Here is a 243,793-nt window from a genome sequence, read left to right as displayed (position 1 = left end):
AGGTAACATAAACATTCCACCTATAGCAAGTAGCATCTTAGTGCTTGTACCTAAATCTCTAAACATGGCATAATCCAAGGCCACTTGGGTGCCAGGAGAAGCAGATGAATTTGGATCAATCAGATCTAAACAAGGTTGTGCTGGCCCACGTATGTCTACAGGTATGAGGGAAGCCTGTGTTCAGGAGCTGCTGTTGATGGCATCAGGCACAGCAGAGTAATTCAGGAGCAGCTGTGCTCACATGCTTTTTTCTGTTTTTGTCACCCAAGGACAGTGATGGCAAACCTAGCAGCAGGTTAGATTGCCAGCTGCACCTGCTGCTTGACTCCAGCAGACCAGATGATTATTTTGTTGGACTGCGAGTGCTTGATCTAGGGGACAAAGAGAGCATTCATTGTCTCCCCATCTTGCACGTCTCAGGGTCTAAGATATTCCCTCCCTGTATTAGTCCATTTTCACACTGCTATAAAGAGTTACCTGAGACTGGGTAATTTATGAAGAAAAGAGGTTTAATTAACTCAGAGTTCTGCATGGCTGGGGAGGCCTCAGGAAACTCACAATCATGGCAGAAGGTGAAGCAGAAGCAAGAACTTTCTTCACAAGGTAGCAGGAGAGAGAGTGAGGGAAGAAAGCCACCCACTTTTTTTTTTTTGGAGGGGGGACAGGGTGTTGCTCTGTCACCCAGGCTGGAGTGCAGTGGCGTGATCTCGGCTCACTACAACCTCCACCTCCCAGGTTCAAGCCATTCTCCTGCCTCAGCCTCCGGAGTAGCTAGGACCACAGGCACACACCACCATGCCCAGCTAATTTTTGTATTTTTAGTAGAGACGGAGTTTCACCATGTTGCCCAGGGTGGTCTCAAACTCCTGAACTCAGGCAATCTGCCCGCCTTGGCCTCCCAAAGTGCTAGGATTACAGACGTGAGCCACCACATCCAGCACCACGCACTTTTTAAACCATCAGATCTCGTAAGAACTCATTCACTCACTATCACAGCATGGGGGAAACTCCCCCCGTAATCCAATCACCTCCCGTCAGGTCCCTCCCCTGACACAGGGGGATTACCATTTGATGTGAGATTTGGGTGGGGACACAGAGCCAAACCAACCATATCACTCCCCAAATGCTCTCCTTCCACATCTCATGAAATCAATGTATCCCATCCCAGAGCCTGTAACTTCGCTTTTTCCCAATCATCCCCTATTTGTACCCAGATCTTTCATCCAGAAGGGTCAAGTACAAGAGGGCCAAAGGCATTTTTATAAAATGTCTTCTATCTTACTCAGTGGGAGCTGCTGTATGGGAACTTGGTGAGTGGTGTACTCAATCAAGTGGTCATTGTCATTAGGATCTAGGACCGTGTCCACCCAACAAGAGAATTCAGGTGACTGACCAGAATTAAGTTTAAGTCCAAGCCAGGCATGGTGGCTTACGCTTGTAATCCCAGCACTTTGGGGGGCCAAGGTGGGCAGATCACCTGAGGTCAGGAGTTCGAGACCAGCCTGGCCAACATGGTGAAACCCAGTCTCTACTGAAAATACAAATATTAGACAGGCGTGATGGTAGGTGCCTGTAATCCCAGCTACTTGGGAGGCTAAGGCACGAGAATCACTTGAACCCAGGAGGCAGAGGTGGCAGTGAGCTGAGATTGCGCCACTGCACTCCAGCCTGGGCAACAGAGAGAGACTCAGTCTCAAAAAAAAAAAAAAGTTTAAGTCCCCTAGGGCTCTTTTGGGCTGGGCTGCTGCCTGGAGGGTTACCAACTAGGCTAGCCTGAGACCTGTGATTACTGTTAAAGGAAAGAAAAATACATCACGTCCAGGAATGGCCGGGGCAGAATCCCAAATGCCTCTATAGCCCACCCCTTTTGTCCTGACCATTATCTGAGGTACCCAATGGGAGATAATCCCATTCTTGGGACAGCCACATTTAGTGACCAAACTGCCTTACTAAGGTGAGTGGACCAGGAGAAGGAGAGAGAGGTAGGTTCTGCAATCCTTTTGAGTTCATTTTTGAGGAGGCCATTTCAACGTTTAACGATATCAGATACCTGCCCATGGTAGGGCACATAGAACATCTATGGAAGGCTTTGACTACTGGCCCATAGTTGGGTGGCCTTTGCAACAAAAGGCACGCCACTGTCAGACTGCAAATGGTCTGTGTCAGAAACATAGAGTCCTTTACTTTGTGCCCAGTCTATGATGGTGGATGCACTGCCATGTTCAGGGGGCAGTGAACCAGAAGTGCATCAGCTGTTTGATTCCAGTCGGCCTCATCAGAGAATAGGCTCTTACTATGGGCGTCTACATGGGTGACCCAGACTGACCAATTCCACCAGTAGCTCTCTACCCGCTTATCTGTTAAAAAGGCATATGATGTTTTAAAACGTTTGAAAGTCTCAGCTTTAGAACAGTTTAGCTTTTCCACTAACTATCTATTACTGATCTCCACAGACCCCAATATTGTCCCTAGAACCCTCCCATCACTCACCCCAGAAATCTTCTATCAGAAACACCCGTCCTCCATCGTAGCCTCTCAGGCCTAAAATCTCAAATCAAATTCCAATCCTAGGCCAACTCCCCAACCCTAAGACTGCCTTTTCTGGGGTGGCTCTTTTTTCACAGGTGCAGTGAGGCCATTGTTTCTGTACAGCGTGGAAAATCTAAACTGTTCTAAATCTGTGACTTTCGAATTTTTTAAAGCATCATATGCCTTTTAAAAAACAGATAAGGCCGGGCGCAGTGGCTCACGCCTGTAATTCCAGTACTTTGGGAGTCCGAGGCGGGCGGATCAATTGAGGTCAGGAGATCGAGACCAGCCTGGCCAACATGGTGAAACCCCGTCTCTACTAAAAATACAAAAATTAGCCGGGCGTGATGATGGGCGCCTGTAATCCCAGCTACTCAGGAGGATGAGGCACGAGAATCGCTGGAACACGGGAGGCGGAGGTCGCAGTGAGCCAAGATCGTGCCACTGCACTCCAGCCTAGGCGACAGAGCGAGATTCCGTCTCAAAAAAATAAAAAATATAAAATAAAAAACAGATAAGAGCTACTGGTGGAACTGAGTTTCCTCTTTAAGGAAAATGAGGACAAGGACAAGATCCCGTCTTTTCTGCACTCAGTCGCCCCGCCCCCTACTCAAGCAGGCATGTTTATTGGATGATTAGAGGGTCAGTCAAAGCAAGGACCAACCCCCTACTGCCAAAAGACACGTACTACTCAAGGGCCCCTGACTCAGACGTTCTCACTGGTCGGAAATGCCATCAATCAAGTTTCAATCCCCGCCCTCTTCTCGCGGAAGAACTGTGTGTCCTAACCTCTCTCTTACCTGCTGTCAATGACAGGCCTGCTGTCAATCGGCTCCGCATCCTCTAGTTCTGCACATCCCGGGCCATCAGAGCAGGAACTTCTGATCGGTCCGCCTGCCGTTTTTTCACCTATAGAGCCCACCCTCTAAAGGTGTCCAAGCTGCTCCAAAGAACAATTGATTAACCCAACGGCTGTCTTTGGCCCTCAGAACTGTCACACTTGGCTCCGCCTCTTCCCGGACATCATCTGTTGCACCAGAGACTGGCGGGCCTGGAAAGAGGCTCTGAGCCCATCCCCGTTTCTTTGTTGGACCCTGTCAGGTCTCTTGTTCAGTGCCCAATGTCAGTCGGGTAGGGAGGCAGTGGGGCAGTCTTGGTTCTCATCCCACCCCGGAGTCTCTGCGCAGCCACAATTCAGGAAAACAATCTGGAGGCGGGTTCAAAACACTAAGATTGATTGAACGCGCTGATGGTTTGGTTTTCTCCTATAGCGCTTTGGTAGTGGCTTTTATCCAGACCGCCCCCCACCCCCGGAATGAATCCTGGTATAGAAATGTTACCATATGTGTGCGTGTGATTGTTTTTAATATATTTAAATTTGATGAATCAAAAGCCTTTTTCAAGGTCAGATCCCAGACCGACCCTTCTGGCCCCCACCCCCGCTGTTTTTTTTTTTTTTTTTTTTTTTTTTTTCCAAAATGAAAGCTTTCCCAAAGAGGCCACGTTTGTAGGACTAGTGGAATTTTTTGGAAAAGGGAGAAAGCGGATTCTAGATGAGGACAATGGTGGCCCAGAAGTCGTTGTGACTTAAGAGTCTTGGCAGAGGCAGAGTCTGGGAAAAGCGAGCAAAGAGTGTTTTTCATTTAGGTGGCATCTGTACGAATCCTAGTTTGGAAAGGTGCGAAGGTTATGTACCTTTGTTTTTAATATTTTGGCTTTTTAATTTTCGGTTTCTTTTTTTCACTTAGTTTTTATCTTCGAAGTTTAATTTTGCTGTTTTTTTATTTCATATTCTTAAAAATTGTATAATTAAACAAATTTTATTGCTACTGGCTTTTAATTAATTCATTAATTAATTTTGAGACGGAGTCTCGCTCTGTTGCCCAGGCTGGAGTGCAGTGGCACGATATCAGCTCACCACAACCTCCGCCTCCCGGGTTCAAGCGATTCTCCTGCCTCGGCCTCCCGAGTAGCTGGGACTACAGGCACGCACCACCATGCCTGGCTGATTTTTGTATTTTTAGTAGAGACTGGGTTTCGCTATGTTGGCCAGGCTCGTCTCGGACTCCTGACCTCATGATCCGCCCGCCTCGGCCTCCCAAAGTGCTGGGATGACAGGCGTGAGCCACCGCGCCTGGCCTTACTTATTTTTAAAGCAAATTCTTCTAGATCCTGAGTTTCTGGCTTTTTGAATTAAAATTACAAGAAAATTTATTCCTCTGGTGTTAACAGGTCTGGAGACATACATTTATGATGCTTTGGACCTATTGATAATCTGTAGAGTACTTTATTCATTAATTATTTCATTTTAAAAACCTTGCTTTATATATCCCTAGAATACTAAGGCCTGGTGGGGAATATCTTATAATTAATGGTTATTACTAATTATTAATAATAACCGTCAATGAAAGTAAGATAGAAACTGTTAAGAGATTCAGTTAAGTACTGTGTAATTTTGTGTTGATTATATCTGCCAGTAATATTCATCATGCATTGCATAGAAGTGGGATTGTCTCTTTTTCTCCACCTGGTTTGTGAGAAAATTGTGAGCAATTTTGCACAGGGAAGATTCGATGTCTAACATTTATTGACTGCTTGTATGTACTAGGAATAATTCTAAATGCCGATCATGTGTTATTTTTTTCTCTTTTTTTCTTTTTATTTGTCATTCTAAATGCCCTTCATGTATTGTCTCATTTAATCCTCACAAATAGACACATTTATTCTCCTCATACTACAGATAGGGAAACATCCATAAGTAGCAGAGATGGGATTTGAACTCAAGCCGTCTTAAGGACTGCACCGGAATGGTGTTTTTTGTTTTCTAAAATGGGGGCAATAATACATGTAAAGTGATTAGGACATATAGTTAGCTCTGAATACATGGCAGAACTTACTGCTGTTATGGACTTGTTTAAGGCTCCCAGCCACCCTGTGAGTTAGGGATCAACATGATCCCCCTTTTCTACAAGAAGAAACAGGTTCTGAGAGAATAAATGACTTGCCCAAGGCCGCTTGGTGCATGGTCTAGCTGGGTTCATGCTGTGGTCACTTTCCTGCTATAAAACCCTTCCCAAGTTCCACACCCTACTCTGGATAAACTCTTGGTGCATCAAGGCTTTTGATTCATAAAATTTCAATATATTTCTAAGCTGGGTATGGTGGCATGCACCTATAGTCCCAGCTTCTCGGGGGGCTTAGGTGGGAGGATTGCTTGAGCCCAGGAATTCAAGTCCAACCTGGGCAATATAGCAAGAACCCATCTCTAAAAATAAATAAATTTCTAAACACACACATGTCAAACCCCTGTGTGATCTGGCCCCAACCCACCAGTCCTGCCTTATCTTAATGGGTTTAGGGTTTTTTAAAATTTATTTTTATTTTATTATTATTATTTCAGTAGTTTTGGGGGAACAGGTGGTGTTTGGTTACATGAAAAAGTCCTTTAGTTGTGATTTCTGAGATTTTGGTGCACCCATCATCCGATGTAGAGTTTTTTACCCCTCACCCCTTTCCCACCCCCTCCCCCCAGTCCCCAGAGCCCATTGTATCATTCTTATGCCTTTGGTCCTCATAGTTTAGCTCCTACTTGTAAGTGAGAACAGGGCAGACACGGTGGCTCACACCTGTAATCCCAGCACTTTGGGAGGCTGAGGCGGGTGGATCGATTGAGGTCAGGAGTTCCAGACCAGCCTGACCAACATGGCGAAACCCTGTCTCTACTAAAAATACAAAATTTAGCCGGGCCTAGTGGTACATACCTGTAATCCCAGCTACTCGGGAGGCTGAGGCAGGAGAGTCGCTTAAATCCGGGAGGCAAAGGTTGCAGTGAACCGAGATCACGCCACTGCACTCCAGACTGGACGACGAAGCGAAACTCCATCTCAAAAAACAAAACAAAACAAAAAAGTGAGAACATACGATGTTTGCTTTTCCATTCCTGAGTTACTTCATTTAGAATATAATGATTTAAAAAAAAAAGAATATAATGGTTTCTTTCCTTCCTTTCTTCCTCCTCCTCTTCTCTCTCTCTCTCGCTCTTTCTCTCTCACTAAAATAACCTAATTTATTTTTTAAAATTCCCAGTACCATGTCTTAAACTTATGAGTAAGGAAAATAACAATTGTTATTTGGGGCGACACCCGAATCCTCACTGCTAATGTGAGACGAATTTTTGAGCTGGTAAAGGTCGCCCCTAAGGTGACCAGCCTACTTTGCAGGATGCCTAGGAGTCGCGATCTGCCTGACACCTTTACACCTAAAAAGTAGACTGGGGGCTGGGCACGGTGGCTCACACCTGTAATCCCATCACTTTGGGAGGCTGAGGAGGGCGGATCACGAGGTCAGGAGATCGAGACCATCTGGCTAACACGGTGAAACCCCGTCTCTACTAAAAATACAAAAAGAAATTAGCCAGGCGTGGTGGCGGGCGCCTGTAGTCCCAGCTACTCAGGAGGCTGAGGCAGGAGAATGGTGTGAACCCAGGAGGCAGAGCTTGCAGTGAGCCGAGATTGCGCCACTGCACTCCAGCCTGGGCAACAGAGTGAGACTCCATCTCAAAAAAAAAAAAAAGTAGACTGCGGCCGGGTGCGGTGGCTCACACCTGTAATCCTGGCATTTTGGGAGGCCGAGGTGGGCGGATCACTTGAGGTCAGGAGTTCCAGACCAGCCTGACCAGCATGGTGAAACCTGGTTTCTACTAAAAATACAAAAATCAGCTAGGTGTCATGGCACACACCTGTAATCCCAGCTGCTTGGGAGGCTGAGACATGAGAATCACTTGAACCCCATAAGCAGAGGTTGCAGTGAGCTGAGATTGTGCCACTACCCTCCAGCCTGGGTGACAGATCAAGACCCTGTCTCAAAAATAAAAAAAATAAAAAATTTCCCAGTACCATGACCATAACTAAAAGAACACCATGCCTAATGCAGTTTGTGTGTGATATGCAAGGAAAACATTTGGAGAGTGAGTAATAAAAGGGGATTGGAATTTTAAATAAGGAAAGTCCACTTTGAGAAGTTGATGTTTACCAACGACTTGAAGGAGGTGAAGGAGTTGGAAAGAAAATAAAAAGACAAGACTGGCTGGGCACAGTGGCTCTCACCTGTAATCCCAGCACTTTGGGAGGCCAAGGCAGGGGGACTCCTTGAGCCCAGGAGTTCCAGACCAGCCTGGGGAACATAACAAGACTATGGATTAGTCTTGTTTAGAGTTTTGTTCTTGTTGCCCAGGCTGGAGTGCAATGGCACGATCTCAGCTCACTACAACCTCCACCTCCTGGATTCAAGCAATTCTCCTGCCTCAGCCTCCCAAGTAGCTAGCATTACAGGCATGTGCCACCACGCCTGGCTAATTTTTTCTATTTTTAGTAGAGACAGTGTTTCTCCACGTTGGTCAGGCTGGTCTTGAACTCCCGATCTCAGGTGATCCACCCGCCTTGCCCTCCCAAAGTACTAGGATTACAGGTGTGAGCCAGCACGCATGACCAAAAAACAACTTTTTTTAAAAGAACAAATAATAATTTGGGGTAATGATAATAGCTAAATAAATAAGTAAATATATACCACCTTTTTTTTTTTTTTTTTTGAGACAGAGTCTCACTCTGTCGCCCAGGCTGGAGTACAGTGGCACAATCACGGCTCACTGCAGCCTCGAATTCCCGGGCCCAAGCAATCCTTCCACCTCAGCTTCCCAAGTAGCTGGAACCACAGGTGTGCGCTACCACCTGGGTAATTTTTTAAATTTTCAGAGACGAGGTTTTGCCATGTTGCCCAGGCTGGTCTCGAACTCCTGAGCTCAATCAATCTATCTGCCTTGGCCTATCAAAGTGCTGGAATTACAAGCATGAGCCACCATATCCTGCCCCACCACCTTCAATAACAGAGCCAAAACTTCGAAGTAGTGACTGCCAGGGTTCCAAAACCACCCTCCGTCTTGGGGTCCACAATTTGAACATTCCCCAAACCATTGTCCCACAATCTCATTTTTGAATAAGTTTTTTTTATTTAAAAACTTCCATGATTACTGTATTAATATGAAAATTAATTCATTCAGCCAGCCAGTGTTTATGAACAGCTAATCTGTGTCAAACAATATTGTAAGCACTCAGATTAATCCTCTCGATATCCTTACGAGGTAGTTAATATCATTAGCCCCAGTTTACAGAGGGGGAAAATAGGAGTATGAGGTCACACATTTAGTATGGAGGAAGCTGGGATTTGAACCAAGGCAGTATGGCTCCAGGGGATGTTCCCCTAACCCCTGTGTTAGACTGTCTTGAAAGTTTTACTCTTCTTTCAAAGTTCTCTCTTCAATTAGACACTTCCCTCAGATCTTCATCAAACGTCATTTTTAAATTTAATTTTTTTTTTTTTTGGAGATGGGGGTCTTTCTCTGTTGCCCAGGGTGGAATACAGTGGCAGGGATCATAGCTGACTGCAGCCTTGACATCCTGGGCTCAAGGGATCCTCCTGCCTCAGTAGCTAGGACTACAGGTATGCGCGCACATACAAACACATATACACAAATACTATATTCTTCCCTGCTTCATTTTTCTCCTCAACATATATCACTATCATATATTTTACTTTTTTTTTTTTTTTTTGAGGCAGGGTCTCACTGTGTCGCCCAGGCTGGAGTGCAGTGGCACAATCTCGGCTCACTGCAGCCTAGACCTCTGCGATCCTCCCACCTCAGCCTCCCGAGTAGCTGGGACCACAGGCACATGCCACCATGCTTGGCTAATTTTTTGTATTTTTAAAGAAATGGGGGTCTCGCCATGTTGCTCAGGCTGGTCTTGAACTCCTGAGCTCAAGGGGTCTGCACCCCTCAGCCTCCCAAAGTTCTGGGATTACAGGCATGAGCCATGGTGCCCAGCCTGTATTTTACTTATTTAGCTATTATCATTACTCCAAATTGTTAATTGTTCTTTAAATTTATTATCTGTCCCCCACACTGGAAGGAAGCTCCAAGAGGGCAGGAATTTTTGCCTGTTTTATTCACTGCTGTATCCCCGTCACATAGTAGGCACTTGATCAATATTTGTGAGATGAATGAATAAATGATTGAATGAACAAATGAATCCTTCTTCACACTTATGTATAGGTAATGGTTGTTGATTCCCAGCTGCTTTGCCTGGATCCTGTGCCTTCAACTGGCCCTGGATTCACCCCTCTGACTCACATGTACTTGACCTCTAAAGTATTGGCTCTGCTTACGAATACTAACATTTAAAATTGGAATCAGGCCAGGTGCAGTGGCTCACGCCTGTAATCCCAGCTCTTTGGGAGGCTGAGGCGGGTGGATCACTTGAGGTCAGGAGTTTTAGACCAGTCTGGCCAACATGGTGAAACCCCGTTTCTACTAAAATTACAAAAATTAGCCCGGCGTGATGGTGCTCAACTGTAGTCCCAGCTACTTGGGAGGCTGAAGCACGAGAATTACTTGGACCCGGAAGGCAGAGGTTGCAGTAAGCAAAGATCGCACCACTGTACTCCAGCTGGGACGACAGAGTGAGACTCTGTCTCAAAAATTAATTAATTTAATTTAATTTAATTGGAATTAAGGCTGGTCGCGGTGGCTCACACCTGTAATCCCAGCACTTTGGGAGGCCAAGGCAGGTGGATCGCTTGAGCCCAGGAGTTTGAGACCAGCCTGGGCAACATGGTAAAACCCTGTCCCTACTAAAAATACAAAAAATTAGCCAGGCATGGTAGTGAACAACTGTAGTCCCAGCTACTCTGGCAGCTGAGGCACAAGAATCGCTTGAACTCGGGAGGTGGAGGTTGCAGTGAGCCAAGATCATGCCACTGTACTCCAGCCTGGGCAACAGAGCGAGACTCCATCTCAAAAAAAAAAAAAAAAAAAAAAAAGGCCGGGGCGGTGGCTTACACCTGTAATCCCAACACTTTGGGAGGCTGAGGTGGGCAGATCACAAAGTCAAGAGATCAAGACCATCCTGGCCAACATGGTGAAACTGTCTCTACTAAAAATACAAAAATTAGCTGGATGTGGTGGCACGCACCTGTAGTCCCAGCTACTCGGGAGATTGAGGCAGGAGAATCGCTTGAACCTGGGAGGCAGAGATTGCAGTGAGCCAAGATCGCGCCACTGCACTCCAGCCTGGTGACAGAGGAAGACTCTGTCTCAAAAAAAAAAAATTGGAATTAGACCAACTCAACTCAGGTGAATTTTTACTGAGCAACTTTGAACCAGAGTGAATTCTCCTGAGCCAATTTAATTCCTTGATCAATGCCATACAGTGGTGCAGTTAACCCAAAACCAATTTTGGCTGTTTTCATTTCTCTGAAGTTATTTTCATTGTGATCATTTTCTGGTTAATTTTTACAACGATGATTCAGTCCATACATTGATTCTCTTATCTGTGTCAAATTCAAGCAGTAACAGTTTCCCTCAGATAGCTCCTTGGCCTCAGGCTGCTCCTTGACCATCTCAGGCACATACATTCTTGCTTCTGGAACTTGGTACTGATTGTTCCTTCTGCCAGAAATGCTCTTGCATCTGTGTAGTTCATCTCTGGCTTCTTTCACATTTTTTTCCTTCAAGTAATCACCTTTGCTGACTACCCTATTTAAATTCAGGTTCTCCCCTCCCCCCAACTCCCTGACACCCCCCTTATCAGATTTATTTATTTATTTATTTTTGGGATAGGGTCTTGCTCGGTCACCCAGGCTGGAGTGCAGTGGCCCGATCTCAGCTCACTGCAACCTTCGCCTCCCGGGCTCCAGCGATTCTCCACCTCAGCCTTCTGAGTAGCTGGAATTACAGGCATGTGACACCATGCCCAGCCCAGTTGCCCAGGCTGGCCTCAGGCTCCTGGCCTCAAGTGATCTGCCCACCTCAGCCTACCAAAGTGCTGGGATTACAGGCATGAGCCACCACACCCAGCCCCTGGATTTATTTTTAACTTAATCCATACTTATCACTTCCTTACATACATATAATACACAAATTGTGCTGTTTATTTTCTGTCTCTCCCAGCTGGAATACAGGCTTCATGACGGCGGGCATTTTTAAATCTTTTGTTCCCTGCTATATCCCCTTTGCCTGTAACAGTGCCTGGGCAGGAGGATTGCTTCAGTCCAGGGTCCAGGCTGCAGTGAGCCATAGTCACGCCACTGCACTCCAGCCTGACCAACACAGCAAGACCCTATCTCAAAACAAAACAACAGGAACAGTGCCTAGGACCCTGTAGGCACTTCAATAAATATTTGTTGAATGAATACCTCCTGTCATTCTGAGCTTTATTTGTGGACAGTTTCCACTGAGTCTAATATTTCAGGATCAAAATTTGCAGGTCCACATTTTGTTGAGAACATCGAAAACTTCCATCAATTTTCCCTCAACGCAGTTTCAGGTTCACAGTTTTGGCTGCTGTCAGTTTATTCTGTGGTGCTTATGTTTATTGGTAATAGTCACTGTGAATCTGGTAAGATGTTCTGTTTTTATTTTCTGGGTAATGTCCTATTAGATTGAAGGATAAAGGAGGCTGGTATCCGTTATGTTGGCAGAACAAAGTTGCGTCCAAAATATGAAAGTTCAAAGGTCCCTGGGGTCGAACAGTAGGGTGCAAACATTGTGTTAAGGTCTCTGATCACTCACACCAGCCTCTGCCCTCATCCTGGGAAATTCCTAAGGGCAGGGACCCTAATATCCGCCAGTGCCTGGCACACTGTTGGAGCTTGGCACTCAGTAGGCACTCCCTCCCTCTTCATCCCAATGTGGTGCTTAAAAGGTCAGTCATCCCCAGCCTGGCCAACATGGTGAAACCCTGTCTCTACTAAAAAAAATACAAACAAAATTAGCCGGGCGTGCTGGTGGGTGCCTGTAGTTCCAGCTACTCAGGAGGCTGAGGCAGGAGAATCGTTTGAACCTGGGAGAAGGAGGTTGCAGCGAGCCGAGATCGTGCCACTGCATTCCAGCCTGGGCAACAGAGTGAGACCCTGTCTCAAGAAAAGAGAAAAAAAAGGTCGGTCATCCGCCAGAATGGCTGCAGTGAAAAAGATGGGAAATGCCGAATGATGGGGAGTCACCTCTGGGAAAGTGTAGATTGGAAAATTGGCATGATTTACTGAAACTGATTGGTCACATGTCTACCCAATGACTTAGCAATTCCATTCCTAGGTTATATACCCAAGAAATGAGTATATATGTCTATCAAAAGATGTATACAAAAATGTTCACAGAATTATTCTTAGCCAGGCGTGGTGGCTCATGCTTGTAATCCCAGCACTTTGGGAGGCCAAGGCAGGTGAATCACTTAAGGTCAGGGGTTCGAGACCAGCTTGGCCAACCTGGTGAAACCCTGTCTCTACTAAAAATACAAAAATTAGCTGGGTCTGGTGGCTCACGCCTATAACTCCAGCTACTCGGGAGGCTGAGGCACGAGAATCACTCGAACCCAGGGAGGTGGAGGTTGCAGTGAGCCAAGATCGCACCACTGCACTCCAGCCTGAGCAACAGAGCAAGACTCTGTCTCAAAAGAAAAAAAAATTCTTAATAGCCCCAAATATAAAACAACTCAAATGCTCAGCAACGTCAGAATGGCTAAAGTCTGGTCTGGTCATACAATGAAATAGAATACAGCAATGAGGATGAACAAACTACTCATGTATGTGACGATGTTGATCAGTCTCACAAACATACAGAATGAAAGAAACTGGACACAAAACCAGACCAAAGTAACCTAACATTGCTAGAAGTCAGGAGAGTGGCTACCTTTGGTGGGGAGGAGGGAAGACCTGAAGGGAGCTTCTGGGGTTTGCCATGTTGTGATTTTTGTTTGTCTTTTTGTTTTTGAGACAGGGTCTCGCTCTGTGGCCCAGGCTGGAGTGCAGTGGCACGGTGTGATCTCGGCTCACTGCAACCTCTGCCTCCTAGGCTCAAGCGATCCTCCCACCTCAGCGCCCTTAGTAGCTGGCACCATCATGCCTCGCTAATTTTTGTATTTTTTGTAGAGACGAGGTTTCACCATGTTGCCCAGGCTAGTCTCAAACTCCCAAGCTCAAGACATCAGTCTGCCTCTGCCTCTCAAAGTATGTTTCTTGACCTGAGTGCTGGTCATATGGGTGTGCCCAATTTATAAAAAGCAAATGAGCTTTGTGCACTTTTCTGCATGTCTATTTTAATTCAATGATTTATAAAGAATCAGTCAGTGTGGCTGGGCCATGATGAGGGAGGGGAAGGTAGTATTGTCAGAATGGGGCCAGGGCTTGGATTTTAGGATTAAGTCTAAGTGCAGCCTTTTGTTTGACCAGAATGGAGGCTTCTGGAGAGCCCTGGAGCTTGATGAGGCAGAGCAGAGGGGAATGAGAAGTGTTCATCCTCAGAGGGGTAAGCCAGAAGGCAAGGATGGGTATGGGATGTCACCTACACAGGAGGTATCAATACCAAATGTTTATCAAGCACATACCATGCCAGTCACTGCTCTAAGTGAACAGAACATATGTGAATACCTGCCCTTCTGGAATTTACATCCTGGTGGGTGGTGAGTGGAGAGCATGTGCTCTCTAGGCACCAGGCTGAGGCTTATTATAGGGGCTATTGCTCCAATATACCCAGGTACTTGGTGGCTGGGGTAACATGCCCCTTTCACTTCCATAGTCCCACTAACTGCAGGGGGGAGGGTAGAGAGTGCTTCCTTTACACATTAGTACTCTCTGCTTTGGGGTACACTCGAGTTGGGAGACTGGCCCCACAAAGCAGCGCTGGGGCAGGGGAAGTCCTCAGGGTCTTCCTCACTTGCAGGAAGGCTCATGCAGATATGGCTCCTGCCTCAGCCACATGTAAGTGGATTTGGGCTCTCCTGAGACCCGGTAGCTAGAAGTAGGGCATTGCCTCTAGTGGTGAATTCGGCAAGCCAGATTTTCTTCCTGTAGCCAGTGGCTGGAGGCTCCCACACCCTCCAAAGCCCCAGGCAGGGACAAGCACAGAGATGGTAGCAATGAATATATGAGGTGATGATTTGGATGTGGGAGCTGTGGAAGGAAGAAATGCCAGGAGGGTGAAGGGAAGCCCACACTTAACAGAGATGCTTTTGAAAGAAACAAACTTAGCCAGGGCCAGAACAAATCTCCTACTCCATCTGCCAGACTGAGAGACAGCAACCCTGGTGCAAGGAGACAGCCTATTTCCACAGAGGAAGAAAGTAAGGGAGAAAAGACTTCTTGATTTCGAGACACAGAAAGACAGAGAGGAAAGGGGGTGAGGAGAGAAACAGACACACGTGCACACACATACACACACACAGATGCATATCTTGAGTTACAGGTCATCCAGATTTGGGGCAGAAGGGAATACAGGCATCCAGACTCACCAACACACAGGACAGGGGCAAACCCCAAAGCCCAGAGAGAAGCAGAGAGGACAGGGAGGGGAGACAAAACACCCACCCTTAGCAACAGAAAGCCCTGCACTCACCCTCCACCTTAATCCCTGGTCTTCTTGGCTTCTCTTCAAACGTAGGAGGTCCCAGTGAGGTGGTCTGGCTCTAAAGATAGCTGCCAACAATTTCTTCCCATGTGCCACGCTGTCATCCAGAGCAGCCCCAAGCCATCATGTTAAGAAGCTGAAGTTAGGCTGGGCACAGTGGCTCATGCCTGTAATCCCAGCACTTTGGGAGACCGAGGCAAATGGATGACCTAAGGTCAGGAGTTCGAAACCAGCCTGGCCAACATGGTGAAACCCCATCTCTACTAAAAATAGAAAAATTAGCTGGGCATGGGGCGGGCGCCTGTAATCCCAGCTACTCGGGAGGCTGAGGCAGGAGAATTGCTTGAACCTGGGAGGTGGAGGTTGCAGTGAGCCGAGATTGTGCCACTGCATTCCAGCCTGGGTGACAAGAGTGAAACTCCTTCTTAAAAAAAAAAAAAAAGGCCGGGCACAGTGGCTCATGCCTCTAATCCCAGCACTTTGGGAGGCCGAGGCGGGCGGATCACGAGGTCAGGAGATCGAGACCATCCTGGCCAACATGGTGAAACCCTGCCTCTACTAAAAATACAAAAATTAGCTAGGTACGGTGGCGGGCACCTGTAGTCCCAGCTACTCTGGAGGCTGAGGCAGGAGAATCGCTTGAACCCAGGAGGCGGAGGTTGCAGTGAGCAGAGATCGTGCCACTGCACTCTAGCCTGGGTGACAGAGCAAGGCTCCGTCTCAAAAAAAAAAAAAAAAAAAAAAAAAAAAGTCAAGGCTGTTCTGCTGGAGAGAGGCCATACGGAAGAGGACTGAAGTGCCAGACATGTGAGTGAAGAAGCCATCTTAGACACCCAGCCCAGTTGAGCCTTCTTTAGATGACTCCAGTCCCAGCTACCATCTAACTACAACTACCTGAGACCCCTAGAAGAGCCACCTTACTGAGCCCAGTCAACCCACAGGGCCATGAAAGAGAAGACTGAATTGTGGTTTTAAGCCACTAAGTTTTTTTGTTTTTTTGTTTTTTTTTTTTATTAATTTTTTTGCACACAAAAACAATAAACATTTCCTAAAAATACATACAAACAAAAAGATGCGTATCAAACATATTAGGAAGGTTGCACATGGGAAGACGGGGAATAGAAATGGGGAGTGGGAATTAAAGAAAATAAATGAGAGAGGGACTTTATATGGATCAGTGATAATAACTCAATCCTCTATTTGACAAAGAAGAAGGAGAAGGAAGAGGAAGAAAAAGAAAGTGGGATAAAGGATCAGAAAGGGAGGAAAATAGAAAAAATTAGAGCATGACTCCAGGGTAGACCTGTTTTGTTTTCACTGGGTTGGTTGGTTGGTTTTTCTGTTGTATTTTTCATATGTTTTGCCATGTTGGCCAGACTGGTCTCGAACTCCTAGCCTGAAGTGATCAACCCGCCTCGGGACCCCAGAGTGCTGGGACCACAGGCATGAGCCGCCACGTCCAGCCCCCACATTGCTTCTGGCTTCCGTGGTAGAACCTCCCAGACGGGGCGGTCGGGCAGAGGCGCTCCTCACTTCTTCCCAGACGGGTTAAGCCACTAAGTTTTAAGGTGTTTGCTACACAGCAATATACAGCCAGAACACCCAGGGAAGGCTGCAGCGGCCCTTTTAAAGTTTTTGACACCCCCACCCCATATCCCCTTCACAACACAATCAACACTGGCAAGTCAGACTTTTAACCCCTTTAATTAGGTACTCTGAGAAGAGGTCAGAATGGCAGGCAGGGGGTGGGGAAGGTGGTGCTTCTTGAGCCCCACTTAGCAACTGGTCACTCATCCTCTGGCAGCTGGATCTTGCTGGGGTCGAAGCAGTTGGATTCCATGATGGGAAGGCCATTGGCCTCTCGGTATTTCACAAGCCTCTCAGCTTCGCGGCGGGACCACTCTTTCATCCTGGCAGTGCAAATAGCAGGGGCAGACATGAGGGAGCCTCAATTGATACCAATCCCTCATCTCAGCTCCCCATTCCCAATGGTGCAGGAACAAGACTCTTGGCAGAGTCCCCTTCAACCTCCATCCCTGCCTCTGTCTCCTACCCATCCCACGCTCTTGGACACCCCATGCACCTGTAGTCAGGCAGATAGGCCACAAAGGTGCTGCCAAGGACTAGGATGATGGAGACGCCAAAGAAGAAGATAAGTCGCATGTTCCAGACGTCCAAAACGGGGTCCTTGTCATAACCATGGCAGTCTGGGTTCTGTGGAGAAATAGAGGTCGATGAGGGCTTGCTGCTGCTCCACAAAGCCTTATTCTGGCCCCGCATAACTTGGTCTCCATGTGCCCCTCTCACTAAATTCCTCTGTTTCCATTCTTGGGATATGTCAAGCTCCTTCCTACTGCAGGGCCACTGCACTTGCTGCTCTCTCTGCCTGGAAAGCCTTTCTTCCAGCTCTAGTCATGGCTGGAACTGTCTCCTCATTCAAGGTTTTGGATTCATAACCACTTCCTTCAGGAGGCACTCCCTAGTTACCTTGTCTTTCAAAGTTGAAGCATAGGAAACTGCTATTTTTATAGGTCACAAATGGTTGAATACTGGCAATTTCTTATAGCTCAACCTAATGAAATAGCCCCCTACACCCAAGTCATTCTCTATCCACTTATCTTGCTTAACTTTGTCTTCACATCCTCTCTTCCTTCTGTGTCTCTTTCTAGCCTATGTTTACCTAAGTAGCATACCTTCCCCATTCTCTGTATATCATACATTCTCACGTTATATTATCTATTATACTACTTTGTATTATTGTTTTCTAATATTTTACTGTTTATTTTCTGTCTTCCCCACTATCATGTAAGCTCTATGAGAGCATGGGCTTTGTCTGATTTCCACACTGCTGTATCCCCAGGGCCCTGAACTGAGCCTGGCATACAGCAGGCCCTCAATACATATTTACAGAATGAACAAGCATCCTATATATCCAAGCCCCTTAACCAGAGGTTAGTATTGATGAAGTACTTATTATGTGCCAGTCTTTTCACGTAGAAACACCTCACAACATCTCAGTGAGGTGAAATACTGCAATAATAAACACATTCTAGTGCTGAGTACATACTTACGAAGTGCCAGCTGCTGTTCTGACCATTTTTACTCATTTAATTACATGAGGCAGGTGGGATGTCCTATTTTTTAGAAGGTGTCCTATTTTTTAGAAGGTGTCCTATTACTGTTCCCATCTTACAGACAAAGAAACTGAGGCACCAAGGGTTTATGCTACCAAGATCACATGGGTGGGTAACCGTCAGTGCTGCCTGATTTCACAGCGTCTGCTATTAATACAGCACAGCAGACCTGGTAGCCCTAAATTCAAATACCAGTTCCACCTCCACCATGTATTCAGTTATGTGAGCTAGGGCAATCCACTTAACATCTCTGTGCCTCAGTTTCCTCATCTGTAGGATGAGTATAATAATAGAGCCCACCTCGAAATGGGGTTTGTTTTGAGAATAAGATGAGCTAATGCACGTCAAGTGTTTAGAACACAGACAGGGCCTGGAGCGGTGGCTCATGCCTGTAATCCCAGCACCTTGGGAGGCCGAGGCGGGAGGATCGCTTGAGCCAGGAGTTCGAGACCAGCCTGGGCAACATAGCGAGATCTCGTCCCTATAAAAAAAAAAAGGAGACGGCAACGAGCAAGTACCATATCGGTGTTTAGTATTATCGTTGTTGTACTATACTGCTTCTAACGTGTTTTGAGCTCTGTCCACTTGAGGTGTGATTTCTGTCTGCAAAATAAAACCAATCCTGCCTCTGGCCCTGGAACGAAGATACCGAGAGACAAAGGAGGAACACAAGGTAGGCAAAATTCCCAAGTCTTCTAGGCTTTAGCCTGCCGCGCAGTCCTCTACTGCCTAAGAACGTCCTCTACAGCGCCCCATCTGCCGATCTCGGACTGACCCCTTCGGGATTCCGTCCCCCCCTACCCCTCCGCCTCTCACCTTCTCATACAAGTTTTCGTCCTCGGGTTCTTGGTCCTCTTGCCACTGTGTGGTCGGTTCCGGGGGCCGCTTTCCCGCCACAGCGGATGGGGCTACCACAGTCCTGGAGAAGCTAGATTCCCAGCGGACGCGGGCGGCCGGGAGCCCTCGCGTCGCCGCTGTCGCCAAAAGACGGCGAGCGCTCAAACCAAACAGCCCAGCCGCCATGACAGATGGTGCTGCAGGGTCTCAGAGGCGGGGACGGAAATGCGACTGTGCGCAGCTGCAGTGGGTGCGAGCGCGACAATTATCGCTCCGCCTCCGCCACGTTATATAGGTCCCAGATCGGATTTTGTTTTCCAATGAGGCGGGGCGTTGAGCAACCCTCTTTGCCTCCAGTTGTCGTGGCTTCGTGGGGCCAACCATTTTCGGCCAGGCTGAGAAATTTCTTATTGATGGGTCTGCTCATTTCCTGGATAGGAAGACATCGGTGACATTTGGGTGGATACAGTTCCCAGCCAATCGCCCAGAGTTCCCTCGCCCATTGGGGAAAGAGGCGGAGCTTCCGCTAGTCTTTCATCTTCAAAGGAAATCAAGCTTCTAAAAAGCGGGCCCTGCCGGATTGGCCAATAGCTACTCCTTTTCTCCATTAGGGGAACGTTCGGACGGGGTGTGGGGAGGTGGCCAGCGCTTGCCAATCAGAGGAGGCCAGGGCTGTCCCCTGGCGGGCGGTGACCAATCGCCGGGGCCGGCCAGAGCGCGCTTCCTTAGTAGGTGGATGGTGGTCGGATCGCTGACTCCCTTCTCGTCGTCGCCATTTTGAGCTGGTGACTGTGGCCGGCTGGGAGTAGGCGGCAGTGAGTTTCCCTGGGAGGGCAGCGCGCTTGGCGCTTCTCCCCTCCCCCCGATCTGCCTGCAGTCTCGGACTTGGTTGTTGCGCGCTCCGGCTCCGGCTGAGCTGGGAGAGTTGGAGGAGGTGGCGGCGGGCCGAGGTGATGTCTGGGAGCCCTCCCTTGACAGCCCGGGCCGAGAAGGTGAGCGTCGACGCTGGTCGTGGGGGCGGAGGTAAGGGGCCCGGGGGGGGGACGTAGAGGAGGCGCGAGGGCGGACTTCGGGTCGGGGGAGATGCGCGGAACGGAGGGGTTCGTGCAATGTCTCAACCCGGGAGGGGTTTTTTTTTTTTTTTTTTTTTTTTTTTTTTTTTTTTGGTGTGAGCAAAGGCGCGTGCGCGACTGGGACATGGGATGGGTGCATGCGGGTTGGGGGAAGGGAGGGACGGATGGGAGTGGGCTACTGTGGATCACTGTGTCGGCTACACCGAAGTTTATCAGTGGGGAAGCGGTTGTCTGCGACTTTGAGTTTGTGCATAGGAGAGGGGATGCTGCTGTGTTACTCTGGTGTTTATTGGTCCATGGGGAAATGTTCTGTGGTTCTGGTCTCTATTCCTGGGGGATCGGAGGGAGGATGTGACTCTGGTCTTTACCCTTTGCGGGGGGTATCTGTGACTCTGATCTTTATCCATGGGGCGGGGCTTGGGGGACGACTGTCTTGTGATTGACCCTAACCCACTTATTGGGTGGGAAGGGGCATGCAGGGAATGTGTGTGTGACTCATTGCCCCTTCTTTTGGGGGAGTTTGTATCTGTGACACTGACGCTCATCCATGGAAAGGGGACCCACTGTGTAATTGTGGTCCTTACTGTGTGTTCCTTCTGTGATGTGGGCCCGTAGTTATTTGGGGCTCGTGTCTGTGGCTGGCCCTTGGCTGTGGTGGATGTTACTGTGTTACTCTGGCCCCTTTGCCAGAGTCTCTTAAAGGTTTTTGTGCTCTCAGCCGCCAGTGCCTCTGTTTGATTCTAACTCTTGCCCACCTGGAAGCAGGTAACTCGGGTTCCCTGTGGCTTGAGGAGGAAGAGAAAATTGGAGTGTGTGTGTCTGTGTGTGTGTGTGTGCACGCGCATAGAGCAAAGGTGTGGCAGCAACCTAGTGTTGAGCAGGTGCTATTATTGCCTGGCTTTACCTGATTCCTATTCAGAGGGTGGGGCCTGAAGATCTGGGATTCATCCTGACCTCTGGCTGGGTCACAGGGTTCTCAGGACTCCCTGAGTTCTCACCACAGCCCTGAGGGTTGGATGAAGTGGCTGCTGCTCCATCCCAGTAGAAGAGCACAGTGGTTCAGAACAGCCTCCCAAAGGGCCCCTTTTGCCTCTGGAAAACGGGCTTGAGCCCTGGGGAGGGAACCACCTTAGGACCCGGCTGCACATAAGAGACAGGGCTCAGGGCTGAGCCAGTTGCTGTGTGAGGGCCAAGGCTGTGTTGGCCAGGAGCCCAGGGAGGTGGCAGCTGTCTCGTCGCCAAGTTCGCCCCTTCACACACACCCCCAAGAGCCTTTCATGGTCTTTTGCTGCCTTATAGGGGACAGCCAGCAGCTTGTTGGGAAAATGAGATGGTCCCTTGGGGCCCATGGAAGGAGCCTGGTGGGTGCCTGGGGCCCCCATTGTTGTGAAGTCTTGCCTGATGTGCTGAATCTCAGGCAAGACTTTCAGCCCTGAGAGTCAGATACCCCCACCCTGGGATGCAGCCCCAGGCTTGAATTTGTCTACCTGTCTTAGGTGGCAAAGCCCTGATCACACCTTGGGTGGCCCCGCCAGGTCTCTCTGCAAGATGCCCCCTGTCTGCTGAAGTTCTTGATGTTTTCTAGAGCAGTGGGCTCTAGCCTCATGTTTGCGGGGAAAGGGAGGAGCAGGCCAAGTAGGGGCTACTTTCACACTGTGATGCACAGGAGTGCTGGGAGCTGGAAGACAATGTCCCTGAGTTAAGGGGCGGTGGAGAGCCTTGACAACAAGGGTTTCTCAAGGAGGCCCTCTCTGTCCCAACTGTTTTGACCCCTTTCTTCCCTCCATTCTCCCCAGAGTCCCTGCAGGAAGCATCACCCAGGCTGGCAGATCATGGTAGCAGCAGTGGGGGTGGCTGGGAAGTGAAACGGAGCCAGCGGCTGAGGAGGGGCCCCAGCAGCCCCCGAAGGCCCTATCAGGACATGGAGTATGAAAGACGGTGAGTTATCTGTTCTCAGCCTCCCAGACAGCCTAGGCTTGCCTCTATGTGAGAATTGATCCAAGAAGGTGCTAGGATGGGGCTTCTGGGTAGAGGAAACAGCATAGCAGATGATGGGTTTCTTTTCAGCAGACAGGTATTTGGCACCTGTTGTGAGCCAGGACTTGTGCTAGGCTCTGATAGTGCAGTGATGAATGAGACATGAGATTGCATCCTTCTCAGTACTCAGGGTGTCGCAGGGATGCTATGCAGTTAACGAGTGGGAGGCTGAGGTTGGGCTATAGCCTGGGGTATGAGGGATGGGTGGGAATAGCACCATCAGATTCAGGATTTGCCTGGGACCACTAGGGGACAAGCCAGGTCAGATAGTGGAAGACTCTAGGGACAGTATGGGCTACAGTTGGCATGATACTTGCTTGGAATGGATACTCTCAGACAGTTATTTCTTCAGCTCTGCTATGAACAAGGAATAGCTGGAACACTGGGTAAAATACAGAAATTCTGAGTAAAATTCAGTGATCCCTCACCATCCAGGTGATTCCGAGGCAGGTGACCCAGCCATGACACTTGAAGATTGCCTAGAAAAGCAGACCTAACTCTCCCAGAAAGCCTCTATTAAGACTCAAGAGTCAATAGCTTTATAAAAAGAGAAAATAATTTTTAAAATGTTTTACAAAGGGTTTCCTCTACCACCACTCCTTTTAAAAATGTAGAATTGTAATATTTTGTTTTCTGAAAAGTGAGCCCAAATTTGAGATAAGGTCATCACCTAGTGTTATTCAGTCTTGGCTTTCATTAGAAATGTTTTTTGAAAGACATTTGATTTTGGACGGTATTCACTAGAAGTGCTCTGTGGCCATTTCTGAATTTGAGTAGCTGACATACATACTTTGTTTAAACTTTATTACCAAGTAAAACCATTGACTTTTAAAAGCCCTCAAGTGCAGAGGTTTGAGTTCATCATACTTTCCAGTTCAAGGTAGGCTTCTGTCATAGGTCAGCGCAAGGCTTCCTCTTGTCATGTTTATTTTTTCATTTTTATTCCCAATTCCCACCTCTGTGGGCAGCTGCTCTGTCTTGTTTGATATGTATCCTTCTATGATACATATCATAGAAAATGTATCCTTCTATGATACATATCATAGAAAATGTATCCTTCTATGATACATATCATAGAAAATGTATCCTTCTATGATACATATAGAAAATGTATCCTTCTATGATACATATCATAGAAAATGTATCCTTCTATGATACATATCATAGAAAATGTATCCTTCTATGATACATATCATAGAAAATGTATCCTATGATACATATCATAGAAAATGTATCCTTCTATGATACATATCATAGAAAATGTATCCTTCTATGATACATATCATAGAAAATGTATCATAGATGTATCATAGCTCATTTTCATATAAATGTATCGTATGGATACATGTATCATATACATATATAAATGTATCATATAGATGCATTTTCATAGAAAATGAAAATATGAAGTGTTGTTTTGAGTGACTGTGTTTTCACTTGACATACATGGCATAGTGCCACAGTCTTCGTTTTGTTTCCTGAACTTTGTATTACTCAAAGTGGGAGGGGGTTTTTTGTTTTTTGTTTTCAGACGGGGTGTCTCTATGTTGCCCAGGCTGGTCTCAAACTCCTGGGCTCAGGCAGTTATCCTGCCTTGGCCTCCCCAAATGCTGGGATTAAAGGCATGAGCCACTGTAACTGGCCAACAGTGCTGTGTTTTGTTTTGTTTTGTTTCTTTGTTTTGAGACAGAGTTTCACTCTTGTTGCCCAGGCTGGAGTGCAGTGGCGTAGTCTCGGCTCACCACAACTTCTGCCTCCTGGTTTCAAGTGATTCTCCTGCCTCAGCCTCCGAAGTAGCTGGGATTACAGGCATGTGCCACCACACCTGGCTAATTTTGTATTTTTAGTAGAGATGGGGTTTCTCCATGTTGGTCAGGCTGGTCTCGAACTCTCGACCTCAGGTGATCCTCCCATCTTGGCCTCCCAAAGTGCTGGGATTACGGGCATGAGCCACTGCACCCGGCACAGTGCTATATTTTTAACATCTGTCTGTATTGCCATGTGTATGTTACTGCTTTGTTTCTAATTGCTGGCAAGGGCATCATGGGGCATGTCTACTGCGTTTTACTTAATAATTCCCCCAAGAGTAGATGCCTGTTGTTAATTTTGATGTGCTAGCATCATTTTTTTTTTTTTTTTTGAGACGGAGTGTTGCTCTTGTTTCCCAGGCTGGAGTGCAATGGCGCAATCTCGGCTCACCACAACCTCCACCTCCCGGGTTAAAGCGATTCTCCTGCCTCAGCCTCCCGAGTAGCTGGGATTACAGGCATGCACCACCACGCCCAGCTAATTTTTTGTATTTTTAGTAGAGATGGGGTTTCTCCATGTTGGTCAGGCTGGTCTCAAACTCCTGACCTCAGGTGATCCGCCCGCCTCGGCCTCCCAAAGTGTTGGGATTACAGGCGTGAGCCACCGTGCCCAGCCCAACATCACCTTTTTTGCTTTATCTTTTAATGTATAGTTTTTTGTTTGTTTGTTTGTTTGTTTTGAGACGAGTCTCGCTCTGTCACTCAGGCTGGAGTGCAGTGGCACGATCTCGGCTCACTGCAAACTTCACCTCCCGGGTTCACACCATTCTCCTGCCTCAGCCTCCCGAGTAGCTGGGGCTACAGGCGCCCGCCACCACACCTGGCTAATTTTTTGTATTTTTAGTAGAGACGGGGTTTCACCGTGTTAGCCAGGATGGTCTCGATCTCCTGACCTGGTGATCCGCCCGCCTCGGCCTCCCAAAGTGCTGGGATTACAGGCGTGAGCCACTGCGCCTGGCCTAATGTAGTTTTTACCTTTTGCATTCAGATCTTTAATCCCTCTAGATTCCACTCTTGAATATGGCATAAGGTAGGCTCCGGTTTTGTTTTCTTCCATATAGTAGGCAGTTTTTCCAGTACCATCTCCTAAATAGTCCATTCTTTCTTTATTGATCTGTGGTACCTCATCTGATTTCAGGTTCCCTCATGTACATGGATCCGTCTTGAGTGATGTGATTTGTTCCATTGGTCTATTTGCACATTCTTGTGCCAGCACCTTACTGTTTTTATTATTATGGCTTTATAGAGTGTCTTAATAGCTCCTTTGCACTTATTTTTCAAAGCTGGTTTAATCATTTGTGGGGCTTTATTCTATATCAAAAGTTATCAAAGTCCCTCAAAAACAACAAGTATTTTGATCGATATTGCACTGAACTTCCCTATTAATTTGGGGAAAATTATCTTTGTAAGTAGTCATCTCATCTAAGACCTGTGTAGAGAATATTTTGAAATTTACGTAAAGAGCATAAAATGCTTTCATTTTCATAAATGGAAATACAGGTCTCATGTATTCTTTGTTAAAATAATCCCTAGGCACTTCAGTCACTTTCATTATCTTTTTTTTTTCTCGAGACTTGGTCTTGCTCTGTCACTCAGGCTGGAGTGCAGTGGCGACCTCCACAGGCTCAAGTGATCTTCCTACCTCAGCCTTCCAAGTAGCTAGGACTACAGGCACGTGCCACCACGCCCAGCTAATTTTTTGTAGAGGCGGAGTTTCGCCATGTTGTCCAGGCTGATCTTGAACTCCTGAGCTCCAGCAATCCACCCACCTTGGCCTCCCAAAGTTCTGGGATTACAGGCCATTACCTTATTTTTTAAAAAATATTTTTCATGCTGGTATTTGCTGGGGTAGAGGAAAGCTGTTGATTTCTGTAAGTTACCCCTGCTGTATGCCCTTGTTATTTCTAATACTTCATTGTTGATTCTGATGTTCTTTCTATGTAGTTGGTCATATGGTATGCAAATCTAACCTGTCACTTATTTATTTTTCTTCATTTATAGCATTGTCCAGGACTTTTATACCATATTAAATAGTATAAGTGATACTGAGTGCACAAATTAAGATTTACTTTGGCTAGTTGTGGCAGAAAATCCAAAGAATAATGGCTTAGACAAGATAGTTTACTTTTCTTTCCCATAAAGGCAGCCTGCAGAAGAGCAATTAATCTAGGGCTGACAGGCAGCCCCTTCTGCATAGCCATCCTCAGCACATGGCAGTTGAGACAGTAGGAAGAAGGGAGAGGAATAAAAGGGAATGTGTCTAAAGTTTCTCCATTAAGTATGATGCATGCAGTAAGTTTTTAGAATGTATCCTTTAATAAATCAAGAAAAGTATCTAATCGTTGCTAAGATTGACCATAAATAAGTATTGAACTTCAAAATCCTGTGCTTTTTTTCTCCCTTTGTCCATTAATTTCATAAATTGTGGCCTGGCATGGTGGATCACAGCACCTTGGGAGGCCAAGGTGGTTGGATCGCTTGAGGCCAGGAGTTCAAGACCAGCCTGGCCAACATGGTGAAACCTCATTTCTACTAAAAATACAAAAATCAGCCAGGCGTGGTGACGCATGCCTGTAATCCCAGCTACTGGGGAGACTGAGACATGAGAATCTCTTGAACCTGGGAGGTGGAGGTTGCAGTAAGCTGAAATCGTGCCACTGCACTCCATCCTGGGCAACAGAGCGAGACTCCATATCAAAAAAATAAATAAAAATTTCATAAATTGCATTAAATTATATCCTTGGCATTCTTGAGCTATACCCCACTTGATCATGGTATGTATGTATATGTTTATGACTTCTTACTTTGAAAATATCTCAAATTTACAGAAAGGTTGCAAGAAAAAGTATAATGAATTCCCATATATCCTCTACTCAGAATTACTTGTTTTAAGTATTTTGCCACATTTGCTCTATCACTGTATATCTTTTTTTTTTTTTTGAGATGGAATCTCACTCTGTCACCCAGGCTGGAGTGCAATGGCGTGATCTCGGCTCACTGCAACCTCCGCTTCCCGTGTTCAAGCAATTCTCCTGCCTCAGCCTTCCAAGTAGCTGGGATTACACATGCCTGCCACTATGCCTGGCTAATTTTTGTATTTTTATTAGAGACGAGGTTTCACCATGTTGGTCAGGTTGGTCTCAAACTCCTGACCTCAGGTGATCCACCTGCCTCAGCTTCCCAAAGTGCTGGAATTACAGGCGTGAGCTACCGCGCCTGGCCTACCCTATAGCTCTATATCTTTACATAGAGACACACACACACACACACACACAGTTTTTTTTTTAATCGTTTGAGTTGGTGGCAGACATGACTTTTCTTTTTGAGTCAGAGTTTCACTCTTGTTGTCCAGGCTGGAGTGCAATGGTGCAATCTCGGCCCACTGCAACCTCTGCCTCCTGGGTTCAAGCGATTCTCCTGCCTCAGTCTCCCAAGTAGCTGGGATTACAGGCATGCATCACCACACCCAGCTAATTTTGTATTTTTAGTAGAGACAGGATTTTTCCATGTTGGTCAGGCTGGTTTCAAACTCCCGACCTCAGGTGATCCGCCCATCTCGGCCTCCCAAAGTGCTGGGATTACAGGCATGAGCCACCACATCCAGCCTGACATGACCTTTTAAGTCTGGCAGCATGTACGTCCTAAGAACAAAGGCGTTCTCTTCTATAACCACAATATACTTATCAATATCAGGAAATTAAACAATTATATAGTACTTTTATCGTATATAAAGCCCATATTCAGATGTTATCACTCTTCTCAGTAATGTCCTTTATAATGGTTTTCCCCAATCCAGGATCCAGTCCAAGATCATGTATTGCATTGAGCTCCTTGTCTCCTTTAATCTGAAACAGTTATTCTATCTTTGTCTTTTATGACCTTGTCATGTTTTTTTTTTTTTTTTTTTCCTGAACCTATGGATTATATTGAAAGCATGTTTTAAGGTTAGTTGTTTTGTAGAATGTTTCTCAGTTTGGATTTTTCTAATGCTTACTCATGAGTTTTTGGCAGAAATGTTATTTAAGTGATTTATGTATATTTTTAAAACCTTGTTAGATTTTATTAGCCATTGTATCATCTAGGATATCTACACCTGTATTTATCAGTGAGGTAGTCCAGTATTTTTATTTTCAGTATTTATCTGGCATTGGAATCAAGGTAGCCTCATTACATGAATTGGGCAGCCTTTGTTATTCTCTCTTTATTGGAGAAACTCGTATAAGAATTATCTGTGCCTTGAAAAACTTGGTAGAACTCACCTTTAAAAGCATCTGGAGGCTGGGCGCAGTGGGCCAAGGCAGTTGGATCACTTGAACCCGGGAATTCGAGACCATTCTGGGCAACATGGTGAAACTCTGTCTCTACAAAAAATAGCTGGGCATGGTGGCAGGTGCCTATAGTTCTAGCTACTCAGGAGGCTAAGGCAGGAGGATTACCTGAGCCTGGGAGGTTGAGGCTGTGGTAAGCCATGATCATGCCACTGCACTCCAGCCTCAGTGACAGAGTGATACCTGTCTCAAAAAATAATAAAAGCATCTGGAGCTGGTTTTTGATTACCATTTCATCTCTTCTGCCAATTTTAGCATTTTATATTTTCTAGAAATATACTCATTTTGTGAAGATCCTCATATATGATGATTCAGTCCAGCATCCTAGAAATGCTTTATAAAAGGGGTATGCCTTTGGAAGGTGTTTGTTCAGAGTGCTCTGGTGGCCAATTAAAAGTATTCCTTTCTATCCAAATATGTTCCCTTCCTAAGTTTAGATAGCAAGAGTTCAATACCTGAATTTATTTGGTTTGGATATTGGATGTCAAGAGAGTTCAGGATAATTTCATCTGAAAATTTATAAATTTATTCATATCTGTTCAGTTCTTGATTTTTTTTCCTTTTTTTTTTTGTTTGTTTTTGTTTGTGGAGATAGTCTCACTCTTTCTTCCAGGCTGGAGTTCAGTGGTGCGATCTTGGCTCACTGCAACCTCTGCTTTCCAGGCTCAGGGGATTCTTGTGCCTCAGCCTCCTGAGTAGCAGGGATTACAGGCGCGTGCCACCACACTTGGCTAATTTTTGTATTTTAATAGAGATGGGGTTTCACCATGTTTGTTAGACTGGTCTCGAACTCCATACCTCAGGTGATCCACTCGCCTCAGCCTCCCAAAGTGCTGGGATTACAGGCATGAGCCACCATGCTGGCCCAGTTCTTGAATTTTGATGACTACAGTTCAAATTGATTGTATCAAGAACCTTAAAACTACTCATACCACTGACAGTGATTTCTTCTCTAGGCATTTACTGTAAGGAAACAATTTGGGGCCAGGTGTGGTGGCTCACGCCTGTAATCCCAGCACTTTGGGAGGCTGAGGTGGGCGGATCACAAGGTCAGAAGATCAAGACCATCCTGGCTAACACGGTGAAACCCCATCTCTACTAAAAATACAAAATAATTAGCCGGGCGTGGTGGTGGGCACCTGTAGTCCCAGCTACTTGGGAGGCTGAGGCAGGAGAATGGCGTGAACCCAGGAGGCGGAAGTTGCAGCGAGCCGAGATCACACCACTGCACTCCAGCCCAGAGGACAGTGCGAGACTCCCTCTCAAAAAAAAAAAGAAAGAAAGAAACAGTTTGGGTTCCAATTCCAAGCTGAGTTCATGGGGACCAGGGACTTCATTTTGTTCACAGCAGTATCCCCATCACCTAGAACAGTACTTATCGTATAGCAAATGTTAGGTTAGTATTTGTTGAATGAATGCATGAACAAATAATTGTTTAAAAAAATGGAAGTCAACCAAAATGTTTGGAAACATGTTTAATGGATATTTGCCCCATTTGTTACTTATCTTTATGGTGTTTTCCATAGTTTAGTGTGAAATTTCAAGCATGTAGCAAAGTTTAAAGAATTTTAACAATGGGCCGGGTGTGGTGGCTCACGCCTGTAATCCCAGCACTTTGGGAGGCTGAGGTGGGCAGATCACAAGGTCAGAAGATCAAGACCATCCTGGCTAACACGGTGAAACCCCATCTCTACTAAAAATACAAAATAATTAGCCGGGCGTCGTGGCGGGCACCTGTAGTCCCAGCTACTTGGGAGGCTGAGGCAGGAGAATGGCATGAACCCAGGAGGCGGAGCTTGCAGTGAGCCGAGATCGCCACTGCACTCCAGCCTGGGCAACAGAGCGAGACTCCATCTCCAAAAAAAAAAAAAAAAAAATAGAATTGTACAATGAACACCATGTATACCCATCCACTAAATTCTTTTTTTTTTTTTTTTTTTGAGATGGAGTTTTGCTCTTGTTGCCCAGGCTGGAGTGCAATGGCGCAATCTCAGTTTATCGCAACCTCCGCCTCCTGGGTTCAAGTGATTCTCCTGCCTCAGCCTCCCGAGTAGCTAGGATTACAGGCATGCGCCATCACACCCGGCTAATTTTGTATTTTTAGTAGAGATGGCGTTTCTCCATGTTGGTCAGGCTGGTCTCAAACTCCCGACCTCAGGTGATCTGCCTGCCTCGGCCTCCCAAAGTGCTTGGATTATAGGCATGAGCCACTGTGCCCAGCCCACTAGATTCTACTATTAACGTTTTACCATACTTGCTTTATTACATATTTATTTCTAAGTTTCTCGTATTTTTTACACTCTATAGAGATTTATAATTTTTACAAAGCCAGATTTATTCATTTTCCTTTTATGACTGCTGGGATTTGTCTTGCTGAGGAAGGCCTTCCCCACTCTTAAGGTGATACATTTTTTTTCTTATGTTTTCTTTCTAATATTTGTTTTCTTTTTTTAAAAGTTCAACTTTTATTATAGATTAAAGGATACACATACACGTTTTTTTTTTTTAAACTCAGTGAAGAAGTCTGCACAGCAGGAATCATGTGGGATGGCCCTTTTCCCCAACACTGGACCACTTGATGTTCTCTTCCATCTTCCCCCAACCCTCATTTAGATCATGACATCAGAAAATCAGGTTAAAGTTAAGAAAAAGAAGAATTAGATCATTGGGCATTCTTAGTAGTAGCATCGCCATTGGGAGCTGCTAGCCCAGCGGGTATTCCCCATGCCACCCCTCTGGATCTTGGCTCCATGGGTACTGGGAGGAGGCTTTGTTGGCCAGGGAGGCCACGCTGTGCTGCTAGAAGCTGGGCAACATACTGGTGGTGCAGCAGAGTCTCGGGTGCGGCAGCTTGGAGGTACTACCCGCGTAGGCGTTGGCCTTCCAGGGTGCATCCTGGCCCATCATGCTGCTGCCGCGGCCATGGCTGGCGCTGCGTGTCCAATCGCCTGCTAGGCTGCTTGCAGGCTTGGCCAGGAGATTGCTGTGCCTCAGTGGGCACAGTGGCTGCTGTGGCTGTGCTCTGGTCTTGCAAAACGGTGGCGATGTGGTTCCAGAGGTCTGTGAAGAACCTGCTCACGCCCTTGTAGCCTGGGAAGGCGTTGATGTTGATGACAGCATGCTGCCCCATCTGGTTGTTGATGATGATGCCGGTGCCGAACAGCAATATTCCCAGCGCCTGCCGCAGGGCCCGGGGGAGTTCCCGGATGACCTCTTTGCTCGGCTGCGCTTGACAGACCAGACCCCTCAATCTTGTCCAGTTCCATCAGGACCAATGACGACTCTAGCTTTGACACGTTGTGGCCATTGAGGAAGATGGATTCACGGTCACATTGTGTCCGCAGAGAATTTCTTGAGCAAGGGCTTCTGGACCATGGTGTAGGACTTGCTGACCATGAACACCTTGTACAGAACGGTGTTGTAGTTGATGAAATTCTAGACCACACAGGGTGGCTGGATGCTGTTCAGGCCCTCCTGATTGAACACAGTAGCCATCTCGTGAGAGTTGGTGCTGTGAGCCACTCTAGTTTTGCACATGAATGAGAAAGCCAGGCCATTCTTCTCCAGCAGCCACATGGTGTCATCCCCACACAGGCTTATGACTTCCACGAAGGGCAGCGAGCAGATCCTGCTGCCTTCCATGTAGATCTCAATCTTCCAGATGAGCTTGCAGGACTTGGAGTGGTCGAGCAGGGTTCTGATGGCAGGGAAGGAGTCCAGGACGATGGTTTCAGGGTGGGCATTGATGTACTCCTGAAACCTGTGCACCAGCTCCAGGGACTGGCTGTCATTCTGGTCGGCTTCAAGGATGACATTGGTCAACTTGTGAATGATGACGTCCAGGGGTCCCCAGGCTGAAGTGCAGTGGTGTGATCTCGGCTCATTGCAACCTCTGCCCCCCCGGGTTCAAGTGATTCTCCTCCCTCAGCCTCCTGAGTAGCTGGGATTACAGGCGCTTGCCACTACGGCTAGTGTTTGTATTTTTAGTAGAGACAAGAGTTTCACCATGTTGGCCAGGCTGGTCTTGAACTCTCAACCTCAGGTGATCCACCCGCTTCCGCCTCCCAAAGTGCTGGGATTACAGGCGTGAGCCACCGCGCCCGGCCTCAGCTGCACCACTTCTATCCCTCACTTCCTGCACACCTCCGCTAAGGCCTGGAAATTGAGCTTCTTGATTTTCTTCTCCCGCAGCCAGTAGCCAACTCTCTTCCCTTTCATAAAGGTCTGTATCTTCCTCCTCTGGCAAGGAGCCTGGGTCCTGAGGAAATCGCCCATAGGCTGAGTCTGTTGGCCAGTGAGTGCTGGGAGCATGCGGGCACCCCCTGGTGGCGGGGATGTGGAAAGGGCTCGGGGTGCAGGGTTAGGGCCGCGTGGTGTCACGGTCTCCACAACCCCCCACTACCCCCGCCCCGGCCACCCAGCTGGAGCTCACGGCCCACATACAGGTTGTTGTTCTTTTTTTCATACGCAGTTTCACTCTGTCGCCCAGGCTGGAGTACAGTGGCGCGATCGGCTCACTGTAACCTCCGCCTCCCTGGTTCAAGCAATTCTTGTGCCTCAGCCTGCCCAGTAGCTGGGACTGTAGGTGTGCACCACCATGCCCAGCTAATTTTGGTATTTTTTAGTAGAGACGGGGTTTCACCATGTTGCCCAGGCTGGTCTCAAACTCCTGACCTCAGTGATCTGCCCCCTCGGCCTCCCAAAGTGCTAGGATTACAGGCATGAGCCACCGCACCTGGCCTGTACAGGTTTTTTTACATGGGTAAATTGCGTGACACTGAAGCTGGAGGCCCCGTTGATCCCATCACCCAAGCAGTAAGCTTAGTTCCCAACAGATGGTCCTTCAGCCCACGCCCCCCTTCCCACCTTCCCAGTTTGGTGATCCCCAATGTCTGATGTTCCAATATTTACATTCATGTACATTCAACATTTAACTCTCATTTATAAGTGAAAACATGCAGCCGGGCGCGGTGGCTCACGCTTGTAATCCCAGCACTTTGGGAGGCCGAGGCGGGCGGATCACGAGGTCAGGAGATCGAGACCACAGTGAAACCCCGTCTCTACTAAAAATACAAAAAATTAGCCAGGCGTGGTGGCGGGCGCCTGTAGTCCCAGCTACTCGGAGAGGCTGAGGCAGGAGAATGGCGTGAACCCAGGAGGCGGAGCTTGCAGTGAGCCGAGATTGCGCCACTGCACTCCAGCCTGGGCGACAGAGCGAGACTCCGTCTCAAAAAAAAAAGAAAACATGCAGTACTTGGTTTTCTGTTTTCGTGGTAGGTGGCTTAGGATAACAGCCTCCTGCTCCATCTATATGGCTGTGAAGGACATGATTTTGTCTTTTTTATGGCTGCATAGTATTCCATGGTGTATATGTACCACGTTTTTCTTTATCCTGTCCACTATTGATGGGCATTCAGGCTGATTCCATGTCCTTGCTATTGTGAATAGTGCTGCAGTGGCCAGGCGCCATGGCCCATGCCAGTAATCCCAGCACTTTGAGAGGCCGAAGTGGGTGGATCATCTGATGTCGGGAGTTCAAGACCAGCCTGACCAACATGGAGAAACGCCATCTCTACTAAAAATAAAAAATTAGCCAGGCGTGGTGGCACGTGCCTGTAATCACAGCTACTTGGGAGGCTGAGGCAGGAGAATCTCTTGAACCAGGAGGTGGAGGTTGCAGTGAGCCGAGATTGCACCATTGCACTCCAGCCTGGGCAATAAGAGTGAAACTCCATCTCAAAAAAAAAAAAAAAAAAAGATAGTGCCGCTTTGAACATATGGGTGCATGTGATAGAATGAATTACTTTCCTTTGGGTATATACCCAGTAGCAGGATTACTGGGTCGAATAGCCAAAGCAATCCTAAGCAAAAAGAACAAAGCCAGAGGCATCACATTGTCCAACTTCAAACTATACTATAAGGCTACAGTAATCAAAATAGCATGGTCCTGGTGCAAAAACAGACACATAAACCAGTGGAACAGAGCACACAGAAATAAACCCATACATATAGAACCATCTGATCTTTGACAAAATCAACAAAAGTAAGTAAGGGGGAAAGGACTCCCTGTTCAATAAGTGGTGCTGGGATAGGTGGCTAGCCATATTCAGAAGAATGAAACCGGACCCTTACCTCTCACCATATACAAAAATTAAGATGGATTAAAGATTTAAATGTAAGACCTCAGACTATAAAAATCCTAGAAGGCCAGGCACGGTGGCTCATGCCTGTAATCCCAGCACTTTGGGAAGCCGAGGCAGGCGGATCACCTGAGGTCGAGAGTTTGAGACAAGCGTGACCAACATGGAGAAACCTGTCTCTACTAAAAATACAGAATTAGCCAGGTGTGGTGGCACATGCCTGTAATCCCAGCTACTTGGGAGGCTGAGGCAGGAGAATCACTTGAACGTGAGAGGCGGAGGTTGCAGTGAGCCAAGATTGCGCCATTGCACTCCAGCCTGGGCAACGAGCGAAACTCTGCCTCAAAAAAAAAAAAAAAATCCTAGAAGAAAACCTAGGAAATGCCCTTCTGGATACAGGGTTTGGCAAATAATTTGTGGCTAAGTCCCCAAAAGCAATTGCAACATAACCAAAAATTGACAAGTTGGACCTAATTAAAGAGCTTCTGCACAGCAAAAGAAACTACCAACAGAGTAAACGGACAGCCTACAGAATAGGAGAAGATGTTCATAAGCTACACATCAGACAAAGGTCTAATATCCAGAATCTACACGGAAGTTAAATCAACAAGCAAAAAGCAAAAGTTCCAATTAAAAAATGGGCAAAGGACATGAACAGATACTTCTCAAAAGATAACATACAAGTGGCCAACAAACATGAAAAAATGCTCATCATCACTAATCAGAGAAATGCAAATCAAAACCACAATGAGACACCGTCTCATGCCAGTCAGATGGCAATTATTAAAAAGTCAAAGAAAAAAAAAACATGTTGGTGAGGCTGCAAAGAAAAGAATGCTTATATACTGTTGGTGGGAATGCAAACTAGTTTGGTCATGGGAGAAAGCAGTTTTGAGATTTTTTTTTTGGAGAGAGATTTCTTTAATATTTTTATGGTTTCTATTTGGGGATTTAAGTTTTCACCCATCCAGAATTTATTTGGCATAAGAAGTGAGGTAAACTTTGTTTTCTTAGTGGGCAACACTTTTCTGTAAAGGATCAGATAGTAAATATTTTTGGCATTGCATTGTAGGACCGTCTCTGTTGCAACTAAACTGAAAGCAGTCACGGACAATTAATGAATGAATATAGCTGTGTTCCAGTAAAACTTTATTTATTTATTTATTTAATTTTTTTTTTTTGAAACAAGGTCTCTCTGTGTTGCCCTGGCTGGCTGGAGTGCAGTGGCACGATCAGAGCTCACTGCAGCCTCTGTCTCCCTGGTTCAAGGGATCCTCCCACCTCAGCCTCACACACAACCAATTTCTTTTTTTCTTTCTTTCTTTCTTTCTTTTTTTTTTTTTTTTTCTTTTTCCAGTAGAGACGAGGTCTGACTACTGTGTTACTCAGGCTGGGGCTGGAACTCAAGGGTTACTCCTGCCTTGGCCTTCCAAAGTGTTAGGATTACAGATGTGAGCCACTACACCTGGCCTCCACTAAAACTTTATTTAAGGAGACTGGATTTGGTCCACTGGCTATAGTTTGCTGATTCCTAGGCCAGATAGTTATTGTAACTATTATTTATTGACTAATTCGTTTTCCCCTTGTTAGTTTGAAATATAACCTTTGGCTTATACTGAATTTCCATGTGTGTTTTTGTATGCTGTAGATTCTATTCTATTTCACTGATCTGTCTATTCATGTTTTAATTCATTTACCTTTATAATTTTTTTTTTTTTTTTCGAGATGGAGTCTTGCTCTGTCACCCAGGCTGGAGTGCAGTGGCGCAATATCGGCTCACTGCAAGCTCTGCCTCCTAGGTTCACGCCATTCTCCTGCCTCAGCCTCCGGAGTAGCTGGGACTACAGGCGCCCGCCACCACGCCCGGCTAATTTTTTTTGTATTTTTAGTAGAGACGGGGTTTCACCGTGATCTCGATCTCCTGACCTCGTGATCTGCCCGCCTCAGCCTCCCAAAGTGCTGGGATTACAAGCGTGAGCCACTGTGCCCGGCTATAATGTTTTAATATTTGGTAGAGTTCCTCTCACCTTGTTAGTTTTTTGTTTGTTTGTTTGTTTGTTTGTTTTTAGTGAGAGAGAGAGAGGATCTGGCTTTGTCGCCCAGGTGCAGTGGTATGATCATGGCTCACTACATCCTTGACCTCCTGGCCTCAAGTGATTCTCCTGCCTCAGCCTCCCAAGTAGCTGGGGATACAAACACACACCACCACGCCTAACTACTTTTTGTATTTCTTTGTAGAGATGAGGTTTTGCCATGTCACCCAGGCTGGTCTTGAACTCCCGGGCTCGAGCGATCCGCCCACCTCATCCTCCCAAAGTGCTGGGATTAGGAGCATGAGCCACTGCTCCTGGCTTATCCTTTGGTTTTTGTGTTTGTGTGTTTGTTTTGAGACAGAGTCTCACCCTGTTGCCAGGCTGTAGTGGAGTGGCGCGATCTCAGCTCACTGCAATCTTCGCTTCCCAGGTTCATGCGATTCTCCTGCCTCAGCCTCCTGAGTAGCTGGGATTGCAGGCATGCGTCATCACACCCAGCTAATTTTTGTATTTTTAGTAGAGACGGGGTTTCACCATGTTGGCCAGGCTGGTCTCCATCTCCTGACCTCGTGATCCGCCTGCCTCGGCATCCCAGAGTGCTGGGATTACAGGCGTGAGCCACTGCGCCCAGCCTATCCTTTGTTTTTTAAAACTGCTACAGTAACTTTTTTGTACATGTGCAAGTATGTGTATACTTTAAATTCCCAGAAGTAGAACTGTGGGTCAAAGGGTATATAGATTTTTAGTTTTGTCAGCTATTGCCAAATTCTCCTCCATAAGGATTATTTCATTTTTAACTCCTACCAGCAATATGAAAGTGCCTGTTTTCCATACAGCCTTGCTGTTTGTTTTCAAACATTGGACTGTTGTAAATCTGTTAGATTAAAAATGTTCTATCAAATCTTCCTTCCAGAAGAATTCTAAATAATAGTGATTATTGTGTAGTACAATACTATATTATTTAATAGTTATTATAAATAATAATTTTTATATAATTCCAAATAATGTAGATACTCCCTCCTCTAGGAGGTAAAGCTTAATTACCCTCCTTTTGACTGTGGGCTGGTCTTAGAGACTTACCTCTAAAGAATAGAGTATGGAGGCCGGGTGTGGTGGCTCACACCTGTAATCCCAGCACTTTGGGAGGGCAAGGGGGGCGGATTGTGAGGTCAGGAGATCGAGACCAGCCTGGCCAACATGATGAAACCCCGTCTCTACCAAAAATGCAAAAATTAGCTGGGCGTGGTGGCGGGTGCCTGTAATCCCAGCTACTCAGGAGGCTGAGGCAGGAGAATCGCTTGAACCCGGGAGTTGGAGGTTGCAGTGAGCTGAGATGGCGCCACCACACTCCAGCCTGGCAACAGAGTGAGACTCCATCTCAAAAAAAAAAATATATATATAGAGAGAGAGAGAGAGTATAGAGAGAGAAATAGAGAAATTTTACAGGGAAGAAACCTGGCAGACACCACCTTAACTAGGTGATCATGGTTAACATCACCAGAGATAAGTCATGTTGTTATCATGTACTCTTCTGTGATATGATCAGAAGGGCATCTCACTGTCTCACTTCTGTTGTATGCTTCTCCAAAAAAAAAAAAAAATCCATAATCTTAGGTCTAATCATGAGAACACATCAAACAAAACCAGTTGAAGGGCATTCTACAAAATACCTGGCCCGTGCTCTTCAAAACAGTTAAGGTCATTAAAAACAAACAAGGACAGACTGATAAACCTTCACAGGCCAGAGGAGACTGAGGGAACATGACAACTACATGTAATGTAATATTTAGGATTAAATCTTGGATCAGAAAAAGGATATTAGTGAGAAAATTGGTGGAATCCTAATATAATCTGTAGTTAATTCCTTAGTTTTGACAAATGTGCCCTAGTTTTGTTAATATTAGGGGAAGCTAGGTGAAGGGTATACAGGGATTCTTTGAACTTTTCTGTAAATGTAAAATTATTTCAAAATAAGAAGTTTGACTTCATCAAAATTAGAAACTTTTATTTTTGTTGGTTTTATAGCGATGAGTTTTCTGTATGTCGCCCAGGCTGGTCTCAAACTCTTGGGTTCATGTGATCCGCCCGTCTTGGCCTCCCAAAGTGCTGGGATTTCAGGTGTGAGCCCACCACGCCTGGCCAAGATTAGAAACTTTTGGAAGCCTCTCTGAACCTATTCTGGTTCAGGGACTGCTGGTAACAACAAGAAAAGATTAGAAACTTTTTTTTTTTGAGATGTAGTCTCACTCTGCCGCCCAGGCTGGAGTGCAGTGGTGCGATCTCGGCTCACTACAAACTCCGCCTCCCGGGTTCACGCCATTCTCCTGCCTCAGCCTCCCAAGTAGCTGGGACTACGCCTGGCTAATTTTTTTTTTTTTTTTTTTTTTTTTTTTTTTTTTTTTTTTTGAGACTCAGTCTCGCTCTGTCGCCCAGGCCGGAGTGCAGTGGCGCGATCTCCGCTCACTGCAAGCTCCGGCTCCCGGGTTCACGCCATTCTCCTGCCTCAGCCTCCCGAGTAGCTGGGACTGCAGGCACCCGCAACCACACCCAGCTAATTTTTTGTATTTGTTAGTAGAGACAGGGTTTCACTGTGTTAGCCAGGATGGTCTCGATCTCCTGACCTTGTGATCCACCCGCCTTGGCCTCCCAGAGTGCTGGGATTACAGGCGTGAGCCACCGCGCCCGGCTGATTAGAAACTTTTATACTTCCAAAGACACTATCAAGAAAGTGAAAAGACAACCCACAATGAGAAAACATATTTGTAAATCATATATCTGGTAAGGGATTAACATCCAGAATATATGAACTCTTACAACAACAAAATTACCCAATTTAAAAATGGGCAAAGGGTTCATGACCAGCTTGACCAACATACTAAAATACAAAACTCTACTAAACTCTCTACTAAAAATACAAAACATCAGCTGGGCATGGTGGCAGGTGCCTGTAATCACAGCTACTCGGGAGGCTGAACCTGGGAGGCAGAGGCTGCAGTGAGCTGAGATCATGCCACTGCACTCCAGCCTGGGTGACAGAGTCGTACTCCATCTCAAAAAAAAAAAAAAAAATGGGCAAAGGACTTGAATAGACATTTCTCCAATAAAGATATACAAATGGCCAGTAAGCACATGAAAAGATGCAAAATAACAAGTGTTGGTGAGGATGTGGGGAAATTGGAACCCTTGTGCAACACTGGTAGGAATGTAAAATGGTACAGCTGCTGTGGAAAACAGTTTGGCAGTTCCAGAAAAAGTTAAACACAGGATTACCATGTGATCCAGCAATTCCACTCCTAGATATATACCCAAAAGAATTGAAAGCAATAATTCAAACAGATACTTGGACACCAATATTCATGGCAGCATTATTCACAATGTCCAAAATAACCAAGAGGTGGAAACAACCCAAGTGTGCACGAACAGATGAATGAACAAAATGTTGTGTATGCATACTACAATAGAAGAGTATTATTCCGCCATAAAAAGGAAGGACATTCTAACATACTGCCTTGTGGATGAACCTTGAAAACATGCCAGGTGAAATAAGCTAGACACATAGGGACAAATATGATTCCACTAATATGAAGTACCTAGAATAGGCAAATTCATTGAGACAGAAAGTAGAATAGAGGCTGTGGGGTGTGGTGAGAATTGTTTAATGGGTACAAAGGTTTTTTTTGGGATGATGAAAAATTCCTGGAAAAGGTGATGGTTGCATAACGTTGTTAGTGTACTTAATGCCACTGAATTAGATAATTAAGAATGGTTGGCTGGGCATGGTGGCTCATACCTGTAATCCCAGCACTTTGGGAGGCCAAGACGGGTGGATCACCTGAGGTCGGGAGTTCGAGAGCATCCTGACCAACGTGGAGAAACCCTGTCTCTACTAAAAGTACAAAATTAGCCGGGAGTGGTGGTGCAGGTCTGTAATCCCAGCTAATCGGGAGGCTGAGCCAGGAAAATCGCTTGAACCCAGGAGGCGGAGGTTGCAGTGAGCCGAGATTGCACTGTTGGACTCCAGCCTGGGCAACAAGAGTGAAACTTGTCTCAAAAGAAAAAGAGGCTGGGCACAGTGGCTCACACCTGTTATCCCAGCACTTTGGGAGGCTGAGGCGGGCGGATCACCTGAAGTCAGGAGTTCGAGACTGGCCTGGCCAACATGGTGAAACCCCGTCTCTACTAAAAATACAAAAATTAGCCAGGCATGGTGGCACATACCTGTAGTTCCAGCTACTCGGGAGGTTAAGGCACAAGAATTGCTTGAGGCCCGGCCCAGTGGCTCACGCCTGTAATCCCAGCATTTTGGGAGGCCAAGGTGGGTGGATCGCGAGGTCAGGAGTTGAGACCAGCCTGGCCAACATAGTGAAACCCCGTCTCTACTACAAATACAAAAATTATCCAGGCATGGCTGCGTGCGTCTATAGTCCTAACTACTCGAGAGGCTGAGGCAGGAGAATCGCTTGAACCCGGGAGGCGGAGGCTGCAGTGAGCCGAGATTGTGCCACTGCACTCCAGCCTGGGTGACAGAGCGAGACTCCATCTCAAAAAAAAAAAAAAAAAGAATCGCTTGAACCTGGGAGGCAGAGGTTGCAGCGAGCCGAGATTGCAGCGAGCCGAGATTGCACCACTGCACTCCAGCCTGGGTGACAGAGCGAGACTCCATCGCAAAATTTAAAAAAAAGGATGGTTAAGTGGTAAATGTATATTTTACCACAATAAAAAATGATCTAGAAAAAATATACAAAAATTAAAATTTTAAGTTTATTTTAGGCCATGTGCAGTGGCTCACGTCTGTAATCTCAGCACTTTGGGAGGCTGAGGCGAGAGGATCACTTTAGTCCAAAACTTCAAGATCAGGCTGGGCAACATAGTGAGATCCTGTATCTACAAAAAATTTGAAAATTAGCTGGATGTGGTGGTGCATTCCTGTAGTCCCAGCTGATTGGGGCTGAGATGGGAAGATTGCTTAAGTCCAGGAGGTGGAGGCTACAGTAAGCTATGATTGCACCACTGCACTCAGCCTGGGCAACAGACCAAGACCTTGTCTCAAGTAAAATAAAGTTTATTTTGAAACAGTCTATCCAATGTAGTTTTAATTCTCATCTTTCTCTTTTTTTTTTTTTTCTTGATATGGAGTCTCGCTCTGTCACTCAGGCCGGAGTGCAGTGGTGCAGTCATAGCTCACTGTAACCTAGAACTCCTAGGCTCAAGCAGTCCTCTCGCCTCAGCCTCCTGAGTAGCTGGGACTATAGATGTACACCACCATGCCCAACTAATATGTTTTGGTGGTGATGATGGTGGTTTTGTAAAGATGGGATCTTGCTATGTTGTCCAGGCTGGTCTTGGCCTCAAGTGATCCTCTCATTTTGGCCCCGCAAAGTGCTAGGATTACAGGATGAGCCATCTCGCCTAGCAAAACTTTTTTTTTTTTTTTTTTTTGACCGAGTCTCGCTCTGTCGCCCAAGCTGCAGTGCAGTGGCGCGATCTCGGCTCATTGCAACCTCCGCCTTCTGGGTTCAAGCAATTCTCCTGTCTTGCCCTCCCGAGTAGCTGGGACTACAGATGCGTGTCACTACACCCAGCTGATTTTTTTTATTTTTAGTAGAGACGGGGTTTCCCCATTTTAGCCAGGATGGTCTCTATCTCCGGACCTCGTGATCCACCTACCTCGGCCTCCCAAAGTGCTGGGATTATAGGCATGAGCCACTGCGCCCGGCAAAAGTTTCATCTTTCATTATGAGTGAGATAGAGCATCTTTTCAGATACACATCATTTATATTTTTATCTGTGAATTCTGTTCACTTCCTTTCCTCATAATTTTTTCCTAGGTTATTGTGTTTTGACTTGGTTAATGATGTTTTTTGTTTTTCTGTTTTTTTCTCCAAGCAAAAGTATTTTATTTTTATGTAGTTGAATTTAGTAATCTTTTGTTCTGTGGCTTCTGGATTTGGATTATAGGTTTCCCCATTTCAAGATTATAAAGAAATTATTCAATTCTATATTTTCTTTTATGATTTCATTTCTTTTTTTTTTTTTTTTTTTTTTTTTAAGACAGAGTCTTACTCTGTCGCCCATACTGGAGTTCAGTGGCTCACCGCAGCCTCCGCCTCCCGGATTCAAGCAATTCTCCTGCCTCAGCCTCCCAAGTAGGTGGGATTACAGGCACGTGCCACCACACCCGGCTAATTTTTGTATTTTTAGTAGAGCTGGGGTTTCACCATGTTGGCCAGGCTGGTCTCGAATTCCTGACCTCAAGTGATCTGCCCACCTCAGCCTCCCAGGGTGCCACGTGCCACCCACGCCTGGCCTATGGTTTCATTTCTTTTTTTTTTTTTTTTTTTTTTTTTGGAGACAGAGTCTCGCTGTCGCCCAGGCTGGAGTGCAGTGGTGCGATCTCGGCTCACTGCAGGCTCCGCCCCCCTGGGGTTCACGCCATTCTCCTGCCTCAGCCTCCCGAGTAGCTGGGACTACAGGTGCCCGCCACCTCGCCCGGCTAATTTTTTTTTTGTATTTTTAGTAGAGACGGGGTTTCACTCTGTTAGCCAGGATGGTCTCGATCTCCTGACCTCGTGATCCGCCTGCCTCGGCCTCCCAAAGTGCTGGGATTACAGGCGTGAGCCACCGCGCCCGGCCATACGGTTTCATTTCTTATGTTTAAATCTTTGATCTGTTTCAAATACATCCTGGTATATATGTGAAGTATAGTCATAATATCTTGCACATGTCTAGGTATTTAACCTTTTTGATGAATTGTACTTGGGACCTTTCTATTTTCTAAACAGTGGTTACATTAATTTGTACCCAGCATCCTTACTGATTTATTATTTATAACAAGTTTTTCAGTTGATTCTCTTAGGCTTTGCAGGTATACTCTCATATCGTTTACAAATAATGGTAATTTTTACCTTCTTTCCAGCTTTTAACCTCTTTTCTTCCTTCCCTGTTTAATTGCTTTAGCTAGTGTCTTTAGAATAATGTTAAGAATGCTGTTGATAACGGACATTCTAATGTTGTTCCCTACCAGAATTGGAATCCTGTTAGTATAGTAGCATTCTTCTGTGGCATCTAGTTTTTTCTATTTTAAATAAACATATATTGGTTGCTCTTAGAATGCTTTTTTAGTCATTATTTGTTCAAAATAATTGTTGAGCGCCTACTGAGTGCTAGGGAATATGGCAGCGAGCCAAGGGTCCCCTCATTTCCTGGAGCCCATATTCTTGTAATTTTTTAAGTCATCAAAGAAACACAGATTAGGCCATGCACAGTGGTGGACGCCTGTAATCCCAGCAGTTTGGAAGGCTGAGGTGGGTGGATCACTTAAGCCCAGGAATTTGAGACCAGCCTGGCAATGTGGTTTCACCCCGTGTCTACAAAAAATACAAAAATGAACCGGGCGTGGTGGCACGTGCCTGTGGTCCCAACTACTCAGGAGGCTGAGGTGGGAGGATGGCTTGAGCCTGGGAGGTTGAGGCTACAGTGAGCCCTGATCATGCCACTGCCCTCCAGCCTGGGCAACAGTGCCAGATCCATTCTCAAAAAAAAAGAAAAGAAATGCAGATGAAATCAGCTTTGAGATCATTATTTTATAGTTATTGCGGTAGGAGAAATTTTAATGAAAGCTGCTAGTGTCGGCAAGGTGACAGTGAAGCAGGGGCAGGGGACGTGGTGCAAGACAGGGAGAGGAGCCTCACCCCCGGGGATCCTGCAAGCTGCATAAGACCTTGGTGAGCATTTTGGTGTTTGATCCTGAGACTGAGGGGGAGCCACTAAAGGGAGTGAGATGGGTTTCAGTGGCTTTGCCTTAGAAAGCACTCGTATTTGGGATTTGGGATGTAGAGACTGAACTGGGGAGGTCCAGGTAGAAGTGAGGAGACCAGCCAGGCCACAACCAAGGTGCCCATGAGGGAAGCCAGCGGCATGGACCAGAGAGTGACATAGGGATGGAGAGAGGCAGGTTGCACTTCAGAGATGTGGAGCAGGGATTTAGGAATCCCTGTATGGGGGCGGGCCTGAGGGCTTCCAAATAATAGAGTAGGGGGAGGGAAAAATAGAAAGTTTACAAGGGAGAAACCTGGCAGACACTGCCTTAACCAGATGACCAAGGTTAACATCACCAGAGCTAAGTAATGGTGGTATCATGTGCTTCTTTCTCTGATAGGATCAGAAGGGCACCTCACTTCTGTTGTATGTTCCTCCAAAAAAAAAACAAAACCCTATAACCACAAGAACACATCACCTGGGCCTCTTGCACCTTCTAGAAAGGGCAACCTTCTGATCCCTCCCCATCCTTCTTCCTCCACTAGTGGTGGTCGTGGTGACAGGACTGGCCGCTATGGAGCCACTGACCGCTCGCAGGATGATGGTGGGGAGAACCGCAGCCGAGACCACGACTACCGGGACATGGACTACCGTTCATATCCCCGCGAGTATGGCAGCCAGGAGGGCAAGCATGACTATGACGACTCATCTGAGGAGCAGAGTGCAGAGGTGAGGAGGGGGGCGCTGCGCCAGGCCTGGCTGGGATGGGCTCCCGAGGGCCCTCTGTGTCTGGCTGCAGCACCGTGTGCAGGCGGCTCTCCACTCCCGTGCCTTCAGACTGTGCTCGGTGGCTTTGCCTCACCTGGAGGGCCTGTTCCCACTCCCCTCTCTGAGGGCTCCTCTCCCAACCTGGGTCTCCCTGGCTTCCACATGCTTGGCTCTGTACTTCTGAGGGCCCCTGGCCACCACTCTTTCCCTGTCTCCCTGTTGTTCAGTTCGGGCCCATGGCTCACTGTGAACCCTGTACTGCCCGCTCCCAGCCAACTTGGGCACTTGAAGAGCCTCTTCCATGGGACCCGGCGTCTGGGGTTGGGAGGACAACAAGGGGACTGCAGGCCACCAAGCTGAGGAGCTCTGGGAGGCCAGCCATGGGCATTCCCAGTGGTGACAGAGCCCCTAGACAGAAGGGAAGGACCCTTCTGGAGAAGCCAGTGCCATGTTGGGTAGTTCACCCTAGCCTGCGGGATGAGGCGCGATGTTTACACCATCAGGGAGCCCCCACCCGAGGGGAAGAAACAGGCTTGCCTTAGGGGAATCCCAGTTGGAGGGGCAGTCAGGGCCCTGGTCCATGCGAGCAGGCAGCTCTCCTGTCCAGCAGGCTGGGAAGGGTGTTTTTGTAAGCCCAGCCCTGGGGGGCAGGCTATGAGCTGCCCACTGCCCTCTGGAGGGTCCAGGGCAAAAACCCCTTTGGTGGACTGCCAGGCTTCTCCAGTGGCAGCTGTCAAGCTGTGCCCAGACGTCTCCAGGAGCACTGGGCCCTGGCCAGAGTGGGAATGGAGCACCAAGTTATCTGGCGCTTCCCCACTGTGGGCAGGAGGGCTTTGGCCCCAGGCCTGGTCTGCTTAGTCCTGGAATGGATGGATTGGGCAACAACCCAGAGCCCAACAGCCATACCGTTTTGAGCGTGGTGTGTAGTGGAGGACTGGCCAAGGCTGAGGATCAGGGACTGAGGAGGGAGTGTCTGCAGCCCTCACACCACCTCCACCAGCTCCTGCTGCCTGGCTCTGGCTGAGATCTGAAGCTGTTTTTATGCCCCCAGCTTGGTTGCAGGGTGGAACCGTAGGGGACACGCAGCCTTTGGTGGTACAGTGAAGCAATTGAGCACACCCCCTGAGCTGGCCAGAGAGGAGGGGGAAATCAAGGGTGGGGTCTGGTGTGCTGACCCCAGGCCATCTTGCCCCAAGGAGGTTTAAGCTGTGTCTTGTCAGCTACCTTTCGGAGTTCCCCCCTACACCAATACTGTCACCTACCTCTCCCCACCCGCTGAAGGCAGCCCCCAAAAGGACCCCATGGGGAATTTACAGTCCCAGAAGGATTGCAGGCCGGGGCCTGCCCACCCTGCCTGCCTGAGCCTTTAGCCGGAGCCCGCACATCCCTGGCTTTCAGAGCCTGCCTGCCTCACAGAGCCAGCGGCTAGCTCCTAGGCCTGCCCAGACTGACTGCCCGTCTGGTGTCACTCATCTCATTCTGTCGGCCAGGATTCCTACGAGGCCTCCCCGGGCTCCGAGACTCAGCGTAGGCGGCGGCGGCGGCACAGGCACAGCCCCACCGGCCCGCCAGGCTTCCCCCGAGACGGCGACTATCGGGACCAGGACTATCGGACCGAGCAAGGGGAGGAGGAGGAGGAGGAGGAGGATGAGGAGGAGGAGGAGAAGGCCAGTAACATCGTCATGCTGAGGATGCTGCCACAGGCAGCCACTGAGGATGACGTACGTGCCCCCTATGGCCCCGGGCAGGAGGCCAGGCTGGGTCTCCTCCAGGGTCCTCAACTTCTCCCCACCCCTCCCTCACCTGCAACCTCAGCGCCTTTCATCCCTTCTCCCCCTCCAGCTCCTATCCCCCAGCACTGATCCGTCCTCTGTGGGCAGGTCCCATCGGCCCCCCGGTCTGGAGGGAGGAGTGTCAGAGAGGCCGGCTTGGCCGAGGGACAGTGGCCGTGGGTGTCTGGCAGTGGTGGGTTTGGGTGGGAGAAGAGCAGTCCTGCACATTCCACTGGTCATCCAGCCATTTTGCATGTGTGCATCAAGGGCCAGATGCTCACTGGGCCAGTGCTGGCTATTGCTGGTAGCAGAGAGGACACTGGGGCCCTGTAACCATTGGGGGAGGGATGGGATTTTCTGAAATTTCTTTCTCCTTTTCCCCCATCCTTTTTTGTCAGCAGCCTGGCCTGGCCTCAGAGCCTTGGGTGGCTGCTAACAGCCTCCCCGCCTGCCTCCCTTTCCTCCTGTTTCCTTTTCATACATACTTCTCATGATAGCCACACTGAAGCCCCACGAGGCCTACCAGAATAACCTCCAAGAATAGTCTCCTGATCCTGGTCCTTCTTAGTCCACTCCGCCGCCCCGCATCCCCCACCCCATGAATTCTCTGATCAGCCCTCCTCTGAAATCTGCTAGCTGCTCATTTTGTAGCAGAGAAAATCCCACTTGTGTATTTGAGGGTTTCTGAGGTCTGGCCCACCTGCCCTGTTCAGGGTCAGACAGTAGCTGGTTGCTGACATTTGTTGAGAATGTATCTCAGGGTGGGCCATATGTTAGGTATGATTCAGTCCCCATGGCAGCCCAGCAGGGAAGGTGCTCTTTGTATTCCATCCTTTGGATGAGGAAACCAAGCCCTGAGTGGGAATGTGACTTGCCCCAGGTCTGACAGCCAGTGAATGGCAGAGCGGAGCTGGAGTCTGAACCCGGGCAGCTGGACCCTAGAGCCCACTTTTTGCTGCTTCCTCAGCCTTCCCTGAGTTTGGAGTCCTGATAAGCTCTTCTGTGTGTTTTTCCTTTTCATCCTGTGTATGGGTGTGTGTAAGGCTAATGTCCTGTCTGTTGTTCAACCTGGTGGGGAAACTGAGGCCCAGAGACGTGAAGACTCCTTCCCAAGAATGGCTGGCATAGGCTCCTGGTCCTCTGTGAGAGACCTCACTGGCCTAGAGACCCTGCCTCACCTGGTCCAAATCCCGAATTGCCTCTGCAGTCTCCCTCTGGCCTACTCCATCTAGGAAGCAATCCCCAGGACTACATCTTTTTGCTTTTTGTCTCCACCCTAAGTTATTGCTACAGTCATGGTCTAGGGCACATGGCTGGGATTTGCTCACACTCCTGTCCTCCTCAGTTTGGCATTTATGTTACAGATCTCTTTTGACGCAAGCTGCAGGTCAGCGGGGCAGGGGTGGGGGCGCGGGTTATCCCCTTGCCAAGGGCAAGAATTGCATCCCAGGTTTCCTTACTTCGTGGCTGCCAGCGAGCCCTTTGTCAGATCACCCTGCCCACCATTCTTAAGTGGCTGGCTCACTTGCTCTCTTGTTCTCTGTGCCCCTGAGGGTCATCCTGCTGCCATGCTTTACCTTGCTCTGTGCCCATTTCTTCATTTGATTCACTTTCTGCAAGTCTGGGGCTGAAAGTGAAGACTGTGGACTGGTGTGGGCGTGGGGCTGTTGTCACTCAGGGAAAAGCTGCGAAAGAGGCGGAGGAGACTGTGTGCACATCACCAATGACCCCTCGGGATCCAGAGGCCTCCAGCCAGCCTCAGGTACCCAGCGGCCACATTGTGCTGAGCCTGCCCTACTCTGTATCTCCCCGTATAGATCCGTGGCCAGCTGCAGTCCCACGGCGTGCAAGCACGGGAGGTTCGGCTGATGCGGAACAAATCTTCAGGTGAGCTTTTGTTCCAGTGCCCTCCCCTTCAAGTGGCCAGCCTCAGCCTCCAAATCTCCCTCCTGCCTCTGCCTTCTCCCCCACTCCCTCCACCACCTTCCTGCCACAGCTGGGAATGGGCAGCGTGGGGGGTGCCCTCTCTTCTCTCCCCCTCCCCACACTCTCCTCACAGCTCCAGCCAAAAGCCTCTTCAATGGGGCTGTCAGGGCAGGGGTGCAGCTCTGAGCTGAGCTGGGTGCTCCCCGGGGTCAGGGCCAGGGCCAGGCTCCCAGGCATCTCCTCTCTGGGACTCTGAGTATCTGAGATGGTAACCCCCTCCCATACACTCCCTTCCCTCTCCTTTCTTCTCCTTCCTCTGCCCCTCACTTTCCCCCACATTTTTTGGTAACAGCCTCCGACCAGAAAATAGCTCTGACGTGGTGGTCCCACGTGTGTGTCCCAAGGGGGAAGCGGGGGATGGCTCTTATCCAAGGACACATCCCAAGGAACAGCCAGGAGTTCCTGGCCTCGCCTGTTCCCTCCCTCCCTCTTGCAGGCTGCTTGGAGCTGGCCTGAGGTTAGCAGGGTGGTGGTGGGGGGAGTTGTCTCTACAGGACCTCTGCCCAGGCTCCCCAAGGCAGGCACAGTGGGGCCTCACTCTGCCTGGGCTTCTCTCTCCATCTCTCAGTCTCTCCTCCCCACACCTCCATCTCTCTCTCTCTCTCTCTCTTTCTCTCTCTTTCTCCCTCTCTCTCTTTCTCTCTCTCTGCCCCCCCAACTATATTATTCATTCCATCCTCCTATGCATCCTAACAGTTATTCTTTTGAACATTAAGCATGCCCCCCCAAGCCCCTCTCATCCAAGCCCTCCCCATGTATCTGCCTCTAAAGGACATGCTATCCTGAGGCCTCAACCCTGAATCCCTTTCCCAAGCCTGGAGTCTTGGTTGCATGTAGGTCTTGCTCTGTATCACCCCAACTACACCACACACGGACAGCTTCTGGGTCTCTCTCTCCACAAGGAGGTGTTCCAGGTGCGGCCTTCTCGATGGCCCTGGGCGCTTCTCCCAGGCACCCATTGATTCTTACCTCTAAGGTCCTCCTGGCCAATCCTGGCCACCATTCTCCTTTTGTCCAGGGGAACCTGGACTGTTTATGGCTGTGGTCTCCACCCTGTGGCCCTGAGGTGGCTCCCTAGTGAGGCCCGCCTCCCCTGCGCTGCGGTGAGGCTGAGATGAGGTCGTGTCTTTAACCGCCCCTGGTTCCCAATGGGCCAAGAGCCTTCCTAGCCGCGCACAGCAGCCTGGCCCAGCTTCTCTTTTGCTCCTGTGATTCAACACCTGTTACAGGACCCCTCCTGGGCGCCCCTGGCCTTGAGCCGGGCCCGCCCTGGAGTTACGTATTGTGGCTTGTGTGGAGCCAGCAGCCTGCCCACCATCCCCTCCCTCCTTCTTTGGAGGCAGATCTCTCGTATTCTTTCCCTCCCGGCTGCTTCTCTCCGTCTCTGTCACCCCAGGCTGGCTGGGCAGGTCTGCCCGAGCCCCATCTCTCTCTCTCTCTTCCCAGTTGGTGTGTGTGTCTCTCCCCCTACCGACCTCTGGCCTCTGTTTTTCTCCCTCTGCCTTCCCTGCCCCACCTGGCCATCTACCTTGCCCCCCACACCCGCTAGTCTTTCTCTCTCTGATTGCCTCTTTCTCTTTCTTCCTTTCTCCTCTTCCCCTTTCCCTCTCTGCCCCCGTCCTCTCCCCTCGGGTCCCGCCCCCGGGAACGCCGTGTGTCCAAAGCTGTTGACTAACCCACTGCGTCTGTATCTGAATGCTGTCTCCAGGTCAGAGCCGGGGCTTCGCCTTCGTCGAGTTTAGTCACTTGCAGGACGCTACACGATGGATGGAAGCCAATCAGGTTGCTTTGCCGCACTTGAACCCCCCCCCAAACAAATACTACTTTGTAATCGAGCGCTCCCCATCGCCTGATTCTTATGGACACAGTTCCCTGCCCTGTGGCCCTGTGTCCCATCCCCCCTGCCCCCTCTCTCCCCTTCCTGACCCTCACTATCTCCTCTTCCCATCTCTCGCTACCCCACTGGGCTTCCCATCCAGAGCCCACACTCACCACTGGCCCCTTCCTACCGCCAGGCACTAGCGCTGCCCCTTCACCTCTCCCAGCTGAGCGTTCAGAGAAAGAGCTGCCAGGGTGGGTTCTTTCACCTAGCTTCCCACTCCCCCGGGGCTGGTTGGGGGGGCACCCCTCTCTGGGGTTAGCCAGAGCCAGGACCTCATTCCACCCTCAGGACCACTGGAAGTCCTGCCAGTGAGGAGCTTAGCCATTGGCACAGTCACTAGCAAGACTCATTTTGTCAGCCCCCTCCCTGCATGTCAATTTGGCCCTTTGATTTTCATGCAAGGGGACAGCACTGCTCTGTTGATCTCAAGTTCCCGTCGAGTATGATAGTTTTATCGACACCCTGGCCTCACTTCGCCGCCCCTACCCTTCCTATCACATCTCCACACTCGCAGGAGGCACCACCTCAGGCAGCTCCGTCTTCTCGGCAAGGACCTGTGCACAGTCAGCCCCGGGGGGGAGCCTGTCCCCCAAGCCTGGCACGGGATCCCAACTCAGCAGCTTTGGGACCTCCGAGACCCAAAGATCTGCCTGGTCACCCACCCCTGCCCAGATCCCTGGTGTAGGGCACTGGAGAGAAGTTTCAGGGGAGGAAGGGGCAGAGGTGATAGAATGGGGGATCCCGGCAGAGGCAGCCCTGGGGCCGTCTCCTTGGGGTTGGTAGGCTAGTGCCACGGGCCCAGGACCCAGCCATCCATGGGAAGACGGCCTCACGGCAGAAACTTCCATCTGTTCGAAATGGCTCTTTCTTTTTCCCCTTCTCCAGCACTAGCGCACCTGCGCTCTCTTTCTCTTTTTCTGCCCTCTCCCTCCCCCTCCCTGTCTCCCCTTACCCCCCAAGTGTAGCCTGTGTAGTCCTGGCCCTGGGTGTGGCCTGGCAGTGTAAGGGCCGAGTGGGGGTTTCTCCCCACTGTCCGGCAAGCGTCGGTCAGCCGAACACTGTGTGCCTGGTGGTGTGTGTTCACATGTGTGCGTGCGTGTGCCCGGCAGAGCAGCAAACAGCTGCGCCCGAGAGCTGTGGCGCTTTCCCTCCCTACCTCCCTTCTTCCCTCCATCCGCTCTCCGACCTCCCTCCGTTCCCTGTCCCTCATCCATCCAGCTGAAGGGCTCGCTCACTCTCTTCTCCTGTGCTGAAACGGTGCGTGGGGCACTGCTGCCTGGACCTCACTGTGCTCTGCTTTTTCCCGCAGCACTCCCTCAACATCCTGGGCCAGAAGGTGTCGATGCACTACAGTGACCCCAAGCCCAAGATCAATGAGGACTGGCTGTGCAATAAGGTACAGGGGCGGTGGGCAGCAGTTGTCATGGACAGAGACAGCAACAGCAGTGACGGCGATCCCTCCCTTCCTCTCCCACTCTTTCTCCCTCCATCTCTCCCCCTCCCCCCAATCTCTCCTCTCCCTCCCTCTCTCTCTCTGTCTCTCTCTCTCTCTCTCTCGCTCATTCTCTATCCCTTGCTCGCTCAGCTTGAGTAGTCACCATTCCTAGCCAGCCATATACAAATGTGTAGTGACAAATGTGTAGTGAGCGTTCACTTGGTGCAGGCTCTGTCCTCCTAAAATGCAGTCTTGCCTGGAGTTCCAGTAGACTTTAAGGAAATATATACGTGGATGATGAATTAGTGACAGTGTAGGCTTGAATTGGTGGTGTGGAGAATGTGGGCTTCAGAGCCAGACTGGCTGAAATGAGACTATCCCAGATCGGCCTTGATTTTGGCCAAGGTGCTCAGCCTCTCTTTGCCTCACTTTCCCCATCTCTAAAATGTGACTATTAATGACACCTCTCCCAAAAGGTGGTTGGGAGGATTCAGCTGTGTTAATGAGAGGGTAACACTCAGAACAGCGCCTGGCCCACAGTTAACACAGTCAAATTGTTGAAAAGCACAGAGCGTTCTGAGAGCCCATATCAGGTAGCTCAAGCCTGAAGGCCACTCTGACCAGGCCAAGTCAAACCTGAAACTGGAGGCTATGGTTTTGTAGTCACCTCTGTCTTCCCTAAGGGGAAGCTGAGGCTCAGAGAGGTGGAACCATGGGTGAACCTTTAGCCGTGCCCTGTGCCTTGCTCCTGATCACAGGTACTTGGATGCCACAGTGGCTTCAGGTCTGCCCTGGGGCCAGCATTGTGATTCCACAGTTTGTAGAGGCCCCAACCCTCTCCGCAGGAAGTACTCTGCCTAGTCAGGGAGAGTGGCGCATCTGTTTTAAAAAAAAAAGTCCTATCAGAGGACTGGTGCTCAACATTTCTGGAGAGATAAAGACAAAGTGACAGTGGAACTCCTTCCTGTATTTCCAGATAGCCTCAAAACCAGGGAATTCTCTTTTTTTTTTTTTTGAGACAGGATCTGGCTCTGTCGCCCAGGCTGGAGTGCAGCGATCTGGGCTCACTGCAACCTCTGTCTCCAGGGCTCAAGCCATCAGCCTCCAAAGTAGCTGGGACTACAGGCGCATGCCACCATGCCCACTAATTTTTGCCTTTTTTTTTTTTCTTTTGGTAGAGACAGGGTTTCGTCATGTTTGCCAGGCTGGTCTTGAACTCCTGAGCTCAAGCAGTCCTCCCACCTCAGCCTCCCAAAGTGCTGGGATTACAGGCGGGAGCCACCACGCCCAGCCCAAAACCAGGGAATTCTCTTGAACTCCTTCCCCTCCCCTGCATCCTGTTGGCCACCAGGTCCTGTCACTTCCATCACAGAATCGCCACCTTCCCTCCCTCGCCATTCCCGCTGCTCATGCCAATCGTCACGCTCTCACCCACTTGCTGTGGAGCCCTCTCTGGTATGCTGGCCTCTTGTCCTCTTTCTCCCACGCCCTCACCTGGAACATTCCTCAAAACCACCTCTGACCACCCACGCCTCTCCTCCTCTGCTTAACCAGCCCCAGCTCAGCTTAAGCATAAGATCCTCCATTACCTAACTGGCTTCCTTACCCGGCCTTGGCTTTTTGCTTCTCCCCTTACTCTCCCACACCAGTTTTGGAAATTCCATTGTTCCCTCCGATAACAATCCCTCCCCAGCAAGGCTTAACAAAACAAAAGTTCTGGGCATCCCAGGTCAAACCTCCCTGCTTCTGTACAGGGACTGTCCCTGCCGAGTAAATGGCACCCCACCCCCAGCCCATTTCCCTCCCCGAGCCCCTGCTGGATGGTCCATGCAGACTGACCTGCCCCTCTTCATGCTGCATCTGCCCCCGTGCTATTAGGCCATGAGGGCAGAGACCATGTTCTGGCCATGTGCAGCAGGGCCCGGCCCAGGAGTGGTGCTTAGTACCTGAGTCTGGAACAGAGATGGAGTGTGGTAGAAGCTGCGTCTCCAGATGCTGGAACGTTCAAGGAAAATTTCTCAAGCGTAGCAGGATCCAGCCCAGTCCTAGAGCTAAGAGGAGGGGTGCGGGTCTGGCTACTGACTTCTAGGGCTGAAACACTGAAAGGTTTCTGAATAGAGAAGCAAGTTTCAGGGAGAGGAACCTAATAAAGGGATTGAATACATGAGGCAGGGAACAGTCCTGGGAGTTGGTGGCCTTAAGAAGGCAGAGGAAGGAGAGGAGGGAGTTGTTGAAACAAGTGGGGGAGTTGTTTATTCCTGAGCTGAGCGGGTTGGCACAGAGGACAAATGAGAGTCTGGAAAGGGAAGATGCACAGTACTGAGAACCACATCAGAAGGTTCAGAAGGCACCTGCCACCCTTGCCTGGGGACTTTCCTTCCTGGGGCACTGCGGGGTCCCTGGGAGATCTCTGCATCCAAGTTTGGAGGGTGCAGGGTGCAGTGGGAAATCCCTGCTCCCTCTGACGGCCTGGCCTGTGCCTCACAGTGTGGCGTCCAGAACTTCAAACGCCGAGAGAAGTGCTTCAAATGTGGCGTGCCCAAGTCAGGTGAGGCTCACCTACCTCTCGCACTCTCCAGGGTGGGGCAGCTGGGGAGAAGGGAAGGGTGAGGGGTCTGTGCTCAGGGCTTGGTATAGGGAGGAGGGTGACCAGTCGTGGAGCCTTCCCCTTATCACCAGCCTGTCTCCCACTGCCCCTGACAGAGGCAGAGCAGAAGCTGCCCCTCGGCACAAGGCTGGATCAGCAGACACTGCCACTGGGTGGCCGGGAGCTGAGCCAGGGCCTGCTTCCCCTGCCGCAGCCCTACCAGGCCCAGGGAGTCCTGGCCTCCCAAGCCCTGTCACAGGGCTCAGAGCCAAGCTCAGAGAACGCCAATGACAGTGAGTCAGTTGTTCCTTCTTCCTCTGTGCCCTAGGGTGTCTGGGCTGGGCTCACCAAGACCAGAGAAATGGCAGTGAGCAGGACCTCATCCTCATGGAATCTCCACTTGGTGCAGGGATAGACATTTGATGTAGGGAGAACAGGGGGAGTGGCAACATCCTCCCTGCCTTTGGGGGTGTGTCGGGAAGGTTCTCAGCAGACAGGCAGCCAGGCTGGCACCTGGACCGCCAAGCAGAGTTGATCCTGGAGGAAGCAGTGAGGGAAGCGGCAGTTGCAGGGGCATGGGGGGCGGGGGGTGGGGGCAGAGGAAAGGGAGCAGTGGGGGCATTGAAGGGCAGGGCTGGCAAGAGTGCCAGGGGTGTCCTCTAACACTGGGCCCCTTCCCACAGCCATCATTTTGCGCAACCTGAACCCACACAGCACCATGGATTCCATCCTGGGGGCCCTGGCACCCTACGCGGTGCTGTCCTCCTCCAACGTGCGCGTCATAAAGGACAAGCAGACCCAACTGAACCGCGGCTTTGCCTTCATCCAGCTCTCCACCATCGTGGTGAGGGCGGCACAGTTGGGGGCCGGGCAGCCAGGGTCCCGGCCCCCGGGGTGGAGAGGAGGGTCCTTTTCCCCAGCCTCCCACCGTGGCCGCCAGCCTGGAAACCGGGCAATGGAGCCGGGGGCCTCCCCGGGCCTGACCCTTCTGTCTCTGTCTCCCCTCCTCCCACAGGAGGCAGCCCAGCTGCTGCAGATCCTGCAGGCCCTGCACCCACCGCTCACTATCGACGGCAAGACCATCAATGTTGAGTTTGCCAAGGGTTCTAAGAGGTCAGGGCTCCACCTGTGTGCCTTCCCACCCTTCCCCTCCCCACCCTCCCACTCCCCCCTACCGCTTGGGGCCTCCCATCTCACTCCCAGTCTCTAACATCCTTCTCAGGGACATGGCCTCCAATGAAGGCAGTCGCATCAGTGCTGCCTCTGTGGCCAGCACTGCCATTGCTGCGGCCCAGTGGGCCATCTCACAGGTACTCAGACCCCTTGTGCCTCCCAGCGTCCTGAGACCTGGGCTTTCTCAACCCTCCTGCACCCTCTCTGAAGCAGGAAGGCTGGCTTGCTATCCATGGATGCAAAACCCTCTCCCAGTAGCTGGCATGGCTATTCTACCTTGCTCCTGGCTCTCTGGACCCCCTGGGACATTCCCCTTCATCATCACCGCAGCTTTCTTCCCAGTTGCCTCCCATGCGCTCATGTACGACGCCATTGTGCCTGGCATTCTGTGCTGTTTGGTGGGGTTTTTATTATCCTGAATTGGTATGATATACACATATCCTTATATGTAATATATACATATGTGATATACACATACCCTTATATGTAATATATACATATGTGATATACACATATCCTTATATGTAATATATACATATATACACATATCATATGTTCCTAAATAAAAATAATGTATAAGTGGTTGAGAGAAAATTGGGAGAAGAGAATAAAGAAGTAAGAAGATGGTGTCTTCCTTGGCCTGACACCCAACACACACACCACACACAGCAGAATCAGCAGAATCAGCCCTGGAACATTTTGGCGTTCGTCTGTTTTTCCGTCTTGTGTTTGCCACTGGCCTATTTGTTCTCTTGTGGCCAGGCAACCCTCGCTTTCCACTTGTCTTAAGGCTGCATGCTTTGTCTGTCAGGTAGAAATACTAGCCCCACGTGTGGGACAGATGCTTCTAGCAGGTTCCCCACCCCCCATCCCCATACCTTCTTGTTCTAATGAACCCCTCCCACCTGCCCTTCAGGCCTCCCAAGGTGGGGAGGGTACCTGGGCCACCTCCGAGGAGCCGCCGGTCGACTACAGCTACTACCAACAGGATGAGGGCTATGGCAACAGCCAGGGCACAGAGTCTTCCCTCTATGCCCATGGCTACCTCAAGGGCACCAAGGGCCCTGGCATCACTGGAACCAAAGGGGATCCCACCGGAGCAGGTAAGCCCCAGCATCTCTCTCTGCAGCTGTGGCGGGGGCCAGCAGGCATAGAGTCCCTGGCCCCATTATTCACAGGCATTCTCCCTGCCCTGTCCCTTCTTACAGGTCCCGAGGCCTCCCTAGAGCCTGGGGCCGACTCTGTGTCAATGCAGGCTTTCTCTCGTGCCCAGCCTGGTGCTGCCCCTGGCATCTACCAACAATCAGCCGAGGCGAGCAGCAGCCAGGGCACTGCTGCCAACAGCCAGGTGAGTGAGCCCTGTGGGTATGTATCCCGGGGAGGCAGGCAGGCGGCAGGGGTGGCATGGGCAGACACTGAGCCCTGTTCTCCTGTCTGGCCCCATGACCAGTCGTATACCATCATGTCACCTGCTGTGCTCAAATCTGAGCTCCAGAGCCCTACCCATCCTAGTTCTGCTCTCCCAGCGGCCACCAGCCCCACTGCCCAGGAATCCTACAGCCAGTACCGTGAGTAGCCACAGCCTGTGGGTAGGGATGGGGAGTTCTTAATAAAGCAGGGAAGAGTGTGACCCCGTTCCCCTCATCCCCTAGCTGTTCCCGACGTCTCCACCTACCAGTACGATGAGACCTCTGGCTACTACTATGACCCCCAGACTGGCCTCTACTATGACCCCAACTCCCAGGTAATAGGGCAGCCCAGGGAGGGATGGGATCGGGTCAGGTCGCATCAGGAGCAGCTGGTCCTGCAGGTTCCCTTCACAAGGTCTTCCCTCACATCCCCTCTTCCCTCCTCCTCCCTCAGTATTACTACAATGCTCAGAGCCAGCAGTACCTGTACTGGGATGGGGAGAGGCGGACCTATGTTCCCGCCCTGGAGCAGTCGGCTGATGGGCATAAGGAGACAGGGGCACCCTCGAAGGAGGGCAAAGAGAAGAAGGAGAAGCACAAGACCAAGACAGCTCAACAGGTGAACACCAGGGTCCAGCAGTCACTGGCTGGCTGTGTGGTGTCTTCCAGCAACGGCACTCTGTCAGCTCTCGCCCTCTCCTGCCAAGGGAGATGGCGGGCGGGTGTGGATGTGGGCAGTGACTGCTTAGCAGACCATGCTCTTGCCCCAGCTCTGCTCTTTGCTGAATGGCCTTGAGACAGAGCAGTCTCCTCAGTGTGTGGCAGGGTTGCCCAACTCCAGGAGGTGGCTTGTGCCATCCGAGTGAGCCCTGTCAGGTGTCTTCTGTCCTATGGTGGGGACCCTCACGTGCTGCTGGTGAATATATATATATGCCAGAGAAATTCTCACAGGCCATAAGGGGGTGGGCAGGAAAAAAGCCCTGCAGTGTTTTGTGGGAGTGGGCAAATGGAGGGCACCTCAGTGTCTCTCTGTGGAGAAAGGGTGTGACACTGTGAGCGTAGCATTTACAAGCAAGCACTAAGTGTTCCCTCAGCAACCTGGTGAATTCTAGAAATGGTGCTGTGCTGGGGGGAACATGGAAATATAGAATGTGGCATTGTGTCATGCATATAAATTAAAGTTATACACAGATAAACATTCCTATACATTTTTAAATGATAAAATGGAAATGCACGACAAATGTGACAGCATGGGTGTGTGTCAGGGGAAGAGGAGTGTCTTCATCCATCTGCTGCTCTATAACAATACCACAGACTGGGTAATTTATAAGGAAAAGAGATTGATTTGGCTCACAGTTCTGTAGGCAGGGAAGCCCAGTGGTGTTGGCATCTGGTGAGGGCCTTCTTGCTACATCATAACATGGCAAAGGGCAAGTGAGCATGCATGAGAGCAAGAGAAAATTGGGCCAAACTCCCCCTTTTTATCTGGAACCCACTCTCAGTGATGGCATTAAATGGAGACTCAAAAGGTGGAGGGGGGCCGGGAGCCGCAGCTCATGCCTGTAATCCCAGCAGTTTGGGAGGCTGGGGTGGGCAGATCACCTGAGGTCAGGAGTTCAAGACCAGCCTGGCCAACATGGCGAAACCCCGTCTCTACTAAAAATACAAAAATTAGCCAGGCGTGGTGGCAGGCACCTGGAATCCAGCTACTCAGGAAGCTGAGGCAGGAGAATCACTTGAACCCAGGAGGTGGAGGTTGCAGTGAGCTGAGATCGTGCCATTGCACTCCAGCCTGGGTGACAAGAGCGAGACTCCTTCTCAAAATATATATGTATATTATATAATATAATATATATATTATTTTATATATAAAGGTGGAGGAGATGGGAGGGGGGTGAAGGATGAGAAATTACTTAATGGGTATGATGTACATTATTTGGCTGATGGATGCTCTAAGAACCCTGACTTCAGCACTATACAATCTGTGCATGTAACAAAAGCACTTGTTTATTTTATTTATTTATTATTTTTTTGAGATGGAGTTTCGCTCTTATCATCCAGGCTGGAGTGCAGTGGCACAGTCTCGGATCACTGCAGCCTCCACCTCCTGGGTTCAAGCAATTCTCCTGCCTCAGCCTCCCGAGTAGCTGGGATTACAGGCATCCGCCACCATGCCCAGCTAATTTTTTTGTAATTTTAGTAGAGACGGGGTTTCGCCATGTTGGCCAGGCTGGTCTCGAACTCGTGACCTCAGGTGATGTGCCTGTCTCGGCCTCCCAAAGTGCTGGGGTTACAGGCATGAGCCACCGCGCCTGGCTACAAAAGCACTGGTTACCCCATAAACTTACACAATTTCTTTAAAAAGCAGCCGCGATCTCTTGAGGAGGGCAGAGCCTTCGTGACCTAATCACCTCTGAAAGGCCCTACCTGTCAACACTGTTGCATCAGGGATTAAATTTATCTTTTGAGATGGAGTTTCACTCTTGTTGCCCAGGCTGGAGTGCAATGGTGCAATCTCAGCACACTGCAGCCTCCGCCTCCCGGGTTCAAGGAATTCTCCTGCTGCAGCCTTCCAAGTAGCTGGGATTACAGGCATCCACCACCACGCCCGGCTAATTTTGTATTTTTTTAGTAGAGCTGGGGTTTCACTATGTTAGCCAGGCTGGTCTCAAAACTCCTGACCTCAAGTGATCCACCTGCCTTGGCCTCCCAAAGTGCCGGGATTACAGATGTGAGCCACTGCGCTCAGCTGGGATAAAGGCTCCACCTGTGAACACTGTTGCATTAGGGATTACATTCCTGACACATGAATTTTGAGGGACAAAAACCATAACAGAGAACATAGCCAGAGAGGGGCTTGACAGGAAGCACTGGTGACTGGTGACAGAAAATAGGAACTTGCGCTACTGTGTCCCTCACCTTCTGCTTGTTCTGCCTCAGCTTCCCCTCATCTGCCTCCCAGATGGGCCCACCACTCTGTCCACACTGCTTCTGCCACCTCACCATTGCAAACCAGTGGGGGTGGGGGCACAGGGTGTGTTCAGTGATGAGGTCAGGAGTAGCCAGGTGCCAAGTGCCTTGCAGGCTGTGGTTGCGAGTTTGGGTTTATTCTTGGTGTGATGAGAGGCGAAGGAAGGGTTTTAAGGACATTGTATTTGGGGGTGGGAGTGGCTTATACTTCGTGAAAGAGCGCTCTGCTGGGAGAGGTGGTCAGGAGCCATAGCCCAGAGGCCAGATGAAGCCTTCTGCAGTGGTTCGGACTAGGGATAGTGGCCGGCCCGTGTTTGAGGATGCAGGGCAGTGGGTCAGCGGATAGAGTTAGTAGCCCCAGGGGCATGAGGGTTCTGGGAACCTCACCTCCACCCTCACCCCCAGATTGCCAAGGACATGGAACGCTGGGCCCGCAGTCTCAACAAACAAAAAGAAAACTTCAAAAATAGCTTCCAGCCTATCAGCTCCCTGCGAGATGATGAGAGGCGGGAGTCAGCCACTGCAGATGCTGGCTATGCCATCCTCGAGAAGAAGGTGTGTTGGGCCACCCCCCTGCACCCTGCCCCACAATCTTGTCCTTCCTTTGGGCCCTCTGTGGAGTCCCTGAATTTCTGTGTCCCTCCACCCCAGGGAGCACTAGCCGAGAGACAGCACACCAGCATGGATCTCCCGAAATTGGCCAGTGACGACCGCCCAGTGAGTGCCCAAGGCAGAGAGGGGCGGGGGCTCTGATCTGGCCAGGCCTGACCGCCCACCCTCACCCTCTACAGAGCCCTCCGCGAGGGCTGGTGGCAGCCTACAGCGGGGAGAGTGACAGTGAGGAGGAGCAGGAGCGTGGGGGCCCCGAGCGGGAGGAGAAGCTCACCGACTGGCAGAAGCTGGCCTGTCTGCTCTGCCGACGCCAGTTCCCCAGCAAAGAGGCACTCATCCGGCACCAGCAGCTCTCAGGGCTCCACAAGGTAACTGAGCGGATGGTTGGCAGCGCATGCTGGGGCCTGGCCCACTGAGGCTCAGCCTCTTCACTTCTCATCCTGTCCCTCTTGCAGCAAAACCTTGAGATTCACCGGCGAGCCCACTTGTCGGAAAACGAGCTAGAAGCACTAGAGAAGAATGACATGGAGGTGAGGTGTGACCTGCCCCTGGGCTCCCTCCCCTATGTCCCTTCCAAGTCCCCATCACCTCAGGCAGCTGGAGTTCAATTTCTCACGTGTTAACCCCATGAGCTTTCTTCCTCATTTTCCTACCCCGGCTGCTTGTGCCTGTGATGGCCTGACCCTCAGGACCTGAGCCTCATTAGCCAGATGGCACACCCTGTGGGACCCCACTCCCCATGCCTGTGTTGCCTGAGAAAAGAGACCAGCTCCCCAACATTCACACACACATACAAACTTTCAGCAAATGAAGTACCGGGACCGTGCAGCTGAACGCAGAGAAAAGTATGGCATCCCCGAGCCACCAGAGCCCAAGAGGAGGAAGTACGGCGGCATATCCACAGCCTCCGTGTGAGTAGCTGGGCTAGGTGAGGGGGTCTGGGGCCCGGGGCCGGCAGGCCAACCACTCATGCTGTGCACCGCCCCTGCAGAGACTTCGAGCAGCCTACTCGGGACGGGCTGGGCAGTGACAACATTGGCAGTCGCATGCTCCAGGCCATGGGCTGGAAAGAGGGCAGCGGCCTGGGCCGCAAGAAGCAGGGCATTGTAACCCCTATCGAGGTGAGTCTCAGGCAGTCCTGTCCCATCCCCCAACCCCCCTCACAGCATCCCCCACCAGCCTGACAGAGCCTGCCTCCCTCATACAGGCCCAAACACGGGTGCGGGGCTCTGGCCTGGGTGCACGGGGCAGCTCCTACGGGGTCACCTCAACCGAGTCCTACAAGGAGACACTGCACAAGACAATGGTGACCCGCTTCAACGAGGCCCAGTGAGCAGCTTCAAGAGCAACTTCTCCACATGTCGGGTGTCCATCCTGGGGCAGGGAAGGACAGAGTGTTGGATGGCTGGGACGGGGCCTTGCTCTTGTCGGCCAGCCCACTCCCCAGCCAGAGAGGGCTTGACCAAATCAAATTAAGGTGGTGATTTTTGTTGGAAAATTGGGCTGGGATCATGTCCTTTTTTGTAATAAAAGCTGAAAAGTCTGCATGTTGGCCTCTCCTCTTTCTCGTGCTCTAGCACAGTTGTATAGCCTATACAGACACAGGGACCCAAGCAGATGGACAGGGGACCTTATCGGGCCAAGGTGGATGGCAGTGGTGGCATTCAGTGTCTGGAACATAATGGCTACTAGAACATGGGGTTCTGACCTGCACCCCAACCCATAATATCCTGGTTATGGCCCCTCTCCCTTGTTGGGTCCAGCAGGTTATGTTGTACCAGGAAATCTAGCACCACCAGGCATGAAGCCCCCCCGATCAGAGCTAGGACTAGGAACCCCCATCCCCTGTCCTTGCTGCCCCCTGGCTGTACTTAGCCTGCAGTCCCCAGGCTAAACTGCATTTTGCCATCCCTAGATCTGGGGACAATTCCCTCAGGCATCTCCAAGTAAAAGACAAGAGGTACTCAGGCACCAGCTGGCCCAGAGCCCTCAACATGCTGATGACCTCAGAGGGGTGGAGGTGGAGCTCGACCTGCAAATCCAAGGCCAGGTCCCAGGGATGCCCTTTGAGAACCGTTCAGGCCTACCTTCTCTGTTGTTACCACAGTGTCCCACCCCTCTAGTCACTGCAACCCATGATTCCCAAGTATGCGCTTGTGCTCTCGGCAGAGGTTCTGGGTACAGTAGACTGTGACGCTGGGGCTGCCCTCTTCCAGGCCTCAGAGGGCCACAGCATGAAAGGGGGATGGTGCTAGAAGACCAGTTGGTGCAAAGTCCCTCCCCCATTTATTAATATACATTGTGACACCACCCTGCAACAGTCATAGGAGGTGGGGTTAGAAAGAAGGGGACCCCTAGAGGTAGGATGATGCTGATCTGGGGTGGCGGGTGTTGCCCAATGAAGGAAGGGGGTGGGAGAAAAAAGGGGTGAAGGAAACAGGATTAAAAAGAGGCCTCCTGGGCCTGGGCACAGTGAGTTGTACCTGTAAGTAATCCCAGCACTTTAGGAGGCTGAGGCAGATGGATCACTTGAGCTCAGGAGTTCAAGACCAGCCTGGATAACATAGCCAGGCCCTGTCTCTACAAAAAAATAAATAAATAAATAAAATTAGGCTGGGTACAGTGATTCGCGCCTGTAATCCCAGCATTCTGGGAGGCCGAGGCAGATGGATCACTTGAGCTCAGGAGTTTGAGACCAGCCTGGGCAACATGGTGAAACCCCGTCTCTACCAAAAAAAAAAAAAAAGTACAAAAATTAACCAGCTGTAGTGGCACACACCTGTAATCCCAGCTACTCAGGAAGCTGTAGTGGGAGGATGGCTTGAGCCCGGGAGGTGGAGGTCGCAGCGAGCCGAGATTGCGCCCCTGCACCCAAGTCTGGGGGTCAAGAGTGAAACCCTGTCTTGAAAAAAAGAGGCTGCCCTAGTCTCAGGATGGGTGTGTCTTTTAGCAGAAACGCCTCCACATTCCCTTCCGTCTTCCCACCCCAGAGCACTGCTCCCAAAATCCCACAACAAGGAACCGTCATACCTCAACTGGCAGGAGTGCAAAATGGTACAGCCACTCTGGAAAACTGGCTGCTTCCTATAAAGTTAAAATATGCTTAACCTATGGCCCAGCAATTCTACTCTTAGATATTTAGCCCCAAATACATGAAAACATGTCAACAAAAGACTTGATACATATATTTGTAGCAGCTGTATTCCTAATAGCCAAAAACTGGGAACAACCCAAATGTCCAACTAGAGGAGAATGGATACAGTGTGGTATATTCAAAGGATGGACTACAGCTCAGCAATCAAAAGGAACACAGTGCTGATACAGATATCAAGGGATGAGTCTCACATGGTGAGATTGTTCACATGATGAAAGAAACCAGACACAAAAAGCACATAATGTTTCATTCCATTTATATGAAGTTCTAAGGCAGGCAGAACAATTTTATAGTGATAGTAGAAGAGGGTTGAGGTGAGGAGGGTGTCACTGGAAAGGGTTGCAAGGTAGCTTTCTGGAATCATGAAAAGTTTCTATGTCTTGATTGGGGTGCTGGTCACATGGGTGTATACCTATTTAAAAGTCCAATAAGCTGAATAACTAAAATCTGAGTGTTTTATTGTATGTAAATTATACAAGAAGTTGGAAAATGACCGCCACAGCAAACCTCAATAAATAAGAAGGAAATAACAGAAATTGATGATATAGAAAACAAAAAATGACAGATTAATAGAAACCAAAAGCAGAATCTGAAAACAAAAATTAAGAGGAAACACTTTTGGCAAGACTGGTCAATTGAAGAAGATAGAAGATGCAAATGCAACAGAGCTTTTAAAAATAAAGAATGTATCTGAAAATCTAGAAGAAATGAATATATTCCTAGAGAAATATCAAATGCCAAAACTGTTCCATGGAGAAACTGATTACTGAAATGGAGCAATTAGTAATATAGAAATTGAAATGGTAGTCAAGATCTTCCCTTTCCCCACAAAAAAAAAAAAAAAAGGGCCCAGATGATGTGTGTGTGTGTGTTTCTTTCTTTCTTTCTTTTTTTTAGATGGAGTCTTACTCTGTCACCCAGGCTGGAGTGCAGTGGTGCGATCTCAGCTTACTGCAACCTCCACCTTCTGGGTTCAAGCAATTCTCTTGCCTCAGCCTCCTGAGTAGCTGGGACTACAGGTGTGCACCACCACACTCAGCGAATATTTTGTATTCTTAGTAGAGATGCGGTTTTGCTATGTTGGACAGCTGGTCTTGAACTCCCGACCTCAGGTGATCCACCCTCCTTGGTCTCCCAAAGTGCTGGGATTACAGGCGTGAGCCACCTCGCCTGGCCCAGATGGTTTTTATAAGAGCATTCTACCAAACTCCCAAGGATTCCTTTCTTATTAAAGTTAATTCCTTTCTTATTAAAGTTGTTCTAGATATTAGAAAAAAGAAAAGATGTCTATTTTAAGAGGCTAGTGTTAGCTGAAGCTGCGAAGGAAGAGGCACTCTCATACATCGCTGGAGGCGATGCAAAATAGTACAACCCTCACTTCCACCCTCCCTCTCCCTCTCCTTTGTCTATTTTCCTGCCTCCACAGGGCTCACTGTGGGACCACAGATGCACCCCACTATGCCCAGCTAATTCTTTGATTTTTTGTGGAGACTAGGTGGTGGTGGTGGGGTGTGTGTATGTGTGTGTGTTGGGTGGGGGGGCCTCACTTTGCTGCCCAGGCTGGTCTTGAACTCCTGGGCTCAAGCAATCAGCCTGCCAAAGTGATGGGATAGTAGGCGTGAGCCACCGCGCCTGGCCAAGACTCCATTTATTAAAGGGCTAAAGAATTTTGCCAGGCGCAGTGGCTCACGCCTGTAATCCCAGCACTTTGGGAGGCCGAGCGGGCCATATCGCCTGAGTTCAGGAGCTCGCGTCCAGTCTGGCTAACATGGCGAAATCCCGTCTCTACTATGGTAACATATGTAAACATAGAAAAGATAACAGTAAAATTTTGTCTGTGTTATAGGACCGTTGACCAAAATGTTATGCAGCACATGATTGTATATCCATAATTTATATTACTGTGTATAGTCGCAGATATCTATTATAATACGGGTTTGTATGTGAAACTATAATTTTACTTATTGTTATGTTTATGGTCTGTGTCTCTTGCTAGAATGTCAGCTCCATGAGCTCAAGGAAGAATTTCCAGCACCTGACCCATGTCAAATGAACTTTTTTGGCCACCTGAGTCTTGGTCTCCCCATCTGTAGGATGGGTGTGCCTTTCCATGTGGAGGCACCCACACGTTCCGTTTCCTCTTCCCACCCTACAGAGCACGGCTCCGGCAATTCCACAGCCCAGGCTTACATTTTCCCATATTCTGGACGCTGGTGCCCACCACGTGCACCAGGCACTGGCCAGACAGAACTACCACCCCCAGCATGCCGCGCGCATTTGGGCCGTACCACAACCTGTAGGGTCATCTGGGTCTGAAACGGGCACCAGCGACGCGGGAGCAGGGACTGACGCCCCTCTAGCAAAGCATCTGTGGTACATCCCAGACCCGGGGCTCTCCAAGGCCCCGCGCTTCCGAGCTCCGCGCAAACTCTGGCTTCTCTTGTACGACGGAGGTGGTTTGCTCTTCCGTTGCCCCGTGGCTTCAGCTCATCTTTGGCAGGAAGGCGAGGCTTCCGCCCGGCACAGGGGGTGAGCTGGAGCACCGTGCCCCCAAGCCTCTGGACAGCATTTGGAGGAGGGTGCTTCCCTAATCCCAACTTCGGGGATCCCCTCATGGGCGTATTTGGAGCCTCCGGGCCCGGGGTGATATTTTGGGGGCGTCTGCTTTTGAGGAGACCCTTAAGGGGTTCCGTTTGAGGACTTCGGGGTGGGATTTGGGAGTCTGTTTCGGGGAGCACCCCGCGGAGACAGGGTTTGGGGGGCTTTGGGGAGATTCTTAGGGTGTGTGTATGGGCACCCTTGTCCCTGGAGCAGGATTTGGGTTATTCTTCAAGGGGAGAAGCAAAGTTTGAGGTTACTAAAGTCAAGGCGGGACTGGGGGAGGGCTTGTTTCAGGACCGGAGTCCTGGTGACAGTGAGAACAATCGGGACCGACGTGGCATTGTGGAGGTGTCAGGCCTTTGTGACCTCTGGTTCTGTGATGAGGTCCTCCCCGCGTCTGGAGGCTCAGGACTGCGAGACTGGACACGTCGGGGGCCCAGATGTTTCTAGGGAGAGGAGCCTCCCAGCTCAGGCTGGGGAAGGGACACCGGAGCCCAGCTCTTCCTGAGCTGACGCGGCGCCACCCGGCCTTTATTCATTATTCATAATAAGGTGGGGCTGTGGTAGGAGGCAGTTTTTTGCCTCTTTCGCACCTGGTCCGCTGAAGGTTATCGGCTTGTGAATTATTCACGAGGGGCGGATCAGCGTGCCGAAGGGACGTGCTGAAGGGGCGTTCTGAAGTCTGCCGCGCAAACGAGTTCATTGACGATTCGCAAAAGTTAAGTAGCACCCTGAGTTTTCAGTGGCTTTTCTAGGGGTTCCGTGCTTAATTCATGAGGAGTGTGGCTTTTGCAGCTTTGTCTGCATGATCCGCGGTTAGCTTTCCCTTGCAGGTACCAGAGTTAAAACCTGGCGTCTAGCGAAGGGATGAGGCCTCCTACATTGTTCATTTCTTATGGCCTGGTAATCCCAGATAATCAGCCGAGGCTCTGGATTCAAATCCCATCGATCCTTTCCAGTTGTGTGATCTTTGGCAAATCGTTTTGTAAGCCTGAATAATAGGTATGAGGATAATGATAAGATTAGCTTACACTCGTTTAGCTACTTAGCGCATTTAATCTTCACGACAATCCTAGGAGGTAGGTCATTATTACCCCCACTTTATAGATAAGGAAACTGGGACACAGGAAGGCTAAGTAATTTGCCTAAGGTCACACAATCAGTGAGTGGCTGGGCCGGGATTCAAATTGGGGTCTAGTTCCGCAATCTGTAGTCTTAACCAGATGCCATAATGTCTCCCCTCCCCACTCCCCTGCGCCGCCATTTAATAGTACTACTACTACTAATATAACACTTAGTATGTGCCAGGCACTGGTCTAAGCCCTTTCTACTTATTTCTTCATTTAAACTCCATCACAAGGTAAGTTGTTGTTATTCCTATTTTATGGATGGGGAAGCAGTGGCCCAAGTTGGGGGTTTCTCTAGTGGCTGAGTATTCATAACTAATTTTATATTAATGTAAATATATATTTACATATCTTAACATATTACCTTTATATTAACATATAATATTTTAAAAATTTAACAGTGCCTTGTGCCGGCAATGTTCTAAGGCTCATCCCATAATTTATATTCTCTGATTTTCTTTTGTTTGAGACGGAGTTTCTTTCTTGTCGCCCAAGCTGGAGTGCAATGGCGCGATCTCGGCTGACTGCAACCTCTGCTTCCCGAGTTCAAGCGATTCTCCTGCCTCAGCCTCCCCAGTAGCTGGGATTACAGGCGCCCGCCACCATGCCCAGCTAATTTTGTATTTTTAGTAGAGACAGGGTTTCACCATCTTGGCCAGGCTGGTCTTGAATTCCTGACCTCAGGTGATCCACCCGCCTCGGTCTCCTAAAGTGCTGGGATTACAGGCGTGATCTGATTTTCATAATAACACATCTCTGTGAGGTGGGTGGGCTCTATTACTATCCTCATTTTACAGTTGTGGAAACTGAAGCACCTGCCAAAGACATGTAGTGAGTTTGGGTTTGATTGGACCAAGGCAGTCCTTGTTCCTGAGGCGGGGAGAATGGAGGGAGGCGTGGAGAAGGGAGGCGGGGGCAGGGAGTACACTTCCCCTGGGTTTTCTGGTGGCACTGCAGTGACATCTTTCATTATTCATGAACAGGAAGGCGTGCTCACTTTGCCTTGGCTATAGCATCGTAATCCCTATTTGCTGGGCAGGGCAGTCTTGGGTGTTTCTTCGCCTTATGCATAATTCATAAATTGGGTGGAGCCTTTCTTGACCTCTCTGAGTTTCCAGGTTGAGCTACTGCAGCAGCATAATTCATTATTCAGGACCTGGGAGAGTGTGTTTTCCCTGCAGTAGCCCCATTTCCCTGCTTACAGTGTATTAGATGCAGCAATAGGCGGGCGTGCCCTTTTATTCCAACCCAGTGGGCCTCATGCATTATTCATGAGTAAGTTGTGGCCTGGGTCTCCTTAGCTTCCGGGCCCCTGCAAGATCATCATTATTCATAAATGGGGGGGTGTGGCTTCCATGTTTTAACATCTGTTTTCTGGTTGCTGGTTGTTAGTCTACCAACCATTCAACTTCATGCATAACTTATAATCAGGAAGCATGGCCTTAACGGTTTTTCTTCGCTTCCATGACAGCCTAGCTGCAACAATTCATTCATTATTCACATTCCATGAGGCGTGGCCTCTGTTTTAACTGTTTTCGTTGTTACTGCCACAATGTCCACCAGGTGGTGCTGTTCCACTTCACACCGAATGAATCGCAACTGGGTAGGGAACTTTATGCATGATTCATAAGTAGGCGCGGCCCGCTTGCATCCGGGTTTCTGGGGGTGGGGCCCAAGGTTTTGTTCCGGCCCCAGGCTCAGCAGCCGCCATCTTGTGTCGGCGGCTCGGCTGAAGGAGGTGGCAGGGACAACCACAACCACAACGGCCGGGGGAGGAGAAGGCGGCAGCGGCGAATCTAGGCGGCCCAGGCGGCGGGGAGGAGGAGAAGGAGGAGGGTGGCGGCCGGGCTTGGCTTCGGCTCCTTGAGGAGTTGGCGGCGGCGCGACCCGGGGAACCGGCATTGGTAAAAAACGTCCTTTCACTGCGCCTCGCCCTGGGCAGGGGTTTCGGGGAGGCACTGCAGGGGCCTGAGACACGCTCCTGTCGGGGCGGGCCACGGTGACTCGGGCGCCAGGAATCAGCGGAGTAGGGAGGGGGGAGCGGATCCTGGGGCGGGGCCGACTTTCCCCGGCCAGGACCACTCCGGCTCCCTCTGGTTCCAAAATCTGACCTTGGAGTCGGACCCCTAGGATGTGCTTTTAGAGACTCACGCCCAACATCTCTAGTCTGGGACCTGACTCCGTTCCGAACCTTGTATCTCAGACCAGAACTCTGCCCAATCTCCAATAGAGATTTACGGGGATCAGCATTGCTGATCAGAGCTCCTCACCATTGAATGCCATTAAAGACCTGCCCCAGAATCTCCTTTGAGACACCTCTAGCCTCTCAGTATTTGCCCTCAAGTCTTCCAAGACGGGCTAGATCTCGAAGGGGTCCATAGGCCCTTTATCTCTGTAAGAGAGTCCTCTTTAGCATTTTCCTTCAGGCCCCCCATCCCACACACATGCTAGCCGCGCTCAGAGCTTCCAGGGGTACTAGACCCTGTGAAAGGCCATTTGGGCCTGGCCTTTGTGTCGGGGACCCCTCTTCGCCACACCTCAGGTCTCCTAACCCCACCCTGGCCCCTAGCATCTGCCATCAGAGACTCTGCCCAGTATTTATACTCAGAGACCCCTCTTAGCATCTGCCTTGAGAGACTCCTCAATTCCTAGACTGTGTCCTTTGACACTTTGTCTACTTTTACGGAATTTCTCGCTTTTTATACTTCCACTATTCAGAGACTACTGAGAGGCCTCAGCATCTTCCCCATCAGGCACCTTGAACCCCCAGAGCCTTCCAGTGCACCAGATACCAGGGAGGAACTGTTTGGATACATAATTCTTTATCAAAGAGCCCTTGCGAACATCTGCTCTTGCAGACCCCGTTGGCTTCTAGCCCCTTCCATCAGAGACTCGCCTCCCCATCCCCAACCTCACCCTAGACCCAGCCTCTACCTTCAAAAACCAACCTGGGTTCTAGCTGCTTTTTTCACGGATCCCTTATCCTCACATCAGGCCTCAGAATCTGCCCTCAGATCCTTTCAAGATCCCTAACGTCTGCAGTCAGGGGTTTTCAGCTTCTGCTTTCAGCCTCCTTGGACCCCAGGATCATTGTCAGATGTCCCTTCCCCCCACAGGCCCTCTTGTTTTCTTTTTCTTTTTCTTTTTTTTTTTTTTGAGACAGAATTGTTTCACTGTGTCGTCCAGGCTGGAGTGCAGTGGCGCCATCTCGGCTCACTGCAACCTCCGCCTCCCGGGTTCAAGTGATTCTCCTGCCTCAGCCTCCCGAGTAGCTGGGATTACAGGCATGCGCCACCACGCCCGGCTAATTTTTTGTATTTTTAGTAGAGATGGGGTTTCACCATATTGCCCAGGCTGGTCTCGAACTCCTGACCTCAGGTGATCCACCTGCCTCGGCCTCCCAAAGTGCTGGCATTGCAGGCGTGAGCCACCGCGCCTGGCTTTGGCCCTCTTGTTTTCTACTGCAGTAGAAAACCCTCTTCTCAGCATCTACCTTCAGTGCCTCCATGGGGTCCTACATAATTGGTCAGAGAAACCCAACCCCATTTGGGGACCTAGCCAGTGTTTGCTTACTAACCTTTTTAAGGCCTGAACTATCTGGGCCCAGCTTCCCTTTTCCACCCACTCAGAGCAGCTATGATACCTAGCATGTCCTGTCAGAGATTGACACAGGGCCTTTGTGTTCCATTAGAAACCTCTCCCAGCCCCTCACCATCCACCCTCACAGCCTCCTGGGACTCTGTAGTAGGAATGTCAGATACAGCTCTCCTCTTGCATGTCCCTATCTATTATTTTTGGTTAAAGATTTCTCTCTGCTACCAGCATCTGTCTCCAGAGACCTCCAGAGCCTCAACATCCTCCTGATGGAGGCTACCCCTCCCCCCAGACCCCAACATCTTCCTGCTGCCTCCTCAGACTCTAGAATCCCCCACCCATTCCCTTTGCAGCTTCCATGGGGCCCAGCAACTGTCCTCCTACCTCCTTGCAGCCTCTGGGGGCCTCCACTGCAATTTTTCAGCCTTTCTCCAAAAGATCCTTTTCCAGAGATCCGAATTTGAGTCTTTTCCTAATACCCTAGCCTAGTCCCTTCCCTCCCAGGACTTCTAACATCTCCTTTCCCATTTCTATCAGAGCCTCCTTGCTCTTAGACACCCACTTCCTGATTCTCCTCTCACATTCCCATGGACTTCTCAGTTAACCCCCTCCAGAAAGCTTGACATGCTCCAGCCCCCCTTCTCTATGCCCTAGCTTCTCCATCCTGCTAACCTGCCTCCTCTCACACCTCCAAGACTCTTCCCTCAAACCCTCTGGTTTGGGAATAGAGAATGTGTACGCTTGAAAATCTTCAGTTTGGAGACTCAGGTATGTTTAGAAACTAAGCTGCAGCTCAGCTTTGCGAAACAGTTCACAGTGTGTATGTTATAGTGGGGGCCTGAGCAAATGTTGAGGTAGGAAGGGTGTAGATTGTTTTTCTGCTGGGTGTGGGGGATCTTTAGCTCCTCTCCAGAGTTTCTGTCCCAGACTCCTGCTTGCCTTGAGACAGGGCTGTTCCAGACCTTTGCAATCGAAATCCACTTGAACAATCATCTGAAACTTCTTAGACTCTTGCTGCCTACACTAGGGATCCAGAGGTGAAATGTCCAGATATTAAAGTGCTCTCTGGACCTGGATCATCTCTAATTTATGGAATGAGGAAATGGCGTGTCCCAAACAAACTGACCAATGACAAGGCAAGGAGATAACTAAGTAATGGAGGCCACTACACGTGCCCAGGGAGGAACTCATATCCTCAGGTCAGTGAGTTCTGACCACAGACCTTGGCTTCTTTAACCCTGCCGGCAGCCTCTTGAAGACAGTTTCGTTTGTCCCAGCTTTTGGAGGAAATGAGATCTCTACCCCAGGTCAGTCAGAGAGTCAGTAAATGGAAAATATGGTTCACCTTTGTCTCTACTAACTTACCAAGCCTCTTGCTACCCAGGTTGGTTCTTAGCATTCCAAGCAATTCACCTGGCTATCTCTGGGGCTCCAGCCAGCCTCCTGCCTCCCCTCATCTCCCATTCCTTAGCCCTCTGGACTGGGCCCTGAGCCCAGGGGCATTTGGCAAACAGTCCCCCACCAGCTGCATGCCTCTGGACGAGTGAATGGGGTTCTCTGAGCCTTTGTTTTCTCATTTGTGATTTGGGCATAGGGTTATCTGGGTCATGGGGATTGTTAAGATTAGACAAAGCCCTTTCCTCTTTGATTGACACGCAGTATGCTCTTGGTAGATAGTAGGGAGCTCTTGTCATTGTGGTTGGTGCTAGTGACAAGTGCCAAGATGGAATCTTAGGTACATTGGGATACTTAGTGTCATAAAAGTCTCAGTGTGGGAGGACTTGTGTGAACAGAAGACTCAGTGCCTAGAGGAGCACTGGGGGTGAGGGGAAGTGACTCTGGGTCCTCCCATCTCCAGCATGTGGAGCCAGTCACCCCCACCACCAGATTTCACTTCCACAGCAGGCTATATTGTTCTGTCTCTGGGACCTAGCAGGTGACCCTGGGCAAGTTACTTCTCATTTGTCTGGCAAGGACGCTAAACTCTGCCTTGCAGGGTCATAGAGGGGATGAAACGTGATAACACGAGGAAGCAGCTTGGGCTTCAGAGTCAGCAGATCCTGGTCTGGTCCCAGCTCAGCTAGTGTGTGGGAACCTTGGTCACCAAACGTCTCTGAGTGAATTTTTTTCCTTCACTTTAAAGTTGGGGGTATTATTGATAGCACTCCAAACCCCACAGGAGTACCCTGAGGGCAGAGTGAGAGGAGGCTTAGAGAAGTGCTTACTATGGCATCTGGCACAGGGAGGACTCCTGATAAATCTAATACTCATTTATCATTGTGGTTAACCTGTTTAAGGGACTCCGCATGCAGATGAGGCTTGGGATGTGTTTGTTTTCTCTCTTTCTGCAACCTCTTTTATTGGTCTGTGTCGGTTTTCCCCTCCCAAAGCTGGGGGCAGGGTTGGGCTTTATAAAACTTCCCTCCCTGAGCTCCTCTGGGGACTGGGTTCTCAGCAAGTTACCGCTCCCGCCATCATGCCACCCTGATGGATGTCCAAGCCTCACTTCCCTCCTGCACTCCCCGCTCCCGCCGCCATCCCTGGGATTAAGGGAGAGGAGAATGGCTGCTTGTTACTGCCTACCTACTCTGTGCCAGGTTCTATGCTCTGTATTATTTATCATCTCGATAACCCCATGGGGAAGGTAAGTGGTATTATCACCCCTGTTTCACAGGTGAGAAAACTGAGGCCTGTGGCAGTTAATTATTACTGTTAGTGCATGGCAGGCTCAAGATTTGAAACCAGGTCTGTCCTGAATCCACATCCTTCCCCTGACCTCCACACAAGTACATTCTTGTCATTCCTTTCACTCCAGGATTGGAGTCTCTCCCTCATTATCCTGGGCTGGGAAGAAGCAAATGGCTTAGTGGTCAGCAGTGTGGATTTGCAAATCAGACCACCTGGGTTCAGATCTTAGGTCTGACAGCTGTGTTACCCTGGGCAAGTCTTCACCTTTCTGTGCCTGTCCCCTCTTTGCTGTAAAATGGGGGTACTAATACTTAAGTCTTCCCTTTCCCCGCAGTTGCTACTAACAGAAAAACGGTACCCATGTGCCCCAGGGTCACCTCTGATCTTCCTTTTTTCCTCCAGATGTCCAGCTCGCCGCTGTCCAAGAAACGTCGCGTGTCCGGGCCTGATCCAAAGCCGGGTTCTAACTGCTCCCCTGCCCAGTCCGTGTTGTCCGAAGTGCCCTCGGTGCCAACCAACGTGAGTGTCCTCTCCGTGGAGACTGGCAGACGAGGTGGTGGGTGGGAAAGTCTTTTGTATCACTCTCTGTCTATGCTCCACTCCTGTGTGTCTCCCTAAACTTGTTCTTTCCCTCTATCCCTAGGGAATGGCCAAGAACGGCAGTGAAGCAGACATAGACGAGGGCCTTTACTCCCGGCAGCTGTAAGTGGGGCCAAGGCCGGGCTGAGGGGTGTGGGATGGGACATTGAGAGGATAGGGTTGGGTGGGGCAGGCCCTGACCTAGAGTACCCCCTAACCTGGCAGGTATGTGTTGGGCCATGAGGCAATGAAGCGGCTCCAGACATCCAGTGTCCTGGTATCAGGCCTGCGGGGCCTGGGCGTGGAGATCGCTAAGAACATCATCCTTGGTGGGGTCAAGGCTGTTACCCTACATGACCAGGGCACTGCCCAGTGGGCTGATCTTTCCTCCCAGGTACCTCTTCCTAGCACCCTTCCCCCTTTCCCCCTTCCCGAGGCACCACCGTTCCTGGTGCCACAGCCATTTCATCTTTTTCCCTACTGCACACCCTTACAGTTCTACCTGCGGGAGGAGGACATTGGTAAAAACCGGGCCGAGGTATCACAGCCCCGCCTCGCTGAGCTCAACAGCTATGTGCCTGTCACTGCCTACACTGGACCCCTCGTTGAGGACTTCCTTAGTGGTTTCCAGGTATCTTGGGGGTACCACCCAGCCTTCTGCCCAGTTCTCTCAGAGCCCATCTCTGGTTTGTTCAGTAGTATTCAATATTGATTTAATGGGTTGGCTTGAATGCCAGGTTTTGTGCTGGGGGACTAGAGTATGCAGGCAGCAGTTAGCCCCTGGCCCTGCCTTTTCTTGTCTTTTCTTTTCTTTTTTTTTTTTTTTGAGACGGAGTCTTGCTCTGTTGCCCAAGCTGGAGTGCAGTGGCGCGATCTCAGCTTACTGCAAGCTACGCCTTCCGGGTTCACGCCATTCTCCTGCCTCAGCCTCCCGAGTAGCTGGGACTACAGGTGCCCGCCACCCCACCTGGCTAATTTTTTTTTTTGTATTTTTAGTAGAGACGGGGTTTCACTGTGTTAGCCAGGGTGGTCTCGATCTCCTGACCTTGTGATCTGCCCGCCTCGGCCTCCCAAAGTGCTGGGATTACAGGTGTGAGCCACCGCACTTGGTCTGGCCCCACCTTTTCAAGTGGGGAAGATGTGTACAGACAGTACAGCATAGTGATTGTGGGCACAGACTGTGGAGCCATACTGCCTTGCTGCAGGCCTCCAGCCTTGGTAGTGTGACTTCAAGCAGGTTGCTTCATCTCCTGTACCTTAGTTTTCCTGTTTGTAGTCAGTGCGTGGTAGCAGCACCGACTTCATGGACTTTTTGTGAGGGTTAAACACGTGGAATTGCAGCTGGCATATAAGGACTGGATGGGTGTTTGTTAATTAAAAAGTCCAGGCCGGAAAGAGGTGCTCTGGAAGCTGAGAGTCGGCCCTGGGGTATCCCAGGTTGCCAGGGCACTGCAGCTAAATCCTGATAGAGGAGTAGGAGCTCACCCTGGTGGGGAAGGATGGACATTCAGGCAGAGAGCAAAATCCCAAAGATCATGGCGGAGCAGGCATTGTCTTGACAATTGGAAGCAGGTGGGTGTGGTAGGAGTGAGCTCAGACTTTGGCTGGAGACAGAGTTTTACTCCAGTGTCTCACAGGGCATGGCAGGCAGACAGCAGCGGGTGTTTGTCAAATAAATGAGTCAGCTCTTCTCCAAACTCCGTCCTCCCAGCTACCTCTTCACCTTTCCTGGTATAGTCCAGGGGTTCCTTTTCGACCCCCACAGAGTCTGATGCACAGTAGGTGCTATGTGTTTGTGAAAGAGGCTAACCCAGCAAAGCCTGGGTGTGTCTGCCTTGAGGACTGCCTGAGTCTTCCACACTAGCCCTCCACCATTTTTTCCCCTTCACCCCAATGCTGGGCCTGAACCTCCATCTCTCCACAGGTGGTGGTGCTCACCAACACCCCCCTGGAGGACCAGCTGCGAGTGGGTGAGTTCTGTCACAACCGTGGCATCAAGCTGGTGGTGGCAGACACGCGGGGCCTGTTTGGGTGAGTAGCAGCCCACCCCCCTCCCCGTCCCTTTTTCCCCCATCTCCTACCAGGCCCAGGCCAAGACCTCTAGGCTCTCCCTGCCCTCATCCATTCTCAGCTACCCAGGTTTTGGGTTCTGTGTGTTCATCTCTCCCCATGTGGCACAAGTACCATCTTACATCCCAGCAGTGATAGGCTGAGTTTGCTCAGCAAGTTTTCACTATATCTTGAGGGACCCCTGGGGCCTGTATGTGCATGGGACACGGGCACCAGCCCTATTGCTTCCCTCTATAGGCAGCTCTTCTGTGACTTTGGAGAGGAAATGATCCTCACAGATTCCAATGGGGAGCAGCCGCTCAGTGCTATGGTTTCTATGGTTACCAAGGTAAGGAGACCAGCCCTAGGGTTCCTAGCAGGCAGGTGGGCTGCGGTAGTCCTTCCTGTCTGCTCTTGGTACCCTGGGCCTGTTTCTGAGACTCACTCTTCCTTTAACCAGGACAACCCCGGTGTGGTTACCTGCCTGGATGAGGCCCGACACGGGTTTGAGAGCGGGGACTTTGTCTCCTTTTCAGAAGTACAGGGCATGGTTGAACTCAACGGAAATCAGCCCATGGAGATCAAAGTCCTGGGTGAGCTGGGACCATGGGGGAAGCAGAGGGGAACTAGAAGATATGTTCCTGGGTTCTGGCCGAGGAGTTGAAGGGAGGAGACATGGCCCTTGGTTCAGAGTTGGGGAGACACATCCTGGTGTTTGAGATGAGACAATCCCGTGGGGTCCAATAAGAGCTGGTGGGCATGGGGGAGAGGTACTGTGTTTGAGCTATTCCTGGGAGAATGTGTCCCTGGTATCTGAGCTGAGTGGGGAAAAGGTCTCTGGTATTTGAACAGGGCAGATCAGAGGATCTACTTGTGTGTGAGCTGATTTGGATGGGAAGCAGAGAAGGTCTTCCTGTGTAGACTTGGAGCCAGGGACACAGGGTCTCACGGGGTGTGAGCTGGGTCTGGGGCACAGGAGAGATGGTTTCTGATGTCCAAGTGGAGCCTGGAGCAGAGGGGAGACAACTTCTGATGTCTGAGCTGAGTCGGGGCAGGAGGTTCCTTATCTTGCAGGGGTTGTGGATTTTAGGGAGAATGGGTAGACTGACAGCTCTCTTCCTGCCCTCTGTAGGTCCTTATACCTTTAGCATCTGTGACACCTCCAACTTCTCCGACTACATCCGTGGAGGCATCGTCAGTCAGGTCAAAGTACCCAAGAAGATTAGCTTTGTGAGTGTGTCGATGGGAGCAGTGGGCTGTGGAGGGTGTGGTTCTAGGCATTCCCTAGTTCTCCATTCCTCTCTTCTGGTTCTGATGACCTCCCCCTTCCCCCGCCACAGAAATCCTTGGTGGCCTCACTGGCAGAACCTGACTTTGTGATGACGGACTTCGCCAAGTTTTCTCGCCCTGCCCAGCTGCACATTGGCTTCCAGGCCCTGCACCAGTTCTGTGCTCAGCATGGCCGGCCACCTCGGCCCCGCAATGAGGTGGGTGGGTGGGCGAGCCAGCCAGCGCAGACATGCCTGGCACTGAAGGCCCACCATGCCTCTCTGCCTGTCCACACTCCCTGCCCTCACTGTGGCCTGACAGATCCTCTCTTGGTTCTTTCCGGCCCACCAGGAGGATGCAGCAGAACTGGTAGCCTTAGCACAGGCTGTGAATGCTGGAGCCCTGCCAGCAGTGCAGCAAGAGAACCTGGATGAGGACCTCATCCGGAAGCTGGCATATGTGGCTGCTGGGGATCTGGCACCCATAAATGCCTTCATTGGGGGCCTGGCTGCCCAAGAAGTCATGAAGGTCAGCACGGGTGGGGAGAGGCAGGATTGGGGCGGGCCAAGTGCCTCCCTGACTCTGTCACTTGCTCTCTGTCTGTGTCAGGCCCCTGTTAACCACTGACCACCCCTTCTCTCCCTTCCCCTCTCCAGGCCTGCTCCGGGAAGTTCATGCCCATCATGCAGTGGCTATACTTCGATGCTCTTGAGTGTCTCCCCGAGGACAAAGAGGCCCTCACGGAGGACAAGTGCCTCCAGGTATGTGGGTGGGACCTGTGGGGAGGGCATCATTGGGGGCATTTCTGGGGAGGCCTCTCTCTAACCCTCCTCCCTTTGCATTCCTTAGCGCCAGAACCGTTATGACGGGCAAGTGGCTGTGTTTGGCTCAGACCTGCAAGAGAAGCTGGGCAAGCAGAAGTATTTTCTGGTGAGTGGTCCCCTTGGATGTCTGCTCCCCTCACCTTGGCCTCTGGCCATCTCCCCTGGGGGCTTCCTTCGGCATCTCAATGCAACCGGTGGCGCATTCCCTTTGCCATTCTCCTTATCTTGAAGGGAAGCCCAGTGCATCCCTCGTTTCACCCTCTGGTGCCTCCTTCCTCACATGACTGCATGTCATTTCTTAGAGTCCTGCAACCTGAAGATGTGTTGTTAGCCCCTCTCCCTGTCTCTCGGGGGAGTGAGGGGTGATGGGTAGCTTCACACTAACCTGTATCACCCTGACCAGCCTCTGCCTGTCTTCTTGGTTGCCTCTTAGGTGGGTGCGGGGGCCATTGGCTGTGAGCTGCTCAAGAACTTTGCCATGATTGGGCTGGGCTGCGGGGAGGGTGGAGAAATCATCGTTACGGACATGGACACCATTGAGAAGTCAAATCTGAATCGACAGTTTCTTTTCCGGCCCTGGGATGTCACGGTGAGTAGGGTAAGAGGTGGGGCTTTGTTGTCTCACTTTCCTCCTTTATCTTTTTTTTTTTTTTTTTTTGAGACGGAGTTTCGCTCTTGTTGCCCAGGCTGTAGTGCAGTGGCGTGATCTCTGGCCCACCGCAACCTCTGCCTCCTGGGTTCAAGGGATTCTCCTGCTTCAGCCTCCTGAGTAGCTGGAATTACAGGCATGCGCCACCACGCCGGGCTGATTTTGCATTTTAAGTAGAGACAGGGTTTCTCCATGTTGGTCAGGCTGGTCTCGAATTCCCGACCTCAGGTGATCTGCCTGCTTCAGCCTCTCAAAGTGCTGGTATTACAGGCGTGAGCCACCACACCTCGCCCCTTCTTTTTCTTGTTCCCATTTTTTCTGTCAGAGATCTTTCCGCCTCTGCCAGAAGCTCTTCTTTTTGGCCTTTCTTTCCCTCAGCTTCTGTATCTTCTTTTTTTTTTTTTTTTTTTTTTTTTTTTTGCGTTGTCCTCTTTTTAGTGCTGGTTGGGACGGTGTGTCTGGGGTCCTCAAAACCACTCTCAAGCTCAATTCACCAAGAGTACTCACAGGACTCAGCATATAGTCGTGCTTGTGGCTACAATTTATTACAGCAAAAGGATACAGACCAAAATCAGCAAAGGGAAAAGGCTCGTGGGTTGAAGTCTAGGGGAGCCGGGTGCAAGTTTCTAGGAGTCTTCTCCCAGCGGGAGTTAAACAAAGTGGCCTTTATTTCCCCAGTAACTACAGAAATAACAGTAACAAGGTGTAACAAGACGTGAAATGTTGCCAACCAGGGAAGCTTGTTAGACTCAGCACCATCTCTTTTGCTTGGGGCTGGTCATGTAGGCGCCCCCTTCCTGGCACATACCAAAATTTCCAGACTCCCAGAAGGAAAGGTGTTCAGCATAAACTGTGTTGTTTGCATGAACAGTTTAGGCACAGTGAACCACTGATACCAGGTAGGGAGCAGTGGGAACCTTCCTGAATTCCAAGTTCCCAGACACCAGCCAAGGGCCGACCTTGGAAGCAGGCCTTTCCAAGGGTTGTAGTTTCAGTCTCCTAAGCTTACACTTCTCTGCACGTATGGAAACTGGGTTGGTTATGCAGGGTTCTCTGAGAAGCCTTCTGTAAGGAACAATGTCATTTTTGCTTACCCAGGATTTATTCCCCCTTTCATTTATTTCATTTATTTACCAGATAGTTATTGAGGTACTGTTTTAGGTATTGGGGATATACCAAGGAATAAAACAAGATTCCTGGAGGGAGAGGGGAACGGACAGCAAACAATAGACACAATACGATCGTGAGGTATATAGTTAATGTTGGTGACGAGTGCTCCTCCAAGGAAACAACAAAAACCAGACAAAGGAAGTCGGGGTGTCAGGGAGAATGGTTTGTAGTATTGATGACAATGGTTAAAGAAGGCCCGAGTTCTGCAAAGACCTCAAGGATATGAGGGACTAGGGCGCCCTGTGCTGCAGAAGAGCCTACGCAAAGATCCTGAGGTGGGAGGGGTCAGGGAGCCAACTCATTTTACGGTAAGTGGAGGTGGGATCCAGGGGAGGATTCTGAGCAGAGGAGGGACGTGGCCCAATTTGGGCTTTGAAAGGATCCTGCTTGTCTGTGTGCCAGCAACCTGGTGGTGGTTGGGGGAGTCTACATCAATCCTGGGTGCTATTACCTAAAAAAATAGTAGGTGTTAGACGAAAGAACAGATGTCTGGCCCATTGTCTCCAGTCTGTTCCTGTCCACAGCTTCCCTTTACACTGAGCCCCTGCCACATGCATCATCATCCTGGCCATGTGGCATTGTCACAGACCGTCTCTCCTGCTAGCCTCCTAACTCAGGGCCTGGGTCTTCCCCAGCATTAAGTAAATCAGTCTCAGGCAGACAGCCCTTTATAGATGTTTGGGCCAGGTGCGGTGGCTCATGCCTGTAATCCCAGCTCTTTGTGGGGCCGAGGTCTTTGAGCTCAGGAGTTCAAGACCAGCCTGGGCAGCATGACAAAACCCTGTCTCTACCAAAAATCCAAGAATTAGCCACACATGGTGGCACACACCTGTGGTCCCAACTGCTCGGGAGGCTGAGGTGGGAGGATCGCCGGAGCCTGGGAAGTTGAGGCTGCGGTGAGCCGTGATCTACAGCCTGTGTGATGTAGAGAGACCCTGTCTCAAAAAAAATAAAGATGTTTTTTGGGTGAATGCACAAATAAGTGAGCTCTGTTCCCCCATCCCTACCCTGGAACTGCACTTTCTTAACCCTTTAGAAGTTAAAGTCTGACACAGCTGCTGCAGCTGTGCACCAAATGAATCCACATATCCGGGTGACAAGCCACCAGAACCGTGTGGGTCCTGACACGGAGCGCATCTATGATGACGATTTTTTCCAAAACCTAGATGGCGTGGCCAATGCCCTGGACAACGTGGATGCCCGTGAGTTTGGAGGCGGGTGAGGTGGTCAAGGGCAAAGTTGTGTGTGTTTCGGTGTGTATATACCGAGAGGGGTGTCTGTCTTTCTGTCCTCTCCTGATGTTCCTTTCCCGGCTCTTGCTTTGTCCTCCCCACAGGCATGTACATGGACCGCCGCTGTGTCTACTACCGGAAGCCACTGCTGGAGTCAGGCACACTGGGCACCAAAGGCAATGTGCAGGTGGTGATCCCCTTCCTGACAGAGTCGTACAGTTCCAGCCAGGACCCACCTGAGAAGTCCATCCCCATCTGTACCCTGAAGAACTTCCCTAATGCCATCGAGCACACCCTGCAGGTGATAAGCTGTGGGAGAAGGGAAAGAGGCCAGGCATCTGGCCAGGCTGCTGCCTGTTCGCCCCCAGGCCCTTGCCTTGCCTTGCCTTTAGATGTTGCATGCCCAAGTGTAAGATGTGCCTTTTCTCCAAACCTCCCTCCCTCACTTCCCACCAGGCAGCCTAGGTTTCTAGAATGACTCATTCTTTTTTCACTTTTATTTTGATTTTTTTTCAACACATAGACAAATATTAAGAATATTATGATGAATACTCAAATACCATTCCTCACCTAAATTTAACAATTCTTAATGTTTTGCCACATTTTCTTAGATTTATGTAGATTTTTCTTCTTTGTGCTTAAATGTGTCACAGACATCACAACCCTTTACTCTCTACTATTTCAGTGCCTCTGCCAAGTGAGGATATCTTGCTGTAGAACAGGGTTTCTTAGCTTCAGCACTGCTGACATTTGGGGCTGGTTATTTATTTGTCATGGGAGAGGGGATGCCGTGTACACTGTAGGATGTTTCTCAGCATTCCTGACTTCCGCCCACTAGATGCCAATAGCACTCTCCCTCCATCATGACATCTAAAAATGTCTCCAGACATTGCCAGATGTCCCCAGGGGTGCCACATCACTCCCAATTGAGAACTACTTTTAACAGAAACATCATTTTCATGCTCAACAAAATTAACAATCTTACCATCTCTTCCAGTTATTTATTTGTCTCTAATGGTCCATATTCAGGTTTTCCCCAGCTGTTACTCAAAATGAGTTTAACAGCTGGTTTGTCAGGATGATTCTGTGTGTATGGTGCATGTATCTACAGAACAGTGCATATATTATCTAGCTCAGGGGTGTCCAGTCATTTGGCTTCCCTGGGCCACATTGGAAGAAGAATTGTCTCAGGCCACACATAAAATATACTAATACTAACGATAGCTGATGAGCTGAAAAAATAAAAAAAGGTCCGTGCATAAATCTCATAATGTCTTAAGAAAATTTACAAATTTGTGTTGGGCAGCATTCAAAGTCATCCTGGGCTGCATATGGGCCACAGGTTAGACAAGCTTGATCTAGCTGAAGTTTTACAAAGTGAACACACAGGTGACCACCACCTGGGCCAAGAAATAGAACCTAGGAATTACCATTGTGCTTGCTGTCAGAATAATTCTTAGTGCAGTGTTTGAGGCCAAACCATTTAGAATAGTAGGAGTATGAGGGTGGGAACAAAATAGGGAAGGGGAAAAAAAAAAAACCAGTTCCATCTGTCACTTTCTCCCTTCTGACACTGCAGTTCCAGAGTGGGTATGTTTGTATTTATGCACCCACCACAGTCTTACTAGGTCATGTGTAACCTTGAACTTAACCTCTCTGTGCCTCAGATTCCTGTTCTGTAAAATGGGAATGACAGCATCTACCTCACAGGACTATTGTGAACCACTTGGCATTTACTGTGTGCCTGGCACTGTTTTAACCAAGCTTTAAATATATATGTATTTGCTCATTTCTTCCTAGCAACTCCATGAAGTAGGTATCACTGTTGTAACACCTGTTTTAGAGACAAGGCACAGAGGTAAAGATGTTATCCTGTGTGCGTGAAGTCACAAAACTAGGTAATACGTGGCATAGCTGGAATCTGAACCTGAATTTCTAACATCTGTACACTCCAAACCACCTCGCTCATGACTGCGAACTGTCCTAGGAATTCTCAGAGGCCAGAACCTCTGTCTTGTTTGCTATTTTATTTTTTGAGACAAGTCTCATTCTGCCACTCAGGCTGAAGTGTATTGGCACAACCATAGCTCACTGCAACCTTCAACTCCTGGGAAGTGTCTGTGTGTACACGTGTATGTGTGTGTGTGTGCGTGCGTGCACCTGTTAACGTTGACCAGGCTGGTTGTAAACTCCTGGGCTCAAGTGATCCACGTGTGTGTGTGTGCGCGCGCACGCGTGCCCGTTACGTTGACCAGGCTGGTTGTAAACTCCTGGGCTCAAGTGATCCACCTGCCTCAGCCTCCAAAAGTGCTGGGATTACCTGTGTAAGCCTCTGTGTCCGGCCTCTGTCTTGTTTTGTGCCAAGTCCTCAGGGCCTGGATAGGGATCATTTTTGGTTTGGTCTGAGTTTTTTCTTTTTTTAAAAACTGTGGTAAGATATACTTAATTGAAGTTTTTATTTTTTATGGAGGCATAACATATATAGAATAAGGTACACAGATTTTTTTTTTTTGAGGTGGAGTTTTGCTCATGTCGTCCAAGTTGGAGTGCAGTGGCGCGGTCTTGGCTCACTGCAACCTCCGCCTCCCAGGTTCAAGCGATTCTCCTGCCTCAGCCTTCCAAAGTTGTGGGAATACAGGCGTGAGCCACCTCGCCTGGCACTCAGATCTTAATACATTTTTAGGCTGGGCATGGCGGCTGACACCTATAATCTCAGCACTCAGGAGGCCAAGGAGTGAGGTTTGAGCCCAGGAGTTCAAGACCAGCCTGGGCAACATAGCAAGACCCTGTCTCTACAACAAATCTTAAAAATTAGCCGGGTGTGGTGGCATGTGCCTGTGGTCCCAGCTACTGGGGAGGCTGAAGTGGGAGGATCGTTTCAACCTGGGAGGTCAAGGCTGCTGTGAGCCCTGATTGCATTGCTGCACTCCAGCTTGGGTGACAGAGTGAGACTTTGTCTCAAACAACAAAACAAAACAGTTTTCCACATACACAGCACTATTGTAACCAGTGCCCAAATCAAGTTCATTGGTTTTTTTTTTTTTTTTTTTTTTGAGACGGAGTCTTGCTCTGTCACCCAGGCTGGAGTGCAATGGCATGATCTCGGCTCACTGCAACCTCCGCCTCCCGGGTTCAAGAGATTCTCCTGCCTCAGCCTCCCGAGTAGCTGGGATTACAGGCATCTGCCACCGCGCCCAGCTAATTTTTGTATTTTTAGTGGAGATGGGGTTTCACCATGTTGGTCAGGCTGGTCTTGAACCCTTGACCGCAGGTGATCCATCCACCTTAGCCTCCCAAAGTGCTGGGATTACAGGTGTTAGCTACTGCGCCTGGCCTGGTTTTTCAATTGAGGTGGGGGAATGGGGAAGGCTGGAGAGCTTCCCTGCTTCCAGAGTAGCTGTGCTCCTTGTACTTGGTTTATTCACTGATGGTCCTTCTAATAATGCCTGTGGAAACCCATTTTGTCAACTGTGGCCACATGTAATCTGTTTGCTCTGTCTGCAGTGGGCTCGGGATGAGTTTGAAGGCCTCTTCAAGCAGCCAGCAGAAAATGTCAACCAGTACCTCACGTGAGTAACTCGAGTGCCCTCTCGCCCTGTCCCTGTCCACCAGCCAAGGCATCCCGCCCACTTTCCTCATCACAGTAACACTTGGCACCAGGCACACTTTTCACATGAATGAGTGGCTGTTTGGGCCTCATGTTGTTTGGGGTCGGGACTAGTTTTCCATGCAGAAAGTAAGATTGCTCTGGAGCCTACTCCTGAGGCTCACATGTAATCCTGTCCTCTGTCCTCTTCGATTCCTGATAGAGACCCCAAGTTTGTGGAGCGAACACTGCGGCTGGCAGGCACCCAGCCCTTGGAGGTGCTGGAGGCTGTGCAGCGCAGCCTGGTGCTGCAGCGACCACAGACCTGGGCTGACTGCGTGACCTGGGCCTGCCACCACTGGCACACCCAGTACTCGAACAACATCCGGCAGCTGCTGCACAACTTCCCTCCTGACCAGGTAATGCCCGGTTGTTGGGTCCATTTGGCAGAATGTGTTTCCCTGAAATGGGAGCCTGCAGTGTGGGTCCTCTCACTGCGGAGTCCAGCTGTGGCAGGTGCCCTGAGGCGTGGGGATCTGAGAAGAGTGATTGACGCTGACCTGCTTTTTCCTCACCCTAGTTCCTTTGAGCAAAGAGGCTTGGTTACTGTTTCCCTTGACTGTGGTGTGGGCTGCGTCATCCCTGATTCCCAGTCAGGGCTGTAGGGATTATGGGGGAGAAATTCTGGAGTTAAGAGCACAGGAATCAATATGGGTTCAAATCCAAACTCTACTTGAACTTAGGCAAATCAGGTAACTTCTCTCTGTACCTCAGTTTCCTCGTCTGTGAAGTAGAAATAATAGTGATCTATCTCATGGGGGGTTTGGGGAGGATTAACTGGTATTTATTAATATGAAGTTAGTACAATGCCTGGTAATCCATGAGAGTTTGTTAAATGATGGGCTATCTAGCACAAAATGACTACCCAGGGATTGGTAATTGTTCTCTCAGTCAGATCTCTGGTTCAACCTGTGGGACCCTACAGTTGGGGTATTTTGTGATTGGCTCCAGTCCCCATCGAGTGCCCAACCCAAGATAGTGAATTGGGGGCACCTCTGGGGCCTAGGTGAAGTGAAGCGTGAAGATTGTCAGAGAGGCCTTCACTCTCAGGTCCTGTTCTGAAAAATCTCTCCATCCCTTAGCTCACAAGCTCGGGAGCCCCGTTCTGGTCTGGGCCCAAACGCTGTCCACACCCGCTCACCTTTGATGTCAACAACGTAAGTCTCCTCTCTAGGGTCTTCTGGGGTCAGGTGGAAGGTGAATAGGTGGGAAGGAGGTGGCGGCTCCCCACTCGAGGGCTGATGTGCTCACCCTTCCCTTCCCTGCCCTGCCTTCTCCTAGCCCCTGCATCTGGACTATGTGATGGCTGCTGCCAACCTGTTTGCCCAGACCTACGGGCTGACAGGCTCTCAGGACCGAGCTGCTGTGGCCACACTCCTGCAGTCTGTGCAGGTCCCCGAATTCACCCCCAAGTCTGGCGTCAAGATCCATGTTTCTGACCAGGAGCTGCAGAGCGCCAATGCCTCTGTTGGTGAGGGTGTTTGGCCAGTTGGCCAGGAGTCACCCCCACATGTCCCCGACCTAGTCCAGCCTCCCCACCAGTCCTGTACCCCTGGTTCTGCTCTGCTCTCTGACCCCAGGCCTGAGGTTTACCCACACCTTCCTTTGAGCCTCCCTTTGACATGAAGAGGGTAGGTTGGGGCAAATTATCTCCCTCCCTCCTCCTCCTTCCCACTATCTGGCCCTCAGGAGAACTTGCTGTTTTACTCTTGCTCTGTGTATTTCCCTTAGTTTTGTTCTTTCTTCTGTTTCTTCTTGATCTGTTCATCTAGGAGATATGATCTCTACCAGTGGTCTCTCTCCCTTGATACCTTCCTGCCTTGTCTTCTTCCAGATCCGCCCCCATCTGTACATCTACCCCCATGTTTCTCTGTGCATCTTCACCCTCCATAGTTTGGGGCTGCGGTTTACTGACACCCCCCACCCCACCCCATCTGCATATTTTTTCATCACCCCTCCCTTCTGTATATAATGCTTCTGTAGCTCTGTAACGCTCCCTACATTTACCTTCCTTATATCTCCCCCATTTTCCTCTCCATAGATCTCCTCCCATTTCCCCTTCCATGGTCCCCATCTTCCTTCTGAAATGTCTACTCCTTCATGTTCCTTTATGTATGTCTTCCAATCTTTCCTTCCATATCTCTCATCACCTTCAGATATTTCCTCCATCTTTCTCCTCCCACCTGCCTCGCCCTCTGTATATACTCCCACTCCCCCCTTTTATATCTTCTCCATCTCCCCCCATATCTTTCCTCTATGTCCACATCTGTATATTCCCCCCAACTTCCCCTCCATATATCTTTTTTACTCCCCTTTTCCTCCCCGTATCCTCTGTGTTCCCCCCATCTCGCTCCACATCATTCTTCCCAAGATCTTTATGTCTCCCATCTTGATTTCTCCATCTCCACTTTCTCCTAACATTTTCATTTCCGTTCCTTAGTGTCTCTAGAGAGATCGCTCTTGATAGTCTCAGCTCTTTCTCTGTGTTTTTCAGGTTTGTATTCTGCTCTGCTCTACCTCTCCTCCGTGCCCCTTTTCTCTCCTAGGATGTCTCTCCTTTCCAAATCCTTTTTCTACCTGAATACCTTTTGCCCCACCCTGGGCTCCCATTTCCACCTCAGACCTTAGCCTGGGATCTAAAGGGCTGACAGTGTCCCTTTCTTCATGCAGATGACAGTCGTCTGGAGGAGCTTAAAGCCACTCTGCCCAGCCCAGACAAGCTCCCTGGATTCAAGATGTACCCCATTGACTTTGAGAAGGTACGGGGTGGGGGCTCAGGACAGGGAAGGAAGATGGGCAAAGCATAGACAGGCTAGAGAAAACAGGAGTATCTGGAGCCAGCCCCGGGCCTTTGTGGGGATCAGATTGTGGGCCGGCCACGTGGCTCTGAATGAGTAGGTGTTCCCAGCCATCCCTTTGTGATCTGGGAGAGTCCAGCAGGCAGTTGCAATGGAGGATACACATCTTCTTTATCTGATCCTCTCCCCACTGCCTTCACACCCTCCCCACTCATAACAGGATGATGACAGCAACTTTCATATGGATTTCATCGTGGCTGCATCCAACCTCCGGGCAGAAAACTATGACATTCCTCCTGCAGACCGGCACAAGGTGAGGGGAATCTAGACCTGATGTTCCGCCCTCCTCCAGGTTTGAGTTACCCACACTTAGCCCCTCTGTAGACCCTGAGGCTCTTGTACTTAACTACCACCTTCTTTTGTCCCTTCCTGTCTCTCAGAGCAAGCTGATTGCAGGGAAGATCATCCCAGCCATTGCCACGACCACAGCAGCCGTGGTTGGCCTTGTGTGTCTGGAGCTGTACAAGGTTGTGCAGGGGCACCGACAGCTTGACTCCTACAAGAATGGTTTCCTCAACTTGGCCCTGCCTTTCTTCGGTTTCTCTGAACCCCTTGCCGCACCACGTCACCAGGTGGGGGCCTGCATCGGAAGCAGGGTTTGGGTGGTGTGTTATCTGTGTAGATCTGGTTCTAATTCACGTCATACCCTGTCACCAGGTGAGGGTTTCTGTCTGTGTACCTACCCTTTTTGTGCATCCTTTTTCATTTATTCATTAATCACATTGAGTACGTGCGAAAAGATGGGATATTTGAATTGTGCCCTGGGAGATTATTAGTAACTACACAGTAATGGCAGCCAAAATTTATTGGACGCTTCCTACACTTAAGTGCTTTGCTTGCTTCATTCATGAATTCATTCAAATTATTTATTGAGCACCTTTTGTGTGCAGGTACTCTTCTAAGTTATGTTCCTCAAGTAGATTATATAAATAACCTATTAAATGATTTTGGAATAAAAAAAAGGATAAAAAGAGGCCGGGTGCGGTGGCTCATGCCTGTAATCCCAGCACTTTGAGACAAAGGCCGAGGCACATGGATCACGTGAAGTCAGGAGTTCGAGACCAGCCTGGCCAACGTGATGAAACCCTGTCTGTACTAAAAATACAAAAAATTAGCCGGGCGTGATGGTAGGCACCTGTAATCCCAGCTACTCGGGAGGCTGAGGCAGGAGAATCACTTGAACCCGGGAGGCGGAGGTTGCAGTGAGCCAGGATAGCGCCATTGCGCACCAGCCTGGGTGACAGAGCGAGACTCCATCTCAAAAAAAAAAAAGATAAAGAGGACTTGAGAATACCAGGGGGCGAGGGGATGTGTTTGAGATTTTGTGTGGGATGATCAGAAAAGGCCTTGCTGAAAAGATGACATTTGAGATCAGCCTTGGAGGATGTGAGGGGACAAACCGTGCAGGCTTGGTGGCGAGTGGGGACACATTCCAGGCAGAGGGACCAGTTCTTGAAAGGGTACCAAGATAGGGGTGTGCCTGGCAAGTTGGAGGAATTCAAAGTCCCTAGAGTGAGTGTGAGATTGAGGAGGGTGGGAGATGAGAAGAAAACAGAATTTCATTGCTTTAGGGTGAGATAGGAGCCACAAGAGGATTTTGAACAAAAGAGGGTTGTGATCTGACTGAACCCGTCTGCATGGAGGTGAGGGGGATGGAGATAGATGAGGGCTGGACCCTCTGGGATGGCCTCCATCTTACACTCCCTTCTTTGTCTTGCAGTACTATAACCAAGAGTGGACATTGTGGGATCGCTTTGAGGTACAAGGGCTGCAGCCTAATGGTGAGGAGATGACCCTCAAACAGTTCCTCGACTATTTTAAGGTAAGGCCCCTCCCTCACTCTCTCACCCCACCTCGGGGGGCGAGGTGTGCAAGGTGACTTGCTGGCCTGTCCACCTCCATGACCCTGCTGTTCCCCCTCCCTCTCCAGACAGAGCACAAATTAGAGATCACCATGCTGTCCCAGGGCGTGTCCATGCTCTATTCCTTCTTCATGCCAGCTGCCAAGCTCAAGGAACGGTTGGATCAGCCGTGAGTTGGACACTGGCTAGGCTAGGGGAGGCCCTGTATGGGTTGGGGAGCCTCAACGTCCAGCTGTCCCACTCCAGTTCACTGCCCCCACCTACCTGCCCGTCCTCTCTTGCTTTCTGCCCTCCTGACCCTATACTCCCATCCCCCTATCCCCAGGATGACAGAGATTGTGAGCCGTGTGTCGAAGCGAAAGCTGGGCCGCCACGTGCGAGCGCTGGTGCTTGAGCTGTGCTGTAACGACGAGAGCGGCGAGGATGTCGAGGTTCCCTATGTCCGATACACCATCCGCTGACCCCGTCTGCTCCTCTAGGCCGGTCCCTTGTCCACCCCTCTCCACACCCCTTCCAGCCCAGGGTTCCCATTTGGCTTCTGGCAGTGGCCCAACTAGCCAAATCTGGTGTTCCCTCATCATCCCTCTACCTGAACCCCTCTTGCCACTGCCTTCTACCTTGTTTGAAACCTGAATCCTAATAAAGAATTAATAACTCCCACATTGCCTGCCCTGCTGGTTCCAGGGAAGGAAAGGACTTCCTGGAGCTGTCTGGTTCAGATGGTAACTCAGAGGGCTCAACCCCACCACACCTGCCAGTTTTCTGGACAAAGAAAATGTAATTGCCACCTCTTCCTGCCCTCTCTGCCTAGGAAGAGATGGAGGCACCAGTGAGGCCATAGTGAGCAGGTACTTGGGTCCATGTGACTATTAATTTGAGCTGGGTTCAATTCTCACCTTCTTCATGTCCTAACTCCCTGCTCTGTGAAGAGGAATCCCTGCTCTGTGAAGAGGAAAGTTATGGTGACCAGGCTGCTAGGGCATGGCCAGCATGCCTTATGTCCTTAGGGCAGATCCCCTCCCACCTGGCTCAAAGCACTCAGACCCTGGGCAGCCTTTTGTGGTCATGGTTCCCAGCACCAGGAATGCCTGTGCTGCTCTTAGTTCAATTTCCTTGCTGCAGGGGTGTCCCAAACAGCTCTGCCGAATGCCAGTGCCTGCAGGCATACTTTGCGATTTTTATGGAAATACTTGAGAACATCTGTAGAGGAAAAGCCCCTTGCTTGCCTTACGCTGCCCCCCTCCCTGCCGCTGCCCCAGCCCCAGGTCTGCCTGTATTCCCTTTGAGGATCTTCAGCCTCCTACTTTGGAGAAGACAGCTGGCTGTGGGGACTGAGGGGTGTTCATCGCTTAGAGCAGGTAGCAGGAGGCCCAACACCAGCCCCACCAGGACTGCAGAGTTACCGTGCTCTGTCCTTGGTCTTGGCTGAGTGCTCCAGACAATTGAAAGCACCAGTCTGGCCACTGCTACATCTTTGCTTTCTTCTATTGTACTGGCTCCTGGTGCCTGAGGAGTCCGTTCATACTTCTGTCCCTCAACTAACCAGACAATAATTTATCTACCTTACTTAGAAACAAGATCCCTCACTCTTCTACTCAAACCTGAGTGTAAGGAATAGCTCAACCTGTTCTGAACTGGCTTGATTCCCATCACAGCCTCTGCCCACATCTGCTGCCTCCTGGGCCAGTAGTTCCTGGTCCTGGGCACAGTATATGCCCTTGCCCACCTCCTTCTGATCATTTTATTTTCTTGGCCTGCTCTGCTTGGGTGACCTCATCCTTCCACAGTTTCTTCTTCCCCACTAGGACATTGAGGACAGAGGCGTTTTCCCTTTGGTATCTAGTGGTGATACTGTCAAGTGGAAAGTTTTTCCCACCACAGGAACTTTCCCATTATTGCTCTAGAGTACCCTAGACACTCCACACTGCAGTCCACTGGCCACACCACTACAGCAGCTGAGGCTTGAACACAACTGTTGTCTTCTTTCTCCAGTATGCCAGCTCCTTTGCAGATACTCTATAGACACCTTGTTCATTGCACCTCCCCCATTACGGCTCCATTTCTTCCCCACCACAACTCCTGGATCTCCTTGACACCTTATTCGTACCTGATACCCTTCTCCATCAAAACAAGCTTTTGAGTCACGCATGAATCCTGGTTGCATCTTAGTTTTTCCCCCTCCACCTCATTCCATTTTACTTCTGCGGTTTGTCTACCATTGTAACATCAGCCAGATGGGAGATCAGGGCTTAGCAGGCGGGGATTGCGTCATTGTACCGAGCCCCCTGCACCTAGCAGCCACAAAGGATAGGGTGGGACAAAGATTTCTCTTGTCACTGCCTGGAACTATTTGCCCACCTCGTTCTGATCATTTTATTTTCTTGGCCTGCTCTGGCAGGCATTCAACAAACATTTTTTGTGTGCTGTGTGCCAGTCACTTTCTAGGCACGTGAGACAGCAGTGGATAAAGATCCCTGTCCTCTTGGGGTTTATGTTCTGCTAGGTTGAGACCCAGAATAGATTATAAACACAGTAAGGAAATTGTACCTTAGAAGTTGATCAGTGCTCTTCAAAAAGCGAGGAATAGAGCCCGATCTGGGGATCTGGAATGATGGCAGTGCAGGTAGGAATTTTTAAATAGGAAAGGCTTCATGGAGATGACTTTGAAGCAAGCACCTGGAAGAAGTGAGAGAATGAGGCACGTGGATGTGGGTCAGGAGCATTCCAGGCAAAGGGAACCACAGCAAATGCAAAACCCCTGAGGCTGGATTGTGCCCGTTTCACTCAGAAACAGAAAGAGCGCTAGTATGGTGGCAGTGAGTCAGGGGAAGAAGAGGAAGAGATGAGGTCAGAGAAGTGATGGACCTGTTCTAGGCCAAGGCGAGGACTTTTGTCTTTGTCAAGTACTTCCACTCCCATCATGGCCCGGGAAATCTCACTAATATAAACCTTACTGAAAATCCTAACTGGTGTGATCAAGGCTGCCATAAAGGGAAGCCCGGAAGTGGCGGGGAGGCTGCCTTGGAACAGGGTAGTGTAAGGATGTGCCAGAAGGCCTGCTGGAGGTTGCAGCCCTTTGAGCTGGACTTGGGGATAGTGTGGTTTTCCAGGCAGAAGGAAGTGAGGGATTAGGTCGGCCTGGTAGTGCTTGGCACACAACATGCGCCCAATAAATAAAATGGAAATAAAACCGCGGAGTGTTCTACTTATGTTGACTGACATCAAAACAAAACAAAACAAAACAAAAAACCCGCAGAGTGAGGGGAGGCACGGGCGGGGCTGTGCCGGCAAGAGAGGTGGCAGGAAAATCCAACGCAAGGCGCCTATGCAAATACTCGTGTGAGGCAGAAAGGAGGCCCCGCCCCGCTCGAAGTTCCAAGCATGCGCAGTAGCGGCTCCTGCGCCTCTAAGGATCCGCCTCTTTCCTCTTTTCTCAGCCTGGGTTCCACCCCGGGAGGCCCGCTGTATGAGATGGAGGGCGGGCTAAAGGCGGGACGAGACCCGATTGAGCGCAATTATGACCAATCACCTTGCGGAATATTCGGCCTATAGCGAAGGAAGAGCTCAGAACAAAAAGGAGACCCCACCCCCGCCGATGGTGGAAACCTATGAAACCTGGGCAGAGGCGTGCGGAGTCGGGTAGAGAGCGAAATCACGCCTCTTCAGTCAGCCACGCCCTTTATTCTTGCTCGGCCTCGCCACAGAGAGCAAATCCGATTGGCTGGGCGACAACCTCAAAGGGCGGGGCTGCACACGTTCACTACGGGAATGAGGTAGCGGTGGAGGGGGCAGTTGGGCGGGGATAGGGTGTCCTAGCTAAGGTGGTAAAGGCCAATAACTTTTCAAGCTGCCTCTCCTCGAAAAGTCATCTCGCGAACCTTTAAGATGCCTTCCTCCCCAAGCACCTCAAGGGACTAGAACTGAGTGCTTCATTTGTCTTTTTCCTCCTTGCAAAAGTCCCGTTTGCCACCATGGGGATGTACCAAGTGAGACCGAGTAGGGGGAGCCAGTGGTGATTGACGCGCCAGGTTACTGGCCGCTGCTCACCTAGGCGCTAGCAAACTTCTGCCAAGATGGGAACTGAGTACTAAACAGTCTCCACAGTTCTCCCTGGTGCCGTCTCCGGCTTGGCGCCGCATCCTCCTGTGGGCTCGCGATGGCCGCGTCCCCTCCCGCTGCGGACGGGTCCTTTGGTACATGCAGTCCGAGGTGAGTCCCCTCCTTTCCACTTCACCCTTCCGAGCGCCTGCGTGCGCATGCGCGGAGCGCGGCGCGCGCGGCGGTTGGGCCGTTCGCTGTTCGGCCCTGGGATCCGCCGCCACTCCGCGATCAGCCGGCTCTGAGCCGCGAGCCGCCGTGAGCACTCGGATTCGAGCCGGCGCCAACGAGTCCGGGGGCATCGCCCGCAGCGGCCAAGCTCATGGCCGGCTGAGCGGGACGCCGCCTCCGCCTCAGCCACCGCCGCCGCCGCCGCCTCCTCCTCCTCAGCCGGCGGCGGCCCGGGCCCAGCAACCATGGCTGAAGACTACTGGGACGGGCGCCTGCGGCGAACAGGAGGAGAAGGAGGTCGCGCGGCCTCATCCCGGGCCGCCGCCCCAGGCGCCGCCGCGCCGGCCCCGCGGCTCTGAGGTTGCTCGCGCGCCCCCGCCGGTGAGCGCGTCCCCGAGGCGTGGAGGCTGCCCCTCCTCCTTCAGAACCCACCTCGGGCGGTGCCCAGGGGTCTGGGCTGCAGGGCTGGCAGGTGCCCCCACCCCCGGCGAATTTCCCAGAATGCACCGGGGCGGGGGGTCATTTGGGGCCTCCCTGACCTTGGCCCCGCCCTGGGCCCGTCCTGGGAGCTGGGGTTGGGTAGTGTTGTTTGTGCTAATGGGGAGCAGGGGGAATCAAAGGACCAAAGGGTGTGGAAATGGGTGACAATGGGGTGAAAGACTTGGGGAGGGGTTGCTAATGGGGGTCGGAGCATGTGGCAGTAAGCCTCACGCCAATAAGTCGTGTAAGGTTCAAGGCCCCGTGTGTGCTTGTGGAAGGATGGCGGGGTGCGGAGCAGGTGAGGGACCCGAGGGTGTATAACGGGAGGTAGGTTGTCGAGGAAGTTCTAAGACATGCTCATAGGGATTATGTCCGCAGAGAGGCCCGGTGTGTATTCATGGGGGACAGGGTGGCACAGGTACCAGAACGTCTGCTGGTGGGGTCAGGGCTTTGAGGCCTGGCGATGAGGCCCGGGATGGTGTTAATACTGCGTGTCTGTCCGTGGGGCCTGCAGTGTGTGCTTGTGGAGGGCAGGTAGCTGAAGGACTCGAGTGTGGCCTGTGCGCCAGTGGGGGTCATGGCTGTAGAGGGTGTATGCCTGTGACCTCGAAGGTCTAGGTAGTTTGGGGCCCAGTATATGCTAATGAGGGCAGAGTGGAGGAAGGACCTGAGAGTATCTAATGGAGGAAGGACTGTGGAACACCTGAGCCTGGCCTAAGGGAGATGAGAATTGTGTGTCTGCCTGGGCCCGGGAAGGGGTGGTGGGGAAGGAAGTGTCTTAGCACTGTCAGAGGCTTAGTGGACGAAGGGTCAAGGTGATGTGAGGTGTGAGTAGTGTGTCCGTGGACACAGGGAATGTGAGTCTCGAGGGCACACTAGGAAGGAGCAGGGTAATATAAGAAGTACTGGTGGTTGCTAATGTGGGTTTAGAGACATAGAGGCACTTCAGTGTGTGCCATTGCAAGAGTCAGCTGTGTGAAGTCTGGAATATGCTAATAAGCATCAGAACCTTGCGAAGATTGTGCCCTTGTGTCCACGGAGGACCCGAGTATGTTGAGGTTCCAGGGGGTGCTACTTGGGGGTAGGGCTGCGGAGGGGATCTAGTGTGTAATAAGGGGGATCAGGGCTTTCATGAAGGGATCCAAGTGTGAACCAACAAGGATTATATCTGTGGAGGGGTCGGAGCAGAGAGCAATAGAGGACAGGAATGTGTGATGATCTCGGTGTGCTAAAGTGGATTACAGCTAGGGAGGGCTGAAGTGTGCGCTAATGGGAGTCAGGGCTGAATGAGACACTGTGTGCACTAATGAGGGTCAGGCCATGGTAGAACAGTGTGTTTGTGTGTCCCTGGGGAATAGGGCTGAGTAAGGGTTCAGGGTGCACTAATCGGGAGGCAGGACTGTGTGAGGCCCGGTGTGTGCTAATAGAAATCAGGCCTGAGTGAAGACTCAGTTTGTGCCGACAGAGGGGACAGGACAGTGGAAGGACTGGAATGTGTGTTAAGGATGGTCATAGCTGTGAAGGGGCCTGAGTGCGGGTAACACTGGTTAGAGATCTATCTGTAAGGTTCACTTTATGTTAATAGCATTCAGAGCAGCATGAAGAAGGTCCAGTGAGTACTAATGTGGGTCAGCTATAGAGTACCCCAAGTGCATGTTAATAGAGGCCAGAATCATGTAGGGGGAACAATATGTTAATGAGGGGAGTCAGTGCTATGGAGAAGGTAACAAGCAGCTAGGCCAGGGGAGGGGCCCAAGAATGTGGTGGCAAGAGTTACTTAGAGGAGGCTGAGTGTGTGCTGACAGAGTTCAGGGTGGTATGTTATGTGTTAGGGCTTTGAATGCTGATGGGTATATGAGATAATAGCAGGTAAGATGTAGTGAGGCCTTCTTGAGGGTCTAGCGTGTATTAATGGGGATCAGGACATAGGGTGTGATGACTGAGTCCTTAGTGGTCGGTGTGGGGAGTATCCTTGAGTATGAGAGTAGTCTGAGGATGGGTGTATGTCTTTGGGGATCAGGAAGGGTCAGGCAGGACATGTGCCCTTTTTGGGGTAAGTTTTTATGTCCAGTTTCTTGCTCCCTTCACTTTTTTGAAATCTAAAAAGCTCAGTCAACTGAAATATTTAAAAGTTTCCTTGCGTATAAATGTTCAGTTATCTCTGTTCACAGGGGCTTGTCTGAGTCCCCCATCCCCCTTTCTGGGAGTGTTATGTGATACACAGATTTGACACCCCATCTTCCTAAAATCCCAAAAAACTGAACTCCAGAGCATGTCCAGCCCTTGGGGTTTCCAGTTAGAGGTCGTGGACCCATGGCTCCTCCTGGCTTCCTTCCCATCCTCCATTCAGCCCTACTTCCCCCACCCCCTCCCCTACTCCCTGTCACAACATGCAAAGCAACTGGGTATCTGTGCCATATGGGGACACAAGGCTGTCTTTGGGAGCTGGCCATGCTTTACCTTCCTCGCCTTAGGCCCAGTATTCAGCCTCCCAGGTCAGGATGTTTTGTGGTTATCCTGGGTTCTCCATGGATGGACCTCATCCTGTATCTGAGGTCTTTCTGCTAGGGTGGCCCCTACCCCTCCTGGGGATAGTGAGTTCAGCCAGGTTGGGGTGAGAACTGCTGGGGTAAGCACCTGATTTCAAGGTAGCAGATGACCCATTTCTCTCCTCAAATCCAGCCCCAGTCTCATCCTCGACCTCCTATCTAGCTCTACTTCCCTTGGGCCCAGGGCCATCTTAGGCCCTGCTGTGAGTCCAGATGGTTCCTGGGTCAGGTCTTTCCCCCTCCTTGCTGGCCCAGAGCCCAAGAGGAAGCAGAAGACGGCTGGCCTAAGCCTTTTGGTGGCCCCATTCCCTTCAGCAATCCATCTAGGTCATCTTCCTGTCGATGCCAGCATCCCTGGGCTACCTTGTTTAGGGTTGTTCAATGAATAGCAGGGACTCATCACCTCAGCAGAGGTTGGTCCTAGGCCCTCAGCCCCCTGATTCACTTATTTCTGCCATAAGCACTTTTTGAGCATCTACTCTGTGTCAGTCACTATTCCAGGTCCTCAGGATATAGCCGTGACCTAAACACAGAAATCTACCCTGGCGGAGCTGATCTTCTAGTTGTGGCGGTGAGGAGATAGACAGTAAAGACTAAAGAAACCAATAAGTAGGTGGTGTCATTTCTGAGGAGGTAATGAGTGCCGGGGGGATAACTGGCAAGGTGAGGGAGCTCGGGATGGTTGAGATTTTAAATAGGGTTATTCACAGAGGCCTCATGAAAAAGTTGACCTTTGAGCAACGGCCCAAAGGGAGAGGGGAGTGAGCCATTTCGAAATTTAGGGGAAGGGTGTTCCAGGTACCAGGAACAGCCAGTGTAAAGGCCCCGAGGTGGGACTCTACTGGGTGTGGTTGCAGAACAGCAACTAGGAATGATGGCGGTGGGAGGGTGGTGGGGGGTGGTGGGTGAGAGGTAATAGGGGCAAATGAGGTAAAGAAAGACCTGTGGGCCACATTGAGGACTGGGGTGTGTATTTGGGGTGATGAGAAATATAGTACATTCTTGAGTAGAGGAGAAATGTGACTGGGCTTGTAAAAGTCTAGATTGGACCCTAGGGGTCCTAACCTGATCAAACCTTTCTGGCAGCCCTGAGAAGAGCTGGTGTACATGGAGACCCCCCCTCCACACAATCCCACCCAGTGGTTGGGTCTGGGCAGGACACCCTGACACACACTCCCTCCCCCCACCCCCGCCCCCACCCCCCCCCACCCCCCCCCCCCACAACCTGAGTAGATGAATGGGATGATGCAGTGGTTGTCATGACGATGAGTGCTACAGAAGTCAGGAGAAGGGTCCCTGTGGCCACAGGGAATAGTCTGCCTTGGCCTTTGAGGGTGGTGCTAGGGGAACTATGCCACTCTATGGGCGTGCTCGAGGCCATGTCACCCATCCTTCAGTTCTGGGCACACGCCCTGGCAGACCCATGGCTGGGCCCATCACTGCAGCTGCACCTGAGAAGATCTGCTATGGAGCCTTCTGCTCCTGCAGTGGGGCTTTTCCCCTAGATCCCAACAATCCATCGTTTGGGCCCTTGCCCTCAATCAGCCACCTAAATCTGAGAACTCAGGTGGGTCACGTAGGAGCAGGGTCCCAGTGGGGCTGGCTGTGTGGGTGGGCAGGTACTGACAAAGATCCCCATCCATGCTGGGTTTCCAGAACTCCTGAGTGGCTCTGGGGTCCATAGTGGTTGAGTGAGCACTGACAAGTTCATGTCAGTGCCCCCTGCTAGGCTGTGGGCTTTAGGGAACCCATGGTGATCAAGCAAATGCTAATATGGGACCCATTTCCATCCTTGTCCCTTGCTCAGATCGCCATGGATCGGATGAAGAAGATCAAACGGCAGCTGTCAATGACACTCCGAGGTGGCCGAGGCATAGACAAGACCAATGGTGCCCCTGAGCAGATAGGCCTGGATGAGAGTGGTGGTGGTGGCGGCAGTGACCCTGGAGAGGCCCCCACACGTGCTGCTCCTGGGGAACTTCGTTCTGCACGGGGCCCACTCAGCTCTGCACCAGGTGGGTCCACTGGCTACCCCCTCTCCCATATGACCCCAGGCTGCTTCCCAGGTATTGCCTCCTGGTCACATTCCTCATTTTCCTCTCAATTTTCTGCCCTTTCTCTGCCCCCCATGTGCTCTCTTCTCCCCCTTCCCTCCCATCTTCTCTCAACACCGTCTGTCTATCTGTCCATCTGCGCTCCTCTTCTTGCCTTTCTGCCCAGGCCCCGTCGGGGGGACAGAGGGTGCCTTGCCTGTCACAGCTGCCCCAAGGCTCCCTCTGCCCTTCTGCCCTCTATGATGGCCTCCTCAGGCCTCTGGTACCTGCCTGCCCTGGGCCTGCCTTCCCAGGACCCTTGGCTTCCCCTGCCACCACCTAGCTGCCGTCTCTGAGCTCAGCTTGCCCTTGGAAGGAAGGGTTCCACTAGGTGACTTTTGCCTCCCCACCCCCCAGTTCAACCTGTCCTAGATGTACCTGAGCTTCCCTGGGGTCAGGTACATCACCCTCTCCCCGAGGGACTCCAGGTTTCCTCTGGGGGCCATGTGCACACATGTGTGATGATGAAATATGTTTCGTGGGGGATGGGGTGTCCTGTGGTTCCTGACCCCACCTGGCCTGCCCTACCCCTCTCCCTGCCACCAGAGATTGTGCACGAGGACTTGAAGATGGGGTCTGATGGGGAGAGTGACCAGGCTTCAGCCACGTCCTCGGATGAGGTGCAGTCTCCAGTGAGAGTGCGTATGCGCAACCATCCCCCACGCAAGATCTCCACTGAGGTGCTTGACCCCGTCTGGATGGTGGAGGAGCTGGAAAAAGGGGTTGGACCTGGGGAGGTGGAGCTCATGATCCTGTTTCTCTCTCGCCTTACCTGCCAGGACATCAACAAGCGCCTATCGCTACCAGCTGACATCCGGCTGCCTGAGGGCTACCTGGAGAAGCTGACCCTCAATAGCCCCATCTTTGACAAGCCCCTCAGCCGCCGCCTCCGTCGTGTCAGCCTAGTAAGCACCTTCTGTTCCTGTCCTCTCCTTTTTCTCCTCTCCCAGACCCTTCTCCTGAGCCTGCTTCAACCTGCCTCATTTGTCCCACAGTCTGAGATTGGCTTTGGGAAACTGGAGACCTACATTAAGCTGGACAAGCTGGGCGAGGTGAGAGGCAGCTAGGAGGCCCATGGTGGGGATGAAGGTCAGTGGGAACTCCTGGAATCTCATAGCACCTCTCCTGTCACACTTCCTCATATTCCAGGGTACCTATGCCACCGTCTACAAAGGCAAAAGCAAGCTCACAGACAACCTTGTGGCACTCAAGGAGATCAGACTGGAACATGAAGAGGGGGCACCCTGCACCGCCATCCGGGAAGGTACACACCCCCATCCCATCTGCCCCAGGCTTCCCCAACCCACCCCTGGCGCACACACTCCATAATGAGAACAAAGACTGGTTCTGAGACCCCCTAAAACACTCTGGCTTTCATGGGAATGCCTGTCACCCACATATCCAGGTAATAATCAGGGTAACCAGGAATCTGTTCCCATTTGGATAAAAGGTAGATGAATTGCAAACCAGGGTTTGGTTCTGAGAACACCCCTGAAAGTGCTCACCAGTTTATTTACTGTAACAGTTTCTAGTCGGAATATCACATGGAATGAATTTGAATTGCACTGAAATTTAGTGTGCAAATTCGATTTCACACGATGCTGCAGGCCTGTGTACTGAGGATTGGAGCCAGGCCCCTTCCCAGAAACCAAAAACAGGTTGTGAAAATCTAGTGTCACATGAGCCTGGGGCTGCAATCCCAGGTTCTTGCTCCATACTCTCCTCTGAGTCTTATTTTCCACATCTGCAACATGGAGAAACAACTTCCTTCTGGCATGAGGTGGGTTAGAGCTGGTGGCTCCGAGGCATTACCCTGAACTGTCTGGAGAAAGAAAGAAAACCTGGGCTTGTCCCTTTCTAGTCCTTGTCCTCACCTCTGTCCTGAGGGTAGGACCCTGACTCTTCCCCTGTCCCACTCCCATGCTTCCTGCAGTGTCCCTGCTCAAGGACCTCAAACACGCCAACATCGTTACGCTACATGACATTATCCACACGGAGAAGTCCCTCACCCTTGTCTTTGAGTACCTGGTAAGGTTGAGTGGCAGTGGGTCCCAGGGTGAGGTGAGGAGAAAGCCAGGAGCCATAGGAAGTAACACTCATTCCTGTACCACCTTTTCTTTCCTCAGGACAAGGACCTGAAGCAGTACCTGGATGACTGTGGGAACATCATCAACATGCACAACGTGAAAGTGGGTGTGGGGCAGGAAGCAGGGGCACAAGGGGGCCCCCACTCACCCACTCCAACCCACAAATCTCCCAGAAACGGACTTTTCCCTTTGGCTTTTTTTGCTAGGAGCCCTTGGAGGGCACTGGGACCCTGTCCTCTTCTGTGTGACAAGGCTCTGGGCCTGGTGTCTGTGTTTGGGAGGGGAGCAGTGCCTGCTGGGGGTCGGGCTAGTGGATAGTCTTTGACCTCTGCCTGCCATTCCTGGGTCCCCAGCTGTTCCTGTTCCAGCTGCTCCGTGGCCTGGCCTACTGCCACCGGCAGAAGGTGCTACACCGAGACCTCAAGCCCCAGAACCTGCTCATCAACGAGAGGGGAGAGCTCAAGCTGGCTGACTTTGGTACCACTGGCCTCCCCTTTCTTATTGGCTCCCCAGCCTCCTACTTTCCCACGACCACTTAGTCTCACTTCCCTTCAGCCTTGCCAGATTTTGCCTAGGACACCCTCAGTCTCAACTGCACTCTCCCCCAGACTTTGCCCATGACCCCCTCATTCTAGCTATCCTTTCTGATTTCCAGGCCTGGCCCGAGCCAAGTCAATCCCAACAAAGACATACTCCAATGAGGTGGTGACGCTGTGGTACCGGCCCCCTGACATCCTGCTCGGGTCCACGGACTACTCCACTCAGATTGACATGTGGTAAGGACAGGTGGAAGTGTGGCAGGGGCCACGTGGGAAAGGGGGTGGCTTGGTCACAACAGCCACCCAGCCAGCTGCCTCTCTATTCACTGTGCCCTCCCTGCCCAGGGGTGTGGGCTGCATCTTCTATGAGATGGCCACAGGCCGTCCCCTCTTTCCGGGCTCCACGGTGGAGGAACAGCTACACTTCATCTTCCGCATCTTAGGTGAGGAGGCATGGGCCCTAGGCGCTGTGGAGACACACAGGGAGGACCTGTGAAATGTTTGGGGTAACTCCTCTTCCCTACTAGGAACCCCAACTGAGGAGACGTGGCCAGGCATCCTGTCCAACGAGGAGTTCAAGACATACAACTACCCCAAGTACCGAGCCGAGGCCCTTTTGAGCCACGCACCCCGGTGAGGCTGGTGGGTGGGTGGCATTAGGGGCCAGAGTGTCCAAACTCATTTTAAATCAGGTCTCTTTGTCCTTGTGGCAGACTTGATAGCGACGGGGCCGACCTCCTTACCAAGCTGTTGCAGGTGAGACCACCTTGGATCAGCCTTGGGAGTATGGGATTCCAGGTGTGGGGAAACAGGGACCCCCCCTCAAACCAGGGGCAGGGTCTGAGGTGGGCAGAGAGACCTACTTGTTGAAGATATCAATACTATCCCCCTCCCCCCCACCCCCACTCAGTTTGAGGGTCGAAATCGGATCTCCGCAGAGGATGCCATGAAACATCCATTCTTCTTCAGTCTGGGGGAGCGGATCCACAAACTTCCTGACAGTGAGTGGAGCTGGGGAATGGACCGGCCAGTGTGGGGACTGGGAAACAGGACTGCTGGGGCCAGCTGGCGGGTTGTGTAGGATTCTGGCTATGCCACCTCTACGTGGGGGGACATCTTGTTCACATGTGTGATGGGTTGTATTTGTTATGAAAACATTTTTTAGTTTTCAGTTCCTTTTACCTTTCATGAAAAATTTAAAACATACATAAAAATATATGCAATAGCACTTTACTTTTTTTAAAGTAGACGTTTCCTTACATGCGCTAAAAAATGCACAAATCGTAAGTATACTATACAATGAATTTTCATAAATGAAACACATCCTTGTAACTAGCACAAAAGTCAAGAAACAGAATGTTAAAAGCTCTCCACCCCGAGCTCCCTTGCATCTCCTTCAGTTATTCCCAGCCCCTTCCCAAAGGGTGACCACTGTTTTGACCTCTAACAGCAAGGATAAGTTTTTTCTGTCCTTGTACTTTATAGAAATAGAATCACATGTGACGTTCGCTTTTTATATCTGGCTTTTAAAAACTTTTTAATATGGATATTTTCAAATATATGTATTTATATATTAGTCAAAATAATATGATGAGTCCCTAAGTACTCCAGTGAGTCATCAATTCGTGGTCAATCTGGTTTTATCTATATTCTCTCTGATTATTTTGAGTCACATCCAATCCCAGACATCATAGCATTTATCCTTAAATAATTTCAGCAGATACCTATAAAAGATTTTTTTAAAACAACAATATTATTATCAAACCTACAGAAAACATTTGCTCACTTTCCCTATCTCCCCACTGGATTAATATATAAAGCAAACCCCAACCACCACCCATCACCTAGACTTAACAGGTGGTAACTGCAATACCATAATTCACTTGACAAAATTAATAATGATTTCTTTGTGTCATGTAATGGTCCATATTTCATCTTCCCTGGTTGTAGCTGGTTTGTGTATGGAATTGTTTGACAGATGAAGGTCAAGCCTCTCAGAGAAGAGGCAGCTTTTTCTAATTCTTCCAATGGGGTCATATGGGGCTGGTCCTAGATGACCTCATGGGTCATCCCCCACTTCTGTGTCTCCCCCATCTGTAGCTACTTCCATATTTGCACTAAAGGAGATTCAGCTACAAAAGGAGGCCAGCCTTCGGTCTTCGTCGATGCCTGACTCAGGTAGGTATAGCCCCTTGTCTTCCTCCCTGCCCTACCCACCTACCTGCTTACCCACCAACAGCCATCTGCTCTGCTTTCCCCCACAGGCAGGCCAGCTTTCCGCGTGGTGGACACCGAGTTCTAAGCCACAGACTGAGGCCCCAGCAGGCAGCAGCTGGAGGGATGCCACACCCCTCACAGGGCAGCCCCCAACTATATCTTCCCTGCTTACTCTCTGCCTACCTGCCTGAGCCATGTTCACCTGCCCACTTGTCCCTTGCTGCCTGCCCAAACACCCCACCATTGGCCTGTCAACCCACCCATTGGCCTGTCTGCTGGGTGCTAACAAAGCTCTCATCACTCCTTCACTTGGTCTGTCTGTCTGTCTCTGTCTTGGTAGTTGCCAGTGGACAGCATGGCCATGCCAGCCTCCCACACTGAGGCCAGGCCTACCCCCCATCATACCAGTCCCCAGGACCACTACCCCACGGCCAGCCAGGGGTCCAGAGCTAGCCCAGGCTGGGGATCTCGACTCAGACAAGATGGTGACAATGCCTTGAGTCTGAGGCATCCTCTGCCTGCTTTCCTGCCTGCCCCACCTGCCTCATATTGTGTGGGCCTTTTTTTGTTTCATTTCATTCATTGTTTTTTTCTTTTTTTTAATTATTTTAAATGAGATTTTCATTTTTTTAAAATGCAATATCTCTGTATACAGACTGGCTGGGCCCCACCCCCTGCGTGTGGCCCTCCCACAGTATTTTGTGCAATGAAGCCCTGCTCCCAGCCTTTCAGAGACAGGGACACAGCCCCTATTTGGAACCCTGATCATCACCAGACCCTGGGATTGGCTATGGGAAAGCATGCCACGGCCACTCGCCTTCCTACCCCCGCCCGCCATCCCCAGCTGCAGGGGGATCTGGGGACTACCAGAGACTCTGGGAAATGGACAAGGTGGGGGGCCCCACTCTTTCTCTCCTGCAGTCCCGTAGCTGGGGCCTCCTTCCTTCTCAGGGTCTCCCCAGCCCAGCCTCCTTGCTCCCATCCCACTCGGTGCTGTTGGGTAGGGACCCTGCCAGGAACTGACCAGCTCAGCGAGGAGCCATAATGTGCATATGTGCACAAGCAGGGTTGGGGGAGGGGGGTGTGAGGGGTTGTGCCCAGGTGTTGCCCCCTATCTCCTGGGGAGGGTGAGGCAGGGCAGGGACAGTTTCCAGGGTCAGTCCCTGGATGGGTGGTTACCTCCCCTTCCTCCACCCTAAGCCCTGGGGCCCTGAAATGGGGTGGGAGGGCAGGGGTGGGAGCCCTCCTAGTGGGTTTGGGGGGTTGGGTTCCTGAATGCACCATAATCGCTGTATGAAATATTAAAAAGTCTAAAGTGAAAAGCCTGCTTGCAAATCCCTGTAGGGGTGGAGGGTGGCTGAGCTGGGGTGATTACTGGGGCCTTGGAGAATTCATACCTCATCACCACTGTCTAGGAAAACACTGAGAGTGGGCCAGGGACACGTCACGACTATGAAAAAGGCATCTAAGGTATTGCACATGTAACAGTAGAACATGGAGTTGAAGCAGGTAGGGCAGGCTGAATGGTGTTGATGGGCTGAGAAGCAGAAAGGGGAGTTAGATTTGCCCAGGAATATGAGGAAGCCTGATAAGAGGGTGGAGGCAGGGGAGTGGAGGAGACGATGTTTGAAAGACACTGGAAGGCCCAATAGAACCATGGATGGGAAGATGAGGCAAAGGCCCAGTATGACCAACTGACTAGGAAACCATGAAGAGGAGGGAATATTCAGGACGGTAGAGGGTAGATTTTGGACCACTGAGTAGGTAGATAAGTCCTTTAATACATGGATCAAATTAAGCAGTGGGGCCATAGATGGACCTGGAAATTTCAATTATTAGTGTCCAGGAAGTAACAGAAACCATGGGTGTGGGTGAGAGAGTTTGCAAGAGGCCAGGGATCAATGACAACCTGGGATTTGCCCTTAGGTATGAGGAAAATTGAAACTTATTTTCTTTGTCCTGTGAGTTCCAGCCCCAGTCCTACCATCTTGGGCAAAGCCAAGGATTGTTTTCTAAGCAGAAGAGGTGGGGTGAGCAGGACCAGGCAAATACTGCAAGTAATGGCAACCCTAATTAAGTGGCCATTTACTAAAGCCCAGTGGTGGGGGCCCATGAACTTCTAATCACTCTACTGTGTGTGTTTGTTTTTTGAGACAGTCTCTGTCGCCCAGGCTGGAATGTGGTGGCACAATCTTGGCTCACTGCAACCTTTGCCTCTTGGGTTCAAGCAATTCTCCTGCCTCAGCCTCCCGAGTAGCTGGGATTACAGGTGTGCACCACCACGCCCAGCTAATTTTTTATTCTTAGTAAAGATGGGGTTTCACCATATTGACCAGGTTGGTCTCGAACTCCTGGCCTCAAGTGATCCACCTGCCTCAGCCTCCTAAAGTGCTGGGATTACAGGCGTGAACCACCAAGCCCGGCCTCTACTGTGTCTTTCTAAGCACTTTAGTGATGTTTCAGCTTGCAGCCTCATGATGCCATGATGACTGCCATGTCCCCAGAGATGGAAAAGCAAGCAGGGAAGACAGAACACCTTTCTTACCTGTCTGTTTTCTTTTAACGGCTGGAACTTCCACAAGCTCCTCAGCAGACTTCCTGTGCCATTTCTTGGCTAGAATCAGATGACATGGCCACTTCTGGCACCAAGGGAGGATGGGAAAAGGAGGGCCTTGCAAAGGGGGACAGGATTGCCAGGCTGGATTTAAAAGGTCTAGAATTCACCCAACTGCTCTGGGAAGTGGTAGAGTCACTGGTGTGGGCAGAGGTTGGCCTCTGGAAGGTGGGAAAAAAAAACGGTCTAGGGCTGGGAAAAGAGGTCTCTTGGATTTACCTGGCTGCTCAGATAAATGGGGAGGGGGAGTCTGCATAGGGGCAATGGGGAGAATCAATTCAGAGAATCTGACAAGATTCAACTGGGCTTAAAGAGTAGCTATCTGCCATGTGTCTGACTCAATTCAAATGCCACTTTCTTTGGGGACCCTTAAGTGGAAGGGCTGCTCCCTTTCCTCATCCAGAGCTTACACAACTGAGTTTGTGACCTCTCATCTATGCCAGGTCTGGGCTGGGGGCTGGAATCACAGTAATAAAGACACAGTCCCTGCCCCGCAGAGGTTAACTGAAAATAGGTAAATTATGAGATTGTGAGGGGGAAGGGAGGTTCGAAATTAAAGTCATCATCAGCGGGGCTGGCAGCCCCGGCAGAGGAAAGAATAGCATAGCCTAGTGCAGTGGTTCTCAACCAGAGACATTTTTCCCCCAAAGGACCTTTGGTAATGTCTGGAGACACCTGGTTGTCCTGAGGGGTACTACTTGGTATCTAGTAGGTAGAGGCCAGGGATGCTGCTACACATCCTGCAATGCCCACAACAAAGAAATGACAGTGCTGAGGTTGAGAGACCCTGGCCTAGTGCGAGGGTTCTCAAACTTTGGGTCTCGGGATTCCTTTATGTTCTTAAAAGTTTAAGACATTCAAAAGAGTTTTTGCTTATGTCATACAGCCTCTGGATTCAGAAGCCTCTGGACAATCACACTGTACACCCCTGAGAGAATGAGAGTGAAAAAGTATTGTGAAAATAGTTTTCATTTTGTGAAACCCCAAGAGGATTTTTGGACCAGTAGACAGGCTGGGACCACACGGTTGGAGAATGTTTGGCCTGGTGTTTAAGGTCACAGCTCTGGAACCAGATTTCTCAAGTTTAAACTGCAGCTCCACTACTAATTAGCTGAGGGACGTTTCTGGTACTCAGCGTCCCTTGTTACCCATGGGTGACAAGGACAGTACCTGCTGCCTGAGGCTACTATTTTAGTCCAATAAAGTAGTTAAACTGGGCGGACAGTTTAGTTATGATTGCTATGACTCCAACAAACATAGGGCCTGGGGCTAACTTGTCTTCAACACCTTGTCTAGTGAATAAATCTAGTTCAGGAAGAGAAACAAAAGCCCGCAGGCCTCGGTGGGTCTCTGGAGGTGGAAACCTCTTTTGCATTGGGTTTTGATGGCACAATGAAGGGCATTCTGATCAGGCTAACAAAAACGCTGCTCCCAGTGTAGGAGTCCTAGCCCACCTCGGGAACCTCAACCTCCACTTTCCATGCCACCTGTGCCCTAAGTCTATAGGGCGTTAGGACCTCACAAGGCACTTTTGTCTTTCTTGGTTCCCACTGAAGATTTTACCCCACCTAGCCCTTCGACGCTTCTGTGCGCGGGGCCATTTCCAATATGGCAGTAGCCCCGCGACTGTTTGGGGGGCTCTGCTTCCGTTTCCGGGACCAGAATCCGGAAGTGGCTGTTGAGGGGCGTCTTCCAATCTCGCACAGCTGCGTTGGCTGTAGAGGAGAACGGACGGCGATGGCGACGGTCGCAGCAAATCCAGCTGCTGCGGCGGCGGCTGTGGCGGCGGCAGCGGCGGTGGCTGAGGATAGAGAGCCACAGCACGAGGAGCTGCCAGGGCTGGACAGCCAGTGGCGCCAGATAGAAAACGGCGAGAGTGGGCGAGAACGTCCACTGCGGGCCGGCGAAAGCTGGTGAGGCTGGGCTGCGGTGGAGCCTCGGCAGAGGGGACGGTGGGGGCATTGACAACCCCTGGGGATTCGGCGGCCGAGGGCCGCGGGAAAGCTGCTGCGGGGTGCGGGGGCGGGGGAGTGGCCGGCGGGACAGCGGGCTAAAGGGGCGGGGAAGTGCCTTTGAATGAATCGCAACGTCTGTAAAAGGGGCGGGGCCTGTGTGGTGCAGTCTGACGCCGGAGAACAAAATGGGGTTTGTTGTGATGAGACCAGTTTCGGTCCTGGAGGTGGGGCCGGGCCTGCGTAGTGAAACTGCGTAGGAACCTGGGAAGAAGGTGGGTTCTGCGACATAAGGCGGGGGCGCGGCCTGCGCTGCGTAATGCAACTTTTGGGGGCGAGGAGCGGTCTCCGATTGCTCTGGGGCGGCTGGGAACGAGGCGAGCTTTGTGACGTCAGCAGAAGAGCGGGACGGAGCCGAACGGTCCGAGGGAGGGAGCGGGGACTCCGTGGGGGAGCGGGGAGGAGCCTGGAGCCTGGGAACGAGGTTAGGTTGGTGACGTGAGCCGAGGGGCGTGCTCTGAGGCCGAGGGACAACAGTGGAGGGGAGGTGGTGCCTATGAGGCAGAAAATGGCGCCTGCGAATAAGCAAAGTTTATGACGCGCAGTGGTTTTTGATTCTGGCGGAAGCCTTCCCGAGTCGAGAGAACGTGCAGGTGATTAGCACGGGAGGAGCCTTCCATGTTTAATTGGTTTTCTATTTTGGTAGTGTTTTGTTTTTAGAATCAAGAAAAAGTCGTTTTTTTAAAAAACGAGAATTTTGATAAATCGGCTTGTTTTACTGATTTCTTGCTAAACAGTGCTTCTTGAAATTTACTGCTTCTGGGTTCATTTTATTTCTCACCGAGTTGCATCTCGTTTTTTAATTGTGAAATACGTAAGACCTAAAAAGATTACATTTACGCAGCCCAGATTGACGGACATCCTATTAAAATAAACGGCCTACACTCTTCAAAAATGTCAGGATCATGAAAGACAAAGGCTGAAGAACTGTTCCAGATTGAAGGAATTAATGCGATTTAACGAGGCATGATAACTAAATGCAACATGTGATCCTCGATTGGATCCTGGAACAGAAAAAAAATAAATTATTTTAAAAATGAATTTTTTATCATGAGACTATTTTTGTCTCTTTTACTGTAAAAGGCAATGGAAACATCGGTGAAATTTTATTAAAGTGGGTAGATACTAGTACTACTAATTTCTTAATTGTGATCATTGTGGCTATGAAAAATAATATCCTTGTTTATAGGAAATACTGAAAAATTTAGGGATAAGAACGCATAGTGTAAGCAGTTTATTCTGAAATGCCTGAAAATTTAGCATATATAAATTTATATATGGCGAGGGGAAAGGGGAAATTGGGGAGATGTTGGTCAAAGGATACAACATTTCAGTTAGACAAGAAAAATAAGTTCAGATCTATTGTACAACTATAGTTAATAAATTCATTGTATACTTGAAAATTGCTGAGAGATTTTACATGTTCTACCACCCCCCAAAAAATTGATAAGTATGTGACGTAATGGATGTAATTGCCTTGACTTAGTCATTCCACAATGTATACATAAGTCAAAACTTCATGCTGTACACTCTAAATATATACAATTTTTGTCCATTTTAAAATAAATAAAAATACCAAAAAAATGCATGTAAAGAAACAACGATTGAGCAAATGAGTAAAATGTTAGATATGGAGAATCTGGATGAAGGACATATGGGGATTCTCTATTATTTTTGCCATTTTTCTCAATCTATTTCAAAGTTTAAAAATTAAATAATAATTACATAAAAACGTGTGAATTCACCATCCATGTTAAGATTCAGAACACTGTCTTAAGAAATCCTTCTGTGCTCCTCCCAGATGGAAATTCCCCTCCTTGCTCCATGGGAAACTTATCCTGAATTTTGAGTTAACAGTCTCTTCCTTTTCTTTAATGTTTTACCACAACTGTATGCATCTCTAAGTGGTATGTATTGTCTAAGCTTTCACTTTATACATATATGGAATACATATATAAAATTCTACTGGATGCATACTATGAGCCCTTCTCTTCGCTTCGGGTGATACATGGTATCCACATGGCATCATTGGTGATGTTAACCTTGATCACTTGGTTATGGTAGTGTTGGCCAGCTTTCTCAACTGTAAAGGTATCATTTTCTCTTTACATACGCAGTAATTATTTTTAAAACATGTATCATGTCCAGCCATTCCTCAAAATACTCTTAACAGCTTCCCATCTCTTGCAGCATAGATGCTAAAATCCTTACAATGAATTGCAAGCCTTTATGAAGCTGGTCTCCTGCTTGCATTCTGATGGCTTCCCATATCTCTCCTCTGATTACGCACTCCCTCCCTGTCTCCATCCAGGCCGGCCATATTGGACTCTTGCTGTTCCTCAAACACATCTAACCTTAAGGCTTTTTCGAGTGAGGTTTACTCACTACAGAGTTCTTTAATAACCACACCAGTGAAATGTGTATCTCTGTTACTGGGGAGATGAGTTGAGATTTCCCAAATCGGGAATACAAACCCAAGCCGTGTTTTTCTGCCATTACGTCACACCTTTCCAGCAAGAAAAAGCCTCATTTCATCCTGAGAATAAACAAAATAACCACAGTGTTTTATAACCCATTTGAAGATGTTCAAAAGGGCCTTGAGGCTTTGGTCCTTGCCTCTTCCTACCTTTGTAGCCTTGTGATTGTGTCACTGGTAGAAAGGACATGACACCCTGTCATCCTTGATAATACCCTTTAAAATTACCCCACCAGTACTGGGTTTTCTTTTGGGATGATGAAATATTTTGGAACTAGGGAGAGGTTATGGTTGGTTGTACAACATTGTGAATGTTCTAAATGCCACTGAATTGTTCACTTTAAGATGGTTAATGTTATGTGAATTTCACCTCATTAAAAAAATTACCACACCAGCGTTGGTTCAGTATTGAAGCCGGTTTGTCTCTGCTGTCATGGATATTATCAAGAAGCATTTTTGCTAAACTCCACTTTGTTAATGCTTCTCTATTTAGTAAGAGCAAAGCATCTCAAGGTTCTTTATTGCTGTCCATTTTCCATTTTACAGGGGTTTGCTGAAGTGGCCAGGATATGTGTGTTTATAAAGCATTTTGAAGTAATGGACTAACCCCAAATCATGTATCTTGTATCAGTATTAATATTTGCACCTTCTGTCTTTTGTCAGCTGGCAGATTTGGGTGAGGGTAGTTAATTAATTTGGTCATCACAACTGATTTAATTTCTGGGAGAAGCTTATATTTTAAGACAAATTTAAATCTGTAATAATATAGCCTCCTTGGAAATTTTCACTTTTTCCTTTTGTGAGATGAACCATCTTCAAACACAAATCAGACACAAGAGAAAACTAGAAGACAGAAAATGAAGAATTGTTTAGTAACTTTTTTCCATAAGCACATATTTCATATCATTTCAACAAATTTGAGGAAGCACGAAAAAACCTAAGTGACTTTAGCAAGATCAGTTGTACCTGTATATACTGGCAGCAAGAAACCAGAAAATTAAATTTTATGATACCATTTATGATAGCATCCAAAAAATTGAATACCCAGCTGTAAATATAATAATTTGGGTGTTATTAATACAGACCATGGCACCTTTGTTGTGACTGCCACCTGGCCTGACAGAGATTGTGAGACATCCTGATTTCAGAGATGTTACAATGATTTTTTTAAAGTGTCTTTGACTTGAAGCAATATGGTAATAATATTCTGTGAAAAATTATGTAAAACGTCAGTCCTCTATGAAATCTATAGAAATTCAGCCTGTAACCGGGTCTGGAAGTTTTGCTTACCACTCTACAGCGTGATTTTAATGTTATTTTTTGTTCAAAATCTGCTTTCAAAAAAGTTGAGCAGTGCCTACCTTTGCATTGGAAGGTACTGTTAACTCTAGCTTTACTGAACAAATTAACTTCATAGACTGGCTATGGAGGCAGGTAAAGCCACAAAGGGTGGATGGTGGTGTGTGTGGTGCAGGGTTGGGTCTGAGCATTGAGCCACCGGCACAGAGGGGTTTGTTTCCCTGGTGTGAGTGATATGGCAGGGTCTGTGGGGGTCAGTGCAGCAAAAAAACAAAACCAACAAAAAACCCACAGAAATGTTTGCCTATCTAGGTGACTTGTGACTATTCCAAGATTTGTCTGTCCCTCTATCCTCCCACCTCTCTGATCCTTTCATGAACAAGGGAAAGTTGACATTTTAAAGAATCACATTGATGAGGTTAAATTGGGAGAATCGCTTGAACCCGGGAGGCAGAGGTCGCAGTGAGCTGAGATTGTGCCACTGCACTCCAGCCTGGGAGACAGAGCAAGACTCTGTCTCAAAAAATGATAATAATGAGGTTAAATTGCTTGAAAACCAACCAATATAATGTTTTGTGTATTTCATCAAATTTGGTTATTTTTTAAAAAGCATTTATTTGAGGCTGCTCAATATTTGGGATAGCCTTTTATGTGTCAGAAATGCCACAGCAGAACAGGTGTGTGTGTATGTGTGTGTGTGTGTGTGTGTGTGTTTAGGCAGGAGGAGGAGGTTTAGGTCTGTGAGCTTTTATGTCCAAGTCCTGAAGTCCAAGCTGTCAGAACAATGACAGCTAAAATTCATTTAGTATTTATTATATGTCAAGTATTGTCCAAACTTCAGGATTTCTCACAAAGGCAGATTTCAATATAGTTCTAAATGGTTATCCTTGTACATGTAAGTTTCACTTTTAAAAGAGAGCTAATTGAACTGTATACTGAAAAATGGTTGATGGTAAGTTTTATGTTACGTGTTTTTTTCACAGTTTTTAAGAGAACCATAAGCTCAGAAATTTACTATAAAGCCAAAGTAAATTCTAAATTAAAAAATGATGAACAATAGCAATATGCAGTTCTTCTTTTTTTTTTTTTTGAGACGGAGTCTCACTCTGTCGCACAGGCTGGAGTGCAGTGGTGCAAGCTCGGCTCACTGCAACCTCTGCCTCCAGGGTTCAAGTGATTCTCATACCTCTGCCTCCCAAGTAGCTGGGATTACAGGCACGTGCCACCACACCTGGCTAATTTGTTGTATTTTTAGTAGAGACGGTTTCAGCATGTCGGCAAGGCTGGTCTTGAACTCCTGACCTCAGGTGATCCACCCGCCTCGACCTCCCAAAGTGCTGGGATTACTGGCGTGAGCCACTGTGCCCGGTCTTTTTTTTTTTTTTTTCCAGTATGCAGTTTTTGAAGGAAAACCTTATGATTCTTTTTTAGCATTTTAAATTCTTTGCTCCTTGTAAAAGCAGATTTTTCATCATTTATCAAATCCAGTTCTTAGCTGAAGAATTATGCTTCCATTGATGTATCCTTTAGAAACAAACACATAATGAATGGCTAAAGCCTTATAAAATTAGCTGCAGATGGCAGATATCTTGAGCCTAACTTAACTGGGTTATCCCACGGACTAATTCAAATGAATTATCTTTTATTCTATAATAAAACCTCATGTTTCCTAGCACTGTAAGTATGGATTTTTTGTTGGTTTGTTTGCCATTGTTGAGCACATTTTCTGTTTTTAATCAGATTTCTTTTTTAATACTAAGAAGTTATCTAACATACAAATCTGAGTTTTGCTGAATAAATTTTGCTTCTAATTTATTTTTATATGATGCTGGAACTTTTCATCTTAAATTATAATGTGTCAATACTTTCAGTCTGATGGGCATGGGAAGTTGTATAGCTAATCCTCAGCTACCCATGTAACACCCTTGTTACCTGTCTGGGCCCCAGGTTCCTTGTGGAGAAGCACTGGTATAAGCAGTGGGAGGCATACGTGCAGGGAGGGGACCAGGACTCCAGCACCTTCCCTGGCTGCATCAACAATGCCACACTCTTTCAAGGTACAAGGCCTCTGCCTCCTCCTCACCCTAGCCCTGGAGTTCTTGTCCTTTCCGTCCCTACAGATGATCATAAGCCCATTCCGTGTGCTACGTCACTGGTGGGGTGGCCAGAGTTATTCGTCAGTTTCCTTTGCTGATTCTTCCTCTGCTACCTCCACCCCCGCCCCACAGATGAGATAAACTGGCGCCTCAAGGAGGGACTGGTGGAAGGCGAGGATTATGTGCTGCTCCCAGCAGCTGCTTGGCATTACCTGGTCAGCTGGTATGGTCTAGAGCATGGCCAGCCACCCATTGAACGCAAGGTATAGTGGATGGGGAGGATGCATGGCAGGGAGTGTGTAGTAAGAAAGCCTTGTAGGCCCAGCATGGGTCCAGATCCATGTATGCTGGGTAGGTACACATATGTCTGCTCTCTTCCCCCTCCTAGCTCATCATACAGGTATCTTTGTGTGTCTGCAGTGTGTGTTCCCCTGTGTGGCTCCTTTTACAGACCATTGTATATGTGTGTTTGTATGCTATGTGTGTAAGGCAGAGTGTGTGCTCCTCTCATCTTAGAGGTCATAGCGCCGTGTCTGTGTGGGTACACCTGTGTCTGCACCCCTCTACCCTTACAGGTCATAGAGCTGCCCAACATCCAGAAGGTCGAAGTGTACCCAGTAGAACTGCTGCTTGTCCGGCACAATGATTTGGGCAAATCTCACACTGTTCAGTTCAGCCATACCGATTCTATTGGTGAGTCTGAGGGTCATGCAGTGGGTTGGTGTTCCTAGCTACTAGTCCCAACTCAGTGACTTGAGGATGCATAGGGTTAAGCTGTAGCTGACTGAGAAGGCACTGGTCAGACTTTGGAAGACCCAGAAGGCATTGGCTAAGTTGGGTGGAGGCACTGAGGCGGTCTACTAGAGCCCTGAGGGTATGTGAGCTACATTCCAGTGGCTTACATGGTGTGGCAGAGGATATTTGCTGGAGATCTGCAGTCTGGAGTGTGGGCCAGTCATTTGGAGATTGATTGAGGACACAGGTATTGGCCAAGCATGTGAGGTCCGTAGGGATGAGTCAGGTGTGCCCAGATGGATCGATCATTTTGGGTCTCACAAAGATCTTGAATGTACTCCATCACCCCGCACAGGCCTAGTATTGCGCACAGCTCGGGAGCGGTTTCTGGTGGAGCCCCAGGAAGACACGCGGCTTTGGGCCAAGAACTCAGAAGGCTCTTTGGATAGGTTGTATGACACACACATCACGGTTCTCGACGCGGCCCTTGAGACTGGGCAGGTAAGGGTGGGGAGGGCTTTTCTGTTCAGGTGGGGCAGATAGACTCACCTGGCAGTACTCAGGTTGGGGGAAATGAAGGCTAGGTACCCATAATGTCCTCCATTAATACCTTTCCTTCTTTCTCTTTCTCCAACCCAGTTGATCATCATGGAGACCCGCAAGAAAGATGGCACTTGGCCCAGCGCACAGCTGCATGTCATGTGAGCCCTTGGGGTATCTGGTCCAGAGCAGGGGCGTCCCACAGTAGGCAAAATGATTTAGCCCATGAGCACATTGCACCCCCATGCAGCAGGCCCTCAGCTGACAGTTTCTCATCTAACCCCAGGAACAACAACATGTCGGAAGAAGATGAGGACTTCAAGGGCCAGCCAGGCATCTGTGGCCTCACCAATCTGGGCAACACGTGCTTCATGAACTCGGCCCTGCAGGTTGGGCCATTATAGTTGTGTCTGGCACAGCCATGGGGTTGGGCTTCAAGAGCTGAGGATTAGGGACAGAGCTGGGGTCCTGAGGGGACTACAGGGCAAGGGATCAGGATGAAAGCTAAGGCCCCACAAGTCTGAAGTGACACACCCATGTTCATTCCTGAACTATCAGCCTCTTCTCTCAGCTTGCCCTTGTTTTCCCTCTTCTCTTCCCTGTTCCCACGTTCTTCCTTCTCGTGAAATCCTAATGCCTTCTCTCCCCTACTCTCCTGCTCCTCTCTCTCCTCCGTTCCCCTTCTCTCTCATTTTCCTCTCTCTTTCCTCCTGGCTTCTTTTTCTATATCCTTACTTTGAACCTTCTGTCTCCCCTCTGCCTCATTCACCTGGTCTCTGGCCTCTGCAGTGCCTCAGCAATGTGCCACAGCTCACCGAGTACTTCCTCAACAACTGCTACCTGGAGGAGCTCAACTTCCGCAACCCACTGGGCATGAAGGGTGAGATCGCAGAGGCCTATGCAGACCTGGTGAAGCAGGCGTGGTCTGGCCACCACCGCTCCATCGTGCCACATGTGTTCAAGGTGTGACTCAACCCTGGGCACCCCCGACCCCCTACGTCTCTTGGCTCTCCTAACTCCCTCTCACTCTGATAATCCTGCCCATCTTCTTAGAATAAGGTCGGCCATTTTGCATCCCAATTTCTGGGCTACCAGCAGCATGACTCTCAGGAGCTGCTGTCATTCCTCCTGGACGGGCTGCATGAGGACCTTAATCGGGTGAAGAAGAAGGAGTATGTGGAGCTGTGCGATGCTGCTGGGCGGCCGGATCAGGTAGGCTGTCCCCGCATTCGCAGTCCCATTAACATCACCAAGGCCTCTGCCTCGGGGAGTTTCTGGCCTCCCTGGGATATCTAACACGCCACCATTTTCTGTTAAGTTCCTCTACCCTGACCTCAACTCCAGCCTTACTCCTAACCTTAGTTCCAATACCATATCTGCCCCCACACTCAACCCAGAGTAAACCCCAACCCAGTCTCCTGCCCTAAATGACCCCCAGTCTTGACCGTGAACATAGTCTCCATGTATCCCTAGCTGGAGCTCTGTCTCTGGACTTTAGCAGTGGCCTTCTGCTTCACCCCATTTGAATGCACCCCAAGCCATGGTTTCCTCCTACCCTGGGCAAGCCCCACCACCCACCATGACACTATCAACAGGAGGTGGCACAGGAGGCATGGCAAAACCACAAACGGCGGAACGATTCTGTGATCGTGGACACTTTCCACGGCCTCTTCAAGTCCACGCTGGTGTGCCCCGATTGTGGAAATGTATCTGTGACCTTCGACCCCTTCTGCTACCTCAGTGTTCCACTGCCTATCAGCCACAAGAGGGTCTTGGAGGTCTTCTTTATCCCCATGGATCCGCGCCGCAAGCCAGAGCAGGTGTGGGGCAGTGGGGGCCTGGGGACATGATGAGGGACACATAGAGTTTGATTAGCTGCCATAGCTCAAGGCTTCCTGCATTAACTCACCACAAGCCCTTTTGGTCTTTTGTGGATACCGTTTTTCCCTTAGCACCGGCTCGTGGTCCCCAAGAAAGGCAAGATCTCGGATCTATGTGTGGCTCTGTCCAAACACACGGGCATCTCGCCAGAGAGGGTGAGACTGCAGAAGGAGGCTGGATGGGATTCCAGGGCAAGGAGGCAGAAGGGCCTGGGGAGGCCATGCAGACTAACAGTCCCCTCTCCGTATCCCATTCCTAGATGATGGTGGCTGATGTCTTCAGTCACCGCTTCTATAAGCTCTATCAGCTGGAGGAGCCTCTGAGCAGCATCTTGGACCGTGATGATATCTTTGTGTGAGTGGGGATGACGCGGAGGTGGCGGTTCCTCAGGAACTTGGTCCACTTCCTTTTGTATGGTTCTGCCTTAACCACCTTCTCTCTTCCCTGCTCTGCCTCGTTCACTGGGCATCTGCCCTGCGCAGAGCTTCAGCCATGTGCCTCGGGAGGCTGTGGCAGGAGAATCACTTGAACCCGAGAGGTTCAAGTGAGCCAAGATCATGCCACTGCACTCCAGTCTGGGCGACAGGGCAAAACTCCATCTCAAAAATAAATAAAGCCGGGCGCAGTGGCTCACGCCTGTAATCCCAGCACTTTGGGAGGCTGAAGCGGGTGGATCACGAGGTCAGGAGATCGAGACCATCCTGGCTAACACGGTGAAACCCCATCTCTACTAAAAATACAAAAAATTAGCCAGGCGTGGTGGCAGGCGCCTGTAGTCCCAGCTACTCGGGAGGCTGAGGCAGGAGAATAGCAAGAACCTAGGAGGCGGAGCTTGCAGTGAGCCAAGATCGCACCACTGCACTGCAGCCTGGGCAACAGAGTGAGATTCTGTCTCAAAAATAAATAAATAAATAAATAAATAAATAAATAAATAAAATGCCTTCAGGCTGTGAGGATGAGTGGGTGGGGCAGCCAGGGCAGAGTCAGGGACTCTCTGGGGGCCCTGATCAGGTGTGCCTGCTGTCCACCCCCCCACAGCTATGAGGTATCAGGTCGCATTGAGGCCATCGAGGGCTCAAGAGAGGACATCGTGGTTCCTGTCTACCTGCGGGAGCGCACCCCTGCCCGTGACTACAACAACTCCTACTATGGCCTGATGCTTTTTGGGCACCCCCTCCTGGTATCAGTGCCCCGGGACCGCTTCACCTGGGAGGGCCTGTATAACGTCCTGATGTACCGGCTCTCGTAAGTGTCCTCTTTCCCGAGGGTAGGGGGCGGAGGGGTCTGAACTCCAACTTGGGTGTTTAGCTGCTTATTTGACACCTCCCCTGTAACAAACAAAAGACAGTCCAAACTTAACATGGCCATAGAAGAACCTGTAGGTTTTTTCTTTCTCTAGACCTCTGGCTTTGCTACTGCCTCTCTTGGGTGCTGGGGATACAGAGGTGAACAAGATGCACAAAACACAGACAACTTCATGTTGTCTTCAGTTGTCTCTCCTGGAGACCGTTGTCCCTCCTTGGAGAGTCTTGGTTTTTTGTCTTTTTGCTGACAAACTTTCATTTTGCCTAAAATCTAGAGTCTTTTACTGTGGCACACAAAGCATTGTGTTATCAGAATTCTCCCCCCTCATCTTGCACTCAGAAGTCACTCCTCAGAGGCTTTCTCTGATGGGAAGTTACAGCCGGCATGTGTCTGTCTGGCAGTGGCTTATTAGACTAAAAGTCCATGCTCCACACTCTTTTTTTTTTTTTTTTTTTTTTGAGACGGAGTCTTGCTCTGTTGCCCAAGCTGGAGTGCAGTGGCGTGATCTTGGCTCACTGCAACTTCCATCCCCCGGATTCAAGCAATTCTCCTGCCTCAGCCTCCCAAATAGCTGCAATTACAGCCGTGTGCCACCACGCCCAGCTAATCACACTCCACACCTCTGACTGGGACACAAGTTCCTTCGCTCTCAGGCCACTGCTGACAGCCTTGGCCTCTTCATGCATTTACGTGTCACCCCCTCAGCCCTCTCACACCTGATTCAGAACGGTTTACATGTGGGTCTACCAATGGCTTCCCATTATCTTAAGTAAAATCCCGGGCTCTATCCCCACTGTCCTTGTACCCCTGCCTTGGGAGTCTCCTCTGCTCTGTCGCAGACGCTACGTGACCAAACCCAACTCAGATGATGAGGACGATGGGGATGAGAAAGGTGAGGGGGCTAACAGTCAGTGGGCGGGGGCTCTGGGTTAGGTCTGACCCACATAGGGTTCGTCTAGGTGTGCATTGCAGCTTAGCACTTGAGGCTCACACCTTCCCATCTCTGACATCCTCCTGTCCTAGAAGATGACGAGGAGGATAAAGACGACGTCCCTGGGCCCTCAACTGGGGGCAGCCTCCGAGACCCTGAGCCAGAGCAGGCTGGGCCCAGCTCTGGAGTCACGAACAGGTGCCCGTTCCTCCTGGACAATTGCCTTGGCACATCTCAGTGGCCCCCAAGGCGACGACGCAAGCAGCTGTTCACCCTGCAGACGGTGAACTCCAATGGGACCAGCGACCGTACAACCTCCCCTGAAGAAGTCCATGGTATCTCCTTTGGCTATCAGCGAGGGCTGGGGAGGCTGGAGGGGAGATTTCCTGGCAGCAGGATCCATGACCACCTCTCCCTCACCCCCAGCCCAGCCGTACATTGCTATCGACTGGGAGCCAGAGATGAAGAAGCGTTACTATGACGAGGTAGAGGCTGAGGTAAATGAGATCCCAGGGATGGGGGGTACTTTCAGCTCTTGCCCCTCAACTCTTCATACATCCTCCCCATAACTCCTCCAGCTGGGAACAGAGCCAAGAGATCCAGGTCGAGCCTGGCCTTGGGGCCTGAACACCTACTGAGAGCTCCAGGGCCTGAGGTTCCTAGCTTCAAAGTCGGTGCTCTGACCCACTCGTTGTGTGTCTCCCCCGCCGGGCCCCCACTCCCCACTTCTCCACCTGTCCTCACACCCTGCCATCTGGCCGTCTGTTCACCCAATCCTAGGGCTACGTGAAGCATGACTGCGTTGGGTACGTGATGAAGAAGGCTCCCGTGCGGCTGCAGGAGTGCATTGAGCTCTTCACCACTGTGGAGACCCTGGAGAAGGAAAACCCTTGGTGAGGGGCCAGAGCGGGGCCTGTGTGTGGGGGTTTCATAGGATGGCACTACTATATTTAGCTTTTTTTTTTTTTTTTTTTGAGACAGAGTTTGGCTCTGTCACCCAGGCTGAAGTGCAGTGGCACAATCTCGGCTCACTGCAACCTCTGCCTCCCAGGATCAAGCAGTTCTCCTGCCTAAGTCTGCTGAGTAGCTGGGATTATAGGCACCCATTACCATGCCTGGCTAATTTTTATATTTTCAGTAGAAACAGGTTTTGCCACGTTGGCCAGGCTGGTTCTCGAACTCCTGACTAAAGGTGATCCACCCGCCTTGGCCTTCCAAAGTGCTGGGATTACAGGCGTGAGCCACCGCACCTGGCCTATATTTAGCTCTTTAAGTATACCTCCCTCCTCCCTCCGCCACGCTCAAACCCTTCTTGCCACCCTGGCCACCAATCCCCTGAGCAGACTCCTACCCCAGAGCCTTGGCCTGTGCTGTTCCTTCTCCAGGAATGTTGTTCCCAATGATCTACAGGACTTCACTCCTTACGATGCTCAGGTCTCCGATCAAATGCGACCTCATCAGAGAGACCTCCTCTGACTACCCTGTTAAAAATCACCCTTCCCCACCATTCCTCTCCATCCCCTCTCTGCTCTTTTCTTCCTAGCCAAGCATTACTTTTTAGATCAGCGATGCCACTTGATGTGATGTCCTCTCTCCGCTTTTGTGTTGTCATCTTCGTTAGAGTCAACTCCTTGAGGTTCTGAAGACTTAAGTTCACTGTGTGTTGCTTCTACCTGTTTATAATAGTGTTGAGTGTTCGGTTGATGCTCAGTAGACACTTGCAGAATAAACAAAAAGAGAACCAAAACCACACTCCCTAGTCTCAGAAATAAGAGCAGCATGTCCGTGGAGCAGAAATGGAACAGAAATACAAAATAGTTCCAAAGGGTTAAACAAGCAATCAAATACTGGTGAATGAACGAATGACTAAAATACGAAGAGAGGAAACTAGAAGGATAGAGGTGGGCTCTAAAATAAGACTAGCATCTCATGGAACAGAAATCAAACAAAAATCAAAAAATAGTATGAGTGCATATACAAAAGATAGTAAGCACTTGACGAGTGAGTGAAAGGATTTTAACAGGAACAGAGCAAACTAGAATACTAGACGGGCTAATAGTAAGAGCAGTGTCTCTGAGCCAGACATGGCATATGAGAGGCAGTACAAAGAGCACACAGTAGGTGCTCAGAAAAAGTCTGTTTTGGATGGGCATGGTGGCTCATGTCTGTCATCCCAGCACTTTGGGAGTCTGAGACGGGTGGATCACTTGAGGTCGGGAATTCAAGGCCAGCCTGGCCAACATAGTGAAACCCTGTCTCTACTAAAAATACACAAATTAGCCGGGCATGGTGGTGCATGCCTGTAATTCCAGCTACTCGGGAGGCTGAGGCAGGAGAATCGCTTGAACCCAGGAGGTGGAGACTGCAGTGATCCGAGATCGTGCCACTGTACTCCAGCCTGGGCAACAGAGCGAGTCTCTGTCTCAAAAAAAAATAAGAAGAAGAAGAAAAAGTCCGTTTGCTGACTCGGGCTCTGTCTGTAGGTACTGCCCCTCCTGCAAGCAGCACCAGCTGGCAACCAAGAAGCTGGACCTGTGGATGCTGCCGGAGATTCTCATCATCCACCTGAAACGCTTTTCCTACACCAAGTTCTCCCGAGAGAAGCTGGACACCCTCGTGGAGTTTCCTATCCGGTCAGGGGCCAGGGAGAGGATGGCTGGGGGAAGGCAGGGAAAGGAGGGGGTGTACCAGTATTAACCCTCTCCCCACCCACAGGGACCTGGACTTCTCTGAGTTTGTCATCCAGCCACAGAATGAGTCGAATCCGGAGCTGTACAAATATGACCTCATCGCGGTTTCCAACCATTATGGGGGCATGCGTGATGGACACTGTATGTGCCAGGCTGTGGGTGGGGCCTGCCCTGGGCGTTCCGGGCAGGGGGGTGATCAGGACCTTCCCAGTGAGTGACTAGGGATGTGAGCTAGTGGTGAGGTTATTGTGGTGGGAGGAGTGACAGAGTGAATCTGGACACTTCTGAGAGGCAGGAAGGGTAGGCGAGGATAACTGTCCCTCCCTTTCAGACACAACATTTGCCTGCAACAAGGACAGCGGCCAGTGGCACTACTTTGATGACAACAGCGTCTCCCCTGTGAATGAGAATCAGATCGAGGTGTGACTTCCATCCTCCCTCCTCCCCTTCTTCCCTTCTGACTCCACCTCCCCACCCCCACAATCCACACTGACTCCTGTCCTCTCCCCACAGTCCAAGGCAGCCTATGTCCTCTTCTACCAACGCCAGGACGTGGCGCGACGCCTGCTGTCCCCGGCCTGCTCATCTGGCGCCCCAGCCTCCCCTGCCTGCAGCTCCCCACCCAGCTCTGAGTTCATGGATGTTAATTGAGAGCCCTGGGTCCTGCCACAGAAAAAAAAAAAAAAAAGCCCTCTCTGCAATCTCGCTTCTCGTGTCCGCCCCTCTTCTCTTATTCGTGTTAGGTGCCCCCGCCAGGCATTGCAGACTTAGTCGTGGCTACTGTTCTCCTGTGCCGCTGCATCGCTCTCTCCCGGGAAAGAACAGGTCGTGTCTCCTCCTAGCAGTGCGCGCCCCGCCTGTGTTTGCCCTTCCAGCAGTGACCCTCCCTTCTAGTCTTTATTTATGGTCGTGCCCTTCCCTCTTCTCAGCCCGGAGTGTTCTGCGTGGGTGGTGATGGGGGTTCACCTGAACACAGAGTGTATTTTCTTATTGAGGCCCTGTACCTTCTGCTGTGTGTGTGTGTATATATAAAGTGCCAGTCTGCTCCCCGCTCAGCAGTGTGGTTTTTTCCTCTGTGGACTTAACTAAGCACAGTTTTATGCCTGTGTTCTGTGTTCTTATCAAAGGCCAGATGTGTGATAGGTGCAGCTCTGAGTGGTTAGTGAGCACCAGCTGTGGGCTGGGTGCTGCTGTTCTAAGTGCTTTGAAAGCACCCTCTGTGTGCCAGGCACGATTCCAAGCACCAATGGCATGCCCAGTTTTTTCCAAAACATTTTCCAAATATTGATACGTAATCCTCACAACAATCTCATGCAAGAGTTGTCATCTCCAGTTTCAGATGGGGATACTGAGGTACAGAGGTCACAGAATTGCTCAGGGCCTGTCAGGAGGTCAGTATACCTCATGTGCTACCCTAGAGTCGGTCCCTGGCGGGGGTGCTTGGCTTGTCTGGACCCAGGACTCCTACTCAATCTGCAGACATGAGCTGCCCTACAGGCAATGTGGAAATGGAGCACGTGGGACGGATGCATCCATGTGGGCAAATTTGTAGTTTGGGGACATAAAAATACTCCTCTCAGGCCAGGTGCCACCTGTTATCTCAGCACTTTGGGAGGCCAAGGCAGGAGGATCACTTGGGCCCTGGATGTTGAGGTTGCAGTGAGCTATGATCATGCCACTGCACTCCAGTCTGGGCCACAGAGCAAGACCCCATCTCAAAAAAAGGATGCTATTCCCCAGACCACCTCACAGACCCCCAGTAGTGTCCTCTGAGAAGATTTTGTCCCCCTGAGACCTCCTTTGGAGATGATACATGCACTTGGCAGACCAGCCAACCTGCCAGGACAAATGTGCTCTGTGTGTGTGGCCCCTGTAGTCAGCCCCCTCTCCCATCATGACCCCAGCTCCCACACCAGGCAGGTTCCCTCCAACCTCACCCCAGACAACACTGAACACCTGCCACAGGAATTTGGACATAAATAAGCCATCCAACCCTTCACACTGATGGGTGAGGGGAATCCTGATCGGTGGCAGCTGAGGGACCATTCACATGGTCAGGGCCTCAACACTCCCCCCAGCCTTCTGCCTTTGCACTGGGTCTGGGCAGACCCACTGTGAGGGTCACTCAGCCCCAGCATTGCCACCCACAAACCTCCCAGTCACTCTACTGACACAGGCAGAAATCAAGGCAGTTGCTGTGAGGAGCCCAGCTCAAACTGACTTAGCAAAAGTAAGAACAGAAATAACTAGTTTCAGGTATGACTGGATCCAGGAACTCAGAAGCTGTCATTGAAGGCTCATGAAGACCACATGACTGAAGCACTACTGTCACCCCATTTTGCAGATAAGGAAGCAGGCATAAAGAGCTGGGTGAGAATGGGCTGTAAGGGCCAGGCACAGTGGCTCGCGCCTGTAATCCCAGCACTTTGGGAGGCCGAGGTGGGTGGATCACCTGAGGTCAGGAGTTCGAGACCAGCCTGGCCAGCATGGCGAAACCCCATCTCTACTAAAAATACAAAAATTACCCAGGCATGATGGCACATGCCTGTAATCCCAGCCACTTGGGAGGCAGAGGCAGGAGAATTGCTTGAACCCAGGAGGCAGAGGTTGCAGTGAGCTGAGATTGTGCCACTGCACCCCAGCCTGGGTGACAGAGTGAGACTCCGTCTCAAACAAACGAACAAAAAAACAATGGGCTGTAAGTACAGGAATGTCTCCTCACTGATAATCAGTCCCGGACCAAGCCCACCCAAAGTAAATCCATTTAAAATAACTTCTCTGACCTAACCAAAGACACCTTGAATCAAGACATGCCTAAGACTCGAGAAATAAGAGACGACTGGCTCACGCCTGTAATCCCAGCACTTTGGGAGGCCGAGGCAGGCAGATTACTTGAGGTCAGGAGTTTGAAACCAGCCCGTCCAACATGGCAAAACCCCATCTCTACTAAAACAACAAAAATTAGCCAGTCATGGTGGCACACGGTAGTCCCAGCTACTGGCAGGCTGAGGCGGGAGAATTGCTTGAACTCGGGGGGCGGAGGTTGCAGTGAGCTGAGATAGCACCACTGCACTCCAGCCTGGGCAACAGAGCAAGACTCCATCTCAAAGAAAAAAAGGATATCATACTAAAGAACAGAAAAATAGTTTCAAACAAACGGGGAGAATAGAATGAAGAATAATAATCCAGAAGAAGGCAAGAATAAAGAAATAGAGAACAGGTGGACAAATAGAAAGTACGTACACAACAATTTGCAGATAAGATCTCTGCTCCCTCCAGTTCAAGGGAGGGAGCTGGGAATGAGGCAGCTGCTTTGAGACTGACCAAGACTGCCATCGTGCCAGGCAGACAGTGGGGGAAGGGCAAGTAAAAATGCCACAATACTCCCATTTAGAAGATGGCTTTTTCTTGGACAGTTGCTGTAAACTTTTGACCATTGTATTTGTCTGTTCTCGCACTGCTATAAAGAAATACCTGAGACTGGGTAATTTATAAAGAAATACCTGAGACTGGGTAATTTATAAAAAAGGCTTAATTGGCTCATGGTTCTGCAGGCTGTACAGGAAGTATGGCTGAGAGGTCTTAGGAAACTTACAATCACAGTGGAAGGTGAAGGGGAAGCAGGCACGTCTTACCTGCCCTGAAGCAGGAGGAAGAGAGTGAAGTGGGGAGGTGCCACACACTTTTAAATAACCAGATGTCATGAGAACTCTATGGTGAGAAGAGCAAGGGAGAAATCTGCCCCCATGATCCAATCACCTACCAGGCCACTCCTCCAACAATGGGGATTGCAATACTTTTTTTTTTTTTTTTTTTTTTTTAATTTTTTTTGCACACAAAAACAATAAACATTTTCTAAAAATACATACAAACAAAAAGATGCGTATCAAACATATTAGGAAGGTTACACATGGGAAGTCGGGGAATAGAAATGGGGGATGGGAGTTAAGGTAGAGAGGGACTTTATGTGGATCAGTGATAATAACTCAATCCTCTATTTGACAAAGAAGAGGGAGAAGGAAGAGGAAGAAAAAGAAAGTGGGATAAAGGATCAGAAAGGGAGGAAAATAGAAAAAATTAGAGTATGACTCCAGGGTAGACCTGTTTTGTTGTCGCTGAGTTGGTTGGTTGGTTTGTCTGTTGTATTTTTCATGTTTCGCCAAGTTGGCCAGACTGGTCTCGACCTCCTAGCCCGAAGTGATCAACCCGCCTCGCCCCCCAGAGTGCCGGGACCACAGGTGTGAGCCACCACGTCCAGCCCCCACATTGCTTCTGGCCTCCATTGTAGACCTCCCAGACGGAGCGGCCGGGCAGAGGCGCTCCTCACTTCTTCCCAGACACGGGGCGGCCGGGCAGAGGCGCTCCTCACTTCCCAGACGGGGCGGCCAGGCAGAGACGCTCCTCACTTCTTCCCAGACGATAGGTGGCCGGGCAGAGGCGCCCCTCACTTCCCAGACAATGGGTGGCCGGGCAGAGGCGCTCCTCACTTCCCAGACGATGGGTGGCCGGGCAGAGGTGCTCCTCACTTCCCAGACGGTGGGTGGCCGGGCAGAGGCGCTCCTCACTTCCCAGATGGGGCGGCCGGGCCGAGGCGCTCCTCAATTCCCAGACGGGGCGGCCGGGCAGAGGCGCTCCTCACTTCCCGGACGGGCGGCCGGGCAGAGGCGCTCCTCACTTCTTCCCGGACGGGGCGGCCGGGCAGAGGCGCTCCTCACTTCCCAGACGGGGCGGCCGGGCAGAGGCGCTCCTCACTTCTTCCCGGACGGGGCGGCCGGGCAGAGGTGGTCCTCACTTCCCAGACGGGGCGGCCGGGCAGAGGCGCTCCTCACTTCTTCCCGGACGGGGCGGCCGGGCAGAGGCGCTCCTCACTTCTTCCCGGCCGGGGCGGCCGGGCAGAGGCGCTCCTCACCTCCCAGACGATAGGTGGCCGGGCAGAGGCACTCCTCATTTCACAGATGGGGCGGCCGGGCAGAGGCGCTCCTCACTTCCCAGACGGGTGGCCGGGCAGAGGCGCTCCTCACTTCCCAGACGGTGGGTGGCCGGGCAGAGGCGCTCCTCACTTCCCAGACGGGGTGGCCGGGCAGAGGCGCTCCTCACTTCCCAGACGGTGGGTGGCCGGGCAGAGGCGCTCCTCACTTCCCAGACGGTGGGTGGCCGGGCAGAGGCGCTCCTCACTTCCCAGACGGTGGGGCCGGGCAAGGCGCTCCTCACTCCCAGATGGGGCGGCCGGGCAGAGGCGCTCCTCACTTCTTCCCGGACGGGGCGGCCGGGCAGAGGCGCTCCTCACTTCTTCCCGGACGGGAAGGCCGGGCAGAGGCGCTCCTCACTTCTTCCCGGACGGGGCGGCCGGGCAGAGGCGCTCCTCACTTCTTCCGGACGGGGCGGCCGGGCAGAGGCGCTCCTCACTTCTTCCCGGACGGGGCGGCCGGGCAGAGGCGCTCCTCACTCTTCCCGGACGGGGCGGCCGGGCAGAGGCGCTCCTCACTTCTTCCCGGACGGGGCGGCCGGGCAGAGGCGCTCCTCACTTCTTCCGGACGGGGCGGCCGGGCAGAGGCGCTCCTCACTTCTTCCTGGACGGGGCGGCCGGGCAGAGGCGCTCCTCACTTCTTCCCGGATGGGGCGGCCGGGCAGAGGCGCTCCTCACCTCCCAGACGATAGGTGGCTGGGCAGAGGCACTCCTCATTTCACAGATGAGGTGGCCGGGCAGAGGCGCTCCTCACTTCCCAGACGGGGTGGCCGGGCAGAGGCGCTCCTCACTTCCCAGACGGTGGGTGGCCGGGCAGAGGCGCTCCTCACTTCCCAGACGGTGGGTGGCCGGGCAGAGGCGCTCCTCACTTCCCAGACGGGGTGGCCGGGCAGAGGCGCTCCTCACTTCCCAGACGGTGGGTGGCCGGGCAGAGGCGCTCCTCACTTCCCAGACGGTGGGTGGCCGGGCAGAGGCGCTCCTCACTTCCCAGACGGTGGGTGGCCGGGCAGAGGCGCTCCTCACTTCCCAGACGGGACGGCCGGGCAGAGGCGCTCCTCACTTCCCAGACGGGGCGGCGGGGTAGAGGCACTCCTCACTTCCCAGACGCGGCGGCCGGGCAGAGTGCTCCTCACCTCCCAGACGATGGGTGGCCGGGCAGAGGTTCTCCTCACCTCCCAGACGGGGCAGCCGGGCAGAGGCGCTCCTCACTTCTTCCCGGACGGGGCAGCCGGGCGGAGGCGCTCCTCACTTCTTCCCGGACGGGGTGGCCGGGCGGAGGCGCTCCTCACTTCTTCCCGGACGGGGCGGCCGGGCGGAGGCGCTCCTCACTTCCCAGACGGTGGGTGGCCGGGCAGAGGCGCTCCTCACTTCCCAGACGGGACGGCCGGGCAGAGGCGCTCCTCACTTCCCAGACGGTGGGTGGCCGGGCAGAGGCGCTCCTCACTTCCCAGACGGGGCGGCCGGGCAGAGGCGCTCCTCACTTCCCAGATGGTGGGTGGCCGGGCAGAGGCGCTCCTCACTTCGCAGACGGTGGGTGGCCGGGCAGAGGCGCTCCTCACTTCCCAGACGGTGGGTGGCCGGGCAGAGGCGCTCCTCACTTCCCAGACGGGGCGGCGGGTAGAGGCACTCCTCACTTCCCAGACGCGGCGGCCGGGCAGAGGCGCTCCTCACCTCCCAGACGATGGGTGGCCGGGCAGAGGTTCTCCTCACCTCCCAGACGGGGCAGCCGGGCAGAGGCGCTCCTCACTTCTTCCCGGACGGGGCGGCCGGGCAGAGGCGCTCCTCACTTCCCAGACGTTGGGTGGCCGGGCAGAGGCGCTCCTCACTTCCCAGACGGGACGGCCGGGCAGAGGCGCTCCTCACTTCCCAGACGGTGGGTGGCCGGGCAGAGGCGCTCCTCACTTCCCAGAGACGGTGGGTGGCCGGGCAGAGGCGCTCCTCACTTCCCAGACGGTGGGTGGCCGGGCAGAGGCGCTCCTCACTTCCCAGACGGTGGGTGGCCGGGCAGAGGCGCTCCTCACTTCCCAGACGGGGCGGCGGGGTAGAGGCACTCCTCACTTCCCAGACGCGGCGGCCGGGCAGAGGCGCTCCTCACCTCCCAGACGATGGGTGGCCGGGCAGAGGTTCTCCTCACCTCCCAGACGGGGCAGCCGGGCAGAGGCGCTCCTCACTTCTTCCCGGACGGGGCGGCCGGGCGGAGGCGCTCCTCACTTCTTCCCGGACGGGGCGGCCGGGCGGAGGCGCTCCTCACTTCTTCCCGGACGGGGCGGCCGGGGAGGCGCTCCTCACTTCCCAGACGGGGCGGCCGGGCAGAGGTGCTCCTCACTTCCCAGACGGGGCGGCCGGGCAGAGGTACCCCTCACCTCTTCCCAGACGGGGCGGCCGGGCAGAGGCGCTCCTCACTTCTTCCCGGATGGGGCGGCCGGGCAGAGGCGCTCCTCACTTTTCCCGGACGGGGCGGCCGGGCAGAGGCGCTCCCCACGTCCCAGACGGGGCGGTGGCCGGGCAGGGGCTCGGGAGACTGGGGCGGGCAGAGCACTCGGCGTCAGGAGCTGGCGAGCAGCGTGGCCAACATGGCGACCGCGCGCCTGCAGCCAAACGAGAAAAAGCAGGCAGCAGTGGCGCGCGGCGGTAGTCCCAGGCAGTCCGCGGCGCGGGCAGCCGCGAGCTGAGTAGATTGCAGCCTGGGCCACAGAGGGAAAGAAAAGAAAAAGAAAGAAAGAAAGAAAGAAAAGGAAGAAGGAAGGAAGGAAGGAAGAAGGAAGGAAGGAAGGAAGGAAGGAAGGAAGGAAGGAAGGAAGGAAGGAAGGAAGAAGGAAGGAAGGAAGGAAGGAAGGAAGGAAGGAAGGAAGGAAGGAAGGAAGGGGAAGGAAGGCTGGGGATTGCAATTCTATATGAGAGTTGAGCGGGGACACAGGTCCAAACCATATCAACTATTTTCCAGCACTTTGACACAGTTAGCTCTAACAATTCTGTTTGCTTTTTGATGTTTCTGTTAAGGAGCCAGAGCCTGGAGCTTCCTAGTCTTCCATTTTGGTGATATCACTCCTCTTTTATTTTTGTTTTTTTGAGATGGAGTCTTGCTCTGTTGCCCAGGCTGGAGTGCAGTGGTGCCATCTTGGCTCACTGCAAGCTCCGCCTCCTGGGTTCATGCCATTCTCCTGCCTCAACCTCCTGAGTAGCTGGGACTACAGGTGCATGCCACCACGCCCAGCTAATTTTTTGTATATATATATATACATATTTTTTTTTTTTTTTTTTGGAGATGGTGTCTTGCTCTGTCGCCCAGGCTGGAGTGCAATGGCATGACTTGGCTCACTGCAACCTCCACCTCCCAGGTTCAAGCGATTCTCCTGCCTCAGCCTCCTGAGTAGCTGGGATTACAGGCACGCGCCACCACACCCAGCTAATTTTTGTATTTTTAGTAGAGACAGGGTTTCACCATCTTGGCCAGGCTGGTCTCAAACTCCTGACCTCGTGATCCACCCGCCTCAGCCTCCCAAAGTGCTGGGATTACAGGCTTGAGCCACCGTGCCTGGCCTAATTTTTTGTATTTTTAGTAGAGACGGGGTTTCACCATGTTGGCCAGGATCTCAATCTCTTGACCTCATGATCCGCCTTGGCCTCCCAAAGTGCTGGGATTACAGGCGTGAGCCACCATGCCTGGCTGACATCACTCCTCTTGTGTGTTACGGGTTGTTTTTTTTTCCCACACACAACATAGATTTTTGTCTTTTCTTTTTCTTTTTCTTTTTTTTTTTTTTTTTTGGATATAGGATCTCACTATGTTGCCCAGCCTGGTCTCAAACTCCTGGGCTCAAGGGATCTTCCCTGCCTTAGCCTCTCAAGTGGCTGGAATTATAGGCCTGAGCCACTCCACTATGCCTAGCCTGCTTTATCTTTTCTTGGCTTATCAACTATAACTCTTGGATTTTTGGTTTGGGTTTCTTTTTTAATTTTTAGAGACAGGGTTTTACTCTGTTGCCTAAGCTGGAGTCCAGTGGTGCAATCATGGCTCACTGCAGCCTTGACTTCCTGGGTTCAAGCGATCTTCCCAGTTCAGCCCCCCAAGTAGCTAGGACTACAGGCGTGTGCCACCATGCCCAGCTATTTTTTTTTTTTTTTTTTTTTTTTGTAGAGACGGTGTCTCGCTATGTTGCCAGGGCTGGTCTCAATCTTCTGGGCTTAAGTGAGCCTCCTGCCTCAGCCTCCCAAAGTGCTGGGGTTACAGGCATGGGCCACCACGCCCAGCCAACTGTTGGTTTTATTTTACCAATTGCTTTAGGGTTTATATTATTCACCTCTAACTTATCATAGTCTACCTTCAAGTGATATATACCACTTTGCATACAGTATAAGATGTTTAGTGTACTTCCATTTCTTCTTGCTCAGCCTTTATGCTGTTGTATCATGCATTTTACTTTTACATATGTTATAAACCCCAAAATACACTGTTATTTTTATTGAAACAGTCAATTTTTTTTTTCTTTTCTTTTTCTTTTTATTGTGAGACAGGGTCTCACTCTGTTGTCCAGGCTGGAGTGCAGTGGCAAAATCATAGCTCACTGCAGCCTTGAACTCCTGGGCTCAAGCACTGTTTCCACCTCGGCCTCCCAAAGCACTGGGATTCTATACACATGAAATACAATTTTTTGGCCAGGTGCGGTGGCTCACACCTGTAATCCCAGCACTTTGGGAGGCTGAGGTGGGTGGATCACCTGAGATTGGGAGTTTGAGACCAGCCTGACCAACATGGAGAAACCCCATCTCTACTAAAAATACAAAATTAGCCAGGCTTGGTGGCACATACCTGTAATCTCAGCTACTCAGGAGGCTGAAGCAGGAGAATTGCTTGAACCTGGGAGGCGGAGGTTGCGGTGAGCTGAGATTGTGCCACTGCACTCCAGCCTGGCAACAGAGCAAGACTCTGTCTCGAAAAGAAAAAAGAAAAAAAAAAGAAATACAATTTTTTGTAGAGAGGGGGGTCTCTGCAAAAAGCTACCATGCCCCAATTCACCTTATTTTTTTGAAAGATATTTTCATGAGTATAGAATTTTAGGTTGACAGTTTTTTTAAAAAATGTTTTAGTACTTTGAAGATTTTTTTTTTTGAGATGGAGTCTTGCTCTGTCTCACCCAGGCTGGACAGCAGTGGTGTGATCTTGGCTCACTGCAGCCTCCACCTCCCGGGTTCAAGCAATTCTCCTGTCTCAGCCTCCTGAGTAGCTTGGACTACAGGTGTGTGCCACCATACCTGGCTAATTTTTGTTTTTTTAGTAGAGACGGAGTTTCACCATATTGGCCAGGCTGGTCTCAAACTTCTGACCTCAGGTGATCCACCTGCCTCGGCCTCCCAAAGTGCTGGGATTACAGGCGTGAGCCACTATGCCCGGCCGCTTCCCAGTCTTCTTGTTTGCATTGTTTCAAGTGAGAAATCTGATGTCATCCTTCTCTTTGTTCCTATGTACATAACATGTCCCATTTTTCTCACTGGCTGCATTTAAGATTTTCTCTTTTTGGCCGGGCGCGGTGGCTCACGCCTGTAATCCCAGCACTTTGGGAGGCCGAGGCGGGTGGATCACAAGGTCAGGAGATCGAGACCATCCTGGCTAACATGGTGAAACCCTGTCTCTACTAAAAATACAAAAAAATTAGCTGGGCGAGGTGGCGGGCGCCTGTAGTCCCAGCTACTCGGGAGGCTGAGGCAGGAGAATGGCGTGAACCCCGGGGGGCGGGGCAGAGCCTGCAGTGAGCTGAGATTGCGCCACTGCACTCCAGCCTGGGCGACAGCAAGACTCCGTCTCAAAAAAAAAAAAAAAAAAAGATTTTCTCTTTAGTGCTGGTTTTGAGCAATTCAATTATGGTATGCCTTGGTATAATTTTCTTCATTTGTTTGGGGTCCTTTGAGCCTCCTGGATCTGTAGGTTTCTGGTGTTCATCAAATTTGGAAAAATTTTGTCTGGTATTTCTTCAAAAAAAATTTTTTTTTTCTGAAGTTCTCCTCTATTTTCCTTCACGGATACAAATTACTCATAAATTAGACTGCTTGAAGTCCCGTGGCTCATTGATGCTCTTTTCAATTTTTGGAGTTTTTTTTTTCTCCATGTATTTTGTTTTCAATTGTTTTTATTGCTATGCTTTCAAGATAACTAATATTTCCTTCTGCAATGTCTAATGTGCTATTAATTCCATTCAATGTATTTTTTATATCCTCAATGTCTCTATTTAACTTTTTTAACATATGGCATACTCTGAATTGTTTTTCCTCAGAATACTTCTGACACCAAATGTGTGGGTTTTTTTCCATACCAACAACCAGTTCGCCAACTCTCCAGATACCAACTGGGTGTCCAACAATTCAATTCAATTCTAACACTAACTACCTGGCATTAGTGTCAGACCCCACAAGTTAAGGGCTTGGTCCCACATAACTGCCTCCACTTGAGACACCAATTGAAAACCCCAGGCCTCCCATACTTCTGATTGATCGGCTGTAAATCAGGGTTTCCCACAACCCCTTCCCCGGGTTGGATAATTTGTTAGAATGGCTCACAGAACTCAGGAAGGCACTTTATTTACTATGACTGGTTTATTATAAAGGATACAACTCAGGGACAGCTAAATGGAAGAGATGTATAGGACTAGATATGGAAGGGGCACCCTCCCACAGCATGTTGCTGTATTTACCAACCCAGAAACCCTCCAAACCCTTCATTCAGGGGTTTTTACGGACTTTTCATCATGTAGGCATGATTGATGAAGCCATTGGCTGGAGATGGATGATTACCTCAATCTCCAGACCTTCTCCCCTCCCCAGAGGCCCAGGGTGGGACTGGCAAACAGCCCTCATTTGAAGCTATCTAGGGGCCCTCCAAGAGTCACCTCATTAGCATAAACTCAGGGATGATCATAAACTCAGGAATGATTGAAAGAGGCATGTTATGAACAACAAGATGATCCTCTCACCTCGTCATTCAGAAAATTGTAAGAGTTTTAAGAGCTCTGTGCCAGGAACCAGGAACAAAGACCAAATATATACTTACTCTTATATCACAATATCACACATAAAGTTATAATAATAATTGTATTAATGTCCTTCACTGCTAATTCTAACATCCTTGTCGGTTCTGAGTCTGTTTTGATTGATTATTCTCCTCATTATGGGTCCTTTTTCCCTTCAAAGGCATTCCTGGTAATCTTTGGTTGGATCTCAGACATTGTGCATTTTACCTTACGGTTGCTGGATATTTTGTATTCCTATAAGTATCCTGGAGCTTTTGTTCTGGGATGCATTTCATTGTTTCTTTCTTTCTTTCTTGGCTGTTGTGAGTAGTGCTGCAGTAAGCATGGGAGTGCAGATATCTCTTCAACATAATTTCATATCCTTTGGATATATACCCAGTAGTGGGTTTGCTGGATCATATGGTGGTTCTATTGTTAACTTTTTGAGGACCCTCCATACACTTTCCCATAATGGCTATACTAATTTACATTCCCACCAACAGCCTGCAAGGGTTCCCTTCATGCCATATCCTCACCAACACTTGTTATCTTTTGCCTTTCTGATAATAGTCATTCTACCAGGTATGAGGTGGTATCTCATTGTGGTTTTGATTTGTATTTCAATGATGATTAGTGATGTTGAGCATTTTTCTCATATACCTGTTGGCCATTCATATGTCTTCTTTTGAGAAATGTCTATTCAGTTTCTTTGCCCTTCTTTTTTTCTTTTCTTTTTTTTGAGACAGAGTCTCACTCTGTCACCCAGGCTGGAGTGTAGTGGCACAATCTCGGCTCACTGCAACCTCTGTCTCCTGGGTTCAAGTGATCCTCCTGCCTCAGCCTCCCTGGTAGCTGGGACTACAGGGGTGCACCACCACGTGCAGCTAATTTTTGTATTTTTAGTAGAGATGGGGTTTCACCCTGTTGGCCAGGCTGGTCTCGAACTCCTGATCTCAAGTGATCTACCCGCCTCGGCCTTTCAAAGTGCTGGGATTACAGGCATGAGTCACTGCGCCTGGCCAACTTTATTCTTTTTGCTCAAGATTTCTTGGCTTTTAGGAGCCTCTCTCTCTCTCTCTCTTTTTTTTTCCTTTTTCCTTAGATCCAGGGACAGACTGGATATTCTGGGTCTTTTGTGATTCCATATAAATTTTAGGATTGTTTTTTCTATTTCTGTGAAGAATGTCATTGTTTTTTGGGTTTTTTTTTTTCTTTTTTTTGAGACAGCGTCTCACTCTGTCACCCAGGCTGGAGTGCAGTGGCACGATCTGGGCTCACTGCAACCTCTGCCTCCCAGGTTGAAGCAATTCTTATGCCTCAGCCTCCCGAGTAGCTGGGATTACAGGCGCCTGCCACTATGCCTGGCTAATTTTTGTATTTTTAGTAGAGACGGGGTTTCACCAGGTTGGCCAAGCTGGTTACGAACTCCTGACCTCAAGTGATTCACCCGACTTGGCCTCCCAAAGTGCTAGGATCACAGACGTGAGCCACTGCGCCTGGCTGGTATTTTTTGTTTTTTGAGACAGTCTCACTCTGTTGCCCAGGCTGGGGTGCAGTGGCATGATCATGGCTTACTGCAGCCTTGATCTCCTGGGCTGAAGTGTTCTTCCCACCACAGCCTCCCAAGTATCTGGGACCACAGGTGTGCATCACCACACCTGGCTATTTTTTAAAAAAATTTTTTGTAGAAACAAAGTCTTACTATATTGCCCCGGCCACTCTCAAACTCCTGAGCTGAAGAGATCATTCCACCTCAGCCTCCCAAAGTGCTGGGATCACAGGTGTGAGCCACTGCATCCAGTCAAATTCTTTCTTGTGAGGAGACAAGAATTGAGGTTGCTGCATCATTAGTTTCCACTGTCCTGCATTTTCTGATGTTATTGTTTTGAAAGCTGTCATTGCATGTATTTTGTGTAAATCTATTGTTTGAAGCAGGTAGTAAGTCTTGTCCCTGTTACTCCATCTTGGCCAGAAGCAGAAGTGCTTTCCCACAACTTTTACAAATGTACTTTGCTCTTCTTCTTTTTCATTTCTTGAGATAGAGGCTTACTTAGCTCAGTAATTATTCAAACTTTTTGCCTTGATATGTTTCTAATCATAGATACTAAAAGACAGTAAAAACTCCATATACATATATTTATTACTTTTAACACTGTTGGATTTTTATAATTCTTTATATCCAAAAAAGGTAATCCATTTTGTGAAATGCTTACAGTCTTTTTTGTGTGTGCCATCATAGCTCTCATCATTAAACAAGTTTCCTTAACAACCGGACAAAAATTGATATCAACATGGGTACCTATATGATTTTAAAGTTTTTCTTACTGCACCTTTTAAAAGTTGCACATTTTGACCAGGCATGGTGGCTCACGCCTGTAATCCCAGCATTTTGGGAGGCTGAGGTGGGCGGATCACTTAAGGTCAGGAGTTTGAGACCAGCCTGGCCGGCATGGTGAAACCCCATCTCTACTGAAAACACAAAAATTAGCTGGGCGTGGTGGCGTGCTCCTGTAATCCCAGCTATTCGGGAGGCTGAGGCAGGAGAATCGCTTCAACCTGGGTGGCAGAAGTTGCTGTGAGCTGAGATTGCACCACTGCACTTCATCCAGCCTGGGCAACAAAGTGAGACTCCATCTCAAAAAAAAAAAAAAAAAAAAAGAGGCTGGGCACAGTGGCTCACACCTGTAATCCTAGCACTTTGGGAGCCTAAGGTGGGCAGATCACGAGGTCGGGAGTTCGAGCCCAGGCTGGTCAATATGGTGAAACCCCGTCTCTACTAAAAATACAAAAATTAGCCGGGAGTGGTGGTGCATGCCTGTAGTCCCAGCTACTTGGGAGGCTGAGGCACGAGAATCATTTGAACCCAGGAGGCGGGGGATGCAGTGAGCCGAGATCACGCCACTGCACTCCAGCCTGGGCAATAAAGCAAGACTCCATTAAAAAAAAAAGTTGCACATTCTTTCAGTGTAATAAGGAGATAGGACACAGAGAGAAATACAGAAATTAAAAAGAGAAGAAGGCAGATGAAAACAAGGAGAAGGTGGAATAGAAAAGTAGGGAAAATGAGTAGCACATGGACGACCTTTACAGAAATGGCATGTAATCCCTCACCATTTCTGAATCTTCAGTTAAAGTTTCCATAGAATGCAATGCATAGCTGATCATGGTCCACATGCATTTGCCACCCACCTCACTGATCTGATCTCTACCTGTGTTAGCTACTCTATAAAATGGTAAAAACAATATGTAACAACACCATAGAAGAAAACTTAAGTATGAATATTGCTTTTTGGTATTGTTAAAAATGAACAGTGTCTGAAACCAGGGTTCCAAGGGACCACCCAGTTTTTTCCCATTGTCACAGACAATCTATGTCCTAACTTCTGAGCCGCTCTAGAATCTTGTTTCTTTTCATCCTAGAACCCAACAACATTTTGGTGTTGGTTTGCTATAGCACTACCCTGGCTGAGAGTATTTTCTGCTTCTCTCTTTCCCAGGCAGTAGGCTTCTCTGTGCCTAGCTGGTAATGGGGCAGAGGTGGAGAGGACTCTTCTCTTTCCAAAAGCAAATTGTTCTGAAGGCAGCAGATTTTGTGTCCTCTTGGTAACACTACTGCCTCTTCCCAACCTCCTGTCCTTGTCTCCAGCTTTAAGCTCATCTCTTTTCTTTCTTTCTTTCTTCTTTCTTTCTTTCTTTCTTTCTTTCTTTCTTTCTTTCTTTCTTTCTTCTTTCTTTCTTCTTTCTTTTTCTTTCTTTCCTTCTTTCTCTTTCCTTCCTTCTCTCTATCTTTCCTTCCTTCCTTCCTTCCTTCTTTTCTTTTCTTCTTTTTTTTTTTTTATGAGACAGGGTCTTGCTCTGTTGTCCAGATTGGAGTTCAGTGGCACGATCACAGCTCACTACAACCTCTGCTTCTCAGGATCAGGTGATCCTCACATCTCAGCCTCCCAAGTAGCTGGGACTACGGGCATGTGGCACCATGCCAGGCTAATTTTTATATTTTTTGTAGAGACAGGGTCTCGCCATGTTGCCCAGGCTGGTCTGGAATTCCTGGGCTCAAGCTATCCTCCCACCTTGGTCTCCCAAAATGCTGAGATTACAAGCATAAGCTACCAAAATACTTTAATAATTATTAAAAACCGTGGACTGCTGGCCAGGCACGGTGGCTCACACCTGTAATCCCAGCACTTTGGGAGGCCGAGGGGGCCAGATCATGAGGTCAGGAGTTCTAGACCAGCCTGGCCAACATGGTGAAACCCCGTCTCTACTAAAAATACAAAAAAGCTGGGCATGGTGGAGCATGCCTATAATCCCAGCTACTCAGGAGGCCGAGGTAGGAGAATTGCCTGAACCCAGGAGGCAGAGGTTGCAGTGAGCCGAGATCATGCCACTGCACTCCAGCCTGGGCAACAGAGCGAGAGTCCGTCTCAGAACAACAACAACAACAAAAACAAAAACTGTGCACTGCTCCAATGACATAAAAGCAATAATGTATATGGGACTTCGGAAATTACAAAGGGCGGCCAGACACAGTGACTCATGTCTGTAATCCCAGTACTTTGGGAGGCTGAGGTGGGCAGATCACCTGAGGCCCGTGTCTACTAAAAATACAAAAATTAGCTGGGTGTGGTGGTGGACGCCTGTAATCCTAGCTATTCGGGAGGCTGAGGCAGGAGAATTGCTTGAACCCGAGAGGTGGAGGCCGCAGTGAGCCGAGATTGCACCACTGCACTCCAGCCTGGGCAACAAGAGTGAAACTCCGTCTCAAAAAAATAAAGAAAGAAAAAAGAAAAGAAAAGAAAAGAAAAAAAGAAATTACAAAGGGCTTTCAGGTAGATTCTCGTTTGTCCTCTGTGATAATGCTCTGGAATGTGGAGCAGCCGCTTGGGAGGTTGGGCATCTCGCCCAAGGTCATGTAGCACATAAGGGGTATCTTTAGCTAGGTCTTCTCTCCAGATCCACACCTTTTCTACTGTGTTGCTTCTAACATGTACCTAAAAGCAATTTTATTTGTTTACAGAAAAAGAAACTACTTTTCAGTCCTCCTAATGAATATGATTATATGTAAGCTTAAAAAAAAAAAAGGAAATGTGAGCCAGACATGATGGCTCATGCCTGTAATCCCAGCACTTTGGGAGGGGCAGGTGGATCCCTTGAGCCCAGGAGTTGGAGACCAGCCTGGGCACATAGTGAGACCTCATCTTTACAAAAGAAAAAAAATTACCAGGTGTGGTGGGGTGCATCTATAGTCCCAGCTATTTGGGAGGCTGAGCCAGGAGGACTGCTTGAGCCCAGGAGGTTCTAGGCTGCCATAAGCCGAGATGGTGCCACTGCACGATATCCTGGGTGATAGAGTGAGACCTCTGTCTCAAAAAATAAAAATAAATAATTTTTTTTTTGAGACGGGGTCTCGCTGTGTCGCCCAGGCTGGAGTGCAGTGGTGCGATCTCGGCTCACTGCAAGCTCCACCTCTCGGGTTCATGCCATTCTCCTGCCTCAGCCTCCCGAGTAGCTGGGACTACAGGCGCCCGCCACCATGCCCGGCTAATTTTTTGTATTTTAGTAGAGTCGGGGTTTCACTGTGTTAGCCAGGATGGTCTCGATCTCCTGACCTCGTGATCCGCCCGCCTCAGCCTCCCAAAGTGCTGGGATTACAGGCGTGAGCCACTGCACTTGGCCAATAAAAAAATTTTAAGAGGCCGGGTGCGGTGGCTCACGCCTGTAACCCCAACACTTTGGGACGCCAAGGTGGACAGATCACAAGGTCAGGAGTTCGAGACCAGCCTGGCCAATATAGTGAAACCACGTCTCTACTAAAAATACAAAAATTAGCTGGGAGTGGTGGCACATGCCTGTAGTCCCAGCTTCTTGGGAGGCTGAGGCAGGAGAATGGCATGAACCCGAGAGGCGGAGGTTGCAATGAACCAAGATCGGGCCACTGCACTCCAGCCTGGGAGACAGAGCGAGACTGTCTCAAAAAAAAAAAATTTTAAGAAAAGAAATGGATTCCTATTATTCAAAGGGGTGAGCCATGTGAGTAGGGTCAATTCTTTAGAAATCAGTTAGTTATTCTAGATCAGCAGTCCCCAACTTTTTTTGGCAGCAGGGACTGGTTTCATGGAAGATGATTTTTCCATAGACTGGGGGTTGAAAGGGATGGTTTCAGGATGATTCAAGCCATTACATTATTGTGCACTTTATTTCCATTATTATTATTACATTGTAATACATAATGAAATAATTATACAACTGACTATAATGTAGAATCAGTGGGAGCTCTGAGCCTGTTTTCCTGCAACTAGACAGTCCCATCTGGGGCTGATGGGAGATGGTGACAGATCATCAGGTATTAGATTCTCATAAGGAGAACCTGCACAGTTCACAATAGGGTCCGAATTCCTATGAGAATCTACTGCCGCCACTGCTCTGACAGGAGGCGAAGCTCAGGCGGTAATGCTGGCTCACCCACCGCTCACCTCCTGCTGTGTGGCTGGTTCCTAACAGGCCATGGACTGGTACCGACCCACAGACCAGGGATGGGGACCCCTGCTCTAGGTCATCTTATTCTTTAGCTTCACCTCTTTCTACCTTGCCATGGTGGGATTAATGACATTTTAGCTTGTGAAGGGCATTCCATCACAGGATGGGCAAGGCAGCAGATGTTGCGAATTTGCTGGGATTGCTACTTTATTGGTGGTTCTGGCATGAGGTTTGAAAGCAACCAGTAACTGACTTTCTCTAGGATTTTTGTTTTCAAATTTCAGCTATTTGCAGTAGCTCTTTGTCTTAATCCGGAATGGAAAAACTGGAGGTTTGTTATTCTGTTGCTGGAGCAAAGAGAGAACATCACCTGCTTTGACTGGTACAATGTATTTCATCTATGTCTCCATTCCTACCTCCCATAACCACCAAGGCCACAGGACTGCCTCCCCATTTTTACAGGACATAGAAGCACCAAAAGCCTCAGATTGTGCTGTTGTGGAAATAGCCAGAGTTCAGGTGAACGCTGACAAGAAAAGAAGCTAAAAAAGATTATTTTTTGTGTTTGGAGAATGAAGAGAGTTTGTAACAATCATATTCCAAAGCTTACATCTCTTCTGATGTTAAAACAGCAGAAAGCTGCAACAGAGGCCGGGTGCAGTGGATCACGCCTTTAATCCCAGCACTTTGGGAGGCCAAGGCGGGCGGATAACTTGAGGTCAGGAGTTAGAGACCAGCCTGGCCAACATAGCAAAGCCCTGTCTCTACTAAAAATACAAAAAATTAGCTGGGCGTGGTGGCAGGCACCTGTAGTCCCAGTTACTCGGGAGGCTGAGGCAGGAGAATGGCGTGAACCCAGGAGGTGGAGCTTGCAGTGAGCTGAGATCACACCACTGCACTCCAGCCTGGGCAACAGAGCGAGACTCTGTCCCAAAAAAAAAAAAAAAAGCTGCAACAGAAACTTGGAGATTGTAGGCCAGAGAACTGCTCAGTAGCATCAGACCCCAGCAAGGAGGCTACTTTGATGGGATTTACTGAATTAAATAGATCACAAGGAAATGTATTCAATGTATGTGTTACTTGTCGTTGACTACATCTGAAGCCCTAATGTCAGCAAAGGGATCTGAGCATGCAAGGAGAGAGTGCACTGAATCCACAGCTGCTGTGTTCTCCAGGGTTTTTTGTTTTGTTTTGTTTTTGTTTTGAGACAGAGTCTCTCACCCTGTTATCCAGGCACAATCACGGTTGCAGGCTTGACCGGCCAGGCTCAAGCAATCGCCCCACCTCAGCCTCCTGAGTACCTAGGACTACAGGTGTGCGCCACCACATCTGGGTAGTTTTTTTGTTTTTGTAGAGACAGGGTCTCCTTCTGTTGCTCAAGCTGGTCTCGAACTCCTGGGCTCAAGCAATCCTCCTGCCTCAGCCTCCCAAAGTGCTGGGATTATAGGTATAAGCCATTGCACCTTGCTCCAGAGAGCTTTTTGAGGGAAGAAGAGACATCTTTAATTTCTTCTTCTTCTTTTTATTTATTTATTTTTTTTGAGACAGAATTAAGCTCTTGTCAGCCAGGCCCGAGTGCAGTGGTGCGATCTTGGTTCACTACAACCTCTGCCTCCTGGGTTCAAGCGATTCTCCTGCGTCAGCCTCTCAAGTAGCTGGGATTACAGGCGCCCGCCACCATGCCCAGCTAATTTTTGTATTTTTAGTAGAGACGGAGTTTCACCATGTTGGCCAGGCTGGTCTGGAACTCCTGACCTCAAATGCTCCGCCTGCCTCGGCCTCCCAAAGTGCTGGGATTACAGGCGTGAGCTACCGCTCCCGGCCGCCATCTTTAATTTCTTATTGGACTGCTGTGATGTTTCTCATTTCTTTCTCTTCTAAGCATTCTGTCTGCTACCTTCCCCCACTTTTCCTCCAACAGTCTCCTGAGTAGGATTTATGGAAAATATGTTTGGTTGTGTTTCTAAGTTAGAATTTTATGAGTATTCCCAAGAAATCAGGAATTATGTGTCTATTTTGGAAGCACAATTTTAAAAACTACAGCATTCACTTAACACTTTCACTGAAAGTATAGCTTCAAAAAGTGGTATTTGCACTCTTAAAACATTTAGATGAGTGAATTAGACATAAAGGAACAATTCACATCCCAGAGCTCCGTAATGTCCCGAAAAAGGTGCTTTATATGTCATAGACATCATTCTCAAATGTCACCGAGTCTTTCCTTGGTCTGAAGGTCGCATTTCCCTGGTGTCCCTTCCATGCCATCTTGCTCTCAGGAAAAGGAGCATACTCGGGTTCCGGTCACAGTCCTCCTCCTAACCTCCATTTCTGGCCTTGATCTCATTCTCTACAGCTGTAAAAGTAATAAATTGAATGATCCTATGAACAGAGAGCTCCTGTAGCTCTGAGTTTTCATGGTTCCAAGAGCACAAATGAAATAACAGCATAACCTAAATTTTATAGGAACGTGACACTCACTTGACTGTGTCTAGCCTGTGTGTGTTTTAGTATTCTGGGAAGACGAGAATTGCAGTGAATGTGCTTCCAAGCAACGATAAACAATAAAACTGGGCGCAATATGGCTGACCGTCTCTATGGCAACCTCTGTTGACCCTGTGTATGCATGTTTTACTCATTTTGGTGAATCACATTTTAAAAAATAAATGATCTTATGTTGATGATCATGATTTTGTGACCATCAATTATTTGTGGCTGTGATAATTCCGCTACTGTTTCTGCTCCGGAATCAGAAAAGCTGTGGAGGAGGTTGGGGGAGGACACACCGGGAGAGAGATGACTCATTGTAACCTTTTCTGGAACAAACAAGTGATTACTTCAGAAAAAGATGACTTCAGTAAGTACTTCCTCCCACCACCCCCATGAGCTGTTCATGGTGATGTAGACATGCCTGTCTGCGTTGACCCTGTCCTTTAAGCACTGCCATCAGGCTGGGGCTTCTGTTCGTTTGTTTTTGAGACAGGGTCTCGCTCTGTCACGCAGGCTGGAGGACAGGAGCACAATCACAGCTCACTGCAGCCTTCATCTCCCAGGCTTAAAGGATCCTCTCACCTCAGCCTCCTGAGTAGCTGCGACTACAAGCATGCACCACCTGGCCCAGCCAATTTTTAAATTTTTTGTAGAGATATGGTCTCACTACTTTGCATGGGCTGGTCTTGAACCCCTGGGCTCAAACAATCTTCCACCTCCACCTCCCAAAGTGCTAGGGTTACAGGCTTCAGCCACTGTGCCCGGCCACCTTCCGTTTTTTTCTTTCTTTCCTTCTTTCTTTTCTTTTTTTTTTTTTTTTGAGACAGAGTCTCTCTCTGTTGCCTGGGCTGGAGTGCAGTGGTGCAATCTCGGCTAACTACAACCTCTGCCTCCCGGGTTCAAGCAATTCTCCTGCCTCAGCCTCCCGAGTAGCTGGGGCTACAGGTGCTCTGCCACCATGCCAGGATAATTTTGTTTTTTGTTTTTGTTTTGGGTTTGTTTTTTTTTTTTTTTTTTTGAGATAGAGTCTTGCTCTGTCACGCAGGCTGGAGTACAGTGGCACAATCTTGGCTCACTGCAACCTCGCCTCTTGGGTTTAAGAGATTCTCCTACCTCAACCTCCCGAGTAGCTGAGACTACAGGAACCCGCCACCATGCCAGGCTAATTTTTGTATTTTTAGGAAAGACAGGGTTTCATCATGTTGGCTAGGCTGGTCTTGAATTCCTGACCTCAGGTGATCCGCCCACCTTGGCCTCCAAAAGTGCTGGGATTACAGGCATGAGCCACTGCACCCAGCCAATTTTTGTATTTTTAATAGAGACAGGGTTTCACCACAATGGCCAAGCTAGTCTCAAACTCCTGACGACAGGTGATCCACCCCTCTCAGTCTCCCAAAGTGCTGGGATTATAGATGTGAGCCACCACACCCAGCTCAGCTTCTTTATTTAAATGAGTCTGGAGGAAATTTTTTGGTGAGACACTGGGTTGTCCTATGCTTGTTGGGGACAACTCTTTGAGGGCCTCAATTGCTAACATCTCATGATGGGAGTTTAAGAACTGCTAAGAAGCATCTTCATCAGCCCCATTAAACCAGATGGCCATGCAAAGTCTAACATGACAAATCTGAGGCTTCCTGGGGTCACAACTAGGACAGTGAATTATAGATTCAGACCCTGGCTGGGTGTCGTGGCTCACAAATGTAATACTAATGACTTGGGAGGCCAAGGTGGGAGGTTTGCTTGAGGCCGGAAGTTCAAGACCAGCCTGGGCAACATAGTGAGACTCTGTCTCTACAAAAAAATAAAAAACTAGCCAGGCATGGTGACATGCACCTGTAGTTCCAGCTACTTGGGAGGCTGAGGTGGGAAAATTATTGCCTGAGCCCAAGAGGTTGAGGCTGCAGTAGGCCAAGTTTGCACCACTGCACTCCAGCCTGGGTGACAGAGCTGTCTCCATGGCCTGGCACTGGTTTTCATCCTGATATTAGAAATGCATCAATGCTCCCTGGGGAAGGGGCCAGTTTCACCAGCTCCTGCCCCATGAGCTGTGAAAATGCACATTCTAAGAAGGAGCCAGGCAGGGCCCGAGTCCCTCTGTGACCCATGGGCCGTGATAAAGGTGTTGGAATAATCGTGCCAATATGGCCACAGGAAGCATGATTTTGTTCTCTCCTTGCGCATTGCAGGGGCTGGAGGCTGAAGGCGTGACCTGTGCTGTTGTCCCAGGAGCCGGGGCTTTCTCAGAAGCCCTTTTCTTGTGATGCCCAAACAACCACGCAGAAAATGCTAATTGATTACTCACCAAAAAGACTGTGAAAAAATGATGCTTTGAGCTTCAAAGCCCCATCGCAGCTTTTATCTCACCAAGAAACCCTAGGCCAAGCTTGTGCACAAGCTGGGCCACATGCGGCCCAGGACGGCTTTGAATGCGGCCCAACACAAATTCTACACTTTCTTAAAACATTATGAGATGTTTTTGCCATTTATTTTTTAGCTCATCAGCTATCATTAGTGTTAGTGTATTTTATGTGTGGCCCAAGACAATTCTTCCAATGTGGCCCAGAGAGGCCAAAAGATTGGAAACACCGCCTGGGCTTTTCCGATTTAGCCCTCCCACATTTCCCAGAGCAGGACAGTCCCTCACACCAGTCTCAAAGGCCAGCAGGGCTTTTCCTCACAGACTGAGAGCTATGGTTGCTAAAGTGTTCAGAAGTGATGATAATATAATCAAGACTCTTCCTTAGGGCTTGAGGGTTCCAGCAAACATCTCTGCCATCTGTCTGCCTGCTTTTTCTGTCACTTCTGAAATTCTGGTATCATGCCCATAGTCAAAGGAACTAACTTCTGCGGCTACTAGAACTTTCTTCCTGCTTTTCTCACTCTGCACTTCCTGCTGCTGTCGACGAAACTCAGCTTCTTATTCCCAGGCACTCTCAGAGTGAGGATCCATAGGAGGCTTTGATTCTCAGGACAGATAACCCCATCTTTCCTCTGGTTCTGACCTATTTTTCTGTGTCCTTGTTACTGTGGTCATACCCAGAGAAGTAACATTTTGTCTTGAATTTGTAAAAATCTCTACCTTTCCCCACAAAGGGATTTCAGCACAGTGGCTATTTTAACAGAAACCGTGCAGCACGTACCACACGTTCCCTTCCTGAGTCCTTGAAAGTAATTTTCAGCTTTGGATCGGCTATATTGTTCTTTCCGGCTACATTTTTGGGAAGTCCAGCAGAATAACTTGCTACTCTTTTAAAGGTCCTAATGACAAAACAAAACAAAATACCCCCTTTATATTGTCACCCACAAAGCCCTAATGCGTGCAACAAAGATTATGAAACATCCAGGGAACAGTTCGTGAGACAGAAAGGATGGCTTTGTTGATTAGCAAAAAGCTAGAAGATAGACACTGGCAACACAACAGGATTGGCACCTGCTTTCTTCAAGTGAAACAAAGTTGGAATTATTTTCACTTTTAGTGTTAAATGGGTTTTTTTGGTTTTCAAATTATTGAAAAGTTAGTAATTCAAGTATGGTATAAGTAGTATCAGTTCAATTTTAGTAATTAGATTAATGCACTACCAGATCCTAGAATTTCCCACTTTACCAAATAAAAGAATGTCCTGTGGAATTCCCCCTAGACCAAGACAGGCTTTTCCTCTGAGCAATAGTGATAAAGTTGTCTAAATACATGAACTGGTGGCATTTTTCAAAAAATAATAATGTTGGCCGGGCCCGGTGGCTCACGCTTGTAATCCCAGCACTTTGGGAGGCTGAGGCGGGCGGATCACGAGGTCAGGAGATCGAGACCACGGTGAAACCCCGTCTCTACTAAAAATACAAAAAAATTAGCCGGGCTTGGTGGTGGGCGCCTGTAGTCCCAGCTACTCGGAGAGGCTGAGGCAGGAGAATGGCGTGAACCCGGGAGGCGGAGCTTGCAGTGAGCCGAGATCGCGCCACTGCACTCCAGCCTGGGTGACAGAGTGAGACTCCGTCTCAGAAAAAACAAAAATAATAATAATAATAATGATGTTATAATTGAGAGAAGGTCTTGCTATGTTGCCCAGGCTAGTCCTGAACTCCTGGTCTCAAGTGATCTGCCAGCCTTGGCCTCCCAAAGTGCTGGAATTACAGGCATGAGCCACTGTGCCTGATGTGGCATTTTGTCTTCTTCAGGGAAAAAGTTAAAAGATGAGTTGGATGACATTGTGAACAACACAGTGAGACCCCATATCTTCAAAAAACACAAAAAACAAAAATTAGCCACGTGTGGTGGTGTACCCCTGTAGTCCCAGCTACTCAGGAGGCTGAGATGGGAGGATCATCTGAGTCTGGGAGGCCAAGGCTACAGTGAGCTGAGATTGCACTGCTGCACTCAAGCCAGGGTGACAGAGTGAGACCCTATCTCAAAAACAAAACAAAACACTGCCTATTTTATTTATTTATTTATTTATTTATTTTGTAGAGATTAGGGGGTTCTCACTATGCTGTCCAGGCTGATCTCAAATTCCTGATGTCAAGTGATTCTCCCACCTTGGCCTCCCAAAATGCTGGGATTACAGGGGTCTTTAAATGCTGGGGATTGGCATCTTTAAAATGAACACACTGTTTTAGTTTAAGAGACTAAAGAGGTGCATGTGTATGGAATAAATGCGCCTGGACTGAATCTTGTCTTTTAAAAAAGTTATAGAAGATGTATGGGACAACTGGGGAAAATTAAATATGGACTGGATATTAAGTGATATTAGGGAATTATTGCTAATTGTCTTAGGTGTGTAAACGTAACATGATAATGTAAGAGAATGTACTTACTTTTAGGAGATGCATGCTGAAGAATTTAGAATTGAAGGGGATTGCTGTCTGCAACTTACTTTCAAATGGTTGGAGGCCGAGCACAGTGGCTCATGCTTGTAATCCCAGAACTTTGGGAGGCCCAGGCAGCGAATCACCTGAGGTCAGGACTTAGAGACCAGCCTGGCCAACATGGCGAAACCCTGTCTCTACTAAAAGTACAAAAAATTAGACGGGCATGGTGGCAGGTGCCTGTAGTCCCAGCTACTCGGGAGGCTGAAGCAGGAGAATGGCGTGAACCCTGGAGGCGGAGCTTGCAGTGAGCCAAGATCGCACCACTGCACTCTAGCCTGGGCGACAGAGCCAGACTCCGTCTCAAAAAAAAAAAAAAAAAAAAAAAGATTCTGGAGCCAGACTGCCAGGGTTCAAAGTGAAGCTCTGTCACAACTGGCCGACTGTGTGGCCTTGGGCATGTTATTTTTCTTTGCTGGACCTCACATGACCCCAGTGCTCAGTCTGGACAATTTTGCCTGATGACATTTTAATAATTATTAAATCTAGATGGTGGACATATGAATGTTTATTGTACTAGTCTCTGTACAAAACCTTTTTTTTTTTTTTTTTTTTTTTTTTGAGATGGAGTCTTGCTCTGTCGCCCAGGCTGGAGTGCAGTGGCGCTATCTGGGCTCACTGCAAGCTCCACCTCCCAGGTTCACGCCATTCTCCTGCCTCAGCCTCCCGAGTAGCTGGGACTATAGGCGCCCTCCACCTTGCCCGGCTAATTTTTTTTTTTGTATTTTTAGTAGAGACGGGGTTTCACCATGTTAGCCAGGATGGTCTCGATCTCCTGACCTCATGATCCATCCTCCTCAGCCTCCCAGGGTGCTGGGATTACAGGAGTGAGCCACAGTGCCCAGCCATGTACAAAACCTTAAGTAAGCTGGGCGCGGTGGCTCACGCCTGTAATCCCAACACTTTGGAAGGCCAAGGTGTGTGGATCACTTGAGGCCAGGAGTTTGAGACTAGCCTGACCAACATGATGAAACTCCCATCTCTACTAAAGATATAAAAATTAGCTGGGTGTGGTTGCAGGGGCCTGTTATCCCAGCTACTCTGGAGGCAGGAAATTGCTTGAACCCGGGAGGCAGAGGTTGCAGTGAGCTGAGATTGCGCCACTGCACTCTGGCCTGGGCGAAAGAGTGAAACTACCTCTCAAAAAAAAAAAAAAAAAAAAGTGTGCAGATAACCTTGGTTGGTGTTTTAAAATATATTACTTTAAAACAATCCCAAACTTACAGAAAAGTCACAGGTATAGTACACATAACTTTTCTCTCTGAACCACTTAAAGTTAAGGTGCTTAGTCACATACTTTGGTTGAAAAAAAAAATTAAGTTGTTAACCTGATGCCTGATCATCCCTGAATGCTTTAATGTGTATTTCCTACAAATAAGAACGTTGGCCAGGCGCAGTGGCTCATGCCTGTAATCCCAGCACTTTGGTAGGCGGAGGCGGGTGGGCCACCTGAGGTTAGGAGTTCAAGACCAGGCTGACCAAACATGGCGAAACCACAACTCTACTAAAAATACAAAAATTAGCCAGGTGTGGTGGCGGGTGCCTACAGTCCCAGATACTCAGGGGGCTGAGGCAGGATAATCACTTGAACCTGGGAGGCAGAAGTTGCAGTGAGCAGAGATCACTCCACTGCACTCCAGGGTGGGTGACAGAGGGAGACTCTGTCTCAAAAAAAAAAAAAAAAAGAACATTCTCTTATATAACCAAAATATAGCCATCAAAATGTAATATGTTGTTACCATCTAATCCTCAAACCCCATTTAAGTTTTATCACTTGTCTCAATAAGGTCCTCTCTAGTCAGGCATGGTGGCTCACGTCTGTAATTCTAGCACTTTAGGAGGTTGAGGTGGGCAGATTGCTTGAGCTCAGGAGTTCCAGACCAGCTCGGGCAACATAGGGAGATCCTGTCTCCACAAAAAAATACAAAAACCATCTGAGCCTGTTGGTTCGAGCCTGCAGTCACAGCTACTCAGGAAGCTGAGGTGGGAGGATCCTTTGAACCCAGGAGGTCAAGGCTGCAGTGAGCTGTGATTGCGCCACTGCACTCCAGCCTGGGCAACCGAGGGAGAATCTGTCTCAAAAAAAAAAAAAAAAAAAAAAAAAGGAAGAAGTCCGGGCCCGGTGGCTCGTGCCTGTAATCCCAGCAGTTTGGGAGGCTGAAGCCGGTGGATCACCTGTGGTCAGGTATTCGAGACCAGCCTAGGCAAAATGGTGAAACCCCGTCTCTACTAAAAATACAAAAATTAGCTGAGTGTGGTGGTGCACCCCTGTAATCCCAGCTACTCGGGAGACTGAGGCAGGAGAATCACCTGAACCCAGGAGGCAGAGGCTGCAGAGAGCCAAGATTGCACCACTGCACTTCCAGCCTGGGCAACAGAGTGAGACTGTCTCAAAAAAAAAAAAAAAAGAAATTATTGACTTTCACGACCTTGATACTTTTGAAGCTTAGAAGTCTGTTATTTTGTGGCCTGTCCCTCAGTTTGGGTTTGTCTGATGTTTCCTTGTGGCTAGGTCAGGTTCTGCATCTTCTTTTTTTTTTTTTTTTTCATTCCACAAGTATTTACTGATCTTGCTGCATACCAGGCCCTGGGCTGGGGACATAGCCACAAATGAAGTATGGTCCTGCCACCACAAGGTCCTCTTCACTCACACACACACTGAGGACTACTGCTCCATCACCCTTTCAGAAGCAGCTGAATGGGGCTATGTAAGAACTCATGGATGAGAGCAGAGGGTGACCACCAAAAGGTCACTGAACTCCCCCAAGAAAACTGTTGAGTCGCACACATGTCCGGTTTTTCAGGTCCAAGACATACAACAGTACTGCTTTATAATAGCCACCAGGGGTGAAGCCAGGAAGAACCAGAGGGAAACAGGGTTCTCTCACATGAAGGAAGAGCAGCCTGTATCACTTAATGGTTGGCCTGAGTTAATGGAGGGCCTAGGCCTCTTAAAAGGCACCAACGAGAAGCCTTACTTGGACCCACTCCCCACCATGGTTGATCTCTCATCATGCTGAGCATGTCTCTTGGAAAGGGGCAACTGGGAGAAAGGATAGGGATGTGCTTTGGGCTATGTCAGACGGCAGACAGGTCCCAGTTCTTATTCTCAGGCCCTGGCTTTGCTAGAGACACCTGCCCAGGCCCTATGGGCACACCCATTTGGACATATATTCAGGAGCCAGCTCAGAAACTGAGAGACTCAGGCTGCCCAAATCTTCAGCTTTGCTTCCTAGGCAGGCAGCAGAAGAGTTCAGACAAGAAATTTTCTTTTTATGGCATAACACAAAGGGAAAGAAAGTCACTAGGGGACACACAGGAAGAAACAAGGTTTCTGTTTCTTCCTCAAGTATCCCAAGTGCCATGGCAGCAATGGCCTTCCAGGTCCATACGTGGAGCCCGTTCTAGTAGGTCAGCCCAGCCCAACTGCACTGAGGTGAAGGAGCAGGCAGAAGACAGGAGCGTGCATGTTGGCAGGAGGGGCAGAGGGCACTCAGAGATTCTTAGTAAGTACAACTGACTGGAGTGTTTTGGGGTAGAAGGAAGAATTGAGTTGCAGCCAGGTGAAGACAGAGCACACCCCTGCCAGGAGCTCATGCTGAAGGAAGACAGTAAGCCCCGGAGAATCTTGAATCTGTGAACGTCGCCCAGACAGAACAGGCATATAGGCAACACTTGGAATGCACAGGAAACACACTTCGGCCTCTGGTGGCCCAAACCAAGTCTGAGTGGGCACAGAAAGGCCAACATCTTGGCTAGGAGCCACCATTCAAGTGTAGGAGAGCAAGTTCAGGTCATAACAGCCATCTACATCAAAGTGGCCGATCCTTGCGGAGGTGTGACTGGCCCGGATCATCTCTGTCAGTGCCCACATCTGCTGCACCTCAGAGGATATCCTGCTGGGGTCTGGCAGACCCTCATGGAGGAGTGCAGGTTGCTCACAGGGCACTGGGTGGGAGAGCCACTTGGGGAAGATCATGGAGGGGCTTTTTGGTCCTTGCTGATAGATCTGCAGCTCCTCCACTGTGAAAGACAGCCACAATGGTGATGGCTGCCGCAGAATCAGGTGTAGCTCCGATACTCTGGCCGTGTCACACAGTATCTGATGCTTGAACAGCGACACATACTCCTGGGCTCCCTCCTCACTGTGTGGGTAGGGCATCAGACAGTAGTCCCGCAGGTAGGTCACCCACTTGGCCGGTGTGTGTGCTGAGGTGTGCTGACAGACATGGATGCTCAAAAAAGCTGTTTAGTAATTCTTGTTTTTTTTTTTTTGAGATGGAGTTTCACTCTTTTTGCCCAGGCTGGAGTGCAATGGTGCAATCTCGGCTCACTGCAACTCCACCTCCCTGCTTCAAGTGATTCTCCTCCCAAGTAGCTGGGATTACAGGCATGCACCACCACCCTGGCTAATTTTGTATTTTTAGTAGAGACAGGGTTTCTCCATGTTGGTCAGGCTGGTCTTGAACTCCCGACCTCAGGTGATCCACCTGCCTCGGTCTCCCAAAGTACTGAGATTACAGGCGTGAGCCACCATGCCCGGCCGCTGTGTAATAATTCTTAAACGTGATCTCCTCGAACAGAGTGACGCAGGGTAAGGTGACATCAATGACCAGCACACCAGGCCGGCCTTGGGAGGTCCATACGTCGCCCACCTGCAGGGCTACGGTGCCTTTCACATGGCAAGGCACCAAAACGTGGGACATCGTGCTAGCAGCCGCGATTAAGTGCAACTGCTGCTCCGGGCCCCCCACCACCAGCCCTTCCTGCCATCCTCAGGTTCTCATCTTGGGTAAGAAGATCACAGAGGTGATGCTGTGTCCTTCTCATTTCAGCCTATGAGGTGGCACATGATTTGAATACTGATGATATTCACTTTGATTCCTTCGTTAAGATGGTATTTGCCATGTTTCTCTACTTTAAAGTTATTATTTTCCTATTTCAGTTCGGAGTGGGAGGTACTTTGAGGCTATGTCACTATCCCATTCCTCATCAAACTTTCCATTTATTCATTAATTTATTTATGGCAGTATGGACTCACGGTTTTCTAATTTATTCAATAGGTTATATAATTCATTCCTTTCATTATTTATTTTGATTCTTTTTTCTTTTTTCTTTTTTTGTGACGGAGTTTCGCTCTTGTTGCCCAGGCTGGAGTGCAATGGCACGATCTCGGCTCACCGCAACCTCTGCCTCCCGGTTTCAAGCAATTCTCCTGCCTCAGCCTCCTGAGTAGCTGGGATTACAGGCATGCGCCACCATGTCCGGCTAATTTTGTATTGTTAGTAGAGATGGGGTTTCTCCATGTTGGTCAGGCTGGTCTCGAACTCCCGACCTCAGGTGATTCGCCCACCTCGGCCTCCCAAAGTGCTGGGATTACAGGTGTGAGCTACCACGCTCGGTCTATTTTGATTTTTAACTTTCTGTTTTAAAATAAGTATAGATTCACATGCAGTGTTAACAAAAATTATATAGGGAGGACCCATGCACTCTTCACTCAATTCCCCAAATGGTAACATCCGGCATAAATTTAGTACCATGTCAAAACCAGGATATTGACGTCGGTGCAATCTAGAGTGTATTCAGATTTCACCAGTTTTATGTGCACTTATGTGTGTGAGTTTAATTCCATTCAGTTATTTCACATGTAACCACTACCACATTCAAGATAGAGAAGGCTTCCATCCCCACAAAGCTCTCTTGTGCTATCCCTTTATAAATGGAACAGACACCTACCTTCTCCACCACCCTAATCCCTTGCAGCACCTAATCTCTATTTTCTTATTTCAGGGTTATTGTATAAAAGAAATCATACAATATGCAATTTTTTTTTTTTTTTTTTTGAGATGGAATCTCGCTCTGTTGCCCAGGCTGGAGTGCAGTGGCACAATCTCGGCTCACTGCAAGCTCCGCCTCCCGGGTTCATGCCATTCTCCTGCCTCAGCCTCTCCGAGTAGCTGGGACTACAGGCACCCGCCACCACGCCCGGCTAATTTTTTTTTTTTGGTATTTTTTTTTTTTTAGTAGAGACGGGGTTTCACCGTGGTCTCGATATCCTGACCTCGTGATCCGCCCGCCTCGGCCTCCCAAAGTGCTGGGATTACAAGCGTGAGCCACCGCGCCCGGCCTACAATACGCAATTTTTTCAGATTGGCTTTTTCACTCAGCATAATCCCGTGGAAATCCATCCAAATCGTTGCATGTATCAAGGGTTTGCTCCTTTGTATTGCTGAGCACTGTTCCATAGTATGGGCATATCACAGAGATAAACATTCATCCCTAATGTTGAAAAGGCATTTGGGCTGTTTCACTTTGTGGCTATTACAAATAAAGCTGCTATGACCATTCATGTACAGGGTTGTATTTCTTGTGATCTTCCCACCTCAGCCTCTAGAGTAGCTGGGACCACAAGTGCAGAACGCCTCGCCTCATCCCACCCCAAGCTGCCCCGCCTCGCCTCGCCTCATTCTTTTTTTAGATGGAGTCTTGCTCTGTCACCCAGGCTGGAGTGCAGTGGTGAGATCCCAGCTCACTGCAACCTCTCCCGGGTTCAAGTGATTCTCCTGCCTCAGCCTCCCAAGTAGCTGGGATTACACGCACCCACCACCATGCCCAGCTATTTTTGTATTTTTAGTAGAGACGGGGTTTCACCATGTTGGCCAGGCTAGTCTTGAACTCCTGACCTCAGGTGATCCACCTGCCTCAGCCTCCCAAAGTGCTGGGATTATAGGCATGAGCCACTGTGCCCAGCCTTTTTTTTTTTTTTTTTTTTTTTAAATAGAGACAGTGTCTCACCATATTGCCCAGGCTGGTCTCGAACTCCTAGGATTAAGCAATCCTCCTGCCTCCCAAATTGCTGGGATTATAAGCGTGAGCCAGCGCACATGGCCCATAGGATATATTTTCTTTTTTTTTTTTTCTTTTTTTGAAACGGAGTCTCGCTCTGTTGCCCAGGCTGGAGTGCAGTGGCATGATCTCGGCTCACTGCATCTTCCACCTCCTGGCTTCAAGTGATTCTCCTGCCTCAGCCTCCTGAGTAGCTGGGATTACAGGCACCTGCCACTGCGCCCGGATAATTTTTGTATTTTTAGTAGAGACGGGGTTTCATCATGGTGGCCAGGCAGGTCTTGAATTCCTGACCTTGTGATCCACCCACCTCGATCTCCCAAAGTGCTGGGATTATAGGCGTGAGCCATCATGCCTAGCCAACAAAGCCATCCTTTCTGTCTCACAAACTGTTCCCTGGCCATTTCACAATCTTTGCTGCACGCATTAGGGCTTTGTGGGTGATGATATAAAGGGGATGTTTTGTTTCATTTTATCATTAGAACCTTTAAAAGAGTAGCAAGTTATTCTGCTGGACTTCCCAAAAATGTAGCTGGGAAGAACAATATAACCAATCAAAAGCTGAAAATTACTTTCAAGGACTCAGGAAGGGAACGTGTGGTACGTGCTGCACGATATCTGTTAAAATGCTGCACGGTTTCTGTTAAAATAGCCACTGTGCTGAAATCCCTTTGTGGGGAAAGGTGGAGATTTTTGCAAATGCAAGACAAAATGTTACTTCTCTGAGTATGACCACACTAACAAGGACACAGAAAAATAGGTCAAAACCAGAGGAAAGATGGGGTTATCTGTCCTGAGAATCAAAGCCTCCTATGGATCCTCACTCTGAGAGTGCCTGGGAATAAGAAGCTGAGTTTCATCGACAGCAGCAGGAAGTGCAGAGTGAGAAAAGCAGGAAGAAGGCAGGGCGCAGTTGCTCACACTTGTAATCCCAGCATTTTGGGAGGCTGAGGCAGGCAGATCACCCGAGGTCAGGAGTTGGAGACCAGCCTGGCCAACATGGTGAAACCCCGTCTCTACCAAAAATACAAAACATTAGCCAGGTATGGTGGCACGCGCCTGTAGTCCCAGCTACTTGGGAGACTGAGGCAGGAGAATCACTTGAAGCCGGGAGGTGGAGGTTGCAGTGAGCAGAGATTCGCACCATTGCACTCCAGTCTGGGTGACAGAGCAAGACACCGTCTCAAAAAAAAGGAAGAAGAAAGTTCTAGTAGCCACAGAAGTTAGTTGCTTTGACCATGGGCATGATACCAGAATTTCAAAAGTGACAGAAAAAGCAGGCAGACAGATGGCAGAGGTGTTTGCTGGAAACCTCAAGCCCTGCACTCCAGCCTGGGTGACACAGATTACACCTCAAAAAAAAAAAAAAATAATGGCTTTGTTGATTATTAAAAAGCTGGAACGTGGGCACCAGCAACACAACAGGATTGGGACTCTCTCTTTTTTTTTTTTTTTTTGAGACGGAGTCTTGCTCTGTCATCCAGACTGGAGTGCCGTGGCGTGATCTCAGCTCACTGCAACTTCCAGCTCCTGGGTTCAAGTGATTCTCTTGCCTCAGCCCCCCGAGTAGCTGGGGTTACAGGCGTGTGCCACATCGCCTGGCTAATTTTTGTATTTTTAGTAGACACGAGGTTTCACCATGCTGGCCAGGCTGGTATCGAACACCTGAGCTCAAGTGATCCACCTGCCTCCACCTCCCAAAGTGCTGGAATTACAGGTGTGAGCCACCGTGGTGGTCATAAATAACTTTTTTTGAGACAGGCTCTCTATCTCGTAGGCTGGAGTGTAGTGACGGGATCATGGCTCACTGCAGCCTCAACCTCCTGGGCTCAAGCAATTCTCCTGCCTCAGCCTCTTGAGTAGGGACTACAGGTGCATCCCACCACGCCTGGCCGATTTTTGTATTTTTTGTTGAGACAGGGTTTCACCATGTTGGCCAGGCTGGTCTTGAACTCCTGGGCTCGAGCCATCCTCTTGCCTTGGCCTCCCAAAGTGCTAGGATTATAGGTGTGAGCCACTGCCCCTGGCTGGATTGCTTCATTTTAAACACTATAAAATAAGTATCTCACCCTCCCTGGTAAATACATGTATCTCCCCCCTACTCCGTTTTTAACACTACAGGGCAACATTTTGAATTGAAATGTTCCATAATATTCGTTTTTGTTACTCACCTGTAATAGTGTAGACACTGGCCGGGCGCAGTGGCTCACGCCTGTAATCCAGCACTTTGGGAGGCCAGGGCAGGCGGATCACCTGAGGTCAGGAGTTCGAGACCAGCCTGACCAACAAGGAGAAACCCTGTCTCTACTAAAATACAAATTTAGCTGGGCGTGGTGGCGCATGCCTGTAATCCCAGCTACTCAGAAGGCTGAGGCATCCCTCAGAATTGCTTGAACCCAGGAGGCAGAAGTTGTGGTGAGCTGAGATCGCGCCATTGCAATCCAGCCTGGGCAACAAAAGCAAAACGCCGTCGCAAAAAAAAAAAAAAAGAAAAGAAAAATGTAGACACTAGATTGTAGTTGTAGAATTACATCATAATGAAAATATGTTCAGGCTGAGTCCTTCCTTTGGCATGTTTGCATTGTGTGAACACTGGAATGAATCAATTTCTGTTACCATTACCATATGTTTTTCTCATCCCGTATGGTTTTCTCAGTACCTAGCATCGTGTAAGCTACTCTAACACTGGAGTTCAGAGAACTGGTTTGAGTTCCAGCTTGCTAACCAGGTGGTGCTCAAAACACAGCCATGGCCACAAAAGCCCATTCTCTGAAGTTGGTGTGTGATGTATAAATTCATAGCCTAATTCTCCTTTTGACTTCTCCGCAATACACTGTTTCATAAAGATGGTAGCTGCCCACCCTTTTGTGGTTCATAAGTATGGCGGTTCGGTTTTCACGCTCATGTGTGAGACGTGCCTCTCTCCAACCTTGTTACAGCACAGGCACATGACCTATCTGACATGAGGGAAAAAAAGGTTATGGTTCTAAATGTCATTTTTGGAAAAGAGAAATCCGGCCAGGAGCGGTGGCCCACGCCTGTAATTCCAGCACTTTGGGAGGCCAAGGTGGGCGGATCACTTGAGGTCAGGAGTTTGAGACCAACCTGGCCAACGTGGTGAAATCCTGTCTCTACAAAAAAACACACAAAAATTAGCCATGCATGGTGGCGGGCACCTGTAGTCCCAGTTACTCGCGGAACGCTGAGGTGGGAGGATCGTTTGAACCTGGGAGGCGGAGGTTTCTGTGGGCCGAGATCGTGCCACTGCACTCCAGCCTGAGTGACAGAGTGGAACCCTGTATCAAAAAACAAAACAAAACAGAAAAGAAAAGAAATCCAAAGACTGTGATACTTTCTTCATAATTGCCAAGTTTTAACATGGAGGGCATATATTAAAATATATTTGTATTTCATATTATATATGTTATATATGACACACACATAAAACATATGCATATGACAAGAGAAAAGCCAGGGTAGTGTAGACTTCAGTACTTCAAATACAACCATCACTTTTGCCATATCCATGTTCCAAATGAACATTATTTACTTAACATGTTTCTTAAAATTGGTGCACATTTTATTTATTATTATTATTACTTTTTTTTATTTGATTTTTTGAGATGGAGTCTCATTCTGTCATCCAGGCTGGAGTGCAGTGGCGTGATCTCGGCTTACTGCAACCTCCACCTCCCAGGTTCAAGTGATTCTCCTGCCTCAGTCCCCTGAGTAGCTGGGATTACGGGCGCCCGCCACCGTGCCCAGCTAATTTTTGTATTTATAGTAGAGACGGGGTTTCGCCATGTTGGCCAGGCTGGTCTCGAACTCCTGACCTCAGGTGATCCACTGGCCTCGGCCTCTCAGAGTGCTGGAATTACAGGTGTGAGCCATCACTCCTGGACCACATTTTAAAACATAAGTAAAACTGCATTTATTTATCTCTGATGGAACTAATGGGCACAGCAGGAGACAGATGGTACCTTCCCCAGCCTCCATGGTGTATATCTCTTTTTTTTTTTTTTTTAAGAGACAGGAGCCAAGCAAGGTAGCTTACACCTGTAATTCCAACATTTTGGGAGGCTAAGACAGGAGGATGACTTGAGGCCCGGAGTTTGAGACCAGCCTGCACAACTTAGTGAGTTCCCTGTCTCTACAGGGAAGGTATGGTGGCTCTCACCTGCAGTCTCAGCTACTTGGGAGGCTGAGGTGGGAGGATCACTTGAACCCAGGAGTTCGAGCCTGCAGTGAGCTATGATTGCATCATTGCACTCCAGCCCTGACCAGAGATTGAGACCTTGTCTCTTAAAAGGAGAGAGAGAGTCTCACTGTCATCCAGGCTGTAGTGCAGTGGTGCAATCATAGCTCACTGAAGCCTCAAACTCCTGGGCTCAAGGGATCCTCCTGCCTCAGCCTCCTGGGTAGCTGGGATTACAGGCATGAGCCACCGTGCCTGGCCTAGTACATCTTTTGACAACAGAGGAGCAGATTTCAGGCCCAGAGCTTCCACCAAACAGTAGTATTCAGCTGAAATTCAGTAACTTTTGTTTTTGTAGTACTGACCCCAGTATAGAAAGGAAAAAAACAAACAAAAACAAAAACAAACAAACAAAAACCAATAACTTGGAAAAACGTTTTGTGGTTACACAAACATTCTTTTTTAAGGACATAAATTATGAAATAAAGTTAATTTTCTTTAAAAAGATAGAAGTTAACATGTTATACATCAACATGTTGCTATCACTGTAATTTAATCAAAGTGATTCAGTTATTCTAAGGATATTTTCAAACAGCCACATTGCAACTCAGAAAAGAAATAAAAAAGCCAGGTAGAGAAGGCAGATCTTTCTAGTATTTTGCTTCTTATTCGAATATTGAGACTATGTTTGTTATATAACTCACTATAAGTAGTGCAAAAAGTGTGATTAATGTGTATAATCAAAAACTGCAAATAAAATAAACTTTTGATTATCTTACTAATATCCCTCTACAAACCCAGATAGACATCTGAATATGCAACGTGCAAGGGTGGGGTGATGGCCTCAGAACAGAGATCAGGAGTGAGAGGGTGGCCAGCCACAGAGGCGAAATCATTACAAACACTGGCACAGTGGCGCGCAAGCAAGTGATGCCCTTCACGTGTGAGTACCGAGAGAAAGACTATCACTTTCACGCTAGTATTGCACCCCCGAAAATACCAGTGCTATAGACTAGCATTTGCCACATTCCCAGAGCACCCCAGATAGTCACATTTTTAGGGCATATGTTTTCTTTTTGTTGTTGTTGTTGTGGTTTTTTGTTTGTTTGTTTGTTTTGAGACAGTCTGGCTCTGTTGCCCAGGCTGGAGTGCAGTGGTGTGATCGCAGCTCACTGCAACCTCCACTTCCCAGGTTCAAGTGATTCTCCTGCCTCCACCTCCCGAGTAGCTGGGACTACAGGCATGCGCCAACATGTAGGGCATACACTTTTTATAAGAGTGAAAAATTTCATCTGTTGGTCTGCTTCAAGATTTTGCTTAATGCAACAATATGTTTTAACTTTTCTTTCTTCCCTTCCCTTTTCTTTCCTTCCTTCCTTCCTTCCTTCCTTCCTTCCTTCCTTCCTTCCTTCCTTCCTTCTTCCTTCCTCCTTCCTTTCTCCCTTCCTTCCTTCCTTCCTTCTTCCTTTCCCCCTCCCCTCCCCTCCCCTCCCCTGCCCTCCTCTTCTCTTCCCTTCCCTTCCCTCTCTGTCTGTCTGTTTCTTTCTTTTTGAGACAGAAGCTTGCTTTGTTGCCCAGGCTGGAGTGCAGTGATGTGATCTGTGATCGGCTCACTGCAGCCTCAACCTCCCTGGCTTAAGTGATCCTCCCAGCTCAGCCTCCCAAGTTGCTAAGACCACAGTCACGTGCCACCATACCCAGCTAATTTTTTTTTTGTACTTTTTGTAGAGAGAGGCTTTCACTGTGTTGTCCAGGCTTGTCTCGAACTCCTGGCCTCAAGCGATCTGCCCGCCTCGGTCTCCCAAAGTGTTGAGATTACAGGCTGTTTTAACTTTTCAAAGGGGAAGAGAATTGCAAACTAAAGACTGAGAGCATATTCTTTGTTGTAGGTGTACGTGTTTGCTCACAGCCCCTTACACAGCTTGTGTAAGGAGATCAATTTTTGGTGGAAGAAAGGGAAACTGTCAGTCTCAACTGCACAAGTGAGATATTGGATAAGTTACTTTACAGTTTGGTGTTTCCATTTCCTGACCTGTATGACAGACACAAGACTATGGACCCATTTGGTTTAGTTTGGTTTTGGGCTTAACTAATCTCCAAATACCCTTTTTATTGTGAAGTTTGTGATCTGCATTCTTAGGTTACACTGATGCAGTGATTTCTTTGCATTGCAGTTTTTTTCTAGCAAAAGTACAGTTATGGTTTCTTGTCTTCCTTTTTAGAATATCTTAAGTAACACCCCACATCCAAGCTCCCAGTGGGTTTCCAGTCCTAATATGGTGCAGGGTTCCATAGTGCTCACGGATATTGATGTATTAGGGCAATGTGACCCAGGAAGCTGCTGTGGGAAATTGTAAGGTAAGGTGACATTAGAAAGATATTTCATCAAAATGCCGAAGTGTGCGAGAGCATATCCTCCCTTGCATTTCTGCACATTTGTGTCAAGTGGTCAAGCAGTTCCTAAGCAACGGTGCGGAGGCGGTTGCTAGGCTGGCTTGTCACGTGTCCACGGATTCAGCCGCTAAAGAAATGGTGAGCCCAACTGCATTCAGACAGTTTATTGCTTAAAGAGACAGTAAGACCATCATGGTGTCAGCTCCAACATCCTTAGTCCCACAGGATGACACTGAACCAGAGGGGCCAGGTGACATTGAAGGGCCAACTCAAAAAAGACCACAAGCAGTTTTGTAATAGACTTACACAGAAGCCTGCAGCTGGAAATTAAGTCTGGGCAAGGTAGAAAGCCCGATACCACACCAGAGCCAGGGAGGCCAATGAGAAACTGCCTCACGGTGGCTACTCACCAGGCTGCTTGTCTTGCCCAGTTCCAGGAAAAAAAATCACAGGACGTTCTGCCAAGACTCAAGTCAGACTTCAGGTAAGCCTTTGCCTTCGCCCACGTGGAGATATGCAAGGTCTCCATGGCATCGTGGCAGAGCTGGTCCCTACAACTGCACTGCCTGGCCTTTTGTGTAACCAGCTAAGAATTTGTTTTCAAGAAGCACAGGCCAGGTCAGGTGCAGTGGCTCACACCTGTAATCCCAGCACTTTGAGAGGCCAAGGTGGGTAGATCACCTGAGCTCAGCAGTTTGAGACCAGCCTGGCCAACATGATGAAACTCCATCTCTACTAAAAATACAAAAAATTAGCCAGGCATGGTGGCAGACGCCTGTAATCCCAGCTACTTGGGAGGCTGAGGCAGGAGAATTGCTTGAACCCGGGAGGCAGAAGTTGCAGTGAGCCGAGATTGCGCCACGGCACTCCAGCCTGGGCAACAAGAACAAAACTCCGTCTCAAAACACACACACACACACACACGCCCCAAAAATACAAAAATCAGCAGGCATGGTGGTGCACACCTGTAGTCCCAGCTACTTGGGTGGCTGAGGCAGGAGAATCACTTGAACCCAGGAGGCGGAGGTTGCAGTGAGCCGAGATGGTGTGACTGCACTCCAGCCTGGACGACAGAGCAAGACTCTCTAAAAAAAAAAAAAAGCACAGGCCACCCTATCAGATGCCCCAATTAATTGTACTGTGACAGTGGCATGGATGAAATCCTTTCTATTGGTGTTAAGTGACATCAGATGAGAATAACTGTGGCTATGATCAAGTAGAATGATCAGACCGACCTGGAGAACAGACCACAGTCAGGCTGCTGGTCAAAGCCAAGCCAGCTAAATCGGTCATTAATCCAGGTGCAGCAAGAGGTGTCGGCAACTGCACACAGCCAGCCCTGGCCGCCAGCAGGAAATCCAGGGCAATATGACTGCTCCTCACCATTCATGTTGGAGAGCTTAGTCTGGCCTGTGTGCGCAAGCAAGTGTAGGCCTGATGTCCATGTAAGAAGAAGTCCCCTATTGGGGCATGAAGTGTAGCTAGAGTTTAAGATGCTGGTTTTATTTTTTTTTTGAGGGTGGGGGCGGGTGGGGGGTGGAGTCTCACTCTGTCGCCCAGGCTGGAGTGCAGTGGTGCCATCTTGGCTCACTGCAGCCTCTGTCTCCTGGGTTCCAGTGATTCTCCTGCCTCTGCCTCCCAAATAGCTGCAACTACAGGCACCCACCACCAGGCCCAGCTAATTTTTTTTTTTTTTTTTTTTGAGATGGAGTTTTGCTCTTGTTGCCCAGGCTGGAGTGCAATGGTGCAATCTCGGCTCACTGCAACCTCCGCCTCCCGGGTTCAAGTGATTCTCCTGCCTCAGACTCCCGAGTAGCTAGGATTACAGGCATCTGCCACGATGCCCAGCTAATTTTTTGTATTTTTAGTAGAGACGGGGTTGCACCATGTTGACCAGGCTGGTCGAGAACTCTTGACCTCAGGTGATCCATGCACCTCGGCCTCCCAAAGTGCTGGGATTACAGGCATGAGCCACTGCGCCCAGCCCATTTTTGTATTTTTAGTAGAGATGGGTTTTCACCATGTTGGGCAGGCTGGTCTTGAACTCCTCACCTCAAATGATCTACCCTTCTCGGCCTCCCAAAGTGCTGGGATTACAGGCATGAGCCACCTTGCCAGGGCTTTTTTTTTTTTTTGAGACAGGGTCTTGGTCTGTCACCCAGGCTGGAGTGCAGTGGTATGATAGCTCAATGCAGCCTCTGTAAGAAGTAAAGAAAGAGGAGAGAAACACGAAGGGTGGCTTGACAGTCAACAGATTTATTTTAAACCTGGGAGGGACTTCTGACCCTTCTGAGTTAGATTAGAAGCTGTACTCTCTTACAGACTAAGAATTTTTAAGGATTTAGGGTGGAAGAGTTTATCAGAGGCTTGGACTGCTTCTGTGTCTCTTTGTTGTGCTTATCTGGGAGGGAGAGTTTTGTGTCTGTTCACATACATCTTCCTGCAGCTGCAGGCATACCCCCGCTCCCCGCCGCCCTGAGTCTGCCTTTAGCTTCCTTATCTTAGTGCACCTGAAGGGAAAGGAATGTGCTTATTAAGGCCCACTGTTTTACTGGGGCCCCATTGTATGGGGGTGAAGTTTGGCAGTTACCCAAGAGACTTTTTCCCTGCCTTCCTCTGTGCCTGAGCTGTCTTATCTGTGTTTTACTGTCTGTTCTTTTCTGGCTGCTTGTAGTTAGAAGAGAAGTGATTTTCTTGAAATGCATGAGGCTAGAAAGGGAGCTGGAAATGAAAGTGGCAGTATTTGTCCAAGATGATGGTGCTCCTGCTCTGTCATTGCAGACCCTATAGTTATAAAAGGATGAGGGGGCGACGTGTTCTTTCTGGCTACTTCCTGCTGAGGTGGGGCGGAGAGTTTCTTGGTCTCGGATTGACTGCAGGAGTAACACCATCTGTAAATGTTTTTGGGTGGTTGCAAAATGGCCATGATTCTGTCAGTTAAAAATTTTTGAAAAGGTTAATTAGGCAGAATAAAAACATTAGTCCTAGGCATATTACTAGGAGAGGACCCAGGAATGGGATGACTCATGCTATGATTTTGTTTTTAAACCAAGAATTTATTTGGTTGTTTTGGTATTCCCTTAGCTTTTTAGCCCTTCTTTTTAGTTTTTCGGCAGCATTTCTTACTAGGCCCGACTGGTTGAGATAGAAACAACATTTCTTACCCAATGAGAGGCAGAGGCCCCCTTTTTCAGCCGTTATAAGATTTAGTCCCCATCTGTTTTGGAGGACTACTCCAGCCAAGGAGTCTAGTTGGTCATGGACTCTTATAAAGCTTCGGGTTATATCTTCTAAAGAGCCCTGTAGTTTTGTTGAAAGAGCCTTAAAGTATGTTAAGGAGGTGGCTAATCCGCTTGCTCCCAGTCCAAGTCCAGAGGTTATACCTAAGGTGGCCGTTAAAGGAATGACGTGGATGGCCCATCTTTTTCTAACGTATTGGACGGATGGGATGGGCAAAGGCTGATTAGGAGGAACTAGTCCGATGGAGGGAGATAGATAAACTAGGGTACAGGTTCCGGTCCAACTGGTGGGGAGACAAAGATAGGTGTTGCTGCCACACAAAAAGAACAAGACTTTGCTGTAAACACAGGCAGAAATATGGAAAGAGAACAAGTGAATTAAAGATGGGGTGTTTTTTGTTTGTTTTTTTGTTTCTTTTTTCCTGTGGTTCATTACTCCAGACTGACAAAGAGGAGGCCAGGGAGGCGCCTACTATAGTAGAGATATAGGAAGAGTTACTTTTTACACATTTAATGAGGTCGGATGTTGCGCCATTAATACTGAGCCATGGAAAAAGGTGGGCATTAGAGACAGCACAGGTTAGGCCGGAGGCATTGGTTAAGGGAGAGGCCATAAAACAAGCCGGTTGCAGAAATGTTCCCATTTGCTTCAAGTGACACTTGGTAGTTAATTTGATTAGTTTGGTGGTCAGAGGGGTGTTTAACAATGATAGTGCGGTTGCATTGGTTAAGTGTTAATAACCCTACAGGGATATTTCCCTTAGAGGCCGAAAAGTAAAGTGAGGCTTGTTGAAAAAGGGGAGTGTGTTTAGTTATAGGCCCTTCAATGGGAGGGCCTTGGGGCTTAAGGCATTGTAGGGAGTTGTAATAGGTTTGAAATAATTTGTTAGCCTCATTGGCCCTGGAAGTGGGATAATCACCGATTAGAGTGTCAACTTTTTTAAAAAGGGAAGCTCCTATTTGGAGTTTATAAATTAGGGTTATATTTCCAGTTAAAAGGTCATGAAGGGGTGCAGAAAGGGCTGAGTAAGCTGAGGAAGGCAGTGATAAACACATCCAGCATTCCGAAGCAAGGGAAGAGTTAGCTGGCAGTAAGAGGGATCGTGTAAGGTTTATAGAGTCTTCAAACTTGAGGGCAGTGAGGAGTGGTTGTATTGGTGAGATTGATGTACTTAGGGAATTTATATTAAAAGAAGCAAGCAAAAAGAGAAAAAGGTTATTTGGGTAGGAGTAAAGTCCTGGAAAGTTCCTTGAAGCCATAGGTCCCATAAAATAGTAAGGAGCTGATCAGGATGTGCAATGGGAGCTTCGTAAGGGTACCACTGAAGGTCTGTAGCAAGGCAGATTAGGAAGCGATGAAAGTTTGGAAGAGAAAGAGACATAAGCGGCTTATGTGGAGTTTTCCTTTTTTTCCTCTGGGATTCGGGTGAGGCAAAGGGAGGTGGGTCCTGTGGAGACACAAGAAAAGGCTGAAGGAGTTTTAGATTCAGTTGTTTGAGCATGTGGTGAAGGGAAGTTTATTTTTATTTTTATTTTGAGAGAAGTATAATGAATCCAGTTAGGGAGTCCCTGGAGTTTTGCTGCCGTAGGTGTGGTAAGGATGATCTGGTGAGGTCCCTTCCATTTAGACGTAAGGGGGGATTTGGGGGTAGGACTGGGATTTTTTATGAGAACCCAGTTTTCTGGCTGTAGGAAGGGATTAGAGGAGTTGGCAACGGGTTGTGGCAGGTATTTGTCAGCATATTCCCAAATGAAATGGTGGATGGTATGCAGAAGAGGGCAAGCGAGAGGGGTTGGTAGAGGTGGTGCTTGACCCTGAGGTGGAACAAAATGGGCGAGTGGTTCCCCATACATGAGTTTAAAGGGGCTGAGCATTAAGGGTTTACATGGGAGCACCTGAATTTTTAGAAGGGCCAAAGGTAAAAGTGTGACCCAGTCTTTATGTGTTTGGAGCGAGTACCTGGTGAGGTGTTTTTTGGATGCCATTCATTTTTTCAACCTTTCCTGAAGATTGAAGTCTATAGGGGATGTGTAGCTTCCAGGTGATATGTAGAGCTTGTGCAAGTGTTTGAGTAATTTGAGAAATGAATTCAGGACCATTGTCAGATTGAAAAGAACAAGGCACCCAGAACCTGGGTTTGATTTCTGTTATTAATTTGGAGGTGACAGTAGAAGCTCGTTTGTTGGTTGTGGGAAAAGCCTCGACCCATCCCGAAAAGGTATCAACCAGAACTAAAAGAAATTTAACCTTTTTTACTGGGGGCATATAGGTAAAACTAATTTGCCAATCCTGTCCTAGAAGGTGTCCCCTGGCCAGATGGGATGGGAAAGAAGGGGGTTTAGTGTTGGAGTGGGGTGAAGTTTTCTGGCAAATAGAGCATTGATGGGAAATGACTTTTAACTGTTCCTTTATATCTGGGGCTATGTGTATACGGGAACTTAAGAAATGTTGTAGAGGTGAATGGCTAGTGTGGAAGAGGTTGTGAATGTCCCGTAAAAGAGTTGTTTTTTCAGGGTCAGGTAGGACTAATTTGTTTTCTATGAACCAGTATAGGGGTTTGAATTGTGCCCCCACCGTGATTAGTTGTTGTGTTTGGTGTTTTGCATAAAAGGAGGGGATATGTTGTATGAGGGGAAATAGGTATTGGGGAATTGGATGATTGATTGAGGCTTGTTTTGCCCAACAATCAGCTTTACAGTTTCCTAAAGAAATGTGGCTGTTATTTGATTGATGTCCTTTGCAATGGATAACTGCAAACTTTTCTGGGAGTAAAGCTGCCTTTAGCAAATGATGGATTGGTTTTTCACGAATTATCGGAGTTTCTTTAGCCATGAGATAGCTCTACTCGCTCCAGATTTGGACATTGGAATGGATGATGTTATAGGCATATTTAGAATCAGTGTATATATTAACTCGTATGCTCTTTGCTAGGGTTAATTCTTTTATTAGGGCAATTAATTCTGCTTGCTGGGAGGATGTGCCCAAAGGCAAAGAGGCAGTCTTTACGATGCTTCTAGGTGGGAAAGAGTGGGTATTATTATGATATTCCTCAGTGATGGCATATCCTGCTTGGAGGGAAGGGTTTTTTGATGCACTGCCATCTATAAACCAATCTGGGGCTCCCTTTATGTGAGTGGAAGTAAGGTGGTGAAACATGGCGAGCGAACTTTCAATTAGATTAGAGCATGAGTGTTGGTCGGGGTCCGAAGTTGGTATTGAAGGTAAAAGAGTGGTGGGATTGGGGGTGGGGAAGCATTTATAGAGAGATAGAGGGTCGAAGGAGAGTTGAATGTAGGGCTTGCAAGTGAGAGGATGAAACTGAGGTGAGCGCCTTATGACTGAACATATCTTGTAGACTGTGAGAAGAAAATACCTGAAGGGGTTCGTAGAATGTGAGTTTTTGTGCCCCAGGGATGATCAGAGAGGCTGTGGCCAAAATTTTTAAGCAAAGGGGCCAGCTTTTATAAATGAGGTCTAGTTGTTCTGAAAAATATGCCACTGGTTGGAGAGAATCTCCCATAGGTTAGGCTAATAGTCCAAGGGCCTGATTATGAGAACTGTGTAAATATAGGTGAAAGGGTTTCAGGGGGTTTGGAAGGCCTAAAGCAGGGACCTGTAATAAGGCACATTTTAGGTGAGAGAAAGCGTGATAAAGGTCTGGGGTGGAAATGAGTGGTTGGTCAAGATTTCCTTTTGTGTGTTCATAAAGGGGTTTAGCAATAATGGCAAAATTTGCTGTCCATAATCAGAAATATCCCACTAATCCAAGGAAAGAAAGTAAGTCCCTTTTTGTTTTGGGAAATGGGATTTGTTGAATGCCTTGCTTTTGTGCCAGCGGAATTTCTTGTGTATTTGGAGTTATGATTAGTCCTAAGTATGAAACTTTTGGGGAGATCAATTGGGCCTTCCCTTTTGATACCGGGTACCTGCATTCAGCCAGAAAATTTAAAAGCCTGGTGGTGTGTTGAATGCAATGTTCTAGAGAGGGGCTGCAAAGAAGTAAGTTGCTCATATATTGAAGCAAAATGCTAGGCTGTAGAGATAGTTGGGAAAGACCCAACTGAAGTACCTGACTGAAATAGTGAGGGCTGTCCCTAAACCCCTGAGGGAGGTCAGTCCATGTGAGTTGTTGGGAGCGGCCTGTGTCAGGGTTAGTCCAAGTGAAAGCAAAAAGGTTTTGAGTGGAGGGATAGAAAAAAAAAGGCATCTTTGAGGTTTAATAGGTTTAATATAGAGAAATGGCTAGTGTTGGGAGGAATTCGAGGTAGGAGGGTGAAGGGGTTTGGGACAACAGGAAAAACAGGAACAATAGCAGAGTTGATTTGTTGCAAATCCTGAACCAGTCTATAGGAGCCATCTGGTTTTTTAATTGGGAGAATCAGAGGTATTGTGGGGAGAATGGGTGGGGATTAAAATATTGGCAGTCAAAAGTCAGGAGATGATGGGTTTGAGTTCCCACAATCCATTAGAGTTGAGGGGGTATTGTGGGACCACTATATGGCACTTAGGATCCTTCAGTGAAATTTGAATTGGAGAATGGTGGGTAGCTATTATGAGGGAGTTAGTGTTTCATACCATGGGATTTACATGGCTAAGGAATTTGGGGTTTAAGTCTATTTGATGTTGAGTGTCTGAGGAGGGGTTCTGTTCTTGACATAATAATAAATAAGGGTGGCTCTGGTGTAGGGCTGATAAATGGATGATTCCCCCTAATTTGTGTAGGATGTCTCTTCCTAGTAAAGGAGTGAGACAATGAGGGATGACCAAGAAAGAGTGAGTGAAGGTGACACCCTGAAATGAGCAGTATAGAGGTGGCATTTTGTGTGGGCTTTTTTGTGTGCCCTTCATGCCAACAACAGAAATGGATGAGTGTTTTAATGGGCCTTGATATTCAGTTAACACCGAAAGACTCGTCCCGGTATCCAAAAGAAAGGAAATAATCTTACCGGACACCGTCCCAATTACCCTGGGTTCCGTGGACTCACTAGGTGTGGATGCGAAGGATCCCAGTCACCCTCAGTCTTCCGTTGTCAGCGCCAGCAGTGAAGAGATTTCCTCCTGTGATGGTTAGGGGGCTTTATTATGAGCCACACCCAAACGGGGAGGGTGTCCCTGCTGGGGGCAGTCCACTTTCCAGTGTCCCCAAAGACCACAAGTTGGACATGGTCTGGTCGGGGGCCGGTGGTTAGGACAAGCCTTTGTCCAGTGTCCAGGGTTGCCACATCGGAAACAGACTCCCAGAGGGGTCGGGAGTTTTCTTTTGGGTCACTGGGAGGCTTCTGTGTAACTGGCTTTTGGATAGCAGAGGCAAGCATCTGGCTTTTTAACGAGAGATGTTTGTCTTTTTGAATTTTTTGTTCCTCATCTCTGTTGTTAAAGACATGGAAGGCTACATTTAGGAGGTCCTGCCGGGATGTCTGGGGACCCTCCTCTAAGTTTTGTAATTTTTTCCAGATATCTGGGGCAGATTGGGAAACAAATTGGAGGTGGAGAAAAGTTTGACCTTCTCTAGATTCTGGGTCCAAATTGGTATATTTTAGCATAGCTTCAGTGAGGCGTGATAAGAAAAGGGCAGGATTTTCTTGGGGCTCTTGTGTAATTTCTCTACGTTTCTCATAATTAACTGCCTTATGGGCATTTTTGTCCATACCCACAAGGAGACAGCTAATCATGTGGTTTCTTCATCTGATGCCATTGTCTCCCTGTTGGTAAGTCCAATCCGAGTCTCTACGGGGGACTGCATCATTAGCCACTGGATTTTGTATAGGGGCTTGATTATAGAGTTCATCTGTGTGGACTACAGCTGAATGCCAGATGAGCTCTTTTTCATCAGGAGTGAGGGTGGAGGTTAGAATTACATAAAAGTCATGCCAAGTTAAATTAAAGGATTGAGTTATGTGCAGGAATTTCCTGTGATAATGAGACGGATTTTCAGAGAAAGATCCCAGATGCTGTTCAATTTGCGACAGATTAGACATGGAGAAAGGAACATGAACGCAAGTAATGCCTTTAACTCCAGCCACTTCCCGGAGAGGGAGAATGGCAGAGGTGGTTTGACTGGCTGGAGTAGTTTTTGAACGGGTTACAGGTGGAGAAGGAGGAGGGGCAGGGTTAGGGGCTGCTGGGGTGGAGGGTTCGGACAGGCGAGGAGCAGGTGCAGGGGGTTGAGAATATGGAGGGGGTTCATTTGCAGGATCAAAAAGAGTTTCAGAGGAAGGGGTTCCAGGGGAAGGAGAGACCTGGGGAGGGTTTTCATTAAGAATAAGGATTTCATGAGGGATGCAAGCTTGACATAGGGACGGTCGGGACCTAAGGTAGAAAAAAGCCAGAATATAGAGAATCTCTTGCCATTTGCCATTACTGGTTATAAAGTTGTCAAGGTCCTTGAGAATTTGAAAGTTAAAAGTGCCATTTTTGGGCCATCGTCTGTTGTTATCTAATCTGTATTGGGGCCAAGCCATGTTGCGGTAGAAAATTAAACACTTTGGCTTTAGGGTCCCCTGTAAGCCAAGTTTGGTGAAGTTGTGAAGAAGACAGCCCAGTGGGGAGGACGTAGGAATGTGGGATTGTTTGGCACCCATGTGGACTGGTAAGAGGAAGCTGAGGGTATCTGTTTTGTTCTAGGCATCCCCAGACAAAAGACAAAGACCCAGAATCTTCTTTCCAAAAGAGGATGGTTAAGTTAAGAAGAAACTGGGCATCCCCAAGATTTCCTCTAGCTTAGTCCTGTTGGTCCTCTGGGGACCTGGACAGCAGGTACTGGGAGAAAGCCAGGAGAAGGAAGACCTTACCAGTCAGCTGAATTAGTGTCCGATGTTGGATGTTCCAGTTGGAATCAGCAAAGGGCCTCCCAGACTGAAGGTACACAAGGAAGAGAGAGAGAGAGAGAAAGAGAGAGAAAGAAGAAGGAGGAAGAAGGAGTAAGGGTTAGGGAGCGAAATACCTGTTACAGGCGGTTGGAGGTGAATTCCTGAGACCTGAGGGTTTTGAAAGCTCACCGGGGAGTAGTCTCAGCCTGAGCCTCGCAGTCCCCTTCAGGTCAGTTGTCCTCCTCATGCAAATCACTCGGAAATTGAAGTGAAAGAAAAGACTGGGCGGGTGGCCAGAGACCCTCAGGATCTGGGAGTTAACTCAGGATGCACTGCCATTGCCCATTGGTTCCTGGGTTGCAAGAAAGTCTCTGCCCCCAACACTCATCCTGGGTTTCAGCATCAAATGTAAGAATTAAAGAAAGAGGAGAGAAACACGGAGGGTAGCTTGACAGTCAACAGGTTTATTTTAAACCTGGGAGGGACTTCTGGCAGAGTTAGTTCAGAAGCTGCACTCTCTTACTTTAAGGGTTCAGGGCGGGAGAGTTTATCAGAGGCTTGGACTGCTTCTGTGTCTCTTTGTTGTGCTTATCTGGGAGGGAGAGTTTTGTGTCTGTTCACATATATCTTCCTGCAGCTGCAGACATACCCCCGCCCCACCCCGAGTCTGCCTTTAGCTTCCTTATCTTAGTGCACCTGAAAGGAAAGGAATGTGCTTATTAAGGCCCACTGTTTTACTGGGGCCCCGTTGTATGGGGGTGAAGTTTGGCAGTTACCCAAGAGACTTTTTCCCTGCCTTCCTCTGTGCCTGAGCTGTCTTATCTGTGTTTTACTGTCTGTTCTTTTCTGGCTGCTTGTAGTTAGAAGAGAAGTGATTTCCTTGAAATGCATGAAGCTGGAAACGCAGCTGGAATTTAAAGTGGCAGTGTTTGTCTGAGATGATGGTGCTCCTGCTCTGTCAGCCTCGACCTCCTGGGCTTAAGCAGTCTTCACACCTTAGCCTCCCAAATAGCTGAGACTACAGGCATGCCCAGCTAGTTTTGTTATTATTAATATTATTATTAACTTTTATTTTATGTTCAGGGGTACATGCACAGGTTTCTTATATAGGTAAATTCATGTCATGGGGGTTTGGTGTACAGATTAGTTCATCACCCAGAGGCCTAGCACTTAATAGTTATTTTTTCTGATCTTCACTCTCCTCCCACCCTCCACCCTTAAGCAGGGCTCAGTGTCTATTGCTCCCTTCTTTGTGTACATGAGTTCTCATCATTTAGCTCCCACTTATAAGTGAGAACATGTGGTATTAGGTTTGCTGTTCCTATTTATTATTATTATTTTTTTAAGAGATGGCATCTCCCTATGTTGTCCAGGCTGGTCTTGAATTCCTGGGCTCAAGTGATCCTCCTGCCTGGGCCTCCCAAAGTGCTGTGATTGCAGGCATGAGCCATCACACCTGGCCAGAATCATTTATTAAAACAGGAATAAACGAATTGTGTGTCCATTATGGGAAACGAACTCTTTGAGCAGAATTAAAAAGCTGCAGGCTGGGCGTGGTGGCTCACGCCTATAATCCCAGCACTTTGGGAGGCCAAGATGGGCAGATCACTTGAGGTCAGGAGTTCAAGACCAGCCCAGCCAACATGGAGAAACCCTGTCTCCACTAAAAACACAAAAATTAGCTGGGTGTGGTGGCGCATGCCTGTAATCCCAGCTACTCAGGAGGCTGAGGCAGGAGAATTGCTTGAGCCCAGGAGGCAGAGGTTGCAGTGAGGCAAGATCGCATCACTGCACTCCAGCCTGGGCAACAGAGTGAGACTCCATCTCAAATAAAAATAAAAATAAAAAATTAAAAAGTAAACAGCTGCAAAGCAGGCTGGAGTGCTTCTGAAGAGGACAATGAGGCTATCACTATGACCTTAATGTTTGCATCCTCCTGACCCCCAAAAATTCATCTGTTGAAATCCTAACCACAAGGTAATGGAATTAGGAAGTGTGGTGTTTTAGATGGTGATTGAGTGATTAGGGACTAGTGCCCTTATGAAACAGGCCCAAGGAAGCTTGTTGGCCCCTTCCACCATGTGTGGACACAGTGAGAATGTGCCATCTGTGAACCAGAAGGCAGGTCCTCACTAGACACTGAATCTGCTGATGCCTTGATCTTGGACTTCCCAGCCTCCAGAACCATGAGAAATGCATTTCTGTTGTTTACAAGCCACCTACTTTTTGGCAGTTGGTTACAGTAGCCCAAACAGACTTAGACAGCCCTTAGAGTCAGCAAGGCCCCACTGCTATGGCCTCCTCAGAGTGCACTGGATTTTGCTAATAGGTTTGTAGCCACCTCTGCAGCAGCATTTTTTTTTGACTTGAAGTCTAGGACAAGGTTACCAAAGCATTCTGAGATGACAGGTCAGGCCAGGAGAGAACTGTAAGCAAGAGCCCAAGAGAGACTAAAATGGTTCCAGCTCTACACCTCTCCTAGGCCACTCGCAAAATCCAGAACCCAGTTTCCATGAGGTGGGCATGGAAGGGACAAACGTAGAGTGGAAAGAATTCCTTGTGTGGTTTGGGTCTCTTACGGCCAGTCTGGGCTTCTTCCTCTTCCCTTTGACTGCATAATTAAACATTTTATCCAAATGGGAAATGCTTTTTGGACAATTGCCACATTTAGAACATTTAGAGACTATATTGCCTGTTTTAGATATATACTTTACTAGGAGCTAAACCTTGGTGATCCAGTTATCTTTTTTTTTTTTTTTTTTGAGACAGGGTCTTGCTGTGTTGCTTAGGCTGGAGTGCAGTGCCACAATCATGGCTCACTGCAGCCTTGACCTCCAGGATTCAAGTGATCCTCCCTCCTCAGCCTCCTGAGTAGCTGGGACCACAGGTATGTGCCACCACGTCCAGCTAATTAATTTTTCTTTTCTTTTCTTTCTTTCTTTTTTTTTTTTTTAGATGGAGTATTGCTGTGTTGCCCAGGCTGGAATGCAGTGGCACAATCTTGGCTCACTGCAAGCTCCACCTCCTGGGTTCATGCCATTCTCCTGCCTCAGCCTCCCGAGTAGCTGGGACTACAGGTGCCCACCACCACGCCTGGCTAATTTTTTGTATTTTTAGTAGAGACGGGGTTTCACCATGTTAGCCAGGATGGTCTCCGTCTCCTGACCTTGTGATCTGCCCACCTCGGCCTCCCAAAGTGCTGGGATTACAGGCATGAGCCACCACGCCTGGCCTTTTTTTTTTTTTTTTTTTTTGTACAGACGAGATCTCCCTATGTTGCCCAGGGTGGTCTCAAACTCCTGAGCTCAAGTGATCCTCCTGCCTCAGCCTCCCAAAGTGCTGGGATTACAGGTGGGAGCCACCATTCACTGCCTTTTTAACTGTTAATTTAGAAATAATGATACATTCTGTTGAAGTTGGAAAAAAAAGTACAGAGGTTCTGTGAATAATTTATGCAATTTTTGATAACTATAGTATAATATCAAAAGGAGGAAATTGATACTGGTACAATCCACCAATTTAATTCAAATTTCTTCAGTTTTACAAGCACTCATTTGTGTGTGTGTGCGTGTGTGTGTGTACTGCTATGCAATTGCACCACATACATACACACACACAAATCATTCGTTACACGAATCACATGCGTAGATTCATGTAACGACCACTACCATCAAGATTCAGAATCATTCCCTCAGCACAAAGAGCTGCTGCTAGCCTTCCATAGGCCCTTCTCCCCATCCCTGTCTCCTTGACAACCACTAATCTCTTCTCCATTTCTGTAATTGTGTTATTTCAAGAATGGTACATAAATGGAATCACACAGTATAAAACCTTTGAGATTGGCTTTTTTTTCACTCAGCATAATTCCTTTGAGATCCAACTAAGCTGTTGCATTTATCATATGGAGGTACCACCGTTTATTTAACCATTCACTCACTGAACAACATCTGGGCTAATTCCAGTTTTTGGCTGTTATGGATAAAGCTGCTAAAGCCATTCACTGTACAGGTTTCTGTGTGAACGTAAATGTTCATTTTTCTGGGACAGATGCCCAGGAATGTAATATTGGGTCTTATGGTAGTTTCATGTTTAGTTTTATAAGAAACTGTCAAAATATTTTCTGCCAGTCTGTAGCTTGTCTTTTCATTCTCTCCAAAGAGTCTCTCTGAGGGCAAAAATTTTTGGTTTTGATGAAGCCCAATTAATCACATTTTCGTTTTATGGATTATGATTTTGCGTCATGTATGACACTTCGTCAGGCCTGAGGTCACGAGGATTTTTTAGGCTGGAGGTGGTGACTCACACCTGAAATCTCAACACTTTGGGGGTCCGAGGCGAAAGGATGGCTTGAGCTCAGGAGTTTGAGACCAGCCTGGGCAACATAGTAACACCCCGTCTCTATAAAAAGTAACAAAAAAATGAGCTGCACATGGTGATGCATGTACACCTGTAGTCCCAGCTACTGGGGAGACTGAGGTGGGAGGATCGCCTGAGCCAGGGAGGTTGAGGTTGCAGTGAGCCAAGATTGTGCCACTGCACTCCAGCCTGAGTGACAGAGCGAGGTCCTGTTTCAAAAATAAATAAATAAAATAAAATAATAAAAAATAACAGTGTACTCTACAGCAAAGGTTTCTGATCAGCTTGTGACAGGCTGTTAGTGTTGTCACTTTCCTATGTTACTCTTATCTCTAAAGCAAAACCTATTCTTAAACTAAGAATGCTTTTTCTTCTTAAAGTACTAGGACATTTCCATAAGTTCTGGGTCTTTATTCAGTTAGTTAACATTATTACCTTGTTCCCTCAACCATGAACATCTTGTGACCAAGAGTGCCCAACCCTCGGGGAATGTAACCAGCAGGTTTGGCTTTTTCTGGCCTTTATTTTTTTTGCGACAGAGTCTCGCTTCGTCATCCAGGCTGGAGTGCAGTGGTGCAATCACAGCTCACTTACAGCCTTGATCTTCTCCCGGGATCAAGCAATCCTCGTACATCAGCCTCCTGAGTAGCTGGGACTATAGGTGCACACCATCACATCTGACTAATTTTTGTATTTTTGGTAGAGAAAGGGTTTCACCATGTTGCCCAGGCTGATCTTGAATTCCTGGCCTCAAGCCATCTCCCACCTTGGCCTCCCAAAGTGCTGGGATTACAGGCATGAGCCGCTGCACTCCGCTCTTTTTTACCGTGTTGTCTTCCAATCCGTGAACATGATATGTCTCTCTATTTATTTGGATCTCCTCTGATTTCCTTCATTTATATTTTGTAATTTTTTTTTTTTTGAGAAGGAGTTTCACTCTGTCACCCAGGCTGGAGTGCAATGGCACAATCTCTGCTCACTGCAACCTCCGCCTCCCAGGTTTAAACAATTCTCCTGCCTCAGCCTCCCAAGTAGCTGGGATTACAGGCGTGCACCACCACGCCTGGCTAATTTTTGTATTTTTTAGTAGAGACGGGGTTTCACCATGTTGGCCAGGCTGGTCTTGAACTCCTGGCCTCAGGTGATCCACCTGCCTCGGCCTCCCAAAGTGCTGGGATTACAGGCATGAGCCACCATGCCCGGCCTATGTTTTGTAATTTTTAAAATACTAACCCTTTACATGTTTTGTTAGCTGTATACCTAAGTATTTTATTTTCTCTAGAGCAATTATATATGGTATTGTGTTTCAAATTTTGGTGATAATATATAGAAATGCTAATCTTTTTTTGTATTCCAATAAAACTTTATTTACAAAAGCAGCAGTCCCCCAAGGTCAGGAGTTCGAGATCAGCCTGGCCAACATGGTGAAACCTGTCTCTGCTAAAAATACAAAAAATTAGCTGGGCATGGTGGCGGATGCCTGTAATCCCAGCTACTCGGGAGGCTGAGGCAGGAGAATCACTTGAACCCAGGAGGCAGAGGTTGCAGTGAGCCGAGATCGCGCCATTGCACTCCAGCCTGGTCGACAAGAGTGAAACTCCGTCTCAAAACAAAAACAAAAACAAAAACAGTGGTCCATATTTGGTCACAGATCATTGATTGCTGGGCCCTACTCTAAGAGAACATAAAAATAACTTGGCCGGGCATGGTGGCTCATGCTTGTAATCCCAGCACACTGGGAGGCCGAGGCAGGTGGGTCACCTGAGGTCAGGAGTTCAAGACCAGCCCAGCCAACATGGCGAAACCCTGTCTCTACTAAAAATACAAAACTTAGCTGGGTGTGGTAGTGGGTGCCTGTAATCCCAGCTACTCAGGAGGCTGGGGCAGGAGAATCGCTTGAACCTGGGAGGCAGAGGTTGCAGTGAGCTGAGATCACGCCATTGCACTTCAGCCTGGGCAACAAGAGCAAAACACCGTCTCAAATAAGTAAGTAAGTAAATAAATAAATAAATAAATAAAACTTAAAGCAGATATACTCAGGGTTTCTTCTCATAGGCTGAGTTCCATTATTTCTAAATAAGCAAAAAATGACAATTATCTTTTCCATTTTAAAAATTTTCTTTTCTTTCTTTCTTTTTTTTTTTTTTTTTGAGACAGAATTTTGCTCTGTTGCCCAGGCTGGAGGGCAGTGGTGCGATTTCAGCTCACTGCAACCTCTGCCTCCCGGGTTCAAGCAATTCTCCTGCCTCAGCCTCCCGAGTAGCTGAAATTACAAGTGCATGCCACCACACCTGGCTAATTTTTTGTATTTTTAGTAGAGACAGGGTTTCACCATGTTAGCCAGGCTGGTCTTAAACTCCTGACCTCAAGTGATCCACCCACCTCAGCCTCCCAAAGTGCTGGGATTACAGGTGTGAGCCGCCGCGCCCGGCCTGCAGTTTTTTTTGTTGTTTTTTTTTTTTTAGAGACAGTCTGATTCTGTCACCCAGGTTGGAGTACAGTAGGTCGCAGCTCACTGCAGCCTTGAACTCCTGGGCTCAAGCAATCCTCCCCACTCAGCCTCCCAAGTAGCTGGTACTACAGGTGTGTGCCATGATGACTGGCTATTTTTTCTTTCATTTTTTATTTTTGTAGAGACAGGGTCTCACTATGTTGCCAAGTCTGGTTTCAAACTCTTGGCCATGCTGGTCTTGAACTCTTGACCTCAAGTGATCCTCCCACCTCGGCCTCCCAAAGTGCTGGGATTGCAGGTTTCAGCCATCGCACCTGGACTAATCATAGTATTTCTGACAGTCATACGTTAGAAAATTCTAAAAATGGGCCAGGTGTGGTGGGCGTGGTGGCATGCACCTATAGTCCCAGCTACTTGGGAGGCTAAGGCAGGAGAATCCCTTGAACCTGGGAGGCAGAGGTTGCAGTGAGCCGAGATTGTGCCACTGCACTCCAGCCTGGTGACAGAGCAAGACTCTGTCTAAAAAATAAAAAATAAAAAAGCTGGGTGCGGTGGCTCATGCCTGTAATCCCTGCACTTTGGAAGGCTGAGGCAGGTAGATCACCTGCAGACAGGAGTTCAAGACCAGCCTGGCCAACATGATGAAACCCTGTCTCTACTAAAAATACAAAAAAAATTAGCCAGGTGTGGTGGCAGGTGCCTGTAATTCCAGCTACTCAGGAGGCTGAGGCAGGAGAATCACTTGAACCCGGGAGCCAAGATCTCGCCACTGCACTCCAGCCTGGGTGACAAGAGGGGAACTCCTTGGAAGAAGAAGAAGGAGAAGAAGAAGAAGAAGAAAGAAGAGAAGGAGAAGACGAGGAGGAGGAGGAGGAGGAGGAGAAAAAGGGGAAGGGGAAGAAGAAACAATATGGTTAATTTTAGGCCAGAGTCACATAGCTAGCACATATCTCCATGACTAAACCATATCAATTCTAAATCCCTTTCATAGATCTCCTCATCAAATGAAAATAATCTCTTTGATGCTTTTTCCCCTGGATGAAACCTTTAGATGGAAGATCACACATGGCCAGAAATTCAAGTGTGGGAGCCATAGGCTGTTGGCTCTCTAAAGGTTCGCTGAAAATCACTGACATGAGGTGAATGGATTAACAGGAGAAAAGGCATCCAGATGATTTAACATGTGTACACAGGAGCCTCCTTAAATACGACTTCGAGGTTACAGAAATAACGGGGTTTTAGATTCTGGTCACCCAGATTATGGGAGGGGGAGAAGAGGCTTGGCTGGCAAAGGTGGCCTTGTTATGCAGACGAAGCCTCCTCCCTCAGAGAGAATTGATGGTGAAGGTGTTTTTTGTTTTTGTTTTGTTTTGTTTTGTTTTTGAAACAGTCTGTTGCCCAGGCTGGAGTGCAGTGGTGCGATCTCGGCTCATTGCAACCTCCACCTCCCGGGTTCAAGCAATTCTCCTGCCTCAGCCTCCCAAGTAGCTGGGATTACAGGTACTTGCCACCATGCCAGGCTAATTTTTGTATCTTTAGTAGAGACATGGTTTCGCCACGTTAGCCAGGCTGGTCTCGAACTCCTGACCTCAGGTGATCTGGCCTTCTTGGCCTCCCAAAGTGCTGGGATTACAGGCGTGAGCCACTGCACTCAGCCTGATGGTGAAGATTTTTAAAGGTGCCGGATTCTCAATCTCCCCTGGATCCAAGGAAAGGCAGAGAAAGGGAGGGGGCATGGATGCATTCATGAAGATTCTCTACAGATGCACATTTTCCCCACTTCAGACAGCTCTACAAGGCCGCTGCTGTCAGGATGGCCAAGCGGCAGCCATTTCAAAAATGTCAAAGAAATGTATTCTGGGGTAAAATATTTTCATTTCTTTCATAAGCAACCTGTTGGTCTTTGTTATATACATAGCAAGTTTGTTGTCAAGCCCTTTTATATCTTCATATGTTGTGTATCAATTCTTTTTTTTTTGAGACAGAGTTTCACTCTGTTGCCCAGGCTGGAGTGCAGTGGCGTGATCTCGGCTCACTGTGACCTCTGCCTCCTAGGTTCAAGTGATTCTCCTACCTCAGCCTCCCGAGTAGCTGCGATTACAGGCATGCGCCACCACGCCCAGCTAATTTTGTATTTTTAATAGGGGTTTCACCATGCTGGCCAGGCTGGTCTCTAAGTCCTGACCTCAGGTTATCTGCCCACCTCAGCCTCCCAAAGTGCTGGCATTACAAGCGTGAGCCACTGCGCCCGGCCCATATGTGTCAATTCTGACATTTACCTTTCTTCCCCTTGTGAAAGGAAACTAAAAACACAGGACCCCAATTCACTCTGCCAAAAGGAAAAAAATTAAGCTGAAAGCTGAGTCATGCAACTAGCTGTCTTTCCTTTTGTTCCTAAGCCAATAGCTACAGATAAAAGGTTAAATATCTGTAGGGGTAGCTACTCTGTGCTCCCTTATCTTATGTAAAGTGATTTACTGAGTGCAAGATGAATACTTAATTGACTCTTCCTCTACCTGCTCCTTTCATCTTGCAACATGTGGATGACCCATACCCTCCTCCCTCTTTCCCCTCCAGCCCGCTTTTCCCCTTTAAATATTGAAGCCCTCAAAATCATCTTTGGAGAAAGGCACAGATGTGTCTCCTTGGCATTGTCCTTAACCTTGGCAAGTAAGCTTTTTTTTTTTTTTTTTGAGACGGAATCTTGCTCCGTCGCCCAGGCCACTGCAACCTCCCCCTCCCAGGTTCAAGCGATTCTCATGCCAGCAGATGGCTAGGGAGTAAGACTCGAGAAATGACATGGTGCTGAGCCCTGTGGGTTTTCTTACGTATCCAAGACCAGGTGCTGGAGAAACCAGCAACCCACAACACCAAGCGGTGCAGACAAAAAAGACCCAGGAAAGCCTGGCGGGCACGGTGGTGTGCGCTTGTAGTCCCAGCTATCCAGGAGGCTGAAGCGTGAGGTTCGATTGAGCCTAGGAGTTCAAATCCTACATGGGCAACATAGTGAGACCTCCATCTCTAAACAAACAAAGGCCCAGAGACCCAGGGAAATCTCTTTCCCTTAGCCAAAGGACCAGGTAAGGAAGGGGCAGCCTCATAAGAGGGTGTAAACCAAAAAGTATCTCAGACAGGTCTCAATCAATTTCGAAGCTTACTTTGCCAAGGTTGGAAAAAAAAAATCATGTACATTTAAAGTAATTAGTAATATGTGTTTTTTATTTTTTTATTGAGACAGAGTCTTGCTCTGTTGTCCAGGCTGGAGTGCAGTGACACAACCTCAGCTCACTGCAACCTCTGCCTCCTGGGTTCAGGTGATTCTCCTGCCTCAGCCTTCAGAGTCGCTGGGATTACAGGCATGCCCACCACACTCGGCTAATTTTTGTATTTTTAGTAGAGACAGGGTTTCCCCACGTTGGCCAGGCTGGTTTTGAACTCCTGACCTCAGGTGATCCACCCGCCTTGGCCTCCCACAGTGCTGGGATTACAGGCGTGAGCCACCGTGCCTGGCCAAAAGTATCCCAGACAGGTCTCAATCAATTTTGAAGTTTACTTTGCCAAGGTTGGCCAGGCATGGTGGTTCATGCCTGTAATCTCAGCACTTTGGGAGGCCAAGGCGGGCAGATCACCTAAGGTCAGGAGCTCAAGACCAGCCTGGCCAACATGGTGAAACCCACTCTCTACTAAAAATACAAAATTAGCCAGGTGAGGTGGCGCACACATGTAATCCCAGCTACTCTGAAGGCTGAGGCAGGAGAATCCCATGAACCTGGGAGGTGGAGGTTGCAGTGAGTCGACATTGCGCCACTGCACTCCAGCCTGGGTGACAGAACGAGATTGCATCTCAAAACAACAAACAAACAAAAAAATGTTCATGTTAAGTAATTAGTAGTATGTTTAGGCTTGTGTCTGCCGTTTAATTTTATTTTTATTGTAAATTGGCAAATTATAATTGTATGTGTCTGTGGGGTTCAAAGTGATGTTAGGATATATGTATACAATGTGGAATGATTAAATCAATCTAATTAACATATTCATCACTTCAAATACTTGTCATTTTTTTTGTGATGAGAAATTTGAAATTTACTGTTAGCAATTTTAAAATATATAATATGCTATCATTAATTATAGTAATCATACTATGCAAAAGCTGTCAAAAAACTTTATCCTGTCTAACTGAAACTTTGTATCCTTTGACCAACATCTCCCCATTCCCCTCACCCTTAGCCGCTGGTAACTACGATTCTATTCTCTGCTTCTGTGAATTTGATTGTTTTAGATTTCATACATAAATGAGAACATGTGGTATTTGTCTTTCTGTGTCTGGCTTATTTTACTTAGCATAATGTCCTACAGGTTCATCCATGTTAATGCAAATGGCAGAATTTCCTTCCTTTTAAAGGCTGAATAGTGTTCCATTGTGTGTATTTACCACATTTTCTTTGTCCATTCATGTGTTAATGGACACAGGTTGATTTCCTATCTTGGCTATTATGAATAATGATATCATGAACATAAGAGTGCAGATATCATTTTAACGTATTGATTTCAAATCCTTTGGATATATACCCAGAAGTGGGATTTTTAATTTTTAAGGGACCGCCATACAATTTTCCATAATGGTTGTACAAGTTTACATTCTCCACAACAGTGTGTAAGGGTTCCCTGTTCTCCACATTCTCACCAACATTTGTTATCTTTCATCTTTTTTAAAATTGTATTTTATGGTCTGGGTGAGGTGGTTCACGCCTGTAATCCCAGCACTTTGGGAGGCCGAGGTGGGCGGATCACGAGGTCAGGAGTTTGAGACCAGCCTGACCAACGTGGTGAAACCCTGTCTCTACTAAAAATACAAAAATTAGCCGGGCGTGGTGGTGCACGCCTGTAATCCCAGCTACTCAGGAGGCTGAGGCAGGAGGATTGCTTGAACCCAGGAGGCAGAGGTTGTGGTGAGTCGAGATCCAACCACTGCACTCCAGCCAGGGCAACAGAGCAAGACTCTGTCTCAAAAAAAAAAGAAAAAAAAAAGAAATTGTAGGGGTCTCACTATGTTGCCCAGGCTGGCCTAGAACTCTTGGGCTCAAGCAATCCTCGCATCTCAGCTTCCCTAGTAGCTGATACTAAAGGCATCCACTGCTGTGCCCAACTTCGTCTTTTGGATAATAGCCATTCTGACAGGTGTGAGGAGATATCTCATTGTGGTTTAAATTTGTATATTTTATTATTTTTTTCTGTTTGTTCCCTCTGATTCTCATTTCTTTGTTTCTCTCCCTTTGCCTTCCTTGGGGTGGGTACATGACCATTGTTTTTAGAATTCCATTTTGACTTATTTATATAATTTTTGAGCATATCACTGCTATGATTTGAATGTTTGTGTCCCTTCCAAAAATTCATGTCTAAACTTGATCCCCAATGCAGCAGTGTTGGGAGGTGGGGTCTTTTGGGATGTGTTTAGGTCAAGAAGACTCTGCCCTTATGAACAGATTAATGCTGTTAGAAAAGGGCTTCATGGAGGGAATGCCTCACTTTTTGCCCTTTCCCCTTTTTTTTCCATGTGAGGACACAGTGTTCCCCCACTCCAGAGGATGCAGCATTCAAGGCACTGTCTTAGAAGCAGAGAGCAGCCCTTCCCAGATGCCAAACCTGCTAGTGACTGGATCTTGGACTTCTCAGCCTCCAGAACTGTGAGAAATAAAGTTTTGTGTTTTATAAATTGTCCAGTCTCAGGTATTCTGTTATAGCAGCACAGAATGTACTACGACAATCACTTTGTATGGTCTTCTTAGTGATTGCTCTAGGTATTACAACCTGCATGTGTAACTTATCACAGTCCACCGATGTCAGTGTTTTACTACTGCAATTGATGTGGAGGAATTTACTTCCCTTTAGATCCCTTTACCCATCCTATTTTCAAAATGTAATTGTCCTAAGTATTCTCTCTATATACATTGAAAACCATATCAAATGTTGTTACAATATTTTGCTTCAACCATCAAATATGTTTAAAAACCTCATGAGAAAAAAAAAAGCTCATGAGAAGAGTATTTACTCCTATTTTAACCCATTTTGTTGTTCTCTTTTCCTTTCTGAAGTTCCAAACCTTCGTCTGTTATTTCACTTCTGTTTGAAGAACTTCCTGTCACCTTTCTTTAATAGCAGATGTCCTAGAAACAAATTTGCTATGGAATGAATTTTGTCTCCCCCAAAACTCATGTGTTGAAGCCTTCACCCACCATGTGACAGTATTTGGATACGGGACTTTGGGGAAGTAATTGGGTTTAGATGAGGTCATCAGGGGCCCTTGTGATGGGACGAGTGCCCTTATAAGAGACACCAGAGAGCTTGTTTCCCCTACCCTTCTCTCTCCTCCCACCATGGAAGGACACAGCCAGGAGGCAGCCCTCTGCGAGCAGCTAAGAGAGCCCTTTCCGGGAACCAGATCAGCCAGCATCTTGACTGAGGACTTCCCAGCCTCCTGAACTGTGAGAAATGAATTCATGTTGTTCAAGCCACCCAGTCTATGGTATTTCGTCATGGTAGCCTGAACTGATTAACACAGACTTGTTTTAGTTTTCCTTCGCCTGAGAATGTCTTTATTTCCCTCTCATTCCTGGAAGAGACTTTCCCCAATGTAGGACTCTCAGTTGACAGTTCTTTCAGTACTTGAAGAATATCATGCCACTTCCTTTTAGTTTCCCTAGTTTCAGATGAGAATGCCACTGTCATTCTAATCAGTGTCCCCTATGCCTCATGTGTCGTTTCTCTCTAGCTGCTTTCAAGGGTTTTCCTTTGTTTTTAGTGTTTAGAGGTTAAATGATGACGTATGGGCATGGGTTTCGTTTGGTTTATCCTACTGGGGTTTGCTCAGCTTCTTCAATCCGTAGGTTTATGTCCTTTGTCCAATTTGGGAAGCTTGGGCCGGGTGCAGTGGCTCATGCCTGTAACCCCAGCCCTTTGGGAGGCTGAGGCGAGTGGATCACCTGAGGTCAAGAGTTTGAGACCAGCCTGGTCAACGTGGTGAAACCACATCTCTACTGGAAAAAAAAAAATAGCTGGGCATGGTGGCACACGCCTGTAGTCCCAGCTACTCAGGAGGCTGAGGCAGGAGAATTGTTTGAGCCCACGAGGCAGAGGTTGCAGTGAGCTGAGATCGCACCACTGCACTCTAGCCTGGGCAACAAAGGGAGACTGTCTCGAGAAAAAAAAAATTAAAAAAAAAAAAATATATGAAGCTTTCAGCCATTATTTCTTCCAATATTTTTTCATCACTACTCTGTTTCTTGTCTACTTGTAGAAGTCCAGTCTGGTGATGTAAATCTTAGATCTTTGTTATTGCTCTGTAGGTCTCTGAGACTGTCCATCTTTTTTTCAGTGTATTTTATCTCTGTTGATGAGATTGGACAATTTCTACTGTTCTGTCTGCCAGATCACTTCTCTGTCACATTCATCCTGCCATTGAACCCTTCGCATTAGTTTTAACTTTTTTTTTTTTTTTTAAGATGGAGTTTTGCTTTTGTTGCCCAGGCTGGAGTGCAATGGCGCGATCTCGGCTCACCACAACCTCTGCCTCCCGGGTTCAAGTGATTCTCCTGCCTCAGCCTCCTGGGTAGCTGGGATTACAGACATGTGCCACCATGCCTGGCTAATTTTGTATTTTTCATAGAGACAGGGTTTCTTCGTGTTGGTCAGGCTGGTCTCGAACTCCTGACCTCAGGTGATCCACCCACCTCGGCCTCCCAAAATGTTGGGATTACAGGCGTGAGCCACAGCGCCTACTTTTTTTTTTTTTTTTTGACAGTATCTCCCTCTGTCACCCAGGCTGGAGTGCAATGGCGCAATCTTGGCTCACTGCAACCTCTGCCTCCTGGGTTTGAGTGATTCTTCTGACTCAGCCTCCTGAGTAGCTGGGATTACAGGTGCGTGCCACCACACCCGGCTAATTTTTGTATTTTTAGTAGAGACGGGGTTTCACCACCTTGGTCAGGCTGGTCTCGAACTCCTGACCATGTGATCTGCCCACCTAGGCCTCCCAAAGTGCTGGGATTACAAGTGTGAGCCACCGCACCTGATCAGTTTTAACTTTCATTTATAATTTTTATTTCTATCATTTCTATTTGGTTCTTTTTCTATATCATCTATATGGTGAGATTTTCCTTCTTGTTTTTTTGTTTTTTAAACAGGGTCTCACTCTGTTGACCAGGCTGGAGTGCAGTGGTGCAATCACGGCTCACTGCACCTTCAACCTGCTGGGCTCAATCGATTCTCATAGCTTAGCCTCTCAAGTAGCTGGGACCACAGGTGCACACCACCATACCTGGCTACTTTTTGTATTTTTTATAGAGGTGGGGCTTCACCATGTTTCCCAGGATGGTCTCCAACTCCTGGACTCAAATGATTCAACCACCTTGGCCTCCCAAAGTGCTGGGATTACAAGCGTGACCCACCATGCCTGGCACAAGGATTTCTATTTCTTCTTTTGTTTCCAGTTTATCTGTAATTCCTTATTGAATCATTTTTATGATGACTACTCTAAAATCCTTGTCAGATAATTCCAGCATCTGATTCATCTTGTTATTGGTTTCTGTTTCTCTGTTTTGTTTTTTGGCTTTTTTTTTTTTTTTTTTTTTGAGACTGAGTCTTGCTCTGTCACCCAGACTGGAGTACAGTGGCACGATCTCGGCTCACTGCAACCTCTGCCTCCCAGGTTCAAGTGATTCTCCTGCCTCAGCCTTCCGAGTAGATGAGATTACAGGTGCCTGCCACCACACCCGGCTCATTTTTGTATTTTTAGTAGAGACGGGGGTTTCACCATATTGGCCAGGCTGGTCTCGAACTCCTGACCTCAAGTGATCCACCCGCCTCGGTTTCCCAATGTGCTGGAATTACAGGCGTGAGCCACTGCGCCTGGCCTGTTTGTTTGTTTTGTTTTTGTTTCTGTTTTTTGGAGACAGAGTCTTACTCTGTTGCCTACGCTGGAGTGCAGTGGCACAATCATGGCTCACTGCAGCCTCAACTTAACCTGGGCTCAGGTGATCCTACCAGCTCAGCCTCCTGAGTAGCTGGGACTACAGGCATGTACCACCACGCCTGGCTAATTTTTCTGTTTTTTTTTTTTTTTTTTTTTTTTTTTTTTGGTAGAGATGAGGTTTCACCGTGTAGTCCAGGCTGGTCTTGAACTTCTGGGCTCAAGTGAGCCACCTGCCTTGGCCTCCCAAAATGCTGGGATTATAGGTGTGAGCCACCCCGCCCAGCCACTATTGGCTTCTATTGATGGTCTCCTTTCATTTACATTGTGATTTTTCTGGGTTTTGGTATGACATCTGATTTTTTATGGTATCCTGGACATTTCATCTATATGCTAGGACATTCAGGGTCCTATTTAAATCTTCTATTTTAGTAGGCAGTCATTCTGTTCAGGTTTAGCATTCAGGTTCCAATGACAATTAAAAAAAAATTCGTAGGGACAAGATCTTGCTCTGTTGCCCAGGCTGGAGTGCAGTGGTATGATTATAGCTCGTTGCAGCCTTGACTTCCTGTGTTCAAGGCACCCTCCTTCTTCAGCCTCCTGAGTAGCTGGGACTATAGGCACGTGCTACCATGCCTGGTTAATATTTTAATTTTTAGTAGAGACGAGGTCTTGCTATGTTGCCTGAGTTGGTCTGAAACTCCTGGGCTCAAGCGATCCTCCTACCTCACTCTCCCAAAGTGCTGGGATTACAGGTGTGAGCCACCACACCCAGCCTCCGATGACAATTTTGTTTACAGAGACCTTGCAGTGTCCTTCTGGTCTGTTTCATTTGCCTGGTTCCATTAGGGCGTTATCTCAGTCTTTATTGGTGCCAGGGGCACATGTTGCTTCCCTGGTTTCATCTGGTGCTGCTGGGTAGGGATGGAAGATGTGGAGTTGGGAGGTGGAAGGACTTTTTTTAGCTTGGGGTGTTGGTAGGCCTTCTGCTCCATTTGCCTTGGTGCTGGACTTAGGAGTAGAAGGTCTTCTCCCCTTCCCCTGGGTCTGCATGATGCAAAGTTTTTTGTTTTCGTTTTTGTTTTTGTTTTGAGACGCGGTCTCACTCTGTTACCCAAGCTGAGTGGAGTGGCACAATCACAGCTCACTGCAGCCTCAACCTCCTGGGGTCAAGCAATCCTCCTGCCTCAGCCTCCGAGTAGCTGGGACTACAGGCACGCACTACTATGCCCAGCTAAATTTTTATTTTTTGTAGAGATGGGGTCTCACAATTTTGCCCAGGCTGCAAAGTTTTAAACAGAGTTTTTCTGTGTGTGTGGTTGCACTGCTGCAAATGGCCCAGGGCACATCATCAGACTTTCACTTAGTTGATCTGTCCGTGAATCAGATCCTGTTAGCCTCAGGAATCTCCATGTATCAAGGCAAGTGCCATATGCAAAATCCTAGGGGGCAGCATGGCATAGTGGCAACTTTTTTTTTGCCATAGCTTCCAGTCTGCATAATTGTCACTCCCTGGCATTCAAAAGGCCCATTAGGCCTGACCGGCCCAAGTGTGATGGCACTCTGTATAGCCCGTTGGATTTTTTTATTCAGAGCACTGCCATCTCTATTAGGTTTTTTGTTTAATACAGTGATCTTCTCCACACCCCTCCTCCATCTTGTGTTATTTTACTGATACCTCATGGCTGGGTGGAGGAAGACAGGTGGACTCCTGCTTGTGTTCTATCCCACAGCTGCTGTTTTAATTGTAGCATTCCTCCATTGAGAACATCTCGTATAATCAGGAGAAGGCGGGGCATAGTGGCTCATGCCTGTAATGTCAACACTTTGGGAAGCTGGGGTGGGAGAATTGCTTGAATCTAAGAGTTTGACACCAGCCTGGGCAACATAGTGAGACTATGTTTGTACAACAAATACAAAAATTAACTGGGCATGATAGTGCACACCTGTAGTCCCAGCTACTCAGGAGGCTGGGCAGGAGGCTTGCTTGAGCCTGGGAGGTCGAGGCTGCAGTGAGCCATGATTGTGCACTGCACTCTAGCCAGGGCAACAGAGTGAGACCCTGTCTCAAAAACACAAGAAAACCAGGAGCAGTATTACACATCTATTATTACAGTCCTTTTATTATTTATTTATTTATTTATTTATTTTGGAGACTGAGTCTTGCTCTGTTGCCCAGGCTGGAATGCAGTGGAGCGATCTTGGCTCACGGCAACCTCTGCCTCCCGGGTTCAAGTGATTCTCCTGCCTCAGCCTCCCAAATAGCTGGGATTACAGGTGTGCACCACCACGCCTGGCTAAATTTTTTTGTATTTTTAGTAGAGACGGGGTTTCACCATGTTGGCCAGGCTGGGTCTTGAACTCCTGACCTCAGGTGATCTGCCTGCCTCAGCCTCCCAAAGTGCTGGGATTACAGGCTTGAGCCACTGCGCCCAGACTATTACGGTACTTTTAGCAGCATCAGTTCAAACCACTTGAGTGTGTGTCCATCAAGTAAAACATAACACAGTTTGAACAAGTATCCTTCGCAGTGGCAAATCCGTGTGGGCCTGTGGCAACCTCAATCCTTGCCTCATAAGAAGAAAGAATTCAACTGAGTGGCATAAAGCAGAAGGAGAGACTGAGGCAAGTTTTAGAGCAGGAGCAAAAGTTTATTAAAAAGCTCTAGAGCAGGAACAAAAGGAAGTAAAGTATACTTGGAAGAGGGCAAAGTGGGCGACTTAAGAATCAAGTGCATGGTTTGACCTTTGACTTGGGGTTTTATACTTCGGCATGCTTCCAGGGTCTTGCGTCCCTTCTCCCCTGATTCTTCCCTTGGGGTGGGCTGTCGCCACGCACAGCGGCCTGCCAGCACCTAGAAGGGGCCACATGCACACTGTGTTTACTGGAGTTGTACGCAAGCTCACTTGAGGCATTCTTCCCTTACCAGCCGAAAGGTCAGATGCCAGTTAAACTCCGCCTCTTAGTGCACATGCTTAAGCCCATTCGCCCAACTCCTGGGATCTTATCAGAAAGCTGCTGTTCACCAGCTTCAGGTGTTTTCTATTTATTGGGAGACCACCTTTCCCTGGTGCCAACCTCAACCAATTACCATTTTAGAAAAACAGTTTAACAACCGCCTGACTGTCACCTGATGGTCGCCTGACATTCCTGAGGGTGGGGGTTCTCCTGCCCTGCTGGTGTCTGCCTGACTACCTACTGTAACAGTATCAACCCTGGTGAGGCACCCCTGAGAACCTGAGAGGGTGTCACAGGTTTGATGTGGTCAATCTATTAGGAGCAGGTGGGGGCCAATGCCTAGTGTAATGGGTACTCTGTAACCACAAGACTAATGGACTAATGGTCTGGCATCCAAATCAGAAACGTAGAGTTCTCTACTTTGTAACAAACAGCATCTTTTCCCCGTCTTGGCTTCCAGAGAGCTGAGTATTTTGAATCCACCCCTGCAGATTCGGTATAAGCAACTTTACTTGGCAGGCAGGACTCTGGATTTTGTTGGGGTTGACCAGCTACCCCTGCTGGTGGAGGCGAGACAACACCTTAGTTGGGGCTGTTGAGACTAAGGATTTTTTTTTTTTTTTTTTTTTTGAGATGGAGTCTCACTGTCACCAAGGTTGGAGTGCAGTGGCGCGATCTCAGCTCACTGCAACCTCCACCTCTCGGGTTCAAGTGATTCTCCTGTCTCAGCCTCCCTAGTAGCTGTGATTACAGGCACCCATGATCATGCCCGGCTAATTTTTTGGTACATTTAGTAGAAATGGGGTTTCGCCATGTTGACCAGGTTGTTCTTGAACTCCTGACCTCAAGTGATCCACCCGCCTCATCCTCCCAAAGTGCTAGGACTACAGGTGTGAGCCACCACGCCCAGCCGAGACTAATGCTTTTGAATCGCCACCCAACGGAACATCAGCTATGTAGTGAAAGCTCTGGACATCAGAGGGTAGAGGCACTTTCACTGAGAACTCACCCACTGGTGACAAATGGTAGTAGAGTTTTCCCTATGAGTGCTTTTTACATGTGGCAGTGCCCTAAAAAGAGAAAAAAAGCATGTGTGATCAGACCTGGGTGGCGGGGGTTTCTCCCCATTGCCCTTAACTTGGCTTGCAGAGCTCTTCTGTCTTCTCTCCAAAAAGACATTGTGACCTTACTTGGCTTCACGTTGGATGCCAATTTGTCAAGCGGCCAAGCAGTTGTTAAGCAGCAGCACAGTAAAGTTGGCTTGTCACATTTCTATAGATTCAGCTGGTAAAGAGACAACAAACTCATTTTTATTTTTATTTTTATTTTTTTTCAGACACAGTCTTGCTCTGTCACCCAGGCATGAGTTCAGTAGCACAATCATGGCTCACTGCAGCCTCGACCTCCCAGGCTCAAGCAACCCTCCCGCCTCAGCCTCCCGAGTAGCTGGGACTACAAGTATGTGCCACCATGCCTGACAATTCTATTTTTATTTTTTGTAGAGATGGAGTCTTGCTATGCTGCTTCAGCTGCTCGTGAATTCCTGGACTTAAGAATTCCTCCTGCCTCAGCCTCCCAAAGTGTTAAGGATTACAAGTGTGAGCCACCTTGCCCAGCCGCATAAGGATTTATTATGTACACACAGTAAAAGCAAGGTCATTGTGTCATCCCAGAGGATGACACTCAACTAGATGACACAAAACATGAATGGTGGCTCACATTGTTATGGATGACCCTCCTCTAAACTATAGCCAAGCTGTCTTAAAAATTACCATGAAGTCAGCTGGCTGCGGTGGCTCACGCCTGTAATCCCAGCACTTTGGGAGGCTGAGGTGGGTGGATTACTTGAGGCCAGGAGTTCAAGACCAGCCTGGCCAACATGGTGAAACCCCGTCTTTACTAAAAATGCAAAAAATTAGCCGGGCGTGGTGGTTTGTGCCTGTAGTCCCAGCTGCTTGGGAGGCTGAGACGCTAGAATTGCTTGAACCCGGGAGGTGGAGGTTGCAGTGAACTGAGATTGTGCTGCTGCACTCCAGCCTGGGTGACAGAGCAAGACTCTGACTCAAAAAAAAAAAAAAAAAGAATTGAGAATTACAATGAAATCTTCCACTGTACCCTAAGGGGCAGGCCTGCTGAGGCAGAAAGTCCCCTGTGTCATCAGAACCAGAGAGACAGGCTGGGTGTGGTGGCTCACACCTGTAATCCCAACACTTTGGGAGGCTGAGGCGGGTAGAGCGCTTGAGCCCAGGAGTTGTTTTTTTGTTTTTTTTTTTCTGAGATGGAATCTTTCTCTGTCGCCCAGGCTGGAGTGCAGTGGTGTGATCTTGGCTCACTGCAACCTCCACCTCCCAGTTTCAAGCAGTCCTCCTGCCTCAACCCCCCGAGTAGCTGGGATTACAGGCGCCCACCACCACATCTGGCTAATTTTTGTGTTTTTAGTAGAGACAAGGTTTCACCATGTTGGCCAGGCTGGTCTCAAACTTCTGACCTCTGGTGATCCACCCACCTCGGCCTCCCAAAGTGCTGGGATTACAGGTGTGAGCCACCGCACCCAGCTGAGCCTAGGAGTTTGAGATCAGTTTGGGTAACATGGTGAAACCCTGTGTCTACAAAAAAATACAAAAATTAACTAGACGTAGTGGCATATACCGATAGTCCCAGCTACTAAGGAGGCCAAGGTGGGAAGGTTGCTTTAGCCCAGGAAGTCAAGGCTGCAGTGAGCCGTGATCACGCCACTGCACTCCAGCCTGGGTGACAGAACAAGACCCTGTCTCAAAAAAAAGAGCCAGGGAGGCAGATGAGAAACGGCTTTGTGATAGCTCTTCATAGGACTGCTGTGTTCCAGGCGAGGATGCCAGGGCATGCCACCAGGATTCAGGTGACTGCTCTCAAGCTTTGACTCTGTAGCCTATGCAGAGAAATGCCAGGCTGCCAGGGCACCTGGCTAGAGCCCTCCACATATAATTTATACAATGAGACAGGCCTTATAGCTTAGAATCTTAGCAGTATTTATTTATTATTTATTTATTTATTTTGAGACAGAGTCTCGCCCTGTTGCCCAGGCTGGAGTGCAGTGGCACGATCTCAGCTCACTGCAGCCTCCACCTCCCGGGTTCAAACGATTCTCCTGCCTCAGTCTCCTGAGTAGTTGGGATTACAGGCCCCCACCACCATGCCCGAGAGACAGGGTTTCACCGTGTTGGCCAGGCTGGTCTCGAACTCCTGACCTCAGGTGATCCGCCCGCCTCAGCCTCCCAAAGTGCTGGGATTACAGGTGTGAGCCACAGTGCCCGGCCCCTTATCAGTATTTTCTAGGAAATGTTAGTCTAGGCGTCAAGGGTTAGTGAATAGAGAATCTTAAGTGGTACCATTAGCTGTAAGATTGTCTTATTGAAACCTGCTTAATGTGGTTCAAATAAAAAATATCTTGTTAAAAACATTAGAACAGAAAAATAAATGTTTTATTATTCATGTGCCATTATTACAACTGTGGAATTCCCCTAATAAAAATGTAGGAGCAAATAAGTTAAATAACAATTAAATGGGCAAACTTTTTTTTTTGTTTGAGACCAAGTTTCACTCTTGTTGCCCAGGCTGGAGTGCAATGGTACAATCTTAGCTCACTGCAACCTCCACCTCCCGGGTTCAAGAGATTCTCCTGGCTCAGCCTCCCAAGTAGCTGGGATTACAGACGCGCACCACCACGCCCAGCTAAATTTTGTATTTTTAGTAGAGACAGGGTTTCGCCATGTTGGTCAGGCTGGTTTCGAACTCCTGACCTCAGGTGATCCTCCTGCCTTGGCCTCCCAAAGTGCTGGGATTATAGGCGTGAGCCACCACGCCCGACCATAGTGACTTTTTGCAAACCCTCAAGGGCTGTAAACAAAACAACTTTCCATTGCCAGAGAATTATATTTATTTATTTATTTATTTATTTATTTATTATTTTTTATTTTTTTTGAGACGGAGTCTCGCTCTGTCGCCCAGGCTGGAGTGCAGTGGCGCGATCTCGGCTCACTGCAAGCTCCGCCTCCCGGGTTCACGCCATTCTCCTGCCTCAGCCTCTCCGAGTAGCTGGGACTACAGGCGCCCGCCACTACGCCCGGCTAATTTTTTGTATTTTTAGTAGAGACAGGGTTTCACCGTGGTCTCGATCTCCTGACCTCGTGATCCGCCCGCCTCGGCCTCCCAAAGTGCTGGGATTACAAGCGTGAGCCACCGCGCCCGGCCGAGAATTATATTTAAATCAACGTTACTATCCAAATGTCTAAATGTCTTTTAACACATGGTTACTTGTTTGTTTATTCTCTAATCTTCTAGCAGGATAAATTCAGATTCTTGTCCTCAGGAGTCTGGATTAAAAATATACTTTGTATTGCTGGTAATATTGTCACAAAATTAAATTTTCTTATAAGGATACATTAAAAAGCACAGGGAGTGCTGGGCTTGGTGGCTCATGCCTGTAATCCCAGCAATTTGGGAGGCCAAGGCGGGCAGATCACTTGAGGCCAGGAATTCGAGACCAGCCTGGCCAACATGGTGAAACCTCGTCTCTACTAAAAATACAAAAAAAATGAGTGGGGAGTGGTGGCATGGACCTGTAATCCCAGCTACTCGGGAGGTTGAGGCGGGAGAATCGCTTGAACCTGGGAGGCAGAGGTTGCAGTGAGCTGAGATCACGCCACTGCACTGCACTCCCGCCTGGGAGACCCTGTCTCAAAAAAAAAAAAAAAAAAAGAACAGACAAAATGAATCTACGGTGCAACAAGTGAGGGTAGGAGGCAAATGCTTGGGAAGGACACAAAGGGAGGTTGCGGGGGTGCTGGTGATGTTCTGTTCCTTGACCTAGGCATTGTCACTGTGGGGAATGTGTATTCACTATGGAATAATTCGGTCAGTTGGACCCATGGGTTGTGTATATATTTTTTTCCTGGCAGGTGAGTGGTTACACACTCCACTCCTTAGTGGATTTTGACTTCCATGGCTACCGTCCTGCTGCTTTGTACATTTTTCTGATAAAAGCTTCAGTGAAAGGTTTTACAAATCAACTGAAAGAATAAACTATGAAGCGGAAAATGGCCTGGGAAAAAATGATTTCATACAGATAAGCTTCCCAGACGCTCTTGTTTCCTGACTCCCATCCAAGCGCGGTGGCCAGCCATCTAGGCAGCCTTCCTCAGGCTTTTCTCTCGGCTTCCGCCTTTGTCTGCAGCCTTCCTTTCTTTTCACTCCAGGGGCTCTTTATTGATCTCCTTGCTGCCATGCCTTCTGTTCCCATGGTAACGCAGGGCTGCTGCCCCATGCTGTTATGCACTTTTCTCTCCTAGTCTCAAAACAAGCATTGCAGAAACGGTTCTTTGGAACGTGAGTGCCCCTAGATACTCTATGGAAAGAGAAACCGGTTCATGGTCAAAATAATTTTCAGGGGGCAGATATGGTGGCTCATGCCCGTAATCCCAACACTTTGGGAAGTCGAGGTGGGAGGCTCGCTTGAGGCTAGCAGTTCAAGACCAGCCTGCGCAACAAAGTGAGACACCTCGCCCCTCCTACACACACAATCTCTAAAAATAAATAATGAATGCCCTTACTCTTGGAATTTCCCAGTAGATATTAGCATCTTAAAGGCTCTGCACCTGTTTAACCAAAATTTTCCCTAACTTTTTTGACCCTGGAGAGCCCTCCCACCGCTTTCCCTTTAACATTCGCCCTGGGGGACTCTGTTTTGTGGCAACCTTTTTGGGAAACGCTGCCCTTAGCCCTTTTATATAACTATTTGATGGATAGCTCTATCTGGATGTCACAAAGATACATCAAACTCATCTGGTTCAAAACAGATCTGATACTGTCCCTATAATCTTCAGTTCCTACATCTTATCAGTCCTCCAACCCTAGGATTTACTTTCTTCAAATGTCTCTCAACCCCCTGACACATCTCATGCTTACTGCTTTGTTTTTTTTTCCAGTGGGGTCTCCCCCTATTGCCCAGACTGGAGTGCAATGGCACGATCTTAGCTCACCACAACCTCTGCCTCCCAGGTTCAAGCAATTCTTCTGCCTCAGCTTCCCAAGTAGCTGGGATTACAGGCGCCTGCCACCACGCCCAGCTAATTTTTGTATTTTTAGTAGAGATGGGGTTTCACCATGCTGGCCAGGCTGGTCTTGAACCCCCAACCTCAGGTGATCTGCAGCCTCGGCCTCCCAAAGTGCTGGGATTACAGGCGTGAGTCACCGTGCCTGGCTGCTCACTGCTTTTAAAAAAAATTAATTTATTGATTTTTATTTTTGTAGAGACAGGGGTCTCACTATGTTGCCTAGGCTGGTCTTGAACTCCTGGCTTCAAGCAATCCTCCTGCTTCAGCCTCCCAAAGTGCTGGGATTACAACCGGGCACTACCATGCCCAGCTAATTTTTGTATTTTTAGTAGAGACAGGATTTCACCACGTTGCCCAGGCTGGTCTTGAACTCCTGGGCTCAAGTTATCCACCCCTCTCAGCCTGCCAGAGTGCTGGGATTACAGGCGTGAGCCACCACGCCCAACCTATACTCCAATTTAACAAGCTCTGACTTTGCAAAAGAACACCAAAATCTTGGTTCCAGTTGTCAAGAAAAGGTTTCCCTGGGGTCAGGGTGTATGGGCCAGGAGGTGTGCATGCAGCGGGCCTCATGGTACAGGGAACCTGGCTAAGAGTGCTCCCTATTTTTACTTCAGGCCTTGATTACATTTTGCACCTGGACTTCTGCAGTAGTATCCTAAATATTTATCTGATCCCCACTTCTCTCCCCCTCCTTAAATGTACACTTCGCACTGCAACGCAACTGCTGGAAATACACCGTGATTATGTTATTCCCACTAGTTAAAACTTCCCATTGGGCCAGGCACCGTGGCTCACACCTGTAATCCCAACACAGGGAGGCTGAGATGGGCGGCTCACTTAGGAGTTGGACACCAGCCTAGCCAACATGGCAAAACCCCATCTCTACAAAAAACACAAAAATTAGCCAGGTGTGGTGGTGCGTGCCTGTAATCCCAGCTACTCAGGAGGTTGAGGGAGGAGAATCACTTGAACCCAGGAGGAGGAGGGGGATATAGTAAGCCGAGATTGTGCCACTGCATTCCAGCCTGGGCGACACAGCAAGACTCTGTCTCAAAAAAAAAAAAAAAAAAAAAAAGAAAGAAAGAAAGAAAAGAAAAGAAAAGAAACAAGGTCGGATGTGGTGGCTCACGCCTGTAATCTCAGCACTTTGGGAGGCCGAGGTGGGTGGATCACGAAATCAGGAGTTTGAGACCAGCCTGGCCAACATGGGGAAACCCCGTCTCTACTAAAAATACAAAAAATTAGCTGGGTATGGTGGCAGGCGCCTGTAATCCCAGCTACTCGGGAGGCTGAGGCAGGAGAATCGCTTGAACCCGGGGGTTGAAGGTTGCAGTGAGCCGAGATCATGCCATTGGACTCCAGCCTGGGCGACAAGAGCAAGACTCTGTCTTAAAAAAATAAAGAAATAGGCCGGGCACAGTGGCTCACGCCTGTAATCCCAGCACTTTGGGAAGCCGAGGCAGGCGGATCACGAGGTCAGGAGATCGAGACCATCCTGGCCAACACGGTGAAACCCCGTCTCTACTAAAAATACAAAAAATTAGCTGGGCATGGTGGCAGGTGCCTGTAGTCCCAGCTACTCGGGAGGCTGAGGCAGGAGAATGGCATGAACCCGGGAGGCAGAGCTTGCAGTGAGCTGAGATCATGCCACTGCACTCCAGCCTGGGCAACGGAGCAAGACTCCAAAAATAAAAAATAAAAAAATAAAAATAAAATAAAGAAATAAATACAGATAAAGCTGTGGCCGGGCACAGTGACGGATGCCTATAATTCTAGCACTTTAGGAGGCTGAGGCAAGAGGATTGCTTGAGCCCAGGACTTTGAGACCAGCCTGGGCAACATAGCAAGACCCTGTCTCTCTAAAAAATACAAAAATTAGCTGGGTGTGGTGGTGTGTGCCTGTAGTCCCAGCTATTCGGGAGGCTGAGGTGGGAGGATCACCTGAGCCTGGGGAGTTGGAAGCTGCAGTAAGCTGTGATTGTGCCACTGCACTCCAGCCTGGGCCATAGACTGAGACCCTGTTTCAAAAAAAAAACCAAATAATTTTAAGACTCAATGTTTTGTATACAGCCCTTATTCTAACTCTGAATCTAATATTTAACCAAAAGTTACACATCTCAAGCCAGGTTCACCCAGAACACTGCTAGAGAGGATCGACCACCTTAACCCCACCCAGCTTCAAGCTTTACAAGGAGACCCAAGCTGCACACGGGCCTCTGCTTACAGTGCTGAAGAGAAGGTATGTTGTGAGCCTGCATGCCCCTTCACCCTGAGATCTGATTCCCTATCGTCTCCAACATCCTGTCTTTCTGCTTTCCTTCTGGTCGCCCCCCTCCAACTTCCCTCAAGTCCCATGCCCCTATTACACCCAGTAACTTCTCACTTCAAGCCTTTGTGTTTGCTCTTTCCCAGGTGCCTCGGTGGCTTGCTGCTCCCTCCTGTCTTTGCTCCAATAGCACCTCTGCATGGAGGCCTGCCTTGACCTTCTTTCCCCAAGTCAGAAAGCCATCATCCAGAGTTTGAAAATGATAGCTTCTCATTGGTATATCTATACCGATGGATCTATTGATTGACTTATTGATAGATATAGTGCCCTCTTTAACTTGCTTTTGGCCTGACCTGTCTGGAGTGCAGTGGCATGATTTCAACTCACTGCAGCCTCCACCTTCTAGGCTCAAGCAATCCTCCCACTTCAGCCTCCTGAGTAGGTGGGATTACAGGCATGCGCCACCATGCCCGGCTAATTTGTGTATTTTTAGAAGAGATGGGGTTTCGCCATGTTGCCCAGGCTGGTCTCGAACTCCTGAACTCAAGTGATCCGCCCCGTCGGCCTCCCAAAGTGCTGGGATTACAGGCATGAGCCATGGCACCTGGCCTCAAGGGGATTCTTAATGTAATTGTTCACTTTACACTATATAAAAATGTAAAATGATTACTTTTTATATAGTTATATATGTATATCTCTAAATTTATACTTTCTCGGTTTTTCTGTTGATATAAAAGCTCTTAATTTAATTAATTTATTTATTTGAGACGGAGGTTCGCTCTTGTTGCCCAGGCTGGAGTGCAATGGCGCAATCTCAGCTCACTGCAACCTCCGCCTCCCTGGTTCAAGCGATTCTCCTGCCTTAGCCTCCCGAGTAGCTGGGATTACAGGCATGCGCCACCACACCCGGCTAATTTTGTGTTTTTTGTAGAGATGGGATTTCTCTGGTTCGAGGCTGGTCTCGAACTCCCCACCTCAGGTGATCCACCCGCCTCGGACTCCCAAAGTGCTGGGATTACAGGCGTGAGCCACTGCACCCAGCCTTCTTCTCTTTAAAAGTGTGGTCTGCCATTGAGATTTTATTAAGTTAACCATGTTCTTAAACCTGGCACAATCCCCATAGGCTCCATCTAGAAAGCTGACAGTCTCCTTCGGGCAAGCTCACTGGGGCTTTGCGGTTGTAGACGAGGGGAGTAGGGGGCGATTTCAACGAACATAGCCCTCCCGACAGCGGTGCTATTCATCCTTCAGCATCCTTTGCCTTAACCTCAAACAAAATGGCGGCGCCCACACTGTAGCCTTCCTCGGGCGCCGCCATGTTGGATGACGTTTAGCCTCTCCCTCCCTCGAGAGTCAGCTCCTTGTTAGCCACGCCCACCCCTGGGCTTGCGTGATTCCCCCTCCCCCGGATGCACTGGGCCTGAATCCCATCCTCCTCACCACACCTGGCCAGGCCTGGGTACGATCCAGTCTTCAGCACATATGTACTCTGCCGAGCATTCTGTCTCTGATCGTGACCTCCAGGCCTCAGCGTGACCTGACAAACGTTCCCATGGGAGGTCCGAGGCCTGCATTGCTAGTGCCCCCCTGTAACTAAGGGGATGGCTTGTTGCTAGGAGTTTCCTTGTAGCTAAATTCCAGTTTAGGAACTTAAGCTGCTTGATTGCAGGACAAGACCCTAAATCCCAGGCCTAAGCGTAGTGTTAATGTCAGTCCCTAGACTGATCACCAAGCCCAAGCTTGCGCCCCTCAACCGATTAGACGCCCACCCACCAAAGGGAATGCCTCATCTGAGTCCACTCTCAGCACTCCCATCGTCACCCCACCCCCGCCAGCATGGCACTCTTGACCCTGTCTGAGCCTCCGTGTGGCCACCTGGTCCCATTCAGAGGTGGAGAGCAGGTGGTGAGAGGCACAAGAATTTATTCTGAGCTCCTTGCGTTGGCCCCTCGCACACCGCTCAGTAGCTTTGTCTCTAGGCTTCCTCTGTCCTCGCATAGTGAGCCGCGAGCAATGGTCGGCTTCTGCAGGCTGGGGCGGATCATGCACACTGAGAGGAGGGAAATGGTACTTGCGGGGAGAGCAGCTGGGGGCCGCTGAAGAGAAAGGGAAAACAATACAAGGGACAATGAGGGTCAGGACACAAACATCCTTACACACTCTTCTCAGGCTGTCCCCTTCACCTTAGGACACTGTCCTTCCCTCATTCTCCCTCCCACACTGCCTCCCAGGCATCCCTCCCTGCTCCTGGAGACAAGCAGGTCCCTGACATCATTGACCCTTCAGGCCCACGCACAAGTGCCAACCTGTTCTGGCTGCGGTTCACAGGCCAGCCGGGAAACAACAGCTTTAGCTCTTATACAGGAACACACACCTCTCATGCCCATCCAGGAAAGAATGGGTAAGCCTCTGCCTGAATGGCCAACATTCACCACCACCACCCAGGACCTTCAGAGACGTCTTGAGGCAGGAACTGGCGTCTTGGGAGGTGATGATCATGATCGTAGAGTCTCTGAGACCTGCCCACTGATATTTGTCATCCACGAGACTGTTAATGTCCACTGGGGGCACAGTGGGGAAGGACTTGGCGATTGTCATCAGCAGCAAGAAGTTACCTCTTGGGTAATGACTCATTCGGAACGCGGTGGCTCATGCCTGTAATCCCAGCACTTTGGGAAGCTGAGGCAGGGGGATCAGTTGAGGCCAGGAGTTCAAGACCAGCCTGGGCAACATGGTGGAATCCCTTCTCTACAAAAAGTACAAAAACTAGCCGGGTGTGGTGGTGTGCACCTGTAGTCCCAGCTACTCAGGAGGCTGAGGCGGGAGAATCGCTTGAACCTGGGAGGCAGGGGAGGTGGGGGTTGCAGTGAGCCGAGATCACCCCACTGCTCTCCAGTCTGGGCAACAGAGTGAGACCTCAGGTGATCCACCCGCCTCAGCCTCCCAAAGTGTTGGGATTACAGGCGTGAGCCACCACACCTGGCCAGCTCACATTTATTTCAGTATTTGATATGAGAAGTGTTTGGGGTCTTTATTTAGAAGTTTGGTGATATTTTGGTGATCAGAAATATGCCATAGGAGCTTAACCCTTGTTATGTCAATTAGCCTATGGAAAGATTGGTTTTTGTTGTATGTTGTTTCTCTTAAAGTCAAAGTTTCCAAGAACCTATGGAGAATGTTAAGTGAGGACTTCCTGTATGCCAGATGAGTTGAAGAAAATTTCAAGATGTGAGTGAGAAAGCAACTAGGATTTTACAATGTGATCTCATCTTTGCGCAAAAAAAAACAACAACAAAAAAACAAAAAAAGCCTGGTGCAGTGGCTCACGCTTGTAATCCCAGCACTTTCGGAGGCTGAGGCAGGCGGATCACCTGAGGTCGGGAGTTCGAGACCAGCCTGACCAACATGGAGAAACCCCGTCTCTACTAAAAATTCGAAATTAGCCAGGCATGGTGGTGCATGCCTGTAATCCCAGCTTCTCAGGAGGCTGAGGCAGGAGAATCGCTTGAACCCAGGAGATGGAGGTTGCAGTGAGCTGGGATCGCACCATTGCACCCCAGTCTGGGCAACAAGAACGAAACTCCATCTCAAAAAAAAAAAAAAATGCAACCCAACTTGGGGAGGGGGGAGGGATAGCATTAGGAGATATACCTAATGTAAACGACGAGTTAATGGGTGCAGCACACCAACATGGCACATGTATACATATGTAACAAACCTGCACATTGTGCACATGTACGCTAGAAGTTAAAGTATATTAAAATATATATATATATATATATATATATATATATATATATATATATAAAATACAACCCAACCAAAAACAGTTCACATATGTGTTGGTTGTGTGCCCTTGAGAAATTTCCTTAGCTTCTCTGTTTATCAACACCATAGAGATAATAACAGTATGGGGTTTTCGTAAAATATAGTATGTATGTAAAGTCCTGGTTCTTGCTTTGTAGTAAATGTTCAATACATGTCAGCAACTTATCAGGAAAAGGCATGGAAGGACATTGCCAATCGAGAAAAATGATAAGACAAGTCTCAATCATTTTAGGTTTATTTGCCAAAGCTAAGGAAGTGTACCCATGACACAGCCTCAGGAAGTCCTAATGACATGTGCCCAAGGTGATTGGGACACAGCTTGGTTTTATACATTTTAGGGAGACATGAGACATCAATCAATATATGTAAGAAGTACACTAGTTTCATGCAGAAAGGCAGCGACAACTCTTGAAGCTGGGAGGGGGCTTCCAGGTCACAGGTAGGTGAGAGAGAAATGGTTGCATTCTTTTGGTTTCTGATAAGCCTTTCCAAAGGAGGCAATCAGAATATGCATTAATCTCAGTGAGCAGAGGGATGACTTCAAATAGAATGAGGCAGATTAGCCCTGAGCAGTTACCAGCTTGAAGGGGCCGAAGATATTTTCCTTTCACAACATAAACCAGGATGCAGAAACTGGTTACCAGGTGGAAGGAGGAAAGAAAACAAAATAACATTAAAATAGATAGCTGTGAAAAATCATTATAATAGCATAAATATTATGATCCACTTTGGTAGAATTATGTGTGTGTGCATGTAGTGCTAACTGTACAGTGGTAGGATTTCAAGTCATTAATATTTTTTTTTCTTTTTCTTTTTCTTTCTTTCTTTTTTTATTTTTTTGATGTGGAGTCTCACTCTGTCACCCAGGCTGGAATGCAGTGGCATAATCTCAGCTCACTGCAACCTCCGCCTCCCAGGTTCAAGTGATTCTCCTGCCTTAGCCTCCCAAGTAGCCGGGATTAAAGGCGTCCGCCACCATGCTCAGCTAATTTTTTGTATTTTTAATAGGGATGGGGTTATGCCATGATGGCCAGGCTGGTCTCAGAGTCCTGATCTCAGGTGATCTGCCTGCCTTGGCCTTCCAAAGTGCTGGAATCACAAGCGTGAGACCCCACGCCCAGCCCCAAACCATTTGAAAGTTAGCTGCAGGCCGGGCGCGGTGGCTCACGCTTGTAATCCCAGCACTTCGGGAGGCCGAGGCGGGTGGATCACGAGGTCAGGAGATCGAGACCACGGTGAAACCCCGTCTCTACTAAAAAAATACAAAAAAATTAGCCAGGCGTGGTGGCGGGTGCCTGTAGTCCCAGCTACTCGGAGAGGCTGAGGCAGGAGAATGGCGTGAACCCAGGAGGCGGAGCTTGCAGTGAGCCGAGATTGCGCCACTGCACTCCAGCCTGGGTGACAGAGCAAGACTCCGTCTCAAAAAAAAAAAAAGAAAGCTGCACACAGTAATACCCTTCAATTCTAAATAATTCTAAATAATTCCCTAATATTCTAAATACTTCCCTAATATTGCTTAATATCCAGTCCATATTTAATTTTCCCCAGTTGTCCTATACATCTTTTGGTTTTTTTTTTGAGACAAAGTCTCACTCTGTTGCCCAAGCTGGAGTGCAGTGGCGAGATCTCGGCTGACTGCAACCTTCACCTCTTGGGTTCAGGCGATTCTCCTGCCTCAGCCTCCCAAGTAGCTGGGACTACAGACACGTGCCACCATGCCTGGCTAATTTTTGTATTTTTAGTAGAGACAGGGTTTCACTATGTTGACCAGGCTGGTCTTGAACTCCTGACCTCCTGATCCGCCCCCCTCGGTCTCCCAAAGTGCTGGGATTACAGGCATGAGCCACTGTGTCCGACCCCCATACATCTTTTATAACTTTTTTAAAACACAAGACTGAGTCCAGGCTCATTTATTCCATACGGTTGCACCTCTTTAGTCTGTTAAACTAAAACAGTGTGTTCATTTTTATTTATTTATTTATTTATTTATTTATTTATTTATTTTCAGACAGAGCCTCCCTTTTGTCACCCAGGCTGGAGTGCAGTGGCACGATGTGACTCAATGCAACCTCTGCCTCCTGGGCTCAAGTGATTCTCTTGCCTCAGCCTCCCGAATAGCTGGGACTATAGGCACCCACACCACCATGCCCGGCTAATTTTTGTATTTTTACCACAGGCGGGGTTTCGCCATGTTGGCCAGGTTGGTCTCGAACTCCTGACCTCAGGTGATCCACCTGCCTCGGCCTCCCAAAGTGCTGGGATTATAGGCAGTGTGTTCATTTTAAATATGCCAACTCCCAGCACTTAAAGACGCCTGTAATCCCAGCATTTTAGGAGGCTAAGGAATCACTTGAGTTCAGGAGTTTGAGATCAGCCTGGACAGCATAGTGAGACCCACCCCCCTCAATCTCTATAAAAATAAAAATAAAAATATTAGGCAGGCATGGTGGCAGTGTTTTGTTTTGTTTTGTTTCTGAGACACGGTTTCACTCTGTCACCCTGGCTTGAGTGCAGCAGTGCAATCTCAGCTCACTGTAGTCTTGGCTTCCCAGACTCAGATGATCCTCCCATCTCAGCCTCCCAAGTAGCTGGGACTACAGGGGTACACCACCACACGTGGCTAATTTTTGGTTTTTTTTTTTTTGAAGATATGGGGTCTCACTGTGTTGTTCACAATGTCATCCAACTCATCTTTTAACTTTTTCCCTGAAGAAGACAAAATGCCACCATCAGGCACAGTGGCTCATGCCTGTAATCCCAGCACTTTGGGAGGCCAAGGCTGGCAGATCACTTGAGACCAGGAGTTCAAGACCAGCCTGGGCAACATAGCAAGACCACCTCTCGATTATAACATTATTACTTTGTGAAAAATGCCACCAGTTCATGTATTTAGGCAACTTTATCACTGTTGCTCAGAGGAAAAGCCTGTCTTGGTCTAGGAGAATTCCAGAAGACATTCTTTTATTTGGTAAAGTGGGAAATTCTAGGATCTGGTAGTGCATTAATCTAATTACTAAAATTGAAATGATACTACTTATACCATACTTGAATTACTAACTTTTCAATAATTTGAAAACCAAAAAAACCCACTTAACACTAAAAGTGAAAATAATTCCAACTTTGTTTCACTTGAAGAAAGCAGGTCCCAATCCTGTTGTGTTGCCAGTGTCTATCTTCTAGCTTTTTGCTAATCAACAAAGCCATCCTTTCTGTCTCACGAACTGTTCCCTGGATGTTTCACAATCTTTGTTGCACGCATTAGGGCTTTGTGGGTGACAATATAAAGGGGGTATTTTGTTTTGTTTTGTCATTAGGACCTTTAAAAGAGTAGCAAGTTATTCTGCTGGACTTCCCAAAAATGTAGCTGGAAAGAACAATATAGCCGATCCAAAGCTGAAAATTACTTTCAAGGACTCAGGAAGGGAACATGTGGTACGTGCTGCACGGTATCTGTATCTGTTAAAATAGCCACTGTGCTGAAATCCCTTTGTGGGGAAAGGTAGAGATTTTTACAAATTCAAGACAAAATGTTACTTCTCTGGGTATGACCACAGTAACAAGGACACAGAAAAATAGTTCAGAACCAGAGGAAAGATGGGGTTATCTGTCCTGAGAATCAAAGCCTCCTATGGATCCTCACTCTGAGAGTGCCTGGGAATAAGAAGCTGAGTTTCGTCGACAGCAGCAGGAAGTGCAGAGTGAGAAAAGCAGGAAGGAAGTTCTAGTAGCCGCAGAAGTTAGTTGCTTTGACCATGGGCATGATATTAGAATTTCAGAAGGGACAGAAAAAGCAGGCAGACAGATGGCAGAGATGTTTGCTGGAACCCTCAAGCCCTAAGGAAGAGTCTTGATTATATTATCATCACTTCTGAACACTTTAGCAACCATAGCTCTCAGTCTGTGAGGAAAAGCCCTGCTGGCCTTTGAGACTGGTGTGAGGGACTGTCCTGCTCTGGGAAATGTGGGAGGGCTAAATCGGAAAAGCCCAGGCAGGGTGTCCAATCCTTGGGCTTCTCTGGGCCACATTGGAAGAAGAAGAATTGTTTTGGGCCACACATAAAATACACTAACACTAATGATAGCTGATGAGCTAAAAAAAAAAAAAAAAAACCCAAAACATCTCATAATGTTTTATTTTAAGAAAGTGTTGGGCCACATTCAAAGCCATCCTGGGTCGCATACGGCCTGCAGGCCAAGGGTTGCACAAGCTTGGCCTAGGGTTTCTTGGTGAGGTGAAAGCTGTGATGGGGCTATTAAAGCCCAAAGCATCATTTTTCACTGTTGTTTTGGAGGGTAACCAATTAGCATTTTCTGCGTGGTTGTTTGGGCATCACAAGAAAAGGGCTTCTGAGAAAGCCCCGGCTCCTGGGACAACAGCACAGGTCACGCCTTCAACCTCCAGCCCCCTGCAACGCACAAGGAGAGAACAATCGTGCTTCCTGTGGCCATATTGGCACGATGGTTCCAACACCTTTATCACGGCCCATGGGTCACAGAGGGACTCGGGCCCTGTCTGGCTCCTTCTTAGAATGTGCATTTTCACAGCTCATGGGGCAGGTGCTGGTGAAACTGTCCCCTTCCCCAGGGAGCATTGATGCATTTCTAATACCAGGATGAAAATCAGTGCCAGGCCATGGAGACAAGCGATTTCTCAAATGCTGATGTCTTGCAGATGCAGTGGCCTGAATCTTTTTTTTTTTTTTTTTTTTGAGATGGAGTCTGGCTCTGGAGTGCAGTGGCTGGAGTGCAGTGGCTCAATCTTGGCTCACTGCAACCTCTGCCTCCCGGGTTCAAGCAATTCTCTTGCCTCAGCCTCCCGAGTAGCTGGGACTACAGGTATGCGCCACTACACCCAGCTAATTTTTGTATTTTTAGTAGAGACGGGGTTTCACCATGTTGGTTAGTCAGGAGGGTCTCAATCTCTTGACCTTGTGATCTGCCCGCCTCAGCCTCCCAAAGTGCTGGGATTACAGGCTGAGGCACCGTGCCAGCCTTCTTTTTTTTTTTTCTTTTTTTTTTTTTAAAGAGACATGGTCTGGCTATGTTGCCCAGGCTGGGGCACAGTGGTGTGACCTTGGCTCACTGCAGCCTCGACCTCCTGGGCTCAGGCAATAATTCTCCCACCTCAGCCTCCAGAGTAGCTGGGACTACAGGCACATGTCACCATGGCTGGCTAATTTTTTAATTTTTTGTAGAGACAGGGTCTCACTATGTTACCCAGTCTGGTCTTGAACTCCCGGCCTCAAGGGATTCTCCCATTAGGCCTCCCAAATCATTAGGATTACAGTTGTGAGCCACAACACCCAGTCATGGTCTGAATCCATAACTCACTATCCCAGTTATGACCCCAGGAAGCCTCAGATTTGCCATGTTAAAGTCTGTGTGGCCATCTGGTTTAATGGGGCTGATGAAGACGCTTCTTAGCAGTTCTTAAATTCCCATGATGAGACATTAGCAATTGAGGCCCTCAAAGAGCTGTCTCCAACAAGCATAAGACAACCCAGTGTCTCACCAAAAAATTTCCCCCAGACTTACTTCAATACAGAAGGTGGCAGGGTACAGTGGCTCATGCCTGTAATCCTAGCACTTTGGGAGGTCAAGGTGTAAGGATCCCCTGTTCAAGACCAGCCTGGGCAACATAGCAAGACCCCATCTCTACAATAAATTAAATAATAATAATAATAATAATAGTAATTAGCCTGGGCTGCAGTGAGCCATGAAGTGTGGAGACTTACTTGAGGCTGGGGTGTTGAGGCTGCAATGGGCCATGATCATGCCACTGCATCCAGGCTGGGTGACAGAGGGACACCCTATCTCAAAATAATAATAATAATAATAATCTGTAGATAATCTGTACATTGTGCCACTGCACTTACTCCTGCCTGGGTGCACTCCAGCCTGAGTGACAAAGCAAGACTCTGTCTCAAAGAAAAACAAAATAAAAAAATATATTTTGGTATGCACAAAATATGTACAGATTTTTAACAAAATGTGTACAGATTTTTTTTTTTGAGACAGGGTATCACTCTGTCCCCCAGGCTGTTGAATGGCACAATCATGGCTCCTTGTAGCCTTGACCTCCCAGCCTTAAGTAATTCTCCCTATCTCAGCCTCCCAAGTATCTGAAACTACAGGCGTGGATCATCACACTCTGCTAATTTTTGTTTTGTTTTGTTTTTAGTAGAAACTGGGTTTTGCCATGATGCCCAGGTCGGTCTCGAACTTCTGGGCTCAAGTGATCTGCCCATCCTTGGCCTCTCAAAATGCTGGGATTACAGGTGTGGTGAACTTTTTTTTTTTTTTTTTTACTTTTTTGTAGAGATGGGGTCTTGCTATGTTGCGCGGGATGGTCTTGAACTCAATCGATGCTCCTACCTTGGCCTCCCAAAGTGCTGAGATTACTGGCATGAGCCACTGTGCCCAGCTCATGTATAGAATTTTTAAAAAATGTATTATTTATTATTATTTTTTGTTTGTAAAGAATTTTTATGATAATAATTACAAAATGCCAATGCAAGAAATCAAAGGACAAAATCAATGTAGAGATATACCATGTCCAGGAGTTAGTAAAGTCAATACAATAAAGATGTCAGTCCTCCTAAGAGGATCTATAGGCTTAATGCAATTCCTACCAAAATCTCAGCAAGATTGTTTTGTAGGCACAAGCAAGCTTACTGTAGAATTAATATGGAAAACAAAAGAACTAGAATGGCTAACACAATTTGGAAAAGAAGAATAAAATGAGTGGGCTCACTCCACTTGATGTTAGGGCTTACTGTATAGCTATAGTAATTTGGGTGGTGTGGTATTCGTGAAGGAATAAACATATAGATCGGTGGAATGGAATAGAGAGCCCAGAAATAGATACACACACAAATTTTATTTTATTTATTTATTTTTTGTTTGTGATGGAGTCTTACTCTGTCTCCCAGGCTGGAGTGCAGTGGTGCAATCTCGGCTCACTGCAACCTCCTCCTCTTGGGTTCAAGCAATCCTCCCACCTGAGTCTCCCAAGTAGCTGGGATTATACAAGCGTGTGCCACCACACCCAGCTAATTTTTGTACTTTTAGTAGAGACGGGGTTTCACCATGTTGACCAGGCTGGTCTTGAACTCCTGACCTCAGTGATCTGCTGGCCTCAGCCTCCCAAAATGCTGGGATTACAGACCTGAGCCACCACACCCAGCCTAGCCACCAGATTTTTGACCAAAGGTGTAAAAGCAATTCAATGGAGGAAATACAGCCTTTTCAACAAATGGAGCTGGAGCTATTGGACATCCACGGGCAAAGAAAAAAAAAAAACCTTGGACACACTTTATAGAAAAACTACCTCAAAGTGAATCAGAGTTAAATGCAAAATGTCAACCTGCAAACTTTTAGAAAAAAAAAATGTAGCAGAAAATCTTTGGGGTCACAAGCTAGGTAGAGTTCTTAGACTTGACACCAAAAGCATGATCCATAAAAAAATTGGATTAACTGGACATCATCAAAATTTGAAACTTTTGGCCACATGTGGTGTGGCTCATGTCTGTAATTGTAGCACGTTGGGAGGCCCAGGAAGAACTGTTTGAGACCAGGAGTTTGAGAGCAGCCTGAGCAACATAGTGAGACAAAACAAAGAAACTATGTAGAACATAGTTTCTACAAAACAAAGAAACAAAAACTGAAAAACTTTTGCTCTGCTGAGGACTCCATTAAGAGGATGAAAGACATCTGCAAACTACATACCCTATGAAAGACTAGGATTTTGAATATATAAATAACTTTCAAAATTCAATAGCAAACAAAAAATCCAATGAAAAAATCTCCACAAGAGATGAACAAACAATTCCCAAAAGGATATATAGATGAAAAATATTCACATGAAAATATATTTTAAGGGCTGTGTGTGCTGGCTCACCCTTATAATCCCAACACTTTGGGAGGCCAAGGTGGGAGTATCACTTGATCCTAGGAGTTCGAGGCTAGCGTAGGCAATATGGCGAGATGCTGTCCATATTAAAAAAAAAAAAGAAAGAAAATTAGCCAGGCATGGTGTTGTGTGCCTGTGATCGCAGCTACTCTGGAGGCTGAGGTGGGAGGATCACAAAAAATACAACCCTGTACATGAATGGTCATAGCAGCTTTATTTGTAATAGCCACAAAGTGAAACAGCCCAAATGCCTTTTCAACATTAGGGATGAATGTTTATCTCTGTGATATGCCCATACTATGGAACAGTGCTCAGCAATACAAAGGAGCAAACCCTTGATACATGCAACGATTTGGATGGATTTCCACGGGATTATGCTGAGTGAAAAAGCCAATCTGAAAAAATTGCGTATTGTATGATTTCTTTTTTTTTTTTTTTTGAGACGGAGTCTCGCTCTGTCGCCCAGGCTGGAGTGCAGTGGCGCAATCTCGGCTCACTGCAAGCCCGGGTTCACGCCATTCTCCTGCCTCAGCCTCTCCGAGTAGCTGGGACTACAGGCGCCCGCTACCACGCCCGGCTAATTTTTTGTATTTTTTAGTAGAGACGGGGTTTCACCGTGGTCTCGATCTCCTGACCTCGTGATCCGCCCGCCTCGGCCTCCCAAAGTGCTGGGATTACAAGCGTGAGCCACCGCGCCCGGCCTGTATGATTTCTTTTATACAATAACCCTGAAATAAGAAAATAGAGATTAGGTGCTGCAAGGGATTAGGGTGGTGGAGAAGGTAGGTGTCTGTTCCATTTATAAAGGGGTAGCACAAGAGAGCTTTGTGGGGATGGAAGCCTTCTCTGTCTTGAATGTGGTAGTGGTTACATGTGAAATAACTGAATGGAATTAAACTCACACAAATAAGTGCACACAAAACTGGTGAAATCTGAATACACTCTGGATTGCACCAACGTTAATATCCTGGTTTTGACATGGTACTATAGTTATGCCAGATGTTACCATTTGGGGAATTGAGTGAAGAGTGCATGGGTCCTCCCTATATAATTTTTGTTACCACTGCATGTGAATTTATAATAATAATAATAATCATCATCATCATTATTATTTTGAAACGAGGTCTTGCTCTGTCGCCCAGGCAGGAGTACAGTGGCATGATCTGGGCTCACTGCAACCTCCCCCTCCTGGGTTCAAGTGATTCGTGTGCCTCAGCCTCCCAAGTAGCTGGGATTGCTGGGGTGTACCACCACACCCAGCTAAGTTTTGTATTTTTAGTAGAGACAGGGTTTCCCCATGTTGCCCAGGCTGGTCTCAAACCCCTGACCTCAGGGGATCCACCCATCTCGGCCTCTCAAAGTGCTGGGATTGCAGGCGTAGCCACCAGGCCTGGCCTTCACTTTTTTTTTTTTTTTCCAAAACAGGTTCTCCCTCGGTTGCCCAGGCTGGAGTGCAGTGGCACAATCACAGCTCACTGTAGCCTTGATCTCTTGGGTTCAAGCGGTCCTCCAACCTCAGCCTGCTGAGTAGCCGGGACTGCAGGCTCGCACCAACAGGCTCAGTTAGTTTTTGTATATTTTGTAGAGCCAGGGACTCCCTATGTTGCCCAAGCTGGTCTGGAACTCCTGGGCTCAAGCAATCTGCCCACCTCAGCCTCCTAAAGTGCTAGAATGACAGGCATGAGCCACTGTGCCTGACTAGAAAGGACATTATTGAGACAAGTGGTAAAACTTGAATGGAGTTTGAGGATTAGATGGTAGCAACATATTACATCATTTCCTGATTTTGATGGCTGTGTTTTGGTTATATAAGAGCACGCTCTCATTTGTAGGAAATACACATTAAAGCATTCAGGGCTGATGAGGCATCAGGTTAGCAACTTAATTTTTTTTTTTTTTTTGAGTCGGAGTCTTGCACTGTCACCTGGGCTGGAGGGTAATGGCGCGATCTTGGCTCACTGCAACCTCTGCCTCCCGGGTTCAAGCAATTTTCCTGCCTCAGCCTCCCGAGTAGCTGGGATTACAGGTGCCCGCCACCACGCCCAGCTAATTTTTTTTGTTATTTTTAGTAGAGATGGGGTTTCACTATATTGGCCAGGCTGGTCTTGAACTCCTGACCTCGTGATCCACCCCCCTTGGCTTCCCAAAGTGCTGGGATTACAGGCATGAGCCACCATGCATGGCCTTTAATTTTTTTTTTCTAACCCAAGTATGTGACCAAGCACTTTAATTTTAAGTAGTTCAAAAAGAAAAGTTATGTGTACTATACCTGTGACTTTTCTGTAAGCTTGGGAATTTTTCAAAGCAATATATTGTTTAAAACATCAACCAAGGTTATCTGCACAATTTTTTTTTTTTTGAGACAGAGTTTCATTCTTGTTGCCCAGGCTGGAGTGCAATGGCACAATCTCGGCTCATTGCAACCTCCGCTTCCTGGGTTCAAGCAATTTTCCAGCCTCAGCCTCCTGAGTAGCTGGGATTACAGGCGCATACCACCACACCAGACTAATTTTTGTATTTTTAGTAGAGACGGTGTTTCGCAGTGTTGGCCAGGCTGGTCTTGAACTCCTGACCTCAGGTGATCCATCTACCTCGGCCTCCCAAAGTGCTGGGATTACAGGCATGAGCCACTGCACCCGGCCTGTTTTGTTTTTGCTTTTTGTTTTGTTTTGTTTTGTTTTTGAGACAGGATCTCGCTCTGTTGCCCAGGCTGGAGTGCAGTAGCACTATCTCAGCTCACTGCAGCTTCTGCCTCCTGGGTTCAAGCGATTCTAGTGTCTCAGCCTCCCCAGCAGCTGGTACTACAGGCATGTGCCACCTCGCCCGCCTAAGTTTTGTATTTTTGGTACAGACTGGGTTTCACCATGTTGCCTAGGCTGGTCTCGAACTCTTGACCTCAAGTGACTCTCCCGCCTTGGTCTCTCAAAGTGCTGGGATTACAAGCATGAGCCACCACGCCTGGCACTTTTTTTTTTAAGCTAAAAAAGAAAGGCTAGGCTTGATGGCTCAAGCCTGTAATCCCAGTACTTTGAGAGGCTGAGGTGGGAGGATTGCTTGAGGCCAACAGTTTGAGACCAGCTATGCCACTTCATAGGCTTGCTATATTGATAGCAAGACCCTGTCTCTACAAAAAATTTAAAAATTAACTGGGTGTGGTGGTGCATGCCTGTAGTCCTAGCTACTGAGGAGGGTGAGGTGGGAGGAAGGCCTGAGACTGGGAGGTAGAGGCTGCAGTGAGCTATAATCCAGCCACTGCACTTCAGCCTAGGCAACTGAGTGAGACTCTGTCTCTATTTTAAAAACAAAAACAAACAAAAACTACCTAGTGGAATCTGTAAGATACAGCTAAATTGAAACAAGAAAAATCATTGCCTCAAAAACTTACCTTAACAAGAAAAAAGTGATGATGAATGAATTGACTGTCCAATTCAAGAAGGAAGAGGGGACGGGGCGCGATGGCTCACGCCTGTAATCCCAGCACTTTGGCAGGCCGAGGCGGGCAGATCACCTGAGGTCAGGAGTTCAAGACGAGCCTGGTCAACTTGGTGAAACCCCGTCTCTACTAAAAATACAAAAGTTAGCCGGGCGTGGTGGTGGATGCCTGTAATCCCAGCTACTCGGGAGGCTGAGGCAGGAGAATCACTTCAAACCCAGGAGGTGGAGTTTGTAGTGAGCCGAGATCGAGCCACTGCACTCCAGCCTGGGTGACAGAGTGAGACTCCTTGTCAAAAAAAAAAAAAGAAGCAGAAGGAATAAATAGATAAAAGCAGAGATTAAATGATAAAATTGAAAAAGCAATAGCCCAAATATATAATTTTTTTTTTTTTTTTTTGAGACGGAGTCTCGCTCTGTCACCCAGGCTGGAATGCAGTGGCGCAATCTCGGCTCACTGCAAGCTCTGCCTCCCGGGTTCATGCCATTCTCCTGCCTCAGCCTCTCCGAGTAGCTGGGACTACAGGCACCCACCACCACGCCCGGCTAATTTTTTTGTATTTTTAGTAGAGACGGGGTTTCACCGTGGCCTCGATCTCCTGACCTCGTGATCCGCCCGCCTCGGCCTCCCAAAGTGCTGGGATTACAAGCTTGAGCCACCGCGCCCAGCCCCAAATATATAATTCTAAATAATTTTCCTTTGGATAATAAATATGGATAAGTCATTAGTGAACTAATTTGAACAAATACAGATAGTAAGGAGTACAAGAGAAGGGCCAGATGCGGTGGCTCACGCCTGTACCTTGGGAGGCCAAGGTGGGCAGATCACCCGAGGTGAGGAGAAAAAAAAAGGTATTAATACAGTAGGAATAGTAGTTGGATTGTATTTGTTATTATTATTATTGTTTTTTGTTTGTTTTTGAGACAGAGTCTCCCACTGTCACCCAGGCTGGAATGCAATGGCGCAATATCGGCTCACTGCAACCTCCGCCTCCCAGGTTCAAGCAATTCTCCTCCCTCAGCCTCCCGAGTAGCTGGGATTACAGGCACACACCACCACACCCAGCTAATTTTTTGTATTTTTAGTAGAGGCAGGGTTTCACTAGGTTGGCCAGACTGGTCTCGAACTACTGACTTGGTGATCCACCCCCCTCAGCCTCCCAAAGTGCTGGGATTACAGGCGTGAGCCACTGCTCCCGGTCAAATTTTATTTTTTAATATTTTTTGAGACAGGGTCTAGCTCTGTCTCCAGGCTGGAGAGCAGTGGTGCAATGATGGTTCACTGTGGCCTCAACCTCCTGGGTTCAAGCGATCCTCCCACCTCAGCCTGGTGAGCAGCTGGGACTACAGGTGCTTGCCACCACGCCCAGTTAATTTTTAAAATTTTTTTGAAGAGGCTGGGTGCAGTGGCTCAGCACTTTGAGAGGCCAAGGTGGGTGGATCACTTGAGGCCAGGAGTTCAAGACCAGCCCTGCCAACATGGCAAAACCCATCTCTACTAAAAGTACAAAAAATGAAAAAAAAGTAGCTGCACGTGGTGGTGTGCCTGTGGTTCCAGCTACATGGGAGGCTGAAACATGGAATCGCTTGAACCCAGGAGGGGGAGGTTGCAGTGAGCTGAGATTGTGCCACTGCACTCCAGCCTGGGTGACAAAGTGAGACTACGTCTAAAAAAAAAAAAAAAAGGCCAGGCGCTGTGGCTCATGCCTGTAATCCCTGTACTTTGGGAGGCCGAGGAGGGTGGATCACCTGAGATCAGGAGTTCGAGACCAACCTGGCCAACATGATGAAACCCCATCTTTACTAAAAATACAAAAAATTAGCTGGGTGTGTGTGGTGGCAGTCACCTATAATCCCAGCTACTCAGGAGGCTGAGGCAGGAGAATTGCTTGAACCCGGGAGGCAGAGGTTGCAGTGAGCTGAGATCATGCCACTGCACACCAGCCTGGGCAACAAGAGTAATATTCTGTCTCAAAAAAAAAATTTAAAAATTTTAAAAATGGTTCTCCTGAGGCAGGAGAATTGCTTGAACCTGGGAGGCAGAAGTTGCAATGAGCTGAGATTACATCACTGCATTGCAGCCTGGGCGATAGAGCAAGACCGTGTCTCACCTAAATAAATAAAGGAAAAGAAAGCCATATCTCAACATATCATTTGTAATATAACACAGGAAAATAATTCAGGAAATAAGCTTTTCAAAACACGGAACTGACACACACCCACTCACTCACCCCAGTCGCCCCTCATTCCTCACCCCGCAGACTCTCTATTAGTGACCCCATAGATAGGCACAACTTGGCTTTCCCCTGCCCCTATCCCTGAGCGAAGTCGTCATTCCTGACACAAGCCAGTGTCTAGGTGATTCGCTGTAACAAAGACCCCTTCTGCCTTACATCTGGCCCCGTCTCTCACTCCTGGCTTATATAATTGCCGCCTTTCGTATCCTCCTTAGCAGCTGTGAAGTCTCAGTTTGCCCACAGCCAATATGGCCTTGTTGGCCTTGGGGGTCTTGCTCCTTCGGTGCTTGGGGGCTGTCCGTCTGTCCGCAGTGATGCCTCCCAGGGCGCAGCTTCTCCAGCGAGTGGGGCTCAGGTGTGGGGGCAGTGCAGGTGGCAGCCAGGGGTGGGGTGGGGTGGGGTTGAGCGTGGAGTTGGGCATGGAGTTGGGTAGACAGAGGTTGGAGTGTTGGAACTGCGTCTCACAGTGTGACGTTTGGAGAACTCAAAGACATAAAACTCTAAAAACACATAAAGTCAATTATGGAGATATAAAAAGTCTATACACATATGTGATATATGTTGGATTTTAAGATCATTTTCATAAAAATTGTTGAAACTTGTAATAGTTACAGGCCACTTCGTTATACTTTTTATTACCTTTCGTTCATGTGTTTTAAGTTTCCATAATAAAAACTTTTTAAAAGGCTGAAGTGCAATGGTGCGATCTCAGCTTACTGCAACCTCCGCCTCCTGGGTTCAAGCAATTCTCCTGCCTCAGCCTCCCAAGTAGCTGGGATTACAGGCACACACCACCACGCCTGGCTATTTTTTTTGTTTGTTTGTTTAGATAGAGTCTCACTCTGTCACCTGGGCTGGAGTGCAGTGGCGTGATCTTGGCTCACTGCAACCTCTGCCTCTCGGGTTCAAGAGATTCTCCAGCTTCAGCCTCCCAAGTAGCTGGGATTACAGGCGCCTGCCACTGCGTCCGGCTAATTTTTTGTATTTTTAGTAGAGACGGGGTTTCACCATGTTGGCCAGGCTGGTCTCAAACTCCTGACCTCATGATTCGCCTGTCTCGACCTCCCAAAGTGCTGGGATTACAGGCTTGAGCCACTGCGCCCTGCCCTATTTTTGTATTTTTAGTAGAGATGGGGTTTCACCATGTCGGTCAGGCTGGTCTCGAACTCCTGGTCCTCAGGTGATCCACCTGCCTCAGCCTCCCAAAGTGCTGAGATTACAGGCGTGAGCCACCGTGCCTGGCCCTTCTTATTTATTTTTGAGATAGGGTCCCATTGTGTCACCCAGGCTGGAGCGTAGTGGCGCAATTTCGGCTCATTACAGCCTTCACCTCCCCGGCTCAAGCAATCCTCCCACCTCAGCCTCCTGAGTACCAGCTCAACTAGTTTTTGTAATTTTGTAGAGACAGGGTTCTCCCTATGTTGTCCAGGCTGGTATGGAACTCCTGGGCTCAAGCAACCTGCCCACCTCAGCCTCCCAAAGTGGTGGGATTACAAGCATGAACCACCGCCTGGTTACATGTAGTATTGACCTTATATCCTTCTGCATCTGTGATTGCATTTCCTTATATATATGTATGTGTAGTGTGTGTGTGTGTGTGTGTGTGTGTGTGTGTGTGTGGTGTGTGTGTATCCTACTCATGTATTGCTGTATAACAGACTACCCCTGACCATGTTGGCAGAGGGAGTGCTTCTGTTGTACCAAATGGAAACCACCTGAGATGGCATTCATCACCTAGAAGCCACCCACTGACAAAGCTATGTTGTCTACCCCACGTTAACACTGAGGTACCAGAAATAAGGAAAGTCCTTATGACTCTGAGAGACCTGAAGGGGGTTTGCGGGGTGAGTGGTGGGGTCTGTTTGGTAAGTAATGATATAGTCTATGAATAAAATGATGGGGAAGTCTGTGGCCTGAGTGCTGGGGGTTCTGGCGTCCTGTAGGCTGAATGATGGACTCTGTGGGGTTAGGTATGCAGCGTTGGGGCAGTGAATGACAGGAGTGGCTCCATCATGGCTCACTGCATCCTTGACCTCCTGGGCTCAAGTAATCCTCCCACCTCAGCCTCCTGAGTAGCTGGGACCACAGGCACGCACCACGATGCCTGGCTAATTTTTTAGTTTTTTTGTAGAGGCGGGGTTTCACGTGTTGCCCAGGCTGGTCTTGAACTCCTGGGCTCAAGTGATCTGCCTGCTTCAACCTCCCAAAGTGCGGGGATTACAGGCATGACCCACCTCGCCTGGCCAATTTTCATTTCTCTAGGATAAATGCCCAAGAATGCAACTGCTACATCGTGTGTTTAATTTTATAAGAAACTTACCAAACCATTTTCCAGGGTGGTTGTACCTTTCTGCATTACCACTAGCAATCTAAGAATGATCAAGTTTCTCCGTATACTAGCCACCATTTGGTGTCACTATATTTTATTTCAGGTGCTCCGGTATATGTATACTGATATCTCATTGTAGTCAAAATTTGTGTTTCACTAATGGCCAGTGATGTTGAACATCTTTTCATGTACTTATTTGCCACCTGTATACCCTCTTTAGTGAAATATCTCTTCATGTCTTTTGCCCATTTTCCAATTGGATTATTTGTTTTTATCTGATTGAGTTTTGAGAGTTCCTTAAATATTCTGGAAAGTGGTCCTTTGTGAGATATATAGTTTGCCAATACAGTTTGTTCAGGTAAATGATAGGTATTTTAAAATTTGTATGTCTGTATCTGTGATTAGATCTATGCAGTATATCTCACAAAGTATAAATCTCAAAACGCGTTTATGAGCCTAACGTGTTTTATAGCATTATTTCCTTATTATCTTTGTAATGGCTTTGTAAGATGTATAGTTTGCCAATATTTTCTCCCGGTCTGTAACTTGTCTTTTCACCTTCCATCTTCACATGAGATTTTATAGAATAAAAGTTTTACATTTTTGATGAGGGACAGTTGATCAAGTTTTCCTTTAATAGATCATGCTTTTGGTGTCAAGTTTAAAAACTCTGGGCCGGGCGCAGTGGCTCATGCCTGTAATCCCAGCACTTTGGGAAGCTGAGGCGGGCGGATCACTTGAGATCAGGAGTTCGAGACCAGCCAGGCCAACATGGTGAAACCCCGTCTCTATTAAAAATACAAAAATTAGCTGGGCGTGGTGTTGTACGCCTGTAGTCCCAGCTACTCGGGAAGCTGAGGCAGGAGAATCGCTTGAACCTGGGAGGCGGAGGTTGCAGTGAGCCAAGATTGCACCATTGCACTCCAGCCTGGGTGACAATAGCAAAACTCCATCTCAAAACAAAAACCAAGAACTCTGCCCATCTCAAAATTCCAAAATTTTTTCCTATGCCTTTTTCCTATAAGTTTTACAGTTTTACATTTTGTACTAACTTTTGTGTAAGATGTGACTGAGTTTTCGGCTCAGTTTTTCCCTATGGATCTCCACTTGCTCCAGCACCATTTGTTGAAAAGTCTATCCTTCTCCATTATATTGCTTTTGTAACTTTCTCAAAATAAATTGACCATACTTGTGTGGGGCTTCTGGGTTTTCTATTCTGTTTCATTGATTTATGTGCCAATTCCTCCACCAATACTGCACTGTCATGATTGATGTGGCTATATAGTAAGCTTTAATACTGAATAGAATGATTCCTTCTACTTTGTTCTTCTTTCTCAAAATTGCCTTAGCTATTCTAGTTCCTTTGTCATTCCATATTAATTTGAAACAATTATTGTCTATGTCTGTGAAAAATCTTTGTTGGGATTTTGATAGGAATTGCATTAAACTTAGGTACCAATTTTGGGGAAAATGGGCAATTTTTTTTTTTTTTGAGATGGGGTCTCACTCTGTCACCTGGGTTGGAGTGTAGTGGCGCAATCTCGATTCACTGCCTCCACCTCCCAGGCTCAAGTAATCATCCCACCTCAGCCTCTGAGTAGCTGGGACTACAGGCATGTGCCACCATGCCCAGCTAATTTTTTTTTTTTTTTTTGGTAGAGATGGGGTTTTGCCATGTTTTCCAGGCTGGTCTCGAACTCCTGAGCTCAGGAGTTCCACCCACCTTGGCCTCCCAAAGTGCTGTGATTACAGGCGTGAGCCACCATGCCCAGCTTGAAAATGGGCATATTTACTGTGTTGAGCTTTCCAATCCATGAACGCAGCATGCCTCTCCATCTATTTAGTCTTTTTTTATTTTATCAGGATTTCGTAATTTCATCATATAGATCCTGTATAAGTTTTGTTAGGTGTACACCCACATATTTCCTTTTCTTAGGACTAATTGTAAGTTGTATTGTATTTTAAATGTCAGTTTCTATATGTTTATTGTTAGTATACAGTGTGATTGTTTTGCTTGTTGATGTTTTTTTTTAGAGACGGGGTCTCCCTCTGTCACCCAGGCTGGAGTACAGTGACACAGTCATAGCTTACTGCAGCTTTGAACTCCTGGGCTCAAGGGACCCTCCCAAGTAGCTGGGACGACAGATGCATGCCACCATCCTTGGCCAATTCTGTTTCGGTAAAGATGGGGTCTTGCTATGTTGCCCAAGCTGGTCTTAAACTCCTGGCCTCAAGCAATCCTCCTGCCTTAGCCTCTGGAATAGCCAGGATTACAGGTGCAAGCCACCACACCCAGCTCTTTCTTGTTTTTGATTGTTGATCTTGTATTCAGCAATCTCACTGAGCTCCCTGATGAATTCTAGTTGGCTTTTTTTTTTCTGTAGATTTTTTGGGATATTTTACATAGACAATCATATGATTTACAAATAGGGACAGTTTTATTTTTCCCTTTACAATTGGTATGCTTGTATTCCCTTCCTTGTGTTATGGTGACTAGAACTTTTAGTACCATGTTGAATAAGAATGGTGAGAGAAGGCCAGGTGTGGTGGCTCATGCCTGTAATCCCAGCACTTTGGGAGGCCAAGGAGGAGGATCACTTGAGTCCAGGAGTTGGAGACCAGCCTGGGCAATATGGTGAAACCCTGTCTCTACAAAAAACACAAAAATCAACTGGGCATGGTGGCACACACCTGTGGTCCCAGCTACTTGGGAAGGCTGAGGTGGGAGGATCGCTTGAGCTTGAGAGGTCAAGACTGCAGTGAACCATAATCTCGCCACTGCATTCCAGCCTAGGTGACAGAGTGAGACCCTGTCAAAAATAAATAAATAAATAAATAATAAAAATAAAAAAAGAAGAAGAAGAAAAGAAAAAGAATGGTGAGAGAAGATATTCTTGCTCCCTATCTTTGGGGGAAATAATTCAGTCTTTCACCAATAATTTGATGTTAGCTGTAGGTTTTTTGTAGATGCTCTTTATCAAGTTGAGGTCATTCTTCTCTATTTCTAACTTGCTGAGACTTTTTTTTTTTTTTTGAGATGGAGTCTCGCTCTGTCACCCAGACTGGAGTGCAGTGGCTCGATCTCAGCTCACTGCAGCCTCCGCCTCCTGGGTTTGAGCAATTCTCCTGTCTCAGCCTCCTGAGTAGCTGGGACTACAGGCGCCCACCACCATGCCTGGCTAATTTTTGTATTTTTAGTAGAGACGGGGTTTCACCATATTGGTCAGGCTGGTCTCGAACTCCTGACCTCAGGTGATCCACCCACTTCGGCCTTACAAAGTGCTGGGATTACAGGCATGAGCCACTGAGCCCAGATGCTGAGACTTTTAAAAATCAAGAATTTGTGTTGGATTTTTTCAGATGTCTTCTCTACATCTACTAATGTGATTGTATAATTTTTCTTCTTAGGTTGTTAATATGGTGGATGACATTGATTGATTTTCAATATTGAACCAATATGCAATATTAAAACAATATTGCATGTCTTGAATTAATCTCACTTGGTCATGGTTTATAGCACTTTTAATACATTGTTGTATTTGGTTTGCTAATATTTTGTTGAGGATTTTTGTGTCTAGGTTCATAAAGGATATTGGTTTGCAGATTTCTTTCCTTCCTTCCTTCCTTCCTTCCTTCCTTCCTTCCTTCCTTCCTTCCTTCCTTCCTTCTTTCTCTTTCTTTCTTTCTTTCTTTCTTTCTTTCTTTCTTTCTTTCTTTCCTTCCTTCCTTCCTTCCTTTTTTGAGATGAAGTCTCGCTCTATCACCCAGGCTGGAGTGCAGTGGCGCGATCTCGGCTCACTGCAATCTTCACCTCCTAGGTTTGAAGTGATTCTCCTGCTTCAGCCTCCTGAGTAGCTGGGATGACAGGCATGCACAACCACGCCCAGCTAATTTTTGTATTTTTGGTAGAGACGGGGTTTCACCATGTTGGTCAGGCTGGTCTCAAACTCCTGACCTCAGGTGATCCGCCCACCTCGGCCTCCCAAACTACTGGGATTACAGGTGTGAGTCACCACTCCCAGCCATATTTGTTGTTTAATGTTGGCATTGGCTGAGTGCAGTGGCTCACACCTGTAATCCCAGCACTTTGGGAGGCTGAGGCAGGTGGATCACAAGGTCAGGAGCTTGAGACCAGCCTGACCAACATGGTGATACCCTGTCTCTGCTAAAAATAGAAAAATTAGCCGGGTGTGGTGGCGGATACCTGTAGTCCCAGCTACTCGGAAGGCTGAGGCAGGAGAATTGCTTGAACTGGGGAGGTGGAGGTTGCAATGAGCCAAGATCTTGCCATTGCACTCTAGCCTGGGCGACAGAGCGCGACTCCGTCTCAAAAAAAAAAAGTTGGCATTGCCTGTTTTTGTCTCAGGGTAATTCTAATGTCATAAAAGGAGTTGAGAAATGTTCTCTTCTGTTTTCTATAAGCGATTACGTAAAAGTGCTGTTAATTCTTTAAATGTTTGGTAGAAACCTCCAGTGAAACCATCTAGATTTGGAGATTTCATTTCCTTGAGCTTTTAAATTATAAATTCATTTACATTTATTTAATGGTCATTCAGATTATTTATTTTATCTAAGTTTTGGTAGTTTGGGATATCTGAGGAATTGGTCCATTTTGTCTAAGTTATCAAGTTTATGAGCAGAACGTGTTTTGTAGTATTATTCCCTTATTATCTTTGTAATGGCTTCAGAATCTGTAATGATAAGCCCTATTTTATTTCTGATATTTGTGATTTGTGTCTTTTAATATTTGTCAGTCTTCCTAGAGGATTATAAATTTTATTGAACTTTTTTTTTTTTTTTGAGACAGAGTCTCAGTCGCCCAGGCTGGAGTGCAGTGGCACAATCTCGGCTCACTGCAACCTCTGCCTCCCAGGTTCAAATGATTCTTCTGCCTCAGCCTCCCAAGTAGCTGAGATTACAGGTGCCCGCCACTGTGCCCAGCTAATTTTTGTATTTTTAGTAGAGACGGGGTTTCACCATGTTGGTCAGGCTGGTCTTGAACTCCTGACCTCAAGTGATCTGCCCATGTCAGCCTCCCAAAGTGCTGGGTTTACAGGCATGAGTGAACTTTTTGAATTACCAGTTTATTTATGTTTTTTTTTAAAATTTGAGTCAGGGTCTCACTTTGTCGCCCAGGCTGGAGTGCAGTGGCGAAATCTGGCTTGCTGCAGCCTCGACCTCCCAGACTCAAGTGATCCTCCCACCTCAGCCTCGTGAGTAGCTGGGACTACAGGTGTGCACCACCACACCCAGCTAATTTTTTAATTTTTCTGTAGAGACAGGGTCTTACTATGTTGACCAGGATGGTCAAACTCCTGGCCTCAAGTGATCCTCCCACCTTGGCCTCCAAAAAGAGTGCTGGGATTACAGGCATGAGCTCAACCTGATTGTGTTTTGAACATCTTCTATAACCTTGCTGATTTATGTCGAGTAGTTGTATAAGATGCGGAGCAGTGGGTATTGATGTTTCCAACTATAATTGTGGATTTAAGAATTTCTCCTTTTAGCTCTATCATTTTTTGCTTAATGTATTTTGAGGCTCTGTTGTTTAGTGCATAAATAATTAGGATATTTATGATTTGCTGGTGGATTGATTGGTACTTCTATCATTATGCAATATTTCTCTTTTTCTGTAGTAATTTTCTTTTCTCTGAAGTCTATCAGGTTTTAATAAAGCCACTTCATTATTTTTCATTAATATTTGCATGCTATAGCTTTTTTTTTTTTTTTTTTTTGAGGCAAGGTCTTGCTCTGTTGCCCAGGCTGGAGTGCCATGGTGCAATTATGGCTCACTGCTGCCTCGACCTGGGCTCAAATGATCCTCCCACCTCAGCCACTGGAGTAGCTGGGACCACAGGTGTGCACCACCACACCCGGCTAATTTTTCGATTTTTTTGTAGAGATGAAGTCTGGCTATGTTATCTGGGCTGGTCTTGAACTCCTGGACACAAGCAATCCTCTTGCCTCAGCCTCCCAAAGTGCTGGGATTACAGGTATGAGCCACCCAGCCCGGCTAAATGTCTGTCTTTGAATTGGCGTATTTAGACCATTTATATTTGTGGCAGTTATTGCTATGTTAACACTTGTGTTTTTCATTTTATTATTTGTTTTCTGTTTGTTTTCTTTGGTTCTTGGTCTTTTGTTTTTCTTGTCTTACTGTGGGTTACTTGAATACTTTTTAGAATTCTATTTTGATTTATTTAATGTTTTTGAGTGTATCTTCTCCTTCCTTGTATAGTTTTCATAGTGATTGTTCTGGGTATTAAAATACGCATGTGTCTCTTAGTCTCTTGTCACAGTCTACTGTGTTTTTTTTTTCCTTTTAGAAGGAGTTTTGCTCTTGTTGCCCAGGTTGGAGTGCAATGGAGCGGTCTAGGCTCCCTGCAACCTCCGCCTCCCCGGGTTCAAGCGATTCTCCTGCCTCAGCCTCCCTAGTAGCTGGGATTACAGGCACCCGCCACCACGCCCAGCTAATTTTTTGTATTTTTAGTAGAGACAGGGTTTCACTATGTTGGCCAGGCTGGTCTCGAACTCCTGACCTCAGTCAATCCACCCGTCTCAGCCTCCCAAAGTGCAAGGTTTACAGGCGTGAGCCACCACGCCCGGCTCAGTCCACTGTGTCAATAACGGTGTCTTTTTTTTTTTTTTTTTTTTTTTTTTTTTAAATAGTGGTAACCTTCCTGCTATTAACCGTGTCTTTTACCTTCTGTTTTCTGATCCTTTACCATCTGGAGCCTTGCTGACTATGGAGGGGCTGTCCCTTCCAGGCTTCGCCAATTCCTAGAGATAGTAGGCAACTTGTCCCTGGGTGTACCTTTCAAATGCAAACCAGCCAATCCAGAGTCCGTAACCCCAACCATCTCTTCTATGGGGCTGTCACATTCTTGGCCACTATCCCCCTGTCCTAACCATGCCGGGGCAGGCAACTAGAAACTATCTCTATGCCTCATATGCTGAAATTACTCAAACAAGCTAATCCTAAACCTTCTTACCCTGCATTGCCAGAGACAGAGAGAGGGAGATGCATGTTATGGTGTCTTTTTTGTTTTGTTTTGTTTGAAACAGAGTCTTGCACTGTTGCCCTAGCTGGTGTGCAGTGGTGCGATCTCGGCTTGCTTCAACCTCCACCTCCCGGGTTCAAGCAATTCTCCTGCCTCAGCTTCCTGAGTAGCTAGGATTACAGGCATGTGCCACCACATCCGGCTAATTTTTTGTATTTTTAGTAGAGATGAGGTTTCACCATGTTGGCCAGGTTGTTCTTGAACTCCTGACCTTGTGATCTGCCCACCTCGGCCTCCCAAAGTTCTGGGATTACAGGCGTGAGCCACCACGACTGGCTTTTTTCTTTTTCTTTTTTTTTTTTTTTGAGGCAGAGTCTCACTCTGTTGCCCCGGCTGGAGTGCAGTGACATGATCTCGGCTTACTACAACTTCTTCCTCCCAGGTTCAAGCGGTTCTCCCACCTCAGCCTCTCTAGTAGTTGGGATTACAGGTGTGCACCACCATGCCCAGCTAATTTTTTTGTATTTTTTAGTAGAGACGGGGTTTCACCATGTTGGCCATGCTGGTCTTGAACTTCTGACCTCAAGTGATCCACCTGCCTTGGCTTCCCAAAGTGCTGGGATCACAGGCGTGAGCCACCGTGCCTGGCCTGGTGTCTCTCTCTCTCTCTCTCTTTTTTTTTGTGGAGACGGAGTTTCGCTCTTGTGCCCAGGCTGGAGTGCAATGGCGCTATCTTGGCTCACTGCAACCTCTGCCTCTGGGGTTCAAGCGATTATCCTGCCTCAGACTCCTGAGTATCTGGGATTACAGGCACCTGCCACCATGCCCAGCTAATTTTTGTATTTTTAGTAGAGATGGGGTTTCACCGTGTTAGCCAGGATTCCTTCCCTCCCTTCCCTCCCTCCCTCACTCCCACCCTCCCTTCCTTCCTTCCCTCCACCCTCCCTCCTTCCTTCTTTCTCTTTTTCTTTCCTTCTTTCTCTTTTTCCCTTCCTTTCTTTCCCTTCCTTTCTCTTTCTCTTTCTTTCTTTTCCTTTCTTTCTTCCTTTCTTTCTTTCTTTCCTTCCTTCCTTCCTTCCTTCCTTCCTTCCTTCCTTCCTTCTTTCTTCTTTCTTCTTTCCTTCTTTCTCAGGGTCTGGCTGTGTCTCCCAGGCTGGAGTGCAGTGGCGCAATTCCCGCTCACTGCATCCTCCGCCTACTGGGCTCAAGCGATCCTCCCACCTCAGCTTCTTGAGTAGCTGAGAGTACAGGTGCATGTCACCATACCTGGCTAATTTTTGTATTTTTTTTTTTGGTAGATGTGGGGGTTTCACCATGTTGCCCAGGCTAGTCTCGAACTCCTGGGCTCAAGCAATTTGCCCACCTTGGCATCCCAAAGTGCTGTGATTACAGGTGTGAGCCACCGTGACCAGCCAAACTATCTTTTCAATGGCAATTGTCTACTGACCTGTTGGCCTTATGGTACCTGAATAAGAAACATCTATTATCTTCCTTTGTTTAGGCTGCTCTCTCAAAATATCATAGACTGGGTAATTCGTAAACAACAGAAATGTACTGCTTACAATTCTGGAGGCTGGGAAATCCAAGATCAAGGTGGTGGCAGATTCAGTGTCTAATGAGGACTCATTCCTCATGGATGGTGCCTTCTATGTCTCCTCGCATGGCAGAAGGGGACAACAAGCTCCTTCAGGCCTCTTTTATAAGGTCACATCACTAAATCCTACTTATGAGCACAGAGCCTTTGTAATCTATTCACCTCCTACAGGCCCACCTCTTAATACTATTGCTCTGGAGATTCAGATTTACTGTATGAATTTTGTATGAATTCAGAACATATATACATACATACATATATATATATATATTTTTTGTTTGTTTGTTTCTTTTTTTGTTTTTTGTTTTTTGAGACAGAATCTCGCTCTGTCTCCCAGGCTGGGGTGCAGTGATGCAATCTCAGCTCACCGCAACCTCTGCCTCCTGGCTTCAAGCAATTCTCCTGCCTCAGCCTCCCAAAGTGCTGGGATTACAGGCGTGAGCCGCCACACCTGGCCTCATATTTTAAACCTATAGGTACTAACAATTTTTCACTTTCTATGAAATGTGGAAACCTCACTTTCATTTAGGTCCTTTACCTAACCCACTTTTAAATATCATTGCTTTAGTATCAAATGGTATTATAATTTTTGTTTCAATTATCAAATATGGTATATAAAACTCATGAGGAAAAGGAGAGTCTATTTTATGTACTCATATTTCTGCTCTTTTCATTGAGCGTTTTTCCTTCCTGATGCTCCAAGAATTTTTCTTCTTTTCCTGTTTGTTTGTTTCTTTTTCTTTTTCTTTTTTTTGAGACAGGGTCTCACTCTGTTGGCCAGGCTGGAGTGCAGTGGTGCCATTACAATTCTCTGCAACCTTGAACTCCTGGGCCCAGGTGGTCCTCCTGCCTCAGCCTCTGGAGTTACTGAGACTACGGGAGTGCACCATCATGCCTAGCTAATTTTGAATTTTTTTGTAGAGATGGGGGTCTTGCTATGTTGCTCAGGCTAGTCTCAAACTCCTATCCTCAAGCAATCCTTCAGCCTCAGCCTCCCAAAGTGCTGGGATTACAGGTGTGAGCCACTGCACCTAGCTGAATCTTTCTTTTCTCATTTTCTTTTTCTTTCTTTCTTTTTTTTTTTTTTTTTGAAGAACTTCCTTAGCCAGTTGTTAAGGGTAGGCCTGCTAGCAACAGATTATAAAGTTTTCCTGTCTATGTCTTTATTTCCCTTTTTACTTGACAGTTTTACCAGATATAGAATTTATAGTTGACAGCTCTTTTCTTTCCAGCACTTTGAAAAATGTTATGCTACTTCCTTCTGACCTCCAGATGAGAAATCTCCTGTCTTTTTTTTTTTTTTTTCCTGCTCAGGAAAGGAAGAATGCTGGCATTTAAATTGATGTTCTACTATGAGTAATGCTTGTTTCTCTCTGGCTGCTTTCATGTTATTTTCATTTTCTTTAGCTTTCAGAAGTTTTCTTTGTTTGTTTGTTTTTGTTTTTTGAGATGAAGTTTCGCTCTTGTTGCCTAGGCTGGAGTGCAGTGGCGTCATCTCAGCTCACCGCAACCTCCACCTCCCAGGTTCAAGCGATTCTCCTGCCTCAGCCTCCTGAGTAGCTGGGATTACAGGCATGCGCCACCACACCTGGCTAATTTTGCATTTTTTGTATAGACGGGGTTTCACCACGTTGGTCAGGCTGGTCTTGAACTCCCGACCTCAGGTGATCCACTCACCTCAGCCTCCCAAAGTGCTGGGATTACAGGCATGAGCCACCACGCCTGGCAAAAGTTTTATTATAATATAGCTAGACATGGACTTCTTTGAGTTTATCCTCTTTGAGAGTCCCTCTGCTTCTTGGATTTGTAGGTTTGTGTCCTTTGCCTAATTTGGGACATTTCATTCATTATTTCTTCAAATAGTCTTTTGGCCTCATTGCCTTTCTCTTGTCGTGGGACTTCCATGGTATGAATACTGGGTGATATGGTTTGGCTCTGTGTCCTCATCCAATTTTCATGTAGAATTGTAATCCTCACATTTCAGGGGAAGGACCTAGTGGGAGGTGATTGGATCATGTGGGCAGATTTTCCCCGTGCTGTTCTCTTGATAATTAGTGAGTTCTCACAAGATCTGATGGTTAAAAAGTGTAGCACTTCCCCTCTTTGTGTGCTCTCTCTCCTGCCACCATGTAAGACGTGCCTTGCTTCTCCTTCCCCTTCCACCATGATTGAATTGTAACTTTCCTGAGGCTTCCCCAGTCATGTGGAACTGTGAGTCAATTAAACCTCTTTTCTTTATAAATTACCTAGTCTCAGGTAGTTCTTTACAGCAGTGTGAAAATGAACAAATAAGGCTGGGCATGGTGACTCATGCCTTAATCCCAGCAGTTTTGGAGGCCAAGGCGGGTGGATCACCTGAGGTCAGGAGTTTGACACCAGCCTGACCAACATGGAGAAATCCCGTCTCTACTAAAAATACAAAATTAAAAATACAAAAAAATTAGCCGGGCATGGTGGTGGGTGCCTGTAGTCCCAGCTACTCAGGAGGCTGAGGCAGGAGAATGGCATGAATCTGGGAGGCGGAGCTTGCAGTGAGCCGAGATTGCGCCACTGCACTCCAGCCTGGGTGAAAGAGCAAGACTCAAAAAATAAATAAATAAATATAAATATAAATAAATAAATAAATAATATAAATAAAATAAATAAATAAATAAAAACACAAAATTAGCCAGGCATCATTGCGCATGCCTGTAATCCCAGCTACTTGGGAGGTTGAGGCAGGAGAATCACTTGAACCTGGGAGGCAGAGGTTGCGGTGAGCCGAGATCACACCATTGCACTCCAGCCTAGGCAACAAGAATGAAACATCATCTCAAAAAAAAAAAAAAAAAAAATGAAAAGAAAAGAAAAAGAAAACGAACGAATGCACTGGGTCTTTTGTTGTTGTCTCACAGGTTTTCGAAGCTTTATTCAATATTTTCTGTCAGTTTTCACTCCTTTATTTATATTGGGTGAATTTTACTGATCTGTCTTCAAAAGTTAACTGATTCTATCTTCTGTCATCTCCATTCTACTATTGAGCCCATCCAGTGAGATTTTTTTTTTTTTGAGACCGAGTTTCATTCTTGTTGCCCAAGCTGGAGTGCAATGGTGCAGTCTTGGCTCACTGCAACCTCTGCCTCCCAGGTTCAAGTGATTCTCCTGCCTCAGCCTCCCAAGTAGCTGGAATTACAGGCATGTTCCACCACACCTGGCTAGTTTTTGTATTTCTAGTAGAGACAGGGTTTCACCATGTTGGCCAGGCTGGTCTCGAACTCCTGACCTCAAGTAATCTGCCCACCTCGGCCTGCCAAAGTACTGGGATTACAGGTGTGAGCCACCACACCAGGACCCAGTGAGATTAAAAAAAATTTTTTTTTGTTATTTTGTTGTTGTTGTTAATAGAAATGGGGTCTCACCATTTTTCTCAGGCTAGTCTCTAACACCTGGGCTCCCCGCCTCGGCCTCCCAATGCTGGGATTACAGGTGTGAGCTACTGCCCCCGGCCATGGTTTTTATTTCTGTTATTGCACTTTTCAGTTCTATATTTCCATTTTTTTGTATTAATAATTTCTGTTTCTTTGCTGGGATTTTTCTGTTTTCTTATTTGTTCCAAGAGAATTTGTAGAATTTGTAGTCGATTGCTGAAACTTTTTATGATGGCTGCTTTAAAATCCTTGTCAGATAATTCCATCATCTGAGTCATCTTTAAACAAAAAAAATTTTTTTAATTTGCATGTCATCCTTGCACAGGGGCCATGCTAATCTTCTCTGTATCATTCCAGTTTTAGTGTATGTGCTGCCAAAGTGAGCACATTTGAGTCATCTTGATGTTGGCGTGAGTTGGTTATCTTTTCGTATTCAAGTTGTGATTTTCTTGGTTCTTAGTATAATGTGTAATTTCCTATTGTATTCTGGCAATTTGTTTTTAATTAAAATTTTAAAATAGCCAAAAATTGTGTGTGTGTGTGTGTGTGTATATATATATATATATATATATAGTACAACATAATGTTTTGAAATATATATACACTGTGGAATGGCTAAATTGAGCTAATTAACATGCATTACTTCACATATTTATCATGTTTTTGTGAGAATACTTGAAATCTATTCTCTTAGCAATTTATTTTATTTATTTATTTATTTTGAGACAGGGTCTCACTTTGTTGCACAAGCCGGTGTGCAGTGGTGCAATCTGGGTTCATCTCAGCCTTGACCTCCCAGGCTCAGGTGATCCTCCCACTTCATCCTCCTGAGTAGCTGGAACTACAGGCACCTGCCACCATGCCCGGCTAATTTTTGTATTTTTTGTGGAGACAGGGTTTCTCCATGTTGTCCATGCTGGTCTTGAAGTCCTGGGCTCAAGTGATCCTACCGCCTCAGCCTCCCAAAGTGCTAGGATTACAGGCGTGAGCCACCACACCCGACCAGCAATTTTCAAGAATACAACACCACCAGGCACATGGTGGCTCACGGCTGTAATCCCAGCACATTGGGAGGCCAAAGCAGAAAGATCACTTGAGCCCAGGAGCTTGAGACCAGGCTGGGCAACATAGCAAGAACTCGTCTCTACAAATAAAAAATTAGCTGGGCGTGGTGGTGCACACTTGTGTTCCCAGCTACTCAGGAAGCTGAGGCAGGAGGATCACTTGAGCCCAGGAGACCGAGGCTGTAGTGAGTGGTGATTGCGCCACCACACTCCAAAGACACAGGGAGACACTGTATCTATTTAAAAAAAAAAAAAAAGAATACAATACATTACTCTTAACTATAGTCACCATGTTGTAAAATAGATCTCACTTATTCCTGCTATCTAATTGAAATATTGTATCCTTCACCAGCATCTCCCCAACCCCCTTCACCCTCAGCCCCTAGTAACCACCATTCTACTCTCTGCTTCTATGAGTTCAACTTTTTTAGATTCCACACGTAAGTGAGAACACGTGATATTTGTCTTTCTGTGCCTGGCTTATTTCCTTATCATACTGTCCTCCAGGTTCATTATATAATTTCCTTTGGTTATGTATCTAGTAATGAGATTGCTGGATCATATGGTAATTCTATTAAAAATTTTTTGTGTGTGTGAGATAGGATATTGCCCTCTCCCCCAGGCTGGAGTGCAGTGGCACGATCAATTGCAGCTCACTATAGCCTCCACCTCTTGGGGTCAAGTGATCCTCTTGCCTCAGCCTCCCAAGTAACTGGGATTACAGGCGTGTGCCACCACAACCAGCTAATATTTGTATTTTTTGTAGAGACAGGGTCTTGCTATGTTGCCCAGGCTGGTCTTTACCTCCTGGGCTCAAGTGATACTCCCTCCTTGGTCTCCCAGAGTCCTGGGATTACAGGTGTGAGCTACTGTGCCTGGCCTATTTTTAATTTTTTGAGGTGCATCCTGGTCTATTATGTTGGGAGACTCGGAGTCCTATTTAAGTCTTTTATTTTAGCAGGCAGTCACTCTATTTAGGTTTATCATGTAGGTTTTGGCCTAGTTTTTCTGCTGTGTTTCTAATGGCGGTTTAGTCTTCAGAGCCTTTGTGGTGTTATTTTTGTCTGTTTGGTCTATCTGGTACCTCTGAGGCTCCCACTTGTCTCTGCTGGTGCTGCCTGAGGGAGCAGGGGAAATTTCTACAGGCCAGGTCTCCACATCTTTCTTTCTTTTTCTTTCTTTCTTTCTTTCTGGCCAGATCTCCACGTCTTTCCTTCTTTCTTTCTTTCTTTTTTCTTTCTTTTCTTTTCTTTTCTTTTCTTTCTTTTCCTTTCTTTCTTTCTTTCTTTCTTTCTTTCTTTCTTTCTTTCTTTCTTTCTTTCTCTCTTTCTTTCTTTCTTTTCTCAGAGCCTCACTGTCACCTAGGATGAAGGAGAGTGGTGTGATAATGGCTCACTGCAGACTCGACCTCCTGGGCTCAAGTGATCCTCCTGCCTCAGCCTCTTGAGTAGCTGGGATCACAGGCATGTGACGTCACGCCTGGCTAATTTTTAATTTTTGGTAGAGACGAGGTCTCCTCATGTTGCCCAGGCTGGTCTCGAACTCCTGGGCTCAAGCAATACTCCTGCCTTAGCCTCCCAAAGTGGTAGGATTACAGGAGGGAGCCACCGTGCCCAGCCTCCGGGTGTTTCTTGATGGTGGGGCGATGTGATGAGATCCCCCTACCAGTACCTTCTGGCTGCCCATGTGTCTCTGCAGGGAAGTGGAATCCCAGGCCTGCAAAGCCAGTGGGACTTCCTGGGCCAGGATGCTTGTTGTAGCTGGGTCCCCTTGCTGGTTCTGCCTGTTCGCCCCGGTGCCTCTGAGCAGGAGAGGGATTTTCTGAGTCTGGTCACCTGCTGTGGTTATATCATTTCTGCCAGTTTCAATTACTAGTCCCAGGCCTCCTGTTGGGAGAAGGGAGTCTCGGGTCTTCAAGGCACCTAAGGTAAGGGATTGTCCAGGCCTGGCCTCTTGCTATGGCTGTGTCTTTTTGATGCAATACAGGTTGTCTCTGTCCGCCTGGGCAGGGTGGGGTCGGGGGGAGGTCCCTTGTTGGGGAGGCTTATCCCTGGCCCTGTGGAGAAGGACAGCACTTTTCATGACCACTTATTGTTAGTGGGTTCCCGATCCACCCCCTCACTGTTGGTGTTGGGTTTACCTCATGTTATCAGAGGGACTTCCCTTTCATCCAGGGGAGGAACTAGCCTATTGGGGCTGGGCTACCTTCCATGGCTTGGATCAGGGTCAGGAAATGCTGGGCTTGAGTTGCCTTCTTCTGGTGGGTCGGGGGGACATAAGATGCCCTGTAGTAGTGCTGTTTCTCCAGTCTTGGAATCCTAAATGAGTTCACTTTCTTTTTCTTTTCTTTTTTTTTTTTTTGAGATGGAGTTTCGCTCTAGTTGCCCAGGCTGGAGTGCAATGGCGCGACCTTGGCTTACCGCAACCTCCACTTCCCAGATTCAAGCAATTCTCCTGCCTCAGCCTCCCGAGTTGCTGGGACTACAGGCATGCGCCACTACTTCTGGCTAATTTTGTATTTTTAGTAGAGATGGGGTTTCTCCATGTTGGTCAGGCTGATCTCAAATTCCCAACCTTAGGTGATCCGCCTGCCTCAGCCTCCCAAAGTGCTGGGGTTACAGGCGTGAGCCACTGTACCTGGCCAAGGAGTTCAGTTTCTTCTTACCGCCATTCATAGTTTCCCTTTGGTTGTCTCGTACTATTTCCAGGGTCAACAGTTGTGCTCAGCAGGAAGGAGCAGGGAGAAATAGATCTATGTTACCTTGTCCAGACTGGAAATCTCTATTTTTTAACCACCAATGCCTCTCAGGTCTGACCTTAAATCCTCTGTTAACTATTCCATCAACAGTGACTACTCTTTTTTTTTAGACAGAGTCTCACTCTGTCACCCAGGCTGGAGTGCACCGGCGTGATCTCGGCTCACTGCGAGCTCCGCCTCCTGGATTCACACCATTCTCCTGCCTCAGCCTCCCCAGTAGCTAGGACTACAGGGGCTCACCACCACGCCCGGCTAATTTTATTTTATTTTTTATTTTTTTGTATTTTTAGTAGAGAAGGGGTTTCACTGTGTTAGCCAGGATGGTCTTGATCTCCTGACCTTGTGATCTGCCCACCTTGGCCTCCCAAAGTGCTGGGATTACAGGCATGAGCCACCGCGCCTGGCTTTTTTTTTTTTTTTTTTAAGATGGAGTTTCGCTCTTGTCCCCCAGGCTGGAGTGCAGTGGCATGATCTCAGCTCACTGTAACCTCTGCCTCTCAGGTTCAAGCCATTCTCCTGCCTCAGCCTCCTGAGTAGCTGAGATTACAGGCATGTGTTACCATGCCAAGCTAATTTTTGTATTTTTAGTAGAGATGCAGTTTTACCATGTTGGCCAGGCTGATCTCAATCTCCTGACCTCAAGTGATCCACCTGCCTCAGCCTCCCCAAGTGCTAGGATTACAGGCTTGAGCCACCGCACCTGGCCTCTTTTTTTTTTTTTTTTTTTTTGGAGTTGGAGTCTCGCTCTGTCGCCAGGCTGGAGTACAGTGGCATGATCTCAGCTTACTGCAAGCTCCACCTCCCGGGTTCACGCCATTCTCCTGCCTCAGCCTCCCAAGTAGCTGGGACTACAGGCGCCCGCCACCACACCCGGCTAATTTTTTTTTGTATTTTTAGTAGAGACAGGGTTTCACTGTGTTAGCCAGGATGGTCTCGATCTCCTGACCTTGTGATCCACCTGCCTCGGCCTCCCAAAGTGCTGGGATTACAGGCATGAGCCACCGCGCCCAGCCTCTTTTTTTTTTTTTTTTTTAAGAGACAGGTTCTTGCTATGTTGGCCAGGGTAATCTGAAACTCATGGCCTCAAGCAATCCTCCTGCCTTGGCCTCTGAAAGTGCTGGGATTACGGGTGTGAGCCACCATATCCAGCCTACAATGCTACTGTTGTCTGTCCTTGAATATGGGCTTCTGTCAACAATTCACCCTCAATGCCCATCTTTCATACATCTTTAACTCTGGCCTCTATTAGCTCTTATCATTCATGGTCCTCTGGTCTACAATACAAAATCATGTCTCTCTCAGCTTGATGTGATTTAGGAAAAACCAAAAGTACTTTTCCTACTCCTTTTTTTTTTTGTAACAGGTTCTCTCTGTCACCCAGGCTGGAGTGCAGTGGTGCCATCAGGGCTCAGTGCAGCCCCAACATCCCAGCTGCCAGCTCAAGTGATCCTCCTACCTCAGCTTCCTGAGCAGCTGGGAGTACAGGCACCCAGCTAATTTTTTTTTTTTTTTTTTTTTTTTTTTTTTTTTTTTGACGGAATCTCGCTCTGTCACCAGGCTGGAGTGCAGTGGCACAATCTCGGCTCATTGCAACCCCCAACTCCCTGGTTCAAGGGATTCTCCTGCCTCAGCCTCCCGGTAGCTGGGATTACAGGCACGTGCCACCATGCCCAGCTAATTTTTTTTTTTTGAGACAGTGTTTCACTTTTTTGCCCAGGCTGCAGTGAAGTGGCATGATCTCGGCTCACTGCAACCTCCGGCCCCCAAGTTCAAGCGATTCTCCTGCCTCAGCCTCCCAAGTAACTGGGATTACAGGCACGTGCCACCGCACCTGGCTAATTTTTGTATTTTAGTAGAGACGGGGTTTCACTGTGTTAACCAGGATGGTCTCGATCTCTTGACCTTGTGATCTGCCCGCCTCGGCTTCCCAAAGTGCTAGGATTACAGGCGTGAGCCACCACGCCCAGCCGCTAATTTTTTTTAAGAAATGGTACATTAGGGCTGGGCGTGGTGGCTCACACCTGTAATCCCAGCACTTTGGGAGGCCGAGGCAGGGGGATCACGAGTTCAGGAGATCGAGACCATCCTGGCTAACACGGTGAAACCCTGTCTCTACTAAAAATACAAAAAAATTTAGCGGGGCATGGTGGCGGGAACCTGTAGTCCCACCTGCTGGGGAGGCTGAGGCAGGAGAATGGCGTGAACCTGGGAGGCGGAGCTTGCAGTGAGCCGAGATTGCGCCACCGCACTCCAGCCTGGGTGACAGAGCGAGACTCCGTCTCAAAAAAAAAAAAAAGAAAAAAGAAATGGTACATTAGGCTGTTCTTGCACTGCTCTAAAGAAATACCTGGGGCCATGTGCAGTGGCTTATGCCTGTAATCCCAGCACTTTGGGAGGCCGAGGCGGGCAGATCACGAGGTCAAGAGATCGAGACCATCCTGGTCAACATGGTGAAACCCCGTCTCTACCAAAAATTAGCCAGGCGTGGTGGAGCACACCTGTAGTCCCAGCTACTCGGGAGGCTGAGGCAGGAGAATCACTTGAACCTGGGAGGCGGAGGTTGCAGTGAGCTGAGATCACACCACTGCACCCCAGCCTGGCAACAGGGCGAGATTCCGTCTCAAAAAAAAAAAAAAAGGCTGGGCGCGGTGGCTCACACTGTAATCCCAGCAATTTGGGAGGCCGAGGCGGGCGGATCACGAGGTCAGGAGATCAAGACCATCCTGGCTAACACAGTGAAACCCCGTCTCTACTAAAAAAAATACAAAGAAATTAGCTGGGCGTGGTGGCAGGCACCTGTACTCCCAGCTACTCGGGAGGCTGAGGCAGGAGAATGGTGTGAACCAGGGAGGCAGAGCTTGCAGTGAGCCAAGATCGTGCCACTGCACTCCAGCCTGGGTGACAGAGCGAGAGACTCCGTCTAAAAATAAAAAATAAAAATAAAAATAAAAATAAAGAAATACCTGAGACTGGGCAAAGAAAAGAGGTTTAATTGGCTCATGGTTCCACAGGCTATACAGGAAGCATGGTGCTGGCATCTGCTCAGCTTCTGAGGAGGCCTCAGGAAAATTACAATCATGACAGAAGGTGAAGAGGAAGCAGGCACGACTTACATGGCTGCAGCGGAAGAGAGAGGGGGAGGTGCTACATACTTTTAAATAACCAGATCTTTTGATAACTCACTCACTCACTATCACGAGAACAGCACCAAGAGGATGATGTTAAACCACTCATGAAGGAACACCCCTATGATCCAATCACCTCCCACCAGGCCCCACCTCCAACTTTGGGGATTATAATTCAACACGAGATTTGGGAGAGGACACAGATCCAAACCATATCAGATGGGGGTCTCACTATGTTGCCCAGGCTGGTCTCAAACTCCTGGCCTCAAGTGATCCTCCTGTTTCAGCTTCCCAAAGTGCTGGGATTACAGGAGTCAGCCACTGTGACTGGTCTGCTTTTCCTACACTCTACTCTCACTCAGCACTTCTGATACCAGATGTGTGGAGGTTCCCCAGTGCCCCCCGCCCCCCAGCAAATTTCTGGCACATTCTCCAGCAAACACCAGTTCGGTGTCCTCTAATTCAATTCCATTCCAACATTACCTACCTGGAAGTCAGACCCCCTAGAGTTATAGTAGGCAGCTAGTTAGGCATGAGCAGGGCAGGAGAGGGCTTTCCTCCCACACCTATGACCAGCAATGTCAGGTCACCATCAGATGATGGTCTCAGTACCATGGGCTCAGTACCACAAGACCTCCCCCAACTTCAGATGCCAATGGCAAGCACAGGTTGTGACCTATGCTTCTTCTTCTTCTTCTTTTTTTTTTTTTTGATGGAGTCTCTCTCTGTTTCTCAGACTGGAGTGCAGTGGCGCTATCTTGGCTCACTGCAGCCTCCACCTCCCAGGTTCAAGCGATCCTCCTGCCTCAGCCTCCTGAGTAGCTGGGACTACAGGCATGAGCCACCTCACCTGGCTGATTTTTGTATTTTTAGTAGAGATGGAGTTTCACCCTGTTGGCCTGGCTGGTCTTGACTTCTGATCTAAAGTGACCTATCTACCTCAGCCTCCCAAAGTGCTGGGATTACAGGTGTGAGCCACCATGCCCGGCCCCAGGCTAGTCTTGAACTCCTGGGCTCAAGCAATCCTCCCACCTCGACCTCACAAAGTGTTTGGATTATAGGCATGAGCCACCGCCGATGGTGCTTTTGTTTTTTTATGGAGGCTTCATTACCTAGACATGATTGGTTAAACCATTGGCCATTGGTGATTCAGTCAATCTTCAGCCACTCTCCCCTCCCAGGAGGTTGGGAGTGGGGCTCAAAGTCCCAACTCCCTATTTAGTTGCTCAGCCCCCAACCTGAAGCTATCTAGAGGCCCCCAGCCACCAGTCGTTTCATTAACAAGCAAAAGACACTCTTATCATTCCGGATATTCCAAGGGTTTTTGGAGCCATTTGTCCGGAAACTGGGACAAAACCAAATATATATTCCACAATATCACTCAGCTCCATCACCATCAATGGCATGTTATTGAGGCTGGGTGCGGTGCCTCACCCCTGTAATTCTGACACTTTGGGAGGCCAATATGGGAGGATCGCTTGAGCCCAGGAGTTTGAGACAAGCCTGGGCAACGTGGCAAAACTCTGTCTCTACAAAAATTAGCTGGGGTGTGGTGACTTGCACCTGTAGTAGCAGCTACTCAGGAGGCTGAGATGGGAGGATCACCTGAGCCTGGGAGGTCAAGGCCGCAGTGAGCTGTGGTCATGCCACTGCACTCCAGCCTGGGCGACAGAGTGAAACCCTGTCTCAAAAAAAATGTCATTTTGTCTAGAATTGTGCCAAGAGATAAGGCCGAAATAGCCACATGGTTATTGAGCACTTGAGGTTAATGAGGCCAGGTGCAGTGGTCATGCCTGTAATTTCAGCATTTTGGGAGGCTGAAGCAGAAGGATTGTTTGAGCCCAGGAGATCGAGGCTGCAGTGAGCTATGATTGTACCACTGTCCTCCAGCCTGGGTGACAGAGCAACACCCTGTTTCAAAACAAAACAAAACAAAACAAAACAAAAAGTATGAGGATAATCAGATTGAGGAACTGAATATTTAAATTTATTCATTTTAGTTAATTTAACATTTAAATTAGATACACACCCACTATGTACCCACAAAAGTAAAAAATAAAAAAAATTAACACACACACAATAAAATAGATAATTCAATTATTGGAAAACTTTTAAAGTATATTTGGAATGACTTGTGAATTTGTTGTTGTTTGTTTGTTTATTTATTTCTAGAGACAGGATCTTTCTTTGTTGCCCAGGCTGGAGTATGGTGGCACAATCATAGCTCACTGCAGCCTGGAACCTCTGGCCATAAGCCATCTCCCCTCCTCAGCCTCCTGAGTAGCTGGGACCACAGGGGAGCGCCACGATGACTAGATAATTTTGTTTAGTTTTTGTAGAGACAGGGTCTCACTGTGTTGTCCAGGCTAGTCTGGAACTCCTGGCCTTAACGATCCTCCCTCCATGGCCTCCCAAAGTACTGGGATTACAGGCATAAACCACTGTGCCTGGCCACTTGTGAATATTTTTGTTTTTGTTTTTTGAGACAGAGTTTCACTCTTGTTGCCAGGCCAGAGTACAATGGCGTGATCTTGGCTCACCGCAACCTCCACCTCCCGGGTTTAAGTGATTCTCCTGCCTTAACCTCCCAGGCACACGCCACCGCACCCGGCTAATTTTTTGTATTTTTAGTAGACACGGGGTTTCTCCATGTTGGCCAGGCTGGTCTCAAACTCCTGACCTCAGGTGATCCACCCGCCTCGGCCTTCCAAAATGCTGGCGTGTGCCACCACGCCAGGAATGTTAACCTATGTTTTCAACTAAATTTTGTGAAATCTAGGTACAAATCAAGTATTTCTGATGAAAATTTAGCTTTCAAAATTGAGATGTGCTGTCAATGTAAAATACACATCTGATTTCACAGTCTTACTACCACAAAAAGAATGCCAAATATCTAGGTAATTTTAAAAATGTATTACCTGTTCAAATAAGACTGTTTGGTTAATGTGGTTTAAACAAAGTATGTTATTAAAGTTAATTTATTTCTTTTCCTTTTTGTGTCATCTGTCTGCAACCTCTCATGTTACATCTCCTCCCCGTCTTCCACTTGGGTTGGAAATTGAGGCTGCTGTTCTGTGTCAAAGTGATTTAGTCTCTCAGGCATTAAGATGCTTCATTCTTAATGATGTAATTTGAACCGCAAAATTACTTCGCCTAGTGACAAGGATGTTCGCATTTCATTGGCCATGGAGACTAAAGCCTGCCTCCCATACAGAGCCATTGGCTAGCTGAGCCATCTCTCCAAAGCAACCTCGGGCTGTGCCCCCACCCACTTCAACTACCTCCAGCTGTGCTATTTACCTGCATCCCCGTCAGGCTATGTCCGTCCTGCCCCTTCCTTGCACTGGACAATGGGGACTTCTGCTGATTTACAGATCAGGCAGCCTCATATTGACCTGGGAGACCAGAGCCTGTTTCTTATATTCAGCCATTAGCTAACTGCGCCTTCTGTCCACAGCTTCTCAAGCTAGGCTTTGGCTGCCTCACTTCACATGGCAATGGGGTTAGTTACTACCTAGTAACAGTTTACCATGACTGCCATAGGCTGAAGAGACTAAAGCCCATCTTCTCGTGCATTCATTGGCTAACTATTTATAGCAACTCAGGTCCCTTTCACCCTGCACATAGCAACAGGGGCTTCTCCCTAGAACAGGCTGCTACTTCATCCCATTGGCCACCAGAAACCAGATCCCACCTCCCCGATGCAGCCACTGGTCAGCTGCACCATCTATCTACAACTCCCCAGATTTGGTCTAGACAAGAAATCTCAAACTGCTGGTTTCTATGAACTCTGCTGCCACCACTGCTCATCTGGCTGGACCTCGAATTTGGTCATCTGTTATCTAATCCACCGTCAATAATTCCCTTGTCAAAATCTAAAATCTGGGCCCCTGTTAACATTTTCACCACTTCTGGACCAACTTTAAACCCCATCTTTTTTTTTTTCTTTGAGACAGTCTCGCTCTATCGCCCAGGCTGGTGTGCAGTGGCGCGATCTCGGCTCACTGCAACCTCTGCCTCCCAGGTTCAAGCGATTCTCCTGTCTCAGCTTCCCGAGTAGCTGAGATTACAGGCGTGAGCCACCACAGCCAGCTAATTTTTGTATTTTTGGTAGAGACAGGGTTTCACCATGTTGGCCAGGCTGCCCGCCTCAGCCTCCCAAAGTGCTGGGATTACAGGCGTGAGCCACCACGCCCGGCTTCCCAGCAGTATTTAGTCTGATCTCAATCTAGTACTCTGATAACTCTTCCACCATCAATGCCTTTCTGGTATAGCTTAGCATTCAGCCTTTAACTATTCCCCCAGCAATGCTCCACTGACCTGGAGCCTGAATCAGGCCTATTCATTTTTCCACCGTCAATGCATACTAGGACTGATCTCAAACTTCACCTCTGTGAACTCTTCCAACATTAATGACCTTGATAAAAGACTACCAAGGTCACATCCATAGTCCCGAAAGAAATGGGTTTATTAACCTGCTGCGGCAAGGAAGACCACACCCCACAGGAACTATGGGGATGTCTCACCTAAGGTAACTTAACTTGTTCCAGTTTGCCCAGGACTTTCCTGCTTTTAGTACTGAATGCCCTTGTCCCAGTAAACCCTATTCCTGGGCAAACAGGGTTGGTTGATCACCTTAGTGTCAATGAACAAAGGAAGAAATGGGATTAGTATAGGATATAGGAGCAGAGTTTAGGTAAAGTTTAAATGAAGCAGTGCTTTGACAAGCCCAAAGCAAAGGAGGTTGGTATGGAAAAGGATTAACATTAGGTTCAGACTGTGAAGCAGACCTAGGGGCCTTTTTCTTTAGAAACACAAAAGAAGCTGGGCGCAGTGGCTCACGCCTGTAATCCCAGCACTTTGCGAGGCTAAGGCAATTGGATCACCTGAGGTTAGCAGTTTGATATCGGCCTGGCCAACATGATGAAAACCTGTCTGTACTAAAAATACAAAAATTAGCTGAGTGTGGTGGCACATGCTTGTAATCCCAGCTACTTGGGAGGCTGAGGCAGGAGAATCACATGAACCTGGGAGGTGGAGGTCACACTGAGTCGAGATCACACACTGCACTCCAGCCTGGGCAACAGAGCGAGACTCTGTCTCAAAAAAAAAAAAAAACACAAAAGATAGGCTGCGTGCAGTGGCTCAGGCCTGTAATCCTAGCACTTGAGGTGGGCGAATCCCTTGAGCCCAAGAGTTCAAGACCAGCCTGGGCAACATAGTAATATCTTGTCTTTACAAAAAATGAACAAAGGTAGCTGGGCATTGTGGCGTGTGCCTGTAGTCTGTTAGCTACTTGGGAGGCTGAGGTGGGAGGATCACTTGAGCCTAGGAGGTTGAGGCTGCAGTGAGCTGTGATCATGCCACTGCACTTCAGCCTGGGTGACAGAGTGAGATCCTATCTCAGAAAAAAAAGAAAAGAGAAAAAGAAAAGAAAAAAATAAACACTAAACATAGATGTGAAGTTTTGGCTTCAGATACCCATTATCTGAAGCTCTGCACCTGGGTCAGAAATCAAGGCTGTTTCTCTGTGTCAGAGTAACTTAGATCCTCCAGGGAAGAGTAGGAGGTTTTATTCTTATTGATATTATTTCAAACAGGAAAATTTCCGATAGTCTATGATTTTAGAGAACAAGGTTTCTCTGCAGGGCTAGTAAGGTGAGGGAGGCATTTGCCTTATGTGAAAAATGTAAGGGGGTACTAAAAAAACTCAGTAATCAAGATCAATACCGTTTGATTGATTGATTGATTGAGACAGTGTCTTGCTCTGTCCCTCAGGCTGCAGTGCAGTGGTACGATCATGGCTCACTGCAGTCTGGACCTCCCAGGCTCAAGACATTCTCCCACCTCCTCACCTCCTGAGTAGCTGCAACTACAGGTGTGCGTCACCATGTGCAACTAA

The 243,793-nt window shown here is 48.4% G+C and overlaps 6 protein-coding genes, 3 non-coding genes and 1 pseudogene across 21 annotated transcripts; 6 read left to right on the top strand and 4 right to left on the bottom strand.

Moving 5' to 3' along the window:
- Window positions 1-6,619: 6,619 nt before the first annotated feature.
- LOC115833504 lies at window positions 6,620-6,775 on the top strand. The gene has a single exon (XR_004028921.1). It is a non-coding gene; the product is annotated as a U12 minor spliceosomal RNA (small nuclear RNA).
- Window positions 6,776-16,665: 9,890 nt separating this feature from the next.
- On the bottom strand, window positions 16,666-19,668 carry NDUFB11 (NADH:ubiquinone oxidoreductase subunit B11). Its single transcript, XM_012498843.2, has 3 exons — window positions 18,931-19,668; window positions 17,064-17,194; window positions 16,666-16,890 (listed from the first exon to the last, which is right to left on the bottom strand). Exons 1-3 carry the CDS (start codon window positions 19,135-19,137, stop codon window positions 16,767-16,769), a joined length of 462 nt encoding a protein of 153 aa, XP_012354297.1. The 5' UTR covers window positions 19,138-19,668; the 3' UTR covers window positions 16,666-16,766.
- A 7-nt stretch (window positions 19,669-19,675) lies between these two features.
- RBM10 (RNA binding motif protein 10) lies at window positions 19,676-62,269 on the top strand. Of its 5 annotated transcripts, none has more exons than XM_030806666.1 (24): window positions 19,676-19,974; window positions 21,821-21,962; window positions 44,674-44,857; window positions 46,387-46,617; window positions 48,486-48,555; window positions 50,363-50,436; window positions 51,846-51,932; window positions 54,459-54,519; window positions 54,675-54,851; window positions 55,242-55,402; window positions 55,574-55,671; window positions 55,781-55,868; window positions 56,648-56,834; window positions 56,940-57,079; window positions 57,182-57,299; window positions 57,384-57,475; window positions 57,595-57,759; window positions 60,516-60,665; window positions 60,762-60,827; window positions 60,902-61,090; window positions 61,178-61,252; window positions 61,527-61,633; window positions 61,714-61,843; window positions 61,930-62,269. In XM_030806666.1, exons 1-24 carry the CDS (start codon window positions 19,905-19,907, stop codon window positions 62,053-62,055), a joined length of 2,988 nt encoding a protein of 995 aa, XP_030662526.1. In that variant the 5' UTR covers window positions 19,676-19,904; the 3' UTR covers window positions 62,056-62,269. The 5 variants fall into 5 exon arrangements, with proteins under 5 accessions (XP_030662526.1, XP_030662530.1, XP_030662528.1 ...); XM_030806670.1 differs by having other exon boundaries at window positions 19,679-19,943; window positions 55,242-55,399; XM_030806668.1 differs by having other exon boundaries at window positions 19,679-19,943.
- LOC105738071 lies at window positions 30,901-44,102 on the bottom strand (annotated as a pseudogene).
- A 3,882-nt stretch (window positions 62,270-66,151) lies between the features above and the next one.
- Window positions 66,152-90,684, top strand: UBA1 (ubiquitin like modifier activating enzyme 1). Of its 5 annotated transcripts, XM_030806583.1 has the most exons (27): window positions 69,306-69,508; window positions 72,447-72,505; window positions 74,289-74,405; window positions 74,530-74,588; window positions 74,691-74,859; window positions 74,962-75,096; window positions 76,390-76,496; window positions 76,773-76,863; window positions 76,975-77,107; window positions 77,647-77,744; window positions 77,855-78,001; window positions 78,135-78,311; window positions 78,440-78,544; window positions 78,633-78,713; window positions 79,041-79,196; window positions 81,463-81,628; window positions 81,763-81,959; window positions 85,163-85,227; window positions 85,468-85,663; window positions 86,387-86,461; window positions 86,586-86,775; window positions 87,975-88,063; window positions 88,323-88,415; window positions 88,543-88,734; window positions 89,883-89,984; window positions 90,093-90,193; window positions 90,350-90,684. In XM_030806583.1, the coding sequence occupies exons 2-27, from the start codon at window positions 72,488-72,490 to the stop codon at window positions 90,483-90,485; spliced, it is 3,195 nt and encodes a 1,064-aa protein (XP_030662443.1). In that variant the 5' UTR covers window positions 69,306-69,508; window positions 72,447-72,487; the 3' UTR covers window positions 90,486-90,684. The 5 variants fall into 5 exon arrangements, with proteins under 5 accessions (XP_030662445.1, XP_030662444.1, XP_030662443.1 ...); XM_030806585.1 differs by lacking the exons at window positions 69,306-69,508; window positions 72,447-72,505 and adding an exon at window positions 66,152-66,405; XM_030806584.1 differs by lacking the exon at window positions 72,447-72,505 and having other exon boundaries at window positions 69,258-69,508.
- Window positions 90,685-93,701: 3,017 nt separating this feature from the next.
- Window positions 93,702-105,580, top strand: CDK16 (cyclin dependent kinase 16). 5 transcript variants are annotated; one of them, XM_030806578.1, is made up of 17 exons: window positions 94,252-94,674; window positions 97,812-97,893; window positions 99,130-99,337; window positions 99,962-100,095; window positions 100,195-100,320; window positions 100,411-100,467; window positions 100,565-100,679; window positions 101,349-101,443; window positions 101,542-101,604; window positions 101,856-101,979; window positions 102,158-102,278; window positions 102,387-102,484; window positions 102,569-102,674; window positions 102,755-102,797; window positions 102,952-103,042; window positions 104,142-104,219; window positions 104,306-105,580. In XM_030806578.1, the coding sequence occupies exons 3-17, from the start codon at window positions 99,136-99,138 to the stop codon at window positions 104,341-104,343; spliced, it is 1,491 nt and encodes a 496-aa protein (XP_030662438.1). In that variant the 5' UTR covers window positions 94,252-94,674; window positions 97,812-97,893; window positions 99,130-99,135; the 3' UTR covers window positions 104,344-105,580. The 5 variants fall into 5 exon arrangements, with proteins under 5 accessions (XP_030662440.1, XP_030662436.1, XP_030662438.1 ...); XM_030806579.1 differs by having other exon boundaries at window positions 97,812-97,931; XM_030806580.1 differs by lacking the exons at window positions 94,252-94,674; window positions 97,812-97,893 and adding an exon at window positions 93,702-94,233 and having other exon boundaries at window positions 99,962-100,053.
- A 2,851-nt stretch (window positions 105,581-108,431) lies between these two features.
- USP11 (ubiquitin specific peptidase 11) lies at window positions 108,432-123,892 on the top strand. Its single transcript, XM_003271029.4, has 21 exons — window positions 108,432-108,785; window positions 114,607-114,716; window positions 114,888-115,018; window positions 115,331-115,448; window positions 115,846-115,991; window positions 116,130-116,191; window positions 116,317-116,419; window positions 116,820-116,993; window positions 117,084-117,242; window positions 117,626-117,850; window positions 117,983-118,066; window positions 118,171-118,265; window positions 118,950-119,156; window positions 120,056-120,108; window positions 120,240-120,482; window positions 120,574-120,644; window positions 120,928-121,040; window positions 122,631-122,780; window positions 122,863-122,978; window positions 123,169-123,257; window positions 123,351-123,892. Exons 1-21 carry the CDS (start codon window positions 108,481-108,483, stop codon window positions 123,486-123,488), a joined length of 2,892 nt encoding a protein of 963 aa, XP_003271077.1. The 5' UTR covers window positions 108,432-108,480; the 3' UTR covers window positions 123,489-123,892.
- Window positions 123,893-152,351: 28,459 nt separating this feature from the next.
- On the bottom strand, window positions 152,352-153,334 carry LOC100599951 (nicolin-1-like). Its single transcript, XM_030807521.1, has 2 exons — window positions 153,163-153,334; window positions 152,352-152,873 (listed from the first exon to the last, which is right to left on the bottom strand). Exons 1-2 carry the CDS (start codon window positions 153,332-153,334, stop codon window positions 152,398-152,400), a joined length of 648 nt encoding a protein of 215 aa, XP_030663381.1. The 3' UTR covers window positions 152,352-152,397.
- A 4,999-nt stretch (window positions 153,335-158,333) lies between these two features.
- Window positions 158,334-158,437, top strand: LOC115833476. The gene has a single exon (XR_004028905.1). It is a non-coding gene; the product is annotated as a small nucleolar RNA U13 (small nucleolar RNA).
- A 72,787-nt stretch (window positions 158,438-231,224) lies between these two features.
- Window positions 231,225-231,331, bottom strand: LOC115833382. Its single transcript, XR_004028819.1, has one exon. It is a non-coding gene; the product is annotated as a U6 spliceosomal RNA (small nuclear RNA).
- Window positions 231,332-243,793: the final 12,462 nt, after the last annotated feature.

Source organism: Nomascus leucogenys, chromosome X (genome assembly GCF_006542625.1).
Source record: "Nomascus leucogenys isolate Asia chromosome X, Asia_NLE_v1, whole genome shotgun sequence".
Taxonomy (NCBI): Eukaryota; Metazoa; Chordata; class Mammalia; order Primates; family Hylobatidae; genus Nomascus; species Nomascus leucogenys.
Note: the sequence above shows the minus strand (reverse complement) of the source record. Positions and strands in the feature narration are given on the sequence as shown.

Excerpts from the sequence above, each read along its gene's own strand:
- NDUFB11 (XM_012498843.2), bottom strand. The coding sequence starts at position 19,137 with ATGGCGGCTGGGCTGTTTGGTTTGAGCGCTCGCCGTCTTTTGGCGACA. Across the intron at positions 17,195-18,930 it reads ACGAAAACTTGTATGAGAAG|AACCCAGACTGCCATGGTTA; the intron begins GTGAGAGGCGGA and ends ATTTCTCCACAG. Across the intron at positions 16,891-17,063 it reads GCCTATCTGCCTGACTACAG|GATGAAAGAGTGGTCCCGCC; the intron begins GTGCATGGGGTG and ends TTGCACTGCCAG.
- RBM10 (XM_030806666.1), top strand. The coding sequence starts at position 19,905 with ATGTCTGGGAGCCCTCCCTTGACAGCCCGGGCCGAGAAGGTGAGCGTC. Across the intron at positions 54,852-55,241 it reads CTCAGAGAACGCCAATGACA|CCATCATTTTGCGCAACCTG; the intron begins GTGAGTCAGTTG and ends CCCTTCCCACAG. Across the intron at positions 61,253-61,526 it reads TAGAGAAGAATGACATGGAG|CAAATGAAGTACCGGGACCG; the intron begins GTGAGGTGTGAC and ends ACAAACTTTCAG.
- UBA1 (XM_030806581.1), top strand. The coding sequence starts at position 73,690 with ATGTCCAAGCCTCACTTCCCTCCTGCACTCCCCGCTCCCGCCGCCATC. Across the intron at positions 79,197-81,462 it reads TCCGGCCCTGGGATGTCACG|AAGTTAAAGTCTGACACAGC; the intron begins GTGAGTAGGGTA and ends TTAACCCTTTAG. Across the intron at positions 88,064-88,322 it reads ACCCCATTGACTTTGAGAAG|GATGATGACAGCAACTTTCA; the intron begins GTACGGGGTGGG and ends CACTCATAACAG.
- CDK16 (XM_030806576.1), top strand. Across the intron at positions 100,321-100,410 it reads GCCTCCGTCGTGTCAGCCTA|TCTGAGATTGGCTTTGGGAA; the intron begins GTAAGCACCTTC and ends TTTGTCCCACAG. Across the intron at positions 100,468-100,564 it reads AGCTGGACAAGCTGGGCGAG|GGTACCTATGCCACCGTCTA; the intron begins GTGAGAGGCAGC and ends CTCATATTCCAG.
- USP11 (XM_003271029.4), top strand. The coding sequence starts at position 108,481 with ATGGCAGTAGCCCCGCGACTGTTTGGGGGGCTCTGCTTCCGTTTCCGG. Across the intron at positions 118,067-118,170 it reads CGGGCATCTCGCCAGAGAGG|ATGATGGTGGCTGATGTCTT; the intron begins GTGAGACTGCAG and ends TCCCATTCCTAG. Across the intron at positions 122,781-122,862 it reads CTCGTGGAGTTTCCTATCCG|GGACCTGGACTTCTCTGAGT; the intron begins GTCAGGGGCCAG and ends CCCCACCCACAG.
- LOC100599951 (XM_030807521.1), bottom strand. The coding sequence starts at position 153,334 with ATGTCCCACGTTTTGGTGCCTTGCCATGTGAAAGGCACCGTAGCCCTG. Across the intron at positions 152,874-153,162 it reads TTACACAGCGGCCGGGCATG|CTTTTTTGAGCATCCATGTC; the intron begins GTGGCTCACGCC and ends ATTACTAAACAG.